At 40.6% G+C, this 288,358-nt stretch overlaps 1 protein-coding gene and 1 long non-coding RNA gene across 4 annotated transcripts; one reads left to right on the top strand and one right to left on the bottom strand.

Moving 5' to 3' along the window:
* Window positions 1–57,506: 57,506 nt before the first annotated feature.
* LOC148051456 (uncharacterized) lies at window positions 57,507–89,897 on the top strand. 2 transcript variants are annotated; one of them, XR_015699764.1, is made up of 4 exons: window positions 57,507–57,621; window positions 58,497–58,569; window positions 89,162–89,470; window positions 89,742–89,897. It is a non-coding gene; the product is annotated as an uncharacterized LOC148051456 (long non-coding RNA). The 2 variants fall into 2 exon arrangements; XR_015699763.1 differs by having other exon boundaries at window positions 89,689–89,897.
* Window positions 89,898–94,132: 4,235 nt separating this feature from the next.
* Window positions 94,133–283,793, bottom strand: FBXW7 (F-box and WD repeat domain containing 7). 2 transcript variants are annotated; one of them, XM_087737227.1, is made up of 12 exons: window positions 283,539–283,793; window positions 197,501–198,058; window positions 125,310–125,392; window positions 122,106–122,247; window positions 114,569–114,703; window positions 110,010–110,133; window positions 107,987–108,123; window positions 106,225–106,338; window positions 103,051–103,232; window positions 101,742–101,967; window positions 97,189–97,399; window positions 94,133–96,178 (listed from the first exon to the last, which is right to left on the bottom strand). In XM_087737227.1, the coding sequence occupies exons 2-12, from the start codon at window positions 197,987–197,989 to the stop codon at window positions 95,910–95,912; spliced, it is 2,112 nt and encodes a 703-aa protein (XP_087593353.1). In that variant the 5' UTR covers window positions 197,990–198,058; window positions 283,539–283,793; the 3' UTR covers window positions 94,133–95,909. The 2 variants fall into 2 exon arrangements, with proteins under 2 accessions (XP_087593353.1, XP_087593354.1); XM_087737228.1 differs by lacking the exons at window positions 197,501–198,058; window positions 283,539–283,793 and adding an exon at window positions 127,870–128,100.
* Window positions 283,794–288,358: the final 4,565 nt, after the last annotated feature.

Below are 288,358 nucleotides of genomic sequence, written 5' to 3'. Positions count from 1 at the left end.
TGATAAGTAGTCACTTATTGTAGGTCTTACTGTCTACAAACCTAACTCACTGCTGTAAAAGTGCTGAGCTCTCACAACAACAGCTGATGTGTTGTGGAGCTTTGCTTTGAAATACAAAGTGCTTTAAAAGGCTTTATAATCTGATAAATCAAATTCTGTGTTTCAATTTGGGCCATGAATTCTTGTGGTTTTCACTTCGACTGTACCCTGGTTCCCTTGTCGGCAAAATGGGGACAGTAACAAAATTGACTGGAATAGCTGAGGTGATCAGGGGAGAATACTGTAGAAACAACCAGGAGAAAATTAGCAACTCTATAGTCAGCATAGGAAAGTCTGTTGTGTAGTTAATAAGGCTAAGGGCCAAAATTGGAGTGGTTATAATAGACAGAGCTCAGAGAGCAAGTTATCCTGAGTGCTGAACGAGACAGAAGTCCAGCTGAAAAATCGTATGCATGTAATTAATAACGGTACCATAACCTCTCTGTACAGTGGAGCTGAATTAAGACTTCTGTTATTGCCTATTCTGAACTCTTGACTCTTCAACTTGATGGCCTTTTTCACCTTACACATTTTATTTCCTATAATGAAAACTTTGTACATATAAAGGATGAGAATAAATGAGTAGGTATGCATCTGGATATAAATTCCCCCAAATTTTTATGGATACCTCTTACATGTAAAGAATATGCAGTGCAGACATATAGATGGTCTTTCTTCCAAAGGAAGTCCTCATTTGATAGCTTTGTTACTGTTAATAACCAGGTTGCATCCATGCTGAATGAGCAGCTGCAAAGCATCAGGACATTGGAGATGATGCTTCCCTCTGGGTTGCTACAATAAACTCTTGTTTTGGTGCTTTGATTTAAAGCACTGAAAATCTCCAAAGGAATGTGTCAGGACGCTGGAGTATTCTTTTCCATTTGCAGTACAATGGAGAAAATATTCTCAGGCTCTCCAGAGAGATAAATATGAGATTGCAATACATTTAACTGTATTTAAAATGAAAGCGTGTTGAAAGCGCTCTATTGAATATTAAGTAGATCCTATTATAATATACCTCAGATCAGAGTATAGGATTTTCCCCTAATACTTTGCAAGCTACTGCTTATCTTAACTACAGAAGACACTCTATACTAAGGCTCATTTTGGCTATAGATTCAAGGATCCTAGGTCTAATATGGCCTGCAGGATGACTGAGCTGCAGTCGTACTTGCTGAATGATTCATTGAGCAGTGTTCACATCAGCTTCAAAGAAAAATACTTTTCCTTTCTGCTCACTGAACAGGAGGAGCTGCCGTGAATATGGGTATTGACAAGAGGCTAAAGGAATCAAATGGATAATGTGTAAAGGGAAGAGAAAACACATCCATCATGTTCATGCGTAGGTAATAAGTAATACTGCTGTAATACTTACTTTTCCAAATGAAAATGGTTTACATATATATACCTCATACCCAGACTGAGCCCAAAATATTTTTTTTAAATTCATAGACAGTATAGGAACTGTATGTGTAAGCAGGGAAAATATATACAGCAAGGTCAGGAACACAGGCATCCTAAGTGCCAGAAATGGACTCTGCAAATTTATGTATCATGTACAAACCAAATGAAGCACTTTCCAAATAATTAAATAAATACTGTTTTAGTGAACCATTACAGCACACAACATGCTATGTAGGGTTTGAATCCAAAGCTTCAGTGCTAGATTTACAGCCTTTGTTATTTTGTGTTGATGCAGACTATCAGACTGCAACTAGTATTGCTTTTCCTGACAGCAGCAGCAGTAGCAAACAGTTATTCTGTGTGGAGAGTCATAATGGAGAGCCATACAGCACCGCAGTGGGGACACCTATTCTGCAGGTAGTGTAGAGAAGCATCTGGATTTGGGAACTGGAAAATAAAGCAACTCAGATTTGAACCTGCCATGTTAGCATCAGTGGAGGGGGAGCTGTGCAGTGTAAATGGAATGTAGAAAAAACTAAATTCCTTGGTAAGAGCTTCAACATACCTAAAACTGGGTGGTTTGTGTGTCTGAATTGGGCCAGATTTGGGCATATTTTAATGGGACCAGAAAACACACATCGTCTTTTCAGGGTTGCTAAATATTAAGGTCCTCCTCTGCCAACATTTCCAGAAAGACCAAATCACTCACATATCACTGACATTGTAGGCTTGAACATCTCTAGGGTAGATTCATTAGACCAGGTGGTCCTACCTGCCATCTAGAAAAGAGCTGACATCATGACATCAATTACAAATAATCTTAACCAATATAAATTTTCTATTATGTTTGTGCTGGCTTTTGATTCTTCTCCAGAGTACCTCCTTTTCTTCTTCTGAGCGGAGGTGGGAAAGCTGCAACTTATATGACCCCCAGCAGTACCACCAGGACCCAGCTATAAAACTGCCAGACCTTTATCCAGGAACTGAGGCAGCTCAGTGTTTCAAGGCTCTGTAACTCTCTCTTTTCTAGATTAGACTTTCACAGCATAGCTGTCTGTTATTCGCTAACCTTCTCGCAGACACACTAATTTTCACCCTTTGATATCAAGCCTTAGTCACCCACTCTGTGGAAGCTCATCCCCTTTATACAGTCTTCCAGTTATTATGCCTGAGGCCAGCAAAGTCAAATGATGAATGTCTCAGGCAGGCATCTAATCAGAGTGATTTGTAGGCACTCTGAGAGGAACCAAAGTCCAACTGGTGCACCAGTGATAAAAGCCCGCTGATTAATCCCAAGGCTACACTTTGCTGTGATTTGCCATTTGTGCAGAATAAATAAAACATGATCCATTTCATGGTCAACTGCTGGAAAACGGTTGCTTGTTAAATTCTCTCACTCACAAAAATGAGAGAGAAAGAGAACTCATCTGATTCTACCCTAGCCTTTTTTCCCCAGCTAAGATTGTTAATGGGTAGGTTTGCTGTTCCAGAAGTGTTTCCTAATGAGTACGTGATTTAATACAGTAGATGCTCAATGACTTTTTTTGCCTCAGTCTTCACCGGCAAGTGCTCAAGCCACACTGCTGAAGTTACAGAAGGCAAAGGCAGGGCCTGGGAGAATGAAGAACCACCCACTGTAGAAGATCAGGTTCGAGACCATCTAAGGAACCTGATGAGATGCATCCGCAGGTCCTGAGGGAACTGGTGGATGAAGTTGCTAAGCCACTATCTGTCATATTTGAGAAGTTGTGGCAGTCTGATGAAGTTCCTACTGACTGGAAAAGGGGAAACATAACTCCCATTTTTAAAAAGGCAAAGAAGGAAGACCTGGGGAACTACAGGCCGGTCAGTCTCACCTCTGTGCCCAGTAAGATCATGGAGTAGGTCCTCCGGGAAACTGTTAAGGCACATGGAAAATAAGGAGGTGATTGGTGACCACCAGTGTGGCTTCACTAACGGCAAATCATGCCTGACAAATTTGGTGGCCTCCTATGACAGGATTACAGCACTGGTGGATAAGGGAAGAGCAACTGACGTCATCTACCTGGACTTGTGTGGAGCATCTGACACTGTCCTGCACAACATCCTTGTCTCTAAATTGGAGAGACATAGATTCGATGGATGGCCCACTCGGTGGATAAGGAATTGTGTGGGTGGTTGCACTCAAAGAGTTGCGGTCAATGGCTCGATGTCCAAGTGGAGACCAGTGATGAGTGGCATTCCTCAGGGATCAGTATTGCGACCAGCGCTGGTTTACATCTTTGTCGGTGACACGGGCAGTGCGATTCAGTGCACCCTCAGCCAATTTGCTGACGATACTAAGCTGCGTGGTGTGGTCAACACGCTGAAAGAAAGGGATGCCATCCAGAGGGACCTTAATGGGCTTGAGAGGTGGGCTCGTGTGAACCTCATGAGGTTCAACAAGGCCAAGTGCAAGGTCCTGCACATGGGTTGGGGCAATCCCAAGCACAAATACAGGCTGGGCAGAGAACGGATTGAGAGTAGCCCTGAGGAGAAGGACTTGGGGGTGTTGGTTGATGAAAAGCTCAGTGTGACCTGGCAATGCGTGCTTGCAACCCAGAAAGCCAACCGTATCCTGGGCTGCATCAAAAGAAGCATAACTAGCAGGTCGAGGGAGGTGATTCTCCCCCTCTGCTCTGCTTTCATGAGACCCCATCTGGAGGGGTCTTCAGCTCTGGGGCCCCCAACATAAGACGGATGTGGACCTGTTGGAGCAAGTCCAGAGGAGGGCCACGAAGGTGATCAGAGGGCTGGAGCACCTCTCTTATAAGGATGGGCTGAGAGAGTTGGGGTTGTTCAGCCTGGAGAAGCGAAGGCTCCGGGGAGACCTTATAGCAGCCTTCCGGTACCTGAGGGGGGCTTACAAGAAAGGTGGAGAGGGACTTTTTACAAGGGCATGTAGCAATAGGACAAGGGGTAATGGCTTTAAACTGAAAGAGGGTAGATTTAGATCAGATATAAGGAAGAAATCCTTCACTAGGGGGGTGGTGAGGCACTGGAACAGGTTGCCCAGAGAAGTTGTGGATGCCCCATCCTTGCAAGTGTTCAAGGCCAGGTTGGATGGGGCTTTGAGCAACCTGGTCTAGTGGAAGGTGTCCCTGCCCACGGCAGGAGGGTTGGAACTAGATGACCTTTAAGGTCCCTTCCAACCCAAACCATTCTATGATTCTATGCTGGTGGATTGATTTAATTTTTTTTTTTTTTAAATCAGTTTAGACAGGATTATATACTCATCCATAAATAGCTTTAAATGCATGACAAGCGTATCAAAGGACTGGCTGGCAAAGAGAAAGCAGTCTTTCTGGAGGCCTGAAAACTAGGAAACTCAGAATGTGACCTGTTGCACAAGCTACTGCTTTCTGTCTATGAATGTTTGACTGTTATGGGGCCTTGCTTTTTTTCTTGAGAGTTCTTTTGCCAAAGGAGAAGGAAAATATTTATTCAGATACATGTAAATTCATACTTTTTTCTTGTTAGTTTATTTATAACATCATTGTATTATAAATAGGCCTTAAAAATTCTCTCTCGGGAATAGATGCTTTTTCTTACATAGTCCTCCTTGTATTGCACAGCATGGTTGCAGTCTTTTGGCCTAAGAATCGGAAGTGATTTTCTCTACCATAACCACTAATGAAATTGAAGAAGGAGGGTAATTTGCATAGGTAATTGGAGAAAGAGACTAGTTTGCATCACTTTTCCTAATTATTGTGCCTGAACTTCATGTGAAATTTTTTATGTGGGCATAAAGCAACAGAATAGTACTTACTGCATCCTGAGTGAGAAATACATCGTAGAGGAAAAGCAGTCCATTACTTTTGGTGGGATTTTTATGCAAACAATTTTTTGCAGAACTTAGTTAGCTATTAAGCTGCCTTCGTGGTTCAGTGAGCATTGACATCCTGAATCCGGGATGCTGGCGAGAGATTATAGAGCTCTCTCAGGACACCCTTACAGCTGAGTATGAGATCTTTTGCTGTGAAGGGAACTGGCTTTTCATGAACAGTAGGAGAAGAGCTACAGAAAGGACTTCTGTGCTGGGCAGCCACGTGATTGGATGATACGAAAGGCAATGTTATGGTTGGAGAAAAGAGTGCAGAAATGGTATGTCATTTTTTGGCCTGAAGCTAGAATGAGGCTCTGTTGTCGAAGACAGGTAGTAGTTCCTCTACAAGCTAGAGCGGCTGATGGGTATCGCTGGCCAGTGGAACTCCTTAACTGGTGACTGCAAGCCGTGACTGGGTGTGCTGTAAAGAAAGAAGTAAGAAATAGAAAAGGATATTTTTCAACCAAGTAATTTAGTAGAAAGATAGGTGGAGAAAATAAATCAAAAGCCCATTGTTCTAAGAACTGTAAGAAAACAGGCTTTAGTTTTAGTGTACTCTGGATTCACTGTTTCTGTTTTCCTAAGCAGTGCTGTGTTTCAGAAATAAATGCCTGTAACAATTAGTTATGTTTGACACTAGCTTAGTGTGGTAGCATGACAGAATTACCTATTTAAGTGCCCAGAGCAGGTGGGGGTGTTTTCCCCTTGGATTTCTGGTGTGTATTCAAGCTAGTTCTGTTCTGTAATTTTTTTAAGGGCACCTAGATTTTGAATCAGTCCTTGTTCCTGCCAACAGCACGTGACAGAAGAGTTAGAAAGACACAGCCTGATCTGGAAGGAGTCATTCTTAATTCTGATGAGACACTTACTAATGCAACAGTCTCCGGAAGACATGAACACCTCAGTCTCTAAATCAGCCCAAGAGAGTTCCAGATGCTCTGGTTGAAACTAAACACTAAAGGACCCCTATCAATTTTCAAGTCTGAAAGAATTTGCCTTCTGTGTGCCAGGGCAGACTATAGGATCGATTCAGAACTGTAGGGATCCTTTTCTCTCTCCCATTTTTCTCTCCGCTCAGTAGCTAGAACAGTAAGTAACACATCATTCAAAGCTAGCAGCATTGATGCTAATGGTGGCATGTCATTTTAGAGGAAAGGAATGCTTTGTTGACAGTATAGCTTTTTGCTTTATGACTTGGGCATGTTACGTGCAAAGAGATGTAGGTAGTGATGTCAGCTATGAAGGTATTACAAGAGCTTCACCTAGGTTTGTGACAGCTGCTAGAATTTGCCTGTCGCCAGATTCATACCCACATTTTATCTTTAAGAGTGGTTCAGTCCAGTCTTTTATAGATCTTTACATACTTTTGTAATGCCGTGTTAATACTTCTCAGCTAGGAATTTTGGAAAATTAAAAACCCTGACCCTTTCGCTCTCCACACATCTATACATTCAGCAGTTCTTTGTTCCATACAAAGGAAGAATATTATGGAAAAAAATAAGTTTTTCAGGGTATTTAATTTTGGTCCTTAAAAAGATGAATCTGATTTTTCAATTGATTCTTGGGGCTGCTTGGGCACTGTACACTAAATTACTGTTACTAAAATAGCTTTTATTGAAGATAAATCCTTTGCCGTGTCCTGCAACACAATGTTAGTAATGACATAGCCTCACTGGAAAAAAGCCTGCCAGTATGAGTTTGGTAAGCACTAGTATCTTCTTTCTGCTTTTCCAGTTGACTACCAATATTCTTGTGATGGAAAATTTTCCTCTTCTAATGAGCACAATTGTTGCAGTCATTCCAGGATTTCCTCCTAGTGAGATTAATGCCACTGAACTGTCCAAGAATGACAGGGCACTGCAGGCCCAGTCTGCCATCGCAGAAGTAGCAAAGATCATTCAGGAAGAAAAAAGAACTTTACCTTTTCCTGAGGTCCTTCCTATTGATACACAGAAGTCAAACTCCATACAGAGAGGACAGAGAAAACGTCTAGCTTTTATGATTTAGACCTTACGATTTTTTTTTTACTTCCCTGCATAGATGTTTGTTGACTCCCAGGTTAGAATACATTAGGGTTTTTTAAGGCTTTTTGTCTCTATTGTTAGCAGCAGTTAACAATCCACTAGAAAGACTACGCAATTGAGCTTTACAGAATGGTACAGTTAATCCGTGGTAGTTCTGAATTACTAATTTAATCTGCAAAAAATAGGTTTCTTTATTAGTTTGGTAACTAATTGGCAATTATTTCTGCCCAGCATCCCCAAATACATTTTAAAAAGTGTATTCCTACTTACTACTGACAAGATTTTGAATGCTTTAGTGAGCTTCCCCTTTCCCCTCATCCCATGTGCTTCTGCAAGGATATTGAACTCGGCACTGATGTTGTTAGTGGGAAGAATCTTTGCATCTGTAGAAACATTTTCCTTTCTTGTTTGTCCATGAAAACATCTTTCTGGATGACTGTTAGCTGGGAAAGTGAACATAATTGAGGCACTAATCGCACATTCTCTTAAACCTTTTGTAAAGACAAAATCAGACTCAGAAATAATTCTGAATTCTTACTAAAGGTAGTGCTAGAGTTTCTCTTAAGTGAAACTACTAACCTGACTGTGTTTTCGTTTGTTTTCTGAGCTGCACATCTCCATCTATGGCTGCTTTGCGTGCTTGAAACATGAGGTGTGCTTTGTCTGGTTTGTACTAGCAGTGCAAGATGCTTTAGTAAGACTCATATTTTTGAGTTTGTTGCCAACTGGTTAAGGAACCATCTGGCCCAACGTGGAGGGTTTCTCCCTGGATGACCGATTGTGTGAAAAGGCATTATGAGATAGTTGGGAAGGAGCATCCCTCTCAGCCAGCCAGAACTGAAACATCGCTGATGGCACCCTTGCAGAATGCACCCATAGCTATCAGGTGAGCTCTGCTCACGCTTCTATTACATGCAGCGCTCTTGCTGAAACTTTGCAGTGGTGCTGCTTCTGGGAGGTCAGATCATCAGATCTTCAATCTTTATTCTTCCTAGGAACTCTGCTATCCTGTAGGTAAATGCTGGGGTACTGCTTGAAATCAGACACAGTATAAATGTACGTGTAGAAAAACACTTGAAGGAAAAAGATGTGCACTGGGGGTTTTTGTCATGGTGGTGTGTCTAATTACATGTTCATTCCTTAACTGCTACTCCCCATGGCTTCAGGTAAGCTATCGATACTGCTAGGGTAAAAAAGTCTCCAGCTTCCAGGGTTTGCATCATGGTGCATTCGTAATGTGAATACACACATATAGACAGTACACATCAAAGAAGAACAAGGGCAGGCAAATAACCCATCTTTTTAATAACTAACTTTGTTCTGAAAGTTCAAAAACTGGATTTCCCATTTTGTAGGAAGTTTCATGTCTTTAAAGTCTGTCTTGTCTCAAAGCAAAAATAAGAATGAAGAATTGGGGGGGGGAATGTTGGTGAAATGCCTTCCCAAAACGGTGTAATTATGGAGAAACTAGTTTAGTTTTAACAAAAATGTTAATGAAATTTTAAATTTGACTTAATTTTGAATAGCTGTTTTGAAAACAGAACTGTTTGTAGTGGAATGTGCATATTTTTGCAAAATTGAGTACTACTTTAAAAAGATGAAATTTCAGCGAACAGGCATTTTCTAGTGGGGAAAAAAGCCAAACAAACCCTTAGCTGGGAACTTCCGAAAAGTCCTAGTTCTATCCAAGGGGCGTTCTCTCTTGTAACTTGCTCCTGGGCTCTGCTAAGGGCTGACTGCAAAATGTCAGCGTGGTACATGAGGAGGTCTGGAATCCCCAGAGCAGCCAGTGGAGGGAACACACATAAATCACACCGCTCCTAGGCTGGAGGGGAGGAGAAATGGCACCACTGGAATGACAAATGAGAAATCTTGGCTAGGTTAAGTAAATGACATCCTAATTTCTTCCTGTCAGTATAACGGAGCAGTCAGAGATGAGAAGAAAGGTTACTTACAGGAATTGGCCAGCAAGGTAGAATTTTCTGAAGATTTGCATTAATTCATTACTGTATTTAAGACTTCCAAATTGGACTTTTTTTAAGACACCTTTTATCTTTTTAAGCTCCTTGAGTCTATGCGATAATTTATTTTTTAACACAAGTAGTTAGCCTTTAGCCTTTGAGAGAAATCAGATGGATTTGGTGAGCTGATTTAGAACTTATGCTTTTGGATGCCTCATTTGCTACACAGAATTGTAGGCAGAGGCTTTTTTTAATTCTCCCAAACTCTACCTGCATGTGTTCTAATGTCTCCTCTTATCTGCTTGAATGATCCTCTCTAGTGCTGCTTTATGCAAACCACAGCACAGCCAAACTCTTCTCAGAGATTGAGTGAGTGACAGTACATATTTTCAAGGTACACTAAATGAGAAATGTGCAATTTAAGCAAAGCATTCACACATCTGAATGAAAGACTGAAACTGTTGAAACTGCAGCTGCTGACAGGAAATTGATGTACCAGTTGCTATTTACCTAGCAGAAATTAGTTCTCTGCGATCAGTTTTATTAAACTGGATGGAATAAGCAAGCATTCCCTCAAGAGGGTTAAAAAAATGTTCCCTTCAAAGTTAAGAGTTAAACGTGCTTCTTCCCCATGTCATTGCTATTTTCTCATCATGTCCCTTGTTGGTTTTTTTTCCTGAAAAATATCACTATAAAATGGACTAATAAGCTTTCCAGGTTGGCATTTAACCCCATCCAGAGTCTCTGCTTGCGCTTTGGGACCAGCTGGTCAGTGACAGGAGCTCCACGAGAGGAGTTTCTTCAGTCAGAACATTCTCCTACGGGGCACAGGCAAATGCACCGGGGCTCCACCTTTCATTTGCTGAGCACACAGGCCAGACACCCTGCAGTAGAGCATAAAGTTATGTCTGAATAAAAAGGTCATTTTCTATTCCAAACCGGTAACTTTTTCCTAAATCGGACAAGTCTCCAGGGAGTCTCGCTATCATGAAGAGGTTCAGGTGGTTTCACACTCAAATGCTTCAGGGCTGCTTGATCTGTCAGCGTTTTCCCTACTGTGGGGATGTAAATTAATATTTATTATTAATATAGAACTGCAGTGTGCAAGATGCACCACGCTTGTTAACTTTGCCATGTTAATCTTTGTCTCAAAGCGTTTGAAGCCTGTTTCTAGAAGGGAGAAGATCTGCATGTGTCAGATTTTTGGAACAAGAAGGGATAAAAGCAGCTCTTAAATCTGAGGCTGAGATAAGGTTTTTAGGAGACAGTATTCTAGTAGAGCAGACCTGGCATATAGTCCAAAGTAATGGCAACCACTGCCCTTCCTATTAAGCAATCAAGGACAGGGGCCTGGAGCCACAGTTTTGCTCAATGGGAATCCGGTAGTCACGGCTTTTCCTAACTGTGCCCAGGCTCTCGTACAGATGTGAGAGTAGATACATGATACTTAAATGATAAAAAGTGCTTTGTGTTAGTATGAAAGATCGGAGCAGATCTATGTTCTTTAAGGCCAAGATGACTGTTACTTGGGAGATGTTCCAGTCCGGTGTTTCTGCAGGGTGAGGGCTCTTCAGTAGTTTGCTAAACCAGCTTTATCTTACCTGTGTACTTTCCTAGTAAAATGTAAAGCAGATGGATTGTGGGTTTTGTCTGTCTATAGTAAATCTATCCGGGAACTAACCCTGGAACTAATCACTTGTATTTTTCAAGTCTGTGGGCCTAAAATTAAACACCTGCATCTACATCAGTCACTTCAGGCACTGGACGGAAAAAATGAGTCTTGCTTTTCAGAACAGTTAATTCAGTGATAGGACTTGCAAGTACCGAGGTAACAATTAATGGCAGATGAAAGTACTCAGCTTTCAGAATTCTAGGCAAACTTTCAACAGCCATGTTTGAATGTCTGGGCCACTGTATTTCTTTATAATAAAGATTTTCCTCCTCTTCCTCCTTTTTAATTTTTTCCCCACTTGTTTTAGGGATTTTTCCTTCCTTTCAGTCTCTGTTTCAGTTGCCATGAATCTAGCTTATTGTTAGTAAGTCACAGGAGAACAGAATAATGGAAATATGGGTGGAAGGGTTATTAAGACATTGCCTAGCCCATCAGTCCTTCCTAGGGAGGAGCACTGACATGACAGCAGAGACATGCAACAGAGCACAAAGGAAAAGGCTCTTCCCGCCTTGTTAGCTTGGGCTGTGTACCCATGGCTGTACTCTCAGAGGAAGGCAGTGCTACCAGGAGATAACAAAGGGACGCAGTCTGAAGGAAAAAAAAAAAAAAATTGAAGCAGCAGGGTCTCTCTTCCATGCTGAGGAGGCCTCAGCATCAACTCTGACATTTTTTTTTTTTTCATAGTCCTACCTCAGTTTTAAGGCACTGCTGTGGGGAGGTGGCTGCAGGGCCTCAGGAGGGCACAGAGAGACAGGGTCTGCAGGTTGGACATTTGGCTGAGGATGCATGAACTTAGAAGGCAGAAATAATAGAGGCAGGCAGAGCAGGAGATACAGAGTGATGAGGCAGGCAGAGCAAACTGGCAAGGAGCTAATGGCGGTTACACTGGAACTTTCCCCAGGAAAGGTTGGAGATGGACGGATTTTTTTTTTTTTTCTCCTCTGTTCCCTAAGAGGATCAGCTTTATCTAAGTAGTCTTGAAAGACATTTGCCTATGGAAATAGCATAGTAGTGTAGGCATGTAAGAACAGTTAAGGCAACCTATTCCTTACTTTACTATCCTTAGTATTCAGGAAGTTTTCTCAGATATGCCTGTCTGTCCACAGCCTCTGTCCTATCAGTGCCATTGCCTACTGAAAGAAGCGTTTTATTTCTCTAATGGTAGTCAGAGCACAGCACACTCTCACTTTGTTTGCAGTGTTTCAGCATCTCACTCAACTCGTTCTTCTCTTTGACATGTATGGTCATGATTTTAATGGGCCGAGTTGTCTCTGGCATTGTGACAAATGAACCTATGAACCTCATTTTTCAAACCATTACAGTTTCTAAAGCTGGATTACAGGTTTCCAAGAGCATCTAGAATCTTAAAACAAATATGAATTTTATTAATTCAAAGCAATAAACAGCTGAAGATTTTTTTTTTAATATACTTGCCATAAAGTATCACTAAATAGATATGTACACAGCTCATTCACAGCTCACGGTTATGCGACTTTTCAGCATTGCTTGAAACCTTATGAAATTAAAACATACAAATTTAAGCCACCACTACCACAGTTAAGGTAGCAATTGAGAGTGATGGTTACTTGCTGTTGTTACCTGTTGGCCAACAAAAGTGGCAGGCACTGCCATAAATGTTTTCATGGTTAGTAACATGCTGGTCAGGTAGCTGAGTTCCTTACATTCAACTGCACTGCTAAGCAATGGGTCAAGGTTGGTGGTGTGAACGAGCAAGCGTAAGCTTGTTTCTGAACAGACGTGTAAACAAGCGGTGCCCTGTCTGTTTCCTAAATGGCATTTTTGATTTCCTGCACAGACCAATTACTTCAAAAGCACTTCATTCCATCCCTTCAAATAATGGTAAACAGGCTCTTTTTAAACAGCAAAACATGGTCAAAGCAAATGTGGCAAAGCTTATTTTGGAAAACAGCTGTGAACTCCATTGTGTGCTGATAGTACTGTTTGGGAAGTGCTGCTCTTTTAGTTCTGTCACTGAAGATAGAAACAGGTATTTTTCAAAAATGCGGTGGAGATTGCCAGAAAAATGTGAAGATGTGTGCTTTAGGAAAAACTTAGTATATATGGTTGTCAGCTACCTGGAAGTGAAATGGAGGATAAGGCCAATTAGACCAGGGTGATAAAAGGCATTGCAGGCTTGCTTTCATTCATTCCAGGACATAAAGAAGATGAAACTAAGAAGAACTTCTAGTGCACAGCAGCAGAACAAAGGCATCTAGAGAGTACGCTGAGCAGACACTGTCCCTAACAGTTTCCTCTACTTTTCAAAGGAACCCAGAGACGCAGCTCAAATAAATTCTGCTTAGAGTCAGCATCCTCACCTGTTGAATTTCTCCTGGCTACTGTTGTGGACAACCAGCTTGACCAGGTCCATGGGCAAGGTGGGGCTCTATAAGAACAGAAAAAAAATGCATCAGCTTTTGAACAGCAGCTACAACCTGACAGACTGCAGGCAGATATGCCTTAGGTGAAAAGCAACAAATATTGGAAAACAGAGTTGTGCCATCAGCATGCTTTTATTTGTGAGGAGTTGTCAATTCATATCTTTGATGGACTGCGGGAGAGAACATTAAGTACAGTCTGGTACCCCAGGACGCTGAGCCCCCTGTGGTTAACAAATGGACCTGAGGCTTAGTGCAGGAGTAAGAGACAAGGGAGAGGAAGTGGATGATATAGGTATGTATGTCTATCATACAAGGTTTGAAAGCAAACCGGGTGAATGTTGTACTTGTCATTCAAAAGGTGCAAGGAAAGGTCCGAGGACAGGCAGCTGATGACAAGCTCCCAAGGACCAGGCAACAGTGCTGGGCAGGAAAGACTCAGCCACCCACAGGATTCTCTGAAAAGTGAAGAGGGAGTTGTCTTCTAGAGGGTAACAAGCCGGGTAAACTATTCCATGTGCTTACCAACACTGTGAGTCAGGAGCACGGAGACTCTTTAGGGAAGGTTGGTTGTAGGGTCCAGATGCAGAGCTGTTACCTTTGAGGTATTAGTTCTGCTTGTTGTTTTGCTGCAAGTACTTTGTGAAGCTCAGTTATTTTTATATTGGTTTCCCCATCCATAATCTGAAAAAAGAAATTTGGAGATAGAATCATAGAATCATTAATGTTGGAAAAGACCCTTAAGCTCATTGAGTGCAACCGTTAACCTATCACTGCCAAGTCCACCACTAAACCATGTCCTTAAGCACCACGTCTACCCTTCTTTTAAATACCTCCAGGGATGGAGCCTGTAGCGTTGCCTGGGGTTGTTGTGACCCAAGTGCAGGACCCAGCACTGAGCCTTGTTGAACCTCATACAGCTGGCTCCGGCCCATCGATCCAGCCTGCCCAGGTCCCTCTGCAGAGCCTTTCTGCCCTCCAGCACATCAACACTCCCACCCAACTTGGTGTCATCTGCAAACTTACTGAGGGTACTAATGAATTAAATTGCATAGCCATCTGTAGGTTGCATGTGATCTAGAAGAATACCATTTTGTTCTACAAAATCTGAGAAAGTTTCTTTCATGGGAACAAGCTTCTTATCCCACTGTAAGATGTAAAAAATACAAAAAAGGATGTTGTTTGCTAAATATTACTTCTCTAAAAGTTGTCAGCCATGTGAGACTGGAGGAAGAGGATTTGACCAACCTTTTAAAAAGTGTCTGAGTCAGTGATATAAGTTAGCTTTGGGAAATTACTAATTCTTGTTGAAATTAAATAAATCTCTGAGTATTGCCAGGAGCATTAAAGCCAGAGCCAGGTCATATGTGATACTCCTCCATCCAATCAAAAGCAGATTAACAGAGCTTACGTAGCATTTTCATAAATAACAACAATGGAAGATTAGATTTTCTTCAGATTTATTCTTTTGGGCTATAGAGGGTACATGTATATCTGTGTTGACTGTGTGTCTGAATTGGCAGACAACACATTAGAGGCTGGTTTCCTTGTCAACCAGTGCTTAAATGTAATGTTTCCTACAACAAAACAACAGTAAGAGAGTGTGTGTGTGTTTTAAAAAAAAAAACAAACAATCCTCAGAAAAACCCAAATTGTACTAAATGATTGGAACCTGCCTTAGTATTCTTAAGTCTTTAAAAACAAATCTGAAATAAAGGGCACAGTTCTTCCCTGCAGCATGGGCTCTTAGACCATTCCCCCGATATTTTGCTTTGATGACTTTGCAGGACTGCAGTAGGTAGACTGGATCAAGCATGAACTCAAGATCAGGCTATTGAGGTTTTTACTCTTTACTTATGGAACGATGGTATTAAAGAAATCACATGGCTGTGCTGACTCGTCTTCCTGCCTGTGGGTGACCTCTTCTCTCACCCCAATTAGAGAGGAAGGGGGAGCATAAGAATAAATACATCCATGTTGTAAAATACTTCTCAAAAGCATTCAGATGACAGGTGCTGTAGCAACATGTTGGAATAAGGGTTTTTTTCAGTTGTGTACAGTTTTAATGGCTAGTACTTCCTTGGTTTTCTGTCTGTATTGGTCCGGTCACAGTGCACACAATTTGCTTGGCTTTCTTCTAACTCCAAGTGGCTGGTTCACGGCTGCTGTTTGAGGTCAGGATTCTTTCCTCATTCCCCTATTTCTGCTATTGGGTCAAGCTCCCCGTTTCCAAACCAGCCAAACAGATACAGATACCTCAGGTCACTCGGCTTCCTTGTCATTTAGCATTTTCACCAAGCTGAAGCACAAATAACAATTTTACTCCCACGAGTAAATAAAATGCTAAGTCAGTGTCTGGTGATTCCTCTGAAACCTCAAGATGTCTTATAGCATGACTGATAGATTTGATTAAATAGCACCCATAAGACTGGTGTTGCAGAAGAATGATTAAGCCTAAATTATCTGAAAGACTCTGACTCAGGGTATAAACAATGCAAGAGCAATTGAGAGACCCTGAATCATGAACTGTGACATGATATATCCTGGAGTTCAATAAGCTAATGGTGCTATTAATGACTAAGCTAAAGCAAGCAGAGGTTTTGTTTGCTTCTGATTTCATGTCTTCCACCCTCAGTCTCTGCAGGTGGCTAAACAAAAGTACTTATGAAGCGGGGAGGTGGGGGGAATACAGAAGGGAGGAAAGTAGGAGCAGAGAAGCAAAGGGATTTATGTTTTTGTTTACATCTGGAAGTCTTCCTGATGTCCCTAGGGTAATGGCATTCACAGTGAGATAGGGAGGGAGGGAGTAAGGCCCACAAGCTCGGGGGGGGGGGGGGGGGGGGGCGGGGAATAAAGAATAGGGGGCAGATAAAGAAACAAAAAGCAGAAAATAAAATACAGCTAAGTGAGGGAGGACATTTTTTTAGAGAGGAAAAGGAAAAAAGAAGAGATGTGGGGGCGGAAGGAAAGAAGAGATGTCCAAATGGTTGTCAGGATTCTTTATTGTCTCTCTCAGAAATACTCTTAGTAGTACTGGCAGTAGTGCACTGAGGTTCCTATAGGGGAAAAATAAGCCAGTCAGTAGGTCATTTATAAATTGTTCTCCCGAATAATATGTAAGAAAAATCTTACCTGAAATTTTCACATTTATTAGCACAAAAGAATTTACTGATCAAAAGTAGGCAATTCTCCCTCCCTTTCCATATATGATGATGACAGGAGAAGCTGAATAGCTTGCTCCCTTGGGAAAACCATGTTATTTCACAATAAATAAACTGAAATTTTAGTGACAGACCTGACAGTGGGTTTTTATCTTATTTTCATCATATCTGAAAGAGAGGGGAAGAAGCGGAGTTAAGTCTCTCCTATTGTTTTCCTTAAATTAAATGAAAGGAGTAGGGAGGGGGAGGGAGAGAAGAGCTCACTACTGAGCAACTAAGTTATCCTCCCAGTCATTTCTATGGCAAATTAAAGTGCTTCTCAAGGATAAGTAACCTGATGAAACCTTATGCAGTGGTCATAGGGAATTGCTGCCAGAACTGGAGAGAAGTGAGGACAAAGGACTGAATATTAATGGAAAATGTCATTAGGTGTTTCAGTGTGACAAGCAGGTTTTTTTCCTGATGCATAAATGGTAATTTCATGGAACACACAGTAGTGACAAGCAGTTCATCTTTCCTTAACTTGGTGTCCTTTAAATCACGACAAAACTTAATACTAAGGGGAGAAGAATGCTCAGTCTGCTGTTAATGAAAAATGCTAGTAGCCAGGTCCTTCTGTTTGCCTTCAAGTTGGCTATGAATATGTAAAAACGTTGGCTATGCGTGAAGTATGAGGAGATATTCATAATGTGGAACTGTCTCTTTTTATTAGTATTTAAATAGAGATAAAACTACCCTGCATGACCATGTGCAGATAAAATGAACAGTGAGAGAGAGAATCTTTTTTAGTTTTTCTGACATTAGATTTACCTGATTAGATATGACCAGGTATCAAAACCATAAAGCACTCTCCAAAATTAAAACCCTTAATGGCTTCATTAATACTGTGAACTGACATCAAGCTTCAGGCACACGGCTTTAGTGTACCTTGGCATCTAAAAAGGTGCTGCCTGGGGAGCAGCGAAGCAGGGAGAGCTTGCTTCAGAACTGCTGTCCCCACTGGTATACTTAATGTCACGATATAGCGGGATATCGCTGTCTTTACTTGTCGGGAGTACGGGAGTCTGTTTCCTTTAGTGGTGGAAAGCAGGGCTTTACTTTGCACATCCTTTTCAGAGATGCTGCATGTAAGCAATAGCAACCGCCTAAGCTCGCTGACGGCTGTCGGCACGAGTTGTCCGACCGCCACCGGGTTTGTTTGCATAATCGGTGCTGGAAGCCTCGTCTTCAGTAGAGCAGTCACTCCCGCGGTGAGGGGCGACCGTTTCCTTTTTTGACCGAGATTTACAAAACTGGGAGTCTCTTTTAATCTATCTGTATACGCAGTAGGGTGGGCCTTAATCCAAACTGGATCTTGAGGAACTAAAATAAAAGCCAAATAAAGTCCGAGCGCCGATAGTCTTATTGGTTACTGATCAGAATCGCCAACCTGCAATAGTGCTACTCTGGGCATCTCTGCAGAGGAAGATCAAAAGGAAGTTGAGAATTGGAAGTAGATTGGACTAAATTAGAGGAACCAAAAAAAAGGCTGCTTTTGAAGTTCAGATTGCGTCTTAGGAAACGATGTTTTTTACTTACCACGTCAATGTTGTGATAGCCACTGGAAAATCGAATTAATACACAGGATATTTGGAAATCTCCATGGTTTTCAGAGAAGAGATACAAAATAAAGGAACTCCACTGGGATGAAGCTATGCTGGGTCAGCCAATATCCAGCAGGCTTGAGAGCCAGCCATATCATCTACCCTGTGGTTTTCCTTTCAAGTGTTTTCAAGTTGGGCGTCCAGTAATCGATCTGGGGTGCCAGCTGCATCAAGGCAGAGAGTGTCAACATGCTTCAAACACAGCATACACGCCAGGTGACAGAGTTTGGAAAACAAGAAAAAGGCACAGAATTCAAACTGAAATTTGAACTGGTGGATGTCCAAATCTGGTTTCGTTTTCTCAGCATGAGATGCACTGACTGGGCAACGAGCTCACTGCAAGCATTCACGATCAGCACAGCTCCCTGTGAATACCACATTGCATTTATTAGTAGCTAAGTATAAAGTCCTCTGGGGTTAGATGGATTGTGGGCATATCTTTCTGTTCTCAGATAAACAGTGCTCTTTTAGGCCAGTACCCTCATGCTGACAAAGTCCCCTCAAGTACTGTAAGCAGTTTTAATTATGTCTCTTGCTGTATTGAATTGTCTGGTTTGCTACTACTGACAAGTAGGCAGATTTATATATATAGTTGCCATTTCATTGAGTACTGTGGATGCGGTGTCTGTGTGTGTATTTACAGCAGCTAAGTATGTATAGGCCTCTCAGATCTCTGTGCCTAGCAAAAGAGATTTTTGGGAGCAGACTTTCTATCCACGGTGGAGGAGGACTAAGTTAGCAACTGTGTAAGTAAGTTGGATGTATAAAGTCTATCAGATAAGTCAGGTCGCATCTAAGGATGCTGATGAAGCTGGCAAATGTCATTGTAAAGCTGAATTCTTATCTCTGAGACATCATGGAAATCGGGAGGTTTTTCTTGACTGGAAAAAAGGAAATGGTACACCCATTTTCAAAAAAGACATTGAGGACAAGACATCTGGCAAACTAGAGGTTGGACAGTCTTGTGTTTCCTGAGCCCTGAAAATTATGGAGCAAATTCTTGTGGATATCGTTTCCAGGCATGTGAAGGATGACAACGGTATTGGGAACAGCCAATGCAGATTTTGAAAGGCAAATTGTAGGTGATCAACCTGAATGCCTTATGTGTTGAAATGACTGGCTCTGTGAATGAGGGGAGAGCAGTGAGTGGATTTATTTTAGCAAGGCTTTCAATACTGTCTTGTGTAGTATTTCCTTTAGTTGACTACGGAGATACAGATTAAAATGGATAGAATTACAAAACGGGCAACAAACTGGCTGAACTATCAGGCTTAAAAGGCCAGTGGTTAGTACTTTGGCTGCAGTCTCATTCGAAGTAGTGTACCTCGTCTCAGTCACCTTTGGGGCTGGCAGTACTTAACATCTTCAGCAACAACCTCATCAATGGGACAAAGTGTGCCCTCAGGAGGTTCTCAGGTGACACCAACTCGGAGGGAGCTGTTGACATGCCAGAAGGTCACAGGCCTTCAGAGGGACTCCTGTCATGGGTCCTCCGCTGTCCTTCAGAAGGCAAGCTGGGGGGCTGGCCTGCCAGGAACCTCAGGAAGCTCAAGGCACAGCCTGGGGCTGGCAGGCCAGTGGCAGCCCCGCTGAGAAGGGGCTGGGTCCCTGTGGGCAAGAAGGAGAGCAGGGGTCAGGAGCGTGCCCTTGCAGTGCTGAAGGCCGACCACGTCCCGAGCAAGAGCGTAGCTGCCAAGTACAGAGAAGGGACTCTTGCCCTCTGCTCAGCAGCTTGGGAGGCTTCATCTGGAATACCGCGTGTCCAGTTTGGGCCCCCCAGAACAAGAGCAATATGGACGCGCTGGAGAAAGTCCAGAGCAGGGCCACAAAGGTGGGTCGGCATGGGAAAGAGCAGACCGAGGGGGTGGAATTGTTCTCTTCAAATACCCCCGCAGGGGCCCTGGAGAAGAGCAAGGCAGACTCTTCTCAGAGGTGCCTGCAGCAAAAGGACAGGAGCCAACAAGTTGTAGCAAGGGCAGAGTTCTCTGGGTATTAGGAAAAATGTTTCCCAGTGAGGGTGGTTAATCCCTGGGTCAGGCGTCCCGACAGAGGCCGCAGAATCTCCATCGCTGGAGACACTCAAGACTTCTACGGGAAGAGGTCCGCTGCCACTTGATCGAGCTTTCAAGGTAGCCCTGCTTTGAGCAGGAGGTTGCCTAGAAACTTTCAGAGGTCCCTACCACTCTGCATTCCTCTCTGAGACTGGTTTGTTTGCTTTTAACAGAGTGAGCAACGATGGTGTTTTGGACAGGGGAACCTCTGCACATTTGTCTTCTCCAGTACGTGGAGAATTTCTGAATGAAACGGGTGCGTGACACACGTAGGCACTCATATCGGCAAACGGAGACGCGTGACAGAGTAGGTCTGTGAGTTCAGCCAGCGGTGTAAATACCTGTTGTGCCCAAGTATCTGGACATCTATCCTTGTCTCTTGGTATTTTCTAAAGGAACTTCCTTCCCCTTTTCAAGACCCTCCTCCTCTTCCCAAGGCTTCGGAAGCCGTTCGCATAAGGGACTATTTATAGCCAGGGTTGTACAAGCAGCAAAGACGTGGGTAGGGGGAAAATCTATTTGCTTATCAAAATTTCTCACCTTGGAGATGGGAAGTTTAGCTGATTCCACACGCAGATGTGTCTGCGTACACACAGGGCTTATTTTATTTTGGCTTTAACATTTGCTGCTGTTGTACGTTGTGCCCATGTGTCCTTCTCAGGCTTGTGTATTTGATAACATTATTTGCAGAGTGGTCCTATTTTCAAGCTTTTGTTAACTGTAAAACCTTTTCAGTGAAGTGTAGTTAGATGCAGGGATGTTGCAGTATTTTGTATCCTTTTAATTCCTTGGGTGTGAGTCTTTCCAACCCTTTCATCATGCTCGCTCTCATTCCCCTGATTTGTTGTTGAAAAGTATGCTAAAAGGACTGTTTATTTCTATAACCCATAACGGTGTTTGCCATTTCTCTTGTGCTTTACTGAGAAGAAAAAAAAAAAAAGAGGTTGCATAAACATAACTCCATTTAAAAAAGAAAAGCAAATGCACCAGCATGTTGTGATGAGAGCTATTAAAATAATTAGTCCCTATCCTAGGATGATTGCAAAAGAAAATAAGTAATGAAAGTGAAACATATAACAACTGGATTATAAAATGAACAACCAGCACAGAAATTGAATGAGTCAAAAGTTTAAACCAGAATGTGACTGAGTTGCAGGATAGTGTAGGAGGAAATGTAATTGTGCTCATTCCATGGCCGTTTACTTGAACTAAAGGTCTCTGAAAAGTGTCTGAGACATGCATGCAGAGCTTGTACTTTCCAAAATGTATCACCATATTTGATTTCAGGACAGTCAGCGGGTCAAACTTTGCCTAAGGCAATCACAGCAGCTTCTAACAATCAAGTGCTTAGGGGAATGGGATAAAATGTCTGCATTTCTGCTTTGATTTGATCTCGCTCCTTATTTCATTATGGCCCGCTAAGACAGGTGTGTGTTCACTCATGCTATAGTGTCTAGTGCTGCCCCGTGTTGAGGGAAGAAAGAGGGGTAATGCAGGCTCACCCCCAGTGCCAGCGCTTCCTTCAGCCTCCTGAGTCTTGTCAACCACGGTCTCGCTCTGGTGCTGCCAGTAAGCCTTTTTGTTGTTGTGCGTATCTCTTTGTACAATTGTCATGCTCTTGCCTTAAAACAGTATCAAACAAGAAAGACATTGTTCTGTTGATGCTGATGGCTCAATATTACCCATGTCAGAGATGTCACTTTCCTGTAGTGTGTTGTCTGATAACTGTCATAGGCTTCAATATGAATATTGTAATGAAAAAACTCTAATCTTCCTTTACACGTGCTGAGAAAACATTCCTGGTAATGCTGTATGAAATTTCAAAGCATATACTGATCAGATTGATAACTTGTGCTTTGAAATGTTAAATATTTAAATATAAATATTATTACTATTTATTAAATACTTTATAAAACGATTACTTTAGAAATGACCACGACTCTCTTATTCCACCTGATGCTGTTGAAGCCCCTGTTCAGAGACCGTCTTTGCACTGTCAACCTGTAAAAGGGGTTGAGGCGTGCTTGCCTGTAATCAGTGTGTCAAAGCAAGCTAGAGCAATCCATGTGCCCAAGATGTCCGTCTGTAATCTCATTGCCGCCCAAAACTATATTTGTGCACAGTATTATGTTCAGCATATAGCAACAGAATAAAAACAGTTCATTTAGAAAACTCTATCTGTGTATTTCCCAGCAAAGATTTTGTGAAAATGTGTAGGATCAGCCTAAATAGTATTTCAAGAATCACAAATCAAAATTCCTGAAGAGCTGAGACCCAAACCTGGAAGGAGATCTATACGGGCTCTTGTAATTTAGCCCAGATTTTTAAAGGAGAGGAGTGCTTAAGCTAATCTTGGGGAAGCCATAATGGTTCTTATATTTTTTATTCCTGAAGGTAGAAAGATTATATTCCTGTAATAATATTTATAGCTGTGTAGACTTGTCCTGCTTATTCAAGGTGGTCTTTGAAGTTTCAGAAAGCACTGATGAGTGTGCTTCAATAAATTTTTACTTGTCTTGTCTAGGGAAGCAAACCAACTGTGGCAGGTTTGATCGGAACTAAACCTTGTCTGAGTCAAGCAGAGGCTACAAAACCAAACATGCTGGACAAGTTACAGCAGAGTTAAGGCCTGTTCTTTCAGCTGTTCCAGGGCGTGGTGTTTGGGGAGGTGGAGAGTGTCTATATACGTACTCACACGGACTGTATAAAGTATCCATGGTGCGTAGGAGGCTGGCAGTCATCCTGTATCTACTTGTCTATCTGACCTTGCTCCCAGGGAGCTTTGCTTCTGGGGATGCTCTGTTCAGCAAGGTATACCAGACACCAAAGGCACAGGCAACAAGAGCTCAGCCGCAGGCTGTTGTTGAGTTGGGTTGCAAATAGTGGGCTGTGAATTAATCCAAAGACTTCCAAGTGTCACAAAAGGCAAATACTCATTGGTCTTCAGTGCCCCTTGCCCAGTTGCTTGGCAGAAAGCCAGAGAATCTTACTTGGATCATAGTTTGTAAGATAGAATGAGAAGCCCTATTTAATTTAAATTGACATGTTTCTTCCAGAGTGCTGTACTTTCCCTATTATTTACATTCGGTCTAATCCTGTGGCAAAATCGGCTCTAGGGGAGGTAGCTACAACCACACTGACATTTACATTTCTTTTGTTTATACTGGATCTGAGGTTATGTCTGTGCATTTTACCAGTGGCTGCAGAAGATGAGAATAGCTTTAGGAAAGAGTCTGCACATAGATGAAAGAGTGGGATATGTGCTTTCCATAACTGTATTCCTGACTCATTATTCACAGCACAAAGAATTCTCTTGTGGCTTTCCACTTCTTATGTGGTTGGTGTACCACTCCCACCTTCCAAAAGTCTCAGCCGCTCCAATGCATAATTTTCTCAAGTATAGGCTGTAAAATTAAAGGTTACATTTCAGTTCCACAAGTGAACCAAGTTACCTGGCAGTTTTAGAAGAATGTAGGTGTACGTAATGGTTCAGATATTAGACACAGAAAAACCCACCTTAAAACAACCTAACAATGAAGTTCAGATTTGAGCCCATTAAGAGTAGAGAATTCAGAAGCTGATACTCTAATCCATAATTTCACCCGCTGTCCTGCAGTGCATGTTTTACCGTATGTAAGATCAACCCGTGCCCCTAAGGGGGCTGCCTAGCTAGGGTAGTAGGAGGGTGGAGTAAATATTATCAGGCCTGTTAAAACTTTGGATTTCTTGACCTTTGTAACTTTTACACTTTTCTCAGTGAATGCTTAATTCGTGAGTAGCCAGGGAGTGCTAAACCAAAACATTTTATTTGCCAGGATTATGTTTTCATGCAGTACGCTAGAGAATGTTTATTATCTCTGTTACCTTGTAAGTAGGATACCTCACAGTTTTAATTTTCACATTCCTGTGAGTTAGGGAAATAACTTTTATTCTCATTTTATGGCTGAAGAACTGAGGCACGGGGTTCTGAAGGTTCAAAATGCTAAGAACAGTCACCTTGGGTAGCTAGCTTTCTGCCTTTTATGGGCTAATAGGCCTTCAGTACCCTCAAGTTATACTAGAAAAATACATAGGCTCAAAGAACTGACCCTGAGAACTCTGTACTGCTGGTATAAGAAGAGCTCTGTATTATTCATTTCTCAGTAACATATATATAGGGGAAGCGTGAAAGGAATAGGGCTTTACATCAGGATGGGGCCCTAAGTGAGGATCACGAGTCTGCTCCAGTGCCCTGATGACGCAGCTGTGGTGCCCACAGCAGCTATGCAAGGCACCTCCCAGAGCACCCTGCTGTGGTGAAGCTCTTGTTGCAAGCAGCATGGTGGAGAGGGCAGTCCTGCCTCCCTGCACAGGGAAGGGCTGGATGTCTGGGAAGGTATTTTCTGCAATTGCAATGCAAAACAGAGAGAGCTGATCTGATGACCTGTAAGCAAGAGTTAATGTGGTCCGATCCCGTGCTAGTATGTGGGATTCGGGAATGTCTGGATGCCGCTGATGTTTTTTGAATCGTAGCCTGGTACAAAGCTGATGGTGCGCTATTGATAAAATACTAGAGGTTATTCATTAGGTATTGAGTGAATCTGATGTGTCATTTTGATGGAACCTCTGTACTTTTTCTTTGATGTTTTAATAGATTATCATAAACACATAAATGAAATAATTCAGTAAATGCAACAGAAGTACTTTGAGGAAAAACTAACAAGATGGAGGAGCCTTGAGATCTGAGTCCAACCAGTAAATCGACAAGGCTACTTTGAAGGTCTCTTCAAAGTGCTGTTTCACTGCTTCTGAAATTAGTCCTGTTTTGCTGCAGAGGTGATGGGAGCATATCAGTGAGGAGCTTGATTAGTCTGGAAAAGAGCAAGTACTGGCGTTCAAGGCCATTTGCACATCAAGACTCTTCAAGCGGCTTGTTAACTGGGCCGTATTTGAAATAAAGTAGAGGTACATGGGGTCAAAACAAATAATCTGTATCCTGTTAGCTGCTGTTACCACCATTCTGCTTCCACATTTATTGCAAACTGAAAATGCCCATGATGTAATTCTTCCAGTCATATTGTGGGTTTTCCCCTTGTTTAGACTGTGAACGCGCATTGCGGTAACTGGGAGAACATGGTCTCTTCTCCCCAGGAGAGGGTCCTCGAGCAAGGTGTTTGTGAGTAGGTCAGAAGCCAGGGCCAGATGCTAACAGGGGCATAACAGGACAGTGGTGTCAGAATTGCTGTGCTTGCATCCCTCCACAGTGAAGTGAAGAAAGCAGATCCTGCCCAAGGACAGCCACCAGTTGCGTGTCAGGCTGAAATGCTATTAGCAGCGGGCCAGGCACGTGCCCATTGTAGACTGTGTGTGATCTCCAGGCTGTGAGTTGAAGCTCAGTAGTCACCCTGGCTATTTCAGTAGACAAAAGAGGTTGCGACAGTTGCAGACTCTCCTGAAATCCAGACTTGACTGCTTTCCATGTTGACATCAAGACTAGAGGGACCACAGCTCCGTCTAGAGCTGGCCTTCCTAAGCAGACCAGGCCTTGTATGCTCTAGGAGAGTACGTAGGCTAACTTATGCTGGAAGTCTAAAACAGCCTGAACAAAGTAGGCTGCGGAAAGGCAAACGGTGCTAACAAGCACGTTCTTTAAATAAAACGGAGATATAACCAACAGATGTTACTGGCAGTTCTATAATGCACTCTTTGCTTTTCTTCCAATTTCAGGGAGTATGCTTCAAAATTATGAGAGTCAAGTTTCATGAAGACCATGTGGCCACAATTTGTCCCATAGTCTTTTCTTCTTCGGTGTCCTTGCCACGGATTCTCTGTCTGGCTGTCACTGTGTTACAGCGGACAAGACTAAATTTCAGTGGTGCCCTTTACTTTTTACTCATGTTTTGGTAAGGAAAAGTTATAAAGTATCTTTTTGAAGGGTAAAAATGCTGTCTCAATGAAGAAATAATAAATGTATGTACAGATGGGAGCTATGTATACAAAAATGTTGATGTATCTCTGCATTTATTTTTGCGTGTAGGGCTTTAAAAAATCTATTTATTTTAATATTAGGCTGATGTAGGAAAATAAATGGTGGTAGAAGCAAAACTTGAATCCACTGAGATTTTTTTTAAGAGATTGATTTCTGGGCAGTGAATAAACATTTCTGACTTAAGGTGGATTTAATTAAAATATGAATTATAATCGCCTTCAAAATGATGTTTAAAATAGAAGCATCCATTGATCTTTCATGCCCAGAACACGATATGATGCGTCTTATATACACACGCTATAATAAATATATAACATTCATCAAGTTGGTAGGATGTTTAATCTCTGAAAACAGTTGTTATATTTAACATTAATGGGTACTAGGACTATTGCTCAGACTTATTTGTAATTTAGAAGGCAGATAAACTGTGTTATATATACACAGTTTCATATTTAAAATTAACTTTATATTGAAAGGATGTATCGATTATTATAATTTCATCGCCAATAATGAAAAACAGCTTTAGAACGCTTATTTGAAAGAAAAAAAAAAAAAAGAACACAAAGCCCCCAAGCTCTTCTGTTTCTGAGTCCTTGCATTTGGAAGAGCTTTATATAGACAAAGAAGGGAGTTACTGTAATGTGTATTTATGGTCTTCTCTAAGAAACCGTGTATGTTGCATTGTTTCCTGCTGACGATAAGGAACTGGTGCATTTCTGTGCATAGCATTGAGTATTAATCTGAGAAAAGGTATATGTTATATTCAGGTTGCATAAAAAGGGATGTTTCTATGAAGACCTCTAAAGGAAGCCCATTGGTTATATCATTCATTCACTCAACCACTTTCTCCCTTTGGTTTCGCCTGATTATTTAAAAAAAGCTGTAGTTTTAGGTACTCTAACCTGGTGTAACTCAGCTGCTTTGGCTTCTACTTTGAAAGTCAGTTAACAGACATTTTAGCTAGATTTCCAATTTGGTCATTATAATTTGGTTTGGGTGAAGCTGTAAATATGGAACTGCATAGTGTGTGTATATAGAGAGATTGTCAACTAATGTAAATCATCATAGCGAAAGTCAACAGAACCACACCAGTTTGCACTAGCTGAAGAACTGGCCCCTGAAGTCTGTAATACAATTATTAAAAAGTGACTTTACCTGGTCTTGTGCGAATATTGTGTAAAACCTATCAAACTGTCAAAAATGTTGCAGGTTTCTAATCCCATTTCTTTCTATCTATCTATCTGTTTGTCTCTTAAGGCCTTGGAGTATTAAATTGCAGAATGAATATCACAGTGGCCCAATTTAACTTCAGAACAAGGAAATATTTTGAATTCTGGAGCTGCTCTTGGTCATGTGAGACAGTTGCGACAAGTAATGTCTCTTTAACATTTCAGTGTACCCTGTTGACAGCTGTTGCAAGGTACAAAATACATTGCATCCAGACTCTGCCACCTGTTGTAGGCTATTTGGAATAGAGCAAGTTAACGGAGATACAAGAACATGCTTTGCCTACTTGCAATGATATTATCTGCATTTCATTTAGCAGCCACTTACAGCCTTTCTTTCATGTCACTGTTTTCTGAGATAAACCCTTGTTTTTGTAGCAGTGAGAGTAGGTTAGTAAATTGAAAATTCATAGGTGCTTTTTCCCAGTCCTTTGTCCCTTTTTCCTTCTCGGCTGCATTAGGCCCGGCCCCAGCTGAACCTCTTTGCTTCTAAACTGCAAGTGAGCTTTGGCAGCATCCAAGCACCATCTCTAGTTTCACCTCTGCAAGCACTCTCTTTCGGGAATGGGAGGGAAAGGGGCACTGATGACCGTCTGCTTTCTGTTCAGCTCTGCCCAGTTGGGTGCAAGACGGACAGATCTGTGTCACTCGGAGAGAGTATGTGAGAATTGCTGACATACGAGTAATAACGCTCACCTGCCCAAAACTCCCTCCCTTGAAATCCTTCCCATTCCTGAAGGTCTTCTGAGTTCTGGCGAGTGTTTTCAGAGAGGCCGGAATATCCTGCCTTCATTTCTCTTTGTTGAGTCTGTTACCCCTATCGGTGTCAAGCCCCTTGTCTGTACAGATTTTTTTTTAAACCGATTTACATCTTCCCTTTGTGAAATTTTGTGGGATCTGACTCTTCAGGAGAGGGCTGGCAGGTCGTCATTAGAGGTCAGTGACTAAAGCTGGTCATCACCTGTGGCCTGTTACGGTAAGGCTGTTTCAGCTGATGGCCCAGCTTTGCCCTCTCCACCATGGTCAGGTTTTCCACCACAAAGCAGTTCTAATCCACGCTGGCTTGCCGACTGTCAAAGTACGAAATATATTCTGAGCATCAAATAGAAGCTGTACATTGATGGGCAGATTAACAGACTGTCCCAGTATCCCTAACCTTTTGTCACTGAAGCCTTTTTAGCCTGCAAATCGCCTCCAGCTCTTCCTTTTCCCTGTCCTTGCCTGGAACTGGTTCTAAATTTTAATGTGCCTCCAGCCCACTACCATGAGAATCAGGCTTTTTCATTCTGTCCAGAGAGCTGCAACTTTTGTTCTTTGCTCACCTTGATTAATGAAATCCTATTTTCTCTGACCTCCTTGATTTCTTTGTCATAGGTTTCTGAGCAACAGGAAACACAAGTGCTAAAATCATCCTTCTCGACTCTCACAGTTGGATGTGTGATAGTGATGGCAGTTAGAAAAAGTTGCTCTTCTCTTCTTACCTATCGATAGAAATCTGTTTTGTATGCAGAAAGAAAATACATTTGTTCATCTCCTCATCCCTTAAGTATTACAGAAGACTGGGGAAGGAAGACCAGGAACACTAAAGTGATATCCCCTCCTCACCCTCTCCAGATCCCCTTTCATTCTCATTGTATGTTACTCCTCTGAGTCCGAGTTATAGCTGACACTAAGGTCTAACCTGTAAAAGCCAGTCTGGGCTTAGAAATTGCTTATAACTGAGGTACGTGGGTTAACTTTGTGGATTACAGGTGCTTGAATGAGAGCCTGGATTAACTGTATGGCAGAGCCATGCTTACCAGCTGCCGAAAGAGGAACAGTCCTGTCTTCTGAGCGTCCCAGAAGTAGTGTGGCCTTTCAGGACCCGTACGTTGTTTTGTTTCCTGTACACCCTGTCATTTAGCGCAAAGGGCTGTGGGGAGTTTGAAGTAAGATCTACAGAACTAATATAGGGGAGACACAAGATATCCATGAGATGACAACAATTCTAATATCTACCCAGGTAGTCTGGATTTGGACTGGAAACCTACAAAATAAAATCCCACTTGGTTGTCTTTTCCCTTTTCAGAGCTAATATTATAATTTCAGCAGTGAGGGGTTTTTTTATTTGAAAGATAAATTTACTAATTCAAGGTTTGACCTTTCTGCAGTTTATACCATCAAAATCTTTTACATGATAAGTTTAAACAAATTGTAATTGTTGGTTTTGGTGACTTTTTTCCCCTCAAAGTTATCATTGGTCTCCTAACTGATTCTTAACGGAAAAACCTGAATTAAGCAAAATGCTATAACTGTAAATGCTAAAAAGACTAAAAATCAATCACTAATGCTAAATCTAAAATCTAAATGAAAGAATAAATAGCTCTACATTATAAAAATGCTTCCATAACGACTCATAGTTTTCACACTGCTTTGCACTCCAGTTGAAGTCAAGCTGCATTTGAATTTTTCATGGAAAACAGTGGGTACAGAAAATGTAATATGGACTCAAAACCCATCTTTCTCCATTGGATTGTGTACCATTTCTTTGTTCTCCTCTATGAAAAGGAAAACCTGTCTGTGCTCATGCTGTTATATCTATTTTACAATAGGGTTACTGTTGACATGTAAATAGTCTTAGCATTCATGGGGTATATGTGTGCAAGTTTTCCTGTAGGGTCTGATTTATAAGCTGGCTTGCTATTCCTTCCTGTACTTTGGACGTCTCTGCACTTAGCTGATATGAGTGCTGCGCGTGTTAAAAACAACAGGCATAAACCAAGAGCGTAAGGAGTTGCAACAGCTCACCTACAGATAACAGCACTGCTCAGAGTCTCTGCAGGGCAACGTGGCTTAATAACAAGTGGCTCTCAAATACCTCGTACCGTGGTGCTCTCTCAGCTCCAGCATACTGTACCACACAGCTTTGGCGAGGTACTTAGGAGAGGTTTACAGCTGTCTTTCACAACACCTATAGCAGGGGAATCGCTGTCAATCCACAGAAGTGTTTTGAGATCTCAGATAAACACAAAGAGAGAACACATTCAGGGTCTTTTCAGATTCATTTGTGATCCTACAAGGAATTACAAGTATTTAGCAATTGTGGGGATGAAGTTTGCCCTCTACAAGAATGCTACTCTATGTGTGTGCATGTGTAACTGACATCGAGTGTGCTTATGACATGATAGCCCACTCTGCTGAGCTCTTATTTAAGATAGGACCTCAATAACTACTGAATAGTGTAATTAATTTCTTGACAGTGAATCCTTTGTTTCTTGTCCTTATGTTTAAGAGTTTATCTGTCACCAGAAGAAGCAAGTTTCAGTCACAAAGGAATGCATTGGTAGGTGGGGTACAGAGCCTATGGAAGGAATATGGTGATTTGACACCTATCCTGGAGCAAAGCCACTACGTTAAGGGCTGAAACACCTATACCGCTCACCCAAGCTATGAGATACGGGGCATGTTAATAACGGTGTCCCAGCATCCCAGAGATACTTGAGGGGCGAAGGCTGAAGCTGTGCAAGCGCACATCCTCAGAGTGCACATGCAGCTACTCCTTATGAGCAGGATATCTTTGATGTACAAAGGGAGAAACTATGAGTACTGGTGCTTCCCAGACTTTGAACCTGTGGACCACTGTCAGCCCTCATTCTCATGGATGCCAGCGTAATCACATAGAAGTGACAAACTGGTAAATGTAATTGTTCTATAGGTTTTGTGAATCAGCTGCAGAGCACATGATATGGCCTTGCAGATCACAGTTGGGACCTGCTGGTTTAGGAGCCTATCGTATACCATGTTGCCTGGCACAACAAAGAGTGTATATGAGCACACTGCGCTTGATGTACATATGTGTAGATGAGTAGCAATGCAGGACCAGCAGGCAGCATCTGGGCAACTGAATCCTCTCTTTCTTGCTCTGGCAGACGACCATAGAGTAGATACTAGTTCAGAAGAATCCATAGATCATCCGATGTTACCAGACATCATAATTCTCAACGTTTAAGAGAAATTTAAGATTGTAGAAAAAGTCTAAAAGCTGCACCTGTAATATGTCATATGCAGAAAGCAGGAGAGTGGACGACATTACTAGTCCTCCAGGTCTGTGTGCTAGCAAAATATTTATAAAATTAACTCCTGTGTGATCCCAAGAAGCTGATCATGCCCTAAATTACTGTTGGGGCAAATAAAACCCTCTGATCCCTGCTAATCTGACTTGGAGGACAGATGTCGTCCTGATCCTAAATCTGACGAATGGCTTAATCCTTTGTGTGTGAGCAGGACACCATTCATCTGAGACTTTTACGTCACTAGGAACACAGCTGTACTCTGTTTACATCCTGGTTTTTTGTGTCATCCCTTTTCTAGAAGCCAAATGATAGACTAAGGAAGGAAAAGAAAATTCCTTTCCGGTCCACACAAGTTAGAGTCTTGAACCGTGAAGTTAATACAAGCGTAGTGCAGACACCCAGCAATCCAGTTGGCTCTCAAAACTCTGCATATGCTCGAGGACTGAATTCCCTAGGAATCACATCACAGAATTAATTTCCTCGTTTTAGGAGTTCTCTTAATTTAATTTACGATCCTTTCTGCAAATATGTCTTGCTTCCTACATTTCTTGCTCCCATTACCACATTTACAAGGGTTTTCCAGAATTTCATTCTTGAATAAATAAACCCCTTCCCCTTTCTAGCCCAGGTTTATTTGTGACCAGTTTATTACAACAGGTGAATCTGCCAGACCAAATGCTGAGAACTTCTGAGCTGAGATCCTAGGAAGCCAAAATAACCCTGGATCTTTTTCCATATGTACCTGCACCCAAGTTAAATGATTTGTTCAGATATGTAAAATTTTACAAATTTTAAGGTCTCTGTGATATCAGAACACCTGAAATTTTGAGCAGGAAGGCTTTGAATGGAAAACAAAAGAGAGGCCTCGCGGATCTGGTGTATCTGTTCGCCCAATTCTCAGCATGTGCTGAGTTCCAGTAGTCTCTGTCACCTTACCGTGTTTTCCACAGTGCCGTGTCATGGCTATTTTATATAATTTCCTTAGACAATATCTGCCAGTAAGTGCACTTACTTTCTCTTCAACCGTTTTTAACCATTTCTAATGTATTTATTAGTGTTTCTCACTGCTGTAATTGTTTCTTTTGTCCCTGAAATTGTCCACTGACTTTAATTAAACCCATGAGCTTAGAGAATTTGACAATTTAATTCTTTTAAATGCAGCCTTATTCCCAAGCAGGGTTTCCCTGCAGCCCTCCCAGCTGTCGTTTTTATAGAGGAAACAGCTTTGGGTGTCATATTGTTAACTGCATTCAGGTACTTCTCTTCAGTGGGCATGGCACTTAGCGATAATTGAAATGAACTAATTTAAATGACCAGCTAGTGAAAAACAAATACAAACTAAACCTGGTCTAAATAAAAGCACATTCTTCAGTGTAATCACTCTTTAAAAAAAATCTAATAATTAATCAAGGCCTGTTGTACAAAAACTATACTCTGTACAGATCTATATGATTTGTAATTGCCACTTGAAAAAAGAGAGTTCTACAATTTGGAATTTTTATTCTCTTTTTTCACACAGGATAAATGTTATATCTCATGATCCAAATCCTTTATGTTTTCTGTAGAATACTTGAAGTGAAACAATGCATTTCTTACCACTGAAAACAGAATAAATGGGTCCCCGAAGGATTTATTTTAAGTCAGATGCATTTGTCATTCTATATTGATAATCTTTGCACTTCATTATCATATTCAACTCACCATTTATATGCAGATGACACAATCATTTATGGTAATAGATTATACTATAAGAAAGCTTAATATTATCTTCAAGCTGATTTAAATGAGCTTTAAGATCATCTGGCACAATCTAAATTACTATTAAATATTAATGAAACAAAGATCATATTATTTGGCTCAAAACAGAAGTTGGGTAAACTGAACAACTGGCAATCAATGCGACCTTGGAGACAGTTAGCAAATGTCAGTTGTGAAGAATATGGATACATCATTTTTCATCGTATGACTAAACTATTGATTAGCTGTGAAGATTTGAAAGAAAGCCAAGAACTTTATTTGGGCTCAGAAAATTTGTTGACTTAGGGGAAAAGAAAAGATTTGTTTTCTTGCATTTTCAGTTTGTATTATGTACTTTGGGTTTTGCTGATTGCTGCATAATGTTTGTTAAGAAAGATAAAGCATTTTTAACTTGGTTATCTAGGTAAATTTCCTTTGAATTATACATTTCATAAACATCACCGTCTGTCATTTTAGCAACAATTGGCAAAAAAATAGAAAACTGTCAACATTTCATTGGTACATTATCCTTCAACTGTCTCTCTCCTCCCATCCCCTATCTTCAGATAAGTTACAATCTTCAGCCTTCCACATTTTCTGAAATAGAAAAATTAATAAGAAAACTAGTATCTCTGCTTCTACATCTGGAACCATATGGTTGTGAATTTGATAAAGTCAGTCAGGAGATTTAGGTAGATGCAGTATTTGTATGTGTTTATTTTTACATAGGTCTGATCCTGTGATGTCCTGAGCATGTTCTAGCAAATGCAGATGAATTCAGTGGTAGTTTATGTCAATCCCAAGATTAGAGATAAGGGACTTAGTACTTTCCAGGAGATGTTCTCATTCTTGGAGATGCAAGCTTATAATTGCACAGTGAAAAGGAAAAAAAACATGACCTCTGTATTGTTCAGTTTATTAAAAATGCAGACGACCTCCTGCATTTGAACACTGGAAATCTACCTCCTTTTGTGTAGCAAGATGTGTCACACTAATACATCCATTGTCCCAGAAATGCCAGCTCTTTTGACATTATAATGAATCTCATGGTATGAGATACTGTTTATTGTTACCCTCTTTCTGTGCTAGACACAATCAAGAGCAATGTGGAAATGTTTTCTGTTCAGGGCATCTACTATTTCCTCTTAATATTTTGCTAGGCTGTGTTGCATCAAGCTGGGCATGGTTTCCTTTGAGCGTTTGCATTTAGGAAGGGGTCACAACTATTTATTTGACCCTCATCTGGATCTTTGCTACTCTCCCACTAAAGAGCTTCTACATAGTGTCAGGCCATGGAGACTGTCATGGTTAGATCCCAGCCAGCAATTAAGCCCCGCACAGCTGCTTGCTCACTCTCCCAGTGGGATGGGGGAGAGAATCAGAAGGGTAAAAGTGAGAAAACTCATGGGTTGAGATAAAGACAGTTTAATAGGTAAAGCAAAAGCCACACACGCAAGCAAAGCAAAACAAGGAATTCATTCACTCCTTCCCATCGGCAGGCAGGTGTTCAGCCATCTCCAGGAAAGCAGGGCTCCATCACGCACAATGGTTACCTGGGAAGACAAACATCATCACTCCGAACATCCCCCCCTTCCTTCTTCTTCCCCCAGCTTTATGTGCTGAGCATGACGTCACATGGTGAGGAATATCCCTTTGGTCAGCTGGGGTCAGCTGTCCCGGCTGTGACCCCTCCCAACTTCTTGCCCACCCCCAGCCTGCTCGCTGGTGGGGTGGGGTGAGAGGCAGAAAAGGCCTTGACTCTGTGTAGGCACTGCTCAGCAATAGTGAAAACATCCCTGTGTTATCAACACTGTTTTCAGCACAAATCCAAAAACGAGCCATAGCAGCTACTGTGAAGAAAATTAACCCTATCCCAGCCCAAACCAGCAAAGAGACCTACTCTGACAGCAAGAAAATACGCAGGGCAAGAGGAGGATACCAGCATTTGATTTGTATATTTGGGAATGAGGCAGGTTTAGAGGGGCAGAGCAGCTGGGGAACTGTAGACCAGGACAGAAAACTGAGTTAAAAAGGACAGTGAGGGCTGGGATAATGTGATGAGTCCGAGAAAGTCATTGTGGGAAAATTTGTATACGTAGGGGGCAGAAGAGTCTAGATGAGTGGAGGGGTAGGTACCCTCTGGGGGCACAGGAATAAGGGGTAAAGAGGAAAAACAGAGGAAGAGAAAGCAATGAAGTAGAAGGTTAGTGTTGGAGGAAACGAGGCATGGGCAAGATAAAGTTTCTTGCCAAGATTACCAGAAATTCAGGTCTAAAGGAAGGATTTATTGGGTGATGAGTTGGGATGGTGAATGCCAAATAGGACAATCTGATGTTCAGTTCATTAGTTTAGCTGGAGCAAAAGGTCTGGATAGGGGCTGCTGAAATTATGGATGGGTAAAAGAGCAGGGGAGAGGGAAGAGTTGTGTATCTTCCCTGCTGCAGGCATTTGAGAAAAGTTGCTGGAATCTCTGTCAGAGCAATTGCAGGGAGGAGGAGATTTGTGTTTATTTATCTATTTAAAGATATTTTCTAATTCAAATTTAGTATGTCACATGTTTCAAGTATAGATGCCTTCCCTAGGAGATAAAGTAATCAGGCAGACTTCTATCAAAATAACTGGTGAATTGTTTTTAGAATTAGCCTTGCAAGTAATTTCAAAAACTAATTCGGCAGATTCGATCTTTGAATTTCTTGATTAGGCAACACCATTTTCCCAGTCCACCTAGACCTGTCCTGGGAAGACACTTAAACCAATTTTCTTGTCCCTTTGTACCACCAACTCTCTTTGAAAGGATGGGAGAATCCCAAGAAGGAGCTCTGCTCTGAACAATAAAGCCAAACTTTTATATCATCAGTAAAAACCTTGTTCCACGCTGTAATCACATCAGGAGGAGGCCCCTTTGAGCATGTGCATGTTACCCAGCAATAATATAAGGTTCCTAATGAATACAGATACTCTTCAGTGTGATTAATGTTTCTACTAGCCACTTGCTCTGTAGGTAAGAACCGGCCCCATGTTGCAGTCAAGGATGCCTGGGAGTGCTGCTGTGAGTTCGGTAACGGATGAGCTCTGAATTTCACTGCTTGCATTTTCCAGCACCATTGCTGCCAGATGGGTATGGTTCTTCCAGCCAGAGGGCGATGATGCCGCATTGCATCCCTGGGCTCGTTTTGCATTCCCAGAGCTGCCTTTTCCTTTGGTGTGCGAACCAAAGGCCCTCCTGCAGGCAGGCTTTCTGTCTCACCCCTGTCTGAGGACAGGAGACTGAGGGGATTCTTCCCCTCCTGAGTCTGGTACTATTCTTTGTTTTTAAAAGGATGTTCCCTCCACCCCTCAGTGAAGCTGAGGTCACCTCCAACGTACCTTTTCTTCTAGTTTGAGAAACCTTCTTCTGTTATAGTCCACCTAGAAGTCCATTGCTCTATTAGCCAGTCAGCTGTGCCGTCTTACCCTGCCCCTATCCCACTTCACCCATACCAGCCATTCCATTTTCTGGCCTACTCCACATTCGTGTATTGCTATCTCTAATTATTCCAAACTCTCCTATGTTTAACAATGTATATGCTTGATTTTCCACTTTCATAACTCTTCCCCAAACGTTGCATTTGATTTCCTCACTGGATGTACTCTGGCCAAGGCTTCTTAAAGCATCTACTTGCTGTTGCCTTAACTACCTCCAGTCATTGTACCTGAAAGAAGCACCCTTTCCTGCATAGCCCAGCTCCTCACAGAGCAGTCGGATCCTTTCCTTGCTGTGTAACTGGGAAGCCTGAGCTTTATGGGAAGGGGCAGCCCATGTCTGACTATAGAGGTAGTGAAACCACCAGGCTGCACCCCTGAGCTCAGCCTGGCTCACCATTGCGTATGAGAAGGAGACAGTCCCTCCGCTGCCAGCCTCCTGACCTTTCCGTTCTCAACTGTCTTACAGTAAATGTTGAATGCTTCACATGAATCTAGACATCAAAGGCACTTTTGAGGGAGAGGGGAAGATAAAGAGAGGGTGAGTGGGCAGCTGGATAGAGTTTTACTCGGGCTCGCGTGCCTACTCAAGTCATGCATTTTGACAGCGCACTAATGCTGCTCACACTCCTTTATTATGGAGAAAATGGAAACCTTTTCAGACTGAGATGCTTAAAATAGGTTCCTAAATCGATGCTTGGGCATATAAATAGAAGCAGTTTGATTTTCAGCAATGCTGAGTGTTCTGGTGATGCCAGTGTGGAAGAAAATGCTTTGTGTACAAAAGTGCATTATTAGAAAATGTGGAGGTTCAAGAATGTTATTTACAGACAACAAGTTAGAATCAGAGTAATCTTTTTTTGGGTCAGCTGGGCTTGGCTCATCTTTGGCCTTCATCTTTTATGTTATTATTGATGATTTAACATAAAAGTAGCATCTGTTATTATTAGACATTTATGTCTACTATTTGAATCTAACTTTATCATGGGATTGGCACGAGAAAGTGAAGGTCTTCACAAGTTTCGTAGTATCACGCTTCCGTTGCGTGCTTTGTAGAGGTGAAATGTCTGCTGCCATGCTGCACTGATTCTGCGGCTGATTCCAGCTCTCACAGAAGCTGTGATTCACAAGGCTCCTAGTTTTTACCATAGCAGTCCTGCAATCCTTTCTAAAGGAGTGCAAGAGAAATGTAGCTGAAGTTATTGTAACCTTAGCCTGTGCATGCTACTATCTACATCCAGAAGGACCTTTTGTTTGGTTGTGTTTGCTTTTCTCACATGGATTCTGGGGGGACCTCACAGTAGAGCAGTTGCCTTCCCTGATTTCCTCCTGTCTCCTCCCTGTCAATCTCTATGAAGGTTTTCTGTAGAAATTACCCTACTATGAAGTGAGCAGACTGCTGTGAGGAAGCACTTGTTTTTACATGCGCAGCCCACTCCGTGCAATAATGTGGGATGGTGAATGGACCAGGATGCCACATCTAAGCACTGATGAATACACCCTCAGGTGTACCTGATGTTATGTGAGTTATTTGCATATCTGCCTAAATACAGGTTTTGGCCCCAAAGCTTAGTCACTGAAATGGATTTTTGAGGTGTCTGGGAATGCTATAAAGTTACAACTATTTTTAGTCAGTGCCACTGAAATTATAACTTTGAAATGCAGTTGAAAAATCAAACCACTCAACAGAGGACTCTTTGCCCCGTCTGTGTGAAAGACAACCTAGTAGTAATGGATATATTCCATAACAGCAATTAAAAATATGTGAGGTTTTTTTTCATTTCCTTTGGAAGGTGAAAGCAACCTGAGGTAGGTACTAGCAAGTACGAGTCCTAAGTTGTTTCCCTCCAAAATTTCTGTGTGGCTCTGATTAATTCCTCTTTTAGGATCATGAAGACTCTATTTCCATTTGTTTTTTGCTTCTTCTTAGAACAGATAATTTCATACTGCAGCCTTCAGTCGCATAAGTAGTTGAATCCATGAGGTTATTTGTATTAGTATGGCCTGCAGATTAGGGTCTTAAAACAGAATATAACCAAATGAATCATAACTGAAAAAACTGCAATTTTCATATGCTTAGCATAATCTTTTATAGAAAAATCTTGTTGTATTCTTTCTATTAATGCAAAACTTGAATTAGATACTGATCAGCTGACTCGTACTCCGGAGCCTAGGTTATTCTCTAGGTAAAGATTCTCATGAAATACAGTGTCACGAGAACTTATTTTCTTGATCATATATTGTAAGCTATAAATATATTCTATAGAATCTCTATATCCATAAAAATAATGTATAAGAGTTCTTTCATATTTCCTTCATGTGTTTGAAAATGTTCTTCTGTGGTACAATTCTGACAATATTTTGTGTTTTATTTGAAGGGGTTTGGGTTGTTTGTTGCGTAAATGTTTAATGGCAAGTTGAAGATAACTTTTCAATGTTATAAAATTTGAAAAAATTTTCAAGGAAGTAACCTTGAGAGTTCACAAAGAGGTTATAAAGAAGATATAAAGAATGTAAAATGTTGTAATAAGATTTATACTCATTTGCTGAAAGCATTTAAATATATTGACCCTTATGTTAGTATAGGCCTTTTATTATTAAGTGAATACATGCTTGATTTTAATTGCTTCTTTCATGTGAGAGTGATTTTATGAACTTGAACTTATAATGATTAACTTTGAAATCGTATATATCATGGGCAGTTGAGATAAATTTAGATGAAAGAAAGGTGAACCATCTGTGATTCAAACAGGGACATAAAACAGACGATACTGATTATATCGGTGGGTATAGAGCAAAGCATATCCTGGGAGTGACACCGCGCAGACTGCAGGGCAGGTTTTCTTTTAGCTCAGATCGCTGGGAGCCCAAACCAAATATTTACATCACTGAGCTCAGCAAGAATAAGCCAGCAGACCAACGGCCTGTATTAAAGTAGATTGTTTAAAAGACATAAAGAGGACCATTGCGGGAGTAGTCAGACAGTGAAGCCCAGATCCCTGAACTCTGCTCCTGACTCTGTATGTGTTATTGAATGTCTCGGTGCTTCTGGTTTCCATTTAAGAAATGAGACTAATATTTATTTACTTTTTCAAACACTTTGGGATCCAAAATTGCTTGATATTAATGGGCTGTTTACAAGCCAAGCTCTGGCAAATCTCCTTTGTACTTCTGGCATAGGGGTCACTCTGGCAAGGAAGTGAGGTTGGGGTGACCTGACGTACCCTTGTAGCCCTGAGGGAGCTCAGGGCTGCTCTACAGTTGAGCCATGCTGTCCACCAGTACAGACACAGTATTTCGTGCAGAGCAGCCCTGAGACAGCTGTGAGCAAGAGCGAGGGCCTTTTAACGCACTAGAGGCGAAGTCATTGCGTGCCCTCCCCATTGCTGCGTGCCCAGCGGGGGCCAGGGGTGGGCAGTGGGGACCCTACCCACCTGCTCTGCTGGGGAAAGGGCACCTACCTCCCCAGGCCAAGGGGCTGCAGAGGGTGAAAGGTGAGAAACATGGCCAGTTAAATGAAGGTAAAATGCTGGAGACTGCCAGGCAGACTCTTCTGGAAAAGGCTGCGCTGCATGCAGGGTTTCTTCCTAACAAACTGGGCTGCAGCTGCACTGTGAAAGTAAATGCCTGTTGCCCCACAAGAGTGACCTGCTCCCTTTGAGAAGCTTTGCGTAGCACCAGTGGCCAGAGATGCTGAATGGCTCCCCAAAGTGAGGAGACTTGTCTTTTAAACCTCATGCCTCTAAAGTGATATGTTAAGCTCTTTCTTGTCTGGTGGTTTCTTAACCTTTTCTGGGCCCTGACGAGGCTTCTTCATACATACTACCCCTTGAAGCTCAGTGAGACTCTTGGAGGCCTTACATCCCCTTGTACCTTGAGGAAGAATGTGCGGAGATCATGACAGCGGGCAGTATTTGACTTCACGTGGTTCCCTCCCTGCCCCCAACTATTTCATGCTTCTGGGCTGCTTGGACCATGGCTGCTGCTGAGCTCGAGCTCTCCTTTCCGTTCCAGCGTTGTTCAGTGGAGGCAGAGCAACTCAAGCAGCCACTAATGCAGATCCTCTGATAAAGGGCATTATAGAAATGCAAAAGATGATACTATTAATGTGCTTAAGTATCAGTACTGTTCAAGATAAATCAGTTGATTTGTAATTCTTCTTTCTCTTTTCCACAAAATAACAATCTTATGTTACAGTGGAAATATTAATTAAATTGAAAATTAAATAGCTTCTGTTGGATAGCCCCATTTTCTAATTCAAAACCTTAAATGACATTAGTGACCCTAGTGACATTAGGATCATTCTACAATAACAGGCCAATATGATGTCAAAGGGAACATTACTTTTCCTGGCTGTTGTTTAGTAGTGAAGAAAACCAGCAAGGACTTGTTTACATGTAAACGTCATCTGTATAAAAAGCAGGGAAATGCTCTAAAGAGAAGATATTATTACAAAGGCATAATTTTCCAGAGGCAGAAAAAACAGAGGAAACATTTTATGGTCATCAGCAGTCTCTCCATAAATCTGTACTATCAGGCGTGCTGTGAGGTTGGCATGTATACTGGTCTAAAAAAAGCCTGAGACCCTCAGCCTGGAGACTTAAGAACGAGGGGAAATGCAAACAACGTGTCAAAGAATTTGCCGTCTGTGCTGAGCAGAAACCAGATGTTTTTGCTAGTAATTATTATTATGATAATTCATTTAAGCAGGAATAAAATAGGGCATGATTGTTTACTGCAGCCTGTTTTCCCTAGACAGGCTGGGAAATGAGAAAAAAAATCTCAGAGGTTTTACTCCTGGTTAAATGAATAATTTTTTCATTTAACCAGGAATAAATATGGTAACAAAAATAGCTTTCATACATATTACACGGTAGCTGTGAATAGACATCATACAGTTTTTTATTCAAGAAAGTCACTAGAGGCTGTTAAGGAATGTTAGGGAAGGTCACTTTGAATTTTTTTTTTTTTTACACATTTTGCCTCCTGCTGAAATGGGAGCTGAACAGTGGAAAAACTGGAATGTCCAGAGACTGGCAAAGAATTAGGAATAATCTGCCTTGGCAAGTCTAGGTGGTCGTTTCAGGTGAGAATCATCTGTTGGGAAAGGATAGTGCAGGACAGCCTGCTGTGAGCCAGGCTTCTGTAGGCTATTGCAGGATATCAGTTGGATTTTGCTCTAGCATCTCTTACGACTGTTGATTTCACATGTGTACAAAAGTTTAGAATTATTAAATCCTTCTCAGTTCCCGGTGTTTGATTAGGAACTCTTAGTAAACAGAAAGTAATTTATTTCCTCCTCCTTACTCCCACAGGATATGAATAGCTACCAGTGTTTTTTTTATATAGGTTAGAGAATAGTGTCAAGCAAGGGCTCAGCAAATATAAATCTGGTTGATCTGTTTAGTCTGAGAAGAGAAAGTATAGTTTTCAGCTGCTATCCCTTCTGCAAGCATTAAGTTGGAAGCTTTGAGAGAGTTAAATAAGTCCTATAGAAAAATTAAAATCTAAACAGAGTCTGGAGGAGTTTAATCGAGCAAGTGCATTATTGGGAGTCTCTCTGATGGTGAGGGTTAATTTATCACCCTGAATCCAATCACTTTATAAAAAGCCAGCATGGGTTTCATTTACTTTGATGAGGTTTATTGCAAGATTCCAGAAAATCAATTTTACTGTGAGCCATATTAAACCCAGGGGAATATAAACACTATATGTACTACACATAACTTTTTGTTATTGCTTACTGGATCACTGGGGAAATTATATGTTTACCATGAAGGGTTATGGCTACGTTCGTTGTCTTGGGTAACTCCCAGCCTGCCCATCGTAGTGAAATAAAAAAAATGGTACAGTTCAGAATCAGCACTTCACTTGTCTTCATATAGCCTGAGGTATAGAAACGCTCAGCAGTAGTGACTTGATTTTCCGAAGGGCTTAAATAACTGTTAAGTTGTATACTATCACTCTCTTCTTTCACAAACAGATGGTAAATGCAGGCAATACACATGCTGCTGCTGGTTGACCAAGCCCAGGTAATTCTTGCTCCCAGAGCTTCTTGAGATACAAAGGCAGAACTGGCAGGCGGTTAGCTTGGAAATGGTCAAGTTCGATCAACTGGTTAAGGACTTTGAAGAAAATTTGCAGTTTGCAGGAATTTCTATTGTGTGTTTACTCTCTTTCTGTCTTCCCTCCCTATCTGTTTTACATACTTGTTGAATTTTATGTGAATTAAAAAATGATAGGAAAGTAATTTTGCACAAGAAGATGATGTTCCCTCTGGCAATAGCAGGTCAGAAACTCATTTGGGGTTGCACTGAATAGATGGTTTTCTGCTTTACAGTTTTGTACATACCAGTAAGGTCATAACATCTTTCAATTATTGGTAATTTTTTTCTCCTTATCAGGCCTTCCAGATTATGATGTCCTACTTATGTTGAAGCTGGCATAATAGACTAAAATTAGTGGTTTTCACATGAGGAAACTTAAATTGCAAATAAATATACGGAAGTAATTTCCTATATAAAAAGGCATCAGAATTCAAGCAAGTACCTTTCAAAATCAGGTGTGCGTGGCCTGTTTCATGATGATTTTCATCCTTCCCCCCCCCCCCCCAGTGCTGGGCTCTGTTGTACTGTGACAGGAAGTGAGCAGCTCTCCCTGGCTTCAGTGGCTAAAGTGAAAGAGCAGAGCAATACATCTGTCTGTCTGTCTGTCTATCTGTGCTTCTCCGTGTGAGTTTCATGAGAACTAAGATGGGATATCTGGGAAGTTCTAAACGTAGTTAAATACGCAGTTTGGTCTAGTTTTTGAGGGAAATGGGGAGCCTAACTCCCTTATTAACTTTTGAGAGTTCTTCCCTAAGATGTAATGCATGTCAATGTTTGTAGTTTTATCTGCACATCGTATTTGGTAGTGTCGTGATCCAAAAGCTCTTGCTTGGGCCAAACTCCCCGTGAAGTGTGTTTGGAGTAAGAGAAGAAAGAAGTGAGGTGTAGCCATTATTTAAAAGTATGAAGTCTATTATGGTTTGTAGATGGTTGTAAAAATATTGTAAGAATAAATATGGAAAAACAATGGAAAAAAGATCTCCCAAAATATTTATCTTAAAATTCCTTGATACCTATGTATCTATGGATGTTTATTTAGGTGTTTCCAAGGGATTGCACATGTATGAGTTGGAAGAACAATTAACAGAATTTCATTCGCAGCAATATTGTCAGTAATCTTGTTGTCTCTGTGTATGAAAAAAGTTAGTCTTTTTAATGATCTATTAAAATTTCGTATAATGGAATTTTAAAAAAATCAGATGGCAGACTGTAAGTATAACACACAATTTCAGTAAAAGAAGAATTACCATAGACTCATTATCTTGTTGCCACTCTTCCCCTTCCCCGTCTCTTGCATGTTGTATTTTTAAGTGTGAGCTCTTGAAGTCTCGGCCCTTTCTTTCAGTGCTATCTTGCAATCGTTTTTATTATGCAACTGAGTAAAAGTGTGAAAACAAACAAGAGTGGTTAAAAAGGAATGAGCGCGTGTTCTTACTTTGTGTTGTTCTTTTGAATCTAGTCCCTGGAACTTTGGTGTGGAGTGAATGTCAGAAAAAGGACGTGGATGTGTTGTGTGCAACCCCGGATTTGGGTTTGATTTTGCAAATCCAGGGTAGAGCGTGTGGCTTTGCGTTCTGAACTTGCTGAGTTCATTTCAGATTAGGTTTAGCTCAATGGAAGGGAAATCAGGCTGAAATACCAATAGCTTTGAATATCCTATCCACAGCATTTCTTGGATTCTTTATACTTGTGTTTTTTCTTTGTATACAGAGCGTTTGAGCAAGTACAAACTAGCCTAGAGCTGGTGAATACAGCAGAAGATTCTTTCTGAATCTGGAGCTTGACTATGCCCAACTCAGATATGTTTCTGAGAGTACAGCATGTGGCTGGGGGGAAGTCAATATCTTCAGCAAATGAACACAAGCATGAGAACCTAACACCGAACACATTAAAGATGCCTTGGTATTGATATCTATACTTATCTGTTTATCTGTAATATCTAAAGACTACTTTGTATGCATGCGGATGTCATACACCACACACAACAGAATAGTAAAAAACCTTTAGTTTTGGTAAAATATTTTGTTCTTTCCTTCATTCTTTTCTTTGTATCTGTGCACCAAGGAACTAAATTATGCTTCAGTAGCTAAACAAATTATGCAAAATTATACACCATGAATATTTTATATTCCAGAACCCTGAAGCAAGGACTTTATGTCTGCAGCAACCTGTGTCATACCCAGATGAATTCCACAACTGATAAGTCCCCCTTCTTCCTAAAACTTTACTCAGGTCTTTATTTTATTTCTTTTCTTTGCATTTGTCAGTGATTATTAATAGGAGTGTCTCAAGGGTTGTATTTTATGTAAGAAAATGGAAGTTACTGCAGTCAGCCTTCTTTCTACTGCTGCATGAGGCAGGGAAGTTATTCCCTTTATTTAAAATTTAAATAAATAAAATTCATTTAAAATTTCATAGAATTATGTAAAGAAAGTAATGTGGCAAAAACAGGACTAAGTTTAAAAAACTAGCTAAACCACACTTCATCTGATGCTGGACTGCACCTACTCTGATATATTTCTGGTTTAATTTTTTTTGGTATGCCAAAGTATATTTCCTTAGAAATATATTTCCCCTTTTTCTATAAAACTTTAATTACAAAACCGTGTAGGCTTGTGTAGGGTGGACTGTAGCTATGGTGCACTGGAAAATGAGAGCAGTTTATAGAAAATATTTGAAATTTTTCAATTTAACCAGTTCTAATTAATGATCTCGACCTGCTTCCATGTAATACTTAAGAGCTGGCATCTTGAGATCACATGCATCTGCCCCTGAAGTGGCTGGCAAAACAGAAATCTTGTAATTATAACTTAACAAGGATTCTTTGGCACTGCTTACTGGTTTCTGGGATGCAGAGCCTGTGAGTTAATGCCATAATTTTGACTCCAGGTGGCACTGAAACAGGGGGTGTGGGTACATTTCAGCGTGCTCATTAATCTTCAATGTGTTCCAATAACTACATATCATATACTGGCAAATGCTGGAGTAGGATTGTAATTTTGGGGGTTAAAGTGTGCTATTTACTATTCATTTAATACCACTAACTTTTCAAGAATATGACTTATACAGAGTCTCCACTAACTCATCCAAAGAATCTCAGCTTACTCTTGGAAGCAGTTTTGGGGGTAGCGTACCTGTTTTCTGTCCGTCCCATCCATCCCGTGCCTGTTGTTGACACCGATGTAGTTTGACATAAAGTGAAATTTATCAGTGACAATAAAAATATTCACTGCCCCAGGTAATGCTAACATATTAAAACATTTATGCTTTTATGTCGTGCCTGCTTCTCTAGTATTTCAGTATTAGTCTATTTGTCCTCTTTTACAGTTGAAATTGAATCTGCCGTTACAGACAATACAGTTGATGACAGAGGTCCCTGTTTTGAAAGGTATTTGAGAATTTATTTGATCTAGGTGTATACTGAAACACTTTCTTTAGCTGGAGCTGTAAAGAGTTAGCCGTATGCTGTGACGTCTCTGGCTTATACCTGCTCATATGGGTGTTCACTGCAGGTATGGTGCATGCCAGTCAGTTAGAAAACGCTTCATAGCTAGAATTCACTTTGAGATTTGGTCTCCTTATTGTGGCAAAATTTGCAAGGATTTTCACTTGAGTGAAATGTGTATTATTGTTACTGTCTGCTGGCCATCATGAATAGTACTATTCCAAAATTAGTTAGCCTGTGCTATTAGGTAAACAATAAACAATATATATAACTGTCTCTTACTGCCTGACAGATTGTGTACACGTGTCAGTTTAGAATCCAGTATATTTATAGAAAGGAGGAACAACATATTTTGTTTTCATTTTACAAAACTAATCTACGTTAATGAAAAAGTGTATATGTCAACAGTCTTTCTCTAAAAATGGTCTGATTGTACATTTTTCTTTGTGCATTTTAGTGATGTTGTGGCTTAGGTTTTGACTATTGAGTGTTTCAGGGGAACACAAAAAATAGGATTTATATTGTTCATTATTTTTACAGCTCAGTGGAAAGTGCAAATAACATTCATAAAACGTAGATGGCCAGATAAAATTATAAAATATTATTGATGAATTAACCTGAGATCCTGATCATGTGAATGCGATGTTTCCTTTTTACTACAGGATGTGAGTTTAGACTGAGAAAACACAATGCTAATAATATTACAATCACCTGATGATTTTATGATATTTTGCCTTTTAAAATGGCTTTTACGCTGAAATATGGAATGGTCAGTAATGTAACTGATCCCATATACAGGATACAAGATTGGAGAAACACTACCTCTAGATCCATATAAAATAAAAAACCTGATGAAGAAAAATACTATTTAAACAGTTTTCAATACAGGACCTTTTTAAAGAGAGAAATGAAATGCAGTGTTTTTAAGAGAGAGCCTCTGGCTTAGCGTTTGTAACAAAAGGTGTAAGGATAGTGTGTGTTTTTTATTTTAAGTGAGAAATATTGAATGTTTAATGTACTTACTTGCAAAAGCAAATTGCAATGTCCTGTCCTTTACATACTTACAAATGCAGTATTTATTTGTGTGAATTAAATAAATATTTCAGAGGAAGGAAAAATGTACACAACTTTATTCAGAAGAATTTTACAACAGAAAAGTGAGATTTTGAACAGCTTTGAATAAAATAGTGCATGTATTGGTTGCTTTTTTATTGGGCTTTTTTAGTAACATTTAAGTGTGAGCCAGTTGGAATAGCACACACAGCTGCAGGAAAATAATGCAAATTTTGACATTTGAGGTTCAATAAGTTGAAGCTTTGTTAACTTTTATACCAAAAAGCTAGTATTTTGTTGTAAGCAAGCTGTGGAATTAGGGAGACTATGCACTGAGCCTTAAAGTGAAGAAAGTCAGGGGATGTTTGGTTTTCCTGAAGCCTGAGCATTTAAGTCAACTGACAATTACTTACCCTTCTTCTGAAGAGAACTACTCCTACATTTTTCAAAACTTTTTTCTCTGTCTTTCCCACACTATATCTTTGATATATGAGACCCGAGATATTCAGAGGCATGTAAAACAAATAGAAGCTCAACTCCTGTTGGAATCCAGTGGAAGGTCAGTATCTTCCTCTTTCGAAAATCCCAGCCTACGTGATCAATGTATCTTTTTTTTTTAATCTTTGGCATCGTTATTGATTGTAACACACAAATTTCAACAAACACACAGTCAGGGAGTGTAACTTAGATGAGGAGGAGTTTGGATATTTGAAGGAGGATGATTAAATGGTCTGAATTAGGCTGTGAAACATATTCTGGCTGTGGGAGGATAGGATTTCGCAAGAACAGGTTGGCAGGACAGAGGAATCCGAAGCTTGATTCTGACTTCTGCTGTGATTCAACTTTATACCAGCGTGGTGGTGGGGGGGGGGAACTTGAAGAATGCCTGTGAGGATCAGGGAGGAATGAATACCTGCTCAGGGAAGAGGATTTCAGTTTGTCACTGTCACTCACCTTTTTGACCTCATGTGGGAACAGGTGGGAAGATAGGAAGGAAGATTATCATCTAGATGGATTTATTAACAGCTATAATATAGAGGCTCCTAAGAGAGAGCTTTGCTAAGATATACTTGTGCTACAATTCTTCTAGGTATCCTAAGAGGATTGAGCATGTAATAAAAATCCTTTTGAATGTACATCATTGGAACTTGGGTACACTGATAAGTTACTCAGTTCAAAACAAAATCAACGTATTCAGTGATAATTATGCATTAAGGATGTGTTCTAGGGAACTCAGGTGCTCAAGCAGCTATTCCAAGCCTCTTTCTTTTTCGTTTTGAGGTGGCGGTATGGGTTTATTTTTAGACTGTATTCTTCACGTTAACTCAAATTTAAATGGCTTCAGTCCACCCTAGCATCAAAATAAACATTTGTATGTATTTGATACACGTAAGATCTCTTCTTGTCTTATGAAGTGCTAATGTGTAGTTCTCTGAATGATCTTTTCTAGCTCTAGGGACAGCACTGTGCAAGGAATCGTGGCATTTGAGATTTACTACTGGTACCATTTAACACTGATACAGCATCTAAAACTGGCCAGTTTCACTATCTTGAGTTTAATATTCTTTTTATATGAAGTTTTTATTTGTAGTGAGAAGTCAAACGAAAATTTATTACCTCTGTGGAATGCCAAGACAGGTTTTCTCATTTACCTTTTTCTTCTGAAGCTCTAGGAAGGGATTGATGAAGAGAGTGTGAGGAAGCATAGCAGAGCTGGAGGCTCCCCTTGGTCAGGCAGACTTCCTTTTAGGAAGTTGCTAACCCATATGGTATGCTTGGGATAGCTGAATTCCAGCACCTAAATGTGCGGAAGTGTAGGAATTATCTGATTTCCAGTCTTTAAAGATGGGGCAACTCATAGAAATCTCTAGATCTGTGACTCTGCTAGGTCATCCATTGCCCATAGCAGCTTGCTATAGAAGGAAAGATCTGAGCTAAAATTCTTAGTAAAGAAACCATAGGATAAGATGCCTCCAGGTCATTTTAGAAAGTTTTTTTCCTTCCCAGCTCCCACAGAAATTCAGCTCTGCTACCAAGTTGAATGTTGTAGTGGTTTTCAGCCAGGAGAGCTGGAAGGACTGGCGGTGACTGATCAAGGATGTTCCAGAGAGATGAAGCAGTTGTACTCCGGAAGTTTTTTTAAACCGGGAATCCCGTAATAAGCTTTCTATAGTGAGACTTTGCTGTCCCTTGCATGACATGCTGAAGGACGAGGTGTGTCCTGAAAGGTAGAAGCACTCGATTTCATTTCCTCATGCGTACATCCATATGTAAATGGTGAAAGAATTTTGCCTTTGAGGCACAAAACTTGTACAGAATGTAAATTAACTCCAAACTGAAATAATTCATGGTTCTGAGTAAAAATAACATAACGGTTGTTATAACCAAGTTTTATGAAATGCTAAACTTTAACACACAGCAATCAGCCAAAGCTATAAGGCAGTGTAAAAGACTGCACACTTAATAATTGTAAATGTTACATGAGTGCGAGTCGCTTGATTAAATTTATTAGAAATGTGTTACGAGCATTTTAAGAAATAAAGCATTTATCACAAAATGATGATTTCTTCACTTAAGCTCATTATGAAATCACACATCAATTCATGCATAATTACGGGGGAATTTCTGCCACTCACTACAAATCATTACCACATTAGCTAAAGTTGACTTAATTTATCTGTGATTTGGAAAAGGTGATATCTAAATAGGAAAATTAGCTTACACAGAGGATGAAACTATCAACATCATCACAAAGGACTTAGCCTCCTCTTATTTGTTAGACAAAGATGCACCTTTTAACTCTTTTATATGTAAAGCTTCTACTTTTCAATGAGCTCTAAAGCTTTTCTTTCCATGTCAGAATCCCATATTATGGATCCAGTGCCAGGTACTTAATGAATCGTTGATAGTCAAGGCACGTTTACTTGCGCCAGACATGCTCATTGTTTTTAATGATCATTGCAGTTTGAGATTGAATTGAAAGGGTTTGGGGGAGGCCGGGAGATGGGGAAGGAGCAAGTTTTGCAAGCGCTGGTAAGCTAGTCCCGCAGCAGCAGAGCAGAAAATGAGCATTCTGCCAGCACCCGCAGCATTTACGCTGCACTGTGTTTACATTCCCGCGATGTTTACGGCGAAAGTAGCTCTTTGGTGGCCTGCTGCACCTTCTTTATTTCCCAAACTTTGCAGAAGTTTGAGGATGGTGTGTAATTGGTGGCGTCCAAGCTAAAGGTGTGACTGGTCACCAAGTGTTCCTTTTACAGGTAGTTCACATGTTTTCTGTTCGTTAGTTCACAAATACTCTTGTGGAGGGCTAAGTTAGACTCCAAATAATTGGGCTGCGTGCTCATCTGTCCAGGAGTGTGTAGAAATGTCGTCTTTGAGACTCAGGCCTGTCTATTTAGGGAGAAATGGCTCTTTCATTCCATGAGGCATGACTTCAAGCATTTCCCTTTTCTGTATTCAAGCGCTGTATCATTCTTACTATTTGAAAGTATTTATGTCACAGTTATTGAGTTTAATTAGAAGGGGTTTTTGTCTTTTTTAATCTGGGGCATTGCCAGATTATGCCTTACAGTTATACCTCAAGCAGTTGCATTCGCACCTTGCAGGAAACAACGGGCTGTGCCCGGGGAGGTGAAGGAAGGCAGATGAAGAAGGGGTGAGGGAAGTCAGATTCTTTTTAAATTGGCTTCGCTGTCAGAAATAATGTACCTGGAAATACACTCTCAGTTTTGTAGTGAAGTACTGATACGTTGTTTTCGGCAGCTCTCCTGAGGGGTTCTTTTGTGTCGTTTGTTTGGGGTCTTTTGTATAAGCTCAGGATCTGCAAGTTGAAAGTTGTGCCCCTCCTTCCACATTAGTACCTCACATTTATAGACTGAAGCATTGTTTCCTATTTCTCTCTGAATTTATCTCCCTGGCAACATGCGAGCCACTTGTGATTCTTTTGCTACTAACTTTTTATTTCATTTATGGGCTCAAATACAATTTTAAGGGCTGTTATTTTCTGAGTAAGATGTAACGTTCAATCATATGTCTAAGTTCATGATTTTCAGTCGCATTAGTACATTTTCACGGTGTTTTTCACATCCTTTAGTAAGGTAGGATGTGAGGTTGCATGAGTTGGCTGTGCCAATGAAATGGCTTGCTACTGCCAAAAGGGGTAGTCCTGCTCCCTCCTCCTTTCTGGTTCCTGTCTGACCCTTTGTTGAGCTGACTCGGCATACTAAACAGACAGAGAAATGTTCACTTTTTAAAAAAAAGAAACAGCTTTCCTACCAGTGTTCCAAGTTGAAAAGCTCCTTGAGAAGTCCATCCATTTCAGTGCCTTTGAATTAATGGATTGGTCTTCAGGTGTCTTAAGAAACCTCACGTATATAGTCACAATGTCTCTTGAGTGTGTTTTAATAATATTTTTTTTTTACTATTTTCCTCATTCTGATAACGAATAATTTCATATGAGAATTATGATTGCCATTGAAATGGATGAGTATGCTATAAAAATAAAGTAAATTTGACAAGAAATCTGAGATAGCTAATGCCATCTCCACTTTTAAGAACTGTAAGGTATCCACCTACATCCTAAATTTACAAGCAAGTAATTACATCACAGTATCTTGTTAATACGCACGTTGTCTATCCATTTAAAAACAAAGGTTAGAGAAGGGCTTCTTAATTTGTGCAGCTCTTAGGCTTTTAGAGAAATTTCTTTCTTTAACCTTGGAATAGTCATTTGTAACCAAATTAGTGATTTGATACACTGAATGAATTAGGTTCTTAATCTCATTGCATGTAGAACTCATGCTATATGCAGAATTCATGTTTTCAGCTTTCATTGCTACTGGAATTTCAAGTTGGTTTTGATTAATCTTGAAGTAAGCATTGCATCCTAGGTAGGAGGCAGTATATTTGACAAAGAATGCCAACTTTGGGAATGGATGAAGACATTGTAATGATAAAGAAGGAGGGGGGGGGGAGAAATCCAAGAACCCAGTCTGAGCAGGCATTCTACTGCGGTGACAGCAGCAGTTTAGTACATTGTATCAAAATGAATGGGCTTTGCATAATTGATTTCAACATACTAGTAGCCTGAGGTCTAAGCTGCTCTAACCCAGAACTTATTAGCCATGCTACAAAGACGGGAGAAAACTGTGCAATCTGCTACAGGGGAGGTAGAGAATAGCATTGCTATTAGAGTAAAAGCTTTAAAAGTAGGACAGAGCTACTAAGAGAAACCCCTTTTGATTATTTATTGGGGTTATTCTGTTCATCTCATTCAAATATCATAAAAAGCTATTCTAAAGTCTTTGTGCAATACCAAATACTGAGAATTAAAATCTTACTACTCGGTAGGTTTTATTACCTAATTCGAATGGCATCCCCGCACAAGTGTAATAGCTGTGTTGTGAGATCTCTTGTAACTGGGATGCATTTTGAATAATCTCAGCAAAAATACAGATGCAGAAATAAGTAAGATGCTCTTTTGGGATCCACTTTACTTGCTTTTTGTTGCACATCCACACTCTTCCAAAAACTGGTTTTATTTAATAATGTTCCGCTCTGGTGTGAATCAACAAGTGTGTTTCCTGGAGCTTCCTAAAGAGAAGAGGATTATGGCATCACAGAAGCACATATAACTATATTACGGAACGTGAAAACACCAATAGTTGGATGTAAAGTTATTGTGTTGAACAAATAAGAATATGCAATTTAAATGTCCTGTTCCCTTGCAGCATTGTAAAAGTATGTTACTGCATGTTATCTGTTCTGCTTTACCTCTTCTGGATAGGTACTCATGAGTGTATGGAGAGTCTGGACTCGTGCAACAGACTCCTGAGAGTAGAGTGATATATTTGATAGAGGAAAAAATAGATTAACTTTTCTGACTAGAATGAAAGATGGGTAGTTGTAGGTGAAGGACTGGGAAACGAGATTTGAATGAACTAATGTGTTCCGTGTCAGGATTCCCAGGCTATTAGACTTCTTCTTTAGAAGACCATGATGAAGCTCTTCATTAGTGTTCGTTACGCTTCATCCAGCAATGTGAAATATTGACAGTGGCTCCTTCAAACATGAGTATTCTGCATAGATCAGCATCAAGCACCTTAATTATGCCCTTGCTCATATAAGGAGCTAAATGGTATTAAGAAGAATATTGTACATTTATCAGTAGTGGTAGTGTTTATTCTGAGTGGATCCCATGCTGTGATTGACTGAATGAGGTTCAGTACTCTATAATTAGCAAACTTTATAACCTATTTTTAAAAAGTTTGACTAAGGAAAGTTTGAGTGAAGAGAATTCCATGTTACTGGAAATGTTTTATTCATTTATTTTTTTTATTTGCATTACTTTCATAGAATCTCATAACCTTCACAAAGCTGTAGAGGCTGCTGAAATATCCTATATTGTTCGAACAGAGATCACCTCAGAAAGACAATGAGGTGACTCTTTGGTCATTTTTGTTTGGTCTTGGGCTACTTAAGCTTGTGACATCCCTCACAACAGAGAGTTATGAATAGGTTCAGGTGACCCATTCTAATGGATGTATTGATCTATAGGACCCATTTATCAGTATCTTTTCTGTTCTGGTAAAGCCATCAATTTGTTTCAGAGGTTGAATCATGATTTTTGAGATCTATGCTGACATTGTTGAAGGGGAAGAATATAGGCCAGGTTGTAACAGCTTTAAAAAACATTCTGATATTGTTCTTGAGAATGTCTGGCAGAGTCCATCAGCAAAAAGTTGTGTGGCAGTTCAGCTTTGCCTTGCACAGCAGGTTTGACTGATAGTCGGGGGAAATGCTGCCAACTTTTTTTTGCCCATTTGCAGAGAAATCTAAGATAATTTAATACTTTTTTTTTACACTAAAATAAACATTAGTGGAAAATTTGGGTTAGTGTAACATGCCTTTTCCATCAAAGAAGCCTTGTCAAATGTTGGTGAAAAAACCTCACAATTTCAGTAATTCTTGGTGTGGAATTCTTGCTCTGTGGAGTCCTGGATGATAAAGGTCAGTACCTGACACACACAGATAAATTCTTAAATTGTTTTCACATCTTTTCTCTGAAGTTTGTCCCTCAGAATAGGAGACAGGCAAAATAATCAGGTTCAGTCTTGAAACGCAGAAGGCAATTGTGGACTGTTTTGAGCACCATCAAATCATACTAACATCAGTGGGGAGCCAAGAATCCTCAAAATGAGCGGTCACAGGAACATCGAACAAGAAGGAAACATACCCTTGTTTAATTCCTCTCCGTTTCAAGTGGCTTGCGATATTTGCCCACATACAGACGCCTTTACCAGCTTTATCTTGGTGAAACAGTCTTCTAAATAACCTTTTCAAATATTTTGCAGAAACATGGGAGGAGAAATACAGAGAATCTTTGATATGAATCGCAGGCTGTGCCTTCTTGCAAAGCTGGTCATTGAATCTGTTTTAAGACGCAGTAGGCTGGCCTGTGCTCCGCCGGCAGAACAAAATAGTGCTGACATGAAATGATGGCTGAATTTTTGAGGGTGATGTTTACTGTGGCTGTAACGGCAAGAATGTGAAAAAGCAATTGAAAAGCTGAGTGTGTATGTGCTAATTATGAATGAAGATAGTGTAATCTGGTGCTTTCTGTTATAGAGACTCATTTTAAATAGTATACAGCTTTTCAAATCATAAGCTTTTGGGGTGAACTTCTTTAAGCCAAGCATCTGCCTCAGGCTGCGTTGTGGGAGAGTTTCAAGTAAGTTTGTCCATTTCTGAGAACGAGTTTAAGGAGTAAAGATGTTTTGCTTATCTTGAAATAAATGCATACCTGTTTTGCTTTTGAAGCTCTAGTCTGTTTTCAAGCAGAGACTTGAAATTTGTCAGGGCATCCATCCAAGTCCACATTTAGCTATGTTAAGTTCTCCATTTTTGGTCAGCTGGTGAGCCTCTGAAAATCTAAGCTAGCTCGCACAGCAGGCAGACTTGTCAGAACCTAATGGCTGAGTTCAGGATTCACAACGGTGTTCAGTCTTCTGATGAGCTTTAGATTTGGGGGGCGGGGAAGTAGACATTTAGGTAGGAGCTGTAAGCCTAAATACGTTTGTGCATGTTGCTCTAGGGCTCTGAAGATTCTGTGTCTGCGCAGCATGTTCTGTCCCTTCGGGTATTTTTGATGCCCACTCAACTGAATACGCCTTATCTTAGGGCTTTGGGGTCTGAGTTGGTTGCTCTCTGTGTTTAATCTTTTCCCGTTGCAGCAGTGTGCAGTGCCAGGACTGATTTTCCCCTTGTCTTCTCCATGCTCTTGCTGTTGCAGCCTGAAGGAAAGCTGGCACAACTGCATGCAGAGCGGGGGAGGTTGGGTGCAGGAACTCCAGGAGGGGCCTGGGGAATTGGGGAGAGCAAGGAGGGAGGGGCAGGAGCTGGAAAGGGTGGAAAGGGGGGGGGGGGGGGTGGAAGAGAAAGTAGGCGAGGGTCTTTGGAGGAGTAGAGGCAGAGGAGGGGGGACTGATGTGTGGGAGAAGAGAGAACAGGCAGGGTGAGGGCAAGCAGAGCTGAGATTGAACAGGGCCAAGGGTACGGGAGGGCAGGAACAAGCAAGATGGATGGAATACCAAAAAAAGGGGCAGGAGCTGAAGTGGGTGGGCGTGAATGGAAATAGAGGGGAAGAACAGGAATTGTGACCTGGGGTACCAGGTTTTTTCTCAGCAAGTAGAAATTCCAGAATGAAAGAAAAACAGAATTAAGCTTACTTGGTGATCTCTCTCATGTGCAGGTTAAATATTTGGTTTACTGATATATTTGTAAATATGTGCTTCTGTTAGATTGTAGGATCTTTGGGGCTTTGATCCTGCTTGATTGTGATTGCTAAAATATTGTGTATGTTTTTGGCACACTAATGTTTTTATTCTGTGAGAATAAATACGCAATCGTTACCGTTTCCTAGTTGCATTACAATACATGTTAGCAGTTTTACTGAATCTCTCTCCTGTTCATTATTTTTGGTACTTAGGTGTGAGGCTCTTTGTGTAGACCTGCAACAGTGAGCTTTCATAGATGTTTTTGTTGCTACTAAACACAATAACTGTAATGAAAAGCTCTTTCTTCCATGAAACCATCTTTGTTTTTTCCTACTCTGCCCTAGTTGCAGAGATATTCAGTACGTGGAAAATGAGTTTAACAAAAACATACATATGTACCCAGATTAAATCTATTTCTATTCCATGATCGTGGAATCATAGAATCGTTTAGGTTGGAAAAGACTTTTAAGATCATCAAGTCCAGCCGTTAACCTTGCACTGCAATCAGCAGCAAACTGGTGCATCAGTAATAAAGCATGCCTCTGCCATGGGGCAGAGCTGGGCCCAGAGGCAGGCTCGTCTTCCCACCCCAGTGCCAGCATTGCTAATTAGATAGCTGCTGCCAGGGAGGGTTGTTTGGGGAGGGGAGTTTGCGTGAGTGGGAGGGGAAAAATCTTCCTGTTTGCTGAATACAAGAGTAGACTGGGTTGCCCTGCCAGCTGGTTCTCCAGCATTTTATATTATTTGTTCTCTTATCCACAGCTAACTCCCAGTAAAGGCACCTTACCCCCAGCTAAGAAAGCAAGGGAGAACACGTATTCTGCCCTTAGAGTGGTCTGATAAGGATTAGTGCAAAAGCTGTGCAACTGGCATTCCCCTTCTCCCCTCCCCAGCCTTCCTGTGCTCACTCATGACTGAACATTATCTCCTTAGGCAGCAAATGGTCTGGGACCTGGAATACTGAATTTACATCTAAACAGGTGGAAGATACGTGACAGCTGGTGCAAACACACCTTGCAGCGTGTATCCGCACTCAGTCAACTCTCCTTGGTTTTCTGACTAGTTTCTTATTGACTCGTCTCATTTCAGAAGGCAAAGAACCAGCCTTCTTGATGAATACCTGTGGTCTTCTGTTGTCTTTGGCATGATACAAATGGAATTCTTTTGCCAGAAAATAAAATTACTTACAACTGACATAAACCCATTTTGCTAAGAATGTTGGAGGTGATGTTTCCCTGGATGCTGAATGACTTTGTTCTTCAAGCTTGTTACAAATTAAAGAGAAAGATTCCTCATTATGGCTTCTCTCAGCATAACAATGAGTTTGGCTCTGCCGTAGATGATTTTCAACTAGAAATCGTTGGTCTGTTTGTGTACTCATATACATTATTGCATATAAAAATTAATAATTTTAGTATGCTTACCTTGAGCTGTCTTGCTTTCAGGTATTCATACACAGAGCTGGCTTAAAGCATCTCAGAAATGAAGGCAAAGTTGTGATTCTCTGCTCTGAGGATGAAGGCCAGGACAGGAAAGCAATGGCTGCTGCAGGGAAAGGAGAAACACTGATGTGAGCTACCCTCCTTCCCTCTCCAGGTAACTGCTGCCTACATACTCCAGCCCCTTCCTTGCTCAGTAGGGCAGGAGCAGTTGCCAGCATAGCTGTCCTTGCCAGAGGTGAGGTAAAGTAGGAGCTGGAGCTATACTGCTCCTCCCAACAGTATGGTAACCTATATGGAACAGCTTGCTTTTCCCCTGGGTAGAAACAGCCCTCCATAAGCAAACCTTTACACTGCAGCTATTAGGAAAAAAGGAATTTGTTGTAAAGCAATAGCAAATAAGAATAAGTGACTAGTAATTTTTAGCATAGTGGTTTTGCCTAAAGTCTCTAAAGAATCAAGCTAATGGAGTCTTTTAAAGTCCTTGAAGTAATGGTTCAAAACAGCTAGTAATTGGTGAGTGTCAGGCAGGATTTCTTTTTTCTGCCCAAGTCTCCCTACTAAATGTTTGTTTCTGTGTGTTGTTGTCTCTATGCTGTTTCATCAAGTAGTAGTTGTGGGCTGACTAAACAAGACATGCCTCATAGTCTGCTAGGGAGGATGGTTTCCTTAGAAGCTGTGAAAGTCTCCACATAGTTGAATTGATACCTAAGCTTTGGCTTCCAAATCTGTATGCAAGATCCTGATTTCTCCAGGATTCTGAGCAGCTGTCGGTCCTTAACAGTTTTGATACCCAGACCAGCTGTATGCATGCCTAAGTAGGACCATATTGACCTTTTGCAGTTAATGATATTACTGTTGCTTGCAGAGCATACCTTACCTGCATATGTTCTTAGGTGTGCATGTGTTGAGTTTAGGAACTGGAAAAGAAAGTGATTTTATAGCTGCCTGTGAGTTGTACTCTTTGAGCATGGAAGTAGAAGAAGAGCATGCAGTCCTGCTTACTTTGCATTTGTTTTTGCTAATTTACAGGAAGAAAATCTCTGAAGAAGCTGAAGTGAGGGAGGATGAGTGACTTTCTGAACTTCTGCATATACAGTTACTGGTAGGTAATTCTTCTGAGAATTTCTTGGATATATACCTGCTTGTGGATCCTTAACTCCAGATGCTAATTGAGAAGAGTACTAATTAAACAATGACTACCCTTCCAAACTGCCTCTCTAGAGAGATTTCAAATCCAAAGCTGCACAAAGAAAACATCAAGGTGTTAATTTCCCTAACAAAAATGTTGCACAAAGCTGCCCTAAACCTCCAGTCCCAACTCTGTCTACAAAATGTGGTTTATTTGAAAAAAAATTTTGAATAGGAGCCGATACTGAGGATTACATAGTAGTCTGTTACTGATGCTACAGAATAATCTGTGTAACTTCATAGAGTCTTGCCTTTCCCAGGCAATGATTTAACATCTTGAAATCAAGTTTATATAATCTAGTTTCCCCATATAATGGATGTGGTTTTGGGAAGAGCACTGATAAAAGCTATGCATTGATTGAAATGGAAATTCTAAACCACCTTCAGCAAAAGCGTAGATACAGGATGTAAAACCACCTGGTCCCTGTGGAACACAGTAAAATGCAAGCCAGCCATTAAACCTTTTAGTTCATCTATTCCCTCTGCAGATTTTACAGCTATTAAAAAAGACCATCTTTAGGACTAAGTGCTAAAGAGACTCTTACCCCAAATGTTATTCAATCCTACATCTTGAATGTGGAGATTATAGGAGGGGTGGAGAACATTTATGAACCTTTGGGGAACAGGTTCATGGTCAGTACTGTCTCCCTCCCTGCCCTCCAAGAAATTCTACAAAAATCTTTCTCTAAGTAGAAAAAACATGAAAGAAGTGCCATGCTAAAATAGTAAATTACAGATAGTGATGGCTACCTTGTTTAAAGAAATTATTTTTTAAGGACAGATAATACTAAAGGATTATGTGGTTAGCTGCAATCAGCTAGTGATTGACTAAATGAAAACACCTTCTGCTGTGACAGTGAACAAACTCTGAACAGTCCGTTGCTAAATACTAATATTTTGGAAGGACCTGGGCAGCCATGTTTCTGTAGTTGATGGTCTGCATTCAGCAGGAGCAGGGATTCCAGAGTGCAGCAGAGAATTGCCTGGGGCAGTCATGCGCCAAAGTGAGAAGTTTCTGTTGTCAGAAACTGCAGCAGTGGTTCGAGAGTATCGTAATACCCAAGTGGAGCCTATAGAAATCATTGTCCTTGGATTTTCCTGAGGACACACGGAAGAAGGTGAATCAGGTAGAAGTGTGGCTGACTTAATTTCCCTGACCCAGCAGGGATCCATGTTTCTGATGACCAGTTTTCTTCCTCACACCTGGATAAAAGCAGATGTTGGGTGGAACAGCTGTATCATGTCCTTCCCTAACAAGATGAGCAGGCCAGTGTGGTTCAACTGAGAGCCGAGTGGATGCTTTTGTCCCATAGACTGCTTTATTTTCCCTGGAGGTGAAAGGGAGCTGCCTCATCAAGACATGCAGCTGAGAGGGTGGCATGCTCCCTCCTTTGCTTGTTCACTCTAGCAAGGAGTGTCAGGTGGTGACGAGGAGGGTATGAGGAGAGCAATGAGGAAGAGGCTGTTGCTGGAAAGGGAGGTTTCACTGCAGCAGGACCTACTCCCCCTATCAGCAGGAGTAGTAACACCCTGAATCTCTGGGGTGGCAGCAGCAGCAATCCCGCCATTTCTTAGCGTGCTGAGCCAAGAAAAGACTTCCTCACAGGTGACAGCGAACATGTCTGATCAGTCAGAAGTATTTCAGACATATTCACAGTGATAAGTGCATCTGTGTTGTATCTGGTGGGATAGTCTCGTGAGCACTGTGCATTTCTGGATTTCACATCTGGCATCCACTTTGTCCCTGAGAAGCAGCAGAAGCTTTGGCCTAGTACAGGCAACCTACAAATCCCATCTAGCCTTACAACAGGAATGTCAGAGACTTCTTAAGAGAACCCTGAAGACTGTAAGTACCTGCTTGACAGAGTGTATAGGGCAAGTGGAGCTGTGCAGAGTGACAGCACCATTTGCGCAGCATGTGAGCGCACCTATGGAGTGTTCGAAGGACAGAACGCACCTGGCAATGTTGGGAATAGCAGAAGCGCTGTCCCAGATTTACCCTCTCCCCAGATACTCCCACTGGCAAGTAATATAGTCAGGCAGCTGTTTTGGCTGCTAGGAAGCCCTCCAGGCTTTTCTACAAACCCTGCTTCTTATCTGAATCAGCTGGATAAAAAGTTATTTTTGTACCTGTGTGCTAACATTGGCTGCTGCTAAAATGATCGTAAAGGTGCTGAGGAGACAGTCTCAACACTAGTGGTACGTTGGGAAGGGACTGGATATGCTTGTTGGTCAAACGTCTTTTTGTCATTTTAGCAATGTGTGATATTAGTAAGGCCCAGCAATATTTCCGGATTGCGTGTAGGTATGTCCTAGGTCAGTGATGTGCAGAGAAGAGAACTTTCTTCTGCCCAGAAAAGGATGGTCAGATATCTGCAGGTTTTTTTCTGTTTCAGTTTGCTTCTGGACTGACAAGAACCTAAAAGATGTATTTTCATGCTAGGGGAAAATAATTTGACTGCAGTTCTGTATCAGGCTGGTTTAGGACTGGGCCTATAATTGCCAGTTTAGATTTTCCTTATCAATTAACAATTGCTGTGTACTGTGAACCTTTTGGATGAATTCTTATAGGTGATAAATGTTGGTAAGGACTTACAAACTATGCATAGTAGCTATTTCAAGACTTTTTTTTTTTTTATAATATATAGACTTACTTATTGCCAGCATCGTGCCTTATTTGGAAAGCTCTACCTAGCAAGGGAGCCAGCGGGTAGTCTGGTAGATACTGTGGTAAAAGTAATGTTGCTAATGCAAAAATTGAAGATGTTTTTATGTAGTTGCTATGGACCTACTGAGTCACTACGTACAGAGCTTGAGCTTTTGCTGTCTTGCATGTTGTTTATACCCTGTAAACACAGTAGTCTTAACTGCTACCAAATCGGAGTGGAAGCATTTTGCACTTGGGTTTGTTCAGGTGTGAAGCAGTGCTGTAGGGAGGAGGCTCTGGAGAATATAGTCATCAAATTCAATCATTTTCTGTGAGAATAACAGACGCTGCCGTCTAGAGGCAGGCAGGAATGTGAACTGATGTGGTGCACGTTCATCACAGTATGCTGCTGATACTACTTGAAATCCTGGCTTACAGGCACGCTATTCCTCAGTGCTCCTAAACAGTGCAGTGCTTCTCAAACTGTGTGGTGGGCAAATGGCTTCAGGTGTGGACAAGCACACTCATAAACTCAGGTCTCAGCTGCAGGTTTTTGAGGGTAGCCCCCTAGAGAGGAAAAATTAGTCTGTTAACTAATTTCACCACAGAGTACCGAACATTTCATAGCCATTAAAATCCTTGTATACTGTAGCTTTCTGCCTGTGTTCCAGCTTCTACTGGCAAACAATTCCTTCAAATTAGCTGTCTTTTGATACACTACTTTTGCAAAAACCTGGTGATGCAAAATTGCAGTTTAAAGGACTATACTTTGTTGGATTTTACACTTCTTTGCTATGTATATTGAAAACATGCTTGACATCCTGATTTAGCTGGAAAGAGTTGGGGGGGAGTCATCAAACAGAATAAAATGGTTATTATGATTGTTAAGTACTTTGTGCCAGAAAGGACTGAATCCTCTTACGTATTTTGTACAAAGTTAGATGCTGGTGCTGCTCTACTGTGTAGGCAACCATTATGCACCCACAACAGCAGCTCGCACAAACAGCCTTGGGGATTGCAGTTGTCTTTATTAAGAGGAGAGTTGTCTACAAAATCTTGCAGAGATAGGCTGGAAAGGTTTGAATGTCTTGTGAGCAGGGTGGCACTTGTGATAGTGATCAGAGCTTATCTATAGCGCCTCTTCTTTGGAGAAGTTAAGCTCAAGACATGGCACAGGCTGTTTATGGTACAACTAACTGCGTCTTGATGCTGTCTTTCTCACAGAGACCATTGAATCATATGGCAAATTCAAATTGGATCATTAGAGCTGTACAAAAAGGTTAGAGGAATAGATACAGAATATGAGCAAAATAATCAGCAGAATGGGAACATGAGCTCACCTTCCTGTTTATCTGTGTTTTTCAGGAGCTTTGTTAAATATAGGCTTATGTTTCAGATCATGTGGGTCATCCTCTCTGAAAAATCAAGGCCTTGTAAATTTGCCTTAGGTTAGACACCCCAAATCAAGATTTTCAGATACCAATGTTCCTCTTATTTTTCAAGGCTGGGAGAGATGGGATAAGATCTCCCCTTACATACATCACTACCACATCAGTCTCTTTGGGCCTTTGCGTTGATCAGAGATGTCTCAGGCATTGCACCGTCCTGGACGGGTCTCTTGCTTTCCCTAGCCTAATCGCCCTTTTTATTTTTTTCCTTCCTCTTACAAGACTGCTGCCTGCCCAGAAGCTTCTTTGCAGGGCATAATTTTCAATCCTTCTGAGTCTAGTAAGCAAATTGGGAAGAAAACATCCTAAGGTAATACTGAATTATAAAAGTTCGATAGATGGTTTTGATTACGATGGTCTATGTTCCTGTTTGGTAGAAACACATTCTTGATAGTGAAGTGTTATCTCACAACATGGAGTGGTTTGGGGATTGCTGTTCCTACTTGGTATAATTAAGACACATGCAAAATTGTGTAATGCTAGAACTGTTCTCTACTTAGCTGAGACTAATGTTATTAAAAGAAATGGTGGATAAGTTAGGAAATGAACGTCCTGTTGCCAGGTCAACCACATTGCTTATTTTTAAGTATCAGTGTGTGTATGAGAAGGATAATATGTAGTGAGGACAGACAAGAGCTGCAAGCTCTCCATAGCACCGTGGGAGGGAAAGGTTATAGAAAATAATGCCTTTAGCAACAGTGACCTAAACCCTTCATTCTCTTATTGCTCTGTGTACGTGTCAGTGAGAAAGAGGGAGAATTATTAGAAGGATCAAAAGGCAAAATTCTGTTTCTTAATTAACTATATTTCAGTTTCCTGAGGATGCACACAACATATTTCTGTGTGTTTTCTCAGATTTCACTGGTGATGAGAGACAGTGGATCAAAGATATTGCCTCACTTAAACTGCCCTCAATTTCTTTGTGTTTACAGTAGATGATTTACTGCCTTTTCAGGTTTTGACTTTAATCCTGTAAATGTTGTTTTAGGGTTTCATTACTAACCTTGTGAAATCTACTTGCTATGCACAAAAAAAAAGGGGGGGGGGAAGAAAGTGTGGGGTTTTTTATATTTGCACCATCAAGCAAAAGGTTGTGCTGTTATGATGAAAAAGTGTAGTGGTCAGAGTCTTCCCTTTTTCTAGGCTGACGGTATTGGAAGTGTAAAGAGCGGTGGTTCATCTGTGTGAGAAACAGTGATGTTTTAAATAGAAGGTTTAAAGTCAGTCAGACGCACCATTAAACCTATAAAGTGCTTATTTCGTGAGTGTGCCCTGTATCTTACTGGCACTGATTTCCAGAAAATTAGGTATGATTCTAGCTCTGGTCTCTTGTTCCCCGTCTGCACAAGGGCTAGGAATACTGTGGTGGGAAAAATGTGCTCATGCTTGAAACGCAGGCAGTGCCTGTCTCTTTTCAGCAGGTATTCTTGCAGCCTATTAAGAGTTGCACAGATAGACTCCAAAGGGATTCTTTTTCAGTCCTTTAGCTGTAATGATACAAACCAAGATAATTTTTTAAAAGTGAGGTTTAAAAGTTAGGCTTCCAAATAAGTGCAATCTTTTGTTCTGCTGGGTACCCAGCAGTTCTTGTTTTAATCTGCAGAGGACTACTAGGTGCGCAGCATTTAAGAAAATCAGGGCACTTACGTGAGTACCTACATGCAGGTATAAGTCTGACAGGCACCCAGTTTTGAAAGTCTTGCCTACTGGGTGCAGTGTGGGTGGTCGAGAAATTTTAGGTAGGCTCCTTGGGGCTGTGAGATGGAACCATTGATACAAAACACTTGTTTTCTAGCTGGCAATAATTTTATGAAAAGTGGCTGTTAATCTTATCTACTCTAATGTGTTTCCTTTTCCGTGTTTCATAAGACATTCTTCATTTGACTGTGGGGAAATCAAGCCTAAAGTATTGTTGTATCATGTATTACAGCTGCTCCCATATCATTTTCTGTTCTATTTGCATAAGTCAGAACAGAATTGAACTACTCTTCTTTCCACCAAAGGTTTCTGTTTTGGTGAGGGGGAAAAGAAAACCAACAACTTGTCTTATAGGTTTAGAAACCTGTACTTTTATCTTTACAAAAATGCTTTACAAAACAAAGGGAAACAATGGCTTTTGCAGAGATTGTGCAAGAGAGAACCCAGGGGGAACCCAGGGTATTTTATTATTTCTGAAATGCAAATTGCAGTGAAGAAGGGACATTTTTCTGTACAGGAAAGCTCTGTCTTTTTTTCTTTCCCCCAGCTCTGAAGGTAGTAATACAGTATTTGTCTTCTGTTTAGGATAAGCGCATGATTGGCATTAAGTGTTGAAGTGTGTGTCTTTCTTTTATCTCCCAGAAGTACTGTTTTCCCTCTTTCTGTTCAGTTAAGTCATGTTCTGTATTTTATGCAACCTAGAAAAGGCTCTGTGTTCTTAATCTTGTTATCTGCTTTGTCAGCATTTATTCATTTTTCAATTGCCTATGGAAGTGGAAAGGTGAAGATACAGTAACTGGGCTCTGTAATGGCAGAATCTTTCTTTGTAAAACTGCTGCTTGCATTTTCTTCTCGATTTACCTTTTGGTCTATACACTTCAGCTTTAGGATAATCACATACTATGTTAAATACAGGTCTTCTGTTCTTCCACAGATGCACATAGCATGTTCAGGGAACTGAATATAATTATGATGTATGTAGGCAAGATGTAACAGATGTGCTAACCTGTAAAATATATGATATAATGTTATTAGTTGGAAAATATGAACTAACGTAAGTTATTCAACACAGAAGGTGTCATGAAATTATCCGTATCCTCTTTACTGAGTTTGTTACAGCAATGTGTGTACACAACAACATGTTACCGATGCATCAAGGTCTTTGTTTTGATACCCAGAAGTGTTGTTTGGGCTTTGATTTGCTTCCCTGTGTTCTGTCACACCCTATTATAAAGCTTTGGGTAGAGAATGTTCCCAGTAAAACAAATTAGGTCTGCAGACTGTGTGCTTTTACTAATTATTTTCCATATTCGCTGTTAGATGGATACTTTTCAGGTCAGTCTTACTCTTATGGAAAATTGTCTTGATAGATGAGTAGCTCAAAGCAACATCTGTAATTTATGGATATAGAAAACGCATGCAGTCTCTCACTGTCTTTACAGATGTGCTTTAGGGCAAGTGAGATGTTCAGATAATGGAAAGGGGGAGTGTTAATAAATCTCAGTCAGGAAGACAATACTTACATCTTTTCTTTAAAATAAATTCAAAGCTGAATTCTAAATTACTTTTTTAAAAATCATTGGTGCTTTTTCTTCGTAGTATTGCTATTGTTAAATTGAATGCTAGATAATATGCTTGATGTGTAATTTAAAAATACAAGTAATTAGATTGTGAGATTTGTTTTCCAAAACAGAACTAGTAAATCACTCAGACCCCATAAAAACGTAGACTAGTGCTTTTGATTAGTTGTTGGAATCATTTAAGTTGCTATCGGTGTTCATTGCAGAATTAGAGAAACTATTACTATATATTGGGAAAATGACTGCTGCAGTATTAATAACATTATTGTAATCTGTAAGGACTGTGAAGAAAATGAACAGCAGAGAAATTGCTGCTCTGGAACAGACCAGTGATCCGTACAGTCTTGTATCTTGTCTCTGACAGTAACCAATATGTGATGATTCAGAGGAAGAAACACACGCAGCCAATTGTGTTATAGCGTACCACAGAGGGAACTTTCTTTCTGGCCCCAGATGGTGCTCAGTTTATGCCTTAAAGCATGAGGATTGATAGCCATTGTAAATTTTACCTTAGCTAGTGTAACCAAACTGGATTGCTCCTTGCGGTCCATAACCTGCCCTTCACCTGGCCTTCGTAGAATTACAGTCCTGTCCCTTATTGCTGGATTCATAGCTTTTACATTTGCTGTTTTAAGCAGATGCAGTAGTGCAATCCAAGGACTTGTGCCACTATGTTACATGATGTCACACACCATTGTATTTTTCATCCATAACAGCCCGGTTCAATGCTTTTGGTTAAGCTGAAAATGATACTTTTTCTGTGGGGCAGAGCAGACACTGCGCTCACCCTGTGTCAATTTTCTGCCAACTTGATAGCAGCTGTCTCCTATTCTGAACACGGGAGCCTCAGTCATGGGAAGAGTTGAAGAGTATGCCTAGAACTGACACTCTTAAGATTTTTGTGTCATTGCAGTGGCCTGAAAGGATCAAAATTGGGTTTGAAGCATTACCACACCCTGCAAATCTTGACCTCAGCAGCCTCTGAAGGAAAAGTCAGCATCAGTGCTGGTCATTCTGTTCTTCCTACATGCTGCAAAACTGACGTTATATATCCCCAGCTGAAGACACTGGAGTGCAAGGTGCTGTTAGAGAAACGAATATTGCTTTATTGCAGTGCAAAGGTGACATTTGGACCAAAACTTAGGAAAGTTCCCTGGATTCAGCTGTCACAGAAGCAGAGACCAAGGTCTTTGTATTAAGCCTTGGTACATTTCATTTCTTACACACCCATCTAATAAAACCCTGTAGTCTGAGAGGAGCTTTCTGTCACCTGACAGTCTAGTAAAATAGTCGTTTATTGCAGACAAAAAGTGACCTGATTTCAGGCTGGCATTCATAATGCAAGGCAGTGCAGGCTTTTGAATCTGCTTGCACTGATGCTGCTGCCCTTCCAGGTCTTCTTGGGTACAAGGCTAGTGTGATGGGTAACAGCACTGCACGTCTTAATGGTCTGTGCATTGCCTCTTAGCAAGTCCTTCCCTGTGTCCAGGGTAAGGAGAATCTGCAACAGTACTTATGCAATTACTGTCCTTCTTCTCTTTGTCTCTGTGGGTGAAGATCAGTCTCTGACTTCACAGATAATGTTCAAAAAGCAGCAAGCAGTTACCACAGGAAGCAGATTTTGCTCAGCAGCTTACAGACTTGTCATTAGGTGCTGCCTTTCAGCCTTCCAAATGTGTGCTCCACTGTCATTTTGCTGCTCCTTGGGAGATAATTAAACAACTCATGTCTCCTTGCCAAATGACCAGTCAAAGCCAGGGAATCTGGGTTTCCTGAATGACAGTGGAATATCGTAGCGATCTTGGGAGAAAAAATTCCCTTTTTCACTGAGGGAGGGAGGCCCAGCTTTGTTTTAGACTCCGTCAGTATTACTGCTGATGAATCTTCCGGAGGGATCATCTAGGCTTTAAATCAGCAGGAAGAAATAACCCTTTTGTTGGTTGATAAGTGGCAACGTGTCACGTGGCCCATCTGTGAACCTCAGCTGATCAAATCCAGCAGAAATTGTCCTTGAGTTGTCAGGCTGTATGAGCTGGCACGTTGCCTCCTCCTTTATAGCAGAGTCCAGTTCTAGCAGCAGTGCGGTAGTTGGATGCTCGCTTGAAGCTGTGATATTTTGTATGTTAGTGAGGAAGTCTGTCTTTGTCCTGTGAAGGAAGGGACTTGTGGTGGTGATATGCTACTGCCTAAGTTTTGGAAAAGGGCCCTGTTGTCCTGGACTTCCACAGGCAGGGTTGGTCCTCACGGGCTTGCACGGTCGTGTCCCTTCACTCCATCTTCCTTTTCTCAGCTGAGAAACCGGGCTCTAGCCAGAGAGGCTACTTCAGGTGAAACTCCTTCTGATGAAGCAACATTTAGGTTTTCTCTTCCTGATACCGCTCCTTCCTCCCAGCCCATATTGGTTCAGCAACAGGGCAGCTCACTCAGAGCCATCTGGCTGGGCAACTGGAAACCTGGATGCAGCAGCCTCTGCAATCAATAACCGCAGAGGGACAGTGTTCGTTTGCAGCCCCGCTATCTGACAATGGGAAATTAGTGGGTTTTTGCAGAAGGTAAATGAAGTTTTATCTTCAGCAGATGAACTGGAAAATTCTGCCGGCTTAAATTCAAATCCCAGATTTCCTTACACTTCTTGGGTCTTCCATGTAGGCCCACAAAACATTTTCTAATAATGTATAGGTATAATTCCAAGGTAGTTGCAGTCAGTGGGCTGAGTACCTTAGGGGAAAAAAGATCAGTTTGGTGTGGTTTAAAGATGAGATGCACAGATTTAAAGACAAGAAATAAGAGGAAACCAGCTCTGTGGTTATTCATATATTAGACTAACATTACATACACACAAGAAAAACGTTTTCAAGCTTTCGATGTGCAAATTGTTCACTAAGTAAATCCAACATTTCTGTAAAGCTCTTGCTGTTACACTTGCTCTGTGATACACTTTACCTTGGTCTTAACTGCCTCACATTTCTCCTCATTTTAATCACACTTTCTTACGTTAATTTACAAATTTCAAAATTCAGAGATCCCCAGGCCATAGTTTTAAGAAGAAAGCATGTTTTATATTGAATAATGTGGGTAAGCATGAGGAGGTTATTGTGAATCTAGGACCTTCTGCAAAGTCTTGCAGTTCAGCTTTGTCCCCCCTGCTTGGCTGGGCTTTTATAACACTGATGAATGAGTGCTTGGACAAAAAGGTGGGGGGGTTGTTGAACTCTGAGGCCACATCATGGGCTGGGGGCATGTCCTGCAGTGGCAGTTTTGCAGCTGGAATAAGACATGCATGACCCTGCCTACCACCCGGCAGTGCTGTGTTTCCTTTGGCTTTGAAGGAGCTGGGGAGAAGCTGCTGTGCCCTGGAGCACCCTGGAAGTGGGAGCTGCCAGCAGTGTGTTCAAGGGACAAGGGAAAACCTTTAAACTCTGAGCTCCCCTTGGTAAATCCTTGCAGACTTCAGGCAAATGAAGATGATCAAAATCTTCCTTCCTCGTTCCATGCAGTCTTTTAGCCCCTGTTGACCTCGGCATCTGATGAGGGTTGCTTTGACCCAACAGCCCCTCCTTGTCACGGAGGCAAATTCTTGCCTCTGGGGTTAGGAAGTCTCCCGGTTCCCGCTGACCTCAGGGTTCAGCTCTGCCACGGGAGTGAGATGCTGCAAGTCAGCTGTTTGATGGCATCTTTCAGCTGTCTGAAGCAGCAGCCTCTCGGCCCACCTGTTCCGCAGTGCCGCAGGAATCCCAGGGCAGCAGCAGCTCCCGCCGCATTTCAGTAAAGCTGCCTGAGCAATACCCCACGTGTCTTAGCTTGTACAGCACATGGCTCTGCTGGCTTCAGAATAAAATGGTGGGGTGGCATAATTGCCTGATTCAGGCAGGGCTCAGGAAGGGGGCCTAGGCAGTGACGCTGAATGAGTTAACATATGCTCACGGAGTGGTTTTTCAAAGCGATGTGGGGAGCTTTCCTGCTAGGTAAGGTAAGAGAACTGCTGTTTTGCATCATGTCCTAGCCAGAGCTGTGAGAAAGAAAAGAATATTCTTTCTCTCACTGATGCGTATTAACCTCCCTTTGCAGGGATGGGACTCATGCGGTGGCAATGTCTGGATGCTGCAGATTACCCAGGAGAGCGTGTATTGTGCAGGCATCAAGTTTCAGCAGTGCTGGATTTTGTTTGGGATTTTTTTCCTGCAGCGTAACAGCCATGTTAAATTGATTTGCATGAGCCATGGAAGCCGTTCAATGGGAAGAAGGCTAATTGTCCCTTCAGTCCCGCTCTTCTCCTGTCCTGGCATGTGTCCAGGGAGTCTCAGACCTCCCGGTAATCCCAGAAACACATTCACACAGTGAGGTGTGGTTTGCGTTTGATGCGCAAAATGGTGGTTCATTGTAATCTTCCCTATATGTGTACTCAAGAGGCCTAACCTCATTTTTGTTTGGCTTGTGCCTGAGTGCTATTGAATGGACTTATTGTGCGAAATAACCGTGAGTGTCAATCTCTGGTATTTCACCTCAGAAATTAATAGTACTTTCTTGAGACAGTTTCCCTCAACTGTCAAAGCTGTAATACTGCTGAGCGGTCAGGCCTGGAGGGGGTTTGGGGAACGAGCTGCTCTGCATAGGTACGATCGTGATGTCAGGCCCAGACAAACTGAACTAAGAACACATTGGAATTTGCTGTCAATGTTAAACTTCCTTTCAGGAAAATTACTTAATTCTTTTCTTTTCCTTCAATTTTTCTTCACCTTTTTTTAATCCTATGTGGCAGATTTACATCCGTGTGAGTAGTTACCGGCTGTCAGAAACTCCTCTTCAGGAGAAACAAAGCAAACTCGCCCATCCCCAGCACAGTTGCTTGTGTGCTACTAGAGTCAACCTAGATTTGATGCTAGTTGATAGTGAGAGGTGCTGCATGACTCCTAAGTACTTCTTGTTAACAATGAGTAGAGAGGGGACAGACATGTTAGTGCTATATTTAGTATCCAAGTGTGGACAGTATGAAGCTATTTTCCTTAACAAAGTTTAACTCAGAACAAATATTTAACATTAATAGCCAGATGTATGTTATTAAGACCGTGATAGTTTATTAATTTGTTTGCTGTAATGTTTTTAAACCAGACATCCTAGCTAGATAACATTGGGTGTGCCATGTATAGTCAACTGTACTGATAGGGGAAGGTCTGTTACATCTGTTCTCATTAATGCCTTGGATTTTACAGGACTAAGAACACTTTAGAAAAAATAACTTCAGACATTATACACAGAAGTCATTCGTTTCATCATCCTGGAATGCTTCTAGGGAAGGTCTGCATGTCTTTTGACTCGCTACTCCATCTTCATTTACTTACCAGCGTCATTCCCTAACACACTGTGTCAGTGTTCCTGTGAGAATGTCCTCTAATGCAGGGAAAGCATTAGCACCCACTAATCTCTTCTAAATTGCTTTTCACTGCTTTTGATTCCTGAAATGTGATAAAGTAAATAAAATTGCAGGCTTTGCTTGCTTCTCTGGTTTTCCATGGATATTGTTATTATTTACTTTATTTATAAACAAATGCAGGCCAGCACATTCACACACATACAAGTGAAAGTGTCAGCTTGAGTCCCTTGCTGTTGCAGGCTATATTATATCAAGCACCACCATTAATGTTGTGACTCTTTTCCAATGGATAGGACACCTTGAACACTTTCTCCTTTCGCTCCTTGTCACTGCAGCACTGGCGGGCATCGTTAGTGCATAAAATGTGTTTTAATCTTAGGCCTCCTTAGTGGTGTGGAGTGGCAGGGGGTACTGCGTTGTACCCAGCAGTGTCAGTTGGGTTTCTTAGCTTCAGATGCTCTGATTGGCTCTTCTGCAACCAAATTGTCCTGGTACCTGAGAAACTGCTGCTAATTTTCAGCCTAATGGCCAGTTTATACCTCTTTTATTCTTGTGTCAGCTTTTTTCCTGCCTGTTTAACCCGTTGTAATTATAGATAACATCCTAGTTGTCTATCAAGCTAAACGTCTCGGCTTCTCTGTCTTTCTCTTGTAAGATACACACTTCTGGATTGTTGTGGCAGCACTTCTCTGCCCTGTTCTGCTTTGTGAGTCTCTGTCTGGAATGCTGAAGACATTATCACATGCAGTTTTTGAAAGAAAGCCCTTGTACAGTGGCATTAATACTTTTCTATCTACTGAAAATGCCTTGATTGATGCTTTCTAACATGACATTTGTCTCTGTCATAGCTGAATCTTACAGACCATACATTCTCCACCTTAGTAATTTCTTATTGATGAGCTCTCAGCTTATTGCCGGAGTTCTTGCAGTTAGGTCCCAAGTGCAGAATCACAGTATTTTTTTGTTCATATGGGACTCATTTCACATTTCTATTGTTCTTGTCACCAAAGAAATCCATTTCTTTTGGGGTAGTTATTGCAACCCTCCTCTCTGTTGGCAATGACACCCCACATCGCTCACTCTCGTTAACCCACTTGTTTATGCCAAGGTTATTAAAGAAAATGCTAAACGAGATTTATCCTTGAAAAACTCCAGTAGCCAAGCTCCCTACTGTCTGACATTCTTCCCTTAATACTTCTTGTTGCTGTTTTTCCTTCACCCAGCTGCCTACCCACCAGCTACTACTTTCTAAATTGACAAATGGTTTCCACTGGAAATGTTTTACTGAACTCCAGGTATATGAGACTGGATTTCTTTTGTCTTTGTCTAAAACATGGATTATCTGAGCATGTCAGCCTGGAGAACTCTTTGAATTTTAGCCCATTTTGTCTTTATGTCCATGTTCAAAATTTCTTCTAAATTCTCCCATACTCCTGAGGTGAGACTTTTGCAGGACTGTATTCCTTCATATCACTTTCCTATTCTTAATGCATATACTGTTCTTCAGTCAAATGATATCACTTCTAACTGGATAGACTATTATAAAAATACTTGCTACAAGACCATAGCAGACTATTATTTCTGTGAGGTATCGTTATTATGGAGCTGTGAAAATGAAAGGTGTAGTTCTGTTTAGCTTTATTTTCTGAAAGGAACTTCTAACGATGCTAAGATGAGAGAGCTCAGTTGTGTGCTATATGGGTGAGAAATCCTAGGCTGGTTTTTTTATTTAGCCTTTAGTCTTTTTAATGTATGCATTGGTTTTCATTTCAGTGGCTGTTTACAAAAACAGATCTTCTTGAAATAAGAATGGAAACAAAATGAATACAGTGGCTTCCATTAAAAAAGAAAAAAAAATCAACCGTTGTCAACGAGAAAGGGAAATGGCTTTGGTATCTTGCTTCTCCCCAGCTGAGTTGGTAATAGAAATTGAGAAGCACTGAAATAATGTTCTTAAAGGGCTGTTTTCGTTTTGATAGGGCTGTCTTTTTCTTGCATTTTAACAGTTCTTGAGTAGTCATCAACTATCTTGAATGTGACCTGACATGGCAGTACATGTTATAATCTTTTATTAACACAGGGGGTGTGATGATAAATTATGCCAGCTATGCATTCATTCACAAATTGTGGTCAGCAGAATGTAGTCCCCATATCAGTCTAATTTAATGACTTTGATGGGAAAGACTTTCTTTTTTCTTTTTTTTTTCCTCTTTAACTTCTTTGCTTGACGATGAACTTAATCTTAGAAAGGCAGAATGCCATCTTCCAAATTGAGATTTGGACAGTATTTGGACAAGACCTGTTCTCTTCTTAAGAAAATTGTGAACCGTCTGATAGACCCAAATGATGGGGGGGAGCACTGCTTTACATTCATTTGTGTCATAGCGCTAGTACCTCGGTGTCCCCTAGTATTAGGTGGGGAATTGCTGTTCACGCACTGATGTGGAAAGGAGCACATGTAGTGTTGAATCACTGGTAGTCCATCCGTGAAGGTGTCTGGTAATAAGTTAACATTGGGGAGGTTGCTGCCAGATGGTCCAGCTATGGACAAAAAGATGTTCTTTGGTTTCACTCCATCTTCAATTTTAGTTTTCATTTTGCTGTATGTGGATTTCATGGATGATGGGATCTCTTTAAGAGGCAGTCTGACTCATTTCAGGTAAACTATGCACATGAATATAGTAAGCAAAATTTGGCCCATTTTCGTTCATCGTTTTGTGCCTTGTATAAATGTCCCTGAGCCAGAGAATTTCTACATCTAAAAATATATCTAGATGAGCATTTGTTGTTTTTTCCCTTTTCAGAGCTTTGAAAACGGGGCGGGGGGGACACCCAATGAAATCCTGAGTGTGGTTATCACCTGGATTGCAGTGTGTGATCAACTCTGGAATAATAAACATTTGTAAGAGAAACGTATAGGCTTTTCGTAGAAACTCAGTGAAAAAAATATGATTTACAATAACTTCTCTGCCCCCAGTTTTGCATTGATGGCAGATAACAAATAGTAGAAGAATGTTTCTTGGCTTTGTTGCTACTGTATAATGCAGAGCTCATGCACATATTTAATACATTTTTAAATAAAAGAGGCAGTTTGATAAATGGGTGGCCCAGTATTGCAATCACACACAGAATGGACAGCTGTACTATCATTTCCCCATCAGTAACACAGAGTTTACATTCACATCAGATGCTAATGTAAATGTCTTTACATTTTCCGTTTGCTTAGGTATAAAATGATTTGGGTAATGGATTCTTTATTGCGCTATGCCTTGTGGCTGTGCAACTGATTTAATCTGGTACCTTACCTACCATCTTCTGTGGTAGGTAAGAAGATTGTATAGTGTAGAAAGCTGTAACTTAATAAAATTTTTGAGACCTCGAAAAGGTGTTTTGCCTTCCAGGGATTTCCAACTCAGTTTAAATATTTGCATGGCTTTGCAGCTAAGTGTTGACAGGGACGTGTAGCTTCTCATCCATTGGGGTATTGCACCTGAGGAGGAAAAGAATAAAAAACTATGTAAACCATTTTTTAAAATTCTTTTTGAAAGATTGCTAATTCTCTTAAGACAGCACCCAAATATTCATGCTTTTATCCCCCCCTCCAGAGGTGACCAGCCTTTACGTGTTTCTTGGCTGGATCCCACACTTCATTTATGGATATTCACAAGTTATCTAATAATAATAAGCAAAATGGAGACGAATCGCCTGTAGACCTTGTAGCCTTTGTGTAGAACTTGAAAAGATTGTAAAGTGCAAGGAATTGTTAGTACTAAGCATGCCAAAAATGTACTGTACTGTTGCACTCTGGCAAGTACCTAATGGCCCAGATAAGCTTCATATTGTGATGTTAGACTTCTCTTGCTTCTCTTAGGACTAAAGAGCTGTCAATGGGTTGCAATTCCTTTTGGTACCATAACGTATTGTTACAAAAAGAAATCTGATAAGTATAACTGAACTGTGTTGCATGTGGAGATGAACTTACCCTTCTATCTTAATCTTTCTCTGCAGGTGTTTTTCCATACTAGTTATAGGAGGGAAGGATTTTCTAAATGACCTGAGTGACATAAGATCACAGATTTCATTCAGAATCAATGTGTAAGTCTGAATTTTTATTTAAAAAACAAAACAAAAAACAACCAATTCCAGGTGCACTTTCATAAAACTCATGTGAGTTGGTTCTATATCTGCTTAGCCTTTTAAGGTCAGTATGGCGCCATTTTCCCCAAATCCCAGGGTCTTCAGTTGTGCGCCAGCTGGTTGGCAGCTGAAACTTCTGCGTTTCTGACTTGTGACACCTCATGAGCCTGAATTCCCGGAGCTGTGAAGCCTGCAGCTCGTTGGTGCTTCAGTTCCTACACTCCTCAGCTATAGAGTAGTCTAGCAGCATTGGCTTACTTGAAAGGAAATCCTGAAATTCCTGTTTGGTAGGAAACACAGATAATTTAAATTTTTATTCCTTTAGGGAACAAATGTTCCCTAGCTATGTTCCAAAGGTTGGTATTGTTTGTGGAGTAGAAACATGAGAAATCCTGCCCAGCTATGCTCTGAAGTCCCTTAGATGACTTTTGGAAATCCCACGCTGAGTCTTTGGCTGCATTCAGAAAGGATCACAAGCAGGAAGCAGTTATTGCCAAGTTTTCTGTGGCAAGGAGGTGAATAATGTATCGATGAGTTAAATTTGAACTTTTGCTTCATTTTACCATTTGTGATCATTATTATTGCCTACACTAGAATAATTCTCAGAGTTTGGCCTACGGCTACAACTATTCTGTTCCATCTGTTGCAGAGATGCAAATTTAAACAGGCAGAAAAATACCATCCCAACTCAATCCATGTATTACTACATCAAGGCAAAATTTGCCACTTTTCAGTATAAGAAAATCTACTTTGGAAAAAAGGTTTTCTATATCTGCTCGTCTCAGGTGATTTCATGGCTCCTTCTCCTAATACATCCATTCAGTGCTTTGGAAGAAACAACAGAGTGGCAGGTGGTGTAGTGCAGAGAAGGCTCTTGTGCCTGCTAATGCATTAGCTGTATCAAATAAACCTCCACTGATTTTACTAATACAGTGGTACAAAGGATAGAAACTGCCTAAGGCCCCTTCTGTTCCTTTGGAGTAATGGTAGCATTGGTGGGACCTTGCAACAGCAGAGCAATAGGGGGAAAATGATAGGCAGATAAGTTACTAGCTGCTGCTTGCTAAGTAAAATAGCAAAAGACAGAAAGTGCCGTGTTTTCTGTGTTTCCAGGTTGGTAACTGCAGTACTTCGAGTGTTGTGGCTGTGTGAATAAAATATTACCATCAATTTGAAGGAAGTTTTAGATCATACCGCTTCAATGTTCAGCGTAAAAGCTGAAGGGACAAGATCCACATCCTTTCACTTCTGTGTGCCCTTCCTTCCTTCCTTCCTTCGCTGTTCTTAATTTCTCTAACTACTCCGCCTTCCCTTTTTAAGCAACCTGTTGCACCTCCATTGTTTCTTCTATGCCTTTCTGCTAAGGATATTGTATTCTCTTCCTACGGCTGTTGAAGTGATGCGCCTTAAATCTTCTTTACAATGTTGTTCTGCCTGTTGGAAAGCAAAGCATTGACTGTGGATATAATGCGGTTTTGTTTGAAGCGGTAATTAAATAAGAAGCAGTATATTGGGAGGCAGAGTTGCCAACCGCCTAAGAAGGGAGTGGAAATTTTAATCTTTTCATGGTCTTCTGCCACCATTCACTTAGGAAAGTAGAAGGCACGGGATATCTCCCATTGGGAAAGAAGTTCCAAACAACATGTTGGTTTCCATCGAAGCTCTTGTTTGCAGCACGTTACAAAAAGTACAAACCTCCAAGCCACACTGACTTCAGTTCCCAATTAAGCTCACATTCGATTATTTCTGTTTTCCAGTTTCTTTGACAGCTCAGCATCAGTCCCGCCCCCACCTCACACAATTTTAAGATCCTGTTCAATAAGCAAAACAAGTATAAACATGGTTCTGTGAGCTAGTTATCCTCGGGGTGAGGGGGGGAAGGGAGGGGAGGAGAAAAAAACATGGAAGGGCACAACGGCATGCTCAGTGGGGTGTTTTAACAAGACGGATCACTTTTCTTTAAATTTGGAGTGTTGCCCTGCCTTTGAAATTCTTGACTATCTGGTCTGTTCTGGCTAGCCCTGGGTCCTTTCCTTTCGTTTTTCTCTTCCCAGCCTACATTCCCCTCCCTCCACAAGCGCTGCTGACTCTGCTCCCTCCAGTTTCTCCCTTGCCTACACTCTCAGAGTATCGTTGGCTCCATGCCTTACTCAGCCAGGATAGTGTCATGAATACTGCATACTGTTCAAATGTGCATGTCTGATGTGCAAAGTTCTAAAGTAAATGCTTCTGTAGATAGAAACTGTGGGGGGAATATCACAAACCAGAGTCAAGAAAATTGCTGTGTTTTCTAAAGAGAGAAAACATGTTGAAAATAGTAATTTGTAAATGACACATATGCCTAGTGAGTGAATCATATGCCGTGTTCTAAAAATGAGGGTTTATCATAAAACCCACATAAAATAGGGACCTCGAGATTATCTGTTTAACCCCAATCTCCAGGGTGGTTCAGCTGTACCTCAAACATTGCTACCAATGTTTATCTAGCCTTTTCAAAGAGATTTCCATTATGGAAATTAAGTAATATCCCTAAGCAGCATATTTAATTCACTGGTGGTTTCTTATACCCCTGAACATGGAGGACATTTTACTTCTTCCTCTTTGCAGCAACATTTCATATAAATGTTATACGCGTTAGCTGAATTCTCAGTCTCTCCCTTTCTCAGATGGAACACCTCTCATTCTCTCAGCGTTTGCTCAAATGGCCTTCTATCCAGACATTGCTCATCCTTGTCTTCTCACCTCTAAATTCTAAGTGGTGTACAGTCAGTGGAGTTTTTGAAATGTAGAGTCCTAAACTGAACAAACTGCTTTGGAGGAGGCTTTGTTAGCTCTTAGCTCTGTTATGTTTGGGGGGTTTATTTTCTTCTCCCAGCAGTGTGACAGTGTTGATTGATGTTTGATTTTTGAGCCGTTTTAACCCCCCAGGTCCTCTTCTGTCTCCTAGCTGGTCATTTTGCATCCAGTATTTGTGCAGTTGATTGTTGTGACCTTCAGCTTGCTGACAAGATCTGAAGTATAATACTTAGTGTTTGTCTTTACTGAGGCACATCCTATTTATTTCAGACCACTTTTCCATTTGCTTAGGGTTGTTTGGGATTCTAATCCTGTTCTCCAGCAGTTTTTGCCCTTTGCAACTTTACGTGCTTTGCAAACGCAGCAAGCGTATTACATCATCCAAGGCATTGATGAAATGACTGTACACTGTGAGTCTCAGTAAGACAACAAGCTAGTGATAGTTATCCTTCAAATACAGTTTTTCAACTAGGAATGTGCCTGCTTTATGTTACTCATATTCCCTTTGGTTCATTATGGAAGTGTTTCATAAGGTAGGTTAGGGCATCGTTGGTAGGTTTTCTAGTAATGTCATAGGAGTTTGGAATGATGTCATTTGTGTTGACTGCTGCTGATCACCTTGCTATCTTCTCCATGTCTGTAGATTAAATCTTTGTTGTTCTTTAACCGTGCCAGCAATTACAGGTTGGTGCACTGAAATCTGATTCTCTCTATTCTCCTTTTCCTACTCTGTGTATTTGCCTCTTTCCAGTCTTTAAGTACCTCTTTGTCTTCCACAAGTCCTTGAAGACTTTTCTTGAAAACTTTTCTCACCTACAAGGTGGTTGTCATTGCTTATATCAGGCTGACGCTCTTACTTATGCTTCCTTGTAATTATTTGCTTGTAGGTGTCAGATAGCGTGCAAGAAAATGTCAACCTTTCAATTAATATACTCTTTTTAATTACTATTACTGCCCCCCTCTTATTTAGCAAAGCTGTTCTTTGATAGCTTTTTGAGATGAAGGCTGTTGTTCTTTTCAGCTGTTTGTGGTGTGCCTTTTCTATTTTATTTTGGAGTCTTGGGGCCAGGTTCTGACCTAACCTCAGTATCTTTGGCTGTCAGGAGACATGATCTTCAGTCAGAATAAGCCAAGAGCATTTAAACTGTCCTAAGGTAAATCATCCTAACTGTGCCCCAGGCCACATTTAGGAGGTGAAGCCATCTTTGCTTTTTGCCCTTTAAGGCAAGCTCAGCAGATATCTGGCTCATATGGGAAATGAGCTCACTGAGTTTTCATGAAATACTTCATTGACTTAACTTTTCTCTCCTCTGAATGTAGTACTCCTTTAAAGTGCCTTTACAAAGTTATCTTTTTTTCCCTTTTACCACACATTACGGAGTGAAAACCTTGCCCCACTGAAATCAGTATGAGCTTCAGTTAGGTCAGAAATTTCATCCTAGAATTTGAAGTATGGTTATATTGTGCAAGCCTTAAGTAATGTGCTTCATTTTGCTAAGCTCGCTTTTTCTCTCTTAACCACTCTTCAGTCAAGACTAAATGGAGAATAAGGAGAGCAGTGCATATAATCTTGATTTTTGTACAGACAAAACCAATGTTATACGAATTTTTATGTTTTCAGAACAAGGCCAAGTTCTCTGCAATCTATTTCATTGCATGTTGAATAAATTTGGATAAAGAATGGATTTTTGTCTCAGTGAACAATCCCAGGAAATCTGAGCTGAATTGATGACCCTGTCATTGGCATTACCTTATCATGTTTTCGCTTTTCCGTCTGTAAAATGAGGATAATGATACTGGTATTTCTTTAAAGCCCTTGGAGATCTTTGGCTGAGAACTTTTGGCTATATTCTGTAAGTGACACTCCTTTACTTTCCAGAAACGTTTTTAGGCTTCCATTAAAAAAATAAATGTGTTCAGCCTTTTGTACTGGCACTTAGAGACTTCAGTGTCACTAGACCTGTGAGATCTCTTCCAAAAATGAGTCATGAGAGACGGGCTCTTCCTTTTGCAGCCCTTGGTCTTCCTGCTGAACTAGAGAAGGTCGGTATTTGTGCCTCCCAGCAGAAACATCCACCAGTATTGATGCTTCATCAGTAGGGAATGAGCGTGACAGTTGTCTTGCACTTAGAAAGTGAAGCTTGTGTAGGACTCTCCTAATAGAGTAGTTGTTTTGGAGTCCCAGTAGAGAGCTAAGTGCCTTTTAGAATATATTTAAATTAATGAAGGGATTAAAGGATGTTGGTGCTTACAATAGCAGAGAGCTGTTCTTAATGACACAGAATAGTGGTTCAGAAGGGAACAGGTCTGACTACACCATTACATAAGAAACAAGGAGAAAAGAAACCAAGTTTGCTTGAAGATCCAAAATTCTGCGTTTGTAGGAGAGGAGGATAAAGAAACTGAGGAATCTTATTATGTTGTGGCAGTTTCTGGACTATCAGAGTGACGATTTTCTAATTATCAGGAGGGTTTCTTTTTTTCTTTTTTTTTTTTTTTTTTTTTTTTTGACCACTGAGGATTTTAAATGAGAAAAGTAGCTGTCACATAATATTTAGCACTGAAACATCCTGGGGTTTTTGTGCGACTCCCTTGGCATGGAGTCAAGTAGGGATAAAGTACTTATGTTTCTCTGTTTCTTAAAATGACTTTTTCAACATGCTGAATGGTTCTGGGGTCTCAGGGGAACAGCCTGGGCCAGACTGACAGTGGAGTTGCATCCTAGGCTGCCATCCCAATGGAAATGGGAATAAGCAGACAACTTCCATTAGAGGCCACCACTGAGATCACAGCAGTGTGTCAGAAGTACTGTTTGCATTCCAAAGAGTAATTGCACATCACTAGAACATGTCCCACTTTGCTGCATGGTAGAAATGGTCGATACTGGCTTGGTGGGGGAAGGAAAGAGAATTGCATATTGCAAGTGGGGAAAGCTTTAGGCCTGTATTTCTATCTCATGGCATATTCTCTGTGAGATACTTCCTTGTGGAGGACTTTTAAAAGCATGTAACGCTTCTATTCGCAATGATTTACAGCCTTATATGTTTTCCGAGTTTCAAATCTGAATTGCTATTCTGATGTTTTTTCTGATGTACTTTTAAAGCCAAGGTTTTTCAAACTTCAGCTGCTTGCTTTGGGAAACCATTCCACTGCCTATTAAATTTTACTGTGAAGCGTCTTCATCCCAACGGTCTGACTGTTCTTAATTTCTTCCTATTATGCTTAGATCTTTCTCTTTATTTTAATCCACAAAATTCCTAGCTTCACATCTTCAAATATTTGTAGACTTTATGTAAGCTGGCTTTACGTCCTCTTCATTTTAGGTGTCTTGGGGTCTTTGGTCGTCTGCCCTGTGAATCCTTGTATTGCTTTCCCCCATTAAGATGACTGGCACCGAATACATGGTCCTAAAATGATCCTTTCCTTGTACGTATAAGTACGTCTGCCGCATATGCTTATGCCTCTGCCTGTGCAGTCTAGTCTCTGATTCGGTAATTTGTTGCCAAAGCAGCTGGCAAATTTACGTTTCACAAATGCCTTTCGCAGGTCATTTCTGAGAGTTTTCTGCCCTGCTCTGGTGCCAAAATGCAAATTAGTTAATTTAAACTCTTAAGACACATTAGCACAGAGGAATGATTGAAACGTTTATTGGGTAGTGGAAAGCTTTTAGGTTAACGGTTGTGCGTTCAAAGGTGATTGCAAGGAAGGGAAGGCGGGAAGAGAAGGAGTATGTGGATAATCTCTTCACCTGAGGAAAACCTATGGTAGCCTGTGACTGCTGTAATGAGCCCTGGGGCCACGGTGGTTGGCATCTTTCAGCTCCTCTGCCTTATGCTGGAAGGCTGGACCACCATGAAGCAGCTCCAAGGTGGGCAGCAGTGTGCAAAGGCTGATTTAAAACAGCAACTGTTATTTTGCCCCCTGTCTTTGCCAAGTATTCTGTGGTGAGAGCTAACGATCGGCATCGCTGCCTCCCCGAGTACTCCTGCGTAGGAGAGCACAGGCCTCAGCTCAAGGGCACGCGCCTTATGCAGCCCTTCGTAATTGTACAGGCGCTGCGAGCCTTATTGCAACTAATGTTCGCTTTCCTCTTTTTGTACAAGGGTGAAGGATCCTGCAGAATATGCAGGAGAGATGACAGAGAAATACGTCCGTTTTCTTAATTTCTGATATATTTTCTTACATTTTTCAAGATGTATCTTCTTTTTATCTCTAGTTGAGATTGCTGTCTTCCTAAGTGCCGGTGTGGCATTTGTCTTTTCCCTTAGGCATTCAGGGTATTTTCCCAGTCTGCATTTCCTTAGTCTATTCCTCATAGCATTTCCCAGTGAGATTGTTAGTGAGATATATAAAGGGGGCTTATAAGAAAGATGAAGAGAGACTTTTTACCAAGGCCTGTAGTGACAGGATAAGGGGCAACAGTTTTAAACTGAAAGCGTGTAGATTTAGATTGGACATAAGGAAGGCAGTTTTTACAATGAGGATGGCGAGACACTGGAAGAAGTTGCCCAGAGAAGTTGTGGACGGACCTTCATTTGAAGTGTTCAAGGTCAGGCTGGACAGGCTGTTGAGCAACCTGACCTAGTGTAAGATGTCCCTGCCCATGGCAGAGGGGCTGGACTAGGTGATATTTAAAGGTCCCTCCCAACCCAAACCATTCTATGATTCAGTCCTGAAGATAATTTGACCTATTTGACAGGTATTTGGATGTTGGGACTGATGTCTGTTCTTTGTTCACTGGTGTAATGTTTAATGTCCTGCTCAAGTTATCCAAATTCAGTTCTTCCTTCTTCTCAGCCCAGCAAGACCTGGGCTGAAACTGTTTTCTTTGTGGGTACTAATGCTCGATTCAGCTTCACAGGTTCTCACTGCCTCTTTTGTCAGCCTACAAGGACACTTATGAGAAAGTGCTTATTGCACCTTGGGTTTCTGTCATACACTTCTGGTTCAGAGGAATGCTTTGTGCTGTGTTTCTTAGCTAGAAGAAGAAAGCATTTCATTTTCAGACCATTGGAGGGAGTGTATTCTGCAAACCAAACTTCTTTTTACCTTGCCGCATTACTCTCCTTGATGGCATATTGATTTACTTTACTCAGCCAAGTTGGGCCAGGCCCAGCTTTCTGCCCAATTATGTGTCTCGGCGTCTTGCAATTTCACATCTTAACCAGGACTCAGACTTGTTCCTCCATGCTGGGATCAAGCTCTGCAACTGCAGGTTCTTCTTGTGCCTGTCTTTTGGGCTCACGATGAGCAAACACGGGGCAGGTATACCTGGAGGCAAAAGCAGCAGGTTCCACCCCAGATGTTGAACACCTTCTCAGCAGCGCATGGGATTTCTGCTCCTACAGCAGCCTCCTGCTTTCCCACGTGCCATTGTGAAAATGAAGGGGGCTGGGCACAGAGATGAGTTTGAAAGTTTACTGTATAGATGCTTGAGTCCTCTTCTCTGCCAAGGTTGTGTTGAGGTTGTGCAGGCTAAGGTATCCTGAGCATAGAAGGGTTCTCCAGCCATTACATTTCCTTTAGAAGATTTCTTTCTTTATCTAACAGCAGCATGTAGCTTGGTGTTCAGAGTTTGTGCTATTGCCTAGCCATGGATGTTTAAGTTAGGGCAAAATTTCGTATCACATCTTTAAGAAAAGCAGTTCAGTCTGGTCCGGTGTTGTGGTGAAGTTTGCCGAGATGGTTAAGCTGGTCAGAAGATGCGCTTTGAGCTCCTGAGCTGATCTGACAGCTCACTGCTACCAAAGGAGTTTAAGCATCTGAATGGGGTGTGGGTGTCAGGCGAGCATCAGAATAAGTGAGACGGGAGATGTGGGAATAGAGGAGTTGAGATGAGTGCAGCACCCCCGCTTTCCCCAACAGCTTTTGAGATATTAGCCCGACTCGGTGTCTCCTGAGGTTTTAGCAGCGCTCTGCCACTGCAGAGGCAGACCTGCCTTGCTCCTGGCCGCTTGCTTCCTGTGTGTTGGCAGCTAACTGACCCCCTGGAGCCAGCTCAGCTCGCTAAACCTCCGGAAAATGAACTATTTATAAAAATGTGAATTCTCCAGCTGTCTCGGCAGGTCAGCCCAGTACTGGAGCCTGTTCCAGAGGGCAGCAGGGTGTCTCTTCTAGGAGCAAGCCTCAGACTGACCACTCTCCTGTGAAACAACAGCCTCTCCTAGCTCCTTCCCCTAGACTAAGGTTTGGCACTTGACCAATGCCTTTAGACTGCCTCTAAACCTAAGGAAAAAAAAAAAATCACTGATTTAGCTGCACCTAGATTTCTCCTAGCGTAGATGAAGCTCCAGTGGAGTATTACAAAAGCTGCTTTGACATTCGCGCTTCCTTTTTTGACAAAATAGTTACTGTATTTTTAAGTAACCTCTTATAGTGCACATGGCTGTATAATTTACAAATTGCATATTGCTAGCCCAGAACACTAAATTTTGCATTCAGATACTGTGATACTTTTTCTACTGCTTTGTTAGAGCATGAATTTTCGGTCTGAGGAATAGTGATGTTTTCCCAGTTTCTGTTGCTGGAGGTTGGTGATACAGGACTGTCCTCAGCAGAAGACAACACTGTAATTCATACCAGCGATTCAGCTTTTATGCAGTAATAATTAAAAGAAAAAAGGTTGTATTTATTTACTGGCCAATTATCCAATTTTTTAAGATTGGTCTTCACTGGAAGATAAAATGAAGAGAAATGCGAAAGGAAAATTAAGTCATTAATGTACTCTTTGCTTCTAGCTTTCACTTCATTTGATTGTAAATTGTTTGCAGTAAAATTGCAAATTAGTAGCTTGGATAAAGCTCTATAAATTCCTTCAATATCAGATTTAAATGAGGAGGAATCGGGCCTCTAACCTTCATGGAGTATAACTGTAGCTGGATGCGTTCCTAGGGGCTAATTATCCATTCCTCCATATCATTTGCTTGAACTCTCAATTGCTCACTGTTTAACGCACATTGGGTGGATGCTGGAAAATGCCTAAGAAGATGTGAGATGGAAACTTAGGCAGGGAGATGCTCTCGCTACCAAACGCGGATCTCGGCAGACATGCCGCATCCCACAGCAGGCTTCTGAACGGGAGCGGCTCTCAGAAACCCGTGTTGCTTTCCAAGAGCAGTGCAAAATTTACATCCTGAGCTGGCAGAGAGAGAGACAAGGGTTACACCGAAAGTAGGTTTTCTAAGTCTTGTAGAAAAGAGGTGGGTTGCATAGCCATCCCTCCTGGAAAGGAAAAATGAACTTCACAGTCAGTTGTCTCTGTACCTCTCACCTAGGTACAGGGGAAGTGTCCTAAAATGTAGGCGAGGTTAATTTTTTGGTTTCGTGTGAGGTATCACTACTGTCACTTCATTTATTTTATGACTGAGATAATTTCTTCCTGTTTATCACACAGCTAAAAGAACAATTCTTCCATTCTCAGGCCTGTGAAGCAGCATCTTTTGTCTCACTTGTATTGCTTTTACCAAAAGCCAAAGTGATAGGAAGAATAATCTTTATGGGCAATATTCCAAATGTTTAGAGAACAGCCGTGGAGAGAGAGATCGATCCTTCTCGAGAGGGTCTGTTGGGGTGTGGTGGCTGCGGCCAGCCCGGAGGGAAGGGCCGATGGCTGGAGGTGCATCTGCGTGGGCTCCTTTTCGCCGGGGGTATGGGAAGAGGGCGCTTCTGCGAGGCAGAAAATTCAAGCTCCAGTTTGTGTGCATAAATAACTGGATTCAGATATTAATTAGAGAGCATAATTTGTTTGGAGGGTCGAAGATTAAAGGAACCCTTGTCTTCCTGTCAGAACAATTTTGTCTGCGTTGTGCTGTCTGATAAATCAGATTGCATAATGGGGGTATTGTGTGGATTTTCCAAGAGCAAATCAGAATATGCTGATATTAGACCCATGCTTGCTTTTTTTTTTTTTCCCTTCTCTGGTGCACATTCTCCTTATGTCTATGGAAGAGCTTCTGCTCCCTTTACTGTCAGGTTTAACTGCCTTTGTACGCTACGTGGCGGCTCCTGTTAGCTGTACAGGGTATTAGTCTTGGTGTCAGCAAGGAAGGCGTCTTTACCTCGGGCATTTGAAATACAATGCTAGTCACGTGTCCTGCTTTTTGGACTTTGAACCTCTATCTAATTCTCACTTATTTTCCCTGATCCAATGATCCTTCAGCCTGGAAAGCATAAGCAGCAACACTCATCTATTGTCAGCTTCGTTCAAGCCATGGGGAAGTATACTAGTTGCTCTTCTGTTCTGTTTGTAAAACACCAAGCAAGAGCAAAATGCTTGAATAGAATGAGCAAAAATAAAAACAAAACTGTGAGGCAAATCCTATTTATCTTTCTCACTGGGTAAATGCAGCCATACAGTCTGTGAGTACGGTATACACGAAGCCTGGGCTGGGTATGGGTGGGAACGCATTTGCAAGGAGAGGAGGTCACCTGCAATGTTAACAGTATCATTAAGCTGAAATGAAACAGGGAGATAAAAGACACAGGGATTTGGGTTTGAGTTTTGTTGGTTTGGGTTGTTGTTGTGTGGGTTTTGTTTGTTTATTTTTACTGCTTTTTGTTCTGCAAAGGTGTGGATGTCTTATCTGTGGCTTTGTTGCTTTGGACACAAGTTTGTGTCCTTCTTAATAGTTGCTTAGCCTTTTGAATTAAGTTATGTTGGTTTAACACTATGCAGAAGCCAAGTCTCAGAGAGGTGCTGGATGTCCCTGGCTTTTTTCAGTTGGATATACTGTGTCGCTAGAACAGTTAAATTTCACCAGCGCCAGGGTAGTATACCCGGTATGCTGTCACATCATACGCTGGCTCGGGAGCTTTTATTGCTTATGCTGTCACTGCACATTAAGAATTAGTGAGCAACGCGCACTAGATTGGTTTAGACGTGGTTTATATATTATTCCTAACGTACCCTGACAGACCGTGCTATCCCAGCTGCGCTGTGTCGGTAGTACCGGAAGGAATATCAGCCGCTGTTGTTAAGTTTGGAATATAGGTTCACTTACAGCCTCAAATTCCTATTTATACAGAGCTTTACAAAACAGGCATCTGTGGGGATGATAGTTTCTGTCCAGAGGTGAATCTGTCTAGAGGCTTGTCACCAAAAGTAACTTAAAAATTCCGCACAGATTTGGAAAACCAGGTATCGCCCTCGTTTTGTAATGAGGAATATTTTCAAACTTGCCTTTACACACTAGATTTCCTAAGGAGCAAGAAAACATACGATTTTTAAAGAGAATACTGTCTTTTGGCAGAAAGCAGGAGAGAGAACACTTGATGAGTATTGAATTAGGCAATGCTTGTTGCTCAGTTGTTTGTGAAATTGGTGGTAGGCCGATATGTGTTTAGAGGGCCTGATCCTATTGCTGTTGGACCGTTGGAGTCGCTTGTGGACTGCGGATAGACAAACATTAGATCTTTGATGTTGAAGCAGACAAAGAAATGAATTTTTCTGAGTGCTCTGTAGTTGCTCCTCATCTGTCTTATATATCTCTTGTATATCTTGTATCTATAGAGTGATGTGAAAAAGGCTCTAGCTCGCCAACTCAGATCTTCGGGTGAAGGAAGAGAGAGAAGCTGGCTATGACAGTTTTAAGCGGAGGAGAAGTCCGCGAATGGGGAAAGATGAGGAAGATAAAAAAAATGTGAAAAATAGGGACATGAACACTAAAACATGAAAAGAAAAACATAGGGAACAGGACAAAGAAAGAAATGAAACATAAGGAAACTGAAGTGCGAGCGTCAAAGAAAAGAGAAAATGAGGGAAGCAAATAGAGGAAAACAGAAAGATTATGTAGTCGCCAATTTTTTTTTAAATATGTAAAACTAGAAGTGTTTCAAGATGTGAATGTGTATGTATAGAAATGAATATGTAGTTTGAGCCTTTTAAAATATAGGCTGTAATCTTGAATTTTTCATCTCAAATTGGAGACCTGTGGGCTTAGTGGAGCCATACCGCATTTAGTTATACTAACAGATGGCCACGTTAGTGATATCTCACATAGAGCATTCCTCCATCTTATTGCTCCTCTGCCCTGGGTTGTCCTTGTTCTGCCATATGGCCAACAGTGATAAACGGTGCGGTCTCAAGAGCTGGTTCTGCTGGTAAATGACTGCCTGTGAACAGGTGAATCCAGACAGATCAGGTATCTGGTTTTGAAATGTAAAAATGTGTGTGAGACTGAAGGGTGGACACAAGCAACATTGTGTTACTGTGCTGTTCTGGGTGAAATGGGGTATTTGAAGCGTGGCAGCAGTCAGCAGAATGGTAAAGACAGCATCCAGTGCATGCCTAACGCACGTGCTAAATGGGCAATAGAAACACCAACAGAAAAAATCAAGAGACTTTTCCCCTGGGGGCAACAACATAACGTGTTTCTATAAAACTTGTTTGTTTGGGAAAATGTGTGTGCTAGTTAATTGAAACATTCACTCCTGTCAACTGAGAATTGACAGGAGGAACGCCAAAGCAGACAAGTAGCAGCAAACTGTCTGAAGGCACATTTTTGGAGCCTTGTCTAGTCTGCAGCTTTTGAGTTCTTCCTTTTTCCAAACTATAACGTGAAAATTTAAAATCGGCAATGAAATATATCAGGAAACTTAAAAGCAAACGACAGTTTGAAAAGAGAGGGGAATGTAGTACTCAGATCTCCTGTATATCAGGGTAAAGGAAACATGTTTTGTATTGTTTGTGTGTCTGCAAAGCTGTGGTATTATTAGAAATTCATTTCAAACTGAGGAGCTCAAAATAAAACTCCCAAGTAGGAACACTTGTACTGCTCAGTTTACCACACTGATATTTACAGCCAACTAATCTGAATCCCTCTATCCCTTAGAAATCGTCAGTCCTCTCGAAGGTGTGAGCATCTTCCCACACTGTCAGAGTTGAATATTTCATCTAGAGAATGAACTTGATTTGAAATGCGACTCCTTTGGCAATGGAAACTGCCTTTGAAGTTTTTGGATCTTCTACATTCCATGTTTCCTGTTTTAAATTAAAAGAACAAAGCACTCTCGAACGGCGCACTGTAAGCACCCTGCGAAACCTGCATCTCGGACATCTGGCCGGCTGACGTGAGGAGCCAGACAGATGAAGGAGGTCCAGGGGCATTTCGTTCATCTTCCCGTCAAGCAACCTGCCTTAGGTAAGAGAAGTTCATGCGAGTCAGAGCTAACACGGTTGGTCATATCCTCAATTACAGCGCAGCCAAACTAAAGGCTTCATAAAGAAAGCTTACTCCCGCCCTTTGCTAATGAGGATGATGAAATACCCCGCACTAGCCATTGTGGGATGTACAGTTATGATCTCTTGGACAGAAAAAGCCCCAAATTCATTGCACCTGCCTGTTTCTGAATTTCATAGGTCATTTCTGGTCCAGCTCACATAGACCTTCCATGTTTTTTCGCTGTCCATAGACCATGACCTCTCCCAGCTTCCAGGCAACAAGGTTCATGATCCTGCTTAAACTGTGAAACTTCTTAGGATGCACCTGTTTTGCAGGTGTGAAGAAACCCAGGCCAGGTGAGGTTTGTGGCATTAAAAGCTTTGTGTCTGAAAAAATAAGGACTTGAAATCACCCTGCAACTTATCTAATTGCACCAGGTCTAGAATATTATTTTCAGTCTAGACTCAGGGTGGAAATAATTTTAGCAACACTGATGATAAATCTCTCACTCTGGGCTGAATGATGTCTTTTCATCTTCATGTACTACCTTGGAGCATCCAGTGTTAGACTTGAGGTTGTGCTGTCCCTGTGCAGAAAGTGCCAAAAAGTACAGCGTAGATACCAGCAGCACAGAAATGCAGAAGACAAGTAGCTCAGCTCACCTTTCACCAAAAGTATTGCTACCACGTCGGGATGGGCGAAATCAGCTTGTGAGTAGGGATCAGGTGGTTGAAGTTGGATCTAAGCAAGGCGGAGGTGAGGACAAAGGGGAGCTGGAGGATGCTGTTGGCCAAGTCTCAGTTGTCGTGTACAGTGTGTCGTTTAGAAACACTGCTGGATTCTTCTGTGCCACCAGGCTCTTGAGTGACAACCTCTGTGATTAACGATTTCTGCCATCTCTAGTTGGTGGGGAGATTCTGTCCTAGCTGAGTTATGATTTTATAGGACTCTTACGTCCCATGCAGGCTGGAGCAATGCGGTGTACGTGGGCATAAAGCCGTTGGTTCGTGGGCAACTGCAGCCACGCGGAGTGCTGCAGCGTTTCCCCTCGGCAGTGCGCACTCGTGGTAGCACAACGCACCGTTTCTGTTCGCTGAAGCACCGCTACAGCTGCTGGGCCGTTTGGCCGTCTGAACGGGGAGCAAGAGCCTGTACTGGCTGCCGACGTTTTGATGACACCTGGTTTGTCAGGCCGTCTGTCCCAGAAGGGGTCTGGAACAGCTTTTATGTTAAAACATCTGTTGTATTTATAAACCTGCACTGATGCTTGAAGAGGTGTTTGAAAAATTGTATATGCCATTTTTAGATGAACTTTGAAAAACCTGGTGTATATCATATAGATCATATACTTCATGTATAATCATAAACATCATATATCATCATAAAGTACTAAACATCATCACACAGCATGTGTATCTTTGCACAATGTCAGGGATCAAGGTTATAGATAAAATGGCAGGAGATGGAAAGAAAATAATATTCCCACTTCTGTTAAAGCTTCAGTGGTCAGCACGTGTGGCTATTACCCTTGAAGTAATTAACAGTTGTTTGGTCAGAGTGACTCAAGTAATTACTGGCAGGTTTTTCTTTTTTATTGTTATAATCTGGTTCTTTTGCCTATTTAATTACAGAATTTCACGATTTCTTTTCCTGAATGATTGAGGTGCTGACTCGTTGGTAGAAGACTTTGGCCGGACTGATAGTGAGAGATTTGTATTTCCTTTAAACTGGATTCCATAAGCCGATCAGAAGAACCGCTCCGTAAGCATGCTGAAAGAGAGTTGAAGGCATCCAAACTTTTTTCTCTGGCAAAAACTCTGTAGTGGTATCGGGCAGATTCTGGTTTCCCGCTGCGGCTGTCTGGCTGGGAGCTGGTTGCTGAGTACGAACCAGGAGCGAGCGCTGCCGTGGGAGGTTTGTTGAAGGTTACGCCTGTACGAGCAATTAGTGCTGTGCAGCAGGGGCAGAGCTGCAGCGCACATTTACTGGTCCCGAGGACCTCATGTTCACACGAATGTATTTTTGAGGTGTGAGACCAGCTCTCGCTTGGTCCCACGTGCTCCAGGAGTGGCTCAAGCGCCTGGGGCGTGCTCCTGGAGAGCTGCTCCAGATTTAGTTACACCCCGAAGGAATCCTGTCTGTGGGCTCCGAGGCAGCACTGCGCTCAGTTGGGAGAGCTGCTGATCTGAACTACAAATTGGTGTAGACACAGCTGTTAAATGTCTTGAATAAGTAAATGGAGACCGTAGGAACGGGCGCTTGGAGGAAGTGACAATACTAGTTCTGACTTACTGTTAGCTAAAATCAAGGTCCACTGAGAATAATAGCTATTAAAATTTTTTTTTAATGTTGTTGACTTCGCTTCAGGTACAGGAGAAAATAAGGAAGCTCTTTCTGGGGCTAAAACAAAAAGAAAAAAGGGACTCGGCATTAAAACAAGAGGGTAAGATGCCAGAAATGCTAGTGCAATTATCTCTCTAGGATAGCTGCAGATATTTTGACATAGCCTATGATGACTAAACCACTAGATTCAAGAAGTGCCTGTGTATTGAAAGCATAAAGCAGTTCTAGTCTTGTACTACTATTCTTAAATGTTTTTATTTAAAAAAAGCCCACTCCACCCACTTTAAAATCAAAATCTAATTACACGAAATGAAAATGTTTCCTGAACAGCCTCCGCTGGAGCACGTGCTGCCAAACTGAAGACTTCATACGAAGTGAACTATGTTACGGTGAGTGCGTCAACATAAAGGGGGTAAGGAGATGGTGAAGAAAAACTGCTCTACCAGTTTCTTACATGACGTGTTTACTACAGGCCCATTTTTGAAATGCTGTCACTTAAATAAATGAACAAATTTCTGCTTCTTGAGCTATGTTGTTCAGGTGTCTCGCAAGCAACATCAGCTCTTAGAAACCTAAACAGACTTTTCGCAAAATAGAAGGCTTTAGAGTGCTAACACAATTAACTTTATAAAGTTGTTTTCTTGAAGGGGAAAAGCCTTTTTAAAAAGGGATTTTTAAGGACCATGTTGGTTTTTGTATTTAATGTGACTTCGCAGCCAATATTTATTTTTTTTTTTTTTTACCTGAATCTGCGATGATGGAAGCTATGAATGTGGTTTCCTTAACGTGTTCAAGTTATTTTGCATTATTTTGAACATAAGATAATGTTGGAACTGCACTATCAACCAGAAAACTTTTGAATTCTGGTTGAGCACGTTTTGCTTCTGGTCATATTGGCGTACTTAAACACAGCTTGAACCGATTTGGATTTGTCTTCCTCTTCTGTCATTTCACTCCCCTGCCCGGATTTATATTCCTGCCCTCCAGCGCAATGTTACTCAGAAATCTCTCATTCTCCTGCACCGTCAGGCCAGCGCCTTTGCTCTTTGAAAACATGTTGTTGCAATTTCGACACATCATGGAAGAAAATGACATAATCTTAAAAGCTATTGCTCTGTTCCCTGCATTAAATATTCATATTTTTACCCCTTGATTTCCATCCCCTCTCACAAGTAGTTCAGCCCAGACTGACGTACCTTCTGTCGTCGGTGGGCTGAGAGTCCTGGCCTGCCGTCTCAGCAGAACGACGTGAAGTCCTGGCAATCTTTCCCTGGCATTTTAGGAGAGGATTAGCTCTTTAATTGTTCTTACATAAATGCCGAGGCGATCAGAGCTTTTCCATGTCAGTGCTTGCTGCAATTTTTTTCCCCTTAAACACCAACTCAATGAACAGATTTTTTACAATTTGTAGCTGCTCAGTCATTTTGTATGGCTTTTTAATCTCTAGAGGCCAGATGGAAGCGTGATCCTTCAGCATTGCTTGTTTTGCATAATGTAGGGATTGGAACTACATTTGAACAGCACATAGTCATAGATGTATAAGTATATAAATATTTTTTCTTTTCCATCCATGTATTTTCTCTTCTAATGTTTTGGTTTGGTTTTCTTTAATGACAGTTTTCTACAGGGAAGACTGTCACGCACAAATAAATGCTATGCCCTGACAGAAGAGTCTTACGCAGAAGAAAACAATGATTTTGGTCAAGGAGATCTGAGAGAGAAGCTGACGCTCCAGTGGCGTTTCTGAGACAGCCGATGACTTACCTTGGTTTCAGGGCACTGATAAAACTGCTGTTGGACTGATCTGGAATGATGGTGGGTGGTTTGGTTTTTTTTTTTCCTCCCTTCTTCAGAAGCTTTATTTCAAGCTCTCCTACAATCCTAACTTTGATTTTAGTTGTATTTATGGATTTACTCTCTGCTGTCAGACTGCAATCAATTGATTGAAATCCATAAATAATAACCATCAAGTTTCAATTTAAGATGCAGTAACAAGATGCTATCGGAAGAAGTTTTACATACTTGAGCAGCTTTTTATAGCTAACTCCCTCCAGAGCCAAATCCTGACACGTTCCTAGCGAGAGGAAGCTAACGGCTTTCCCGCATGTTTGTCGAAGCCCGTGTGACAAATCCTATACGGACACTTGCGCACCTGTTTGTGGAAGGCTTACATAAAAAGTCCTGCGACGTATTTTAGCATCTAGCAGTAAGCTGAGCAACTTGACCTGCTTTACCCTTTGTAGGATATGTGATATTAAATTAACAAGAAGAAATAGGGGGAAAAAAAAAAAGACATGCTAACATGAAAAAACACATTTTATTGCACTTAAGTTATAAGAAAATAAAATTTCTAAGTGAATCAAACCATAGACACAATCCCTTTAAAGGTTGTTTTCCTCCATCATGTCAGGTTGTTACATAACTAAAATTAACCAACTGGAATCTGATTGTTTTAAATCAGACTATAAATAAAACAAAAACAAAAAAAAAGGAGGAAAAAAGATCGCCTAGGATACAGTGTTAAACCACTTTCACAGTTCAGCTTGAGTTGTGGCTCTTGGAGAATGAGGCAAACCATTTGACTCTTTCGTTTCTCATTTTGTTTGCATGTGACATCTTTACAAAAACGTAAGTTTTTGCTCTGTCAGTTCCTCCCAGCAATAACTGTAACAGTTGTTTTTTTTTCTCAAATACTGTAAAACACTAAGACTGACCAGCAACTTTATTTTCATTTTTGTATTTTATAATATTTTTTAAAAATTTTGTCAGTTTTTTTAATGTATGTTCATTCCATTCACCACAGCCCTCACAAAGAAAAATTTCCCCACAGAACAGGCTGCAATAGCTTTGTTCTAAGGAATGTGTTTTAATTTTTGCCCAGAAAAAAGAAAATAAGCTTTGCACACACACTCAATTCTTTATTTGCAGGCAAACTTCACTCTTAATTGTCTGAAACTCTTCCACTCTCAGCCTCTTAGAGGCACAGTTGGCTCAAGTTTCAGTGGCAAAAAGTCTTTTTCTGTAACCAAACTAGAGCAAATTTGGAATTCAGTCTGGGACTAAAACGTCACAGCAGAAAAAAAAAAATAAAAAAAAATAATTTGCTTTTCTTTCTTTCATTTAGCAGCATAAATAAGTTTGGCCACTGGGAATACAGTACAGGGGTGGGACAACAATCCCGTAATTGAAGACCTACTTCTAGCACCAGCGTTGCGAATTAAATCCATCAGAGGACTCAAAACCCAGGACAACTTGCCACCTCAGAGCAACTTATGCGTTGAAGAGTGTAGATGGAAGCAACAGTAAATAGATTAAACAGAGGCTAATACTGTGATTGACATTGGCAATGGTTGGCAAAAAAAAGAGGAATAAAAGAAAAAAAAGAAAAAGCTCCGATAAAACTGTACAAAACAATTCACAGTAATATTTTAGCTTTTCCACACCAGGAATGGACTCTTTGTTTTTGTTTGTTGTTTGGTTTTTTTTTTTTTTTTCATTGCAGATGCTCTCTAGTTTTTGAAAGTCAACCAGTGACTGCTCGTAGAGGTTGGAAGGGACGGCTGGAGGTTGTCCGCTCCAACCCCCGGCTCGGAGCGGGGCTAAGGGAGAGCGCGTTGCTCGGAGGGGCTGCCGGGGCCCAGGGGTGCTCGAGCAGGCTCACCTGTGCAGCTTCTTTCAAGATCTTTGTGGTAAAATAACCTGTTAACAAGAACTGTAACAATTTTTTTTTTTCACCTCCAAATTGCTCAAGGAGCAGCTGGAGGAAAGTAAAGAAATAATTGCACCTGGTTTCATTTTGAAAGCCATATTTTTGCAAAGCTGCCCCGGTCAAAAATGTAGCCTTTTTATGTGACGAGACAGTAAATGCCTCTCTTGTCAGTTATAGTTTGTCATCTTTGTCTTCTCCTTCGTAGTCTGTAGGTCTTTAGGATCTGTTGCCCCAAGCCAACATCCTGCACCACCAAGGACAAGGGATTTTTTTTCCTTTTTCTTTTTTTTCTTTTTTCTTTTTTTTTCAGGGGGAGGGAAAGGAGAACATCGTCTACACGTTTGGACAAATTCATCTTTCTGCCCTTCACTTCATATCCACGTCAAAGTCCAACACCAGCAGCTTTGTTTCCTCAGTCCCGTTGCGGCTCCCAACCGCACACACTAGCTTTGTGTTAGAAGCTCTGATCCGCCACACGACGCCTCCGCTTCCCCCGCTCTCCAATGTGACTAGATTTCGGATAAATTCACCCGTTTTCAAGTCCCAAAGTTTTACAGTCCCATCATCTGAGCTGGTAATTACAAAGTTCTTGTTGAACTGTAAACAGGTCACAGCACTCTGATGCTTGTTGGGACCTGTAAAGGTAAACCAAAGCATTTTCATTTGTAATTAGAAAGCAATGTCAGACAGCGCTGCATCTAAAATAAATACCTAGCTATTTGCATGCAGCTTTTTCTACCTAAATGTGTTAACTCCGTTTTGGGGCATTAAAAGGTACAGAAGCCTTGCTGCGCTTTCAAAAAGTGAATGCAGATACAGAAAAAATCCCCCCGTATTTCCTTCTTTGTTACAGTGGTCTCGTTTTGTTGCGCACGAACAGCAGGGCTAGTGTGCACTTGGACATTCATGAAAATGAACTTCACCATCCAGAATGAGGTAACTGCTGAAAGCGTTTGTCTCCAAGTCCCTTTGAAGTGTTATTATGAGATTACTCTATCAGTAAATATTGACAGTTATATATTGACATATAAATATATACTGTTAAAACAGCAAAGTTTGCTTTACAGTGAAATTTAATTTTCTGCTCCAGCCCGCGATGCTGCATATGATATAAGACCTTTTTTTGTGGGGGGAAACAAAACAACGTGTTCGTGTGCATGATGCCTGAGTGGCAACTGTCAGAAGGGAAACGGAAATCTTTCTTCTTACTGAAATAAAGAAAACATCTTCCACTCATTTCTCTCAATTTATTGCAACAGATAGTGTACTTTGTCTCCCGATCCAATTAATCAGTAAGGCTTTGAAACATCCAAGTGACCCCTAAATAAATACGTTGACGGACTGTTTTGAGATGTCATTTCCTACATATTTCTGTGGCTTATTAGGCTAATATACCCGTAGCAAATTGCTATCAGTCCAGACCATCTGCCTTTCATAACAGGCAAGTGATTTGAATAGATTAGATTAAATACATTTTGTTCTTCTAATTCAGAGAAAGATCATACAGCTGTCATCGGAAAAATACTTAAGTTGTAAGTGGTCCATGCTTGTTTCTTCATATGTAATTTTAAAAGTTTTTTATATAGAATCTGCAATGTAGATTACTGCAGGCAGCTTGATTTACGTGAAGGTAGTTTAAGCTCACCTTGCAATGTCTGTAAACATTGTCCTGTTTTAATGTCCCAGATTTTGACTGTAGAATCGGCATTCCCAGACACGAGTATATTGTCCTTGAGTTCCATTCCACTTGTGAGAGACTGGTGGCCTGTTAGCGTGTGAATGCAGTTGCCTGTCTCCACATCCCAAACTCGGATGGAAGTGTCAAGAGATCCACTCACCACATGGATACCATCAAACTACAAGAAAGGTAAATCTATTACAAACAATTACATTAGGATCTTGCAGTGCTCTGTACGGAGAAGGCTATTAAGCATTTAATTCACTAAATGCAACATTAGATACTATATATATTCGGAAGCTGCATAACAAAATAATAATTCAGTCTAAGTAGAGATGGTCACATTTGATGTCAGAGCAGGTGATTCACCGTCAGTGCAATTTCATGTTGTAGACTTGGTCTGCAGGGTTCAAGGAGAAAGACTCTTGAACCGCTGGTCTTTTAAATGTAACACAACTCTTAAACACAACAGAATCCTGACTGTACTGCAGTGTGCAATAGTAAGAGAACGTTCTTTTCCTAATAAAGACGTTGACAAGCCAAACCTGCTTTTCACAAGTCAGAGGGGCTTGCAGCTGGAGAAGGGTAACAACAGTAATCCAGAGTCATCTACACAGAAGCCAAAACATAGGAAAATGGAAGGGATGTAATTGAAAAATGCTGGGTTTAGCCATTTTATAATCATAATTGTGTGCAGTGAGGAACTTTAACTTCCTAGTTATTGTTGGGAAAGGTATACAGGCTAACCCAGATGTCCAAATTCTTGGATTTTCTCGTCTTCATATAAAATAAAAATATGTAGATGATGAACATGGAGAGAAATCAGCTAAGAGATGAGACACTTTTGACCAGAAGGACTGAACTTGTAGAGATTATAAAGGTAGAAAATAACTTGAGAGAGAGTGACAACGACATAAGAGTCCAGAATTCTCAAAAAAGAGCAGTGGAATAAAACCAGTGGGCTTCAAGGAGGAATACTTCAATAAATTGAGACTTCCTTCCCATGAGGTTTTTATATATCTGTTCTCTGAGGGGAAGAAGAGTTCAGGAGAGTTGGCACTTTCTTAAAGACGCAAACTATCCTTGTGTGAAGGAAAGATAGGAAGTGTAGTAAATTACCAAGACCCACTTGGCTAAAGCACAAGGAATTGTACAAAAAAGTAGAAACTACATCAATGGGCGTGTTTAAAAGAGCACACTGGGACAAAATCAGAAAGGCAGGGCACAAAACAAGATAAAAGTAGCAAGAGCTGTTAAGGATGATAAAACACTATGCTGTAAAAAAAAAAAAAAAAAAACCAAAAAAAACCCCTAAAACCAAAAACCAACCCCCCCCCCCCCAAAACCAAACCCAAAAAACCCCCACAAACAAGAGGAAGGCCAAAATAAAAAAGCTCATTTATGCTCAGTGGGAAGGAAACACCAAGTGAGGCCAGCTATTTAACTTTTTTTTGGTTCAGCCCTCAGCCATCTGAGTGTGGGCTCACGGCACGAACACCACTGACAACCGAGTACAAGCTTTTGCTAGAATGGGGAAAAAAACCCACATAAGGCAAGTTGTTTTAAGACAATCTCTGAGACATCTGCTGCTATCTTTCAGAACCCATGGAAGACAGACAAGTTTTCAGATGGCAAATACAATTCCTTTCTTTATTGGAGGAGATGATGATGGGAGATGGGGAATTATGGATCGGTCAGCCTAAGGTTAGTTTCCAGAAAGAACTAACAAATAATCAAGCTGGTTGCAAGCCCTTAGCAATGCGGTAAGTAGCAGCAAGCAGATTTGTGGGAAAGTGATCTTAACCAATATGAGGTTTTTTTTTTTCTGTGACAGAGTAAAAAGCCGTGTGAAACAGCAGATGTCTTGGTTGTATTTTCACAAAGAGGGAGGCAAATTTGACACAGGGATACTGTCCCATTCAGAACTTTGTTCACAGCATGGTTATAGGTATCAGAAAGAGTTGGGGGGGGGGGGGGGGGGTCTGGCATGTAGTATTTTCACGAGGATTTGGGTGACATTTGAAATGGTGGAACTGACCCAAAGCAAAGAGTGTAAAAGTCAAGAGAAAACTGTGAAGATCTGAGCTTGGCAGGGAATGAATGAAGGTACAGCTGCAGCCCGGGAGAACGGAGGCTGGGCAGGAGTCTTTGTTGCAGCTAGGGCAATCCCACACGACTCGTCCACGTGGACGGACTGGTATCTACTAATGGTGAAGAAAGAGCCCAGTTAAGGGAACTCAACTATCTGAGACCGCTGCTTTTTATGAAACCTTCAGAAAGCTAACATCATAGATCTCTATAATCAAACATGGTTGGGCGTGGCACCTAGGTTCCACAGAACGTAGATAGCGACTGGCACGTACAGACTGCTTATCTACTGGATACGTGGCATTGCTAATATACTAAATATTGCTAATATACTAAATATACTAAAAACCCCCACTCTGCTATCTGAAATAGGGGTACGCTATATAAGGCATGTAAAGTAACTTCTCGCTTCTAGTAAGCATTGACAGACTTTGACTGGAATTTTGCATCCCGGTTTGGGCACCCTGCTTTCAAAAGAGGATGAGAACTAATTTGAGTTCAGATAAAGGACAAGGAGTGCTACGTAGCCCAGCAGACTTGTTGGGTGGAAACACTACAGAACATTTTTCTTTCCTAAACAGAACTAAACCCGACTGATGTCACAAATTTTGAGTTCTTTCCCCCTTTCCCGCAAATTTAATTGTATTCCGTGTACATAGGGTATTCAGAAAGAGAGGGCTGGCCGTCAAGAAAAACTTTACTCTGATATTGCTACAGTCAAACAGACAACCGTTTGGATCTGTGGTTGAGCTGTTACCCACGAGCCCTGAGAATCCATGGATTACTTCAAAGGCAGCGAACAAGAGTAAGAAACACAACGTGGTCAGTAGTCTTGAAATGCTGCATAAGGATCTCTGGGAAATGTTAGGGGGTCTACAAATGGGGAAATACTGAGGTATCACAGAACCTGCCATGGAGCGGGGATGGGGAGGATGGGCTGGTTATTCCGTCTGAATATTCTATTTATGGGAATTCTGCCATCTGGGGCTATTCCAGGCCAAGGGCAGGAGCTCACCATGTAATTTTGAAGAATCTTTCTGTCTGTAAGCACCTGTAGCCTCCTGCCTCCCAGAAATTTGTTTTGGAATACCAGGTTCCATTTACAGGGTGTAAATAGTATCGGTGTGTAATATAAGCCCATTGTTTGATCCTTTATTACTACAGTATCAGAGCAAGACACGAATATTCATAGGCCAAACCAAGAGCCACTGGTGAAGCTAAGGCAGAATAACATAGACTGTTCCCAAACTGCCCGAGATGAAATACAACCTTCAGAATATAGTTGAGAGATAGGTAGGTAGTACAGCATTTTTAACTTGTTTGCTGCTTGTCTAGAGAATCCTTCGCAGCATATGAATGTAAGAGAAGAGCTGGAGATTTTTGATAAGTTTTACTACATATTTTGGGAAAGGAAACCAATTAGGTATTTTGTTCATATTTAGTCTATTATGGCGAGAGACCTTATGATGAAAGCGTTTATGAAAAACGTCTCTAGCACTGAGCTTCGCTTTCTGAGCCACAAACCAGAGCAGTTACATGCTGAATGCAACTTCCCGATTTTGAACCGTCTTTGTTCATTTCTTTTTCAAGTCCTGCCAGATTGTGGTCAGAACAGGCACAAGCATGAAATTAATTTCTTTCGCCGTTCAATGCCTGGAAGTGATGCTTTGACTCTCTGAATGAACAAGATGATCTTTTGGGTTGGTAAAGGTAAGAAGAGCCTCCATGAGGTCTATGTACGTCTTTGCCAGCACAGCTCTGATGAGCAGCGGGGTGACTGGGAGGCAGCAGAGCGGTACCATAATAACCTGCACCTACAAGAACATGTCTCTGTTGACAAAGCCTCACAGTTGTAGATCTGGCCTCTACTCAGAGAAGAGGAAGTAGAAAGCTGGAGATTTACATCAGGGCATTAAAATTTTAGGTTCAGCCTCACTGTGAATTACAGTTTGGAACTGGACGATGGGACTACAAAATACAGATAAACGGTTCTGCATAATTCAGAACGTTAATCCAGTGGGGTTTTTAGCGCATTTTCAATTACTATATCATCTGATTTATTTAAAGTAGTAACATTGGAATTTCTTTGGGGAAACCAAAGCCATAGTTCCAAAATACATGCAAGATTTCAAAAAAAACCCCAACCAAACAACCCAATAATCCAGAAAACTACTTAACTTGCTGGTATAGGGATTTGGGCTTTATTGTACTGGGTGCTATAAAAAACCAAGCTCCTCTAAAAAAATCTCAGTCTCTAAATTAAGACAACATGTAACCAGTGTAACAAAATGAAAGAGGGGAAATATCACAGGTGCCTCCATATTCTTGTGGGCTGTATAATTTTGGAGTAGGTACCCACAATAAACAAGGTGAAATAAACTGAGTTTAAATGTTACTTAAGGGAAGTAAAGCAGCAGATGAAAATCACATACCTGTAACGAGTAGACTCTGTTAGTATGCCCTTGCAGCGTGTGCAGACAGGTCTCCGTCTCCGGATCCCACACTTTGACCATAAAATCATATGCACCACTTACAACCCTTCTGCCATCATATTGAACGCACCGAACTGCAGCGACATGGCCCATCAGAACGTGTAAACACTGGCCCGTCTCTATGTCCCAAACTCTCAGAGTAGCATCTCGAGAACCACTGACCACTCTGGAGGAACAAGAAAACCCCTCCTGTACTTAGCATTGGACATAAAAGTATTAAAACAATTAGACTTGGGTATAAATCAGTTATGAGTTTTAATTTGGGATATTAGATAGATAGCATTAGTCCACTAGCCACCAAAGATCTGGTTTGGCGTGACGTTTTATTAGGGTCGCAAATGACTTGAGTGTTTTTCTTCTTTGCTCTACTCATCTCCTCAGGATCTGTCTATCTGGTACAATTAGCAATCAGTATTTAAAAAGGCACTTCATTCCTGAACAGCAAAACGATACCGTGAGAAACAACAGGGACTGTTGTATCTACCTATGAAAGATTAGGAATATGCTGAGCTCAAGCCAGTGCTATGGGCATTCTGTTTTAATGACCGAGTTAACTAATTATAACAATTAAACGAAGAATATCTTTAGAAGTTTTACTTTTAGTAAAGTAACAACAGTTATTCTGCTTGATTTTTTTCAGTTTATACTTCTAAAAGCTTCTTTGGGCAAAAACAGAAATGAGAAGGAACTAATATTAATGGCATTGATAAAGAAAAACCTCATCGTTCTTCAAAAAAGAAGTGGTGCAACCAACAGGCACGCTGTCCAGCTCCATGCCACAGCCAAGCAGAAGAGCTTTGCCAATGTTCATTGAATCAAGACATGGTTTACTATTGCAGAAATTATGATATAATCAGTTAAAATTTTAATAAAATACTGCAGTGATGATACTTAAAAAGTCATTCTGTAAAATGAGTAAAATTTTATAGGATTGACAAAAGGGAGAAATTATTCAGAGTGTGGGAGACTGGATCACAGCGTAACAAAGAATTAGTTTTGAAATAATGTAGAATGTGACTTTATAAAGGACATGACTCAATTTTCTGTTCTTTAATTAGTCCTCTTATGCTTTTGCTGCTGTTAATCATCTCCTCCCTTGTGTTGATTTATGTAGTTTAGTGTGAATGCTTCGCCTGGTTTGTATTTCACTCGGTGTTGGATGAGGTACCCAAGTCTAACAGGCATTTTCTGTGAACACACATGTATACTACAAGCCAAACTGTGGCTGGAGCTTTGGACAAAGCCTTACCTTTTCTCATGGAGATGCATGCAACGCACGGTGGAGGTGTGTCCGTACAAGGTGTGTATGCATTCTCCGGTCTCAGCGTTCCAGACTTTCAACGTTCGGTCTGTAGAGCCACTGATGATGATATTGTCCCTCATCTGTGATGACCAGACTCCGCCTGTGTGCCCAACCAGGGTTCTCAAACACTGAAAAGAAATATTTTGCTTACTTACCCTTTTGACAGAGCTGAATGGAAACTTAAGAGAAAGTAATCTTTGAGGTAACAGTAGTCTCTCATAGCAAGAGCCAGAAGACTGCTTTGTGATTGAACTACAAAATCCCACCTTTTAGAAAATACTCTCATCAAATTTCTCCCTCCATTGTCGGTACCTCAGCTATAAGGAATTTTCCCTATAATTTTCCTCTTGATAAACTAAATTGTCTTTCCAAATTTCTCCACACCGGGCATGTTTTGCAGCCTTGAATCATTTTCCTGGCTTTTTTCAGTCACTGCAGGTTTTCCAATAGCTTTTTGAAGCCTAAGTGTGTTAGAACTGGAGAGAGCATTCACTTAGCAGTTTTACCACCAATCTATAAACCATATACTCTTATTTTTCGGTTTGTTTATCCAAGAAACATCACGTTCTGTAAACCGCAGCTACAGCATCTATCCTGCAAAATCACGTTTCAAACCTTTTTCAGACTGTAGTGTTGCCCAGGAGAGAATCCCACGCTACATAAGCACAGCCTACCTTCTTTGATCCCAAATGCATGGCATGATTTCTCACCACGTAGAGACAGTCTTTGCTCACACCTACTTCTGCAAAACCTCCGTCGCTCTGGAACAATGACTTGTCTCTGTCTCTCAGCCTGTATTCCTTACAATTAACGACTATATATGCTTCCTCACCAGGCAGCAATAAGTGCTAATTAGCACAGGCAAGAAGAGATCCTTGCAAGACCCCTCTAGAAAGATACTCCTTGAAGACTCTGCTGCGTTTACATTAACAACACGATCTCTATAATTACCCACTTTCTAACCCATTTAAATATGTGCCATGTTGATTGTTGCATTGCTCTATTTTCTTCAGCCGTGTCATGGGGATACAGCCTTGCGGTGCACATAGCCGTCTATTTCTGCACTATTATTTTTATCAGTCAAACCTGTAACTGCACGGGAAAAGAGGTCGCGACAGTTGGATGATCTCTTTTTCTGTAATCTAATGCTAAGTGGCATTAATTGCCGTGGCCTTCCTTTAACTGTTAGTTGACTCCTCTTGACGTAGTCCAGTATTTTTTATCTGAGATAATGTATCCTAAATACCCAGTCTTTCAGTTTACTCCATTTAAATACTGACACATTTTAGCTTTCTGGCCATCTTTCGGATCTTCTCCTTGTGCTCCTACCTTTTGAAAAAACGCCAATATTTAACATCCTTGTGAGTTTCTGCTGAAATGAAGTGTTCTGTTACCGCTGCATGCTCTATTTCCATCACATGAATTCTCTCCCAAAATAAATATTTTTTCTGCATCAGTGATAGTATACTAATTTCTGTTGTTAATATCCTGTTCTTTCTAACATCCTTGAAAATGCCTTGCTTTTTTGCTCTACATAGATTTCCTGTTCTTTAACAGTTTTTACCAGTCTTCTGCAATTCCTGGCTCCTAACTTAATTCACTGCTATCAAATCCATTTTTTTTTAGTTCATAGCTGTTATTCACTTTTACACTTTCCCTCCCCCCCCTTTTTTTTTTAATTTCAAGTGATTTGCTCATATTTTAAGAAATCATCCTTCTAAAGCAGTAAGAACACAGAATCCTTATTTTGGGCTTTACATCTGTCAAAGGAATTATTTAGTCATGTTCATTTGCACAAACCAACCTTTAGGGGTTTTTTATTTTATTAATTCTTCAGCATCAGTAAGCATGAGGGCTGATACAGCACTCTTCCATCTTTCATATACAATTTCTGGCTGTCTTGAAGGTTTGCGGTAAATAGTCACACTAGGATTTGTAATTACTTTCAAAAAATTACCAAACAGGAATAGTTAAGTCACACTACTATGATCAATTTTATATATTTAAAGGAACATTTTGCTTTTGAGAGGGTGGTATGTACAAAGGAAGTATTAGTCACTTGAGTTTAGGCTTCCCTTTTCAATTAAAAAATGCAAATTTCAATATGGGTTCCTTCATTAGACAGTTTGTTGTAGGGAAGCCAACAGAGGCAGGGTGAGGCTGCCTGTTGCTTTTAATTTTATTTTTCCCCCCCGCGGTATTTACAGTCCCGTCAAGGATTTGCTAGGCATGCAAAGACAAATGCTTAATACATTCTGCTTCAACGTTATGAAGTGGCTACCCTTTCACATCTTAAACATGTTCTCCCCAACAGCTGTCCTGTTGTTCACGTAACTGTATCATTAAAACAAAGCTAAGTACACGCAATACTGGTCTAGAAGGAAAAAGTACTGTTTCCCTGAGGCCTTTTCCGTATCCTTGGAGCACGGTCAGCCAGGCACCTTAAAACAAAAAATCTGTGTGCTGAGTAGCTGTGCTGTTCTCACATGAGTGAAATGTTCAGTGCTGTCTTTTTGATTGCACATATTGTTTTGCTTCTCTAAGCCAAAATTAAATTATTGAAGCTTATTAAATTCATGCCTGAGCTGGATCTAATTTAATAGGAAATATTTAAACCTAAAACAAGTTACTTTTTTTTTCTTTGGTGCCTCAGCAATGTAGTAGCTTAGAAAGAAAAACAAACTCTGTATTTGAAATCAGAGCCAGTAAAATGAACACCCCATTTCAACAACTTGAAAACAACAGAAAGAACACTAGAAGGCAAGCGAGACAGGGAGATCCAGAGGGGTAAAAGCAGGCTAAATTAAGCTTTAAGGAAGATAAAGTAACATCTGTGTCCAAATTCTTTAGAATCCATGTCACAAACGGCTCCACAAGAATAGCAGAATTGCCAAGAGAACAAGGATATATGCCAATGGTAACATGAGCAGCATTGCAATTTCACATCAAGGTGACTTTTTTGAACTAGAATAGTTTCTGTGCAGGAAAAGATGACCCGAATGGTTACCCGTACTTTTTCCGATTCTTGCACCAGATGCCACCAAAGACCACGTTTTTTGACGTACCGGTGCTCTACCTGTAGCTCCTTCCCTACGGGATTCAGCCAAGTAAGCGACTCACCTTGCCTGTAACCGCGGACCACACTTTGAGTGTGTTGTCATCGGAGCCGCTCACGATCCGGTTCCCGCAGAACTGAAGGCACGTGATCACGTGGTCATCGTGGCCTTTGAGCACCTGACGATAACGAACATAAAAACGTACAGTCACAATTTAACGCAGGAGATTAGAGAGAAGCAGGAGAAACAAAGTGCTCTTCTGATTCATAAATTATAAAACGCTAGAGTTGCTTCAGTAATAATGAGGCCCCTTAATCCCGTGTGTCAAGTCTAATTTACCGCCAGCTGGGACCAGAGAAGGTATTTTCCTGCTTCCATGGAGTGATGCTGCATTGCTTAGCAAGCACGCTACAGTTATTGTAAGCCTCCTAAAAGTACCAGGAAAAATCACTAATACAGGTAGGCTGCATTAGTAACTGGACGCTGCTCAATCCTCTGCAGTTATTCCATCTCTGTTTTTTTACTTGAGTTACTTCTTTTACCTTTTAAGAGTCGTTTCAATCTTGAACAAAAAGGAAGGGGTTGTATTATTTGCTGCATATTTGTATTTCGGTGCTCAAGGCTGACTGTATCTATTTTTTTTTCCTTACCAGCTGAGCATGGTAATCCATTAAATGCCAGGCAGCACCAAAGTAAAAAACTAGAAAACCGTTAACTCAATTAAATACAAACAAAAGCGATAATTTCATGTGCTGGAAACGCGGATTGGAACGTGGCTTTATACAGGTGGGATTTTCAATGCTTTATTTGGGGAAAACTGCAATTCAGTATATTTTACTACAATACATCAAAAAATTCCTTATCAGAATACACAGGAGGAGGAGTTTTTTATTTAAGATATCGGAACACTTTTCAAGATGTTCATCGCAATGAAATGGGCATTTGGATAATGCCTGAGGCTGTAATTTTAATAATAATTCCAAGATAACTTGATGTGGCGTATCCAGGCAAGAAATACAGCGCCGCTGCCAGAGATATGTACGTAAGTCACGGCCAAATAAACAGCAGGATATAGCCAGAGTTTTTCCACGGGAATTTTTTTGTTCTTATTTTTATTATTTTGTTGGACAGTAATCAAGAAAACAGGCAAATTGCCTTAAAACCTTACAAAGCCATGAATATCAGTTTTCTTCATGTTTCTGACTGCGTGTTCAACACCAGGTTTGATTAGACAGTTGCTATTTTATTTTAAAAAAGGTTTGAAGTATTGCTTCATATCTTCATATTGGAAAAGGTGTAATGGTAACATATCAATATCATTAAAGGATTTTAATATTTTAAAAAAAACAAAAAAAATCTTAGCACAGAATGAAGTTATTGTCTTGTATAAAAATAAAGCATGAAATGATGACTGAATAGTTGTGGAATATTTTTATGTTGTGACACGGCCCAGCTCTACAAATGCATACATATATATTTACATATATTATATATGTGTGTGTATGTTTAATTTTAAATATAAGTATTTCCAATCAAGTTTCTGAGATTATCTGTCTCAGACTGGCCTATCTATAGGAATTCATAGAATTGTACAGAAATTTTTAAAACAGCAGTGAAAGAATTCTGCTGCATGAAGAATCACATTTTGATTTGCTAATATGGTGCTCACAAATTATTTTAAAGCCAGGCTAAGCCAAAATACATTTTTTTTCCTGTAACAATACATTTGTGCATGGATAGTCTGGCTTGTCTGAAGAAAAGAAAAAAAACCCTATGAGTTGATCCTGCTTTGTTCGTGGCACCATGGACATAGCTCAGAGACTTACCTTAGGCGATTTCAGTTCTCCCCGCCGCCAGTTGGTATCAATCCTGTGTTGTCTAATGTAGGCGCTTTTCCACGGACTGTGTATAAAGCCTGGTTTTATTACTTTCCTCCTCTTGATATGTAACGGTTCATCAATCCCTAAAATGAATTTAAAAAAAAAAAAGGGGGGGGGGGGGGGGGGGGGGGGGATGGGGCCCCCCCAAATAAAACACCTTCTCTCCCTCCCAAACCTTTCCAGTGACCTCTGACATTAAACGCTGCATTGACGTTAACAACCTCCCGCGTGCCAATATGTGCATTAGGCGTCGGTGACGCCGCCCTGCTCCCCAGCTCTTTATACTACATCCTTCCTTGTCGTTTAAGCGTAATCGTTACCGTAATCATGGCTGAAAATCCTCTAGTTCATCATTCCTTGCTGGCAACCTACTCGCTTGTTCCGAATCCCCCTTCCTGCGGCATATTGCCTTGTTCAAATGGGTATCGTCCAACAAACTCCATAACCACTCGTACGTTCATTTTGGAGCCCTTCGAAAAGCACACCTTTCTGTCTGCAGTCCTCCTCTCTGGTCACCCATCTTCATGACCTTTAAGTTCACCGTGACTCTTGATATTAGTGAGCTTTTAATTCTTTTCTTGATTCGAAAGGCTGCGTGCCTTTGGCGTTGTCCTCTCCTGGCTGGAATTTAAGTATAGCTATGCCCTTTCTGAATGGACACTGAAGCGGATGGGCTTTGCTTTAGCCTTCCTACTACAGATATATCTTTTTTTTTTCTTTTTTTACAATTCCCTCGCCCATCTTTCTTTTCGATGCAGCTCCTCTCTCCACCACATCGCGTTACTAGCAAGAGTCTTGTCTCTTGCCAGTACGTGGATTTCACTCTTCTGCTTTTAGCCCTGGTGTCTCTTATCTACAAGTCTTAAATTAACTGCTCCTTCATATTACTGAGCGCCTCACTAAGGCTAAGCAGTCTACGATACTGCTCTGTTTGTCTGTGCTCTCATGCCTGGCCATATTTATTTTTACTTCTAAGCTCACAAGTGTAGGCTCATTCCCCTCTCAACCTCCTCCTTTTTTCTCATTCTGTCCTCTTAATGCATTTTCACTGAAATTTGTAAGAGGCGCAGCTTTAGAGAAGATTTAAGAGGTTAGACACCTGGTTTCCACTGCAAAAGAAAACTGATTTCGGTGCCTTTACAAATAGCCAGCTACATTCGCGTTGGCATGTTTTTTTTAAAGTCTTTGCATCGGCGTCTTGCAAGTCCTTGTCTCCATACTCGGAGGCAGCCTGGACAGGTCCCCGCGCCTGCCCGTGCCCGGGAGGGTTCCCGCTCTGAGATCACATGCATGTGCTCTGCCCCCCAGAGCCGACTCCTTGTTCATATAACTCTCCTTAAAAATAAAAACTTACATTCTTCCTGTGCTCAAATATGTGGCTACCTTCCTGGGAGCCTTTGTTTGCCCATTCATATTACTGCTGAACCGCTGTATCTTCTCCATGTGGCAGGAGCAGGTGCTATCCATGCGGCTTACGGATTGCGTGTCCCTCTCTAAGCGACCAAGTTAGCGCCTTCTCCCCTACCACGTGCCCTTTCTCTGTTAATTGCCCTACAAATGACGTGAAATTACAGCACCCCTTCTACCTGACCACTGAAACGGTTTTTCCTCCCTGTTATTTACAAACTGCAAGACTATACTCCTATCATTTTTACATCTCGGCTCTTATTTGCTTTGGTTGCATTTTGAATAAAAATAATCCTTAAAAAGCGAAACTGATTTTATTTGAAAAACATAGACCTAGTACACTTTATAAATAGGATGTCCGACCTTAACTCTAGTTTCGTTTCTAGTATTCCATGGGTTATTTCTGCTTCTTACTTTCAACAGAGCTACATACCACGTAGCTCAAAGCATCACTAGCAGTAAATTTAAAGTCACCCAAATTGCCTTCATGAAACTTTAAGCTTATTATGTAAATGAACAGCGATGCTTTGACCATTACATCCATCTTTTTGCTCAGCCTTACCCTCCTCTTTGCATTTCTCTCTCCAGAGAAGATTATCTTCAGCCAGAATTCTCCAGTAACGGCATGTCTGGGCTGCCTGCAGAAGGTCCCTGGGTTCCAGGAATGACAGCACGTACAGTGCCAGCTGTAAAAAAGGAAAAGAAAGTGTACTCTCCACATTGCTTTCCAAAGGAAAAGTGAAGTAACTCCAAGTATTATCACACATCAGGGGCTGAAATACAGAAAATTGAAACAATAAATTATTAAACAATCTCAGAAACTTAACAGAGCTACAGTTTACTCCAGTGGGCACATGAAAGTACAGCAATCATCTTAAGTATCTAAATCCATACACATCACATCAGAAATGATTTTTATATTTACAAGAGAGTAGATGTCAGCTGGAATCACCGTTATCTTTTTTAAAATGTAATCCCCATTACTCTAAACCACTAACAAACGGAATTATTACTAAAATAATTCTGTGTACGTTATTTTAGCTAACATGTACACCAGAAGTTATTTTGAGAGTTTAACTGGAAAATACAACGCTCACCCTGTGAGCAAATGGGAAAGTATGTCGTGGCGAGTAACGTCACTCAAGAAGCCTGACTCCAGACAACGTCAGTGCTGCGGGCGCTTGAGCTCCACAGCCCTCTGCAGCTGCAGGGAGTGCAGCGTACCTATCGCTCATTTTCTCATTAGAATGCAAACACCTTCCTAAGCGGTGTTACGGACTGGGATGCAGGAGGACCGAAATACCTAACTTCGATACTGTACACAGCACGTTACCAAAAACATACGGGAAATCCCAATAAGCACCAGAAGATAAACAGAAGACGAACTTTTCCATGTGACAAAATTAAAGGTTGTTGGGAGAATGCAGACCTCAGCTGACTGAGCTAAGCTATGTAATGACCACAATAAAATCCCCAAATCTCCACAAGTATCTTCGGATGTATTGAAGTCTTAAGCAGGGCCAGAGACATCTAAAACAATCCAAAGTACAGGGACAGCTATCCTTAAGGGTACAATGACCAAGTACACCTTTTTCTACTTGAAGCAACGACGCATCTCCCCAGTCATGGAAAATACAAGAGGCAGGAAAGTCCCTTCCACAGCTAAAAACTCCGCAGAAAGAACAGTATTGACAAAAAGTGATGCAGAAGACTACTTGCATGCTGAAACGGTGAGGTCTTTGTCAGTAACCAATAGGATGCCAAAGTTGTCAGGGAAATCAGATCATCCACTTTTACTATGGCTTCACCTATCTTTTTGTGATCAGGATTTTTTGTTCAGTTTTTAGCTGGAGTTATGATGTATATAAACAGAACCTGCCCTTCAAAGCAGCACAGACTGAAATTCAGTAAGGAAGTCATAACCGTAGGCTGTTGACCTCAGCAGATCCTTGGCCTTCCTCTGTGAGAAACGTTTACTTTCAGTAATCTAGAGCAGCCAGTGACCGCGCAGGAAATAAAAATCCAGTGCGCCAGAGCTGTTTGCATTTTGGCTGCACACACACCTTGTTTGCAAGTCATCACCTGCTGCTCACGTTGAGCACGTAGGACTCCGCGTTTGAGGGACCTGCGTCTTAAGTTATGCATTAGATCCCGTCTGCGCCCCGGGCCATAAGGCTGAGGAATCTTCCATCTGGCCCTACTCGGGGAGTCAGCATTTAGGATCTGGTATCATATATTACACGAGCGACTACTGTACCCGTCTTTTTAGACTTTCTGTCCTAATTCCTGGTATGTAAAATTATTTAAGAAGTGCTGTTTCCTAACACACGTCAAGTAGTCCCGCATGCAGCAAGACTGAAACATGAAAGAGATCCTTTCCATTTCTGCTGGATGTTCCTTAACTGACAGCAGAGTTTGTTTAAATATGACTTGTCCTAGCTATACAGATAGGACGCTTGCTAAGATGGTGTTAATTAAAACCTGCGAGCCAACTGATTCTAAAACAGGTTACATATGGGTGACATTTATTTTAGACTATATTTATCTAAATAGTCATCAAGGGTCAACACAGCCCACAGTTGACTTTAAGATTAGCAGTGCATAAAAGATGACGTCCCTTTGTCTCGGCTCATGGATCTAGTTATAAGGAGACTTCAGGTAGCAAAGATCTGACCTTTGACTCAACTGTGACTACGCTCCGCTGCAGTGTTAATAATACCCGATAATAAGCAGTCTCTTGCCTTCTTCTTCACTCACACACACGGCACCAACAAAACTTCTTTGGCTGATTTCAGCAAAACTCCTAATCAGTTGTTTTCTAGACCTGGTTTTCACAAACAAGTAATTTCAATAATTATTTCTCAAGTCTCAGCAAGAAAACAGGAGTATTCGTTTCAGATTAATTGTTTGACTGCATGTTTCCTCAGGAGGAAAGCAAACATTTTCTTGGTTATTCAGCTATTAAGTTACTGTTTTTGCAATTGCTGAAAACGTTTTTGAAGAAAAGCCCTCCTGTCCCAGTCATCTTCTTGTTCTGGTCAGGTAATAAAATCACGGCATTACATCCCACAGCACTGGAGATAACTACAGATGTTAATGGGGAGCGACAACTCAGGAGAGCGTGTTTTCACGGGACGCTGGCTTTGACAGGGAAGCCTGCTCACAGAGCTGCTGACCCTAACAACTCACTCGTGCCCCCACAGCTCAGTTCGTCACCCCCCACTGCAGCCAGCGCAAGCAGCTGGGGACAGCATCACGTCGGAGAGCTGGGTGAAGAAGGAGCTTCAAAAAGGAAAGGAGGTGGTGGAGTTAGCTCCGTGGGTTTTTTCGTTTAACTCGGTTACTTTTGGTGACAGTGACTGGGGGTTAGGAAGCTAAAATTATTCAAAGCCAGCTTCACTGGTGAAGTCAGCCTTTCATGAAGCTAAGTGCTCGACAACATTCTGGTTTCAAGAGGCAAGAACAAACACTAAAAATAAATTAAACAAATTAAACACAAGTAGCTTACAATGGAGTCAAGAAATATAAATGACAAAGGAAGTTTTACAGCTAAATAGCGTATCTTTTCTGTGAAGACACTGCTAAAACAGAAATAACAACACAATCATTAGTTACAGCGTAACTAGATCCCTGGTTGTACTTGAATTAGTTTTGCCACTAAATCATACAAAGACAACTGACTTTTGAGTTACTGTTATCAGTTCTGTATTAAATTTCCAGATTTAATGGATGCAGAAGTGGCAAAGTATTTTCTGTCTTCTTAAAAGATAAAGTCTTGCTGCCTTCCCCCGCCTCCGAACTAAGGCTGCTTCGGGCAGCTTCTCTAGAAACACAGCAACCACACAGAGGCCTTACGAAACTCTTCTCCTCCCGCAGCGTCCTTCCCAGTCAGGAGGAAGGCTGCCACAGGAATGCTGCTGTAAATAGTCCGCTCGTGTCACGCGTGCTAAGTTAATACTTGGTCCATAAACTGCTTCCAACCCTTACCAATGCTAACCAGCAAGGGAAGGCTGCGACACTTCCCGACTCATGAAGCTATGACAATATGTAAGAGGAAAGAAGGGTCTTGCACATCTAAGTCTTCAGAAACAGGACAGACACCAGAAAAAACATCAAGAAACAGAGATACAGAACAGTCTTCAGGTAATAAGACCATGCTAAACACAGCAACCAAATACTAGCACCAGAATATGTTTTAAGAACTTGCTTTGTAATGTATTAGTAACTGAAGGCTTAGGAAGACTTCGGCCCTCCTGAAAATTTTCACGTGGAAAACCCAACATGCCGTAGATCTGGCAAAAGAAAAGAGACTTCCTCCCCACTCCAAGTAACAAAACAGTTTTCAAGTCCCTAAAATCAATCAAGGTCAGAAGTACCATTTCTAAATGAACTACAATAGTCCATTGAATAATTGCAGCAAACTGGGTTTCTAATCTTTTGTATCCACCCTCATGTTCTAGTTGTGAGGACATCAAGGATTACTCTTCTGTGGACAGCATTTAGTTACACAGGCTGAAATCTAAATCTTAGTTTCTCTTTAACCTGACTCAACATGATCTGATTCGCAGTAAAGGGTTTACTGTAAGAGATCTGCTTAATCAGGGTTTGGCTTTAGCCTTAGTGAGAAGGGCTCTTCTGGGTTTACTTTTGGGTTTTTTGGTAGAGATTTTAGGGCTCAGTTTGTTTAAAATAAATTCAAAGACAATATGTACCAAAACCCCACCACTTAAGCATTAAAAAATAATGCTTATACTTACAGAATAATGTGCAGAAAGGTCTTGCATCCAGAGGAAATGTTTGTGTGTGCGTGCCCTCACAGAATTAGCTCTCAATAAAAAAGCACAATCAGCCCAATTAAGATACAGAGATATTGTTAAAGCTACTGGGATTTTGTTTAAAGGAGTTATCCGTATTTCCAGGTATCTACATGCCTATCAAGAGATAAATGTACGTTAATCTGAAATTGCAGTCACCATGTTATGGCAGCGTACCAAACCGCGGACCTCGAAGATCAGCTTACATCACTACGCTGGCAAAACGGAATGCCGTAATTCGCAGGCAAGTTTGTAAAAGGTGGCAGCCGCTGCGCTGCACAGCCCGGTAGCGACCTGTACGTCTCACCTCTTTGGGGAGCAAGGAAATGAAGTCTCTTTGAAACTGGGGCTCTATCACTTGCATCATGTGTTTTACTTGTGTTGGTTCACAACTATCAATCAGTTCATCTAAAGCAAGCAATTTCTCTGGTCCACTCCAGCTCTGCAAGAAAAAAAAGAGAAACAGAAGCTTAGTTTAATACACTGGTTTGGTTTATATTAGTTAAGTGCCATTGCTTTGCCAATAAGGCAAGTTACGTTTCCTTGTCGAGCTATATACAAAGGCATACAAAGAGCATATAAGAAGCCAGCAAGAGAAATGCTCATGTTAATTACACAAAAATGAGAAGTTAATCAACACAAAATATTGAAAATTACTACATTGATTCATAAGCTAAGAAAGGATTTGTTATGCACACACATACAGATTAGCAATTAAATAGATAATAATATTTAATAATAATAATTAAATGCATTAAGCTTCTTTAGAAGTTCATGAAATCTACACACACGTTACTGACAGTGAAGGGGTTGCAACACAAGGCGCTCCCTCTCCATCTTTCTCTGTTGTGCTTCAAGTGAAATGATGACTTTTAACCTTTATGTTTCATCTGGTAGACCAAAAACTTTGCGTGAAACGAGAAGCAAGGAAAGAAAAACTTTTCCTAGAAGTACATCAGCTTACTGCCTGCTTATTACTACGGCATGTCCCTAAGTGACAAGGCTGTAATTTCAGAATCCTGGCTATAAACCAACGTATACTTTGTAAGTATCAATTTACACTTGAATAAACAGGGAATTTTCATTGGTAATTTTCTTACTTCACATTTTTACTAATGGGCACCATAAAATTTGAAGATTTTAATAAGGCACTCATCTGAGAGCACAGCAGATTAGCAGCATCGTTTGTAGAAAAAAATAACTGAATATACTGCACATCTGAAAAGCATGTCTTAAACTCATCTGTGCTCATCAAAGAGTTTTGATTCGTTATGTGAAAACAATTCAAAGAAAAAAATAATTTCTACAGGAAAAAACAACAGCCACTGCTAGCTGATTTAGCAACAGAAAAAGAGCATGAATAAAGCCTTCGAGAGGAGAGAAAATGAGACATCACAGTTTTTGAGTAGTTTCACATTCATATTCTTGAATGTCTTCTAGAGTGACATTTACAAGTCAATTAGCACATACAAATGATATTACAGTTATGGTAAGAGGCTAACTGAAATAAAAAAAAAAAAGGCAAGACACCTTACAATTAAGATTTCTGTATTAATCTGCCATGTATCTCAGGACCTTTATTACTCATGCTCCAGATTTCTGTTCCCTGGATTTGATTCTGACAATTAACTCCTGTCTCCGCAACACAACAGTGTTTGTATAGTGTGAAGTTTCTGCGGAACAATGAGGCAAGTGAAGGAGAAGGTGGAATTTTTGAAAGCGAACACAAAGCAGATGAATACCCAGCTTTACTTGACATAGAAAGATCATCATGTTGCATCATTTCTCCCCCATTAAAACATCAAAATACCTAGAATGTCAAGAAAAGTGTCATTTACCCACACGATGACCCCCCTGACTTTCAGGTGGCCCCGTGCCATCAGGGCAGCGCAAGCAGCTTCGCGCTGCCTTCGTTACGGAGCGAGCGCCTGCCGGGACGGTTGTGAGAACGCAGGCGGTGCGCAGCAGCTGGTTCACCCCGGTGACACGCTCCTGCCCTACAGCAAACGCGGGGCAGATACGGGACAGCCTACCCTAACAGAGGAGGGGAAGGACGTTCCTGTCACCTGAGCCCTCCCACACACTGCTGGCAACTGGTACGATGGTCTAAGGTGGCAAGAAAATATTCTCCATCTGTGTATGTACGCAGTTTGCCACCATATGAGATGAGGGTTTCCATGTCTCTGATCCCATGCCTCAGAATATTAAGAAGAAACAAGAATGTCTCAGCATCAATTGCAGCAGTGTTGTTATAAAGAGCTTTTATTATAAATTTCTTTCAACAGAAACATTTGCATCACAGAGCGGTTCCCCATAAATCACGCACTGAAGAACTGTTTATCTCACCAACTTTCCAACTGCTGTTTGTTTCATTAACCCAGAGCTTAGCCGGTGTTAGGTACAAACGTTTGCAATCTTTAATCTCATCTGTCAGCTGTGTTTGAATTTAGGAGAATTAAAAAAAGGGAAAGTAATACCTGTACTACTTCCTTATAATATAAATTTCCAAGGTCAGTCTACCCTTAATTTATAAGCAGCTACATTTATTACATTAGAACAACTCAACCTGAAGAGCATTGCTTTTTGCTGTGGCAAACACTGCTAGCAGTTATGAACGTGCTACTGATTAGTGATTTCACTGTACGCTATCTTCATCTGTAACTCTCTTCCGCGTAGACACTCCATTTCTGGTTTTAAAGTACAATACAGATCTGAACAGAAAAGGGAAAAGAGTCAAGAATGGGCGAGAGATGCTAATGAATAAAAGCAGCACCCTCTTTCATCTGCCCATTCATCATTGGGGGATGGCTACGGGCACCTTCCTAAGGCTCTCTTCAAGCAATCAGCTGCTACAAAATGCTTTCTCTAGGACGCTGTCCCCTTAGTCTTTCACTTAAGCAAACAAACCCCCAGCTACAGTCAGTAAGGGGTCTCTGAGGGAAACGCCTGGCATGGAGAACTGGGATGAAGCCTTGCCAGATGAACACAACTGTTTGCGCTAACGAAGGCAAGACTAGTAAATTACTGTTTCTGGGCCCCACAGCTTGATCCGTTTGCAAAAAAACGGCACGTAGCACATTGAGCGGGAAGGGTAAGAAATAAGTTTGTGGCTTTGATGAGAAACAAGAGTAAACAAATGTCGCAAAAAGAGAAAAAAACGAAGTAAATGTGTGCCAAAGAGTCTGCAAAGTTTCAAACACTCTAGATGACCAGAGACTTCTGAGACACGTGGTGTAGTGACCAGATACCTTGGATTTCTACCAGGTGATTCCCTTTCAAATTGAAGATCCTTGTAAAGAACATACTTTACCTTAAAATGCATTTGTTTGATTGGTTTTCCTCGTCTTCAAAACATAAGTTCAATTTTAATGTAAAATTAAAATGAAGCTTTTATTACGGGCAGGGATTCCCCTAGAAAAGGTAACTCCAGGATTCATTCGCATACCCCTTGGAAAGCCAGCAGGGACTGCCGATACCGCTCCTGGAATGACCTGAGATTCCTGAAGGAACAGCCCCCCTCTTCCCCCCCCCCCCCCCCGTTTCCTCAGGGAGGTGCCGATTTGTCAGCCCAGGCCTTCGGGCGGGTTCATACCACCTCCTCATCCAGTAACGCAGCTGCTGCAACCACGGCACTACCTCCCCAAAATCCATCCCTTCTTTTTCCGCTTTGCTATTCCGTTTAGAAGTCTTTCCTTTCTTTTGCATGCATGCAAAACAGCTTTGTAATCAGTATAAACGACATCTTTGCTGCTTCTACAACTTCTACAACTTCCCCCTCCCCCCTCCTGTCTGCCCTGCCCCCCAGCCTTTGGTCACCTTCTGTTTCTGCACCTCTGCTCTTCCACGATCTACGCTTTTCTATCACGCAGCTCTCATCTGCTAGCTCCGATTTGTACAATTGCGTTTGTAGCAATTACATCCTTTTTCTATTACAGGTATATTTAGGACACTTATTTTAAAGGGTGTAATTTCAGGGTGCTGTTCCCCGTTACTGAGTTGTGTTAATGGCGGTCTGTCATCCCAGAGACCTGCAGGAAGGGCTCTTCTGGAGCCTGCTTTTGTCTGACTCTTGGATTGGTAACCAAGAACCCTGCCATCCTCCACCTCAAAGGTATCTCAGTCTGGATAAAAATAGCACGTAAGTACCATCCACTGAAAGAAACACCGTCTACATCAGCAAGCAGTTTGTCACAACAGGAGGGGTTCGGGAGCAGCTGGTGCTGAAGGCCCCACATTAACCCATCTCAAAGACCTCGTCTGGTCCCTTGGGCTGAACATCTGCCCCACACGTGGCGGGAACCTGTCTAGAGGAGCAGCGACTGGTCCAGACCCTTACCTCCCCGCTATGGGTCGGACAATGTAGACTTTCTTCTGCAAGGAGTCTGGTTTGTATGTATCAAAACTGCCCTGAGACCCAGACCAAAGGGAGACAGGCAGGGACGATCAGGAGATCTGCTTTAAGTCTGCACTATTCCTCTGAAACAAACTGATAACGGTGACATAGCCAAAAGGGGTATGGCGCCGTAGTACAGCTCTCTCCCATTCTGCGCACAGGGGTTGTACCGAAACCCCAAACCCTTGACCTAGGCCCCCCACAAGACAGAGAGCAGAAAATGCTGCAATGCTGGTTATGATACAATCTCTACCGCCTGCTCCATGGAAGAGGTGGACTACTCAGTCGCACATTTATGCATTCATGAGCGTCTTTGGAAGAATAAGAAATGAAGAATGGTAAGTAATTTGAATTTAGGTGGCTTAGCCAACTATTTATGTAAAAGCAAGGAACAGTGCTCTTGCCAGCCAGAAATGGCAAAAGCATTTTGCACACTATCTAAACTGCTGAGAAAAAAAATGCTTCCAATTTTAGGTAAAATAATAGCATTCACTAGTTACCCAAAGTGGCTGCCTATACTTACTGCGTATGGAACAACTTTTCAACATCAATATTCCAAGAAAATGCAAATTTTTTATCACATTACTTAAATAAAACCCAACACTGTAAGTATGTGAAGTAGGAAGAATGAAGAGAGAAAGAGGGAACTTAATAATTTTTAAAGCAGTACCATCTCTGACTGAACTTAGCATGCAGCTGATTTTTTTTTTTCCCTTATGGCAAGCAATGTGGTGACTTAAAAAATATATCCTGCTTCAATAAAATAAAATTTCTTGTAAAAGAAAAAAATCTTGTAAAGATACACTTGGGCACTGAGTTTTAAAAATCTTATAGTGGATATTAAAAAGACCTGAAGCCAAGAGCCACTGCAAAACAGAAAAAATAAATAGGCCTTTAAGAAATTAAATGGTTTGAACCTATTAAAATGTTTTTCTATTTTTCTTTCCAGACTACCATTTCATTGAAATCAATATACATCTTCATTTTTGAAGGGAAAGTGCAACTGCACTTCCAAATGTTTCTCCTTTCTGCATTAGTTTTTTGTCACTTTCAAAATAAAAGGCTTAGATCAACTATAGAACATAACAGCAGCAAACACATATAAAAAATAAATTTAAAAAGCCCTTCAAGGCCATCTTAAAAGTTTTCTTAATATTTGAAGAGTGGTCTTGCTTTTTAATTTGAAAAGATAACATAGGAGAATGACTGAAGGCCAACGTACAGGTGAGAGACCTCAAAATAACCGAGTATCACTTGTTAGTGCTAGCTTCCATGCCCAAGGACAGTTCTACCTTGCAACAGTACCTACATCCAGCTAACATGCCCCTGGAAATTTAAAATTAAATGGAAATATATTTTCATATAAAATAAGGTAGTGCTACTAAATGCAGGCTTAGCAGGCATAGAGCACATGAAGAGGAAAGCTCTCCCATTTCTGTTTCTGTACAGGAAAAAACTTTGCATCGCATGACTGATGCTACATGTGCCATTTAATTCTGCCCTCTGGGCAGAGCCAGCTCCCTTAGTGCTTTTACCCTCTGACTGTTTAAGACTTGCCCCTTTCATAAAACAAGCACACAGAAAATGAGGTGGCTTGGCATTAGCCAAGGAGGTGTAACACTGAGATGCAGCTACGTGACTTTGAAAGCTTTTGGTTCTGAAATAAGGAACTCCCTTTTGTGAATACAATAAAAACTACCAGTGACAGAAGTGATCAATAAGTGCTACTCGATGATCTCCAGTTACGAGAGAGAGAGGCCTCTCTCTCTCTCTCTCTCAAGAGTATAGATCAGCATTTAGGAATTTAGTACTGCAACTAAGTATTTTTGTATTTTGGAAGTATCTAAATATGTATTTATTAAAGCATGGTTGCTACACTAGTAACCCCAAATCTGGAACCCTAAAATAATAACAACTAAACTATAGGCAAAATTTCCATGGGCTTATAGACTTCTTTTCCTTATCCTGACCAAACAGCCGATAGCATTGCTTTTACTGTCAAGCACGTTCGCACCACTCCCTCAAACATTTCAGCCTTTCATAATCTTTTTTTTAAATATGTAACTATTGATAACTAGCAATCTCATGTGAGAAAAATACACATTGTACATTGTAGATAACAAAATAGCTTTTGTTAGTACAAAGGCTTTACCATTACAAAATGTTAAAATACAATGTAGTATTACATTATCATATATACAAAGTACCATTCAAATATCATTCTTAGGGGTTAAAAAGACATATTTCTACGAACAGTCTCAAAGAAGATACAGCCTAATAATTAAATGTCATTTTTAAGAAACCGAATGATGTGTACAAGAATGTCTTAACTCCAAACTTCCACTGTTTTAAGCAGATTATAAATGTGTAAAAATAAAGAGGGAAGGAGTTCTACATTATTATTTTAATGTTCAGAACTGACAGTGATTGAGATCAATGGTATTATGTGGCAGCATGAATCAAGCCAAAAGCACACTTCTGCCTGCAAAATTGTATGCTCGCTACTGTATCTACAATATTGCTCTTCTATCTTTGCCTGTTATAGTAATTGAAACAATGCCTGTATTAGTTACTTACTCCTTTTGAAAATGTTTTTAGAAGTAACAGTTTATTAATCAAGATAGGAAGACATAATATTTCCATTTTTCAAATCTATGACTAGGACTCATCCCTGCTTCTTGAAAATACAGAGCGAAACTGTACAGTAAAGAGATCTCCACGGTACAGGTTATGGAAGAGGAGCAGAGGCCTGCCCCACACTGTGTTTGTATTAACGCACACAAAATTGGCTTAGGCGCTACCAGGCCAGCGTCCATGTGGATTTCAGTTTTGACCTGTGCCAGTGGTGCACAGCGCTGTCCTTCACACCTTTTCTTTTGCCAGATTAAGTTTTAGGCATTGCTGAAGACTGTTGGAAAGATACAGAAAACCTCTTTCTCCCCTCCGTTCAACTGTGTACGCGTGTGCTGTCTGACACTGTGTTCAGTATACAAAGATAAGTAAAAATACACATTGAGTTTCCTTTTAATTTATTTTTCCTAAACTTTTCTTTCTGTTCTTAGAAGACACCAGACTTACGACAAATTGAGCGCTATGCCTGCACCGAAGCAAACTGCGCACTAACGCTTCTCAAGTTAGCTTGAGGCCATGGAGGCAGCCGTTTCATGTTGGACAGACTTTGCAGAAAATACGAAAGCATCAAACAGGAAGGGTTATTTTATGAAGAAACCAGAGAAAGCAGTTATTTTTTGTGAGTCTCTACAGTGACTAGCTGAAACAGGGAACAACAATTCCTTAAAGTTGATGCCCATTTGTTTTTGCAACAGTACACAAAATCAACGACAGACACACTCTGGGATGTATAAGGAGGACTGCTTCTACTGAAGCAACCTTTTACTTAAATCATGGAGGTAAGCAGCTTCGGATGTTTATTTCTCTAAGCACTGGTTACCTGAAACATTTTCAGCCATTCCTGAAGGCCCGTCGGTGGCTGCACAGATGTAATGCGGCGACGTTGCTGCCCCTGGCCATTGGCTGCCCTCAGGTCCCCAAAAGTAGTAGGTGTGGCAGAGCATGGCACCAGCCCCGTAGTACTACGATACAAATAAAAAGTGATAAGTCACACGTAAAACGTTAAGGAAAATTCAGAAGTCTATTGCAGAACAAAAAATCTAGTACAGGATTTGAAACTATTACTTAAACTCTTTAACTTCATGCAAAAGCAGGAACATGAAAAATTGTTCTGCTGGTCACTCAGGAGGTCATTTCCCTCACTTTCATAAATCCACCTGTTTCTACCACTGCAGTACTCATCCTCCAGCTAGGGGGAAAATGGGGATCACCTTTCAAGGCTGAAAAATTCCCACTCCGTTAACTGGCCAGCAGGCTGCCTACAAAGATGCAGGTTTATCTGTTCCTTTCCTTGCCAGAGTATTTCCTTTCCTTCTGGGCTGCATTTGTGCCTTCTGACTGGTGATGTGGGAAGCCAGAGCTCCGAGTCTCACCTGTATGTGAAATGTGCTAGTGCTGCTTCATCGCCAAACAGAAGAAAAAATACACCTATTTTTAGCTCTTAATATATTTTGCTGACAAAGAGCTGGTAATATCAAGCAGTTCTAGTGGCTTAGTGGTTTGGAATTAGCTTTGAAATACTCTATACAGTATTCTGAAGTTTGCGTGTTGATGGAGTGACACGGGAATTAAAAGGGGGGTGAGGTGAAGAGGGAAAAGGAGCCAAAGGTGCTCCCTCAATTACAGTTTGATTTTTCCACTCTGACATGTTAAAAACCAGCTCATTCATATGGCATGGAGCTTTTAAAAGAGCTGGGATTAAGCTGCTACTGTAGGAGTCTAAAGAAATACAGCTGACTGGGTTTTCTTTTTTTTTTTTTTACATAATGTGAACTACTTCGGTCACAGACTACCAAAGTTGTATTCCCTAGCAGGAAGTTTGGAACTCCAGTAGTGTTTGCACAAGCATGAAAATTTTAAATACAGCGTGGGACTCCAAAACACCCTTTGCTTTTGTGTATGATAAATGAAGCTTTTTAGTAGGTATGAGCTTCAGGGTTTTACTGACTTTTCAATGGCTACAGGTATAGCTTCAAATGATGCAAGGCAAGTTCCTTTCAGTATTTATCTCATCATAATCTACAAATATTTCACTCTACTCTTCCTTGCTCTGAAGGACAATCATAGCATGTCCTAACATTTACCCAAACTGGTAAAGAAAAGTAAAGATTGGCTCGAACAGGCTTATTTTCAACTGCTAATTTTACTGAGTAATAACAGAAACAGAAGCTGATATAAAAATACTGTTTCACAGATGAAAGATCCTCTTAATGACATTTGTTTACTGGCTTTACCTGTTATATGCAAAGAAAGTTCATCAGGCCTGTCAATTTTAAAGAGTGTCTGATCCTAGGGAAACTAGAAACAAGCAGGCACAAGAACTGCATAATTTGCCTAAATATTATTAAATAAAATATAATCCAACAGTTTAAAAGAGAGAGGATCAGATGTTCTTTAAGGATTCTTTGATGCCAATAATGACTCAAAACCCAAGCAATGTCAATTGAAAGTATTTTTAAAATAAAACCTGGTTTACAGCTTACTCATTCTGATCACCTGTACAGAGACCCAGCAGAAGGCCTAGCATTTAAGGTCCAAAATAAGGCTCTTAAAATGGGCTTATGCTGGATCTGAGCAGTATGTAGCCTTGAGCTTGCCCCAGCAGGACAGTTACACTTTAATTTCTTCTGCTGTAAACTGGTTCTCAGTCAAAACCAGTTATTCAAAACAGGATCTAAAAGTCTCTTTGCTTTGACCTGAGATGAAACCTCGACATTTTTGTTTGTGCTTTTATTTTTTCCTCTATGTTTTCATTCCCCTGAAACAGCCAGGCAGGCTTCTGTGGAAGCTGGACAAGTCCAGCCGTTCCTCTGAATCCGACAGATGCACTTGACAAAAAGCGTACTTTCTTTGTTGCCGAACTGTTTACTCTTACGGGAGTGCAGAGAACAGCGTGTCACCTGAAGAACTGCTGGCCAACAAGAGGGTTCTTCCATTAGACTGATTTAGAAAGCCAGAGAAGCTACCAGCTTGAGACTTGGGGGGGATGCGGAAGGTGCAACACGTGCTTCTCGGCAGCAAGACATCGCCTCTTTTTCTCTACTGCAGCGTTTACACATCGGAAAAGCAGCCCTGGAACCTGTTTCCCCACACTGTCCTAACTTTCCACTCATCACCTGATAAACCTCTTAAAGGAAGAATAATAAAATTTACGTTACTTGTGAAAGATCCATCAGTGACTGAACACTGCTATAGCGTATGCAGAAGAAATAACGTCCCTGGACAGTTTTGGGAGGCAAGCGCAATGCTTGTGGGAGGGCTGATGCTTATTACAGGGAAAAAAAGGTAAAATGGTGTAAAACCAAACAGGATGGGAAGCAGCGTGACATCCGAGCACAATTGTTATGGCAACTATGCAGTAAGAACTGCAGTTGCAAGGCGTGCATCCAGGGCCCTACTTTACCACGGCTTTTCACCTTTAGGAGCGCTTTACCCCCCAAAGCATCTGAGCGGAACAGCAGCAGGTATTTGTGCGATCTGGTACCATTTCGGAGAAGTAAGGAAGCAGTCTAGAACGCGTAATAATTTCTTATTGTGGATAACAAGTATGTGTGTGTTCCTGTTAAGATCAGATGGTCTGCTCTGCCTCCATAAATTTCCACTCTCTCATTCCTGTTACCATAGCAAAGTGATACATTTGATCGCAGTTTGTAATAGTCTTAGGGTTTATCATTATGTCCCTTTTTAAAAATCTGATTTTTAAATTTTATTTTTTTTTTTTTCCCAGGAATTTTATTCCCAGGAATACTTCAGCCCTCAAAAAGTCTCTAAGTAAATGGGCATGCTATATTTAGAATGAAACACAAACCTCAACCGAAGAAATGCAAGCCTGGCTACTTCATTAAAACTCATCTTCAGTTCACGTAATTTAAATTAGCTAAGCAATATACGAATGCTGATACCACCCCTTCTTTACTTTACAGTGCTTCAACATTAAGAGGAGCCATGAATCAGGCTTAGCACTTGGGAAGACGGGATATACGCAAGACTTGGGATCCAGTGATGCGTTATTGCATTTAATTACCTTGTGTATTCTGAGACTTTGCAGGGTTTCTTTCCCAGAGAGAAAGAACGGACCTCGGAGCCATGGTCCAACTTTCTCTTCATCTGCAAGGTGAGGGAAAAGAGTAACAACACGGATTTAGTTACATGACCAGCCTTCCTTACGCGTACTTCTGTAAAATTAATCCATTTTTACCTTTTACTTTAATATCAAATTTCAACAAAGCTGACACTGACAACATGACTTAAAGCAACATTTTAGTTTCTATCTTCAACAATATTCGATACGTGTTTTATACAGCACATGTGTATATTATTGCTGGTTTAGGGTCCAAAATCTATTGGAATTACATTCTTTCAACTTCCAAATTTCAAATATGAAAAAGCGTGCAGAACTCTGTGTTGCTTTATTTACTAAGCTGCTCCCTCTCTATTCTCCTGGGAGTGGGAGGGAAGGAACTAAACCAAATCCCTTTATTCTTTGTGTTCAGGTTCATTGCTAAGGCTCTCATGGAAATGGTTAAATTTTAGGTAGCCTGTCTGCATTATGAACCAAATATTCATTTATTCATTCAAATCTATTTTTTCTTCTGTCTACCCTTTTATTTTAAAGTTCTACATTGAAAACATTTACAAAACTGCAGTAAAACTGACAGATTAACCAACATTTTTACAAGAAGGGTAAGGATGAAAAACACTAAACCTCGGTCTTGAATGTCACCCGCAATTAGATATGATCAAAACCAAATAATGAGCAGGGCAGCTGCTAAAAGGGGAAGCCAGTCTGCAAAAATTACCAAAGAGATGGAAACCAGTGAAAGCCATATTTATCCAGGCAGACAAATAAAAATTACTTTCTACATATTCGGGTAATCTTCAACCACAGGCTTTTGGACTCAACAAGACATATGTATGCCAAATACAATTCCTGAGTTTTTTGTTGGTTTTCTTTTTTTAAGACGTGACACACCAAAACACTTCAGCCAGCAGAAGGATGCTCACTGCTGTTTACAACTGTGAGCTGCAAAACGCATAAACTCCCGGTGTAACAATTCAGACTTTAGTTTGACCATTTGATCCCTTCTTTCCAAAAATTCATATTTAAGATACAGATTCAAAGCTGGCATCTCTCTCACACCACTGATTTGATCTTTTTTAACATCGCATTATAACATAGTTGTTTAACCACTTATTGTATCAGCCTACCTGCCTAAAAACAAAAACCAAAAAACCAACAGGATTCTCTAAAGCTTACAGTCCGTATACTTTTGTTGGGTTTGTTTTTTTTTTTTTATTTTAAAAATACCTTTATGGCTTTCCCTAAAAAGTCATTGAAGACCTTGTGTTTTGCTTCATTAGCGACTACAAAGGAAAGATAACCAAGATTTACTATTCTCGTTTTTACAGTAACAGCTCCAACGCAACCAGAAGAGCTTGCCTTGCAGCCGCGTCTTCTTGCCCATGCCTGACATGGGACACTCCACAGCATCTCCCCAGACAAGCCTTCCGCCAGAACCGCCCCACACAGCATCTCCCCAGACAAGCCTTCCGCCAGAACCGCCCCGAGCGCTGCCCAACCACCTGCCTCACCCTCGCCGCTTCCCCGCGCCCCAGGAAGGGCAGCCCCCCGCGCTTCCCCCAAGAAAACCAGTTGTAAGCATCACTGACAAATACCAGACACCGTCTTTTACTGCTGTGCCAGACGAGCGAGCCATCAAAATTACAGGAAGTACAAATAAGATGTTCTAGTATGAATTTCAGTATTTGATGATAGACTTTTCAGAAAGGATTTTTTCTGTTCAAGGAAGATTTTTATTGCCAGCTTGCCTTTCTGAGAGGTTATCACCACCATATTCCTCTTCTGCTTCTCGTAAGAGCGAGATGCAGTTTTCCAAAAGCACACCTTAAAAATAACAAGTACGAAGCCTGCAGTAGAAAAAGCAGCTACAGTGATTTACTCTTTTGCGTTAGCAAAGAAAACAACATGCAGCTCTCTATTCCGTTGCCTAATAACGATTTCACCCATTTCTTTTGGTGGGGGTTTTTTTCAGATGTTTTAGGGAACTTTCTCATAGGGTCCACCACGCAGCCAGCCTTCCAGCATCTCAGAAGATGCTAAGTAAATACACGGTCGAAAATGCCGTTTACTATACGAAGAAGACGAAACTTTCTCTACAGCAGGGAGATCTAGTGACAAGATTTAGACATCAGTACGGTATCCGTGTAACCGAAAAACAGACACCGCCGAGCAAACACCCCCGTAAATATTTAATCTGTCGCTAGGAAAGCACAACCCCTGTAGACAACGTTTATTTATCGAAATTGTTGAGATTACAGTGTATTTAAAATAAAAAAGGGGGGGCGGGGGGGGGGGGCAGCGGGCTGTATTCCGCATCGCCCGCCGCACCGAGCGCGGCAGGTCTCCCGGCAGCAGGCGGCTGCAGCCCCGGCCGCCGGCACGGTCCCGCCCGCGGAGCGGCGGCGCGGAGCGGCAGCGCGGAAGAGCCGCGGCCCCCCCGGCCCCCGCCCCTCCCCTCCCTCCCTCCCTCCGCGGGCGCGCAGCCGGGCCGGCGGCCACTCACTTTGTAGAAGATCATCTTGAGGGTGCCGTAGAAGCCCATGGTGTCGGCGCGCTTCCCCTTGCGCGGCTGCGGCGCCCCGCGGGCCCGGCGGCCGGGCAGGCGCTGGCAGTACAGCCCCTTCTCCGGCAGGTAGGTCACCGCCTCCCGCGCCGACATGCTCGGGCACGGCGGGCGGCGGCGGCGCGGCTCGGCTCGGCCCGGCTCGCCTCGGCCCTGCCCTGCCCGCCTGCGCCGCGCGGAGCCCGGCTGCCGCTGCCCGCCGGCCGGCCTGCCTGCTCGCTGCCTGCCCGCTGCCTGCCGCCTGCCTCCGCCCGCCCCCCGCCTCCCTCCGCCCCCCGCGCCCGCCCCGTCCCTCCCTCCCCGCCCGCCTCCGCAGCGGCGGCGCGGCACTGCGGGCTGCGCGGCCGGGAGGGAGCCCGCGGGCTCCGGCGGCGGGAAACCGCCCCCACCCCGGGAAAACCTGGGGGGGGGGCGGGGGGATTGCGCTGCGTGGGTTGGGGTTATTCCCCCCCCCGCCCCCTTTTTTTTTTTTTTCCCCTCGTCCCCCAAACCGCCTCGGAGGCCGGGGGCCTGCCCCCCAGCCCTCGCTCTGTTCCCCCCGCTGCCACAGGCTTCACGGTTTCCCAAGCGGGAGCAAAACAAGCTCATTTCCACTAATTATAATTATACCGTCGCCCTCGGCGAGCCTGGCTGGACTCGTACGTGATTGCATTCCGTGGACGGACGCAAATTAGTCCTTCAAAAGTGCGGTTAATTTTAGAATCATTTGAAATACACTACAGTTTTGCCAGGGAAAAAAGATGCTGAAATACCCTCTATTGGCTAAACAATAGAATAAACGGGGTTTGAGGATTTAGGAGCTGGAAGACCCGAACCCAACAATTACGTAAGACACATTAAAATACGAATTCACAGCACAGCAGCGGCGAGGCTGTGAGACGCGGGAGCAGGTCCAGGGTTTCCCCGGAAGGCAGGCAGCCTTCCCCGCGCACCTGGAGCACACGCTCCCCTCGCCGGGAGGAGACGGCCTCCGGCGACGCCAAGCCATCTTAGCTTGGTCTTCAACTACAGAGCCTACGAAGGATTCTCACCTATGTTTCAGTGGAAGCGTAAGGGAAGCCCTAGGTAATTACTTGCTAAAGAGTGCTCATTTTTTGGTCGTTTCCTACTCTGTGCACATCAACCAATCTGTTCAGTTCACCCTCACGGTTCGACTCAAGGGCACTGAAGTTCCTGACATATGGTTGCGCTCTCAGACAGGTACCTGCAACCAGCACAGCAGCTAGGCAGCCTTTTTTTTTTTTTTTTTTTTAAAATTTCTATGCAGACAACTCAAATAAGAGACTCCAGCTTCTGCAATTTTTCCTAGTTTTTTTTTTCCCCCTCCCGCAAAGTTTTCTGCCCAAGTTCAGAGCAGAGCATACCCAGAACAGGATCTGAAGCCGCAACGTTCCTCTGTCATTTTCCCCAGGTGCAGTGGGCGCGGGAGCCGCTCAGCAGCCCTCCAGACCGATGCCCTCAAACAGAGCACACACGTAGCCAGCTCCTGTTCACCTGAGGGGAAACATCTTTCTCTTTACTCCCCAAAGCAGTACAAAAAAAGTAGAAAAAACCCCACACATCTAAAGGAGTGGAATTACTTTTTGTAAAACCTGCCAGCTTCTTCATTAGTACTTAAAAAAAACCCCTCATATGTATTATTACTTTATAATAGCAAAGTGTGCCAGGTGTTAGCACACTCAGATAAGGCAAAATCGCTACCCCCACAGCACACAAGATCCTGCTTCTATACGGTTTTACATATCTCCCATCCAACGCTGAGTCCTCGTAGCCTTCTCCGTCTCCCAGTGAAAATGGTTCTGCCCATCAAATCTTGGCATCTATGCCATTATCCATTAAACTGTAGTGCTGTATATTTTATGAGAACAAAATGGTCTTGAGTTGACTTCATACCTCAGATATGAACAGAGCTGTACATATCCCGGGAGACTATTACTGTCTTCCTTTGCGAGCACATCACATGCAAAGGGGAAGGAAAAAAAAACCCCATAGGCTGCGTATACACACTAAATCATCACAGGAAGCAAATTAATACCCACATCAGAGTAAGAAAGAATTCGAACATTATTGCTGTGGGGATTTAGAAGCACTTTACACACATGCATGCATAACGCCCTGTAATGTTCCCAGCTATCTCTGCCCCTTCCCCAGTCCGTGAGTGCACTCGATGCAGAGGGGGAGGACGACGGCTACTCTTCCTCCAGCACCGCAGCGGGCGCCAGCAGGAAATCCTCAGGGATCAGCCTCTCTCCCGTAACCTGACGGCGTAACTAGATTTATCTTTTGAACAAAACGTGCTTTGGAGTAAGCAGTCAATGAGTTGAATAATAATTAGAAATGACTATTTTCCTCTCTTTTGGAGTACTACTATTGCCCATTCCTTCTCTTTTGATAATGACTGGCAGATATTCTCTCATGGTAAAAACCCACCGACTTAACTGCTAATCTCCGCCTCAGTCAGGACCCATGTAGTAACCCCAGCAACCCTTTGCTAGTGGTAGAAAACTTGGTGTATCAGGTATTTATTGTGCGCAAAAGGTTTGGGATTTTTTTCCTAATTTTAGATACAGATACCACAGACAGATTTTGGCATTTGAACGGTGACAGTCTTTCATCTAGGAGTCTGCCTTTCTCAGAGCAAGAGACAAAAATTACATATGGATATGGCTCTGGCTCTCACTTATGTAGTATTTCTCTCTATAGTGGCACCACTTTTGATTCTCTACAAACAAAAGAATCCTCCTCTCTACCTCAAATTAAGTTGGATAATCTCTGGGTAGTTGCAAGACTACTCTAGTTGGGTGTCTGCTCTTCCCCAAAACGCCTAACGCCTGGGCTCCCTGTAGTCGATGGAGAGGAACACGCTCCCCCAGAGCCTAAGGGCACCTACTGTTAGGCTCCCGCTCTAATCTAGAAAGGGCTTTCCGTCTCTCCCTTCACTTTGAGAACTCCCCTGTCCTCGGAAGAGTTTAGTGTCATGAATACACCACACTCTCAACTCTAAGAAATTACTTAAGGCTTTGCAGAAGTAGCAGGGAACTGCCCAACCCGGGAAGCCTGAGCAGCGCTGCCGGCCACACAGCTCCACTCTGCACCTTCCTGGAAAACACAGCAGTCCAGGAGTAGAGCCCCAGCCCCTCAGATGCTCTGGAGAGCCCGACAGCAAGTAGCAGAGATGATGCATTTGTTTACATCTCTACTCACATTTGCAATAATATTTATTGCAATAACTTAATATGCTCTAAGAATACTTACTTAATGGTATAAAGTAAATGCTCGTCACAAATTAAGGTACGTTGAGGAAGACTATAGTTCATAAAGCAATGTTAAGAGAAAAATCAAAAGTTGCCCTGTTTCTTTCCCTATTTGATATATATTCAACGTCAAAGATGGGTTTTATTTTGTTTAAGCTGAAGATAATTTTCCAAGTTTTTAAACCCACAAACAGCATACAATTCATGACATTTAGAAAAATGTCTACACCAAAATTACATAGTTTCCAGTGGACACAAGTCCAATCTTATTTCCCGGCAGTACTGCCAGCTCTTAATTAATAAAAATTCACACCATCCAATTCTTTTCCTGTTGGCAACATTTCTAGCACCTTTACCAGTTTGTCATGTGGCATGCTGTAATTAAGACCGTCTATTACTTCTAATGAAAGACTCGAATGAATTACAGAAATCACCCGCAGAGCTATATAATCCCCAGAAGAACGGAGATTACAGTGCAACAGACCAAAGAAACAACATTTTTGTTTTTTTGGTTGGAGAAACATTTCTGAGTGGAGAGACCACAGGACGGTCTGGCTGTGGTAATGGCCAGTCAGCATTTTGGAAGTACACTGGTGCTTAAACCATGGAACGCAAAACCCGCAATTGGCATTTCACATACACATATGTGCGTTAGGAGCATAATGTGTGCAGGGGGAACCGTTTGGTATCTCCATTAATATTGGTAAATGCATCAGTCAAGACGGTGCCAGAAGGGATTCTGTGTACACTGCACATTTAGCAGACGTTTAGCAGACTGACTCCTTTAGAAACATTTCAGAGGGATTTTTGCGTGTTGTCTAATAGGATTGCGTTTTTTTCCACCCAGGAAACCAAACGCCCTAATCAAGTGGGGCCGAATCCTTAACTGCTCAAGATTTACCCTGGAGACAGCAAAGACGACCCGGGAAGGACAGTCACGCTTAGTTATTTTTCCCTTTCTCAAATTTGGACCCACTTAGGTTTTAAACACTCCCCTTCTGCTTGGTAATCTAGTTTGGGCAGCTGCAGCAGCCAGCGCTTTGTCTTCTATATTCGACCTCTTCATCTGACCACATACTTCATTTAATTTGCCAAATGCTCCCATTCAGGCAAGAATCTGGCCCTGCAGAGAGGTACTTCTGCCATCTGCTTTAGACATTTAACTACAGCTTAGCTTAGCACACCTACATTTAAAAGCCTAAGTTCCCCATTCGGTCAATGAGAAAGGCAGATGCTAGAGTCCAACTTGTATAAAGTCTTGGAAGAGGAGAAAAAAATCCCATACGATAGCAAGTCGTAAACATCTTCCAAAGTAATTCAGGGCAGGCCTTTCCTCTACAAAAGGGCACCGCTATTATTGTCAGATCTTTTTCTTTTTGAATGTATTACAAAGTGAAACAAGTGACCCACTGGGATCTTGGAAATCCCATGTTCTCATGGTTTCTCCTGGTTCAGCTTGGGCTAGGCAATGACATTAAGGCTGTTGCTAATTTGAGATTTATTAGTGTGCATCCTAGGTGCTGAGCTGGAGCGATTTTATGGGTAAATTCCATATCTGCAGGCAGGGCAAGACAAAGTTTTAGGACACTGACCAGTTAAGGGAAAGTGATATTTGGATAACAGGCAAAGTTCAAGGGCACAGCATACAATATACCTTACCACACAGGTGTAACCGTGTGTTTGTGTAGGATATACGATTAGTATTGATGCAACAGAACAGACTTGAAGAAATGAATTTAAGTGCACCAGTTTGTGACCAACAGCTGCTACGCTCTGAGTATGAAGGAAGAACAAGTGCAATTTGGCTCCCTGGAAGCAGCTTAGATGGAGGAATTTCTACTCAATTTACTTATAATGCCTGCACTAGAGGCTCAGAGAGGTCCATTCCAGCACGTTTGCCTCAACATAGTTACAGAAAGAAATTTAAGCGTACGATCTTGCGTAGAACAAGTCAAACACAATCCTCCACATTGCAGTGCGCACTGATCAGTAGCTTACGAATCAATGACACATTTTTGCAGTGCTGATGAACTTACGGTTTGGGATGAAGTAGGGAAACCAACAGGAACTCTGTTACGGGAGGAAGGACACACGGAGGCACCACAGTAAATTGCACAAAGTCTTCTAAAGCTTACTTAAATGGAGTGGAGAATACATATTACAAAGCGTGACAGATACTAACTGGGTTGTTCTACTAATTGTATAATGTTTCTTCACAAAGCATTTTGAAGACAAGACTGCTTTCAAACTGAAATTTCCCACACATTCTTATTCTTTATTTCCATGCAAAGGAAGGTACTGTAGTTAAACAAAATTGTAAATAGCCCCTAAGTTTTGTTTTTGCAGGGAAGGAAATGGCATAGATAGCAACTGAAAAATCAGATTAATGTTAATTAATAAATCCTGATTTTATTAAAATAGTAGGAGCTTTGATTATAAATACCATTTTAAAGGTATATATCTGTAGTAGAGATTTCCCATAAACCACTTCCTTTTAACATTTGCCTTTAAAAAAAAAAAATTGAGTTTTAAATATATTGTGATAGGATTCAAAAAGTGTGCTAGTTAATGGCTGCAAAAATAGCTTTGAAAAGGATTTATACACGAAGTGTATATAACAGGCTTCAGCACTGGATATTTAGAATAAACTTCAAATTATGTTTTAAGAGCAGGGAGATTGCAAAGACAGGCTTAATGTAATACGGCATCACCATGTCTCCAGCAGAGCAGAACTCCCCTCTGAAGGTCATACTTCTTGTCCTCTTTGTTGGTTGCCTGTAGTTGGGCACAGAACTTGCAACATATGCTTCGATGCTTAGGTTATTTTAAAGGAGTATGGCCAAAGCTGTCATACACCCATTTATGACGGGGACAGTTTCCACGCACTGCTTCGTGGTGCCAACACCAGCTTAAAGATGTCCCAGTCTCACCTGCTCATTCCCATCCCTGCATGGCTCTTGCCCTTACTTCTGCAGGAACAAACATCTGTAGAAATGCTCTGTGAACCAGGTTCATTAACTGACATGGGGTGAGGAAAAACAGTTTTAAGTTTTTTCCTTTGGGTTTGTTTGGGTTTTTTTTAGAACCAGTTACTGGTTTAATTTTCCACCATGCCTTCACAAACAACTGAGCCAGCAGAAGCAAATGAGCAATTCACAAGCAGGGCACAAACTTCTTGAGCCAGCTACACCACTGAGCAAAAGGTATGAGGAACTGTGACCCGAGCGTCCCACGCAGAGAGCATAAGCCTATTATTTACACCTAGAGGCACCACTCTCTCGGCTATAGTTTGATGTGCATTTAAGCCAGCACAGCCACTGAAAAAAAAAAAAAAGAGGGGGAAAACAGAAAAGCAGTCCCTGAACCCGCAGCTGCCCTTGGCCATTCATTTCTATGCTTGTGTCACCTTCTCAGGTGTGCCACCACAGCCTTCGTTGTATGGCTGTCTGGTCAACTGGGGTGGCAACTGACCTAGGGACACTTTTTTGCTGGGCTATTTTTGAGCCAGGTCAGATTCCCCATCTCCCTCGCTGCACGGCCACACAGATGTCTGTGCCAGCATAGCAAGAGGTACAGCCTGCTCTCCTTTTTAACTTCCCCAAGCCCCCAGAAGAGCTACCTTAAACGCTTGCCAAACTACAGCCTTAGGTGAAATGGCAAGGAACTGGGGTTTGAGCTTTGTCCTCCCAACCCAGGGGGCTGCATTATTACCACAGAGCGACTTATTTGCATTGAAAAACATACTTAAGTCTCTGTCAAATGGAAATGGACACTCAAATTGTAAAGTTTTACCATAAAACAAGCACAACAAGGTGAACCACAGGCAGGGGGTATAATGTCAACCTTCTTTAAACATGTCATGCTGAAACTCCAGGGAGCTTGTCTCATTAGAACCGTATATTATTTCACTGAAAACCAAAACATTTTCTTCCCAAAGCATTTTTTTCTTGCTAAAGATAAATGAAAACAAAAATATCGGTGGAGCTAGGCTTCACATTGCTCTTAATTCCCTGTGACAATAACCACATGCAAGTTTCCTACAGAGAAATCTTGTATGGTTTGTTTTAAAACTAGCAATATTCTCATATAATAAACATTTTTCATAATGCATATTCATAAGGAGCAGAGTTAAGGTTGCTAACGCAACCTGCACTTTCACGTACTTGACTGCTTTCCGTGCAACAGGAACATTATGAGTTGCTATTTCGTGTTTTGTTTCTACACAGTATTGTTACATTATTTTTCAAAGGAAGAAGAGGGTATTACATACAATGCATCTTGCAAAACATTCACTAATGGCAGCAGATCTTCATAAGAGCTGCGTCTCCATTCATTGTGCTCCTATTAAAGTTAACTGTAATCTATTTATTATATCATTAAACTTAATATATTGTAAGAGGAATTCTATTTATAGATGCTGTAATAGCTGTGCTAATCACTCAAGTTCACATTGAACAGGGCCGTGCTTCTGTCTGAGACACAGCAGTGGTTGCTTCAGAGACCAAAGTACATTCCTAAATTTCCCGAAGAGATGACCTTGCGTGCTACACCCTGCGCAAGCCCGGGCGGCACCGCGCAGGTCGCTGCGGCCGGCCGGCCTGCCTGCCGTCGCCCTGCCCCGCTCAACAGCCCCAGCAGCCCGCTGCCCCCCAGGCTTGCCCTGTGGAGGAAGGTGGCACCGCGCACCCCATCCGGGCTCCTCCCTTGGCCCACTCTCCTCCCGGCTGTCGTCACACGCCGCTGAAGCCGAGGGCAGCGGCTGCCATGCCAGCAGCCAGACGCCACTTGGGCACGGGGTAGTCAGTTTGGGGCAATACAAAGATAGCAGTCCATGCCTTACTCTGTGGGCGCTTACACAGTTGCTTTCTAAAATGCCAGCCCAGGCTCCAGTTTTAGTCATTTTATCTTATATTCCTATTACAGTCATTTCACAGATTCTGCCTGTGACATAGCCCATAAAGTTAGAAAACCATGCACTTGAGAATGTTCTTAAATACTACCATAGGCGCAGAAAGCACAAGCCCTTCTTGCTGATCAACAGATGACGACCGCAATAAAAAAAAAAAAATCCCCAAAACAACAACAAAAAAAACCTAATAGGCATCAGTTAGTTTTTTCAATTTTTCAACCAGAAAGCTGAGTTGGTTTTGTTTATATTGACAAGAATGTTTCCAAATTGGTGAAGCATGCATTTCTGCCTTTGAACACAAGTGGTCAAACTGTTTTCACTCAAATATAAGCAGGTTGGGAAATCACCTTTGTACAGAAAAAGGAAAGTCTGCTTGGACTTGGAAGGCTTTCCAAAAATGTCTGTCCTTCGCACTGAATACAAATAGAGCACTGGTATCTACTGCCTGTTTTCTGTTAAGTTTTCCATTTTTATTTTCTTTGGAGATAGCTTAATTTTGATTGCCAAGACAAGCGTTTATCTGGCATAGTCTATAGAAATCTATTTACAAAATCGTTTCTGTCCCTAATTTGTGGTATGTGAGAATGATAAGGGGTTAGTGGTGAGCCTTTAGGCCGCAGACAGAAGAATTCCTGGAATTATAGATTATACCAGAAGGATTTAGGAAGAATTTGAAGAAAAACTATTAAAAATGTCAAATCTCTTTTCCTACCTGCGTTACCTGAATAGAGTATAAAGGTTACAAAACCAAGCATTCAAAGGAGTTTGAAATGACAGGCGTAAGATGCTTTTACTCCTAAAAAGCTGCTTACCAAGACAGCCCTGTGCATGGTGCATACTAAATAAGACACAGATTCTGTGGAAAAAACAGCGTCTGAGGCTGTAATTTAAAATACATCGTTACCCACTTGTGCATGTGCACTACCCACTTGTGCACATGCATCAAGTTTGCAAAGGCAAACTTGTGAATGTTTTACGCGTGGCACCCTGGCAGGATTTTATAACGCCAAAGGAATTTAATTTTCCCCCCATCATCTGGCAACACAGTGACTCCCTGTTTGGCGTGTTAGTGGCACGGAACAGCCTGAGCCCCCAGGGGATGCCCTGCTGCTGCAGGTAAGCAGCGGTGAGGGGTACAGCAGGATGGCACCCTTGGTGCAGCAGCACGAGAGGAAGGTGAAACATGACATGCCAGTAAGTTTCAGGGCGGTCTGCTGACAGCAGCAGGATAGGACCCATGAATCTCAGCCTCGGAGAGGAGTTTGTTCTGCTCCCTGTGTCAATCTCCTGGCCCAGCAGTTCCCCATTAGTTCCCTCCCTCTTGCCCTCTCCACAGCATCTCAGTCTAAGAAGACTTATTGTCCCACCTTATTACTCCTTTCCTTTTCCATCCTCTTCCACGTTTCCTCCTTCCTAGAATTCAGGGGAAGCATTTTTCTATACAATGTCCAAGCATCAACAAGAGGGTGTGTGTCTGGACTGCAGGACATAGAGGATATTTGGCTTTTTTCCCCCCATACTTGGCCACATCTGCAGAGCAGCTGGAAGCAGCCGCTACGGGGAAGACGCAGCTCTGCCCACGTTGCCTTTGGCTACAGCACGCTCGGTGAGTCCAAAGGAAGGGTGCAGGTCAGTCTGGTCAGCGCTATGACCTGGTGGGACACAGGCTCCTCACAGCCCAGAGTGTCTCTGGTAAGTGCAAATGGTCGTTTCTCCACGACCCACGCTCTGCCCTACCAGTAAGTGATGGCGGTGGTCACAAAGGGGACAGCTACACATTAGACCTGCTTGATCCAGCTTCCTTTTCTCACCACAACCCATGCCTACGGTAGAGCACAGGGAAGGGGATTTACTCATCTTCCACGAACCCTCATGATTTATTGCCATGACAACTCCCCTCTCCAGAGGCCCGGGGGAGCCACGATGAGAGCTGGTTTCTCCCTCGTAGGGGGGGAAATTGATGCCAAACCTTTGCACAGCAGAAAGGAATGCCAGGCATGCCGGGGTCACACCAGACGCTTTGAAGCCTTGCTAACCCACTGTCATTAACCTTATGCCGTGCAATTTCGCGTTAAAAGGGGCTACAGGCGGAGCGAGCAGGCCAGCAAACCTGCGCCTTCTAAAAAAACTCTTCCTTGAGCAGGTGCTTCCAGTCTACAAATCATACAGCACGCTTGCCTGCCTCTACAAGAAACGTAGCGCTGCATAATTTAGTCCCTCATCCAGACGAGAGGGATGAGAATTGTTAATCATTTTTTTTTACACTGAATCTAGCATTATTTAGGTAAGATTAGGGGTAGATACCTCTAACACATTTGAGCCCAGAGCAGATATTTTTAACAGAGATCTCTCACAGCATGTGAAAAGTATGAAATAAGGGGGCACATTTCACGGTGTTTCAGAGATATTTTCAAACAGTGCGACCTGTATGAAACCTAAGAACCACAGCATACAAAGAAAATGGCCATACCTGCCCACTGTTGTGTCTAAACTTCTTTTGGGAAACCATTTTGTTCAGTAAAAACTTATGCTCCCTTTATCAAGCTATAATATTTACACTTGAATGAAAAAAATACAAGTCAAAAAACCCCGTTTCTACTCTCAAGGAAAACTGCATATTGCAACCTTTACATAACCTCAGACATCACATACTTCACTATTTCTCCAAAACTTTTGTCAACTTGCCAGTTCAGTGTGACGCAACTGAGGCACTCCCTAAACCAATCCGTTCACTGTGGGATAAACAGCAAGCCAGTTATCTAAATTCCTGCGTTTTGAAACTTACAATTTATTTATTTATAGACAGGATGGAGCAAATTAGAGATTTCAGAAATTTTTGGCTTGTTGTTCCATTCATTTGTAGCCACAAAATTAGACGGCAACCATGGTTTTAGTTTGCAATGTTATGGAGACTCTTAGTATTTCACAAATCTAATTACTGAAGTAAACGTAACCCTTCTAATGTTACTGATTTACCAAAAAAATGAATCCAATGAAATACTACAAAGCAAAATATCTAGCAATAGTCCAAGTCACCAATGTGGTCAGCTGTATGGGGAAGTTTTTTCTTTGCATCTTAAACTATTTTAATATTCTAGAAAGATGCAAAATATTACAAACTATTATTTGAAATTAGTACACGAGAAGAGGGATTAAAGATGCTGCAATAAACCCTGTGCAAATGTACGTCCTAATTCTTATTCCTTCTCTTTTGCTGCAAGCAACTGCTAAAGCATGTTATTAGCTATAAGATTGCTAAAGCGATGCCAGCGATGTTCTGACAAATCTCTAGGGTTTTTTTTTGCCCACTTTCCTTTTATTATCATATTCCATCTCTAATATTCAATCAGTGCCAAACTGGTTTACGTATGCCAATCTTTCTCACAGAAATGGAAAAAGAAATCCTGCTGTACGTCGTAGGCCTGCTGATGTGCCAGGGAGAGACTGAATGGAAGTGGGAAAGGGAAGCGGGAGGGAGGAGTACGAGAACACCGGTCTGCAGGCTGGTATTTAGCAGAAGTCTCAGTTTTCTGATCAGAAAGTTGGCAAAAATCGAAGCGCAGAGTACTGTTAGGTTCCTTGTAATTTAACCTTCAACATGAGCTTTGCACATTGTGTGGTCTCATCCCTTTAGTCTAATTCCACACGCAGAACAAACCAGCGCCTTAAAAACTGGCCAGATCTGAATAGTCCCCACTTTACTATCTACCTCCAACAAAACGTGCTACAAACCACTGACCAGATCATTCACTTATCAACCTAAATTTAAATCTCTATGCAGTTATTTAAATACAGTCTCAGCTTTTAGCTGAATTCCCCCTTGGGACAAGATTTGAAAATGTTCACTTTGGTCCCTTGTAAAATCATAGACAATGTTTAGGAATATTTGATTAAAAAGAAAAATCTGGGAAGAACTCATTTGCTGCTTGTATTAAATATATTTTCTCATGAAAATTTGGTAAAAACAGTCTTAACGCAATACTACAACCTCATTCATGGTTTTGAATAAAGTGATTTAAATTGGCAGGAACAAAGTTTAAATACACTTCTTCCCAGCTAACTGTTGACAGTTTTTTTACAGCCTGCAGGGACAGGTATGACTCATGCCTACGCTGTTCTTCAAAAACTATTTTAAAATGCAGATTTTTTCCAGTGGTCTATTGTGCTTTACAAGTAAGTGCAAACTGAAAGAGACTAAAATTAGAAGGCAGAACACTATCACCAGAGGGATTAGAAACTCCTAGGCTATATTGATTCAAAAAGCTGAACTGGTTGACCAATACGAGGGACTCTTATGTTGGGTCCTACTAGATTTCTGGCAAACTTCATTCAAAGTCTCTCCTGGTTACAAATTCTTTGAAATCCCTGTGTTTAGGAATAGCAGGTGGTGTCCAGATATGCATGCAACATTACACTGAGCAACCCCCTTATGCTCTGGTACACAAGACTAAAAAAATGAATGAGTTCACCCTAACCTAAGTAAGTCGGCACAAGAACGCTACCTGGTCACAAGTCATCTGGCAAAGGTTTGGGGTTTTTTTAAACCAACAACTGCAGCAAGTGTCTTTTCATGTGCCTTATGAAAAGTATGCTAATATTTACTGATTCTGATTAACAAACACAAAGTAAGATTGGTAGAAAGCTAATTTAAGAAGGAATCCAACAGCCTCAAGTTTAGACTGAGCAATCAACCTGCCAAGGAAAATAGAGCAGAAGATACTAACCTTCCCTGTAATTCAGAGGGGCATTTTAGGTACTGCAGACTACTGAGTTAAAAACTAAAACAATAAATCATAGAATCGTTTAGGTTGGAAAAGGCCTTTAAGATCACCAAGTCCAACTGTTAACCTGACATTGCCAAGTCCACCACTAAACCATGTCTTCAAGCACCACGTCTGCACGCCTTTTAAATACCTCCAGGGATGGGGACTCAACCACTTCCCTGGGCAGCCTGGTCCAATGCTTGACAACCCTTTTGGTGAAGAAATGTTTCCCAATATCCAATCTAAACCTCCCCTGGCACAACTTGAGGCCGTTTCCTCTTGTCCTGTCGCTTGTTACTTGGGAGAAGAGACTGACCCTCACCTCGCTACAACCTCCTTTCAGGTAGCTGTAGAGAGCGATAAGGTCTCCCCTCAGCCTCCTCTTCTCCAAAATAAACAACCCCAGCTCCCTCAGCCGCTCCTCATACGACTTGTGCTCTAGGCCCTTCACCAGCTTCCTTGCCCTTCTTTGGATGCGCTCCAGCACCTCAGTGTCCTTCCTGTAGCGAGGGGCCCAAAACTGAACACAGGATTTGCGCTGCGGCCTCACCAGTGCCGAGTACAGGGCACAAGCCACCTCCCTGGTCCTGCTGGCCACGCTATTCCTGATACAAGCCAGGATACTATTGGCCTTCTTGGCCACCTGGGCACACCGCTGGCTCATATTCAGCCAGCTGTCGACCAATACCCTCAGGTCCTTTTCCGTCAGGCAGCTCTCCAGCCACTCTTCCCCAAGCCTGTAGCGTTGCATGGGGTTGTTGTGACCCAAGTCCAGGACCCGGCACTGAGCCTTGTTGAACCTCATACAGCTGGCCTCAGCCCATCGATCCAGCCTGCCCAGGTCCCTCTGCAGAGCCTTTCTGCCCTCCAGCAGATCAACACTCCCACCCAACTTGGTGTCGTCTGCAAACTTACTGAGGGTGCGCTCAATCCCCTCATCCAGATCATTGATAAAGATACTAAACAGAAGTGGGCCCAATACTGAGCCCTGGGGAACACCACTTGTGACCGGTCACCAAAAAGAGCCACCTAGGTGCTCTAGAGACTAGGTGCTCTCAGAGTAGTATCTCATTAACCAGAAAATCTGAATAAGCTTTGTGCTTCTTTATGCAAAATACCGAGGGGAAAAATGCTAAGTACTTAATTTGCTACATCACAGAGGAAAGTTAAATGTCTCTCAGCAGGTGAGGATACCAAGAAGCAAGAACGTTTTACACTAACTGGGATTCGTTCACTTCCCCGTTCATGATAACTAGTTACATTACTATATTACATTCATCTAGTTTAAGAATGTATTTTTTTCCCTTTTACGGCAGGTGGAGAGCTGGACGTTTTGTGTTGCACTCTGAAGAGCTGGAGAAATGTGAATAGTGAGCTGTGTTAGCTGTTCAGTGCTAGGCACTAAATGTGAGAAAGAGAAAAGAGGAAGACTCAGCCAGAGCCTACATTGATCTAAAGCATGGGTCAACAGTTCCAAGACACGGAAAATCCAATTCATTTCCCATTTCCAAGTTCCAGGGGACATCTATTACAATCTAAAAGGTATCTGTTTCAAAGACCTGTGATCCTAAAGCTGTTCTCTAAGCAGAGGCAGTGTACACCAAGGTTAAAGAGATGGCCTTAGCAAAAGAAATCTCATCTCGGAAGAAAAAAAACATGAGAAAGACAATTATCGTGCCCCCTCCACCCCCACAAAACCTATAGTTTTTCATTGGAATAGAAAGTGGAACTCTAGCTTACAAGTTTAGCAGATGCCCAAGCTGAGAGAATGGGGGTACCAGCCTGAGGAGCAGACATAAAGGCTGCAAGAACAACCAGCAGGCTGAATCCAATCCTCTCTATCTTTTTGGAGGCTATTTTCTTTATCTGCATTTGGCAGTTATTATTTGTCTAGTTTTATATCTACCTAAACATGCACATAAGCAAGCAAAGTGTCTTCAGCTCCTGAGGAGAATGTGCGCTCAAGGATACGTAATACCTACAGAGATCCCAATGCGTGGTTCAAATACAGTTAATCTTTTCCCTCTACTGAGGTACCATCAGACTTAGCACTTGATGAAACAGAACATGTAACTGTTCTCGAAACAAGACCCCACCATGCAACCAGCCGGTTGATGGTATCAAGAAGTGTTTTGAGGGTAGTTTGAAATTAGACGGCCAAAGGCTGCCGCAGTATCATCCAGCTGGGCCCCTGTCACCTATCTAGCTTATGCTCTCTAATGTAAGTTTGAACAGTAACATCTCTATCTGAACAAATCCGGTCCTGCCCAATGGAAACCTCAGCCTGAAAGAAATTATCAACTGATTGCTTCCAGACAACACAAGAATTTCAGGAATGCAAATTAACCACATTATGCCCCTGACAGGTCTTTCTAAACCTTCTACCAGTTCTTCCAGCTTTTCATCTCCCCAAAACAAAACCGCAGCTCTCAGAAATACTCTGGAAGAGCACACGGCTAAGAAAAAAATTTCCCAGTGCTCAGATGTTAAGCTCCCCTCCCCCCAGCATTAGTGTCTTCAAAATGTTTTTAAATGAAAGGGAAAAGAGCAGCAGCTTGCAGTAGTTTCCATATAATGCAATTATACAACCTTTTATCTGTATGGATGCCAGCACGGAATTGCATTATTCCTTTCGAGGCCTTTGGGAATGAGGTGAGAATATTATCTTGATCTGCATTAAACCAGTAACAAAATTGAGTATATTTGCTTCTTCATGTTAAACTAATTTTAAGGAGCTCCTAATACATTTGTTAGCACTTTTTGGGAATGATCTCGAAGCTGGAAAGGAAGAGAACAGATAGCTCGATGTGTATAATAAGAGCTTGTCAAATAACATCAATATTCCTTGTAATAAGATCGCCCTTTCAAAGTAAGAACTACATAGATATATGGTAGAGACCCCAGCTCAGTGGGACCGAATGGATTGAGGGGCCTGCAAGCTGAGGGCTTAACTAACCTAAAGGAGGAGAGGACTAAAAACTTGGCTAGCAATCAGACTGTTTCTTCATGTTGCCATTTCCACCTTTTGGCTGTAAAGAAACCCTGGGGCAATGACTGGGAACAGCAAGTCTACAAGCACACATGCTCCATATCAATGCCTCTATACAGACCAGAGAGGATGCCTTTAGACTACATCAGTAGAAAGCCGCAGTTGACAAGGAAATAAACCTTTTAGAAGACGAGGATACTGTGATTTTCCCCATTCAAAACCCATTTTCAAATCTCTGGGAAGATGACCACTGACAATCAAACATGTTTTACATCAAGAACAATCCTAGACCAGAGGTCTGTCTGCTCCAGAAACATTCCTCATGCCTACTGCTATCTCCTCCTAATCAAATGCCCACACCCCTCTACAGATTTCCTTCACTGTAAGACAGGGACTGAGTGTACCTTTCATAAGCTTTTCTGAAACAAACTAGTCGAAACCAACTCTCGACATGTAAAGCCATGCGCATATCCTCTTCTGTATACAGCTGTACCAGAAGAAATTGTTACTCTTCCCTCCTTAACCTATTTCAGTCAGTGAGCTAAGTTGGCTTATACAACTATATATAGTAGCAAATCTTTGGCAATAAATGCACTTTTTTCCCCTTAAACAGGCTAAGAAGTGATGACATGAGCAGCTCAAGTGGCAGATCTGAAACAGCAGAAGTCTGCTGGCAGGATGCATGACAAATACCTGCAAGTAGCCTGAAGGGTGGCAGTTTATTCAGCCAACATAGCTGAGTTGGAAGATGACATGTTCACAGTACCAACTGGTCAGACTCATAGAAGCCAAAATACATTGGATTCCCTATTGGTAGGGTAAGTGATCCGAATTCATTGAGAACTCATGGTGCTGCCAGGATTTGAACCAAGATCTTATAAACCCGTATTACTGCTGCTTTAACCACTAAAACCTCCTGAATCAGATACCTGCAAGGAGTGGCATACCTGACTTTCAAGACTGGCTTGCTTTGAGAAATTCTAGAGATAAATGACTTAATCCAACATCAAGAGATCTGTCATAAAATTCAGTTGTGTTTGCTATCCACTGTTCCAGTTACAGGACCTTCTCCTGTACTGGCAGTCCCAGCTCATTCACACACACACACACACACACACACAAACTGTGTGATGGGGCAGGCTAAGTCATCTGTTCCACAAGTGCTTTGAACAGATAGATAGATAGGCAGACAGCATTGCTAAAACACATTTCATTTATTCAGTTCAAAAGACAACTTGATTGAGTAAACAAATCTTTGGTCTAATTTATCTTTCTTTTTTTAAAGGAGTCTTGAGTTTCTACTGCTGCTACATGTGACTTTGTGCAACATCTCTTGGCTCTATGAAAGGAAAACTATAGTAACCTACTCATAGGATAGACATACAAGAGGCCTATGTTCTGTTAAGAATTACACGTTAGTAAATATACATGGGGTCACCTCGTAAACAGCTAACCGCAGCCAGTTGCAGTGAAGACTTGGATTCATGGTACCTCGCTTTCTCAGGTTATGAGACAGCTGAGAGAAGCAGTGAGAAACAGCAGCACACGGTTTAATACGTACTAGCAGATAAAGTATAAACTTTTCACAGACCCTGGATACATGCTCTGAAGCCCACTCCACAATGATTCCCTCACTATTGCTCAGGCCAACTAAATGAAATTGCACTTTCATTCTGCAGGCATAAAATGATACATCAGAGAAACAAACTCTATTAACTTTTTATTGATGTGTTTTGGAAGTGTTTTTGGTTTCACCAGATGGAAAGGTTTTCTGGTGAAATCGAAGTCGTTCTGCTCAGATATTATTCATGACGGGCATTTACACCCATGTCAAAGTTTCAATTTCAAAACCAACTGATTTTTATTGAGAAAGATAGGTACTGGAAACCTATTGATGAAATATCTATGATAGCTTCAAATCACACGTTCCCTTACTGCCTTCCACAGACCTTGTACTGCCATGCCAATTCACAAGATGATTTTACTACAGAGCCCGTGCTCCTGCTATACTGATGCCAACAAAGCCTCCCTAAGACTGCGACTACGCTCCATGCTGACAGGGTGACATTACTTCTGCTGTAGCAGTGGAAGCAGCGCCCACCATGCCCCAGGTGGTGACAGGCTTGCCTCCCTCGTCTGTCACTTGCCCTTTCGTCTGCAACCCCCCGCACCCGCCAGCAAAGCGCCTCTCGCGCAAACAGCCCGACCTAATCCACTCCAATCAAACAAGCCAGGTTGGCAGAGCCTTACTATTTAAAATATCCATTTCGTTTTCACAAACAACTTTGCCAACAGATGTGAGAGGTAATTTTCCCTTAAGCAGAGGGCTTGTGCTGAGCTTACCCAGGCAAACAACCTACGAGACTTAGACACGTGTTCATCAATGACTGCAACGGTGTAAACTAAGCCCCTGGATTTTGCAGAGATGTAGCTGCGGCGCATTAGCATATTCCTTCTACCAGTTGTGCTGCGGGAGCAGAGCGGCCACAAACAGCTGGAAGAAGTAGTATCTTAAGCTGCTACAGCTTCTTGTTAAGACTGGATCTGAGCTCTTTGCCAATAAAAGTGCTCTTTGCCCAGCTTAGCTGTAACCAAATTAAAGGGTTTGGTCAGCTGAGAAATAGCAGGTAAAAACTGGCACTTTTCAAGGCATAAGACCTTACGGCTACATCAGCAAAGTTATCACACAAATGATCATCACTTTTATGAAAAGTACTCTGGCAGAAGCAACCATACTCACAGCTTTTTTCTTTAACCAGAAAATCTCTGTATGCTATCATGAAGGCATATTCATCATCCATGTGATTTGACTGTAAAAGTGTAAGTTGTCACAGATGACCTCTCAATGGATCATTGATTATTAATTATTTTTCATTTAAAAATAATATGGTAGGCTACAACTTAGACCATACTTTGGCAATAAAGGTACCAAAAAAAAAAAAACCCATCCACAAACCAAAACCCCAAAAACTTCAACAAAGCCTAATCTGCTTACAGAAGTTTAGGACATCTACTAACTGACTTGAAGGACACCTTTAAAGGCTGTATCTGCAAGCTCTTTAAGAAATCCACTCATGTCCAGAAATCTGCAATATGAAAAAAATCCTGGGAGGGAGAGTTCAAATATACAAAAAAGTACAAAGTCAAAGACAGTACAAAGAATTTATGACCTTCTCTCTCTGTGTGTCTTTTTTTAAAACTCCTGTTTGAATACCTGATCTTATTATTTTTTTTCTTTCTTTTTTTTCAAATTTGTTCACTGGTAAATAAACAGAACAGGCAATTCCTCTCGCACCTATTTGAGCGAAGTCATAATAATAAACTATTTTTTTTAAAAGTTGCAGCAGACATGAGGTGAAAGATTATGACTTGAACACAGTAGATTTATTTGAATAATTCTTTTATCAGTAAAAACATGGATTTCTTTAAACGTGGTGTACTTTTCTTGACATGAGAAGGCTCCTCTTACCCCACAAACAATTTCCCTTCCATTTTAGCTAGGATCGGTTTCTTGCACCAAGAGGTGTGCAAAAGGCAATTTATACAAATATTTTTATGTAAAAACCTCAAGATAGGAATTGCACAAGCAACTTTACAGAAGAAAGTGACTTTGTTTATAATTAGAGTCCAGAATTTGATGCTAGTGTTTAAACAATATGTAAGAACTTTACCACAAAGAAATATAACGTGACATCAACCTCCGCTAATAGTCAGAGACAGCTAACTTTTCTTGTATGTCTGGAAAAGAAATCAAAAGAACATAATAGGAAAATACATTAGCTTTGCTTTTGAGAGCTGAGAGTAAAGAATTTCTATACTTATTGTTAACCTGTGTCATATCTGAATTCAGCCATTACTATTTATGTACTTTTAGTTCCAAAAATGAACGGGAACTTTACTCACAGAACACCGGAAGCCATAAAGAGAAAACACAAAGAACTGGGAATGCGATGGAGCAAGTAACGAGAGTGTAAGTCAGAAGTTCAGTATGTGCTTCTCTCTGTTACCAGCACATGATAATTTTCTGCTATTTTCTGCAGAGGCTTCTTTGAAGAGTGATTATATGTCCAAACCTTAATAAAATGTCAAAATCCACTGCTTCGTTGTATCTGCAATTATGATGGTTTCCTCCTACACATGGGATAGGAAAGGATACAATTTTGTATTCATGGGATTCCAAGCACTATATTTTAAGTTGTGGCTCGATGTAAATCAGTTATTTGCCAACCAGAAAGGTGTTATTATAACCTCACACTTTAATAAAAATGGCATTTTTATTTTCAAAAATACTGCTTCAGATCTTGAATACACTTCTAGAAACTGAAGATTTTTAAACAGTTAGTGGCTCTCACTGTGAAACAAATACCGTGGCCAACAGCTTATGTCACCACTAGGACAGGGACAAAAGACAGCAGACTAGGTTCTCCCCTGCAGGTTCAACTCTGCTCAAGTTGAAATGAGAGAAAAGTCCTTTGGGGAAAGAAGCTGCAAAATCTTTGTTTTGGCCTCAAAGCTTCTCCCCTTTGCCAGGCCCAAAGCTCACGCCTCCGAACTCTGGGGTCTGTCCAATGCCAATGGAAAAAGCAGCTGTACCCAACTGGGGTGGTCCTGCCTCCACCTCCCGCCTCAGGTGCTGCTCTCGATGCCAGATGCTAGATGGAAACTACAGGCAAACCAGACCTGCCAATCACTGGCACCAAAGCAACGTTCGCCCTGCTCTCTGGAACTCCCACCGTGTGACAGTTTTCACAGTCAAGGTGAATTATGTCCTAACCTGCAGGCTGAAATTCCCTCATTTATTTTCCATCGCACAGATAACATCTTCTGACAAAACAGAACCAAACTTTTAATAGCGATTTCTCTCTGTATTTTGGATAGACCCTCTTTTTCCAGTATGGACCACCACCTGGAAACTTGTTACTCAAAAGAAATAAGCTCCTCAGGTAAGATGAAGTATGCTTCTCTTCCTTTGTTAATCATGCTACTGCCTACAGATGGTTATGATAGTATTTTTTCCTCTCTACTGTAGAAAAAAGAATCACTCTTTGAGCTTCAACAGCCAAAAGCATTGTAAAGATCGTACACAAGCTACACAGTTCCCCTTGTAGAGGGAGCACATCAAACAGAAAACTTCTGTCAAGAATGCACAGCTAAACGTTGATGGCCGATACAACGGTATTTAGTCAGCTTCTGTGCACCGGCTGCTGCGTAGCTGAATGGCAATTCTTACCACAACCTTCTTGCCAGGAGATTTAGCCCTCCTAAGAGTTGGGCTTTGATGCGTCAGAGAGGAAAGGATAATTCTTGTGTTTTCTTTGGAAACAATGCAATCGTGATTGCGAGACATACTTGTCTGAATTAGATGTATAATGCCAGGTCTCGTAAGAGACGCTCTGAACTTCTAAAGCTTGCCTGACTGTGATAGGAGCTATTAAGGAGCCTGCTTTAATGGATAAGAAATACAACAGCTCCCACAGAGAACCAAGTGGTGCTGTGCTGGAAGGACTGAAAGTGCAGTCCTACCGTTGCGCTTGTCCTCACAGAGGGAAAAAGAAAAACATAGTTCACATTAAGATTTGCAAAAGCGGCTGCCCTGATTTCTGTTGAGAAACAGACAAGTCACTTCTTCTATCCCTTCTGAAACAATTTACTGCAATTAAATTAAGAACTTTTTGGTATTCCCCAAGTGTAGGTAAAAGAGCATTTGCAGTGCAAACGTTAACCACCATTTTGAATCTGGTGGCACTGAAAAGATCCTTGAAATAACAGATCTTCTTGGTGAGGCAGAAGCATCAAGTAAGTTCACCACCAACTTCATCAGCCTAAGAACCATTGCTCCATTAGCCAGTACAGCATTTGTCGGTGTTAGTCCTGCTCTGAAAAATGACATATTGCATGTAGATTATTGTCAACTTTGTGAGACAGTTTGTTTTCTCTTAAATCCTGACAACTAGGGAGACTGGGGAGATGAAATAATAATAATCTTATTGCTGCCCCTTGCCCTTTCCCCAAGGTAAAACGGTCAACTAGCAGCCTACTGAGTGGATTACCAGGGAGCATGGGTACCCATGGACCAGGTGTCACACCAAAATTCAATTGCTGCCTGGTAAACCATACTGTCTGATGTACATTTTTCATCTGATTTATAGCACACACTGCAATAGGAGATTTCTGTAACCAAGAGGAAGGTGATTATCTTTCTGCTTGGAAATAGCTGAACCCATGATGGCTATTACTTATAAATTCCTCATCAGATGATGTTTTCAGCTAACCAGAATAAATCTATTATCCATAGTTTCAAGACCTCAGTGAATCACTGCACTGCAGCCAATGGAGGCTGTACTCTTACTCTTCCTGGTACACACTGCCTAAACTACTAATATGGACCAGAATAAGTGCTTTCCATTATTTGCAGCTGACATCTGTCATAATAATTTGTCTGTTTCACAAATGGGCGATATCTTTGTATTTCTGACATTGTCTTCAGAGGGGACAGAGTATTTGTTTCTCTGCACATACTATTTTGAATTAAGGCCATTTTCAATTCTTTTATCAACAGTATTCTCAGAGGAGATCTTGCTCCCTGTGGTTCTCTTTCAGTACAGGCCTTCAGGCTGACTTCTCTGACACTGTGTATCCAACACTGTGCTTACTGGAAATCATGATATGCTGAAAAAAAAGTATCAATTTGATTTAGCTTTCCCTCTATACATCTGCAAAACTAATGTGAATTAGGATTGCATTTCCTTCTCTCCTAAAAACAAACGTAGGATGTAGGAATAGAAATGACTGAAACAGTCACTAGTCATATGCAAAATGAGAGAACAGTAGATGGATTAGGATTATGCTAAAACCCCTCTTGAAGAGACTTGATAGGAACAGGCTGTGTAAATCCATCTGAATTTTTACAAAAGATCCTTCGTAACCCGAAGGTACTTCCAGAGATTGCTCAGGACCTGAAGCAAGACAAAAATATAGCACCTGTGACTTCTGCACAGCGTCACAGAATATATTTACAGGACAACATCTAAGAATTTTATTTAACCAAAGTTATGGACAGCTATTTGGTGACTGAATGAATAAAATTGAAGAGAGTGGCACCATTGTAAAACTAGAGAAGGGCATATGTCAGCAAAGTGGATTATTGCAAGGCTGGTGAACAAGGCTACTACCTACCTTCCTTCACTTCAGGACTTTGATGCTGGTGCAGGTACACCTCGCCTAGTGGTATTTCCACCTGCCGTACATCTGGGTATACTTCTGTTTCAACAAAACACATGAAGGGCCAACACCACAACAATTTCCTAATTATTTTAATTTGCCTCTTATTTTTTTGAGAAGGTTTCCTAATTGAATACTAAGCATCAAAAATGATTCATCATTGAAGCAACACCGAGCTCTTGAGTTTAAAGTACAGCTGTTAACACAGACTCCAGGGATGGAGGACTGATGCTTTTTTTTTTTTTTTTTTTTACCGGGTAACTTCACTGGGTTGGACAATTTGTCCAAATCCCAACATCCTGAAGGCCCATCAGCAGAGTTCTCCAAAGCAGAAATATTCACAACAGGAAAACTCAGCTAAAAGCTGGTCTTCTACTACAAAAGCAGACAATCTTTTCACAAAAGCAGACAACTTCAAGAGGACATTCTCTGTTGTCAGTAACTGACAACTTTGGTTTTGCCCACGGGTTGCAAACAATGAAGCATCCAGTGCAGGAGATCCAGGACCTCAGCATAACAAAGACAGAACCACAATGTCTCTAAACACTGTGAAGTTTCAGTAATTTCCATCCTTTCACTGAAAACTGTCTTTGATGTGTTCTTGTTGCCAGTCAGTTGCTTCAGATGTTGATTACTCACTGATTTCTCTACTGTTTTCGGTTCCCATAGATAACTATGCTATTCGTTCACTGAAGGTTTTATCATGAACTTCTCTGAAACAAGTCAGTATTAGATACCTTTAGTGAGATGAGGTTCTGGATGGAACTTCATTCTACTTCATCTACAGTGGTGCCTGCTGTCTGTCTGCTTGTTAGGAATATTTCTTTTAGTCTTTAATGCAAGATCATCTATTACCTTAAGGGCACTTAAGATCCTACCACAAGCTTCATCGCAAAACTCATGTGTAGACTGTGACAAGCAAAGATAGATAGCTGAAGACCTCTCAATCTGTTCAAATCTGTACATCTATCAGTTTTGAGCACGAAATGTTAATTAAGCAAACATTAGTAGTCACATGCATTATTTTTTAAATAACGTGGAACAGACAAACTACACACCTGTAAAAATAATAATGCAAAGGAATTCTGTAAATTTTTCAAAATATTTAAGGTAAGAACATGCAAAAGGTTTTCCAAGAGGTGGTTGTCAGACAACTTTAAAGATGTAATTTGCTTCTCGAAAGTCTCGGTCATTTGAGATTCCCTACCACAAACACAATGATGACATCATAGATCTAGAAGATTCTAACTTGTACCACGAATGCAATTGTTTTGTATTTAGTATGAAAAACTTATCTAGACAGTCTGACTTCTTCTATAGCAAAAGCTTAAATTATTTACTGGCCAAATACTCCCACTGAATTGGTTTTACACATGAACTGAATTCAAATTAACATGGAAATTACATCATGCTTATAAACATCCAGACTTAGATGATAAAGTTCCTTGTTACCACCTATCCACAGCTTGCAAAGTACCTAGTGCTTTCTGCTGTACAACAACAAACCACCAAGTTAATTTACAGTTGCCCTTCTTGGTTTACCTAAAAGGACTTCTGAAATATGCCTGTGGAGTCTTCTGTTCATCTCTACTCATCAAGCCACTTCACAGGAAGCTTTAACATTTCCTTAACTTTAAGCCACAGGGTTGGGCACAGTGCTGAGTAGGGTCCTTACTCAACATGCCGCCCATTTGTCACACCTGGACACCATGCAGCTTTTGTACCATGTCCTCCTCCATGTTTAGCTGTGCCAATGGAAGATGCTACTGTCCCCACTGCAGAACCAAAGGAACAATCCATAGGAGAGTTTTTAAATCCACTTTAGGCAACATTAGCTGGGTTAGCGCAAATCACCCATTTAAATTGGCTAAGCTGTTCTGGCTGATTGCCCCACAGCCAGTGTGGGAGCTCTGCTGGCTCTAGTGAGGCCGTAACCGCCACCAAAGGGGCAATAGCAACCAGCTAGGGGTAGATGAACGTTTCCAGTGGCATGGATTTTAGCCAAGTGAACGTCTATGTACAACCTCCAGCATGTGATTTTTAATCAAAGTAGCAATACTAGCACAAGCAGTTGTAGGAGGGCAGTTACGGTGAGAGAAATGCTTACATCTGCTCTACATGCGCCACGGGTGGATGTTCACTCTGAACAACTTGGCCCATTAAAGACGTTTTACCCCCGGGTAATTATACCACCTTTCTGCAAGAGGTTACTGACCTTAGAGCTCTGCTGCTCTTTCATCTCCTTCATGCAGAAGATTTTCCAGGTAGCTTAAATCACTTTTGATATCCTTTTAAACTTAACTAACTTTGCCTAAAGCAAATTAGAGCATTTACAAGATCCATTTGCCAGCAAAGCTGAAGGGAGGAAACAACTTCTGCCAGAGCAGCAGTACTGGGAAAAGAGAGAGAAAGGAGGAGGGTGGGTTGAAGGCAGAGGTGTGCAAATAAAGCCTCCAGCCAGCAAAGCTGGATCCAGAAGATGGCAGCTGTTCATAACCCTTTCTTCTACTTTTGTATAGCTGCATTTTAAGACAGATGTGCAAAAGCCAAGTGCTAGAGTTTATAAACTCAGGGAGTGGAAGGGAACTGCACCCCTGATGCAGCAGCTATCACAACAGGGTCTTACTCTGGCCATCACTTTTTTTGCTGTACTGCAATACACATCAAGAACTGTAATAAATATTTGACTTAAAGAGCTGCAACGAATTGCAGTTAGCGAATTCTGCACTTCACTCTTGCCAAGCACAGAGTGAATGCGCTTAAAACGTGAAAGCTAACCAGTGAACAGCATTTAACTTACAATTCAAAACACACAGAAAGCCCCACCTTAATCTTCAATTTTATCAATATAATTTTAAACATGATCACTCTAACTCATTCAAAGCAAAAGTCCTTGCATCACATTTTCCACGTGTAGCTCACGCTATAAAGCAGCAATGGTATTTTGCAGCTGAACAGTGTTGTTCTTGAAAATCTCTGGATGCTTTGTAACTGTTCTTGCAATAAAACTCTGAGCAAATAGTTAAATAGATAAGAAGCATCTCAACTTGATGTCCTCTCTCCAGAACACAAAAATCTGGCCTATGTTGTACAAACATCTGTTAGCAGGTCTGGAATCAGAGCTTGTCTTTCTGACTTCCAGGCACTGGCTTTAGGAGCTACAATAGTTTGCTGCGCTGCAGGACCAACATCCACAAATACAGCATACCTCCTTATTGCCTGTAAAGCAAGATTTGTGGGTAGAGGCAAGATCTTTCACTACTCCAAGTAATATAGTTGGGGCGGGCGGAAGGGGAGGAGAGCGAGAAGTTGAGCTGACAAAGTTTCAGGTATGCTTCTGAGACCACCTGGTCTGCTTTTAGGTATGCATCTCGGACTTTCTGGTTCCCACCGAGCAGAAAGGGTGGTGTTAGTAATGCAGTTTGTCTCCGACAGTAAAGAAAGGTGTGAAACAAGGGGAAAAAAGATTATAACATGCCATGAAATCAATACCTCTATTGAATCTACGGCTTTATGGTCCCAGGCTCAATGCTTTGGAAAGCATTTTGTAGCTCTTCCTGGAGGGTTAGGACTCAGAGGGTCGGAGATAGTGTGGGCGCTCTGAGAAATGTTAACCCACTGGTGTTTCCATTCTTCATCAGCTGTCAGAGCGCTCCATCTGTGCGGGGCGACTGCTTAGTCACCCCTGGGTCTCCCAAGGGGCTCAGAGCACTGCACGAGATGCACCGAATTCCAGGAGGAAGCCAGGAATTTGATGATCCTGTTACAAGGGCCATGCACTAGACCCATGCAGAGCTGTGCTAGCACATACCAATTACCTTGTATTTCAGACAGTAAATGATTAACATGTATGTCTAAATGCAGAACACCTGTTCTCAGCTTGCACTTAGCCTCAAAATTTCCTGCTTCCATTTCAGGCCTGGAAGAGCAGCCCATATGCCCAAAAGCTTGTCCCCCCTTCCCAGCTACGGTAATAGACCCGGTAGAAGACGTAGCAGCTCCAGACACAAACTTTGTGCAGTTCTCTCTTCAGATCATCTCAGCCAGTGCAGTACTACCCATATTGCTAGCAAGAGAATCAATTTCCATGTATATGTAAAGGGTTAGCTTCTGGCAAAGATTTATATAATTGTACATAACGTGAAGTTCAGTTGCAACATCAAAAGGAGAATTATTTTTCCTTTCATGAGATCTGGGATTTTACTGTTTGTTCAGTCATTTGTTTTGGCAACAGCTCTGATCACGAACACAGTATGCAAGCCTACGTTTTTTTAAAAAACCCCACAAACCGTATCAGGAGATGCTAAAGGAACTGAACCATAAAGTGGGGGTAGCAGGATAGTATCTAACATTTCTGCAAACAATCCATTTGTCACTTTCATGGGCCAGGGTTAATTAATATTCTATAAAGGTCTTCCAAAAGCTGAATACCTCTCAAGTTCTGAATTCATGGGGCTGACCTTAGACTTTCTCAGAATGATTTTTAATGCAGTCTGTTATCAGCAAAACCCGTTTCAACACATGTCCCATCTGCCAGTACCCCATTTGCAAAAGAGCTTCTTATACTTGCAGACAGTAAAGCTTCTGCCTGCTTCCCTCTCTCCTCTAAATACCAGCTGTATGGTAATGAGCACAAACAGCTGAAAAATACTGCACAGTAACAAAGCTGGTACGAAGCGGGCAGAACAACGCTTCCACTCAATGAAGCAGTTGTAGCATGAATTTAGCAGATTAGCTATTGAACAGGGGTGGGGGGAGGTTTGGAAAAAATGTAAAGGGTCTGCACAGATAGCAAGAAAATGAAAAGAGACCAAAGGGGCACAAGCTACCAAAGAAAAGCCCAAATTCTAAAGTACTTTTGTTGAACTGCATGAACCGATTCTTCAAATTTTCTAAGGCTTATTCCTCGCGTACTAATGATACGCCAAATGCTATTCTGTTCATTTGCAAGTTCAGTTAGTTTTTAAAGGAGGCAACTTGTTAATGAAAGTTTTCCATTCATTAACAAATCTCTTCATCGGCTGGGGGCGGGGGAAGTCCTTAAGAACAGGAACATGCTCTCCTACTTCAGTTTCTGGTACTTGCAGCATGTGTGACCAACAAGCACCATATTATCTATTAACTTTTTGCATAATAGCCCTCTCAGCCTATCCATTTTTGTAAAGCCATTTTTTTTAAATAGTGACAACATCCACGCTACCCTCCAGACACTGACAAGCTTTTTAAGCAGTGAGAATAGAAGACACTTGCTTTTAAGAAAATTTGTGCATAACTGCATTCAGCTGATGTGCATACAAGGCATGCAGTTGAGTATCTGTTTATGCAAGGAGCTAATTAGATATACACTGTTTGCATAAAGTCTAAAACTTGCACATGCACTTTTGCACTTGAAATCGCATGCATCTACTGACTGGCAGATGTGAAAGATGCATGCAGTTCTGATATATAAAGCTGACGTGAAAGTACATGACTTTTTTCTTGTTCACGATTTCCCAATGGCATCTAGGGTGTTGCTTTTGAAGAATTGGAGCCTAACGCTTTCTAAGAAAAACATGGAAAAAGATGGTGTATTGACACTGCCCAAAGAAGTGCTCTGTCAAAAGTTTGATATGTAGGGCTTTGGTTTTTTTAATTCCTAATTTAAAAGCCTTACTGTTTCAATCCCTCAGCATCCAAACATTTGTCTTTTGTGACAAGTAAGGCTAGTAAGATATTTTTCAAAAATTCATCTAGTAAGACATACTGCAATAAAAACACTGTATTGCTTCTAAAAGTAGTGAAGAGTGAAACCCCCCATCTGGGGGGAAAAAAAATACATTTACCTCTAAGGTCATCATAACGCAGTTCCTAAGAAAGCACACAATCTTTTAACCTTTATGCATTGCACTTAGAGAGTTAAACAGAACACACATACAAAATTGGCTGTGTTACTGGCGTCTTTTCACTGGTGATCACAGAATAAACAAAAAAAAGAGAAAGCAATTTTCTCAGGGCATGAAAGAGCTTGTCATGCGGCTATACAATGGCATTCTCAAATGACATTCTTATTGCTTGTGTCTATCATAACCCTGTAATAAATAGAAGAAAAAAATTCACTACTAAAGTTCACTGGAAGTCTCCACCTAATTTCAGATTTTAACGTAGGTCAAATCTATTGAATTTAAGTTAAAGAACATGTACTTTGATCCTTCCTGGAGAATTCTAGCACACATTTTGAAATATTTTTCATATTTTAAGCACCTTAAGGAATTAATAAAGAGTTTATCAAAAGACAAAACAGGTAACAGACATTCTGAACATATAGAGATTCATAGAATATTAACTAATGATTAATTAATCATAAACCACTTATTGGCTAAAAAAGTGTTACTATTCAGTCTATATTATCAGTCATTAAAATTATCAGTGGTTCCCATAATTTTCCGTACTTAAAAATTATCATAAATATCACTCTTAGTTCTTATTTTTGAATCTGTTCTCTGAATTGTTTAATATGCACCAGGATGAAAACTGTTCGCTTAAAAACACTAAGTAAATAAAAGTATTTTATTATGAGAGAATGTACAATACTTTATTGATGGTAAAATTATCTGCCAAAATTACTTTGGTACTTTCCAGATACATGTATTCCTTGAGCTCATCAGCACTCCAGGAGGAAGGAATATGATACTACAGAAGTGCTGTGTCTAGATGGTATTTGCTATGCTACTAACCCAGGTTTGCCTTGCTTGAAAGGAGCCTGAGCTTCTCAATATCATTATTTACTTTTTCAGACTATGGTCCTGATATAGAGACTGGAGTGCTAAAGCAGAGTCAATCAACAAGGAAAGTCCCACTTATTCTAGAAGATTTAAACTTGAAAGGTGCAAGATTTCTGCATGTTCCATGTTCCATATGAAATATTCTAAAATTCACTGTTTTACTACTTAGAAACAAAATTAGACATTCACAGAAGCAAAACCAAAGTTGTCTAAAAAAAAACCAAACAAAACAAAACATAAAAAATTCAAAAATATGACATTATATGCAAGAAAAAGCTTGCCACTGAAACTGGCAGAGCTACACTCACTCATTCATAAAGTTTAACCTCAAAATATTCATTATTATATCATTTGGATAAAATACCAACTATACCAACCAGAACACTTTCATAAGAAAAGACCAGAGTGAATGTTAGCTCTGTTGATAACACAGTAACATCAGAAATAATCACAGAATCACAGAAAGGTCTGGGTTGGAAGGGACCTTTAAATATTATCTATTCCATCCTTACCCCCGCCATCGGCAGGGACATCTTTCACTAGACCAGGTTGCTCAAAGCCCCGTCCAACCAGACCTTGAACACTTTCAATGATGAGGCACCCACAACTTCTCTGGGCGACCCGTTCCAGTGTCTCACTGCTCTCACTGTAAAAAATTTCTTCCTTATCTCTTTTCTTAGAATCATAGAATCATTTAGGTTGGAAAAGACCTTTAAGATCATCAAGTCCAACCGTTAACCTAGCACTGCCAAGTCCACCACTAAACCATGTCCCCAAGCACCACATCTACACATCTTCTAAATACCTCCAGGGATAGGGACTCAACCACTTCCCTGGGCAGCCTGGTCCAGTGCCTCACTACCCTTTCAGTGAAGAAATTTTTCCTAATATCCAACATAAACTTCCCCTGGTGCAACTTGAGGCATTTCCCGTTGTTCTGTCGCTTGTTACTTGGGAGAACAGACCAACCTCACCTTGCTACAACCTCCTTTCAGGCAGTTGTAGAGAGCAATAAGGTCTCCTTCTTTCTTATATCTAAGGCTTTTATCTATAATCATTGTTTCAGACCATACATCCCAAGATGATTACTCTTCTGTTTGTGATGGTGGTTTCAAGAGACACTAACACAGTGTCTGCTTTGGATACCAACTTATTCTACTTGAGAAAAATACATCTGGCATCTCCAGTAGTTCAGTTCTGCAGAGTCTCAAGTAATGGATATACAAAGGTTGCCATTAACAAGGAAAATGTACTTCAAATGTACTTCAATATCCAAAGTTAAAAAAAAAAAAAAAAAAAAAAAAAAGGAATCAAAGTTGCTTTGTTGATACCCTTTACATTTCAAGCCTAGCTGTACTTTGCCAGCACTTGTCCATACTCTTCATGTGATTCTAGCACATGGAAACCTTTAAACACTAACAGTCTTGATAAAATACTGAATATTATCTATATTCATGAGTATAAACAGTATCGAGGAGAAAACAGTGACTCATTTTAAACAAGAATGATCTTAACTGCATTGACATTTCTAGGATATTTCTTTAACTTAAAAGGATTAACATACTTCCCTTACAAGTAATGCATGTACACAGAACAGATAAAATAATCATATTTCAAACTCTGATCTTCCAGAACACATTGAAAAGATGAAAACAGAGGAAGATTTATAGACAGCACTACACTGCCCCTTCACGTCCACTACAGAAACAACACCACAGCCTGCATGATGTGAAAGAATTCACTGAAAATTAACATGGTAACTATGTTAAACTGTAATTTTCTTAAAGTTTTATATTTCACAGCTTCCCTTCCCCAATAAAACATACAGACAATGGAACAGAATTCGAATAAAAGTAAATTTTTACTTTAATGGGACAACCGCTTTTTTTTTTACTTTGATATTTGTAGTTATTCCTTTCTCAAGGTATCAATTTTCCACCTTGATGACATGGTGGATTACAATTTAAGAACAAAACCAATTCAGTTAAATTTAACATTTCTCTGGAAAAAAAAAACAACAACCACATACTAAAATGGATATACTTAGCCATGACAGAAAGTTTTACGTTAAGAATGGAACAATAAAGCTTCCATCAGAATCGACTCTTAATGGCATGAGAAATTGTCTTATGAGTATCTAAGTTATTTCATACTTCTTATAAATTCCCTCAACTTTTTAAATAATACAATTTTCTCCCAAGCGTCCGGTTTCTTCTGATTTAAAATTCAATTGATATTTTGCTTGTAATTTAATGTTAAATTTGTTGTTCTGATTGGCGTATGGGTTTTTGTTTCAGGTAGCATTAAGTAGAACGTCAGTCAGAAACTTTAGATTGGATAAAAAAAGCTGTCCCGTATCTCCACAAGGCACATCCCTCAGAGTAACATCAGTACATGCACCAGCCAGAGGAGTTCACTGTATATATAAAAGCGTTAAGCAAGACTTTCATCAAGTCAGGAATAAAGTTTTCCAAAAAGTAATCTAATAGTTTCTTAATTTGTCACTGCTTTGTTGACTTAACCTTCTCGTAAAGACTACACTTTGAGAACAATTTAAAAAAAAAATAAAAAAAAAAATCAGTATATATTTATACCTTGTGGCCAAGATATAAATGTAGAGTCATGGATCATTTCTAAAAGTCTTGGTAGGATGATAATATGTTTTCTGGGAAAACATAACTAGAAAATTGCACAGAAAATGAGGCAGCTGGCATCTTCATTTGGTTTGCAAGTAGACACCTAATAACTATAAGCACACAATATTTCACAAGTACATGGCACATGCACACAACTTGAAAACCTTTACTATGGGGAAGGCGAACTTTATTCATAAATAATTCAGTCTTCTAATGCATAAATCCTCATCCCTCCCTCCCCTTTCTTCCCTTCTCTTCATTACTAATGATATTAGTTTTGGATAACCTTCTTGCTGGTTTAATCTCTCAGCCTTTTCAAAAGTAAGAACTTAAATCAAATACAAAAGCAAGACATGTATTATAATTTATTTTCTAGTGTGAGTAAATCTGTATTTTCTACCTCTTCAATGCAGCAGAGCTATTCAGTTTTGAACTGAATACTAATCTTGAGAAATCGAAGCGGACTAGTCCAATCTTCATACTGTTCTTAAACTACATAAAAAACAACAAGATTTTGTGATTCTATTCTGAAGAAAAAATAAAGGAATAACAGAAGGTATTACTTTTCTGTATGTTCTACAGACATGTGGCAAGACAAAAGTCGAAGAAGCTATTTTCCATTTCAATAGCTGTAGCTTGTTGCACTTGGTAACAGTTAGTAACCAAAAAAAAAGTGGAGTGAAGCATGATATAAGTAAATTTATTACATTAATAAACAAATGTCTTAAGTTTTATTAAAATTAATAGTGTCTGGTTGTGTGTAGGACTATATGTTATAGTTAGCATTTCTATCCAGACCTGCTAGGATAAGTCTTTTGCTATTTTAGAATAAAGTATGTTACTTATTCAGGTTAATAGGAAAAATTATGTATGTTCATACCATTTGTTCAGATAAACTACCTAACATATTTTCATCTCCAGAAATTCATGGATGACTTTTCTGCAGAAAATCCATCAAATGTAGAAATAAATGGCAGAAATTGAGTTCTAGTTCTTTTCAGTTCAGGTTTCAGTATTAGAAAAGGGAGAAATTCAGCTTTTTTTTCCTTAAGAAACTGGTCTTTGTAGAAAAGATTACTACAGTAATGTGGGGATTTCCCCAGTATTATGCAATCCCTCTCAAGCCAGGACAAGTTCCTCCTAGCCCTTCCTACAATATGATAAATTGGCATAAAAAAGATGCAAGATGACAAGGACCTTACTGAGTACACAGTGAGACCACAAACCAAACCATTATATTGCACAGAGGCAAATACATTTCTTTAAAAACTAGAATGGCAAAATTTGCAATTTTTAAAAAGTTATGCTCAAAATATTTCATGAGCTACAAATGTTCATATTGTACATAAGATAAGTATAGCCTTAAGTATAAATGTGCCTTAGAAATCTCTTCTACTTATAAAATACCCTAAATGTATTCTGTCCATTACATTGGTATGGTAACTCTAAATAATTGGTACACTGGAGTTCTTCCTTCTATGTGCTCTTTATTAAATCCATGGGACATTTTAGACATGCTATAGTTCACAAGAATATCACAAATGTCTCTCTGGGTCAGGCTAAAAAACTCTGCCTAGTCATATGATTTTTTTTAACACATAAGTGTCAACCACCATACTATATGGGATCTTTCCCTTCAAGCACGCATTCTGAGCTTTGAAGTGAAGCTGGCACTCAAGGGAACCACCACGACCTCTTCGGGGGTTTCTCCTCTATGAAAGGTTGCTACTTACAGCTTCACTATCAGGTTAATTGAAAGGGTTTTGATTAAGAACAGGGGGTTGTATTCTATCATACTGGTGGCACCTAGAGGTCAGGTCTCTGTAACTACAACCAATCCAGCTTTGACTCTGCAAGCAAGGCATAAAACAAGATTAAAAAAGGAACTATGGCATAGTTTGTCTGTCCTACACTCAGTGTCAGGTCTTCTTTTTATGAAATGAATAGATTCTCAAACAAGTCATGATATATTCTTTCTCAATAATATATTCTTGTTCGAGAGACTTCAGTGTATTATCTACAGTGTCACCTTTTAAAATGATATAAAGTTCTTGTCAACTGGGACTACCGCCCTGGGACTACTAAAAAAATACTTCAATACCTTCTACCACTACAAAAATTTTCTATTTTGCTGACATGCATACACATTTTTAGCAATACAGCTCTGGCTGCTTGGTACTACAGTAACTCATTTTTCTGTTCTGTCTTTTGTCAGTCTCGCTTTCTGTGCATCTCATGTGGCCAACAAAGCAATGCTGTATCTACAACACAAGCCTGGGACTGGTGTGGCACTGCCTGGCTTTCTCCGCCCTGTGATAACTACAATATTGCTAAACAGTCTCTGAATTTGAAGCATCCACCAGAGAAGTAGAAAATGGTATTTCCCTTCAAGCAGCCATTGTAAAGAAACTAAATCACTGCATTAAGACCACACAAAGTGCAGCTCAAGTTGCATCTGTAGATAAGCTGAATCTCTCAAATTTTTATTTAGAGTAATCTATCAAATGGTCCTGACTACTTCCAATTTTGCTTTTAGGTGAGAAGAAGATTGAGGGATTTTTGTATTTTTATGAAAATAAACACAGCTGTAAATCGGAGCTCAAACATTCTCATTCATAAATGAAGAAAAAAGCTCATTTTAGACTTTACATGTAGTGGTGATTTTTCAACACCTCATGAACTTTGTTTACAAAGTAGTGCCCTCAAATTCTCTTTTCAGAGAGTCTCTATGCCACAGTATTTCATCCTCCTGCCTACACTTTCTGCTACTTCTGTATGGAAAAACTGTCTTTCTCTAAATCTTGATTGAATGAATACTAACTATTTGGTTCCAATGAGGTAAACACATTTTGAGAAGCAAAATTACACTTTCAAAAAAAATTCATATATCCCAGACAATTTTTCCCCATTCCAAATTAAATATATATGTATATGTATATCACACATAATAGGTAATTTCAATTATCCCCAGTTCTGTTTATGTAGTGAAAATTTCTTATCATACTTCATAAAGAAATATATACAATTTTACTTAGAACAGCACAATCTGAGGAAGATTTCAGTTTGAAACCATATATTAATAAGCAAGCTACACTGATGCAACAACTGAATTTTACATCCACAAAACCAAATGCATTCCTAAAGCCTCACTAGTATGGAAACTTGACAGAAGAGAAAAGTAGAAAGGATCACGGGACCTGCAAGAGGTCTCCCCTCTCAATGGAAATTATACTGTTCCCAACAGGATTAGGACAGGATCGAGTTGTCTCATCTGCCTTTGGCTTTACGCTAGATGCCTTCTAGACCAGGGACTAGTCAGAACATCATGAGCGTCTTGTTCTTGAAAGATCTTTTCTGTATCATCTCAGAGACCTCCAACTTTTAACTTGTCGCAACCTGGCATGTGGCCAACATTCAATACAAGTATTTTTTCCATTTTGGTTTAACAGGAAAGAAACCACTCCTGGCTTTCCAAGTCAAGCAAGGAAAGACAGGGGTTCTGTTTGCAAGTTTAGAGACTATGACAGCAGCCATCCATGAGGTGAAAGAAACAAGGAAAGGAAAGACGTAAGGCAAGATTACCTTAGTTTCCAGATTTGTTTATAAAGCTATTGCTTACTTGTCTCCCCTCCTGTGTGTACAGAATAGAAACTGCGTACTGAAGGTAAGCTGGGAGAATCTTTTATTTCGTTATTATTTTTAAGACATGAGGGGTGAAGGACGAGAAAGAAAAAAAACTTTCCTTATTTATAATACATTAAAAGATAATGCAAGGCTTTTCCCATTTAATATTTTTCCTATTGAAACCTGAGCTCTTGTTTATACTGAAAAAATTCTGATTACTTTAAAGCTAGAATATAAGATAATATAAAGGGAAAGAAAAATGAAAAAGGAAGAACTTAAGGTTTGTTCTGCATAATAGTAGTAAATTTGCTAATTTGTCTATTTGTGAAAACCCTTAATGAAGGCACACCTAAAACAGGCCAGATAAAGAAAGCCTTTGTGTTTGATATGGTTTTTGCTATGTCTGTGATAGATATACATAATGAAGGGCAGTCTCATGAAGCAGCACTGCCACTACTCATTGGCAAGAAGCTAGAAGGAAATCTTAAAACTCTCCTTGAAAGAAGAGCATCTATATCTGTGTATGTATTCTGAGGTTTGTTATTAAGTAGTATTAGAAAATGAGATGCTGTGACTCCCCAGTTCTGAATGGAAGAAGAAAGGAAGCAATTACCTACTAGCTTTAATATTGCATGCTACGGAATGAAAATTATATATTGTGTTTTAAAAATAGAGCGTGAAGTTCACAAGCACTGTCAAAGGAATTCAGAAGTTCAGAAAGGTTTTTAGCATATTTATAAGTAGCAACTGACATTCTTTTAGAAATACAAAGATGGTTGCATATATTAGGTTTTTAATAGGGCAACAGCTTTGTGATCCGTGTCATTACATGCTTTGGAATGCCACATCCAATATCTGGCACTCTGATTCTTCAAAGACAACATACATTTGTATGTCCTCTCTACTGGAATGCATACTGATTTTTTGTTCTTTGAGAGAAAATTTTAAAAGCTTATTGATAATGCTGAGCTAATTTAAAGATTGGAATGAAATAGTTGGACAATACTCTCTTAAGGTACATACAATACAGAGGGGGCCACATTTGGGAAAAAAAGACCATTTATTCAATTGCTTTCATTTTGTTGGCTACTTTGCAGCAGTAATTATTTTCCCCTTAATTTCAGTATTTGTTTTAGAAAATTAAATCAGAAACATCTATAAAGGACTACAGTCTCTTCGAAGTCCCAATGTTTGCATTTAATTCCCTTTCTCCACCACCTCCTTCCTCTTTTCCCCCAAATTTGCCTCCTAGTAATCTAAAAAAAAAAGTTCCACAGAATATTCATTCCCCATATGTCCATATATCATCAAAACATGAACTATTTCTCAAAACTCTGTAAAGAAATTAAAGCTCCTAGTAAAGGGAGTTCAAAGCTTCAAATTTGTGCTACATTACAGGAGTACAGAAAAAATGGACCAAGAACAAAGTGTGTGTCCTATGTCGCCTCACAGCAGGGAATTTCTTGCATGAAAATGCAACAACCAGGTGTCCTGACTTCATGGTTCTGAAGGCTAAGCAAAAAGGTAGAACAACTCTAAGATACAGGCAATCTGAAATTAAAATTGGAGAAACAGTGGAAAATAGTGTAAATGACATTTAAAACTATTACTTAGTATTATGAATACTTCTTTATTTTTCAGTAATTCTGTCTTACGTTTCACCCCACTAAGGTTTGATTTGTGTCAAAGCAAGTACCTTCACAAAAATGATTCTATTTACCTTCTTCCAAATACATAAATATACAAATACTGTACATTATGCATACACTCGTTTAACTATGTAAAAAAAAATTACACATTTTGGTGTTTGTATCATGAAGATTACAGTTATCTCTTCATAGAGAAGACAGTTGGATTTAAAGGTTTTTTGCTCACTGACATTGTTCATGCTTAAGTAGTGCAAATCTGAATTACAAATCTTAAAATCACCAAGAAAATATGAGGCCTTAGGGCCAATTATTAAATAACGTCTCAATTTTTGTATCAACATACATACACAAAAGACAGACAATGCTAAGAGCAAATAAACACTGATGCCTCTTGAAAGATTAGTTTTATTAGGCTTGCAGTACCTATTATGACTGGGTAACTATGTCTGAATAACCTCAGGGGACATAAATTGTCCACTGAAGCCCAAAGAATATGCTGAACATTTTCAGCAATTATGAATTCATATGGTCTACATGTCCACTGCAAGGAACTGCCAATGCTACCTGTTTCTATAAATTAGGTCCCCCAAGTCAGAAAGGCACTCCAAATTAGTGGAGAGAGGTGCAAATCATGGTTTTTAATATTCCTGCACTTCAGTGACCAGTGAGAATTTTGACTGCAGGTTTCCCGCTGCATCACACAGAGAGAGAAGTCGGGGGAGGGGGAGGCAACGGTTTTTGCACCCAACTGTCCTCACTGCCATGTTTTCAGGAATGAATTAATTCCCTGAGGATGTCTTAGATGTCTTCAAGCATTTATTTTCTCCACACACCAGAAAGAATAGGTCACTCCTGATACAAGCTCTTCCTCAATCGAGAAAAGTAAGGCTGGACCTGCTAAACACAGCCATAAACAGACAAATATGCAGTATTTTTGGACATTGCGCTTGTGTGCTCAAATTAAAATGGGCCAGCACTTCAGAACAGGAAATTATTTCCTCTTGACCCTCTCAGAAGTTTGGATGCCTTCTCAGAAATCTAAAGACTGGCACAGGGCTTAGTACTGTGCCTGCAAGACAGCTGCATCTGGATTCATGGCAACGCACAGGACAAAGCAAGGAAGACAGGTTGAACAGATGTAATAAACTGAGGTGGTGCCAGGTCCAGAAAGTGATCCACATTAATCAGATGCTCCAAAGAAATTTCACTCAGTAAGGCAGCACAATATGCAGGCCATTTGGAAAGCTAACCTGACTTATGTCAACAGATCTCATGGAAACCCACAATCACTCACACAGCTTGGTACCAGGCAGTTTAAGCTTGCCTCCTCTTCTTCTTCTGGGAGGGAATGGCTACAACCCACTTAAGTTTTCCCCCATGATGACCAGCTCTTTATGCAACAAGAAAACAGAAGCAGAGAAGAAACTAAAAGACATTTACAGCAAACTCATTTGGCAATTAGATGGAATAATTCCAATAAAATTATAACACACTCTCTCTAACCCATGAGGGGGGAGTGGTGTCTTAAAAAACATCAATAAACCAACCCTAAAATGAATCTACTTTTGCAACTTTAATCTACATAATATTACATATGAATTAGGCACTCTCAAAAATAGCTGTTGTTATTATTCTAATCCATTTTCTGTCTAAAGTGAAGAAGTACCGCTGTGGACATATGTTCTTAATAAATCTGGAAATTAATTTCAGCCCTCACATTAATTGCAATGAGTGTCAAATTTTTATAGTGCAAAGTGACCTCAACACATAACGATATTTCAAACATGATGAGAAAACTAACAATTTGTATCAGAAGCAATTTTATAGCATTAGATAAATCTCAGTCAGAAATAGCACAGACACCATAGATCTCGCCATAGGCTAAAGGGATGATGTAGCCTCGCGTTCTTTAATTTGTATGATTAGGTTTTTTGCCATGTGCAGTGTCTGTTAGGTAATCTTACTTATTTCTTGCATCAGTGTGAATGGAAACTGCAAGTAAATGACAAGCTTACATGTCTAATACATGAAACAAACACATTCCTCCCAAAAAAGAAAGGTGCACAAGCATCTGTTCTGGATGCTATTCAAGAGAAGAAAATTGGTACTAACTATGAGAGTTTATTATCTGCCTGGAGATAATAAAGCAAGGGTAAGAAGTGGAAATTGATTGACATGTAATATTTTCATACTTAATTTATTATACTTAAACCTAAATGCACGTATTTTAAAAATTAATTCATAGATGCCGTAGCAGCTGTATTTTTATATTTCTTCAACCTGATCACTTATCTGGTTCAATTAGGAAATATCAGAGTAGCCAGCTACAGATAATTCCTCGTTTCATTAAAGGAGGTGCGTGGGCAGGAAGGGCTTCCCAGAACTGCACGCAGCATAAGCAGAGAGGCAAAGGACAGGAACACTGTGGGTGTAAAAAGGCAGGGAAGAAAAGAGAGATGCTTTAGAAAAGCGATGTGGACAGAATAGGCACTGGACAGTAGAGGACTTTTTTGATAGCTTCGTATCTAGACAGGATTTGGAGAAGGGGAGGCAAAAGGAGGGAAGACTGCGAGGCCATGAAGAAATTCATGGTAAGAATTCAGTCTGAAATTTCACTGACAACAAACCACAGGAGAAATGCAAGACGGAATGTAGTAGTGCTGCAAATATGTTAAAATTGCAAATATTCTAGCCAGCTGCTGCTGTTATCATGAGAAGTAATCTTGTGTTAGGGTTTATTAATAGCAACATGCTTTGGAAGAGACTGCCATTTGTACTTACAGAACACTGTATCATGCAGATTGACTTAGAGCAACAAAATCTTAACTGCTTAAGTATAGCAGTAAGTCTACCTAAACACAGGGTACGCAGGGAAAAAAAAGGCACTAAAAACATACCAAAAATACCTTTGTAGCACCTCCTCTGCTGTTCTTTTTCCATTTTCAGAAAGTTAAATTCTGTTGGGAGAGTATCCTCAGAAACAGAGCAGTATAGTGTCACCTGCAGGCTCCTGGCCTGTGAGCCAAGGAACAATTTTCTGTTTCTATCAGCAAACAACACATTATGTTTCTATTCCCATTTTGTCTTCTGTCTTTCATCTCTACAAGCAGTAAGCTCTCTGTGCAGGGACAATTTTGCATACAGCATTTAAGACAATATTATTATAATACAAATAGCAATATTTGTAAATAAAAGTATGCTTTTTAAGCCCATGTCTGTATATATAAATGGGGGCATCTAAATCATGAGGAAAGATCCCACACGATAACCACATAAGAGCAGTACGCTGCAACCAGTTATCTTCATTATACACTAGCTACATTACAAGCTGAAATATACGCTGACTACAGAAACTGGAGTGAAATGCAATTTTAGAAATTCCACAGCAGGATACACATATTAAAATACCTGGTCTCAAGTTTGCATGTATTTACATATTACTAAAATAAATCTTTTGCCTACCTGAGTCTTCTACACACAAGTTGGCTCTTTTTTGCAATTTACGAATAAAATTCTATCTACTACCTTGCACATGCAAAGCAATGCAGCATATACAAGCTTAATAAACTATCTGAAATAATGAACCATCTGAAACAGAGAAGTATGTTTTACTAATTACAACACAAAATTATTTCCTGTCTTTGCCAAATATACTATTTCCTGTAAAACAAAAACAATTCCCTAGCTGATAGAAAGTTTAATACATTAGCATTTACCAAGTGTTTTGAGTTCCTTTGATACTAAGTATAAAATAAGTTGGGTTAAGGAAGTATTGCTCAACTCAGATAATTCATAAGGGAAGAACATATATAGAAGAATGTATTTATAGACTTTCAGTATCATTTATGCATTTTAACTCATTCTTCTTCTCTCCTCCCTTTATCAATCAGTTTAGGGTCAGCGGATCCTTGGTAGTCTTGCAATATATTAGAATATGGTCTACAGAACAAATGAAAAACATCACACAATGTTTTGCCTACTACTTCAAAATGTTACGGTAGTAGCAAAGCTATTAAAACCAGATTTACTCTATCGCCTTCTTGCACAGGATCAACATTTTCTTATGACACACATAACCAGCACTTCTCTTTCACAAACAGGTATTTGCAGCATATTAAAAATGTAGTACAGTTTGCAATTATCATCTGAATTTTTAAGAAAAATTATTACCCTACTTCAGGGACTATATATTTTACTATTAAAATCAGGTCCATTTGAGAGGTGAGTAACTAGAGAAGTTTTTCTGAAATGTGATCAAACTGCACGTGACTACACAAACGATCTGCACCCATCTCGATCCTCTTACCAAGAAACCTTGCAATCAAACTGGTTACTCAAAAAATATTTTAAGGAACACAGCAAATCAAAAGCACAGACTTCCTTGACAAAAAATAAATAAAGAAAGGGAAAAGTCATGTCAACTCCAGTGTTGTCTTCTTGCCTTTTCAAACAACTGAGTAACATTATAAAATATCTGAATAGAATTTAGAAAGATATTGCTGTTGTCCCTATGCAAAACTATATTTTCAAACAATTTGATCATGAAACGAAGATAAATAAGCATACCAGGAGCTGGAAAGAGGGCAAAGGGAGAGAGAGGAAAAAGAGGCCCACTTTTTAACAGAGGAAGAACATCAATGAGAAGCTGTGGGGAGAAAGCAGAATTAGCAGTCCAAAACTAGGAGAAAGGCAAATGAGAGAGAGCAGACCAAAGCCTCAGACAGAGTTTGGAAGAAAAACCCAAGCCGAACAGGGAAACTAGGAATGAGACGGGATCTTTGCTCTGAGGAGTGGAACTATTTAAACTGGCAAAACCATCATTCCCTGACCATAACGGTTCATCGCATAAGGAACGATGATCAATTGGTTGTGATAAGTGGCAGAGATCCGAGAGCAAGGTGCTAACCCTGCTTATGACTCGTCTGGGTGTCATTCTAGTTCAGTTCGACTTCCACTCAAAATCTGGGGAGCGACAGAACAAAGATTGCCAGTTAAAATTAATTTGCCCTCTTTGTGTTTCTGTATTAAGAGATAGTCATGACACGGCAGAGCATTTTTTCCTCACAAAGGATCCTTTCCCCATACCTGAAAAAGATCCGTTCAGGAAATTAAAATGGCTTCATTTGTTGCAGAAGGACAAAAAGTGTTTACTTAGTGATACAAGGGACTGCAAAAAGAGAAAAAGGAGATTCACGGTTAAGGCAATTAGGTTTCAAAGCAATAAATGAAGTATTTAATTACACATTTCGTGAGTTCCCCTACGGCATGACCAATCAGCAAAGAGGCAGCTGGGTCATTTTATGGCATCACTGCTGTCTCCCATTCCCTCTTTTCTTCTGCAGGATGCTATAACCTCCACAGCTTGAGCCGATAAAACAGACAGACTTAAAGCAGGTAAAGAGCTTTCACAAAGTCAATCCAGCATGTTTGAATAGCCTAACGCGAATAACAATAAAGGTTTCTAAAGACATCTAAACAATTGGGCACAAAGGAGCCAAATTGCCCAGGCAGCCTTCCTTCTGACACCTCCTGAAGAGAAGTGACTGACTGCAGAACCCTCCTAACCCCACGCTTTTAGCATCTGCACCCGCGCATCAGTCTGTAACAGGCAGCGCTGCTCATTGCACGAGAAATGGAAGTTGTAAATGCATCAAAACCACACAGAAAAACATTTCAGCTAGTGTTAAATATAAATGAGTTTCCAATTGCTGCTTTTATCTTGGCCAGAAATAGGTGGAACAATTTAAATATAAAGGTGTTTCTCAAAGAGTCCGTATGGTGACAGAGGATCACTGAATATTCCAAAAAAGCAGTCTCTGGGAGTGCTATGACATGTGTTGCAGTGGAGTTTTGGACCAAAAAAAAAAAAAGAAACAAACCCAAACAACAAACAAACAAAAAAACCATCTCCCCCAGAACCCCCAAGCAAATTATCAGAGGTTGCCCAAGTATTTCTGACCCAGTACAGCAGGCTGGACTAGATATGCACAGTTTAGCTAGCAATTTTCTTTTTTCCAGGGGACACAGGGAACAGCTGTTTGAACAGCAAACTAAGTGCTCCCTCCTCCTACAAATGGCTATCTTAAGCTCAGAGCTTCTGTAACACCCCACAGAAGGGGAGGGGTAGACAGAAGCATACTTCTCCTTGTATCTAGTTCTACAGAGCCATAAACACTGGCTACATCTGACTGTATCCATGGTTTTGAGGTTAAAAAATAAAATGAAAAAAAAAAAAAAGACGGATTTTGGTACGGCTTGGCAATAGCCTGGGAGACCACAGAGCTCTTCAGCTGAGTCAGGCTGAACCACCCCACCTGGAGCTGACCAGATAACTGAGGAGCTGTGCACTTATTTTTCCACTTCTGTGATTCCTATTTTATTCCCTCTCAAGTACAGTAGAGAGTCAACTGGTTTGCACACAAAATGAAAGAGATAATTGCAGAAAGAAGGAAAAAAAGAAGGGTGAAGAAGATAATTTTTAGACTGCCTCTGCTCCACGTTGAGAAAATAAGTAACTTATTGCTTTTCTTCAAGGCTATCACCTCACACAGGAAGAACTTTTATTCCCCTTGTGAGAGGAGATGAAAGGCATGGGAAAAGCAGATTCAGATTGGAGATACTGCATATACTTAAAAAAAGAGAGGACATAATTCATAATTCACGATTATTTATCTTCTAAAAGTAGTTTTTTTCTAGACAGAGTTTTACACAAGACAGTCTTGCTCATTTCTGTAACTTTGCAGTATTCCTTTCTGCTCAAAACCATCTGCCTTTGCAGTTAACTTCCTTCTGCTGGACCTCTGAAGTACTTCTGTTTCATTCCAAAGATCTTCCAAAACTGAAACTCCAAAAATAACAAAAGCAAGAAAAGAAACACTAAGTTTAACAATGAAAAGTAAAATCTCAATAAGGCTGGCTTTATTGTGAATATTTGGATATCCAGAGCAATGGGCGCACTCCTTTATGAGAAGCAAGCATAGGGGACAAGAACAAACTTCTTGTCACGTAGATATCAACTGATCGGTCCATGATCTGTACTTCCATTTGGGTGACAAATTCTAACACAAACAAGGGAATCTGAGGTAAAGGCTAAACCAGCTTTGAAAGACAGTTATTTCTGACAGACACTCGAAGAGGCTTCTTGCCACCCGTGGCCATAATGCAAGTTCCCTGCCACAAAGCCCAGAACCAAAAAGTCTCTTGGAGAAGACACAGGCCTGGGGGAGTGCTCTGACTTGTCCAGTGACAGACTCTTAAGACTCCCTTAAGTTTTAAATTAAAAAAATATACACACGCGCACGCACATACACACACGTGCACATTTTCGCCCATTTTTTCTTTACGCTCTTCTGACAGTTTCTTCTTACCAAATTCCAAGGGGAAAAGAGATAATTTTTTTCATTTTGTGTTTAAGGGGAAGATAGTTTAGTTCTTTTTCATATTACTCAGGACCTGATTCAAAGTCAGCTGAAATACAGGGAAGTGTAAGATGGGATGATATACCATTTCAGGAGGAGGGGAAAAAAAAAAAAAGGTTTTTGTCCATTAAGTTAACTTCTTACTGTCACCCATGCAGTAACGTGCTGTACTCAAGCAAGAAATACGATTTATTGCAGAAAAATTCAGGACTACATTTCCCTGAAAAACTGAATGGACAGACTACTTGGTTCAACTGCTAGAGCAAGCATTTACATAGATTTGACTGACAATGAAAAGGGTGTTTTGGTTGTTTTAACATAGAAATGAAGGGATAAAGAAACAAGTCCAAATAAGTGAAGTTGTTCATGCATAAGACACATTAGTATTTCAAATAATAAATTATTAGCATACCAGTCAACCAGAGGAAGGAAAAGGAACTGGAGTCTCGTTCCAAGTGCTCTACTGTAGTAACAGACCGATACCACATGTAATGCGTAACACCAGTGGATGGTCTTACATATAAAAAACACAGGCTGGTATATAAATCAATGCTTAAATGCTTTATCCTATGTTCACCTAACACACAAGCACATCCTACAGAGTGAAGCATTTCATTGATGAACTAAGTTGATTAATTGCCAAAATTTGGTCAGATGCATTTTAAGGGTGAAACATACGCACATAGAGCGAAGCTATTCTCCCAAAACGGTACAGTATACCAGAATCTTTGGTGTTTCTGAGAGTACGGGCACTGAAAATGGATACATTTATTACCTTGACTTTTCTAGCTTGGAATAGCACAGGGTGCACACTGAAACCCCTGCTTTGTAAAAATTCCGTGCTAGTTTAAGCCGCTTGAAATCAAGGAAGGCTGCAAGTGAACAAGTCACTTTCACAAATTCTCCAGCTTATTAGCACTTCTTAAAAACATATATTCAATGTGATGAAATTGTTACACAGCGACCTCCAAGAGCAACAAGTACTGGAATTTTCAGGAAAAAAACATGGAAAACTAAAGAGGGAAGACATCTATTTTTAAAGTACAGCTTTTGAAATAGTTAAGAATTGTAACAGTTCAGAAAGAAAAACACTTCTACTGTTAGTGGTTTAAGAGCAGTCTAAGGGAAAAATCACATAGTTAATTAGAAGACCAATTTTTTGTCAACGGAAAGGATTTACCATGGCAAACAAAACACAGCACTTGATTTCAGAACACACGTGACATGCGTGACTATTTCGTAAGTACGTTCAATGATCAGCTGCAGTTACATCGCACTGAAGAGCTAACTGATATCTGATACCTGAAGGGGGTACTAGTTGAAAGGTATTCATTGCTTCTTCACATTATACTGCAAAATCTACTTCAGTGCCTACAAAAGATACGTTAATGGCTAGAGAGGACCATGGCTGTATCTACGTTTGACGATACTGCATCAATGTTTTCAGTGACAGCTTTGAAGGAATACATACGTTTATTGTGTAAGTACAGTACTTTTAGAGCTATGCACTAAAGTGATTCTCAAGTGCTACACAAAGAATGCTAAGTAATACTATTTTTAACTGGATTCAGATTAGTAGAATTGCAGACAAGTGTTTTAACTACATGAGCAAACTGACAAAATGCATAAGGGCAAACTGTTAAGTCTTGTGACCATTTATAGTGCACTTCTTGATAGAAGCCCAATATAACTAATGCAGAGGATGCAGAAGCAATGAATTGTCGGCTCTCATAACGGAAGTATTTTTACTCCCAAGGATCATAGTACACATTTTAAAGATGTTTTGCTTGGTTTCATGTACAATTAAGGAGGGGAAGAAATGAGTTCAAACAAGGAGAAGGTCAATAATCTTTAAGTCAGGTCAGTGTTTGAATCATACACTTGCCAGAAAAAAGTCGGCACTGACGTATTACCAACTCAATAACCTAGAAGCAAACTCTAGCTCATGTTCTGAAGCACATCAAGTCTAGGTCTGACCAGTAAATGCTAAATAATTCAATGCATTACTTAGTAAATGAAAAGTAGAATTTTTAAAAAATAAATCTAAGAGTTGCATATTGGTGAAGACTTTGTGTCAGGACTGATATTTTCCATGCAAGTACTTTTTTTGTTCTTGATATGTTTAATAAAATGATAAATCTACATAACAAAAGTATTGATCCTCTCATCTCTTGATATCCAAAATTAGGTTGGGTTTTTGTTTGTTTTTTGGTGTTTTTTTTTTTTTAATATGCAGAAATGAAAATGCAGATCTTATATGCAACCTACCGTGTTAGCATGGAAGGAACCCAATATGGTAATCGTTATGAGTTACATGCAGGCTTTGAGTGTTGCAAGGCATGAGACTAAAGGCGGAGCTCTAATCTTTTCCATTATCAGCAGCCATCATGCTGAGAATTATTAGTTTCAGAAGACAAGATAAACTTAAATAGATTGACGATAGCTTAGCTGGTAAAACATACATTTCCACCATTTCTTAATTTCCTCTTTAGTCCTAACGCTAAAAGAAAAGTAGATGCTGAACAGCTGCTTAAACCCTCCTAGACCGAAAACCTCTGAGTCATTGAACTGATTGCTTGAACACGGTATAGGACAGGACAACCGAGACAGACGGTGGTCGTTTTGGAACAATGCAAAGACTTCAGAGAACTGCTTTAGAAATCATTTTTTTCATATTTGCGATAAGTTAATGTGTGACCACACTTCGCATTACAGAAAATGCCCGCATAAAACATCAGAATTAAAGTTCCAACAGTATAACATATTAATATAGCCACAAAAAGACTTGTGAAATATATCCACTAAACTTATCTGCTATGCTATATTACTATGCCTTATCCAAGACAAAGGAACTAAAACTATCCAACCATATTCCAAATGCTTATTTTCAAACAAACAGTTCTCAAATCATACAAAAAAATCTGAAAGCACATCTATTAAGGGTTACTTTACCACTTTCAATCTTAGGAAATGTTCCTACTCAATGTTCAAACACATATGTATAACATATAGTTTCAGAAAAAAATACTTTTCTGAAATGCACATGATCCAATATTCAACAGTCATACATATATATGTTCTGATTTTTGCATTGCTGCACATTGATATTATGTTGCTAGTTTTCAACACATGCCATACACCTTTTATATATAAGAAACATTCTCAGACATTCAAAGCAACACAGCAAAGAGAAATCAAGCTTTCAAGGGTGATCTTGTCAAATTTAAATTTCATCTGTGATTTAACTAAGTTTACTAAAAAGGAGCATGTTGACATTCAAGGAAAGCCAGCACATTTACAAAAGCTGAGCTAGATTTTAAAACTTGCATCAATAAATAGGAATAGTATTTATTCAGTAGCAATAGAAAACTCAAAGTAGTGTTGGAAAAATTCGTTGTGAAGAGCAAACTTATTATAATTTTACTGAAAAAAAGTTCCAAAGAGTAATAAAGAAGAAAAATTAATCTTACTTTAAAGAATATGAGCTCAGCAGTATGCAAACAGAGTAATGAAATCATGATGTAAGTTGATTTGAAAATGCTCACTTTTTATTGAACATTGTATATTACAGAGAGAACAAAATTTTAAAGACTTTTTTTTTACTGATATAATGAGCTTTAAGAGCCACTTTATTCATATAGTTCCTGAAGCTGTAGCATAAGACCCGTGATAGCTTGTCAGGCTAGGATTGTCTATATATAAACTATATCGCAACCTCCACATAGTAACATGCTATTTTTATTTTCTGTAACAGCAAAAATGTTATCTCCATTACTGAATTACAGAAGTATTAAAATCATATTTTAAGAATTCTTACTAAAAATGTTTAAATATTAATTAGTTTAACATCTCTAAATTCTCCAGTATCCAACAAGTCGCATGTGCCAATACAATTGAGAATTGCATTCAATGGATTTTACTCCAAACTACCCACATCACCTAAAACAGTGAGTAAAAGCAAACTACATATTTATGAATGCACCTATTTTGTACAGTATTTGTTTTCATCTGCGTGGTGCACAACTATAAAAGAATCTCTGGTGTGTCCCTTTAAATGAGTAATAGCTAAGACAACATGTATGGATTTTAATTAAATTAAAGCACAAGAAGTATTGAAATAAATGATCCGAGGGCTCCTCCATGGCACCCTGAGTGAATAGATAATACAGATATAAGTATTTCCTCATAGAATGAATGCACCATGACAAAGCACTGAGCTACAAGCCAAGTGATCAAAATTCAGGTTTTAAAGACTTTTACACTTACCCGCCTACGGCAGAAGGGCAAGCCCTGTGCAATGATGCTGATGCTAAATATCTTCATCACGGTTTGGTGTGGTAGAGGTTCTTTGGCACTTTTAAGATCAACAGGAACCAAGCCATGGTTGACGGCAGTTTTCCCAGGTTTGGACATTTTATCGTTCTTAATTTGTCAAGTCTATTAATAATGCAAGAACATTGCTGAAAATTTTGCTTCTAAAGTTGCATGATTTCTTTTTTTTTTTTTTTTTAAAGTTTCAGACTGGTGATTCAGCTCCCCACAGCCTGCTGCCTTTGTCTCTCAACCTTCTCCTGCCAAGTGTCCTGACCTGTCTGCCGCTCAGTGAAGTGCAAGCTATCCTAGTATAGACAGGAATTAAACTACCAAGGGGCAGGCAGACTGCTCCTGCCAGTCAAACAGCTGGTGGACCTCCCCTGCAATGTCAGAAGAGCCCTTCTCCAAAAAGGGATCCACAGACTGAATAAGAAGAAAATCATGACTGCCAGGAGTTTTAATAGCCACAGCCACTTACGCCTGTGCTTTAAAAGAAGATTTTTTTTTTAATTTTTTTTTTTTTTTTTTTTTTTTTTTTACGAGTTGGCATTGTGCTTTCAGAAGGAGAATGCAAGGAGATTGCAACCTTCAGACAGTAACAGTGTTACTGCAGGATCAACTCCACCACTCTCTGGGCAGACTTCTTCTGAGCTTTCAATAAAATTTGACAGCTAGTCACTAAAAAACTGACCTGGACTTTGCTGTTTCTCAGCCACCATCTCCACAAACATAATATATTGCTAAGTCCAAAAGTTAAAAAAGGAAACAAAAATGAAAAAAAAAAAAAATTAGAAAATATGTGAGTCCCCTAAAATGAAGATATTTGCTTCCAACTTGCTCTTTTAATAAAAGTAGAGGCTATCATTGTATTTGCACTGACATTGTGATTTTTAGCCCCTTCTTTCTGGCCCTCCTTTACTTGTGTACAGGTACCCCAGCCTGCACCTCCTCCCCTTTCCCTGCTGCTGTGGGGGGAGCAGCATCCGGGGGGCTCTGGCTCTAGGGGATGCAATGGGACTGGAATAGTCTTCCCTTTTCTGGCCATCACTGGTTTGGGTACCAGTTTGTTCAGGCCTGTCTATCAGACTGATGGAAAGGAGAAGGGCTCTTCCTCTGAGAACAGCTTCCCCTGAAGGATGTGGGGAGACGTCTCCCTGCCCTTAGCAACAAACCTGACTGAGGGCCATTTTTCAGGAAAAAAATTCTTACTCCACTGAACAAAGCTAGAACAGCAATGTCTATTACTCAGATTACCCACAATTAGTTTACTTCCATTTTAATTAATTTCTTGATCAAATTAGCTTTCCTACAATGCCTCTAGGTTCCCACAATCCCTTTCCAATCCCTATACTTGGACATGTTTCTTAAAAATATATTCAAATTGTGAAAACCTTTTTGAGCAAAACTAAGTAGAAAGAGACAAAAGCCTGTGAAAATGTCTTATGAAATTGCTGATACGAGACGCAGAAAGCCATCAAAGCCCTTGTATGAACTGAGTCGGTACAGTCCAAAACACAGTGAATAAATGACCATTAAGAAATCTTACAAGTCCCTTTATGCACAACCCAGCAAAGATAATTAACTGTATAATTATGTGAGGGCAAAAGAGGGAGTGTAGTAATGCTTTAATGCTTGAAGCACAACACTGTAACTTGACAAAAGACAGCATTAAAATACGCCTGTATTAGCATCTCCACTTAGTCCTTTGTTTCCCCTTCAAAAAGCCAAGCTGTAAGCATGTCTCACTCGCATATAGAGGGCCTCCCCTGACCAAACATTTGCTTGTTGAATGTTTTTTACAAAAAAAAAAAAGACAAACTATAAAAATCCCTAATGTTTCATTGAATATATATACACATTACAGTAAGCATTCACTTACAACAAAATATCTATTTCTCAAACAAACAAAAAAATCCCTATTTCTTTACAGATGTTGCATTTCTTTACAGATGTTGCATACAGAAATGCTGTGACAGAATGGTGGGTAGCACAGTACTTTCATGCACTGATTCTTCTTTTTTTCTTGTCTACCATTCCATTCAAATGGCATTCTAAAGCACGTTTAGACATACATTTTCTTGTAAAAGACTCTTTACATTTCCTTCTTTCTACTCCATCCTATAAACTCCAAAAAACAGTTTACCATTAGCCTGTACTCAACAGCAATATCATTAGATCACAGTTTATAGCTTCATTCTGAATTACTTCATATTTTATACAACAAATATTAGGCTTTCACTTGGCTGGAAGACTTTAGAAAGGTGTCTTGGGATCTCAGTTTCACTCAAATAAGAAAACTTCACTGAAGTACTCCAAAGAGGGAGAAAGAGTAGCCTTTTGTTTCTACTTTGAATAATCAAGTGAAGAACAGAACCAAAAACCCTAAAGAGATCAACTCACATATCCCTATTGATGTATCATTCAAAGAGAAGCAACAGGTCAAAGTTTTCCATTTCTGATGTACCAGTCGCTGTCTCAATCGTTCCAACAAAGCGGGAAGTTCACCAAAATGTATTTATATTAATATAGTTTGAGATTTGAATAGTATGTATGTAACACAACAAGATCAGATACAGTATTTCGTACAAAGCAAACCTCAGATTCTAGTTTAATAAATACTCAATATTTCATTTAATTGCAAACAGAAATATCTCTGTGTGTGTGCGGTAAGAGAAACTGCTGAAATAAACTTAGTTTTAAAGGATTATTTCATTGCGCAATTGCTGAAAGGAGAATTTGATAGTGTGGCAGATCACTATTTTAGTACCAGCCGTTATTAGTTGATATCAGAACCTAGTATCTTACTACTTTACAGGCATACACACACTCCCTTTTTTTTTTTTTTTTTTTTGTTTTTTAAAATATTAGCTCATAACCAAAGTGCAAAACAGGAACATAACTTGCTCCCTTTACAGATTTACATACAACTGGGGAGCAGACAAGATTGAAGTATGTCATTCTCCAAGCACCGCTCACAGCACAAGTCTCCAGTTGCAGGTTATTCTCACACCTCTGAAAAGACAAAACTCTGGTTGTCAGCCCTTCTTCATCTGTGGTTTGAGATGAAAGTCCCAACAGTACCGTAGTTTTTCCTCAGGAACTTCCAAACTATTCTAGAGTAATTCCACAGAGACACAATTCTAGCTGAAAAAAAGTATCATGTTCACATTCAGTCTAGTCCCCTTTCTAAGTGGACAATGCCAAAGCAAAATAAGGCGCTTTTATGTCCCACATGAAATTACAATGTTAGATTTCACACTTCACAGCAATAAGGAAAAGCTTCAGTTTTTCTCTCTGCCTATTTTTTCCCTTTTTTTATCGTCTCCCAGAAAAAATACTTGCACTAGGCAAATGAGATCTTGTTGGCCCAATTTTATTTCCATGTATTGTCACTTCTTTTTAGTCTTAGATTTGCTACACATTACTGACTGTAGGTATTATTGTCTTACAGTAATGTTTAAAGGCCTCGAGCTATGCTGGACAGCCATAAACATTTAATAAGTGAAAGTCCTTAGTCTGAAAATACAACAGTCTAATTTAAGCAGTAAGAGGGTGTAACAGGAAAACAAAAATGGAGAGGGTTGGCTATCTTAGAAGTGTCAGGAATATATTGCATATAGTAGATATCACTTATTTTTGTATTTATTACACATAAAATTCTAATTTAAGCTCTAAATGTAAAGTTTAAAGAGCCACTCTGTTGCTTTTATCTTTAGAAGTGTGTCTTTTTTGTATTATACAGGGTGAGAACATGTATAAACTTGACAAATGTGAAACTGTGAAAATTTGAGCTTTAATGCTTTGTAATACATTTCTCTAACATCCTGTTTCTAAATAAGGTGGGGCTGATTTCCAGTGATGGTCTTTTTAAGTGCCTGCCTGTCATTTTAATCAGACAATCACGTTTGAAATCAGATCACTTTATTTAGACGCATGAAAGTGCCTGAAAACTTGAGTTTGAAAATACTTGTTTGAGATCGTCATGGCCTATTAACTGTAAACTTAAGAATCCAGAAGACTCCTCTTTCTTTTTTGGCCGGTCCAGTGAAGAGATGTCTTTGTAAAATGAAAGTGTGTAGTAAGTAGCAATAATTTCTATACCTTCCAGTCTGAGTAATTCAAAGTGATCCTGTAGCAGAGCTTTTTAGGAGCTGTTTACCAGAAAGCAAATGTTACGAAATTAACTAGCTCATTCAGTATACTTAACTCAGAAAGGTCATGGTTTTAAGACACGGATCTAAGAATTTATCCCAACAATGCAAACCAGCTTGCTCAAACTTTACAGAATCTTCTCCTAGAGCTGACAATTGTTTTGCATATTAACATTACTGGAAAAAAAAAAAAAAAACCAAACTCATGACATTTTAGTATGGTGATGGAACAGTACAAGACCTAGAGAGACCTAAATGAAGTATTTGTAAGTACAGAAACATTAAAATACCGAAAGCAGAACCCCAGACAGTTTTTCCACAGTTCTTAACATCGGTGAACAGCTGCCCTCAAACGGATAAAGCAGAGAACTGCAACAGTTTAAAAGTCACCTTCTCAAAATAATAATAGTAGCATAATAATCCTTTGAATATATTTGATAATACACTTCCTATATAACATTTGTAGTAAGCTCTGCATAGCTGTAGCATACAGAATGCACTATAATTTACATTATACACAAGCCTTACTGCTCCATTGATATTCACACTGGTCCCTGCCCATGTGTACAAAGAGCGAGAGAGAACCATTTTGCTGGCAAAGCAAGGCAGTCTATACTACACTAGTAACTACTCTTATATAGCAACTGTGGTCCCAAGTTTATTTATGTGAGGGAATTCTAATACCAGTACACAAAAAGTTCCCAAATGATACTTTGCACATGTCTGCTTTGTGCAGGCAAACAAATAAGCTGTGTAGAAAAAAGGCACTGCTGTACAAAACTAACTGCAACTGTGTTAGTGCTGCTGCACAGAAACAACTATTGCTCTAAAGAGTATCGCATCCAGGTTCAGCCAATACAAAAATCTGCATGTAGAAGAAAACATAATGATATGGAGGGAATCAATGGAGAGAATCATTTTTATCTCACTCATTTTGATCTCAAGATCAGCATTTCCTAAAAAACATACACTTGAATAGTATGCAAAAGGGGCAAAACTACGAGCAAAACATGGAAACTGATGGCTTTCTCTGTACTTCATGGAAAAAAAACAAGTGTAGACCTGTTGTACCACGAGAAACAGAATGAACGAAGCCTTGCTCCAGGTGAAATTGTCATACCAGTTCGAATTGTGCTTGAATTACACTACAGCTTCTCCAAGGCCTTATACTCCCAAAATGTCAGGGGGCCTACATGGAAGAGGCATTCTGAACAGTCCAGCCATAGCAAAGCTTTATTTCAGGCTTATGCCTTACTATGAGTTTTGACTAATAAATGGCTTCTATGGGGTAAAGTAAGGAACAAACATCAACTGAACCTGTTTACATGGTCAGAGCAAAACCCAGTTCCACAAGGATTCAATAATGTCTAACCAGGTGATGTCTAACCCTGTAGACTTCTTCCTCAGCAGATGCATTCATAAGTCTCCCTCTTTCCTACCTACCCTCTAGTTGCCTTGAAAACTTGTGTAATCTTAATCTCTCTCTTTGTCAAACTGCATGAAAATTAGTCAAGACATGCATAAGCTCTGGAAAAGAAGACAGACAATGACAGGCAGATGTCTCAACTGCACAAGCTTTGTTTTCTTCGGCAAGAAAGCTTAATAACGTAGTGAAGAAGAATCCAGATTTTCTTAACTTGGACTCACTCAGGTGGTACTTCTTGGTTATAATTCTGGCTCTGGAATCATATTGAGGCATGGCCATTAATAACTACCATGATGTAAGAGGTTGGTATCTAATAGAAAAAAGCTACTTTAAAATTTTTGCCATTAAAGGACAAGAAGGAGATGCGCCTTTTGCAGCTGCTGGTGGAAGATGGTACAACTTGTATGACACTCCTATACTGAAAAAAATTATAAAGGTTCAAACCAATATATATAATTATGATGGTAAAGCTGCTGTCTGACAAAATACTTCACACTCCACAAGACAGCATTCCCCAGAAACGCACTAGAAGAGGCCAAGGAAGACATGAAATATCAAGTATATCAGCAAAGGTGAAATCATCAGATGGACATATCTACTAGACATTTTTCATGCCTATGTGCACGCTCAGATCTGTTTAAGTATCCTGGTATCAAAGTGTGAGTGCATGCAGAAATGAAATCACACTCAAATTTGACCTACTGCATTTTAGTACTCCTGTATGGCATTTAACGACACCAGCCTTGCCTGCTGGGGAACCAACAGCAAGGGTTCACTAGTTTCAGTTTCTAATTGTGACCACCAATGCAAGTGAGCTTGAATGACTGACAGTGAAAAATAACAGATCTCCACTGGATGCGTTCGATCCCACAGCTGATCATCTTTGGAACTGAAATGAGACAAACAGGTCAGCTGGAGAATCTAGTAGCAAAAAGGAGAAGAGTAGCACCTCCGCACCTTGCTCTGGCCATTTTCTTCCAAACTCTTCCTTAAACTGGCTGTAGAACTTGACAGGCTTGTGAGCTCTGAAATGACTCCAGTAAGTAGGATACCTGAAAATCCTCAATTTTTGTTGTTGCCGAGTTATTTTTCCACTAAATTAGCAAATGTAAACAGCTCAGAAAGCAGCCAGAAGCATGATGAGACAAACACAAGACAAACAGCAAGAGCGTTTGGAAGTGGAGAGTAGTCAAGACTTGCATCTTTGGGCAACAATGAGCCATTAGATCACCTCTCTTTGTCCATGGATCCCTTAGCATGCAATACCAGTCCCCCAAAGAGACGTCAATGATAAAAAGCTGCCTAGGCATCTCAACAAATACAAAATTTCATCTCAAAAGAAAGGGAAGGGAACATTCAGGTACATGCAGCTACAGGCGTGGGATCTGCCCTCAGTCACGGCGGTACTAGTGCAAAAGAACATTTGACAAATTACAAGGGACCATTTTCACAAGCTAACTTTTTGTAAGGTCTTATTAAGTGTTTGTGAAAGAAACATATAGACTGTCTACTAAACTGCATATTGGCAAGACTATATAATATCAATACTAATGATGCTATCATATCATTAAAGCATGTACTTAACCATGGGCATTTAAAAAAATCATTCCTACCATATTTAGACATCCATGTAAGTGTACATAATCATTTGTAACAAGAGGCCTATATTATTTGCCTTTACTCCACAAGCCTCCTAACTTTATTTACTGTACTATCGGGTCTTACTGTCATTGTCACTTTTTTTTAACTACCTTTAAAGCATGTGTCTTCATTTCTTCATTAAACATTTCAGAAAATATTCCAGGTATGTAACAGAATCCAGCTGCATCATCTTGCGTTTTACAAATATTCCAGAAATGTCTGCCCAGTCCTCATTGGCTATAATATGACTTGTCGGATAAGCAAGTTTAACTCTTTGGTCTAGTCAGAGTTGCACCGGCTGTTAAAAAGAATTGCTACAGCTGTTCTGTAGGAATTTATTTGCTGACCACTTATTTATGCTGTTGTTACACCTTTAAATAAAGCTGAGACAAGAATTAAGAACTACAACAACAGGTAGAGAAGTCATGCAATATTTAACACTGGATTAAAATGCAAGGCAAATTCCCAGCTGAGGATAAGCTGGGGGAAGGGAAAGCAGGTGTTTTTATTAGTAAGGAGTCTGCTTTTATGAAAAAGGAAGACAGGAAACCAAAAAATTAGTTCTCCATACAGTAATTCAGTTTTTCTTATCACTGTATCACACTTCCATGTAAAATGCAAGATTTTCAATGAGAAATTCTCTACTTATATACATACGCACACAAAATAGACACAAAGCAGTACCAAAATACTTAAAACATGATTATCAGTTTCTGAATAGTGTCCAAAAAGCACTGCCAAAAATTAGTTTTGGACTTAGAATTTTCTTCCTTTCTACATATTAAATGGCAAAAGGAACAATCCCCAAAACTTCAGAAAGGTGTTAAAAATACTTCTGCCACCTAACAGATCTAAAAAAAAAATTTTTTTCTTCTGCAGTGAAAAATTCTGTCCAGATACCATTTATTCAGCATTAAAAAAAAATTCCTCTTGTATAAAGCCTGACAACACAGTATCACTCTTCGTATTAGGTATATTATCTACTGCCAAAATAAAAGGTTGAACAATGCAAAGTATTACATTTTGTATGCTTGAAATAATATAGATATCAAAGTCTATTTTGATACAAGATTGTGTTTTTCTTGTCATAACGCAACAACTGATTGTTACACTGGCATTCATTTGATAGCACCAAATTAAGCTATATAATCCTTTTCAGCTGGTTAACAGCATACTGCAAAGGGGTGTTAGGCTATTTATAAAGCTCAAGATATGCGAAGTAAAGAATGCCTAGACTACAGAAGAAAGCAGGTAGTCTGTGGAAGGGCTGGCACTCTTGGCTGGCATGGTTGCCACCTTGATCTTTTACTTGTCGTCTTTCCTTTTTTTCACCCCCTCCCTTTATTTTTAGAGGAAGGGGAAGCCTTGCCTGTATTTTTATTTAACAAACACTGGCTTTCTCTGATTTGTTCAAATATCACATATTATTTAAAATGTTTCTAAGTATTTCATAGAAATTGACTTTTTGTATATGGACAACCAAATCCAGCTTTGAGTTTACTGGCTCTCTGATACTCTGACTTCAAACCCTGCCAACGAAGAAATGCAGTACAGCAGAACCAAATTCTGACTGGCACAGCGTAGGATGAGTTTCAACAGTCTGTCCTCCAAAACAGATACACGTGCATACATGTAAACAGAGTGTTTAGTGTACTTGCTGTAGGACATGTAATACTAGTGGTTTACATCAAAGCCAAAAATTGTGCAGATGGGTCAATGTCTCAGGGTACCAATTGAAAGTGTCTTTGCTTTGGATGAAGTCCAGCTTAAAGAGAAGGAACAACATTATCACATTTGGCAAGAACAAGGGATCTATAACGAATTATTTTAAGTCTGATTTCTTCCATTTAGTTGTGTCACTTCCAGTTTCTTAATTTCATTTCTACTTATTCATTTTAATTAAGTGAACTATTTTCTGTGTGTTTTAGAAAATCTGACCAAGGGATCAGAACTGAAGGAATTATGACGTTGGTAAAAAGACTGTTCATTATTAGTGGTCTCTTAATTTTTTTTAGTCCTCAATATATTTGGGTCAATAATGATTACGGTAGCTGCCATCCTGAAGGGACACTCCATAATCTAAGTGAGAAGAACAAAGGGTCTCCTGCCCACTTCCAAACATAGATAACCAGTGGCTGGATGACATAAGAATAAGAATGTGATTTGCACTTACAGGAAACATTGCTCATACTTTACTTAAAAGTAGTAATGATTTCTGATGATGAATCAGGCGGAATTTATCCCTGCTGGCAATCTGCGGTGGAAGTAGGTACATTTTCCATTTCAGCAGAGGCACCAGGGATTGAACAAATGTATTAAAATTTAATAAGCATTAACAGAGTAATATTTCATGACACAGCTGAAATGCATAGCCACTGTCTCCCAAGATTGAATTACACTGGATATTACTAAAATTCACAATTTGCTCCTTTCATATTATGCAATATACGGTCGGGTAGTAAAGTCAGTAGAAAGCATCAGCTTTTAGTAAGAACAAACAAAAAGAAATAGTTGGTTTGGACCACCTTGACTTGGGATAGAAATCTCTGCACTTCCTTAGTAACTGTGTCCTCAGATTCTCTCTCTTCCCAATTCTTGTTGTTACAAACTAAAGAAACAAAATTTAAAATTAGCAAAAGGAGGAGAAAGGAGAAATAAGAGAGAGGTAAGAACAGAGGAGATGCCTGACAGCAATGTTTTCCACTTGTATTTCAATGATTATTATAGAGATATCCATCTATGCACAAGAACTCATGACTTTCACCTTTAAAATCTCAATACCAATTAAGTATATGTAACATTACATCATAAGTTGTACTATACAGAGTCAATGCACACAAAGTTTTATAGAGATTTTTTTAACATAAAGCACATTTTACAGTAATTTGGTGAAGTCCTGAACTTGTTTGACGAGGAGAGAATGGGCAGAACTCTAGCAAAATTTGCCTGAAGTTGTGGTTTAGGCAATGTTTTCATTAACTGCACTACGGACAAAAAGGGAGAAGATGCTTGCAACAAAGAGAACAGTTCATAGAAGCACCAGTTCTAGGTTTTATAGGGATTTTTCTAACAGAAAATTTCACCAATAAAGAAAACGGTAAAACATTCACACGAAACCTAAACAAAACATAACGGCAGATTAATAAATCTACACAAAACGCACTTTATATCATTACTACAGAAGCATAGCTTCATGCACAGATCAGACGCCATATACTACCAAAGAAAAACAGTTCATGTGTCAAAAAATCATCCTTTGTCAATAGAGATTAGGTGCTGGCTGTTCAAACATTCTGCTGAGACAGCTTGGAAATTTCGGTTTTAAGCATTCTGCTTGTTCAGAAATGATTAAACAAGCACAGAAATTGACATTGTCTAGTTTTCCTCCTTATACTCAAGAATTTGTAAAGATATGTAAATTACTTTACTGTGCACAGTTTGCTGAATAGCAACATGTTCTGCAGATAATGAAAAGTCTCCTACAGAAATAAAGGACATACTGCTATTTTGCAGATTACCGTGAGCAAGAAATGCATCAGGAAAAAATGTTAGTCCCACAGCAGCTGTTAAACGTAATTCTGGTCCTCAGATCACCTTCTGTTCCTCTGGCCCTCTAAGCTAATTTCAGATCTCATAATTTTATAAGTATTAAACATTAGTGAATACAAGAAACGTACTGATCATAAGTTATATTTTTAAACACACGCTTCAAATTCATAGCCAAAAGAATATTTAAGCACCATCCATTTGGGAAGGAGGGATGTCAACGAAACCAAAAACTAACTCACCAGCAAAAGTTTTACTTTCTTCACACTTCGATTCACCATTTGCATCAAGTTTCATAACCAGTAATATCAACTTCAGTTAAGCCCCAAAAGGTGAAGCAGCTTAAAATTGACACTCAGAGCAACAGCATCCACTGATAAAATGCTCAGTAAATACAGCTGTATCACTACAGACTGGAGATATTTGGGCTAACGATCACATCAGGCAACCGCACCTGCCACATAGTCAAGAACAACATAAGGAACAAATGGCATATTTAAGTGGGGCAGAGCTCCCAAATGTATTTGTTAGGCAAGCCATGTATCCCAACGGAGTAAGCATACCGAAAGTATTCTCAAGCACATTTTCATGATTTCTACTTCATAATGTTGTTGCCATATAATTGGTGAGTTGAAATGGTATTACTGTAATTCTTTTTTTGTTGTTATTGTTGTTTTTTGTTTTTTAAAAAAGTTCATTTTCATTTCGAGAACAAAGATGCAGAGCAAAAACCACGTAGGTGCCTAACTGACACTGATTTCAAAGCCTATGAAAAAGCGTGCGGCTACAAGACACTGCTTCAAGTAGTTATCCTGAAGGTATCAATTTACTTTATGCTACACAAAGTAAACCGATACGGCAGTTTGAGCAACACAGGCAAGTTTCTTTCCAGTATTTACCTTTAAGGAGCTCTGCACAGGCCAAGCAACTAAAAGACAATTCAAATCAATACAACCTTGTGGCAATGCATCAGCTATGAGCGAGTCTACACCAAGAGGCTGTTTCCCTGCCCTCCCACCCCAAAAGGCGGCTGGCATCTTTTCTGCTTTAGAGAACTACTGGAAATATGCCTGTGAACAATCAACCAGCATGACTACAAAAGAAACGTACGTTCAGGAGAAACTACTGGATGTGTCTGGGAAGAACCACCAGGAAATAAGGAAGGTATACAGTCTGAGATGCAGGCTTCGCTGCAAAGAAGATGCAGTTGTCCATTAGTCAGATACCTGTACAGACAAATCTGAGACAATCAAAAGCTCTCTAGGTTTATTTTCCAGTGTGGCTAGCTGAGGTAAATTCCTTGACTGGAGCTGAAAGACTGACCTCAATTATTGGCACAGAAGTAGAAAAATGCTTGTGCCTTACTCAGCTAGGTCTTTAGTCTAGTAAGCAATCTCTGTAACGGGAAATTAAACGAGACACTAAATCAGCAGTACCTCTTTCCACATCAAAACACATGCATCTTTCTGTAATGAAGGGGGGTGGAGGGTTGGGAATCAATGAAAATCTACTTATTAAATAAAATCTTGTAGTCAAAACTATGACCCAAACTGTCAGCATCAATGTTTTCTGTTAAACTACTTGTCTTCCTTCCTAGGCACTGAGATTCTTGACTTTCCTTTCTATACACAATTACTTACTTCACAAATTATACACTAGCGCTGTCATTTAATTCTGTAGTAATATTCGTAAAAATCATAAGGGGGGGGGGGGGGAAATCATTAAGGGAAACAAAAACCAGAATTTATTATAGAAGAAATTCCTGTCCTTTGACTGCAAGTGACATTTGAACATAATAGTTAAATTTAACTACTAGGTATTTCAAGAACTTTGCATGAGAAAGCTGAACTAGACAGCCAAGTTCTTAGATAAGCCACAAACTATATCAGGGATAACCACACAAGTACAAGCAGAGCCCAGATATCAATTAGCAAGCTTCATGATCTGCTTACAGAGCAGGGAAAATTAGCAGAACAGCAATTATTTAACACCAGTTTTACCTGCAGTGAAGATGTAGGAGCAATTCTACTTACGAAAGACAAAAGTACAGCTAAACCTCTGCAAGCCTTGGGCAGCAAATGAAGCCATTACTTAACAGTCAAGCAAAAGCAGAGCAAGCGAGAAGTACTTTTCAAAAGAAATGTTGATATTTGTAGTAAAGAAGCACACTGCAGGTTAGTACACATGGGGAAGAACCTTGCTATCTACAGAGAAACTGAGAATCTGCATTCCTTCCATGGATGCTTTAATATTTAACAAACTACATCTTAATGACAGTTGCATAACCTTTCCAAATGATCCTTCATGCTTGGAATCATTAGCAACTAAACTGTGTAGTATATAAATGAGAAAGTCAAAGGTTAAAAGCGTTGATTGATATTAATCCCAGAGTATGAATATTTTGAATGTTATTACAGTCCAATACAAAAATAAGGCTCTGTATCAGAAGAGTAAAAACAAAAAAATTTTTTTTACAACAGCAAAACTTGCCCCAAAATAACTAAACTGTCATGGTAATGCAAAAGTAATTCTGACTAGCAGTTGTAAAGATCATTTATTGTTTATTCTAACTCATTTACTTATCTTAACTCATTGTACTTTAGTGCTGTAGCTCAGAATAACCAAGGGAGGAGAAAATTTGCCAGTTCCTAAGCTTTTAAAGACAGTGATGTGAAAGAAGCTGTAACTAAAACAGAGAATCCTGGGGAGAAGCAAAAGTAAAAAAAATTATATTGCCAGGTGGGGTTTTTTGTTGTTGTTTTGTTTTTTACAATCAGAGCAATTCTTAACATGTATCCTTTCTGACTCAGCTTTAGCCAAATTATTACTTAGTTTAAAAACTCCTTAAAGCATTAACTGTTAGACAACTCGGGAGAGGAAAGGCATGAAGAATCTACATACCCTATGTGTGATCCCTGAAAAAAATAAAGATTAAAAAAAAGTATCTCTTTTTGTAGTATAAAGTTTTCTCTTTCTCCTGTGCACTCAGAGCAGAGAACTATACATTGCTTTCTTATCACACAAGCCATCTGAAAATGTTTAATACTTATCTTCTAAAGGAAATATTCCTGTATCATTTCATATACTGGAAACAGATTTCTTCACAAATAAAAAAAAAAAAATTGAGTCCTTCCCAAGACTTAAGACACACACTTCAAGCTTTTAGCTGCAAGAGCAGGAAAAACCTTTGCAAAGGAACACTGCACGAGTCTCCGTAGGGCTGCAGGAAAGCAACAGCAGCCCCCTCTGCTGCTCAGTAAAGGAGAGAAATATTAACATACACTTACAAAACCCCACCTACACACAATATTCCAACCTTCTCTCAATTGCGTGTACTGCCTTTTGTTTGTTAAACAAAAAACTGCTTCCAAGGATCAGCCCTTCTCTAATCATCCTTTATTTCCCCCTATAACCACAAAGCTTTTAGTCTATTAACATTCTGACAATAACTGCAGACTTCCATACAGGAGTCCCTTTTCACTTCACATACGCACAAACTACCCAATGCAATCTCAGTTTTCTTTAGTTTTAAAAATTAATGCTATCCTTCCATACAAAGCCAAAAATCTCTGAAAAATATATCCTTTATACGCTTGTGGCTCTACTAGCTTGGACCAAGCACCTTGCAGTAAAAAATTCTGTCCCAGCCTGTGCTATTTGAGAGCTCAAAGCTACCTGTGTGAGCATGGCTTTGGATTTGTTTCAGAACCTGAGAGATGGGCATTTAAGCTCCAAGGGACAGGGCTTCCTGTGGTACACCCTGCCCTAGCTCCACCACAGTCAACCCAGCTTATTTGTCCTGTTTCTCCCCCCTCCGCTCTCCAGGGCCAACCAACAACCAAGAAGAGGCGCTCTTGGAACAGCACCTTTACTTACACATGCACGCCCAGTGACTTGCAGCCAGACAGTATGGTACGCAGAATCAGAGGATGCTGCAGTCAAAGTATACCATTTTTACAAGAGAATTAAGCTGCTTCTCAGCCTTTACCGCTGTGGTATGTAATATATGTTATATATGAAAGGCATCTATTAAAAAAAAACATCTTATTACCTTTAGCAATGAAGCAAATGCTCAAATATGACAACTGCTGAAGGGGCATAAAAGCGTTTTTTGTGGTTGTAGCTCCAACTATACACAAGTTTTTCATCTTCATTTTAGCTAATCTGTTTTCTGGTTGTTAGGAAGCTGTGGTTAACCAACAAAACAATCACCATCACAGCCCAGAATCCTGCAACAGGCAAACCTACATTTGAAGAGTACACTAACTTGGAAAGTTAGTGGAGGGTTCTGCATGCAGAATGTCTGACCCCTTACGAAGAGTCACCATCACAATCCAAATAGTTAGCACAGAAATAACGTTGCATATTGTTATACACTAATTTGCTAAGTTTCCTGACAGCCTCAATAGAAGAAAAGGAAATAAATGTTTAAGAGGGGTTTTTTTGCAAAGACTCTTGTTGAACAGTGCCTGTTGTCCAGAAGGATTGAGCATCTCCCAGAGACGGGCTCAAACACTCCTTCAGACATCCCTCCAGACAAGCAGAGCAGACAGATATGTTTCCTGAAACCCAGAACAAGAAAAATGGCTACGTACCAGCTAACAGTCCTCCTGCTCTACCCTCTCACTTGGATTTTAAAATTCAGGTCCTTACAGAATACATGAAAATACCTTTAGTGCCTTCTGGTGTATTCTCCCCTCAAAACACAATTTGTGGAGAAATATGAAATGACTCCTGGAATCACACCTTGAATGGGAGGGCATGGCATGAAAAGAAGAAATTATACGAAAATTCAAGATCGCATCTGCTTAAAGTGACAGGCATACTTTAAGATGAAAGAGGGCTCCCATTTGCATATCTCCCAACACCCCTTTCCTACATGTATAATACAATTTTTTGCAATGGACACAGTAAATTGCATCTTCTAGTTTCTGTATAACCTTCAGATTGCTTTCCTCTTTTGCCAGAGACCAACTTCAAGCATGCAAGCAGGAGTGAGAAAGGAAACATGCCTTGATACCACAATTGGACCTAGAGCACGTATATACCTACCTCTGGAGATCTCACACCTGCTAGTCTGATATGAAGTAGTTATTTTGACTAATCATAGAAATGTGTGACAATATTTTCTGGAATGAATGCAGCTAATGCTTCTCAGGAATTCATGGCTTTAATTTTTTTTTTTTTTTTAAGTGATTGTTTCCTAACTGAGGTGGCTTCAACATTAGACACATTTAATATTAAAAGTATTACATAATGTAGAATTTTAGATAAAGAAAAACTAATAGAACAAAGTTAAATTCATGGTAGCTTGGGTATAAGCGATCATGACTTTTTTCCCAATGCCACAAAATACGTCAAATCCAAACCAAAGCTGAATGAACCTGTAAACACTGTTTAGAAACAATTTCTAAAGTGATCAAGAAGCCAATACTCCTCCAAATAAGAAAAGTTCACAGCAGTTAAAGAAAAACAACTCATCTTGATGGAAACTGAAAGTCACAATTAAAAACAAAATTATTTTTAAGAATTAGAACAATCGGAATGTTTCAAAAATCTCAAATAAACCTAATGATACATAGAAACAAAATTAGAAAAGGAAACAGAGTACAACCTGGATAACCATAGGCTGAAACCCAGGTGTCAGTCCAAGAGAAAATAATGCCATGGTTGACATAGAATAGGATTAACAGTGTTGATGCCAATTTTTCCACAAAAACATGCTGGTTATCACGTATGTCATAAACACCAGTTTTGATAAAGATAAAATATTGCTGGCATGATATATTTGTTAATACTACAATTTCAAGAGTATGAGCACAGGTAGACACACAATTTAAATCTAAAATAAGCAAGAATGATAATTTACATGAGCTATTTCCCAGTGACGGTGACTACCAGTAATACGTTCTTGTCCTTGCAGTGCTACAGAATCTCACATGTACTGAGAGATAAAAGCATTTAAGGGCAGTTTCTGTTAACTATGTGATGCACTGTAAATGTATTTGTTTGCTTATGTTGTGGTTAATTGTTATAGGACCATTCCTAAGGAACTCAAGCAATACAAAGTGATCACAGAGCACTGGAAATGGATGCCACATATATAACGCAATCAGTGAAGAATCAGCATCAAGCACATGTTTCTGCAAGTCCTATACATATTATTTACTTTGCCCTCCTGTGGTATTTAATATTTTTATATAACAGACATGACAACATTTGATAGGACACAGATCAACTGGAGTAAAAATTAACAAACTGTAAAGGATCTGATGAGGTACACTGGATGTGAGAAAACTCTAGTCACTTTAATAAAACCAAGCGTCAATTCTTATCTCTAGGTACAAAGGACACAGGCCATACTTACAGAACAGAAGACTCTCTGAAAAAGGCTTGCATCATGTTAGACAAATCAGTCGAACATGAAATCCCAATGCAATGCTGCAGTCAAAAGTGTTAACAGAATTGTCTGTTATATAAACAGGTAAATATATAGCATGAACAAATTTTAATTGTCATCGGCGCAGTTGCTACTGGAGTTTTAATCTCAGTTCTGATATCTACGATTCAAGATGGATGTTCAAAAATCAGAGAGAGTGTTCACGGAAGTATCATAACAAGAACAAAAAATAGAAAAATATGCCCAATGGACACAGTGTCCTTGTTATTTAAATTTAAGAGACCTTTCAGGAGTAAACTTGACTGCTTTATGTATGTGGGGAAAAAAAACCCACTTCCTAAATGGCTCTTCAGTACAACACGAAAATAATAAATTGTAATGGTCAAAAAAAGACAGATAACAGGAAGAAGGCAGAGTAGAGTAAAGGTGCAGGAGTTACTGATGATAACTAACAAACTATTAACCTAGGCTTGAGATAGATTTGCCTTGAAGGACTGTTTCCTGTTTTCAAATAGTGAATTTTTTCTAAAAATATGCTTTAGCTTGCACAGAAGTCAGTACCGAGCAGCCTAACATTTTATGCAGGAAATTGTAAAAGGGAACCACAAGGACCCTTCTGGATTCCTGGGTGTCTGGTGAATGCAAGGAAGACTCTCCTGAACCACCAGCCTTCTGATTTCAAATGCACATGCCCTTTAGTCATAACATTTTCACAACATTATGGCAACAATTATCTCAGTTATTTGCACAGAGCAGTAATATGAGGCAAATGTTTATATATCGTTTTATATATTATATAAATATTTTTATACATTATATAAACATTACCTAAAACATGAACATATATAAAATGTATTTATATATAAATATAATGGGTTTCATGCTTCTGGTGAAGGTTATCAGGTAGAACACAGCGAGCTTGCTGCTGTCAAGTGGAAGTCCAGGTGACAGGCGGCAAACACGAGCATTATGGCGTTATGCGGGAACCTTGCCATTTCCTTCCTTAAATGCACAGGATCCCGCAGGCCAATAAGCAAAAAAAAAAGTCAGATTAGAAAGAGACTTTACTCAGTAGTTTATGAGGAAAGGAATAAGAAGTAGGACAAAGAATAGAGATATCAAAAAGTTGAGATGAGCTGCACAACACCACCCACAGCAGTAGTAGTTGCCATTTTATTCAGTCTCACCATTTTCTCTTGGTATTGGTAGTGATAAAAACTGTGTGTTGCCAGTATTGCTACGCACAACCAGACCAAACTAGCAACTGTGTTGGATCAGGAATGCATGCTTCTGAGGAGCCAGGTTTACATCTGACACACAAACAGTAAGTAGTGGATTCAGCCATCACGGCCAATACTGGTGGCGCAAAGCGAATTTCACAGGAGTACAGCATACAGCAAGGGAGCAGGCAATTCAGCCAGAGTTATGAGAACTGTACTGTACTACAAATGCTGAGAAGCATGTCTGAAAAGCTAAAAATAAGTCTAGGTTTGAGGCTTCTAGGATGAGTCTATCTTCAACAGGTAAAACCAGAAATCACTTGTAAATACAGCTGATGAGTCTACAAACACTCCTTTTTTTTTCTCAAAAGCAGCATATTAATTAGTCATGATTATTTTTACTCTGGTAATTCACTCATGCTCCAGCACAGCTATATTTCTACAACATTTCTTAACACAGAATGTGCTCCTATTGTTAAATGTTGGTTTATTTAATGAATTGGCAGCATTGATGTTGCATTATGTCAGTCTTACTGTGTAACCATGACCTAGAGCAGTGCCAGCTCAAGCAGCTTTCTAACCTGTGCTGATCCTTCAGGTACACAGTTAAAACTACCTAAAGTAGAGTTGCATCCAGAATCACGAACAATTCCCAAATATGGCTTGCTACCCCAACAGTTCTTGCAGGAGCACAGCCTGGGGACAGAGCACAGACGAAAATGGCCAGTGCTGGATGGAAACAATACGCAAAACAGCTCTCGGACCACACAGAAACTGTGCATCTGTACAAAAATCTTTCAGACAACATCCTCCAGGCTAAACCAGCTTGTTTCAGTTTATGTCAAATACGTCGTAAGAAAAGAAAGAAAAAACCTGCATTCATTATTGGAGATGATAAAAAAAGCTTCAGAACTGACTGCCACTGAAAACTACGCTCTGCTCTGTCTTGATATAATTTGAGCATGGTTATTTACAAAGCACTTCAAAAAGTTTCCAATTCAGAGACTTAAAAATATATTTTTGAGCATAAGCATTTCCTACATTAAATATCAAGTCCATACTGGATGCAACATACTGGATATGACATCATGTGATGACTTTGTAATTGAATGACTAGCTAACACACTTTTTTTTAAACTGTATTTTGTCAATGAACTCACCATAACCTGGCCAGAAGGAAAAACTTGATGTTTCTGTAATATTCCACCCTATTTTTTCATTACAATGTTTTCATCTAAATGAACGAGATATTCTCAGAGAACACCACCTATGCACAATTGCTTACCTTCCTTCTTGCCTGGTTTGAGAGGAAAATATAAATAATGTCAGGAGGGTCGTATTAAGTCTATGAGTTAGCTTGTAAAAATATTTGTAAAGAAACACTTTTATCTTTTGAACATAGTCATCAGAGCTCTATTCCTTAAAACAGATAGGAGTATTTGCTAATGTCAAGTGCACGCAAATAATTTGATTATTAACAGTTAAAACAGTATTGTTTTTGCAAACTGCATAAATTCTTCATAATGAGCCCTTTAGGAAGTAAAATCTTTGCTTCATTGTAAAACTTTAGTTTAAGTTAAATATGCAAATTATTTTCCAAAATCCAGAGTTCACGAGGATTAAGAACACAAAAAAAAGTAGTTTCTCACCTTTGTCTTTATGTAGAATGGCGATGACTGGTGAATGGGCAAGTCCATGAGGCTATTGGAATTTGTGATACTGTTACTGTTAGCGTGTTCATCTTCTCTACTGCTGTCATCAGACTGATCGAAATCATCACTCTCCTGGTCCATTTCCTCCTCCTCTTCCACCTCCTCCTCTTGATCACCAGCATGTTCATCATCATCTTCCTCTTGGTTACAAGTGGATTCTTCATCCACTGTAATGAGTCTATTGTTATTTTCTTCTAAGTGTTGCTGCTGAGACTCATGCCTGTCATCAAATCCAGGTTCTTCTCCTCCTATCTCCCCATTCCTCCCAATGTGCTGCTCCTCTTGTTGTCGTCTTTGCTGCTGCTCCTCCTCTTCCACGACCCGATTCATCTGCTCCTCATCCACTTGGCTTGAGGAAGCATTACCTCGAAGAGATCCACCAGTTCGTCGCCTCTTGCTGCCCACAGAGAGCAGTTCCTGATTCATTTCCAAAAGCCAGCTTGCTACTTCTTGGACCTTGGCTAGGCTATCTGAAGATGCAAATGCTTTCACATTCTAAGGAGACAAAAAAAGAAAAAGTGGGAAATTAGAAAAGTTACATTTTTTATTAGATAAAGCATTAAAAACTTATTTCATTGTATTACTCCTGACACCTTCAAATTCCAAGAAACAAGGAATAATTTCTACTTGACACACAACTGGAAAAACCCAAACAAACTGCAGACAACTTTGTAGCAAGAAAATTATTTCTTCTATCAAACAGTCTGATCATGATCTCTGCAAGAACCAGATTCTGCAAAATTCAGAAGAACTACTTGCCCTCCTAGAGAATCCACAAGAACCATTAACATTCATGTTAACAGAAGATCCAAGTATGTGACATTACTTGCTAAAAATTGGACACAGATCATTTTCGAATGGCATTCTATTTTCCCCCTCATTTGATTACAGACTTAATGTATTACTCACAAATGATGAACTGCTTTTGGTCTTATGCCTTAAGAGCAGGCATATCTTCAGGTATAACTGAAAGTTTCATTTCTTGTTACTATGATTTCCTTTTAGATAAATGAAATAGAGAACACCCACTAAAGAATATAGCCTTATCACTTCCAAGTCTTAAATTGGCCACAGAGACACCCAGTGGTCAAAAGTAGACATCACTAGGCTGCCCATGGAGCCCAGAACCACACACACCTCGCTGGCAAAAATCACTGTTAGCAGTAAAATTCTCCAAACTCTAAGAAGCTACAAGAATTGTTAAATGAGACTTTGAGAAGTTACAAAATTTCCACATTTCGGTGCATATTAATAGAAATCAAAAAATACTAATGCAATTTCCAAATTATCCACACATTCGGCTACACATGTGTATGCATGCAATATGTAAGAACAGAGGGATATAACACAGTCTAACTAGATCTTAAATTTGGTATTAGATTTCCAGCTCTACAGCCTTTCAGACTGGCACGTCCTGACTCCAGTTCCCCTAGATTCAAGTGATACGTTGAGTAGGGGAAGTCAGACATGAACTCGACAAGTAGTCAGATTCACAGGTTGCACATGAAAATGTGTGCAAAGAGGAAGTAACGAGCTTTTTCATCGTGTATAGAACCACCGTCCTCGGGTGGCCATAGACCACACCACACACTCAGCAGGCTACACTGTGAGAGAGAGATTCAGAAAGTACAACAGCACAATACTGGAAGGGAGCACAACTGCCAAGTCTCCTTGGAGTAGGAGCAGTGAGGGATATAAGTTTCCATGAGTACTTCAGTATAGGAAGATATTCTCCTAACCTCTGTCCCCTCCTCCCCCCCCCTTTTTTTAGAAAGTCCCCTCTCTCTTATAGTTTAAAAAAAAAAAATCAGAACAAAAGACCTAGAGCCTTGGATGATGGAGATATGGAACAGATAAACCCCAACTTTGCTCCATGACATTTGTAAAAACATTCAGCTTATTAGCGAGGAGGGAAGAAAGCACCTGAAACCATAGCTCTAAGGTAATTCTCATTGTGCTGTACCGTAAAAGCCACAGAAACACATTTACAGATGTTTTTCAAGTCTTGCATTGAGAAGGATTTGTAGGTGGGATTCTGCACACTTGTCCCCTCTTCCTCAGGGAAACACTACTTACATCCCAAAGACATGGTTCTCAAGTTTCCACATATCTACCCAGATGACAATTGCCCCCAAAAAAACCTTATGAGCATAAAAGCTGAAGTATGTGTTCCAAAGAAAGTGTCCACTAGCAATTAGCTCCTATCAGTGAATGAGAAGCTAATCCTAAAAGACAACTAAGCTCCACACGTCAAGGCAAGGACATGATGGAAGCAAGCAGAGGCTGTGCTGACTCCCGCTTTTACCAGTGGAAAAAAAGCAGTGGGGCACTGGGGTGCACATGACCCAAACCAGAAGCTAATAACTCCAACCTTGAGCGCAAGGGGCATCAAAACCGAATGTGTTTTATTTTCTATACATAGTTAGTATCACTTGAGAAAGAGTGCACTCTTTGTGGCATATAAAAGAAATGTTTTCACTTAACATTTTTCCCCAAAGCCTGGAAACCTTAGCATATTGGGGAGATGTTTAATAGCTCCATTTCATCAAATGTCAAATTTGGTGGCATATATAAACTGAGGTTAGTACAACCTATTTATCAGGCTTGCTACATTGTCTGGGCATTATGAAGACGACAACACTACATCTTTTCTCTCAAAAAGAGAAAAGATTTGGATTTTTTTAAGCATTAAATCATGTAAAAGTCAGTAATCAAAAAAAAAGGACCAAACAAGAGATTTACATCTTCACAGTCTAGCAATTTCAGCTTCCACCACAAATGATTCTCTAAATAGCCATGAATGAAGCCTAAGAGTTTTAATTGCATTTTTTTAGTATCAACAGCATTATTTCAAATATATGCATCAATTATTGGTTTCGGACTTACTTGATAAAACTGCAAATGCTGCATTTGTTGCCATAATTTAATACATACTTTCAATTTGTATAAGCAACCAACATAAAAGGTCAGCATTAAAATACTTAAGTAATAAAATGCACGATTCTGCTAAATGCTTAAGTGACAACAATAACACTGTTGTTACTGCAAATATACCCAAATGGAATTCCAGACAATTAAAAAGATGAACATACACTAGTACTATTATGTATTTTTAATTATTCCTACACTGTTGTAGTGACCATCAATTCACAAAATTAGCTTCAGTCATAAATTATTTCAGTTTTACTCTGTATTAGCACGAATAAATTCAACTTGTTTTTTCCAGAAGCCTGTAAAATGCATTATCGAAATTTAATTACAAGCAGGGCTACATCAGAAGTCATCAACGTGCAAAGAGGTGATGCATTTACTAAAGAACAGATGGATGTACATTATCTGAGAGATTTGAACCATTAAAGCTGCCTTCTGTCACATAAGTGCTTTCAGAATTAACTACTGTCAGCTAATACACAAGATACAATCTTTTCCATATATAAGGTAGATAAGGAATAAGACAGAATTATTATTTTGCAGGAAGAAGTGTATTTACAAATCAACTACCAGAGAACTAAAATGCTGTGTTTTGAGCTAGTACGGAGCCTCCTTCATTTATACTCTCAGAGCCCAAAATGGCTCAAATCGGCCAAACCCCAGCGAATCCATAGAGGAAAGCTGTTGCTTTCCTACCCACCTCAGACCGCAAAGAGATTTTTTTAGACAGACACCAAAACATTGCAGTGCAGTGGCAACGCTTCGCCTAAACATGCAAAACTCATTAAACTTGGTCAGCAAGTCTAACTTGGCAACTCCCAGGTATGGAAAAGCAAAATACAAGGAATCCCTAAGGAAAATGGAAGTCCCTGGACTGAGCCAACTGTAAATTCAGAGTTGATGAATGCACCCCCCCCATCTGTATTGAAGAAATTAACAGTTGCACTTTATGATCTTAAAGGTCTTTTCCAACCTAAATAATTCTATGATTCTTCAGCTTTATCCGTTAAATTTGCACAGAAGATAGACTATAAAAATAACCCAGAACAACCGCTGCTCAAAACCACCTACAAGAAATGCCAAGCAACACTGGGAAACTATGGAGAAAACTCCGATTTTTCTACCACAACGGGTTGCATTCTGTACTGAGAGAGAAGGATGACCATTTCACTTCTTGCTTTACTGCTGAAGTATCTCTGCCCCTCTAGTAGATAGAAAAGTTGTTAAAATATTTTTAACCTGTAACTATGGGAAAATCGGAAAATCTCTGTCAGTATTGCTCTTTCTTTTTATTCCTTTTTTATCATTTGAAACTGTAAAGAAAAAAAAAAGGAAATGAGGTGGGAATAAGGGGGGGGGGTGTTGGGTTGTTTTTAACAAACTATAGCAGAACTTGAAAAGGTTTTAAAGAATTAACTTTGAAATAGAGAGAACTAGACTGACTTGGATACTAACCTAAGTCATGCTAGTACTGATCAGGACAGCAGTTAGTGAAAAGACAGAATAATTACAGTCACAACGTGGTTTATGGGCAGCGAATGCTCCTAGAACAAATCTTTTTGAGATTACAGATTCGGTGGTCAAAGACAATTGGACTAACACAAAAACTTCTGTAGATATTTGATTAAATCTTGCCTAACGTATTAATATAAATAACCCAGAAAGAAGCCGAGATATATTAAACTGAGTAATACTGAATTATAATTGAGGTAAATGGAAAGTAAAAAAGGAACATCCTACCCAAGCCCATGGATCTCTTATGATTTCATTTCAACATCCCAACCTACCTTCTGAAAAAGAAGCAAAATCCTCATAAGCACACTGTGCCCCGAATTGACACTGCCGTGTTGGTAACATAAAGCTAGGTCCACATTAGCAAGCAGCGCAGCGCAGTAGGGGCAGATGCGCGAAGCCAAGACTCAGCACCCACAGGATGTGGGCTCTGGGGAGGGGAAAGGGCTGTTCCTTCCAGACCCGCTCTCACCCCTGGGGCCTAACTGACCCTCACAGCTGGAGCACACCACCTGGTTTAGCTTCACCCAGAAGGTGCTCTGGGACACCTGTGTTTAACTCATTCTAATTGGGAGCAGGTGTGGACAATCAGGAGTTACACTTTTAAAGTGTGCTCTTGATCCAAATCCAGACTAACACACCAAGTGCAAACGCACCTAACCACGGGTACGCACCAGCGCTGCCAGCCACCTAAGACCTGTTAAGCCCATTGGAAAAACATGCATACAAAGAGAATTAAATGCAGCATCAAGCAGGTAGAAATAAACAATATAATTAACACTGGTAAGATTGTGGCCCATGTTTTATGAAAAAAAAAGAAAAAAAAAAGTTTTGAGTGTATGGCCATGACAGCTAACAATGCAAAACACTATGAGCAAGCAACCTACATGCTGTATTAAGGAAAACATTTAACGGATTGCTCTGATTACTGGCTACTCACTTTGTATATAGGAAAGATTTGGAACAATAGCAAAGTAACAAACCAAAAAAAATCAACATGCAATAACTGGAAACTGAAACTATACAAAGTCAAATGAAGAATCCACCACCTTCTTTTATAGGTTATGGTAGTGGACAATTATCCTTATGCAAAGACTTAACGAAGACAAGATACTTCAGATATTAACAACTTAAAATAAAGTTATGAGCTTTAAACAAAAAAGTTACAGGAGAATAATTTTGCTGCATTACACAGGATGGCAAACTTGATCATAGTAACAGACTCCTCGAGTCATAAAATTCTGAGTTGAATACACTGTACAGCAGAGAAAAATAAACAAACCTTCCGTATTTCACCAGCACAAAATGTTGATTAGAGCAAGATTAACATACAGCTTCAAAAACTTTCAATAACTTTTCATCAAAATAAAATACATCATTAACAACGTATCTCATTCTACAGGCATGCATGCTTTTCCTAAGAATGATAAACTACTACTTCCAAACGTATACACACCTCAAATCTCTCAGTCAACTCCATTATTCATGGCTCCAAGCTCCAGAACAAATTCGCAGCTAAAAAGATTCTCTGCTCCTGCTCTATCACCTTGCCCAGCAAAGCTATGCCAACACTTTGTGGAGCAGCACAAGTAACTTTTCTGCTGGATTAGAAATTATCCTGCTCCCTTTTTCACTCTCCCTAGATACCTGAACAATCAATTCATGTTGTTTATTCAGTGCAAAGTGGTCAAAGTAACCAACACTAAAGGAAAGTGCTCCTCTAATTACTTACTTATGTCAAACATAAATCTGACAGCACACAAAAAACCCCTAGATTTAGTATTCATTAAATTTAAAAAAACCCCCACAATTAAAGTTTCCTGTGCAAATTTAATTAAGCCCAGCTGCCTCTAATCTTCTTGTGTGGCCAGTTTTAATTATCCCCCTCCCTACTGTAATCTGGCCCCAACTTTGTATCTACCTTCCGAGGCTTTTTCCTTGCACCCTGACCTCCCCCACCTAAATGTTTCCCAACAAAGACAATTCCAGTTTTCCCACCACATATGGTCTACTGTAAGATATCTCTCCCTTCTGTTCACCTGCTTCTATTAACCTCACAATCCTATTTCAACAGACCTTATCCCTTCTCTCCCTATTTCATCATGCAAACTTACTTTTTTCTCCCAGGACTGCCTCTTAACACAGCTCCCACTCTAATCCCGTGCCTCAGCCTCCCGATCCCTTTTGGCCCACAGTGCTACTTAACAGTCCCAGATGCTTTGCACCATTCTGATCCATTCCCCGCAGAAAGTGAAGGGATTGAGATGAGAGACAACAGCTGACGATAGATATGTGGGTAGTAAGAGCACGACAGAGCAATGTCCCTTGCTGTCAGTTATGGGGACAAACACACAGAAGCCGTTAAAAAGAATACGTTGTTTTAATTCTGGGCTGGAAAGACAAAGGGGTATGGAGGACCTCTCACGTAATCCTACCTCTCTTTTGGTAGACACAGGTGAAATATTTAATATAAGATAAAATATGAAATAGCATATAAAACCCGCTAGAGAATGAGCATTCAAAAAGTAGTTTAGGAAATTAGTAACTGCTACAAGAATTTACATATATTTAGCAGTATTTAAGCTGAGTGGCATGATAAGGAAATACCGGAGGTAAAAGACAGATGAATAGACCTTTCATAAGCAAAAGTTTAGAAGAAACAGCTTGAGCTACAAGCAGTCAACATACTTATTCTTTAGATTACGATAAAATATGTATGACCATGTCTAATTACTTTATACAGATTAAGATATTTTCTATCACTAAGAAAACATGAGTCCGGCACTCAGATTGCATTCTTCTGACCTTCAGCTACATTCATACATAAATTTCCATCTGCAGATGTCCAAACACTCCTTAAAACTCAACTGCTGAATCAAAGATAAGATTTGCTGTTCAACAGGTCTTTGTCCTGTTAGTGTGGAAGAATAAATTCTTCCATTTTATGGATCTATCATTTCTTCTCTTTACATTTATTTTTTCCATAGTGTTACCACATGATCTCCATTCGTGCACACTGAACATCATCACAGAACATTAACTTTTAATGTCAATCCTTTATTCAGAAACAAATAACACTGTATTGCACGAGTAAGCGGATGAACAAAACTCTTTTCAGCCGTCACTGTAGAAGTCCAGTCTCTTCGATACAGGTTCACTTAACCCTCACAGATAGTGACTGTGGGTAGAGAGTGGGAAAAGCTGCAAAAGGTGCAACACGCTTCCTTGCTGTATACAGGGCAGGGCACACTCAGATCCATCAGCAACGCAGTCACCTGCGGGGTTCACGCACGCAAACGCAGATCTGGATGTATTACGGCTAAAATGGATTCCACGGATTCTCTTTGCAACAGCAAGAGGAGTGTCCAGTCTTACTGCTTTAAAGCAAAAGCCCTTTTCTTCCTTCCTCATGCGTTCTCCTCAAAAACAGGTCTGCTCTGGCTCAAATTTTACACAGAAGAGATTAACTCATAAAGACTTCTTGCGGGGGGAAGGAGGGGGAGAAAAAAAAACAATCTGAGTTAAAGTTGTAGCAGTTTCTAATGCTCTAGCACAGAGAATCATGCTATAAAATGTATTAATAGAGACCTGATGACAAAATTAAAGCAATCAACACAACAGGAAGAGAGGAAACCACTGATTATTTTTCTGTAAACACTTCTCCATAAGTAACTCATCACCTTAATTCTTGTATTTGAAGTGTTAAAAAAAAGCCTGCATTTTCCTTGTTTTACAAAGGAGAAAAACATCACAGCAAATAATTAGTGCATAGTGTGTTACACAAGTTATGTTTTTACCTTAAAATTTGACACTTAAGAAAATGAGAATTACTGTAAGATACTGTGGTAAGGATGGGGTGGAGATAAGAGGGAAATGCGAAAGTGACCCATGAGGAAATTGTTGAAAGCCTCCATCACCCAGTAATACGAAAACTGTGTAAAAACAAAAAACAAAAAAAATTTAAAAATTCAAAGTCCTTTTCCTCAAAGCCATATCCCAACTGACAAGTTATTAACACCAGTACAGTGTTACTGAAGAAGCGGGGAGCTCATATCTGTTTATCAACAATTCTGCTCATACCTCTTAGCTCCCTGAAAGCCAAGACCAACACTAAAAGTACAAAAGTTACTCCTTGTTTTTAATTCTGTATTGTTATGTTTTCATCGAGAAGAGTGAATGGATATAATTTAGAACAAAATCATTTAAATTCCTTGAAAGACATAATGGGAGGCAACAATCCACAGTAGGAGATCAGTATTATGACTGATCTTACATGTTCATATAAATAATCATGTTATTTTTAGTAGTTATATTAATAATGACTGTTACACAGAAGATGGCTGGTTTGTCTTTTCACTAACAACTCTTCAAAGAAAAAGGATTAAGCTGTAAAATGTGACGAGTTAACTATCATGTGCGACTAATGAAAGGCTTCTCTCCCCTTTTCCTCAGAAAAGGGAAAGCAGAAAAAAAGCTTTGAGTTATTTAAAGGGTGCCAAGTTTTCCAGCAACTATTGAAAACAAAACAGGCAAGTCCTCCATATAATCCTCTATGCCTCCACTTAATCTTTAATATCAAGCAGTGTCCATTTTCTCATTGAAAGGACCTCTGCGCTAGAAAAGGAAAGCACACAATTTTCAATTACATTGTCTTATCCTTTCTGTTTTGACAATTGTACCATTACTTGGGTTCCTAGATTAAATTCTTTACCTAAGTAAAAAATTCTTACCTTGCATAATTAATGAATACCTGTTTTTTCACAAATTAGATTACTACAAAAAGCCTATACTACTATTGCTCGCCATATAGTACAAGCACACTTGTTTGCTCGATTTAGAACTGCAAGTTTCTATCTGTTAATACTTCAGTTTCATGTAAACTATGCCTTCTGTGCATGCTAACAAGGAGGAGTTTCTTGCCAAAAGCAAACATTAGATCATACTCATAGAAACATAAACAGAGTATCTTTAGTTATATGAGTTGAGAAGCACATGGGCTGAAAAATTCTCAGATTAAAAAAAATAGGCAGGCAGTTTATTATACTCCCTTCAAATTTAAAGACGCTGTTGCATGCCTCCTTAGCAAAGCCTAGACATGTACAAACAGAATCAACCCAACTCTTACTTCATGATAGATACACATGTAATTCAGAGCTTCTCTACAAAAAAGATCACTAATCCTTTTACAGTGCAACAGGAGAATAAGCAGTCCTTAAAACTTCACAGGTTTGGATAATGTGGGGGTTGAATTCACCCCTCTTCCCCAACAGTAAGTAAACAAAGTTTGTGGGGCTGTGGTAGTTGTGATAGCTTTCCAAGCTGGCCTGAAATCTCTACAGCAATAAGCACTGTGTTCCACTTTCTGCCCCCAAACCAGACCACCTATATTCCCTATAATAAAAGTCCTCGCAGTCAGTTTTACAGCATCGTCAACAGCGCTGCATATGGGGAGCTCCCCAGCTGCCTGAAACAACAACTGCTTAGGATGGTTTTATGCAGCTCAAGGCCTTTCATCCATAGCAAGGGAGCCTGAGGAGCAATAAGGATGACACTGCTAGCCTTGCTTTCTAGCAATAAACTTCATTTAAGCTGTGCTGGAGTGTTACTGCGTCATGGAAAACTCTACTGAGTTAACACACGTCTTAAGCTATAGGTACCAACAGAAGGAACTGGAAATCTCAACTATGAAGTCCAGAACAATCACCCAGTAACACTTATTTTAAATAAACAGGCAACGTGGTTACTACGCAGAAACAACTACTTTCTTCCCAACCATCTAGGCAAACAGGGATTTTATTTAATAGACAAGAAGCAAGATCCAATCACTGAATGCTGAAATGAGAAAAATCCAAATGGAATTAACTATGAGGATAACTACTCACTGTAATAGCTTACTAGGAAGACAATAAATTCATCACCGCTTTAAGTCTTAAATTAGAAATGTACTCCATCTCAGTTTAACACACACATTCAACAACCGCAGCACACGCGCAGCTACCAAGGCAGGGTTAGCTGACCGCCTCTCCCTGGGAATATACGCAAACAAGAGCTGCTGTTGTCACCTCCTCTCTGCTCCCACAGTGACATACAGGCAAAACATGTTACTGAACTGCTGATTAAAACCTGCCTAGCTCCAGTGCAGACTTATTTCACAACCACCAGGCTTAACACACAGGCTAGCATGGTATGGCCAAAACAGCCTTAGTATAAATTCTTCTTCAGCATCCACAACATTGCCGAATGTGGCCCTGGGGCTGGGATGCATTTCCAATGGGAAAGCCTACAGACCTTAGCAGTACGATATGCTAAACCGCTTTATCAATCCATTCACATAGTCTGTTACCGAGCATGGTGCCGCTTTGCGAAGCTGTATCATAAGAGCAATACGTAAATAACTTTCTAGCTGAGTTGCTCATTATTAATGCAAACTATTCTGAAGGCAAAAGCAAAACAGCATTTGGCAGCAAGAATGCTGCCATTAAGATATTTGGTCTGAAAACCTCAAAGTGGTTGACAGAGTACCCAACTGACTTCTCTGTCTCTGTTTCTTTCCTGTCCACTAATCATAAAAGTCATTTTGGGTACACTTCCCCAGATTATGGGTTTTAGTGATACTGAATTGTAATTTTACCAGATGGCTGGTGTCAGCTTCTGGCAAAACAGTAGCATGATTTCTTGGACTGAATCTCCAGTTCAAACACTGCAGAAGTGCAGCACAAACAGGCAGATAAGCAGAACGGAAGAGATAGCCCAAAAAAAAGGACAACTTAGAACACAGAGCAGAAAAGATGGACTGAAAAAAGGTCATCTTTAACTGAAGTGGGGGAATAGACCTCAAGGACAAATAGCAACTAAATTCAGTTGAATTTAAACTGAATTTAGTTAAATTTAAATGGGGAGGAAGGGGAGGAAGTTAAGACCAAGAACTAAACTCTCCCCTACCTCAGAGCTGTTTGAGATTGACACCTGTAATGTAGAATGACAACACACAAACAGATGGAAACACATATACCCTTTACACTGAAGGTTAAAAAGATGACAACAGCAGGATTGAAGCTGAGGAAAGTGAGAATCAAGAGCAGTGACCACCATTGAAGAACATTTGTATTTGAACAATTAAAAAAAGTTTAAAATAAATACCCCCTTTTCAAGCAGCTCTTGTACTACCTCTAATCACCAAGAACAATCAACACCCTTTACTCCCAAGAAGCTTCAAGGCACAGAACGGTATTTTCAAGCCTCTTAATAATGACTAATGAAGTAAAGGAAAAGCAACGCAGGTTATGCCATGAAAAGCGCAATCTCTTTATTGTGTTCTGACGCAGGCTTCTGCATCAGACTAACCTTCTAGAAAAGATTGTCAGGTTATTGTTAAAATAAAGAATAACCTACCAGAGATTAATAGCCATCTATTAATTCGAACACTACACTTTTTTTTTTTTTTTTAAAAAACCCAACTTTTTAAAAAATTCCCAGTCCTTCTATATTATTCCAAGCATACATGGAGACGACAAACGAAAAAGAACAAAACCCCCCAAGTCTTGCCAAGCTATCATCAACAACATTTTCTACCTCAAGATCCATAGTGGACAATGCTTATTCCAGGATACTGCCAAAAATTTCTATTTTAATTTCCTGTTTTCAGTTGCCTATTCTTTAAAAAAAGTCTGAAGGACGATTATCTATAATATTCAGCTGTCGGGTAGTCCTAATTGCTAGGAAAAAAAATGAAGTAATTCTATAACTACTGTTAAGGCAGTTGGGAGTAAAAGGCTGTAATATATTGTGGACAAAGATGATTTCTGATTTGTGTTCATTTCAGTAGAGTTATAAACTGAATTTCTGAGATAAGAAAAGGTAGCTGGAGATCAGGTTGGGGTAGAAAACATGCTTCATGCAAGCAACACAAGCTATTAATACCGGTGTATTTTACCACTTTGGTGGGGAAAAAAGTACAGATCAGGCTTATTCCTGTGAGGTTGCTCTAAAAGAACAAGGAGTAATATATATTTTATGAAGAATGCCTATCTGTCCACAGTCGCAATTCATATCTTATGAAATGTTCAGCTGTGTGCATTCAATCAGATTTTGTGCAGTATCCGCTGGGCAATACTGTCTCCATTCTGAATACTGTATTTTCAAAGATGAACTCCGAATCATGTACTTTCTTCCAGAGCTAGTCAATGAACTCTTTAAATGCCTTTGCATCAGCATCTGATAAGGAGCCTTTGACCTGTACTTTTTTCCTTTTAATAAAAGCAAGAAATACAAAGAGAAACAGAATGGCAGCATTTACCAGACTTGCTGAAATCTGTTAATACATTGGTTTGTCTGCATTTTCAGCATCTTCAGCAGTAGAAAGACAGAAGTAAAACAAGGTCACATACTACCAGGACACAGTAGAACAAATTCCCCTTCCTGGTGTCTCACTTAAAAGCAAAAAAACCAATTATGGTCTCCACATGGTATTAAAAAAACCAAATGCCTTCTCGTTAACCTCACGTCTCCAGAACACTGCCTACCACACATTGGTTCCTAAGTGTTATGTTCTCTGTGTCACGGGGAAGCTTTCCGGCAGCAGAACTAAAATCTGACCTTGCAGAACAACAAGGCACTTGCTGACAAACAGCATGCGAGATTGCCAGGTTTGAAGGAAGATGATATCCCAACCTGTCTAAAAGATTCTGGCCCCGGCCCAAACAGACCCTTAGCAGGCTCCACTGAAGAAATGGAAATGGTTGCAATTATTGTTATTGATTTAATGCCCTTAAAATGGCTCTCTGAGAATCTTATTTCAGTAACTGATTAAGCAGTATGGTTCAGCAGCAGGGCATTTGCCTAACAACCTACAGAAACCTAAATTTGCTCGGCCAAACTACTTCTGGGACCAGGAAAGTGATTTTTTGTATCTGCTCGACCAGAGGTGAAGGTAGGTGTCTAGAGAAGACTGTAAGGTGGCCTACAGTATTAATGTCAGGCAGGCATTCAAACTTCCTTTCAAATCCTATGAAGCCATCAGTTCTAAATATGCTATGTTTCTGCTCTACAGCACTTTTACTACAGAAAAATGGTGTGAATACAAGCAGTAAAAAGAGCCAAGTCCAACACAGGAAAGCACTGACCACAGATACCGTGAACAAATAAATGATTTACCTGAACTATCAACTAAAAGAGGTATTGATACAGCCTGTACAAATATAAACAATCCTAAAATTTGAAATTGGGATCATAATTTGAACGGGAAAAAAATAGGTTGTAGAGAGAGATCCTTTTCGGAGACTAATGTAATTTAAGATGCTGTTACTGCTCTGCCACAGGATATTTTCAGTAGAGCTTCACCAAAGTCAACAGAGTGCCCCCTAACCCATTCCAGACAAAATTAGGCAAGTCAACGTAAACTCACCAATTTTCTCTAACTTATATGATGTTGATGGCACTGGATTAAGAATGACTGATGTGAACTGTTGTAAGGACAGCAGACCTTACATCCTTCCAGCAGAGAGCAGGTAACAGCTAGGGACGAATTAATATCTTAGACCACTGCAAAATAAACACCTACCCATAAACTTAAAGCTATATTCTTCAATAAAAGCAAGTCATGCTAGCATTATGCATATAAACTTGACTGTTGTCAGAAGTTTCACCAGACCACTGGTCTGTCAGTGTTGGCATGCACGAGCCACCGTTTCTCAGGCCTGTGTGGAAAGGCATGCAGGGCTAGGACAGTTTCTTTGCAACAGTGAACCTGTCACACAATGGCAACTGCAAAGAGGAAGAGGCCCTGATATCATGGCCTCGATCCACCGTTACTGCAGGCCAATCTACATTCCTGACTTTTCAAGGGCATTGCCAGTGCAGATTCACGTAGGTGAAGAGTCATCACTGCCCCTCCCAGACAGCAGTGCTGAACAGCACCAGCTATATTGATCAAATATAGACTGCACTACTCCCCGTCCAAACCTGGTGTCTGCCCTTGCTGCTACATCAGGCGTACAGCGTTTCGCAAAGGTCAGCTGCTATGCTGATCTTGGAGACCAGCACATTTCTGAAGCAAGTAGATGAAGTTGCTCAGGCCCTAGCGAAGTATGTGTCGATGTTCAGAGGGAGAGACTTGCCAGATTGCTGGCAAGAGGCAGAAATCCAAAGCAGCTGAGATGGTGCAATCTGTGAGACAAGATGATTTGCCTCCTATGTGCCACAGGGACCCACAACACGATAGGGAAGGGAGCCTGAAGAGTCAAACCCTGTTGACACAAGAGAACAGAGCTCTATATGCACTGAACAGGCAAGGCACATTTCTGGGTTGGTTGGTTATTTTCTAACAGAGAAAGTTGTTCAAGAAAAAGACTTGTGAAATAACTGACTGATTTCAACCAAATTTTGAGGCCATTATCGAACTAATTCAGAACATGGTTTTATCACTACCATGTAAGAGTGACATGTAGAACAGTCCAGCTGCTAACAGTTGTATTTCACTACAACTGTTTCTACTGATAGAATGCCAAATTGGATGACTTTCTGAATAATCATTGGTTGTCGGTAGCAACAGCACCATCAAAAACAGGGCGTGTATATTTGTCCTTACTGGAAAACCTGGCTGATTAGGTTATGTCCTATGACAGGCATAGCTTGAAGCCTGCAAAATGGACCTTACAGTAACGATTCTCACTGCAGCAGCCAAAAAAGGCTTTTAGTAACTGTAAGGCTCTCTCACTAAGGAGCTCAACTTTTCAAGAGGTCCAGTCCCCCACTGAGGAAAACAGAATACAGTACAAACCATGCTGGCAATATGAAGTCCCAGTCATCCATCATGGCCTTCAAGTCTGCGTCTGTCTTACTTTTTCTTATAAAGAGAGCTTTCATGCTCTCAAGATGCAAGGCTGATTAACAAATGGTACCATTCTGTCCAAAGTTCAGAAATCACTTTTTGGTCACCAGGACATAGGAGTCAGCTATTTGCTCAACAGAAGCAATGATTAGGTATAAATTGTAAAATAGTACAAAAAATACAGTTGAACTTTCTAAGGTATTTACATTTCCATTCCTATCATCTCGACACCTGGGAAGTACCTAGCAAATAAATTTTCTTTCTCCAATAAGAATCCTGGAAAGAAACAAGGCTCTAACAAAGGCTTTCATTTCCTGGTGACATTACTCATAGATTTTTATCAAAGCCTGGCAAGAACATGTTTTCTACTTATAAGAGCTCATGTCCTGACATCCATTCCCATGGAGTTCACAGCTATTCTCAAAGGTATTGCAGTTAACATGGGGTAATGGCACCAATGGGGTCCACATATCTGCACTTACTCCTCAGACACTAGTGAGATTAAGCATTCGTTTCCAAGATATCTCATCTTCATGGGTGGGCATTGACCTGAAACCCTCAAGCTCTTTTAGGTGCTTCTGGTATCTTGTTTAAATATGTGAAATAACTGCTTTGACACTGAGAGCACCAACTGTTTCAGGACCACGGCTGTTCTCAGCAGCAGCTCCTGCACTCAGTGTTGACTTCTCTGGTGAGGAACTGACAGTTTTAAAAGTACCGGTCAGTGTAAATTTAGGCAGTTGTGGTTCTTTTTGGAACTTGTGGCCGAAAGCCACTTTTTACAGACTGGCCAAATACAGTCTTGCATTCCTTGATTTTTGAGCTGTGTGTGGGGAAAAAAAAGGCGGCTGCTGCACATCTGGCTTGGGAGGTGGAACTGTCCCAGAGACCAACATCTGCCACACTCAGAGCTAGGCCTCACCAGAAAGAAATCTTAACACATTTGGAGCTGTCTCTTTTAAAGGACTTGTTACAAGTGGACAGGAGGAGGCAACTTAGAAGTCTGATTCCAAGTCTATTCAGTCCCAGATGATAAATTTACAAGACAGAACACATTCAGGAAACTTTTCTGAAGAGTCGTAACATCTGGAAAAGGCTCGACTCACAGTAGCCGGACAGCAGGCTGGACATCTCTAGGTCTTTCCACTACTGGGGAAGGAACAGAGATTGGATGACGAGTGCTCCATCATTTATACCCCAACATGGAAATATTAAGCAGCTCAGATGCAGGCACCATCCACCAACAAGAAGTGGCTGACTTAGTAGAAATCACATTACCAACCTCAACAAAGCATGAGATTTTTATGAGCTTGCACAGAAATTCTCCTAGTTATGCAACAGAACTTCGTGACATCTCTTTGAAAAATGAAAGAAAGCTTCAGCAGATTTTCTAGCAGGACTTTTTCAAAATATAACAAATCAAATTCAAAAGTCTGACAGCAGTTTTTTAACAGATATTTTTGAAAGATCATTTACTTGGTCTTTTTCCTGTTTAGTTGTGCATATACAATTCCAGTGGGAACTGAAATATTAGCTGAACTTTTTATAGCCAGAGATATACTAGGACTAAGACAAGCATCATAGGGAAATCCTAGCTTACTGAATTAAGACATAAAACTGCAACAGAGCACTCATCTATTAAAATAAAAAAAGTTTAGAATAGGTAAGGACTAGCAGCTAATAGAAAGCAAGTGCTCGGCAAGCTCCCCAGCACACTTATTCTGCAAAAGATTTATTTTGCTTTCAAAGTAGACTTCCTGACACATTAAAATCAGCTATTTAAAGAAACTTTCAGAAAGAATAGGAGTGTAGACAGACACGCATACACTCTTCCTGAGGCATAGCTCAGCCTCCCACACCCAAACTGCTGATCCCTGCATCCAACCAGATCTCCTGGCATACCTGTGCACATAAGCATCACTAATCTGCTTCAGTCAGAATGAGCCAGGTTAGCTTACAAGTTTAAACTCTCAGCTAAGCAGATGTATTTTGCCTGAAAACAGATTAGGAAGCACTCGCACGAGCAGTTCCACAATCAGATTAGAGACGCGAACAATCTCCTTCAGCAGGGGGACGGGACAGGCGGCACGCGGCTGTAACCTGCCATCAGCCCAGCTGAACCTGACCTGAATGCCCACTGCAGCCCAGCAACGTCCACCTGGGAAACCACTTCAGATTCACGGTCTGGTCTGTTTCACAGCTTCCCCATGTTGATAAGACCCATCAAAAGTGAACCAAAGATATCGATCCTAGTCTTACAAAGTAGCGCGCATCTACAGCCTAAGAAATTTGAGACATAACACACACCTCAGAAATCATAAGAACCAGACAGCGATATTTAGAGACAGTTACCACTTCTTTAAGCAGAGAACAAGTTGTAAATACAATTTAAATGTTAAATATTTTCCAAGGGATAAAATTCTTTTATTGTTATTTTTGTCTGATAAATAAATGAGGAAAAGAGTACTGGTCAACTAGAATCTCCAGAAAGATCCTATCTCACTACCCTAATTTGTGGGCTTCCTGCTTCTTTGGCAGTCACTTTCATAAGTGAGAATCCTGAGAAAGCTCATGAGGACAGATCATTTCAAGGGGGAAAATAAAAAATAATCATGCATATATCCAGATGGCAAACTCACCACAGAATTTACTACTTGGCCAGAGTGCTTTACTCCCAAAATAGTTTTAAAAGATTTTTTTTTTTAACTTCCTTAAGTTGTTAAAATAACCTCAGAAGTTTAACAAAATACGAGCCAAATCTGCAAATACTCTGAAAGCATAAGCAAAGATATCACCAATCCCTTCATCTGTGGCTTCAAGGAGACGTGCCATGCAAGGGCATATGCATTCCACAACTGGAACTATGAAAAAGGGTCTTTCTAAAGGTAAAGGATTTAGTATTTTTGCTGCCATTATGTTGCATTCACATATGTCTGCTTCTGTTCTGCTACCACTTCTTGTTATACACTTCTCCAAGAAGGTCTGAGAGAACAATTTTGCCCTAGCATTCTTTATCTACAAGTAGAAAGCAAAGAGATCCGTTTATACACAGGGAGAGCCTGAGATGCAGACATACAGACAGGGCAGCTAAACCATTCAGACTGATGACAAAAAATAAGGAATCGAAAAGCTAAACCTCTGAAACCTATCACAAAAAAACCCCATCCTTTTCTAAACACCTTCCACATTAACAAGATTGTGCTGAACAACTCACCCAGTGAACACCTGGGTGAGAGAGGCAGGTGCTTTTGTACTTAGAACATCATCAAATACTTCCCCACCTTTTTTTTGGTTTGTGTGTTTTGGTTTGTGTGTTTTGGTTTGTTTTTTTTTTTTTTAAACAAAGCAGGGATATGTGGGAGAGATTAGAAGGTACAATACTTCATGAAGATGCAATAAATTTAACATGGTTGAAGAATTAGGAATTTCTAGCTACAAAATACAGTACACCATTGTTCAAGAGTACATGCTGCTCTTATCAAATCCTCATCAATAAGAGCAATGGCAAAGATCACAACTGAACACAGAAACAGCCACAGACTTTTGATATTCACAGATGTTGTAATAAAGCAGAAGAAATAAAACACAGGTCAATCTACGCCAACTGCATCTCTTCTGTTCCGGTAGCAGCAGTGCCATACACTATTTCAAAAGTGATCTGGAGTCAGCCAGCCATTAACACAAAACCCTCAAAAATCAACACGTGTAGATCACGCGTTGATTCATATTTTATAAAGGACTTGTTACTGTAAGTTTACAAGATGTGATGAGAAGTCCAAAATATCTGAAGGGGAGATTCTTTGCTTATTCTGAAAAGCATCTGCAGTTGGTTTTCAGCATTCATTTATTGGCTTATGTAATGACCACACACTTGGTGACTGTATGCTTCAGTAGTCATGAAAGACAGTAGGGCTAATGAATTGGCATGTAAAAGCTCCGCCCTATCTTTTGAAAGAAAATCTGAGGGGGAAGAAGGACTGACAAATCTTTCCAGGTGTTAACATATCCTGCAGAAGGCTCTAGGAAGTGAATCTATCCCCGCTTGTTCACATTTTGCAGTTACCATTTCCACTATACAATACCCCACGGCTGAAATGCTCAGTACTGCTCCGCAGCCTCAGTGCATTTCTGAGTCTGTTCAAGTCCTTAGGATCTGCGGGAGTAGAACAACCACAGAGCCTGCTTCTTTGTATGCACGTATCACCTGCAAATTAGTTACCAGTAAGCTTCATACCCAGTACATAAACACGAAATCCAAATGCAGATGCTTTCATTTGCCCTTCACAGGGCAAATCCTTTCTCCAAGTACAGGTTTGACAAATACTAGGATCTCCCACTGTCAATACACACGTACCTTTCCAGAGAGAATGAGCCAAGTGGTTCTTGTACAGCAGAATCCATCATTTATACTGTCTCAAGGACAGTATTTGCTGAACTGAATTCACAAATCTCAGACCAAGAAGAGAAGGAATATGTAAAATCAAGATATACAATTAGTTGCTCGCAATAGGATAAATATGCTGCTTGTAAGTTCCTCCACCACTGTTTAAGGAAATTAGAAGTAGTAACACAGGAAAGTGGGACTTGATGAAATCACAGAAAAACTGTGTTTTGAAAAGAAATTGGAAGGTGAAGTTAGAAGCTGTGTGTCACAACAGAGAATTTTCCAGGCAGATGTGGCAGCATAAAACTAGACGTGAAGTAAGCATAAGGGGATAGCAAGGAAAAAAAAATGTGAAGAGTAGAATAAATTATACTATATATTATAGATAATTCATTACTTGATATAGAGTAAACAGGATCAGATCTGTTCAGCGCCTATAGCCAAGAAAGTGCATTATTGATCTACTGTATTATGCAGGGCTTGGAAAAAGACGATGACTCAGGAGTAAGTGTTCCAGCATATCAATTTTTATATTTAGTAATAGCTGAAACAAGCAGAAATGGACACTTCATAACATTAGTACTTGATTGTTTATTTTATGCTTCGAGATAAATTGGCTTTGTGCACCCAGAAGAGGAACACTGTCATAAAGGCCAAGAACTCAATTCCTTAATTTAATAATAGTTAAAGCTTCTCTAACAATGGAGATGAAGGGAGTCCAAGCAGCATTGTCCTTGCAGCATATTACTGATACTGTTAGGACAAGACTTTCACAACGGAAACTAACTAACTAAGATGTTAAACCAGTCAGCCAGTGAAGTTCACGAACTGGACTAATTAATATCCAAAGTAGCTGCAGTGTTTAGAACCAAGTATTTTCAAAAAGTCTTTATCTCTCTGAACTCCTTTGATTTGACATACCTAACATATGCTTGTATAAATCTGAGTATGATGCTGAAACACAGAAACCCAAGTTTCACATTGTGTGAAAGCATCAAAAGTCTATTCACCTTTGCATGGGACTCTTAGCAAAAGCCAAGTTATTTGGATCTTGTTATAGATCTGTGATACCAGCTCTAATGAGACTTATTGACCAAATAAATGAGCAAAAACAAATTCAAAACTAGAAGATTACAAACAACAGGCCCTCTCATTGTGACTAGTAGAGACAAAATTTTGACCTTGGGATGGCAATCGATTTTACAGAATTAAAAAACATGAAATACCGAAATAATGCCTTTTTGAATTCCATCTGAGAAAATGCAAAGACTATGCAACAATCCTTGCGTGAAAATCAAATCAAATGTTCTGTTTGTGATAGATTTTGCCTGATACCAGAAGCCTTTTGCCAGATATCAGTACAATCATTAATATAAACCAACTAAAAAGACAACAAAAATCTTCATGTATTAGCAGTACTTGCCTATATTTACAGTTGTAGTAAGTTTTACTGCGGAAAATAGTGGACTCATGGTTCTAGGAATATCAATTCTGCTACTGTGATAGATGGCCTGTGAAGATACAGTAACCCGCATATACTTACACATTAAAGAAGAAGCCTAAATTTATATAGCAGTAGTACCTGCCTTCCTCAGCATCAGAGATAACTTCACTGGCCATCTGTGAACTTGCTTTTTAAAACCAAAAGTATAATTGCATTCAAACAGCATGAGTAAATGCACAAAATCTGTTATTTGTGAATAGAAGCAGCTAAATAAAGTGCAAAAATACCTGTGTGTCCTTACTGTTCCCTCTTCAAAAAACTATGCCAACTACAACTGCAAGTGAAGTTTGATGCCATCTGTCACCTAATTATACCTTATATAATATATGTCATCAGGACATTTACCACAGCCATCACTCTGCAAGTGATGGCACAAGATTTAAGTACTCGACTACCTACATTTTCCTGCTCATGGAACCAGTCACAAACATCTGTAAAGCTGCATGTGCCAATACAAAACCTTTTCAGATGCAATAGCTAAAATAAATTGATAACAGTTAGACAGCCAATGAACTGCCATCACCTTTTTACTTCCCAGCTATTCCCACAAGCAGGTACTTGTTGTATGCATTATTTTCTATAGTTCCTACACTTAGAATTTTAATTCTGAGAGTCAAAGATCAGCTACGCACACTGGAATAGCATGCACTTCATTCCGTATGCGGACACCTAGCACATGTAGGAAATTTTAAAAGCGTGCTGCTTAAATCAGCAGACAAGAGAGGATGTCAAGAGTCTGTTCCGTAAGTTACAAGAATCGCATGCCACTGGCTTTTAGCGCTTCTGCAACCCACTGTTCCACTGAGTGAGGCTGCCTCATCTACTGACTTGCAGAGAAATCAAATCCTGCGCCCACTTGCTGCTACTGGCACATTCAGTACATCAAATGACAGCTGAAGTGTTTAGTACTTTGTTGTAAGAACTTCAGTGTGTTTTATCCTGAATTTGGCTGGATCTATATAACAAAGTTTACACTGACTTAAAAGTAGACAAAATCCCTGAAAATGCCCTGATTAAATCCTTTCCAGAGGCTCTGCACTCCCTTAGCTCTACTCTTTACCCGTTTTACAGTCTGCTTTCATGTTTAATTTTCCTGTAGAGTCCGGAAAAAATACCAGATTCTTCTCTGTTCAACAAGAGATGAAACTTAGCCACCCACAGCAAAGCTGAGGATAAATAATAGCTGTTAGAAAATGCCAGACTACCTTGCTGTGTATTGGCTGACCAGCGCCTTTGCATAAAAGCACTTACCTCTCTAATGGAAAACAATGCCTGCTCTATGCTACAGATTCCTCTTACTCTTAACGTGCCACCTCCTCCCTTTACTCAGATGTGATGCAACAACTAAGGGGCAAGATTTGGCTTGGTGTGTTTACAGAAAGCATAGTCACTGCCATAAAATGAGCTAATGTCTCTAATATATCGATACACATTTTGTATCTTTGATCTCTCAGAACAGGGTTCATAGCTGATTTTTGTTTAGTGCTGGAGGGGGTGGGGGTGGGCATTGTTCTGTTTGGAGATTTTTTTAGATGCCATGGGATCATAAAGGATCTGAAACATTCCAAAACCCAAGTCATTTTTGCTACCTTTGCTGACCACTGAGTCAATGTAACAGCTCAGAACCATTAAATGTAGTTTCCAACAAAAACCACTATGCTTTGTTGTCTACCTTTTTCCACAGATAGAAGACTGCTATTTTACTTTACTTTATATGCAAAAGTAAAGGTCTGCAAGGAACTTGAAAGTGAAGTACTACTAGGGGGAAAAAAAATATTTTCATGTAAACAACTAGCATTATAGAATAGCAAAAGGATTAATGTTATATGTTTTATAAAACAGGTTTGAGGAAGCCTTTAATTTGAGACTGAAACATAAAAATCCGTTATGTTCTTCATAAAGAAAGATGCCTCTTCAGCAAGTTTGTCCACAATGGAAGCTATGATCACCAAATGGCCAGAAACTTCTCAGTCTGAGAAAGATTACTCGACATTTCTAATAAGAATCAAACTGAGAAGTGGCAAATTTTTGTCTCTTCAGGATGACAGTTATCCTTACATGCAGTATTCTTTTTTCCCCCCAGAATTCTGTGGGTTTAGAAGCTCTGGAAAGATGAAGTACAGCGAAAACATGTTAACTACTCATTCTTCTAAAGGAAAAAGTGCCAGGTGTGCAAAATGTTAAGCAAGATACACAAAGTACTTAAAAATTAACCTACGTATAGGCATCAGTGCTCCCATCTGATCATAAGAATTTTTTAAAGGAGAAGCTACTAAGGTATATGTACACATAAGCAAGATAAAAAATCTGGATTACAAAAATGGAATGAGAAAGCAGTTTAGACCAACAATACTTGCAAAACTTAATTGGTTTAAGTGCCAGTTGTTGCTGCTTTCTTGAGCTCCAAAACAAAAATTGACACCAAGTCAGCTGCAAGTAGATATATAGAGAAATATAGATATTTAAAATAAATAGATAAATAAATAAAATTGAGCTTCAAACGGGCATGAGGAGCAGGCAGAACCTATCCCCATTACTCACTCGAATTAGGTTAAGTGGCTTGCCAATTCATGTTTTGTTTCAAATTCAGCTGGCACACCACACTAATTCTGATGCCCTGCACTGACTTAGCAACATGATTTGTACATCTTAAGATCCTGAATTGCTCGTGTTATGCAAGGTATCTTTCTAAGTAGAAAAAAGAATTAGTGACCAATCTTTCATCAGTAAATTACCACTCAAAATTAGAGGCTGTTACAGCTTTAAGAGTAATAAATTACAGAACTGCTTTCCCAGTTCCTGTACTATCCTTCAGTCCATGTTGTCTAGCTGTTTCCTTTCTTCCTCAATTTATGCCACCTAACCAAAACCTGCTCAAGAAAAATATTTTGTTGTCACTCCAGATATTGTGAGAAATAGCTGTGGCTGTGGGTGGAAAGCAGATGGAAAATGCTTTTGTATACATTAAGTTATGACATGTTCAGGAAGCCTCTTCTACTCCCCATCCTGAATTGCAAGTATGGGCATAGGCGTTTGGAGGAAGGAAAGGTGTAATCTGCATCCTTCGGGGAGACTGCGGGGGGGCAAAGGGATAAACTGACTATTACTGACAACTATGCATCTGGGAGCCAACACGGTGGGAAGTGGAAAGCGGAAAGCAAACAATGGAAGTGACCAGGCAAGCAGATGGAGCCAAAAAGCTTGGGGGAAAAAAAAAATACCAAGTGACAGCTGCATTAGTTGGCACACAGTCCGCAACGGTTGGCAAAGATGCTACACACGTACTTGTGAAGAAGTGGCACAGAAGAAACTGAAGCAATGAGGTCCATCCTTCCGTAACAAAGAGGTTACAGAGACCATTGTGTTAAAAAATGTTCAAAAGATAGAAATCAGATCTAATTTTTATCCCAACTCCAGATGTGAGAATCTAGGTGAGTCCCTGTCTTCCTTGTGCCTTATTTCTCCAGCTATATCAAGTGGGAATTACCTTTTTAAGGTGCTTTGAATACCCATACAAATGTTTTGCCACCTTACAGCCACTTGAGACTTAACTTTTCTTTGTGCTTTTCCCACAAAGGCAATACTATGTGGAGAAAATGTGATCTAGTGGGAAAATAGCTGAATTCAGTCTGAGGAGACTTAGTTTCCATGTTCAGATTTGCCAGGGGCCTGTAGAGGGACCTTCAGCCTCCTCACTTTCAGAGTCTGTTTCCCCATTTATAAAGTGAGGTTTATGTACACTTCCCTGCAAAAAGGCTTTGAAAAAGTGAAAGGTAAATAAAGGATCAAGAACATCATCGCCTTCTCAGTCCAACTTCTTCCTGCACGTGCATTACAACAGAGTCTCACTTATCAATTTTTGCCCTCAGGGCCTATCAACACGCCCACAGAATGCAAACAAGGTGTATTTAGTGAGGCATTTTTCCACCCTCATTATTCAGTGGAAGTTTCCAGGGTATATTTTATTATACATATTTCCTAGGTTTCTCAATGCTGCGGTATGTATGTACATTTCATAGTTAACTGCTTTATCTTACCAACAAACATGAGACGAAAGAATGATTTTGCCTCCCTTCTGCAGATGGGCCTGCACAGACTTCGGCCAGGTCAGCTACATTGAACCTGTGATATCAAGCTCCTCTGAAATCCAGACTTGTATCTATAGCAATGTCAGAGTTCAAGGCACAGCTACGCTACAATTCTGACTCTTCAAATTCAATTTTGTGAGTGCTACCTCTTCTTTTCACTTGTTGCACCCATCGCCATTTGCCTGTGCTGATTATGTTTCTTTTTCCTCTAGCATTTTCCCATTCCAGGGGGGGCCAATGACCAGGCTAAGACCTGGCTACGAAACAAAAACAAAACAAAAAAGTCAAAAGATCATACGGTCTGTGTGTCGGGCTCAGTTGGACAGATGAGAAATGAACACACACACAGACACACAGACACACACAGACACACACCCCCCACACACACACACGCATTATCAGAGCAAAATCTGATGAGGGAGATTTAAACCAGCATTTCCTTCTCCTCAGTACAGCGTTCTACCAAGACAGTGCAGAATAACTGAAAGGATGAGGACTCTAACCAGTCATTAGGATATCGGCTAGGAGCGAAAGCTGTATTTTAGTCCTGCTCTTTCTGCATAGCTGTCAAATTCATGAGAGCGACCTGGAAATAACACAGGGAACAGATTCTGGTACTCAGGCATTTCTTCCCCAAACTCAGGGCGAAATACACTAAGTCTGCAAAATCATATTCCTTCTTGCTTTCTCTCCCCCTTGATCACACAGTGGCCTACACACCACAACAGAGCTGGAAGATGCCCCCACCCAAACAATTTCTTGTCACTCTTCTAGAAAAGGGAGGGATGTGCATTTACACCCTCGCAGGATGAGAAAGAAACTGAACCAGCCCTTGAGTGCTCTGGCCATTACCCTTTCGTGCAAAGGGCAGGCACTAGCACTAACACCATTCTGGAAAAACCAAGTCCTGTTCATTTAGGCTCCCACCACTAGGGAATAGCTCTGTACTCTGGATCGTGAGCCAGCATAGGTATCTAATGCACAGCCATTTCCAACAGCCTCAGTCTGCAATATTAGAAACATTCTTTTACAGTAGGAGCTTTATATTTCTAATATAATAATCCCTACCCCTCCGCACGCATTACTTTATGTGGGATCAGACATCTGGTAAGTATACATACAGCAAACACAACTGAGACAGTCATCCTTCATTCTCGTTAGGTTCTCCTCAGAGCCACTGCAGGTTGGGAAGAAGGGAAAGGAAAGAAGGGGGGAGGACGGGGGACCAAACCAAAAAAAAAAAAAAAAAAAAGAGACAAAGAGGCAGGCAGGTTCAGGAGCTACTGTAGATCCCTTACAGATGCCCAGAGAATGGGGCAATGAAATCTGCTGCTTTTTAGATGCTGAATAACAGTATCACAAGTAAGAAAAAAGCCTTAAAAAAAAAAAAGAAAAATATTTTGAAAACACTATTGCAGGCACACATAAAAAGTGTGTGTGTAAAAGAAAAGGTTATAACCTTTCATTAACTCAGATTCATCTGAATAGTTTTTAATATAGTGAACTCTTACTGACTCACCCTGAAGGCTAAGATCTTGCTATGATTTACCTCAAAGCATTTTTTATTGTCAGTATTAAGTTGCTGATAAAAATGAGGGATTTAAAATGTAAGTGCTGACACAACCCTAACTACAGAGCTCTGCACAGCATAGTGGCATAGCTATAATTAAAAAGACAGCCTACATCAAGTAAAAAGCTTCGCTGCAAACCTTTTTAGTGGATCAATACAATATCATCAGTGACATCTCAATAGGGAGGATAAAGGAAAAATGAGGCTTCTTATAGAATTAAGAAAAATCATATGTATTAATAAAAAAATATATATCTTTTGAAGTCTGTGGAGAACAAGTTGTTAAATTTACAATTTAATTCTAATATTATCCACAAAGCATAACATACCAATATCCAAGATGTTTGTTTCTCTATTTTTCTTGCACTACAGTGTAACTGCAAAGAAAGTTAAGGCGACAGATAAAATGCTACTAAAACTGGAATAAAAACAGTGCTGGGGAAACAACTGTTTGAAAGCTCCAGAACAGAAGCCTTAAAAAAATGTACAAGAAAAATAAAAGTCTTTGCAATCATTTTACCAAAACAGTGAGCAGAGTATAGCATTCTGCTTATGAGGATGTAAGATATTTTTAAGCAACTGAAAGTGTTGCACAAATGACCAGAATGGTTCACACTGCATCAGCTTTATTCTTGATGTGTCCCTGAATACCATCTACTAAGGCTGAAAGTCAACAAGCTCTAAGTCGTGGCACAAAGTCCCAAAGATTAAAGTCTGATACTTAGCAAAATGAAAATTCATTCACAGGAACAGCAGGAACATGAAGCTACCAGTAGGTAAGAAGTTTCTTGGAGGGCCTTTCCAACCGACCAAGCCAAGCACGTGTGCTCATTTTTACTCCAGTGATACTACCACTCAAGAACTGAAGATCTCTATTGCTGTGATGACATTTCACTCTCCATGGCTCATTGCTGTCTTGTGTAATTTAATGAGTAAAAGGCAACCTTTTGCAGGGGGAGAACTGGGGAGAGAGTTATTCAGATTGCATACGAAAAGTTGGTTTGATTAAAATTTAATTTGAACCCCAGAATCTCACAGTCTTTAGTACTACTAACAGGATCATCTGTGTTGTAGCACTTGTAATACCATTTGTAAGAGAGTGATTGTACTCAAATCAAGACTTGTGATGTCAGCCTGTTGGGATGAAGAAAAACTCTACCATTCTGGTAGACCATCCCAATTAATCCCAATTAGTAATTTTGGGAAATCTCATTTATTTCTGAAATTGATCTTTTTTTTCTAAATTCAGCTTTCAGCAAGAGGACATTGCAATGTTTTTGCTATCTCTTACATTGCTCTTCTTCTGATAATGACAATATTGATGGCAGTAATAGCATTTTACCACAAAATGTTACTGTTTACTGGGTTGTCATCATTTTTCTCTGTTTTGCCAACAGCAGGAAAATAATTATGTGCTGCTGTTTAAAAAAAGGAAAAGAGAGAGAACACTAGCTTGACAAAGACCAAGGAAAACTGAAATGCCGATATAGAAAGGAATCTTTAAAGAGTTAATAGATGACAATGCAACGAATGCTGGATTGGGGCTTTGCGGTACAGAACAGTCTGCATCAAGGGAACAAGTGGTATGATTTAGCTCTGAATACTGTTACAGTTGAACCTCAAACTCAGGGTTACAGCATGGGTGCAATCGTGTGCTGCGCTATGCAGATGGTCTGACTAGATAATCATAATGGTTCCTCTGACCTTAAAAATCTATTTGTCCTTTTCTCCCCCCGCTCAATTCCTCGGTGTAGTCTGTTGTCTCCCACACACAGAAGGCTTCTTCCCTCTCGGTTCTGCACCCTCGCCACCTCATTCAGACAACACCAAGGAAGGTTCTCTGCCTCCTGATTATTCAGAAGAAAAGGTCTGTTGCTGTTTAAAGTTAAACTTATTCCTTGGGGTATTCACAGTCCATCTTACCCTCCCCGCCCTTCTGATTACAGCAAGGCATCTTTTCTGAATGTGTAACATCATGCCCCTCCAGTCTCTCTCCCATAAGTCCACAAGACTGTTGAGTCTTTCACTGTTCAGCTGCTAGCAGACAGAATAGCCTACCTATGCTGAAAAGGACCAGTTTAAAACAAACAAAAAAACACCCCATAAGTCAACACTCATTTATAAAAATCATAGGCCACCACACTTCGGAATTCAGCAGTCTTCTCTCTTCCGTTAACTTATAATTACACTAACCTCTCAACCCAGAAAGTGGACGTAAGATGGCACAACTGAAGAAGTTCCAAAAAACACGTATCTGCTCACTCAGCTGAAATACTTCATGCCATTGTTAACATGACATGTTATTTGGTTTTCTTGTGCCATACGCAAAATATGGGAAGTAGGTATCTGAACAGGAAACAGAAGTTAGGAACTTTTAGTCTTCAGCATCTGTACGACATAACATTTAAACATGAAAATCCATTTACAAGAAGAATTAACCTTACATTTACTAAAGGTCTTGACCTAAAAAAGCAAACTTGTGCTTTTTTACTGGATAGATCTAGATTTATATTTTCTCTTCATTCTACCAAAAGAAGGCTCTGATTTTTCTTTTTCTCTTTTTTTTTTTTTAAACATTATTCTTAGCAGAGTTAAATTTAGCCATGTGGGAGTTATCAGGTTCCTTTTAGACACATTAGGACTGCTATCTAAAATGCAGAATTATGATCACAAATTTTATTTCTGAGAGAATGAAGCCTGACATTCAGACCCCATGATATGTTTCTAATGACACCAATTTGGAGGGCAGCTGAAAACAAACAAGAAAACACAAATCCCAACTATAACTCTTGTGTGTGTATATAAATACATACACATACACTGCATGTTATCTGCAAATGGAAAAACAAAACTATGATTCAGCAGCTGTGCAAGATTCATACATACATGGACAAGAAGGAACAGTGGCTTACAGCAAGGCTTTCCACCCTCCAATAAAATCCCTGCCTGTTTCTAGTTCCTAGTTCCTTATAACTTAGTGGTTCTCCCCTTAGTATCCCATCTTTAGCTTCTTCAAGTCTTCCTCCAATTTCATGCAGGACTCCTATTTTAAATTTTTTTAAAATGTTTCTTCTCCTCCACTGCTGGTACTTCTCCAGTTTGAGATGAGGGCTAAACATGTAAGAACAGAGTCATCTACATTCTTATAAAATGCGCATGTCTGACAAATTTTCAGGGGCAAGATATGCCATGCATTCATTTTCATAGTCACATTATTTTATTCTGGACTTAATTCAAGTTAGGTTTAGATGAGGCCCTACAACAATCTGCGATCACCAGTGAACTAGTATTTGTTCCTACTGAAGTCACCAGGAAGGGGAGGAAAGCTATTAATCAGCCTGGTCAATTCCTCATTAAGTAATCAGGTACAGAAGCCCTCAACTGATCTGGAAGGTCAGGGAGAATGAGAAAACCAGTTTAGAAGATGATTATCTTTTGTCTTTAGCTAAACAGGCATTCACAAATAGCAAAGCACTCACTGCGGACTATTGGAGACAGTTTCACTCTACAGTTCTGCATTAGAAACATATTTTGCTCATTGCCAATATCCCAACCCTATTGTATGAGTTACCATCACTAGAAATAACTTACTCTTAACCTAGCTACATTGCTCCCACAGTCATGCAAAATTTCACTCATTTTCTAGCCTCGCCCTTTCTCACCCCAATTCAAAACACCCCCGAGTTTGGTGCAGACAGCGACCATCCCAGCTAACAGCCTGCCCCCCAGAACTGCTCTCCTGCTCAGCCACTCTCTCCCTGAAACCATCTGCTCCTTGGAGCAAGCGCTGCCCAAGTGAAAGCCGGGCCCCGCTTGCCCTGCCACAGACCAGCTGGGGAGGCTGAGCTGCTTCTACTTTCAGTGGAGACTGACGATGCCATTATAACATACGTTTTCTACTGATGACGCCATTACAACATATGTTTTCCGTGTCCAACTCAGCATTACAGTGATACGGGTAGGACCTGATGAAGAGTCAGAAGGGAATGAAGGGCTATGCTCCATTTCCAGAATATAGAGAAAATATTAGAACTTCTCCAGCAAAGGACTGAAATACTTCAGAAGTTTTACACAGTGATTTTTTCACTTGATTTTTGCAAAGAGATCAGTAAGCAGAAGTATGGGGTTTCTCCCATCGGTCACAAGCATTCTCAACCCAGTAACACTTCCAGTTCCCCTAGAAGCTAGTACAGTTATGCAAAAACAGCACATGCGCACAAAAACGTAATACTATCACATTTCAGCAAAATCGAATTAAACTAGACTGGTTAAAAATTAAAGTCCTTCCACGAAACATCATTTTGTCAGCATTTCTCTGGGAAACACCTCTAAGACTTCTGTTAAAGCAGGTAAAAAGTATATTAGCAGCATCGATTTTTATAAAATCGATATAATTCTCTCACATGCTTTTTGGTTTGTTTTTTTTTTTTTAAGTAAAGGAATTTAATTTGTCGGACGATTCCTTTCACTGACACTTTGGGAGACACTTTAAACATTTTGGCAAATGTTGAGGCCTAATTACCAAGGTTAATTTTCAACAGTGAACACACCATAAAGCCAGTTTCTTTGCGACTTTAATATACGTTTTTACTGTAATGTTTAGCCTAACATTTTGTACACTCAAAGTTTCATTCTCATGGCAATTTCTTTAGAAAACAAGTTCTTTTCGGGGCTATTGTAGTAGCTACCACTACAAATACCTTCTGGCTGAATAATTAGACGGAAACTCTCATTTTAAACTTGGCAAAGCAATGGCTTTTGTTAATTAGAGCACCAGTGAGGTGCCAGGACCTGAAGTAGCACGCTGTACATAAGGACTAGCTGTCCCATCCGCCCGGGACGCAGCGGAGCGGTGGGAGTTTGGAGCTGACGCTGGGGTGCACCGCGGGTGGCCTCGGGCAGGGCGGTGGGGCAGGGGCACCTCAGACCACGTTACCCAGGGGTCACCAACACGCACTGGAGGCACTTCGACAAGCCTCCAGCTGAACTTTCAGACTGCTAAATCCAATTTCAATGATTCTGATACTACTATTCAATTAGTTCCATTACTCCTTGTGCTCCGTCAGCACAACAGTACTCCCGCAGCACATATTATCAGTATTTACTACCATTCCAGTAGCATATCACTCTCAACAGAAAGGCCCTTTTCTCTTCCCTGCCCTAGCTACAGTTCCATGGAGCTGTATGTTTTACAGTGCAGTTTTGCACACAAAACACTACTATTTTACAAAAAGAGACTATTTTCCATTTTCTCTGAAAAATGCAATTCTTTCCAACTATTTTCCTCAGTGATTTACAAAGACTTTCCTCTTGAACTTCAGAACATAATTCATTAGCTCTTTATCATTGTGTTTAGAATCACAGAATACGGCAGATCATACCAAATGCTTTTGTAATATACAACATCGTGGTGGCAAAATTTCCAGGTAGTATGAACTAACTTTGACAAATATGTATAAAAATCATAAACAAAGTAAAAGCAAACTATTTAAACTTATTTTTCTCATCAAGTTAATGCCTTTAAATGGAAATGATTTTTAATTATTCTCTCTCTTAACCTAATAGTTGCGTTTCCTGTTGCCTGTTAAGACAATTTAAAGTAAACAGTTGAAACACTGCGAGGCTGTTGCCTCCCCACACACCTTTTTTAAAGTCAAATCACTGAACTCAATAATCACTAAGTAAATCCTGCAACCCGAGCTCAGTGAAGCGCTACCCCCTACCACTATCAGCACCTTTGAACACTACTCCTCTACAGGTTCAAAAAAAACATGCCTGGGCTCATTCTGCTACTCCAACACAATGACCAGTTCTTTCAGACTGAAAAAACTTATTGTATGCTGGAGAAATGGGAATTTGGCTTTCTTTTCACATGTATAAATTGGTGAGATAGAAACCTATTTCTGCAAAGGGACTCATGCTCATTTCACAATGAAAAAAAAAAGAAAAAAGAAAAAAGAAAAAAACCCAAACAAACCCAAACCAAATAGCTGAGAAGAATCTGAATGTCAAGCAATTCACTATATGAACAAACATGGAAATAGTAGTGTATTCTCCTCATTAGGAAAAAGGTGTAATAAATTATATGAGTGAGAATCATTTTTCTTTTAGTTACCTTCTCTGAGGTATAAATGGAAAACAAAATTTAAATCTATTGGTTTAAATCAAATGTTTCTTGTTCACTGATTTTTATCAAGTGAGAACTGGCTGAAAGATCTTAACTTTTCAGTTTAGTTTAATCCTGGTTAGGTTCAACAATTTCAAATCCAGCCACCTTGATTTACTTCAGGCCACTTAAATCACTGTTTATATGATCCCTTGAGAAATTGTTAGGTATTTGATCTTAGCTATCAGCCTATTGCACACAGCACACAGATGTCCTCAGGCCAAAGTGAGTGTCATCCTCTAAACTTAAGCATACTGAAGTTATTTTTTGACTGTTTCTTACTTTGAGGTCCATGTGAGACTCTTCTACTTCCTGATGCAACTTTTTCCCCAAAATAGGCACAGCAACAATTAAAAGCCATTTTTAATAACTCAGTGGGGTTTTTTTAAGTTTTCATTCTTACATGATATGGCACATAACAGTGAACAAGCACTCAGAAGGGCATGTTTATACTTGCACAATAATGGATAAAAACTAAGACTTTTTTTGAAAGTGAAAAGAATTAGGTATAAACTGTTAATAACCACTGTAACATACTCTGAGCTCATACTACTCTCCAATTAACCTGGAGATGAATGGTGCACTACATATCTTAAAAGCTCTAAGACTTTAACAACACGTTTCAATTTTATCAGCCTAAGACAGCTTGGTCCAAAAGGTAGACCCAATGAAGCTCCCCCAGTTTCATTCACTGGATCACAACTCCTAATGACTTTCTACAGTAAAATCCATATTCTGATACGGAATGGTTTTTTTTTCAGTTTGGTTTGGTTTGTTTTCTAATTAGAGCCAGATTTCTGCTTCCCAAGCATAACATATTAACAGAAAAATACAACACTTAATAGCAATCCACAAAGAATTGTTGTATACTCTCCTCTAGGCACAGACTTGGACTATGTTTAGCATGTACCAAATTCTCAGGAAATGCATAAAGCACATGCGTTAATGTGTTTTAAGTGGCTATCAGGAAAGGGGGTAAATTGACGTGCATACAGTTGACTAAGACAATTTCCTATTCTACACAGAAAGAATTTTATAAAGAATCTGGAATCTGAAGAGTCAGTATTTAAAAAATTCAATGATTTTCCAATGTTATTGGAGAATACAGCTAGAGAAGTTTTTTATTCTGACAAACGAGATGTTACATCTCTGAGCATCTAGCAGTTTCAGAGCAACTCGAAGCTGCAATCAAAACATCCATTAGAGTGCTCCACGTTTCAGAACAAGCAAGCAAGTGGTTGTCAGTGCAGCCAGTAAATCACCTGATCCTATTACAAAATCAATTACTGCAGCACATTTCTATTGCTACACAACCTGATAATGGCAAAATGATATTGGATAGCTACTGCAAGGTCAAGAAAACTGCCAAGAACATCTGAAATTTGTCTTTTTATCATGTAAGTCCAAATTATACAGCATCCTTTTAACGGTATAGTTAAAATTTAAAATATAGTTACCTTCTTTGGCTGATTGAGACATTCAATGGATAGTCTCTGCAACTGCTCTGATGTATGACTGCAAGATAGAAGATTGGAGCAGCAGGTCGAACAGCCCAGCCTCTTCATTAAAGAAGAAATAATGCTGCAGCCACAGCCACACATTGACTTGCTCATCAGACGAGTTTATTCTTAAAGAAATTAGGACCGGTACTGTCCCATAAACACTCAAAATTGGCCAGCTGCCTCATTCTGCAGCTCCCTGGCTGAAATTAAGACTGCTAAACAGAAAGGAGGAAAAAAAAAAGTGTTTCTCAAAAAAATGTTAGCCAGTCTCATCAGCAAGTAATACCTTGCATTTAAAAAATGGGTATGTTTTTCCCTCTACCCCTCTTTGCAAAGCAAGTTGCTTTGAAAAGATGGACAGCTGTCTAACAGAGGAGTAAATTCAGGGATGGCAATCTCTCCAAACTGCTTGCTGATTATTCCTTCTGTGGCTCTTGTCACTTCAAGTCTGTTTTACCCTCCCAGCAGCACAGCCTATCCAGCCTGGGCCCCGGCCAGAGGAGGCTACGCCAGCAGCCAACAGCCCCACCCCGCGCAGCCCCACGCGCTCGCCCACAGCGTCCTCCGTGCCGGCGAGGGCCTCCACTCCTCACACCCACAGCACAGAGCAGGTTATTGCACACGTTCAGAGCTGCCAACCTTTTGTAACGCCTCTGCTTGAAAAGGACCTTCCAATTACACAGGAGAACAAGACCTGTCTGACTGCTACGCTCTGAGACTGACTATTTGCAGTGTCTGGGAGGAAAAACAAAACAAAACAAAACAAAACAAAACAAAACAAAACAAAAAGTCTTCTTGAAAAGTCAGAACGCGTGAGAAAAATGCTACCCAGGTCTCCAAATCCTGAAATAAGAATGGCTGCTACAAAGCTACGTGAGTGAGAACAACACTAGGAAAAGCCAACAGAAATTTAAACCCAGGAAGAAACAAGCGTGAGAGAATTTATAGTAGAATGTCTGAAGGTACGACAACCAACTCTCAAAGCAAGTTAGAGGCAGATCGTATAAGCAGCTTTAATAAAGTCTTCGAGGAGCCCTTCGCTCTGAGAAAAACAGAAAAGGCAAAACTAATTCAGATGAGCAGTCAGACCTAAACAGGTCTTCTAACCTTTAAAAAGAACTATTCTCTGCTCAAAATGTAATATTGAATACCTCTCTAGTTTAACACACACAAGTAACTTACTGCTGGAAATGTTTTCTCATTTGCAAGAGACACTAATGCAATAACTATATACTACTTTTTCCTCTCCATAGAAAAGAAATGCAAGTAATATTGTAAAAAGCTCATTTTTATTGGCTTAAGATGGTATGCGATACTATTTCTGAAAGTAGAAGGTCTCACATTAACACAACTGCTTAACCTGATTATGGGATAATCTGACTTGAAATAATTGTCACTTACATTTATAGAGCTATCAGTGCTTGTTCAATAACATCCCCTTTAGCAAAAGGTTAAGAAAAATGCAAGCGATGTGAAAGCAGCTGAAATGAATATAGTCACAAAAAAACTTCTCATTTTCACACTGCATTGAAAGCTTAATTTCTCTCCTGCTCTCTCTCCCCTCCCCTTTACTCTTTCTCTCTTTCCCCCTCCCTTTCCTTGGTTTAAAGCTGAACTGAGCCTCTCCCTTCACCTTGCTCTGCCCTTTTGATATTCATGTTTCTATTAAATCAATTTCCAGTAGTATCTATATACAAGCATGCACAACAAATTGAACGATAAAAAAAACCTGTGGTAGATAAAGACTACAGATGCAAACAAGCAAAATAATGCAGTAACCTTTTACTCGCCTGCTGGAGGTACTGTCTGCTGCATAGAATTTTAAATCCTCATCTGCAGATGCAATTGAGCTGGTATTGCCAAGGACTTTGCTCTTCCTGTGCTGATTCTACACGGCTATTCATCGAAAGAGCACATTATATAGAAAATTTAAAGTAATATCAAGTGAAATTACTTAAATGGCTTGAAAGGGGCCAACTTCCAAAAAAAAAAAAAAAAAAAAAAAAAAAAAAGGCAGCTATGGCTCTGACCAGCTACATTTCAGAGCTATGTCAGACACATAGTGAAGAAAGTCTTATTGCTGATGCATGCTTGCCAGCAATGTGCAGGATGTGGAAGCAGAGAGAGCTAATGAAAAAAATTAATACACAGATTTAAAGTGCAAGGATCATGCTCTAATGCTCAACATTTCACATGTCCTGCATACCACAAAAATCTCTTTTCACAAGCATCTATTGTTTATAAAGCTAAGAAAACGTTGTTAAAAGCAACCCCCACATCCCCCTACTTCAAATCCTGGTCTCTCAGTAGACTGCAGATCAGTTCCAATACAAATATTCTTACTGTACCTGTGCTTCTGATAAATAGAAACACTAGCTTTTTCCTTTGGCAGCACGTAGTTAAGGATTACACAGACACATTTCTTAACAAGAAACAGACTAAAGGAAAGCATCAATATTTGGGATAATGTAGGAAGTACAAGGGTACTCCACTAGAATTTGTATTATTCTTGGTAGAAATGAAGCACCACCAATGAAGCCTGCTATTCATTATTTATGAATTTTTTCCCCTTCTCACATCAGTCTCCTTAATGTACTATTGATCCCATGGCGCATGCAGATAGAGCCAGTGACTGACAAGCCACAGTTTCATAGAATAAGTATCTGCAACATAAATTAATATTTTTAAGAATATCAAAGTAAATATCACTGCATGATTTTTTTTTGCCTACTTATATACAGCAGAATTGAAGTCCCCCTCATATGACATAGTTATTAGAGATTAAAAAACTTCCCCCCCCAAAGCATCCTATAGTGTCACTTAAAACACAGACTTGCTTAGATTTCACGTTGTTGTTACCACTATATTTTGTTTCTTTTCCTTTTCTAGTGTCTCATCAGCAAAACTTCCGATACGTCTTTACTCCCTACGACATGTTTCACCTGAAATTAAAATTGCTTGCTATGAATCTTTTTTGTTACTTCCCTGTTTCTAACTGAAGTATTAAATGCATAATGTTCTCCTTCATAATATTCATTGACAGGACATAGTCATGAAGCCAACATCCTCAGAACTGTAGTCACCTTTCAGAATACCAGCTATTTTTATCATTATATTAACTCTTCTGAGTTCCACAAACTTAGTCAAATCCAAACTTAAAAACACAGCAGGATTGTTTACGGTTTTAAAGAAGCATTTATCATACTAACAAAGCTTTCTTGCAATAGTCTCCACTACAAGCCACAGACTTTTTCTATTTTAAAAAAAATGCAAAGGAGAGATGATTTCATGCTAAGCTAAGGCCATACTCTCCTGTATGCAAAATCTCTACGGGCAAACAGCCAGACACACTCTTAGTTAAAGAGCCTGGATGAAATATCACTTGGACACAGAGAGTGTAAAAAAAAGACTACAGACTATGAAAAGTGCAAGTACCAATAAAAAAAATGATGTGCAGAATATATACTTCACTTAGTTGTTCACAAGGATATACATATAGAAACAATATATAAATTATGAAACGCAGTTACTGAACAAATAATCAAATATATACAACTTTGAACTGGGGGAAAGCCTTCCTACAAAAAGAGGTTCTTGCCAAATCAGTGTAGCGCATTATTAGGGCAAAACCACTATGCTATATACAATTCATTGTAAAGTTTAAATGTCTAAACATATTGCTAAGATCTAAACATCCAACATGCTTGATACACAAGACGATACTCAAACTGAAAAAAAGCCAACAGGGTTATTTGTTACATATTCAGAAAACAGCAAGAGAATGCAAGAGAAGCTACGACTCTAAAAGGCTCAGAAGGACAGAAGGATACTTTCCACAAGAGATGAACAAGTTTTAAGGCAACTCACTGAAAGATAGTTGGAAACAGAGAGCCCTGGGCCCAGGTGGCCTGGCCAGCTCCCCTCTTCTGTCTGCAGCCAGTTCCACTGCCTCAGAAAGTAAACCCAACATGCACAGCAACCACCTACGTTCTACTTTTCAACAGCTGGTCAAGAAAAGGGGTGGTTGGTGAACTTCCTTGCAAAGAAATCGATCTTCTCAAAGTTAATTCTCAAATTGTTGCTTTTAAAAAAAAAAAAAAAAAGCTGTTTTCAGTACATGCCTAACTTTTAATAGTCAGAATATACATTTATTTATGCAAGGCAAGAATTAATACAAGATAAGTATGTAGGCTTTTAAAAATTATTTTTCAAGTGAAGATGACAACAATCTGAAAAATTCTATAAATCTCATTAAAATAATAAAAGAATTTGTAGTGCCATGAACTGAACCTAAGCTATGTATTTCTTTCATAATCCAAAAAAGCTGCTTTATTGGTACATATAAAGGACTAAGAGTCCTTTCATATACCAGTACAATAGGTAAATAGGTAAAAGATAGCTTCTAATTGAAGGTTTGCTACTGGTAATAACTTTAAAACCCTCCATTGGGAGAAGCAGCAAATTGCTTCAAAAAGTACATCATCTGCAGCACTCTGAAGAAATCAGAGAAGGTTCCAGCTTAAAGATGTGAAAGTGTTCTTTGGATGTTTGGATTCTCATGTCAAAGATAATAAAATAAATCAGAAAAATTTAAATTTTTTTTAAAGCCATCACAACAGACAAGGACACTGACCCCTGCAACAGGCAGATTTCAAAGCTTCAGTTGGACGTAAGGAGGGGTGGTGTCCAATTTCACCCAAGGCACAATGCTACAGAAGTGGTGGTTTGCAGCTTCATCAGCTTTTCTCAAGGCCCCTTCTACCTGGTTGGGGTGAGGAGAGATGAATGGGTAATCAAACTCAGGCTCATTCTTTCCCTCACACAAGAGGGACCATAAAAAATGGTTGAAAAAGTGGGAGACAGTGATTTTTGTTCCAGAATTGAGCAATTTGTACAAGCTTGTGCAGGACAAACACTGGCTGTACCTCCTAAGAGCTCCATCTCATACCCAAACCCCTTTGTTGATGACAGGTTTTCTAATTTGGAAAACAAAACATACAAACAGCACCTGTCTTGAAAAACCAAATGGCAGTACTCTTCCCAGCCTCATCCACAGAGATAAAAGGAAGAACAGAGTCATAGTATTTGCAATACCAGGATGTGTGTTCTTGAACTCTTCTGGACATCAGTGGACTTGCCATCTTCCCCTGCACAGTACAGGCACATGACCCGCACCCTGGCTTCCAAGAGCACAAAAGCACTGTAATGCTGGGAGGTCTGGGGCCTGTTTTTCACTCATCTGCCCTGAGGTAAGAGCCCACACCATTGCCGTTCTGACTTCTTCACACCATTCACTGTGGGAAATGCAGTGACATATCCAACTAACCGAACTGACAAACATCTCAGTATAGATACATGATCATCATTACCCATCCAAATTAGAGGCTCCCTTTGCCTAGAAGTACATGCACACTGCCTTCTCATTAACTCCATACTGTGTTCACATTTTCAGTATTTATCTTGCATGCTGTCCATCTACCCAGACTCTCTGTTGGAGAGAAAAGGTGACAGGATACCAACTTATTCTCTGTAATTCTGCAAAAACAACTCCATCACTAACCAGACTTGAGATGTGTTTATTCATTATACCTGAGAGACACCCACATAGCAACTACATTTCTTTGTCTCAACTTTGCTACAGTACTCCTCCCAGCTGAAACATCATTTGGTATTTATTGCAAGTTGATGCAGCAAGGAAGAAAAAGTTCTTCCTGTACATGATTAAAGTATTCTCAACAGTTTTTCCAACATACTCATAAACAGCATAAAAAAAAAAAAAACAAACCTTAAAAGAGTGGGGAAAAAATTAGCATATCTTTTAGAGTCAAGGTATTTTGCACTCTAAAATGTAACTGCTCCAATCCACAAGAGTTGCAACTATGGAAAACTGTAGTAAAACTTTCGAGAATCTCCTGTATCTGCTCTTACCTAAAGACCATACGTAAGCTAGTCTTCCTGCTCTCCTGGCCATGCAACACCCCCACAAAGTCTTTCTTGCTCTGTGTGTTCACTTGCCTTTATTGCAGGCAAGCAAGAAAACAAGCAGCTAAAAAAGGGGGGGGGGGGGGGGGGGGAAGTAAAAAAGCAGAAATCGCTAGCATTTCTTTGACTGGGGCTGAGCAAGTCCTCCAGCCACTGGTCTTGCCTCCCTAGCTAACTTCCCTATACTCACTCCCCAGAGGAGTCACATTTACCTCCTCATCTGGGCTGACTACCTAAGTAAAAACCACACACCTTGAACAATTCCCAGCACCTGCTAAAACAGAAGAAAGTCCTTTCTACCATCTTCCAGCTATATGAGAGAAAAAAAGGTTTAGCCCACACAGTGAGTATAGCCTAATGAGGATAATCAGTGTGGAGCTTTGTGAGGATGTCTCCTGAGAGAGCAGGAGATGATCCAGTGGCAGATTTCTGGATGCCTTTTCTAGTGGGCTTAAGGACAACAGATTTCATAATTTGGCTCGGGAGCTAAAATCACTTAGCTTAAGTAGTGCTGTTGATAGACATGTGGTTCCTGGCATTAGACAGGAAGCCTACATTTGAGTCATGAACACAGGCAGCAGCAACCACTAGCACCAAATTAGGTATGGAGCTATTACAGCTAAATACAGGGACATCTGCACAGTTGTTGTTCCTCTCCTCCAGTCCTCCCAAATGCACTTACAGCTTTACTGATCAGTCTCTGCTTCCCTTTCTCTTCTCACCTCTCCTTTAAAAACCATCTGTACAAGACAGTTTTCTACACAGCACAGGAAAACAGCTGGAGATTATAAACCAACTGAATACAAGAAGTCCATAATCCTTCAAGAAAAGAATAAATTCACACTACCATATATTACCTACTCATTTTCAGTATGCTAAACATATTACCTCGTAAGTACTAAAAGTTGTTAAAGATATCTACATGTGCCTGTTTTTAACAGCTGGTGGTTTTCCTTCTCTAGAGCTCTAGCAAGCAGTTTGGGATAAGCACTTAGCTGACTGCCAAGTTACAATTCAGTATTGAAATAGTTAATGTTTTCCTCAGAGGTAACCCTCAGTGCAAGCAAGCACTGAATGTTTCTCTCTTTCAGAGCTCTTGTTTCAGGCTATCTGCTGATTTAAGAAGGAAACACTATCAATTTATGCTTGGTACTGCTTTTTAAAGGTGACTTAATTATGAGTGCTACTTCTTTTCAAACAAAGGCGGTGAAAAAAAAGTCCCAAAGTAGTGTAAAAGAAAACTGATGTCTTATGGAAAGAGGAATGCTGCTATAACACCTTCGCCTGTAATAAATATCACAGAGGAAGCAAGTTGCTCGCCAGTTGACTGCAAATTTCAGAGCCACCCATTTCCATTACTACTGATGGAGCTGAGGATGAAGACAACCTGCTTCTCAGAACTGCCACACTGTCACCACTGACAGGATGGTAATTTTTCCACAAGAAGGACAGGATAATAATCAGGCAATTCCTGCTACGCCCTTGGAACAGAATGCCTCTGACCTGGCGAGGCTGAAACACGAGTCTTAAATGGTGGTTTTCAACCCCTTTATGTAGGATTGCCACAAGTAACTTAGCCCAGACTTCACATCTGACCCCTGGTCCCCTTGTCAACCTGGGGCAAATGAGGAGGGATGAGAAGTAACACGGACAGAATCTTAAATTCATGTGTCATGAAAGCCTGATGCTTGTAAAAAGGGTCAGGCCTGCTGTATATGGGCAGACTGACTCCGCTGCCCATTCACAGGCAAGTCCTGCCAAGTGACAAGGAAGGAGAGCCCACGCTTCCTTCCCTGCCACTGGAAGAAGTACCACATCATCCAGCAAGGTGCATTTCTGGGAAGAACAAGCAAAAGAGGAGACAGGCTCTCTGGCAAAACAGCCAACCCTTCGATACAGAAAATATCATGTCCCCATGTCAAGTCACACCATAAAGCAAGACCTGTAATTCTTTTTGTTCACAGTAATTTCAAACAATATTCAAAATTGCTGTAAGTTACTCTCATCCATAATCTAGGTCTTCCTAGAGCTGCAGATAAAAGTCAGCTTTATGAAATTCAGGTTTTCAGCAGTATTTTTTGAAAATGCCAAAACAAACAAACAAAAAACAACACACCAAACCAAAACCAAGAAATATGAGATTTATCCATGTCTGAGTATAGAGGAAAGCAGACCTTCGAGTTCTGGTTAACCAATAGGAATATTTCAAATACAAAACCTTACAAGCCAATTTCAAAGTTCAAGAGAGGACAAGAGCCTTATATAGATCAATGTTCCCACTATATTTCATGCTAAATCGAGAACCACAACAACAATGAAGCTATTCTAATCCTCTATGCTCTTCAGGCTGCAGGAAACAAGTGATTGGCCTTTATTATGTTCAAGACGTAGAAAAGTCAAAGATGACTGGCTACTTCAAATAAAAGCTTACAACATTAACATAACCATTATCAAATCACAGGCAGTTTTTGCCCCATATCTCCACTCAAGCCTCACCCTCCACCTACAGGCTTACAGTAAGGCAAAACATTTACTATAAATATTACCTTCTGCAATACTCTGTCTGAAGTCCTTATTCACTGCCAAGTGCGTTTTCATTACCCCTTTGGAAGTCACGGTCCAGATCTTTCTGCACAGCCTTACCCACAGCTACAGCTAATACAATCTGTATGAGTGAGTCATGTGGAAAAATGCTAGCTTAACACCAGAAGGTTATGAAAGTTTAAAAAGCTATTTTTAATTTAGACAGAAGTTCATCACAACACACAATTATGTTCTATGCCCCTGTTAACTTCCTAGTGAAAAGCTGAGGCTTCTTAATAGGAGAAGCTGGCTACATTTAACAGCAGAAAACATTAACAGATGCTGATGTAAAAGGATGAAAAAGCACCTTGCCTGCTCACTTTTTTCGTATGAGATCATCAGTCTGGTAATCCTAGAAGGGAAACTGTGTCCTCCAGCTGAAATAAAGTGAAGGTAATCCAAAGCTATCAGTCAGAAAAAGTGCATTTTGCAAACTGTACATCCTGGAGGATACTTCACATTTCCTTAACAAAGACTAAGTAAACTTCAACTCTAAAACTAGAACAGATAAAAATACAAAGTTCAATCTCATTCAAGGTAAACAGAAATTACATTCTGTCATCAACCTCTTCCTAACAAAAAGGAGGTGGAAAAAAATCCACATACGTATTGAAGCAGTGCAAAATTTGTTCACAAAAATAGATAGTATGTCAGTTCTTGAAATGGGTTGGGCAGTAAGGAACAACCTACAAGGACATTCCATATTTATGACTGCTATATAGTGAATTTCTTCATACCTCTTATAATACTTTCACCCATTCAAAAACCAGAGACTGATACAAAAAGAACTGAAGAAATAGTTAAATCTTTTCTAAACTATCAATTATATTTGTATTTATTAATTTATCTACAGGACAGAAAACAAAAGACAATTAGCTTCTCCCTACCTCTTGATGCCATACCATCTATTTTCCACACAGAAAAATCGAGGTATTATCATATATGAGCTTAATCTAGACTACATGAGTAACAATACCAGTACAGATGCTTCAGTACAGGCTTTAAGTGTGTGCCAGAATGCAAAACTGAAGCACTCTCCATCCTTAAAGACACTAGCTAAACACACACTAGCACAGGCATATTAACTCCCGCTACAGTCACATCTTGAGTTTTGCTGAGCTAGAGTAACCCGGTGTCAGCGCTGGCTGCAGGGAAGTGCACCTGAGGCTGCTGCAGCCCCACAGGCACCGGCAGCAGAACCACTTACACTAGCTTCAAAAACGTACTTTATTCCCCTCTCAGGCGTTTCCATCCCCATGTCATCCCTAGCCTTGTGTTGGCACAAGAACCTGTGCAGACTGCACAGACATTTGAGATGTTCTCTAGATAATTAGTTTTAACCTGCAATAGTTCTGAAATCTAGTTCACTGCACAAACGCTCCAAAACTTCTAGAAGTCAAGAGTCAAAGGCTGATCAGAAGAATTTATTCCAATAGCACTGCCTACTTTGAAGTCCTCAAAAACTATAGCCTAACGCTAGTTTCACTCTTAGCAGCAGTGTTGCTTATGCCAGGTTACACAGCCTTTGATCCCTTGTTTCAGACTCCTCTCCCTCCCATACAGAGGGGAATACAGAGATATAATTGTTCATTTAGTTGGACAGGTAAGAATAGGAAAATTGATTTCGATGAAAAATAACCCAGGAAAAAAGGCGGCCACACTTCATAAGATGGCCAATCTAGATCACTGTGCTATGCTACACATGACTTCATCGTAACACAGAGGTGGACGGTGAGAGGGCACAGGAGAACAGGAGAGATGGAGGGGGCCAGGGGAGGCTGGGGATATTGCTGTTTGAGCCAGCAGGGTTATCACAGGAATTCAAGCACAACCGAATCCATGGATGTCATACACCATACTGATGAAATCATTTGTTGCTCCATTCCTCACTTCTTTGTCTATAAAATGGGACTAATGCTTACTATGCTTAGGGTACTCCAGTACAGTAAAGAAGTCAAAGGCTAAGCTATTTACTTACTATATTAGTAACGAGGGGATAGAAAAGAAGGGATACAATTCTTCTTGAAGACAGGACAAGAAAAAACAGCTAATGGGAGAAATAAGTAGTTTTCTTTCCTTTTCCTGTAACCAAAGTATAGGAGCAATAAATGTTAAGGGTTTTGACACGATGGAGCCAGCTTGCCAGAGAGAAAGCAGCGCTCAAAACTGGGAGCAGCAGCGCAACAATAAACGTCCTGAACCCCGCTCGGAGGGAGCTCGAGCTGGGTGCGCTCTGACGTGCTGCTCAAAGCACACCAGCCCTTTGGTCGTCCGCAGCTGCCTGTGCATTTCAGCAGCAAGCGGACCCACGGCATTACAGGGGAAGAAGAGAAGAACTGACTTAGAACTAGTACCCTAGCTATACAGGATAATTAGCCATCAATGGAACATCCTAAACAGGCTTTCATTACATATTACCAAAACAAGATTTTACTTCTAAATGACAACTAGTTCTTGTGTTTTAAGGATCATTATTTTCTTGGATGTTAACATGCTTTAATTAATATCAAGATGTGAAAGACCAATTAAGTAGTGAGGTCACAGTGAGGTCACCTGTGCACATACTGGGAGCCAAGTTTTACATACACGCCATCTCTGCAACCGCTTAGCAGTAAGCACCTAGTGCAGATGAAGCAAGCCATACAGAGTCATGTAAGGTTTAATAAGTTAAAATGATTAATGGGAAGCAGAAATATGTATACAAGGATCTTGGAAAACTCACATCTGATTACGTGCCTTTTAGCAGTTTTTATTTTTATAATTAAGAGAAAACATTCAATTCCTCTACAGTTCTGAACATCTTTGGTCCCAGAATATCCAATATATAAGCCATCTTTAGAATATATAAGACTTACTGGTTTTCAAACTTCAGGAAGTACTGTCTCCCTAAAACAACACTACGATGAACTGATTAGCGTACAAGTATATGCAAGACCCCTAAATGACAACCACTTCACATCTAGGTGGGTGAGCAGAAAAACTAGCAAAAGATCCCTGAACAACTGAGATCCTAAAGAACAAGCAGTTTATCATTCCTGTTAAGATCATGGCATTCTTTGCTCCAAACTTCAGACCCAGGTTTGAACAGACTTCAGAAAAGCATTTTCCTTGACCTATGACATACAGAAAAGCTAACATGCTCTGCAAAGCCTTGACAATCGTATTGGAGCTAATTAACAGGACATCTGCGGGCACCATTTAAAAAAACCCTGAAGACAGAAAACAATACTATAATATGACATTACTATTATCATAATTTATTAACTAAAGAATACTACAGGTGGAGCTTTTACCAACGTAATTCCAAGGTGTTTACTTGCAACACAATATTTTTCTTGAAGATTCTTCACCTAATGGGATCTTTATAATATCTGACAAGCAACACACTGGTGATGTGATGTACTTAGTACCACACATCCCAAGCAACCCATTCCCAGCTCAGTTTCCTAAGGGTCATATTGAAGAATGTAAAACCTACAGAGTAGCACAGTATCTTGTTAGACCGGCTGGTTTGTTTTGTTGTTTGGTTTATTTTTCATTGTTTGGGGGTTGGTTTTTTCCCCTCTTTTATTTAGTTGGGAGTGGGTGAGAGGGAGACAATGACACCAAGACCTTTTAGGACATTAAAAGAGCCTATTGTCATTCATTTTGGGTAGTCGCCATTCAAACACAAACCTCATTTTGTTTCATTTGTTGTAGCACTGTAAATAGAGTGCTTAAGGACACAGTCAAGGTGAAGTCTCAGTTTGCTCATGCTTTTTTTTGTCTGCCATAACATAACTAAATCAACTTCAATTAAATGAAACGCTTTAGTTAATTAATCAGTGTAACTAATTTATCATTTGCCATTTAGACCTAAGAATTCATACACTAGAAAATTCCGCCCCCTCCCTTTTCATTAGCTGGTATAATAAGGGATATTACCCTTCTTCCCTTGCCTGCCCCTCACTGCACAAGAAGCCTGGTCTTACTCTCATTCTTCTACCCCATCACAGCTGCGATGCTGTTATGATTTGCTGTATCCGCTCCTCAAGATGCCTAGTGTATCCTGTGTCTCATGCATTCCACAACACAAAAATTTGAAGTAATTCTAAAACTCATAGGCACTAAGCTTTCAAACTGGCATAAAAGAAAACATATACAATCTGGGCACAAATATGGAATTTCTCAGCGACTCAGATTTAAATGAACAAGACACAAGAGTTCTCCCACATTGTTTCTTGGAGCTTTTTAATTGATGTATCTTCGGTGTTTCAGTTTTACAGAAACATTATACTTCTAGACTTCACCAGCTAGGAATGACTTTATTAAAACACACAAATAATATTTACTTGCAATTCTATGTTATATTTACTCAGTCAATGACCGTTACCATGAAGGAGTGCCACTGTCCCTCCCAGTATTATATTCCAACACCTGAGTACAGCACCTGCGTCCGTAGTCCTGGTTCACTGCAGTCCAGTTCCCAGACTCCTAACAACCTAACTTTGAGTACTCCTGCTTTCAGTGGTCAGCCCGTCTTTTATCACAATGCTCTTCAGAGCTGCCACACAGCTTGCCATTCCTGAATGCAGCGTGGACCTCTCAGAGCAGATCCCTCCAACCATTTTACACACTCATCTCAGGACAGTCTCTGAATATTAGTCCCCCTAGCTAAGTAGCAGTATCTTTGGAGCATGTCAGATAACGTGAAGTTCTTTAGGAACTCTTCATGTCATCTTTAGGATCTCAAAATCATATTTTCTCAGCTTTCTGCAAATAGTTTCTATTGCTATCCACTAGCTTTTCTACTTAGTATTTTAATGCCATGTATGCAATGTAAATCAGTCTTCATGGAACATGTCACCCACTCACATATTGAACCCATTAGCCAAAATACCGTGTCAGTGAGGAGCAGAAAACATTGTATGATCACTTCTAGGTACAAGCAGTGCCCATAACTCTATTTCAAACCCTCCACCTCACAGTTTTCAATTGCAAGATTTTATTTTTATTCTAGCATTTCATACAAGTTTAAAAGTTCACCCAAATTTAAGGAAGCACTTCCCTTAAATTTTTCCCAAAAGAATAATTTCCTACTGACGTTTATATTCAGCTAAATATTTCATCATCCTCCAGTAGCTGGCAAACCAGCATATACTTCAAAACTTCAGTTAAAGAGACAACTGCAAGTATGTTATTAAATATTCATATATTTTGTGCAACTGAATCTGAATTATAAAAGTGGCTTTCTGACCCAAACTAAATTGGTGCTTGTTTACCTTAAAAATGCCTGACCGTAAATTGCAGCAGCTGAGGAATTGCTTCATAAGCAGCTCAGTGCACAACACAGACAGAGATGTTCTCAATTAAGACCATCCCAGTAGGCAGTCTGAGGATGAGCTTAATCCATGAAGTATCCTGCAACGGGTCTTCTTTTGCCACCCCTGCAAGCAGATGGCAGTGGCCACCATCAGGACGGCTAGGTTGTTTTCTGTCAGGGCAATGATAGCTGCTCTTCAGCTTCACCTCACTGGAGGCAAGTCATCCTCCTAAAGGCCAGCGAAGGAAAACACGAGAAACAGCAGCACCCTCTTCACAGACATTAAAGAATGAAGGGCTGGCTATCATATTAAATCACTAGCTGCAATGTTCTCTTACAAAAAGAGACTTTGACAGCTAAAGAATATTTCACATGATGTTTAGCTCTGGAACAAAGTGCATAAATATGCATAAAAAGCCCCCCTGGAAATGTACGTATGGTTTCCCAAAGCAAAAAAGGAAAAAAGTACATGAAGTTACTAATTTGTGATGTTTGAAGTGTTAAAGTTAAGGAACAGAATTCTAAATTCAATTTGCAATTGGTATCTAATTAATTGGCTAGAAAACACCCAAGATCTTTCTGTGGATAACAGTCTACTGAAAGTACAGTTTCATTTAAGTATTCAAAATGCATCTAGCTCAAGATTTGAGCAACAGGAGACATTACACAAAAAGATAAAAAGATTTTTTTAATGGATTTTCAAAGGGGGGGAGGAATCAAACCCACAACACCGATTAATCAAGAGTTGCTACAACTACTTAAAGTAATCATCAACAAAAAAAAACCATTATTTTTTGAATGACTGTCCCAGGAGATCTTATTTCAAAAAAACATAACTTCTTTTTCACCGAGAATACTGGGGGGCGGGAGGGAAGGGTGTTAAATCCTTAAGAAAGCTACTTTTCAAGTTAAACCAGAGACAATGGGCAACTTCACCTTTGCACCTTAAACATGTCAAATCATCAAAAATGGATTTTTATGAAATATCTTTTTGGAAATAATGTATGCGTTATTTTAAGTTACCTTCCTTTTGCTGCAGAGCATTATTGCTGACAAAGTTTACAATGAACACAAATCACGTACCAAATAACGCAAGCACACAAAAGGTCCAAACAAGGATCAGACTTGACGGGTAGATGAAAGCACACAGGCTGCAAGAAGGGGATGGTATTCCTAAAGTGGGTGTGCCCCCTGGCCAAACCCACCAACAGCAGCTCCCTTCAAAACGCTCATTCATTAACTACCAAGGGCTAATGATTCAGATGTCTTCCAGGAAGGCTGCTAAGAGTTTTGCAAGTCTAGTAACTGCTGGCTGGCAGTTGAAGGAAAGGATGGGAGGTGTCTGTGCTCCCTTCCACAACTTAGATCTCCTATGGAACCAAAATTCAAAGGTTTTAGAGTTCAGCCTGCTTTGTGTTAGGTAGCACAGACCAAGTAAGATCTTGCATAGATTCTAAAATTATGAAAGACTAGTTTTAACAGCAGACGGAACAGCAAACAAAGAATATTTCACCATAATTTTACCCTACTTGTGGCTTTACTGAAGACAAACTTCTCTCCATATATTAAAAATCCCAAATAAGTTTACCTTTGAAAGCTACAACTCCTATGAAGCCAAACATCTTCCTACACCAATTCATACCAGACAGAGCAGCTGATACCGTACCAGTGCTCAAATATATACGCTTGCTACAGAAGGTCCAATGTATTAATTTTCATGTCATAAAAGGAATAGAATAGAAATATTTTCAGGTAATTTCATGTGTCATGGGCCTTTAACTGTCACAGAAAAGTAATGAAGAGACTTCAACTCTGCATAACTGACAATCTATCCTGCAGAGAATCTCTCTGGCAGACTCTTCTTGGAGGCACGTAGTGATGGGACAAGGGCTACGGACAGAAGTTGCAACAACAGAAATTCTGACTATATGTTCTGAAAAAAAAGTTTCATATCGCAGTTAGTCAAATATTGAAGCAGGCTGTCTAGAGAAGCTGCGGAATATCTGTTCTTGGAGATATTAAAAACTTACCCTGAATAGCAACCCTGAGCAACTTGATCTAAGCTGGTCCTGCATTGAGTGGGGGTCTGGACTAGATGACCTCCAAAGTCCCTCCTAATCTAAATCGCCTTATGACTCCATGAAACTGAAAGAAGGATCAGAAGGGTGGGAAGGAGGGGGAAGAGTCAACTGTACCACACTGTAAAACAATACATTAACACACACACACACCAGTATACAGACTAATGTTTGATTTTTGCCTGTAAAAATGAGGAGAGGGTTGTAGAAACCCCCCCTTTTTTAGTCTACTCTGTCTCCCCAGTGTTATTCTGTCCTATCTCCCTATAATCAATATTGAGGCTTTTTTTTGTGTGTGTCAATAGTCAATAACATCTAATTAACAAAAATTCCAATCTCAAATTTCTTGTGAAAAAAAAAAAACCAAACCAAAACTCTCATCACTTGCTTTTACAACAGAAGACTGATAGACCTTCTTTAAATCTTATCAAATGAACTATACTGGTCTCAATATTTTAACGATTTACAGCTGACTGCCAAAATAGGGAGAAGCCATAAAAGTTTAAAAAAAAAAAAAAAGTAAAAAAAAAAAGACAGTATAAACAGTACTTGTTTGATGTAATGGAGGTGAAGGATGGCAACCCTACAGCGATGAGGCCAGTACGAACTAACAGGTAAGAATGGAGGTTATCAAGAAGCACACATCACTAATGATGCTCAAGCCACTTCAAAGTCTTACATCCTCCACAGAGTATGGAGTACATGCATACTCAGAGCCAGGAGGCTTCTTCTGCGGCTGTGCGCGTGCACTGAAGCACATCCTAGCAGTCCGCCCAAAGCAAAGAGACAGGAAAGCGCAGGGTATTTCTGATATATTTGTTTCACGCTCCAGTACACCGATAGGAGTGAGTGGAAGCTGAGCCCTTGACTCTCCATTGGATTAGTCCTCCAGCACTGAAGTTTTGGCCCCTACTACTGACTATAGAGCCAGATTTTCATTCTGCGCAGAAAAAGAAAAAATATCAGACTAGTTTAGACTTAAGGGATCTCAGGAGGTCTCTAATCCAACCTTCTATTCAAATAACGGTCAATACTGAATTCAGACCAAGTTGTTCAGGGGTTTGTCCAGTCAGGTCTTAAAACCTCCAAGGACGTGGTGGAGGGTTTGCACTTTGCAGTGCAAGTCTGTCAATGCATATAGATGCTTACCAATTAAGGACGTAAGGAAAAGGGAATACTGTAAGCAGAACTGGAATGGAATTCAATAAATGCAACTGCCTGTGCAATTAGAAAAGCAAGAGAAAGTCTTAATAAGTAAATGATTTTCAAAAATCCTGTGTGATTTTTAACAACATGAAATATTGTATATTCACATTGTATATATATACACACACAAAGAGGCATTATATATACAAAACCAACAACACAGAGAAGATTTCAAAATTACATGGATTGGCATAGAGCCAAAAACAGTTGGTGCCAACAGCCGTGGTATCTCCTCCACTGCCTCCTGGAAGCACTGCCCAAACACTTCTGAAATGGCTTGTTGTACAAGCATAAAATTCAGCATGCAGCAGTAGTCCGGGTTGATACAGCAAGGGCAAGACTGCATTTGTAAAGGCCTGATAAAAGGATGCTGCAGCAATCATGATGCCAGATGATGAGAGCTGGGATGAGAGGTTTAACTATGTGGATAGAATATGAATCTCAGATTTTCTGCAGGAAGAATCAGGTTCACTGCATGTGCAAAACAACAGCAGCCGTTACTTTCTTTGTGGAGATACGCTATTTTTGAAACCTGTATTGAGACAACATGAAGTGATGCTGAATAAGGGAGCAGACCTTATCAATGTTTCTGGCAGTCTTTCTGTCCAGTGGGCTGCTACAGATACAGAGTCAGTTCCTCAGTACTGATCCTACCCGTCAGGCATAAAATGACCCCTTCCCACCTCTGTGAAAAAAGGGTGGCGTTTCTCAGAATACTGCTTGGTCTGGCACTGCCTTATCAGCAAACAGAAGCAGAGAAAGACCTGCCACTGGGAGGAGCTGTAGTCATACTTCATTTTAAATCCTTGCCCTCCACTCTGGAGACTGCAAACATGACAAGAGGTGTCATTCCTGCACACCAGGTTCTGCCAACCAGACAGAAGCTGCCTGCTTCAGCACACAAAACAGTGACTGAACAAACACGGAGAACTAATTCGATGTTTTATAGAACAGCAGTCAGACTTCTGGATATTAAAGTAGTTTGTCATTTGTGTTCTTCCCTAAGTCAGTTCACAAAGTTTTGTGCGAAGCTATACTGTCTGAAGCAAGTGTAGAGAAATGAGTAACCCAAGCATGAAAAAGGTAACAGCTTCCCTGAATCCACAAGCATGAAAATCAGTTTCTCCATAACACCACTTTCGACAAAAGATGAAGTACTGCAAATACCAAAAAAAAAACCAAAACCATCCTATTGATGTTTATTCCTTTGACCACACCTTCACAAATCAAACAAAAGAAACACTTCAGACTTCACCATCTTATCCATGAATAGAGGAAACAACAATGATCAAAAGCCTGGAATGCCAACTTACAACAAAAGACTGAAGAAACTGGAGCTGTTCAGGTTGAAGCAGTGCTTCTCCACCTTTTTTTGTTGCTGAGGCTAGCACAGCATAGCAAAACTAGCAAGGTTCAGCATGGCTCCTTCCACAGCGCGCCCCCAGGCCCCAGCCAGCCTTCCCCCTGCTGCTGCCACCTCCTCAGCCCCCAGCGCGGGAGGGCTCCCAACCCCTACAGCATCGCTAGGGCCGGGCCTCGGCCGGGCACAGCTCTCCTGGGGTCACGGTCCCTCCGCAGCGAGGTGCAAGTTATAAAGCACGGGCTCCTGAGCCCTGGCAACGCACCACAGCTGACACACAAGCCACCTCTGAGCATTACATGGCCCAGCAGAGCCAGAAACTGCCACAGGTAACGATTCTAGATGGGGTTGTCTCACCACTGACAATGCTACAGTGCCACACGGATTTGTTAACCTCTGGCTTAGACGACAAGAGTGAGGTAAGGAAAATAGCACTCTTTAAAAGCAAAAAGCATGTGTGTATGGAGGAAAGAAACGAAATACTATTTATCCTATCTACAGCCATATTTGCTGTAAAAAATGGAACTGAGCTGCAGGAAAGGTGATCCAGCAAACACTTAGAAGGGGGGCAAAGTGGTAGGGCAAAGCTATAGATCACAGAGTGGCAGAAGAAACTGGCTGGGGAAAACATGGACTTTCCTTCACTGAAGACTTAGAAAGAGATCAAAATATTCCTGACAGACACTGGTCTAAATACAGTAGATTTTTGTCTTGAGGAAGAAGGGTCTTGGTGATCTCCCAAAGTCCCTTCTGGCCCTATATTCTTAATAAGCACGTGTGACAAGATAACAGGAGGTTAATACAATTTCTAATGACATCTTACACAGGACCGATTGTCAGGTCGCAATCAGCATTTTGGCAAATACATGAGAAGCCTTAGCAGCGCAGCTGGTAGTGCTCTCTAGTGGAGATAAAGGAGGAAATGCTTCGAAGTTCAAAGCCATGGTGGCTTCCTGAAACAGAAAATAAACTCATTTTGCTGTATTTCAAAGATTTAATTTAAATAATCACAATTCACTGTAAAAATCAATACTGCTATTCAAAGCTAAAGAGGCAAAAGCAGAGTCAACACCTTCAGAACATGTTTTCTAAATATCTATAAAAGATACAGGGTTTGGTTTTTTTTCTTTTACCAGCTCAGTACATTACTTCTTATTGACTTACTTCACTATGGGCATATGATAGAACAAGGAAAAAGCTGGAGAACACCGTTATGCAATATTTAAAGTGTGCTTTACTATCCATATTCAAAAGCAATAGATAGCACAGGTAACTACTGCAAAGCTCTAAGGCAGATGGATGATAAACTAGAACATGGATGGAGTGGACCCCTCTAGCGTGCTCCTCCATCACTAACATCACAGTTGACGTTGCTTCAGAAAGATCACATCATACAAACACAGCACAGTACTTAACTCTAAATAAGGCAACAATAAGTTGCAACCACAGGCAGGTTTTTTTAATTGCAAAATTTTATATCAGGAGTCAAAGAAGCTAAAAAGCTTGCTAAGAACTCTGTCAAACACATGTCTTTTTGAGTGCAACGCTTTGGTGACAAAACAAAAAGAGTATCTTTATTGTACTGCCATGGGCATAAGATCTCAGTTGCATACTTTTGAGATCTTCTGAACACCAAGCCATACACACTGCAAAATCTTAATTGTACGCCAAAATTATTTTCTCAATGGTACAGTTATACATCCAAGGTAACAGGAAGGGAATGAACTGTTTCACGTTGTCTGTCAAGATGACCTAGGATTCAGCTGGAGATTCGGAGCTAAATCTTTTGAGTTATTGGTGTTGCCTCTTCCTTTTTTATTTTGAAGGAGGAAATGAGACTGGTGAATAACTCCTGTGGGCTGACTGAAATTTTGGATCAAAGTGGATGCTAATTATCAGAGCTGGTAACAGAGAATAGAGTGGGAACGTTGAGATGATCTTTTCTGATTTCATATACAACAGTAGAAATTCTAAATCCCAATTAGGTCCTCGGTTATATCTGTGCAGCCTTAAAACCTTCAAATCAAAACTTAAAGGGCATTTTCAATGCGATCTGAACTTATTCTTTAGGGTTATATAGGTTTAGTTCTACTAAACAGAACTGAACAAAAGTCTGCAACTGCTGGACAAGGAGGAAATGATTTCAGCAATTTAGCAGTAACATGAAGAAAATAAATGCGTGCCATAGCATACATACGAAGCTACAGTGAGAATAATTTCAAGTTAAGTTTATAAAGGCACCAAAATTTAAGCTATGGTCACTGTGAAAGATTAACGGTTACTTGTGCATTTTGATCACCAACTGTCCAAACAGACAATCATAAAGAGGTGACGCATTGCATTAAGCTTGTCCTGTTTGAAAGATGGAGACGATTTAACAGATCTATGAATGCCAGTGCATGCTTACAGATGTTGATGTGATTAGGACAACTTTGGTGGAAACATTAAGCAACAAAACAGCCTACACATGAATCGGTGTATTTTCTCAGTTTTCTATAAGAAAGTTTCAACAGCCTCCCTGAGGTCCCTGCTTAATCAGTTAAGTGAGGGAGAAGGAAGAAGCAATTGTATGCAACCTCACACAAAGAAATACAAAACATTAATAGGCCATTAACAGAGCATTTAACGTTGATCTTTTGGTCCCATCAAGGGCTCATTCTCCTAGGATCTGTCTGAAACTACCACCAACGATACCTTGGCTGTAGAGGATTTTTATTTTTCTTTAAATTTTTTATAAGCATTGGAATACCCAACTTTTCAGGATGCAATAGTTCCCAAGAGTAATCCACGATAACCTCAAACAGTTCCAACTCAGTGAATCAAGCTACTCACACAACAATTCTGTTTTGCAGTTGGAAGAGAGAGTAAACAGAAATGGCAAGGCATTTTTTCAATTATGCTTTCAGAGACCAAGGCTCACCTCTCCTGGTAATGAATGTAACATAACGTTACCTGCTCTCAGACTAAAGAAGAACTACTGCGGAAGCAAAAACTTATTACTGACCTTGCACACCAGTCTCTTAATGGCTTACGTGCCGTTAAATTAGGTATGTAAAGCTAGACAAGCTTATTCTCTGTTACTGTTCTAAGGCAGTACTCTCCATACCTATTTGCAGACCATGGTTTAAAAAAAAAAAAAAAAAAACCAAAAAAACCCTTATAGAGCAACACAGATGCAGATACCTGTGGAAAGGCAGCTACAGTAATGGGAATTTGCAGTGTCAAAAGAGATAAGCTACCAAGTTTTCTACTGAAACAGCTGAAGAGCCTAGCAATCAGTCTCTGATATTAAGGAGAGTTTGCAATTTTATTTTCTGTTTGGTTTAGTTTGCACAAGATTAAAGAATGGTGTGTCAAAGCAACTCTTAACAGTCCCTGGGGTCTTTCAAATTCTTTGAACAGTCAATCTAATTTTAGCACCAGGTATGGAAAACTAGCAAGTCTGTTTACTTACCTTGTACCAGCAGACAGAATAAATTTTGCTTTCTAGCAAGCAGAACATCACTGAAATGGATAATCACCAAGAAATTCCCCAACATGGTCTCAGATAAGAGTCTGTACCAAAGGACTCTAACCTTTTTCTATGTTAATATGGATGTGTAGCTAATTGTGAGAGACACAAATAGAGTAAGTACTCTGGTCTACAGCACCATGCCTGTCATACCTGTATACCCAGAATCAAGTGGACCCCTTTGAAGCAATTGGTCCATTCATCTAGCTATATAGATATATCTATATAGATATGATTTCTCACACATGTAAGCTCAGCTGATCCAAGCCTTCATTATTTTAAGAGTGAATTACCACAAGGCACTGGATAGGTAGACAGTTCTTGGGACAATTTTGAAACTACTCTAAATGAGAACATGTTTCGGGTTCTCAGTAACTTGCATACAGCCACCCACTTTTTTGTGCAATACTCTAGTAAATTGAGATATACAGATTAAAGCTAAATCTGTGTCTGCATCCAGATTCATATGCAGTATTGTTAAATTATCCTGCAAGATCCTTCAGTTCTGTGGCCATCTAAATATTTTTATGATATTAGTATTTAAACAGGAAAATAAATATTGCATTCATTATATGTATCCTCCCATTTTAACTGGACAAAGCTAAATTCTTTATAACCCATGCCAACAATCTCCAATAGTTTGAGGTATCATATTATCAGTATAATACTAAATTCCAATCTCACAAAAAAAACCTGAAAACAAAACAAAAAAGAAGGAAAAAAAAGAAAGAAAGTATTACTATAAGAGTCAGCAAAGCCAGTAAGTCTAAACTAAGAAGACAAAAGACTCTCAAAAAGACATCAGGCACCTTTCAAAATAAGAAGTTTATCAGTAACCTTATCCATTTCCCACAACTGAGACATTATTATCATTTCCAGCTTGGCTATCAACTCAAGTTTGGCCCATGACATAAAATTCTATCTAACTAATAAGAAAGAATAATGGAAGCATTTATTAGAGAAGGAAGGGCTGTTTGCTTTATACTTCCCATTTGTTTGCTAACAAAACATTCTGTCTGACTTTATAAAATAGCAGCCCTCAGAATGTACAAACAGAAAAAGATTAAAACTGAAATGGGATACAGTACTCTCTCCCAGTAACCACCACTTCAATAGCAAAGCACAAAAAGGTAAGGGTAAAAATGAAACTGAATTTAAATTGATGAATCTTGTTAAAAAAAAAGATGACTGTCTTTCCTAAAGAATTCTACTTTAACAATCTAACCTGAGGAGTATTTCCTTCCAAAAACCTGCATGTCCTTTATACAAATTCCCAAACTCAAAACAAACGAAAAGTCAATCCTTTCTAAAGGCATACTGCATGCTAGACCCTCCTACTGGCTGCTGTTTAAATTAGCATGACAGTATTCAAAGACCTGCAAAACCTACACTTAGAAGAAACAATATATAAGCCAGTTGATGGGCACCAGAAGCAGATTCAGGTGCTCCAGACACCAATGTCCACCAAGACGTGGGTTCCTGCAGCTCTGCTTCTGCTTATGTTCAGGGACTGTAATTCTACCCACACAAAGCAGAAGGATCCCATTCCTTCATGCAGTGGTAACAGGAGCATCTGTAACATGTACTATTTTTAGAAGCAACTAGTCCACTGCCAGCTGAGACAGGAATGAGGAGCTGCAGGCCAGAACACTGGCTCTGCCTGCTAGCTATTGCTCTATCTGACTCGGAGGGATGTGTCAAGCTCCCCCTGCCCTTCCCTACTATCTAGAACAGGGACTCAAACTGAGACGAGCTTGCTAGAGCCATTTTTTGCCTCTCCTACCTTGCTTCAGATCTCCTGGACACTCACAGCAGTTTTTGCCTGTGCCTGTGCAGTGCCTTGTGGGTCACACTCCAGTGATGCCTGCTGGCTTCTCTTTGCAGCCCGTGGGCTCGAGCATTTTGTAGACAGCTCAAGGCTTTGATGGTATCACATGATGGCAGGTGCCAAAACCAAAATTTAGCCCTATAATTCATATGCCTTTGCTTAATCCTGTTCAAAACTTCTTTCCAATTAAATTGTCCCACAGGAAGATACATGTGTATCTGAGGACCAAATGTTTTCCAGGCTTTTACATCTACCCCTAAGAGCGCAGTACCATTATTCATATTTAAACTGTACACTGGAAATCAGAGTCAAGCATTAGTTCATTAAATGACGATTCTACCATGAGACATTTTCAAGTATCAAAAATCAGCATGTCTTCTTGGCTACTTTGTGAAATTCATTTCAGACATGGGAAATGAGCAACATTTTCAAATAAAGCATGAATAGTCTTATGGTACAGACAATGATTTACAAGATCCAGATAGGGCATTTAACAGCTCTTAGAAGTCAACCCATATTCAAAAGAAGAAAGGTAAGTACTTAATATCTTTTCTCAGAAGTCTGAGCATTTTGATAAAGTTTCTTGAGTTCTTTACAAACTGCATTAAAAGTTATAGGCAAAGCCTTCGTATCAGAAGAGGGGGAAAGGAATGAAAATTATTGTACCTGACATTTAGAGTCGAAAACTCCACCGAGCTCACTTTCCAGAGATTGAGTCACATAATTGTACCTTTCAAATTCTAGCAAAAACAACTACTGTTGTTCAAAGATCCTGCATTCAGGATCCTGAATCAGTTTCTATGAGGCACGAAACTCAAAGACAGAAAGATCAAGGTCTTAGCTTTCTTTGAGGGAAAAGCAAAAAAGTGTGCAATTCTAGCAATAAGGTATCAACATGAAAACTAGTAGCAATGCCTGTCAGCGCACCCTTGGAGGAACCAGACTGTCATTGAACTTTCAGTAAATACTCATCTGTGTCAATAAATATCGATGCATTCCTTCTTTCAGTTTTGTCTTTAAAGCTTTAAAAATCCACATGCAGAATCTGCCAGCTCTCCTTCAGCTGCAAGTACAAGCCATGCATATGCATTCTTTGCATTTCATTTTTACTACATCTAAGTTACGTGGGAGCTTCAACATGAGATGTACCATGCAATGTTTAATTTCAGAAGAGTCTTGAGGTCATATATTTGTGCATATATGCTACTAGAGATGTGTTAGGTATACCATAGTAGAGTTGTATACTGAACTGACATAGTTCTTACCAAAGCTGGAGGGTCAGCATTCATTTAATATCATATGATATTTAATGCAGGCCAATGGTATGGATTTAAGTAGTGGCCCGGTTATCCCTGCATTTGTGACAGCTGAAATAACAGGAAGAACAACTTGGGCCTGGGGAGTTGATTGTTTGGTTTGTTGGTGTGGTCTTTTTCCTTGAGGAGTAGGAGAAACGATATAATCACACCTTAAAATTTTACCGTAAAACTTTAGTGTTTATGTCTCGCACATTGAGAAAGGCAAACATGGAGCCATTCAAGAGCTCTATCTTATTTTTAGCGTAAGTATTGCCCACAGAGCACTACAGACACATTCTTTTTCTTCTCTCTGCCTTCAACCCCTCAAATAAATCCCCTTTATTGGATTATGGATTAATGCAGCAACTATAGCAGTAAGCTGTTTCCATGAGAGTGAAAAAACGTAAGATGTGAACCATTAAGCAGAGTAACTTCTCATTTGGAGTTTGTGAGTCTGTCTTGGATATTGTGTGGATTACAGGAAAACAATATTTATGTTTCATTAAATGTGTTTTGAACAATACCAACAGAACAGAAATTTAGCACCTGCTAAAACAGTTCCACAAACACTGAATAAATATAAACCCCTGTTTTCATGAAAACATCTCATGTCCAGTAAAATTAATAGCAACTCATTTTAAGTCACTGCTCCGATTAAACAATGAATAGTTATATGTATGTTAAAGACCACATTAACTTAAGAATATTACAGGTTACAAACTGCCATTTGAATGCAGAATGGTGAACTACTGGTGCTGCTTCTTTTCCACTAAAATAAAACTGTATTATTGTACTGTCATCACAGACTGTGATCCCCTGAAACAAATACAAATACTTAAAATAGTGTTTACCCAAAGATCTCGAAACATTTTACAGATGTGGCTGAGTATGCTCATTTTATAGAGGATAAGGCACAAAAAGGAATATTATGCTCTTAAATAAGAGAATCTCAGAGAAAGTCAGTGGCAGAAGCTAGGAATAGAAACCCCAGTTCTTCCAGCTATCATGCCACTGCTCTGTCTACATCTCCACCCCCAAAGGACTGATGAAAAAGGCAGCTATGCGAGTTAAAAATAACATCCGATTAGCAAGGCAGTGAAGAAGACAGAAGCCCTATGGAAACCGAATGAGCCAGAGTCTCACTCAAGGCAGAACTAGACTCTAAGCTGGGGAAAATGAAGCTTGTAAGGCCAGGTTAACATTCTGCTCAAATTAAGTGAAATTGAGTTTTCTAAGACAACAATTTTGGTCTGGAGAACAGTGTTAGAAACATTGATACTACAAAGCAAAAAATCTCTTCTATTAGTCAAACTGATACAGCTGAAGAGACCAGGTACAGAAGACCTCCAGATTTCAAAAAGACAGAGAACAACCTTCAGAACAACTTCAAGTTGAGAATATGAGCTCTGATTTCATCTGGGCTATGTTAATTAAATATGAGGTGGCCGAAAACCTGTGGAACGGAGAGAGATTCTTCAAGGAAGATGGGAAAAGTTAAAATGCCTTTGTCGTTCAAGGAGGGCAAAATAGCCAATTACTGTTTATCTGTGATATACCGAAGTGTTAAAGGAGTGGGAAAGTTTATGGCACTCCACAAACCCCTCTCTTGAGGCCATGATAGGCTGCACAATCCCATACTTAAAGACCCAGGTTTGTCTTCTGAAGGTTCCTTTAAGCCCACCTTGGTTAAACTCTGACTACCCAGTTCCTCTTGATACCTTACTTGCCTGAAACAATAGAGTGGTTAGGTCATTTCTCATTTGTAGATGTGAATTCATTTGGGTGCTTAGCAGTTGTTTGCTTTTCCTCCCTTTACTCCCATAAGAACATTTGGTGAACTGTATTGAGTACATTACATTCTAGTGTGTGAATATGTAAGACCCACAGATTTTATTGATTTTAGTGGGGCGGAGTGCAAATATTTACCATAGGATGGTGAAGATTCATTGGCAAGCTTTGCATTTGTTGCTCTGCAGGGCCTGGTACCATTTGATGCAAATTCACCTACAAAAAGTTTGCCTCTGATCATGAACTTGATGGTAGGGGATTATTAGAAAGCTAGGGAAGAGGGTCAGAGAGAAATGTCTTCCACATACATTTTCCACTATAGCTGGTAACGTTTAATCATTTTCTGCATAGATTCCAAGGCACAAAGCTAAGCCACTACAAGGACTTTTCTTGTTGCATTGCAGCAAGTTCTTGCATGATATTCAAAGATTTTACTATTTCTCTAGAGGAATAGTATTCTGAGGTATATATTTTTAAAGATTAATATCAACTGCACTCTCTGTATTGCAGATGCAGTGATATCCAAGGGCTAACCAGAACACATTTTATTGTATGTTGCAGATGGTTGCTGGTTTTAAAACAAACAGATGTTAGTTGTGTCTTCTTTCTTCAATACATGCAGTTTGTGGACTGCCATTTGTTATTGAGACGGATGTTTAGGAAGTTGGTGAAGAAATGTGTAATGAAAAAGCTAACTGCAGTGGAGCTCTGGACAGGTAGAATTCTGCAATTTCTTTTATTTCTTTATCTTTACTTAATCTATCTTTCCAATGAAAACTGCACCAGAATTACCAGTTTTCTTTGACAGGTACAGCTGGCAGCAGTTGCCATCACATACTCCGGTTACAGATGGTGCACAGTCATTATAGTATCAACACAACCTCAAAACCAGTTCCCCAACAGTGGGCTGTTAAAACCCAAGTTTCCACATAGTAGGATGAAGGGTTAAAAAGTATTATTCAAAGCCATACAACCTCTTCCATTCCATTACTCATAACGATACTTTGGACATTAAGAATTTACAAAGACGAACCATGTTTAGCCAACTGCTGCGTCTGAACTAAACTTCCATGTTAACTACTTTTACAATATTTTTCTAGTAACCATTATAATCTCAAAACCCTTAGATACTTTAATTGATTCTAAACAATTCTGAGGGCATAAGTTACCTTTTAATTTTGTACATCGGGGAGCTGAGGTACAGACTCGGTGGCAAGCACAGAGCCGCTGAGGAACATCAGTGAATATCTGTCAGAAAGGGCTGCTAACATGGCCTCTGGAGGAGGTGGCTCCTTCAAAAATCAGGGCTGACTCAAGTAATTTTTTATGCTCACAAAGGAAAACCAAGTATTTTGAAGACATATAAAACTACTGAAACAACATTAAAATGCAAAACAAGGGTGGGAGGGCAGAACTGGACAAGCAAGGGGGGAGAGGAAAAAACCCGCAGCCTAGAAGGAGACAGGGAGATAGCACCAAGAAAAGAATGCACTGGGAAGCAAAACAAACCTAGCACGTGCTGAAAGACCACAGAAAGAAAGATGAAAAGCGAGGAAGACAGTAACCAGATGACGTAGGAAAGAGGGCACTGGGTACAGTGGCAATGAAGAACTCCAACCCATCTCCTCTTGGGAAGGGGAAATGAAAAAATGTGCTCTCCTGCTCTAAGTTTCCTCCATGCAAAGCCATGCAAATTTTACATTAATGACATTTTGATGCTCTAAGATTCAGAAGAAAACTAAACAAAGTCAAAAGGTACTTCCTCTAACTAGCACTGCTAAGCTATAGCTGCTAACCAGAGCATGATGGCAAGTGAGCTCCTCTCTGAACAGGATCAGCAATGCACAGTCTGAACACATTCTCAGTGCGCTGCTTCTCCTCAATATATTCATATACAAGCTCACCCAATCTCATTCCTAACTTCAATAACAAGTTTATAGGGAACAACTGTCTCAAAAATGAAATCTAGATAAATTTATGCAAGGACTTTGCTGCTTGTCATAGTTTTCCCCAAGAAATTTTCTCTGAGAAAACTTGCTTTCCTGAGGAATTAGGAACGCATTAGGACATGAAACGGCTCCATGAGAAAAACAATAATTCAAACACTTTATTGTCATACAAATAGACATCACTATGAACTAGGCCCAACACATCATAACCACCAAGCATACAACATGATCCCTACAACAAAACTCAAAAGTATAACTAAAGTGTAAAATATATTCCAGCAGCTGCTCCCACCAAATGACAAGTGCTCCAGTGCAAATCTGCAAACCAGAAAGCAGCCAGCTACAGAACATCTGAACTGCACTGTGCTCCCTCACCCTAAAAAAAAAAAAGTATTTGCAGAGAACGGTAAACTGTTCTTGTACAGCGCTTTCATTAAAAAGAAAGTTCTTAATCCTTTTAATCATGATTATAACTGCACGTTATGTAATGTAAATACATTTGGCAAATCTATCTGAATCCCCAGCTTCAACTGCAACACTATTATTCTAGTTACAGGAAGATGCTCATCTTTTACAAGTAAAATAGTAAGTTTTTAAAGCAATCTGATAACTCCAAGAATGAGCTGGGGGACAGCAATGTCATCCCACCTGATTTAGCATCCTTTCATTATACAGACATCAACTTTGAGAACTAATTATTACCGTTAACAAAAGTCTAAAGCATCTAACAAATCTCCTCTTCATCTTAACCATACAGCCAGAAAAAAAATACTACTTGCTCATTTCAACAAATTCTTAGGAAGTAATTCAAGAAGTAAAATATGGTCACTTAATTCAATCAAAGGCTATGGTTAAGTCATTTGTCTTAATCACTTAATAAAACAAACCAGACAATCAATAATAAAAAATAATTTTTTTGAAGACTAACACACTTTCCATTCAGAACTAACTGAGTACCTACTTGATATGCTTCCTTACAGCTACAATACAAATACCTTCTTACTTTACACACAGGTTCCATGAAAAACAGCCTTCAGAAAGTCAGTCTCCCCTTTTCTTATTTCAGGTGGTTCACTACACTGAGCCACCTAGCAAGAAAAGCAACAGGAGAGGTACACAGTCTCTTGATTTTTACGTTGCTGAACTCAAGTCAGAGAACGGCATTGCTCTTTTCCCCGCACACTTTCCTTCTTCACAAAAAACTTTTTATTGTGCTTTAACAGAAGGTCAATGGCTATCGCTTCTCTACTCTAGCACAATGGTGAATTGAAACAAGAACCCATAGCTGTTTGGACCGACAAAGCAACCAGTATGTCTAAGCCAATAAAGCGATTTGTTCATTAAAGCTACTAATAAAGCAACCTTTTGTTAGTCTATGAAACATCAGAAACCTCATAGAATGCATTTAACTATGCTTTCTTAAAAATCACCAACTCAAAAGTTCTAAGATCTGTTAACTTCTCCACTTCCTTAAACTGATAATAAAAAACCCCAGCATTGACTTTTTAAAAGATAGTAAGTGCAATGCAAACTTTCATGCCTATTCATCAACAGAAAAGTTTAAGGTTCTTGGTGAAGGTATCCTCCCTGCCAAAAGCTCAAATTTATCATATTAATGACTTATGCAAAGCATCCTATGCAGCACTGACAACCTATAATGAAGAAAGCACCATAATTCTGTATAACAACAGAATCACTCAATGGATGCACTCAGTTTGGATCCAAAGATTCATTTGGATTTGACAAACAAACAAAATGAGAAGAGCTGTATTGAGCAAAGATCAAAAATGCCGTAAGTACTTGTGTCCATTGCTTTCAATTAAACTGAAGCAGACAAAGTTTGAACTTAATTCCTCAGTGCTCAGTGTTGTTGTGTGTGGGGTTTTGTAACTATTGTTGATAAACAGCTCTAACATGACTATGGTCACAAACTTCCTCCAAGCAAGATCAGTATTTTTGCCCTAATAACTTTAGCTGTACAATATCAGCAGTCCTTGAAAGAATGAAAATGAAGGCTCCTCCCTTACTCACAGTTTCTAAACTTGCTTCGTTAACAAATCAGCTCCATTATTGTGTGATTAGAGAGTGGGCCAAAAAAAAACCCAAACCAAAACAAACAAACACAAAACCCAAAAAAACATCTTTCTATCTAGTCACCATCAGCTAGGCAAAAAAGCCAGGCAGATATAGTTCCTCTAAAACACTACATTTAGAATCTGTGAAAGACATTTTTACCAGCAGTAACATACAAGTATTGTAGCTGCATAACACATTAACACAGACAATAAAGCAAAACAAGATCTGAGGGGGGAAAAGTATGTATATCTATTACTCATATTTAACAGTGCAATACCTCTTGTCCTAGTGGCAAGCCAGTGTGGAAGCCATCTGAAATCATTCTTCTGCTACTATCTCTCATCTGCTTCTTTTTGTCAAGTATAGTCCTAACTACTGGGTATTTTATATGCACAACTACCCAAGCAAAAATAAATAAGCAAATTTCATCCTTATAACTGCCATTTCTCAGCAACAAGATTCCCATTTGTTACACTGGACATAGCATTTGAATTCACAGTGCAAGTTCTTGTAACAGAATGACGGTAAAATATTTGTCACCACTCAGAGATATTTACAATTACCCAAGGTTCTGTTCTTTGCTATTCAGAAAAAATAATCTGTATTTATAAAATAAACAAGTCTGCTATCTAGGACAGTGATAGCATCCCTCCCCCTACACTGTGATTCTCACTATTGAGCCATGAGATTATATCCTCCTTCTGAAATTAAGTGCTTGTTCTAACAATAACACTTCAATAGCATGCGAAACTTTTCGATTAAACAGTTGTCAAGCAGCCTGATAAGGCACAGAAAGATAACTGATAGCTGAAACAAGAGTCATACAACAAGTTTTGCAGTTTCCTAGCTACTGCCAAACAAATAGTTAATCAACAAGCAGTCAAGAAGCAAACAAACTTCCATCACATTTCATAGCAAAAATGGACAGGTAATTTTACTTAATTGTAAAGTTTCAACCATATTCTAAGGTTTTCACTTAAAGCTTTTCTTGGACTTTGCAGTCTTTTGCTTACTATTGCACCAGTGACATGTGCTGGCAAAGAAAATAGCAGCGTAATAACTATTGCGAAGACGCCGATTCTAAAGAGAGCGGTACGCAACGCTTTTCCTATATCCTCCTTGACAGCGAATAAACATGACTTCTGAAAAGCAATTAAAAATAAGTTTAAACATAATGCTTTCCTAATTAAGTTCTGAATTCACATTTTGCTAATTCTCCCTGCCCATACCTGACCTAGTCTTTCAACAATTTTACAGTCAGATGTTCATTTAGGCTTAAGAAGATTCGTACAAGAATGAGACACAATATGCTGCCTGATACGTGTGATCAACAGCACTTTTGCGTTTGCTTAACTTCCAAAATTAATCCTCTGCTTCAGTTCAATTCTACTCCTCTCACAGTACAAAGTCAATGGAATTTATGTTACTGAATAACTAAAGCCTACTTGAAAAATCCTGCTCTTCAGAAATTAACTTCTTGTTCTTCCAAATAAATCAATGCAAGCTTAGACTAACAAAAAGTTGCCAGTACTTTTTAGATTGTGTTATCAATGAAAGACTGACAATCGGTTTTGTTCTGAGGCAACAAAAGTATGTCACTAAGAAGTTTGACAACTTTACATTCGTTGCTACTGATGCAGCAAACACTTATGCAGACACTTAGCTTCCTACAGGTATGCTTATGACCAAATTTAACTGTATACTCCAATGACTGCAGGATCAGACCTGGATTTCATTTATCTATCTTTACCTGTAGTCCACAAGAACTGGTATGATAGACGATCAGTAGTGGCAACAGAAAATTAACCACTGAGTTAAAAGGCATCACAAGTGTCTTCAGATTTGTCTTCATGATAGCAATCAATTTGATATTAAAAAAAAAAAAAAACAACTATGATTATTATTTAAAAGCATTTTTTAAAGAATCACTTTAAGTTACAAGCCATTAACACCTTAATAAGAGCTCAAGATGTAGCTTGCAGAACCTATTTCTTATACATTTATCTTCTACAAATCACCCAGTTAAATAAGGGCTTCAGAGGTTTACAGAAAACCCATAAACACTAAATTTACTTTTCTTCACAAAAGTATGCATATATATGATGATAATTAAAAAACGAAAGTTGACAATGCACTATCAACACAGCAGACCAAAAGACAACTTTAATTACCAGAGCTGAATTTTTGTTTGCTTTGCCTGGTTGCAACAGTTGTAATACTAGCATAGGAAACTTGCTATTTATCATTTCAGAAAAATCCTAGTGTGTTTTGGTTTTTTTTTTATGATCCATATCATCAAGACATTGAAACTTAAGAGTTGCTAAGCTGATATCCTAACCACGTTAAAAGATGACCACAGGAACAGCTATACAGGAATTGCCGTTTCCTGGAGACACGGATGAGAATCCCTCATCCTTACTTTAGTACCTGTCATTTCCACAGGGTCAAGCAATTCTTCAGTAAACATGCCCCCTATAGCCTAAACTTCAGTGGCAGTTGCTATTCCTAGGGTTGACTTCAACCCTGGTGCCCAAATAGCACCTCTCCTTTTCAATTTAAAAAAAAAAAAAGAAAAAAAAAATCAAGCAGTCAGAGAAGAAATATCTGTCTTCTTACATATGTGCGCTGTTTCAGCAAAAATTACTTAAGTATATAAGAACGGGAACGTGAAAAAAGGTCTCTTTCAGACCAGAGAGCCCAATTTCAAGGGACTATGCCAGAGGCAAGTGACATGAAAAGCAAAGGATAATAATGGACTGACTGTTCATTGCCCTTTCCAACACAAACACTAGAGAGCAGCTAATGAAGCTAGTAGGAGCCACCTTCAAAACATGAGTGACTCTTCAGGCAATAGCTAGTAGACCTGTGGAATTTGTTGTGAAAGGATGCAAGAGAGATGAAAAATTTACACGGGTTCAAGGAGAAAGCCCTCAGCCTCTGGAGGGGACTCCGGTCAGGCGTGAAAGAAAGGTAACCCTTCAAGGAAGATGTTGTACATCACCCAGGCAAGTGGAGCACCATGGAGAGAGGTATCCAGTACCTGAGGGAATTAGCCATGCTGGAGGTGATTTATGATGACCTGGACAATGAGCAGTTATCCAAAGATCCAGATGAAGTCAAGTGCACACGACCCATGTGGTGGAAGTTTGTACGGGGCGCACCATCATCATATACCAACTCACTGGCAGTAACGACGTGGAAGGATAGAGATGGACAAACGGTGGATGAACTGGCTGGCCAACTCTGACAATATGAAGAAAGTCTCTCTTCCTCCATATAGGCCTGTATCTCAGCTGTGGAGAAACTGTCCTGGCAGTTCCAGTAATTCAAAGAAGATAGGTCTTAATCCCCACCTGTACAGACCAGCATCTCACCTATTAGGAGTAAGTGTTCCTCTGCTCAAGACAGAGGATACAATGGGTACACACCACGGGCCACCATGTGGTTTTACCTGTGTGACCATGAAGAGGACATGAGGAAGTGGGACAGAAAACCTACCTTGACCCTAGAGGCACAGGTACATGAGTTACAAGGAAAAACAATCACAAAACGGGATTCTTCCAGGAAAATTGCTGCTCCAGTTTCCAGTAGGCAATTTCCCAGGCAGAGTAGAAGAGCTGATCCTACTTCCGATTGTGCTGGTTTTGCCTAGGATAGAGTTAATTTTCTTCATAGTAGCTACCACAGGGCTATGTTTTGGATTTGTGCTGGAAACAGTGTTGATAATACAGGGATGTTTTCGTTGCTGCCGAGCAGTGCTTACAGAGAGTCAAGGCCTCTTCTGCCTCTCACCCCACCCCACCAGTGAGGAGGCTGGGGGTGCACAAGAAGTTGGGAGGAGACACAGCCGGGACAGCTGACCCCAGCTGACCTAAGGGTTATTCCATACCATGTGACGTCATGCTCAGCATATAAAGCTGGGGGAAGAAGAAGGAAGGGGGTACGTTCGGAGTGATTATGTTTCTTCCCAAGTAACTGTTATGTGTGATGGAGCCCTGCTTTCCCGGAGATGGCTGAACACCTGCCTGCTGATGGGAAGCAGTGAATGAATTCCTTGTTTTGCTTTGCTTGCATGCACAGCTTTTGCTTTACCTGTTAACCTGTCTTTATCTCAACCCATGAGTTTTCTCACTTTCACCCTTTTGATTCTCTCCCCCATCCCACCATGGGGGAGTGAGTGAGCAGCTGTATGGGGCTTTGTTGCCAGCTGGGGTTAAACCACAACACCGATCTTAATAAAGGAACATCTGATTTGTATTTACAGGGAGCAAGTAACAAATATTATGACCAGGACTAGGGGGACCCTGCCTCCAGCCAGGTGGAGGAAGGGGACAGTTGAGTTTACTGGACTGTATGGATTCAATGGCGTGGCACATCAGCCCCACAGGAGTACAAGGCTTTAGTGGACACCAGTGCACAGCGTACCCTAACGCCATCAAGCTATAAAGGGGCAGAACCCATCTGTATTTCTGGAGTGACAGGAGGATTTCAAAGGCTAACTGTACTGGAGGCTGAAGTGAGCCTAACTGGGGATGAGTGGCAAAAGCACCCCACTGTGACTGGCCCAGAGGCTCCATGCATCCTTGGCATAGATTACCTCAGGAGAGGGTATTTCAAGGTCCCAGAAGGGTACCAGTGGGCTTTTGGTATAGCTGCCTTGGAGATGGAGGAAATTAAACAGCTGTCTACCCTGACCGGTCTCTCGGAGGACTCTTCTGTTGTGGGGCTGCTGAGCATCTAAGAATAACGGGTGCTGATCGCTACCACAACAGTGCACCGGCAGCAATTCTGCACCAACCAAGACTCCCCAGTTCCCATCCATAAGCTGATTCGTTGACTGGAGAGCCAAGGAGTGATCAGCAAGAGTTGCTCACCCTTTAACAGTCCCATACGGCCAGTGCGAAAGTCTAATGGAGAGCAGAGACTAACAGCAGACTATCACGGCCTGAATGAAGGCACGCCGCTGCTGAGTGCTACTGTGCCGGACATGTTAGAACTTCAATACGAACCGGAGTCAAAGGCAGTCAAGTGGTATGCCGCAATTGATATCGCTAATGCGTTTTGCTCAATCCCTTTGGCGGCAGACTGCAGACCACAGTTTGCTTTCACTTGGAGGGGCCTCCAGTATACCTCGAACCGACTGCCCCAGGGGTCGAAACACAGCCCCACCATTTGCCATGGACTGATCCAGACTGCACTGGAACAGGGTGAGGCTCCAGCACAGCTGCCATACATTGATGACATTGTCATATGGGGCAACACAGCAGAAAAAGGTTTTGAGAAAGGGAAGAAAATACTCCAAATCCTTCTGAAGGCCGGTTTTGCCATAAAACAAAGTCAAGGGACCTGCACAGGAGATCCGGTTTTTAGGAATAAAATGGCAAGATGGACGTCATCAGATTCCAGTGGATGTGATCAACAAGATATCAGCTATGTCTCCACCAACTAGCAAAAAGGAAACAGAAGCTTTCTTAGGTGTTGTGGGTTTTTGGAGAATGCATATTCCAAATTACAGCCTGATTGCAAGCCCTCTCTATCAAGTGACCTGGAAGAAGAACAATTTCAAATGGGGCCCTGAGCAACGACAAGCCTTTGAACAAATTAAACAGGAGATGGTTCATGCAGCAGCCTTTGGGCCAGTCTGGGCAGGACAAGATGTAAAAAATGTGCTCTACACCACAGCCAGGGAGAACAGCCCCACCTGGAGCCTCTGGCAGAAAGCACCAGGGGAGACTCGAGGTTGACCCCTAAGGTTTTAGAGTTGGGGATACATAGATCCAAGGCCGCTATACTCCAACTGAGGAAGAGATATTGGCAGCATATGAAGGGGTTCGAGCTGCTTCGGAAGTGGCTGGTACTGAAGCACAGCTCCTCCTGGCACCCCGACTGCTGGTGCTGGGCTGGATGTTCAAAGGGAGGGTCCCCTCTCCACATCATGCAACTGATGCTAGGTGGAGTAAGTGGGTCGCACTAATCACACAACAGGCTTGAACAGGAAACCCCAGTTGCCCAGGAATCTTGGAAGTGATCATGGACTGGCCAGAAGGCAAAGATTTCAGAGTATCGCCAGAGGAGGAGGTGACACATGCTGAGGAGGCCCCACTGTATAATAAACGACCAGAAAATGAGAAGCAGTATGCCCTGTTCGCTGATGGGTCCTGTAGTATCATAGGAAAGCATCGGAGCTGGAAGGCTGCTGTACGGAGTCCTGTACGACAAGTTGCAAAAACTGCTGAAAGAGAAGGTGAATCAAGTCAGTTTGCAGAGGTGAAAGCCATCCAGATGGCTTTAGATATTGCTGACCGAAAAAAGTGGCCAGTGCTGTATCTCTATACTGACTCATGGATGGTGGCAAATGCGCTATGGGGGTGCTTGCAGCAACAGAAGCAGAGCAACTGGCAGCGCAGAAGCAAACCCATCTGGGCTGCTGCATTGTGGCAAGATATTGCTGCCCGGGTTGTAAAAGCACGTCACGTAGATGCTCACATACCCAAGAGCCGGGCCACTGAAGAACATCCAAACAACGAGCACGTAGATCAGGCTGCTAAGATTGAAGCGGCTCAGGTGGATCTGGACTGGCAACATAAGGGTGAATTATTTCTAGCTCAATGGGCCCATGATACCTCAGGCCACCAAGGAAGAGATGCAACATATAGATGGGCTCATGATTGCAGGGTGGACTTGACCATGGACGCTATTGCACAGGTTATCCATGAATGTGAAACATGCATTGCAGTCAAGCAAGCCAAGCAGTTAAAGCCTCTCTGGTATGGAGGGTGATGGCTGAAATATAAATATGGGGAAGCCTGGCAGATTGATTATATCACACTCCCACAAACCCGCCAAGGCAAGCGCCATGTGCTCACCATGGTGGAAGCAACCACCAGATGGCTGGAAACATATCCCGTGCCCCATGCCACCACCCGGAACACTATCCTGGACCTTGAAAAACAGGTCTTATGGCAACATGGCACCCCAGAAAGAATTGAGTCAGGCAACGGAACTCATTTCCAAAAGAACGTTATAGACACCTGGGCCAAAGAGCATGGCATTGAGTAGGTATATCACATCCCCTATCATGCACCAGCCTCCAGGAAAATCAAACAATACAATGGACTGTTAAAGACTACACTGAGAGCAATGGGTGCTGGGACATTCAAACATTGGGGTACACATTTAGCAAAAGCCACCTGATTAGTCAACACTAGGGGATCTGCCAATCGAGCTGGCCCTGCCCAATCAAAACCTTTACGTACTGTAGAAGGGGATGAAGTCCCTGTAGTGCACATAAACAATATGCTGGGGAAGACAGTCTGGGTTATTTCTGCCTCAGGCAAAGGCAAACCCATCCATGGGACTGCTTTTGCTCAAGGACCTGGGTGCACTTGGTAGATGATGCGGAAGGATGGGGAAGTCCGATATGTACCTCAAGGGGATTTGGGTGAGAATAGCCAATGATTTGAATTGTATTATGTTAATTGCTATATAATACTGTGTATCATCACTATTATGGTTGCTATATGCCATATCAATGGTATTACAGTAAAAATCACCCAAATTAATGAAGAATGAATTTTGATGAAACCAAGCAAAGTGCAGCGATGATAGAACCAGGCAGGTACATTGGTGATGGAACCAGAACCGGCTTCAGCATGCAACAGTCCAACACCACACACCATCTCTCCTGGCCTGAAGGACTGTTATGACAGATGGAGCCCATAGACTAAAGGAATGATATCTGTGTGTATCTATCAAAGACAGGAAAGGTGGTGGTGATTAATTGGGATGTATTGTAAAGTGTGGGACCTGGGCATGACGTAGATGGTATAGAATAAGGAGTGGATATTGTCCTGGTTTTGTCTGGGATAGAGTTAATTTTCTTCCTAGTAGCTGGTATAGTGCTGTGTTTTGGATTTAGGATGAGAATAATGTTGATAACACACTGAGGTTTTAGTTGCTGCTGAGCAGTGCTTACACTAAGTCAGGGACTTCTCAGCTTCTCATACTGACCCACCAGCAAGGAGGTACACAAGAAGCTGGGAGGGGACACAGCCAGGACAGCTGACCCAAACTGGCCAAAGGGATATTCCATACCATATGATGTCATGCTGAACAAAAAAACTGGGGAGAGTTGGCCAGGGGGGTGCAGCTGCTGCTCGGGAACTGGTTGGGCATCGGTCAGCAGGTGGTGAGCAACTGCATCATGCATCACTTGTTTTGTATATTCTTTTATCATTATTTTCCCTTCCTTTTCTGTCCTATTAAATTGTCTTTATCTCAACCCATGAGTTTTACCTTTTTTCCGATTCTCTCCCCCATCCCACTGGGAGGGAGCAAGCAAATGGCTGTGTGGTGTTTAGCTGCCTGCCAGGTTAAACCACAACAACACTGTGTCTGCGCAAGCTCTTAGCGGGCAGCAGAATGGTCTGCCACCAAACAGTCCTGGCTGCCATTTTTCTCCTCCGAAAGGCTAAATGACTCACTCTGGGTTGGCTGTGCAGGTTGTTTTCCTTCCTGAAAAGGGATACGAAAAATAGATGGAAGAACAAGTCACAGGCGTCAGCCTGTTCACTAATTAGGGAGACCTCTACACTCCTGTTTGTTCCCTCCCCGTTGCACATCTCACAGTGTTTTTGTCATCTGAATTCAAGACCTCCTAGATCCTAAATTCAAAGTTTAAGAAAGACTACCTGAGCACACGCGTTTCTCATCTGCCAGCACTTCACTACACAATTTGGGGGAGTGGAACAGAGCTAAGAAACCTAAACCATTAATACCTAATTTGGAGAAAATCTGGTACTTTTGCATTTTCTCATTTTATTATCAGAAATCAGAACTGGGTTATGTCAGAGGAGTGAGAGAAAAAATTCATTCGTAAATATTAAAAAATTACATTAACCTCCTACTAGAAATATCTAATATTACAATGGGAGAAAACACAGTACTTACCTACATTTAAAAGAGCCAGTAAATATGATTTAGCGTGTTACAAACAAACAAGCCTTTCATGCATCAGCAAGCTAGCCGAAACAATTGTTTAGAGAATGCTATTGTAAAACATATGCAGGTTGTTATCAGAGAATATACACAGCACGGTTTCTGGAAAGGAAACTATGCTTTTTTAGGCTAGTAGAATTTTATAACAACAACAGTGAACTAAGGAGAAATTGCTGAAAAACTGACTTTCAAAAAGCCTCCCCCAAAGTCTCAAGAGGCCATTAAGTAAAAGTAATCTTGGTGTTAGGGGAAAACATCATTTGCGTTTAGATGCCAGCAGCAAAGCATCAAAAGAAAAAACAATAAGTGGTCTGTTAACTTGCAGAAAAGGGTTAACAGCAGAAGGCCAGGGTTCTGTATCAGTACTACTTCACATATTCCCTAATGGTCCAGAAAGCAAAAAGTGGCAAAACTCACTCACATGAAAATTATTAAGGTTAAGACAAGAGACGGAACTGTAAGAACTTCAGATAGTCTAACCAAGCTAGACAAAAAGGGAAATACAGGACAGACAAAAAGAACAATCGACAAGGTATTGAATGTCAAGGTGAATATTCTACTCACCAACTTTCTGGATTTTAACAACGAATTCAGAAAGAGAAATGTTCATTCCAGATAGTCCATTGAAGGATGATATTCAGTTAAAAAAAATAAATGTTAGGATGTATATAAAATGTTTTGGAGAATATTACAATTGGTACATTACAAACCAAATAGAGTATTCCAAGTAGGCATTTTGTAAATATACAGCAATCCAAGTAGGCACACAATGTAAAAAATGGTTTGAAATGCTAATTAAACTAAACCAGTTTCAAAAAAAGTGAAAGTTGATGACAGTCATCTTAAAGGGGATGCCAAAAAGCATCAGAAAGATCAGGTATGTTAACTGTAACTGAGAGATACAGAATAATACACAGGAAAAGGTATAGGAAAAAACCTAAGAACTTTGAGTTCAACTGGAGTTTTGTAACAACAAGAATATATTCAACTAAACTACGGGGTTAAAACATCACGAATAACATAAGACATTACTATGAAATTCATGATGAATATGAGACAATACATTTCCATACAACAATTGTGGAGATCCCCAAACTTGGTTCAAAAAAAAAAAAAAAGAAAAATCACTTACACTACAAACCTGATGTACTTTTAAAAAGGATTACATGCTTTATTAAACAGCATAATAACCTGTAGCAACAGTTAAGACTGATCTTGAAGAATAGTGAATTACTAGAATTTTTATACATGAAACTTTTCAGTAGCACTACACACCTTTACAAAAAGTGATTCTGAAAAGAAAGGAAAGGCAAAAAGATTCATGTGTCCTATAATGAAATCCTAATTCTTTTCAGGAGATGGCAACTAATAGGCAGAGAGAATAGCGCAGAAGTTAAACTCTCAGCTCTACAATCAGTAGAATTCTTGAATATGATTTTTTTTTCCTCTTTGGCAGCAGCCAGCAAGCATACACATAGCTCTGCAATAGTCACAGCACATGCTGCCTTTAGCCCAGCTAGCAAACTAAAAAAAGCTTGGTAGGTTATATGGGGAGTAGCGTAGTAGTCAGGCTGCAGGATCTGAACATACTGTGATAAGGAAGGTCACAGAAGATAATAGGACAGTAATGAGGACTGTGTTACTGCAGTGGTGGGACACAGCAGCAGGCAGAGGATACACATCCACAGGAAACTAGGTTTTGTTAGCTCTGCTGCTCATAGAACAATTTGTTTCCCTTGTGTTTTACAGATTTGAATACTAATATTTCTGCAGACTGTAGCTTTGATCACTGTGTTAAATGTAGCTCTACTGAATAAAAGGATTAGTTTGTCCAGATTGGCACAGCTATGACTGTGATATGAAGAGAACTCCAGGGAAAAACCTTTGAAGATCGAGTGCATGCTCAATTTTGTAGGTTAAATTGGCAGTAGTAGCTGAAGGTGTTTTATGTCATGCATATAGTTTACAGTATGATATGTACGACAATACTTCTGCAGTTTAGTATACTGATTATAAGTATTTTTAGATTACTTAAATTTGTCTTGCTGTTAAAAGGGGCAATCCCACTCTCCTCTTACCCAAAAGGCTAAGAAATCGGGCAGCGCTAGCACTCACGTTGGTTTACAACCAGCTGGATTTGAGAAGCTGACAGCACAACCAGAAAAGCCAAAAAGGGGTGGGGGGCGGCAAGATCAGCCCTTTTGGTTGCAGCACATACTCCACACCCTCTTCAGCAGATCATCAAACCCCAACCGTGAGGTTTCAGGGCACAGTTAAGCTGATCTAATGGCCAGCCGGTGCCCAAAGGATTCACTACCAGCTGTGCATCCCCTGTGCCAGCTCTATCGCACGTCCTGTGTCACACTAAGCCAACTCAATTTGATTTTTAGTTCCCTTCTCACTTAAATTCAGGGAACCAAAATGGTAGAAAACGAACAGCACAAAATTAATTACCAAAAAAGTCAGATTAAACCAATAGCTAGCACAGGAAGAGGTTGGTGGTAGAAGAAGCTGTTTGGAACCATTCCTTTCAGCAGCAACTAAGCAGGTCAAATGCAATATGCAATGACAAGCCTGTAAAGGACAAGTGAATATAACATCTCAGCAACCCTCAATCTTTGCAAAGTTCAAAAAGATTTTAGGAAGGATAAATTGTTTCAATTTTAAGTTTCTCTTTTTTAATCTTTGCTAGGTCGTGCCTAACCTACGCAATCCATTTTGTTCCCACCACACTGCAGCGTAAACAAACAATAGGAATGAGAAGGACCAAAATGTTAACATTTCTTTTGTGCCACCAAACAAGCTTTTGTTTTTCCAGTCATTCCCAGCACCCTTTCGAAAGGTTCCCACAGCCCGTGTAAACAACACGCAAGCTGAGCGGGATGACTGTACGTACCTCCTACATAGGCAGCCAGCAACCACAGCATGTAGCTCCCCTAACTAGACAGCCACGCATCCACCCCATGACATGGGACACCACCCACCTCTACCCTTCAAACAAAAAACCCTGCCGGTGCTCCTGAGTCATACGGAGTGTTATCTAGTGCTCCCGCCAGGCACAGCCAAACATCAGTAATGGCTGAGCTGAAGTTTGACCCTCGGTTATTTCAGTATCAGCTCACTTCTTTTCTGTTGCATATCAGGAATTACTGGATTTCAAAACAGTCAAGCATAACCGTATTCAAAGGAAAAACAACAACAAAACAATTTGCAAGATTTACCATGGCAATAAGCTATAAAGCTGGGAATACAACACAAAACCTGAAATGAAGAAACAGTATGTCCTGGAAACAAATCAAATATAACCGTGAATGTCAAAGTCGTTTTGCTACAGCAAGCCATGTCTAAGAACCACCCTAGTTTTAGTGCACTCTCAGGTATGTAAAACTTTCAAAATTAAGTTAAACATCTAGACAAGCTAAGAAACTGCCATTAGGGAGACAATCAGGGTCGTTAACACAAACACACTTCTGTACTACAGGTTTGAAAAACGGAAAGTTCAGACACCTGTCTGTTAGAGCCCACCTAAGATATTCTTAGTAGGACCTATTTCATACATATTATCACTTCCCTGAAGACACATAATGTCAAAACAGAGTTAGAATTACTCCTGCGTTACTAAGGGGCTACCAAAGCCTGCGTGCTACTCTTGCCATGTTTCATGAACACAAAGCAGCCGCTCAGGACCGCGTGCCGCTCAGGACTGGTAGTGTGGAGCAAGCCCAGGGCAAGACAAAGTCCAGCAAGCTGGGAGTCAAGCAGTCACTAAGTCGGGCTCTTAACCAGACCAGAGACAGCTCGGTCAGAATCCATCTGTTACCATAGATAACGCAACTAACACACCATGAAAGCAGAGGGGTACAACTGTCCCCTTCTACCAGAGGCTCGTCCCAAGGGTGCGGATCTGCCCCCCTCTTGGCTACACAGAGAAGTTTAAGCATGCCCCAGATGGGCAGTCTGGGGTGCAGGGAGGCATAGCAGGCTGAATCATTGTCTCCCTCCCCCAGGATTCTTGCAACAAGTAGCAAGTCAGGAGAAAAGCAATTCCCAAACATGGTACCCCAAACAAACTAATTATTTCAAATTCCATCTTGCTGGAATATCCAATAGGGCCTGCCATGTAGGTACAAGGAGAAAGAAACACTGTCAAAAGTTTCCTGGCAAAAAAAAAATACACAAGCAGCTTTGCCTTAGCGTGATTTAAAGGATGCCGAAGATGCCCTTAAGATCCATAAAAACTGTCACTATTGTACTCTGCAGTAAAGAAAAAAAAAAGTTACCTGTCATTGCAGTGATCCACCCACTCACAGAAATGCCACGGATCTGAAGACATATTCATCAGCTCTGGCAACAAAAGACAAAACTGCCACAGCAGAACTCAGAAACAAACGTTACAAATAGCTTAGACAAGGGTATCTCCAGGATCACAGTTTCAGAGCCCTTTTCTGTTGTGCTAGAAGTTCTCTTGCTTTGAGCATCGCTGCATGAATTAAAACAAAATGACAAGATACAAACAGCAAGAGAAGTAGGTGCTCCTGGCAAACTGCAGGTTTACTGACCACCTGACCCGAGCTCAGGGCCACAAGTAACACTGCTTAGCAAAGCCGTAGGCATCCTGTCTTCAACAGAGACTCAAAACCATGCCAAGCTATGTGGGACCACGCTTGCTGCAAAAGATAGGTAACATTTCTTCAGAGAGGCCTGAATCCAAAGTTGTGGTTTTGGTTATCATTAAGTGGTTATGGCCTTGAACACTGAAGAAAATATTCTTTTGAAAACCAGCCTTATTAGGCAATGGAGAAGTCAACAAAAGCATGTACCCACTATCATCAGGTCTAGCAAAGAAATGCTAGATTTTGCAGCTACTGCAATAGCTAGTGAGGGACTTCTCAAGCATGAACCACGCCACAATGCTGAAAGGCTTGCACTCGCCAGGGAACACGCTGAGCAGCTTACCCTCCTAAAAAGGGAAGTTGGGAAAAAGCATGAAACCTTTTCTTCCCCATTGGCTTTGGCTTGTGGTATTTTGGGCTTGTCAGTCGTTTAGTAAGACAAGTAGCTCGTCCTGAAGTAGCCTGTTTTCTTCTGAAAATATTGTGACTATTTTCATTCCTGCAGATATGTAGCGACACACATGCTATCCTATAAAGCATATCACATGTTTTACATAAAGAGAACAATATCCTTTCATGTGCCATTTGTAATATGGCAAACTCCCTGCGAGCATAGGTAGATCCCGCACACTACACTAAACGTAACATTTCACCTTAAAGAAAACATGATATACTTTATCCTGAAAAACGCGTGCTCCAAATGTATTCACCAGCATCTGTGAGAACAGAGAGCCAATGTGTGCAGTAAGGACATTATGCAAGTCAAAGAGGGCAGAGTTAAGCAGATACTGTCAACAACACGCACCCTGGGTTTGCAGTTCCTGTCCTTCAGAAGTTCAAAGCAATTGCCACAACCTACAACACCACATTATGGAAAAAATACATTGTTTCGCCCTTGTAAAAATACAAACCACAGCTGAGTAACCCTAACTCTGCATGACCAAGTTCGGTAGTACTTCATTCCATCAAAAAGACCACCGCCCCCCCCCCCCCCCCCAACACTGCGTGTGCAGTCAGCTCTCCACCACCACCCTTCAGCTCTTTGATAATCCCAGCAAGGGAACACACAAGGGAAGTCTCTGGTAACCTGTATCACATCAAGGTCTCCTCCCACCTTTCTAGCCACCCAGAGAGACATTTCTAAAGGAAGAAGTACTGAAGAGGGAGAACGACAAGCTTTGACATCGGACCAAAAGGTTGAGGAACTGGAGAAGGGAACATAGGAACAAGCATAACGATTATCCCAGAATCAGTTCAGGTTTCTAATTTTCAAAGAGACCCATGTGTAAAGGGGGGGACCAGGGAAGAGAAAAAATGAATCCATGATTACGCCCCGGGATGCTGCAGTGGCAAGACTCATTGATAGAGGTTTATGAAGAGTTTAGAGGAAACTATTGCAACTCCTTCTCCCCAGCTCCAGCTCCACGAGGCCAGGTCTCACCACAGCACACGCACACCTCTCAGCTCCACCTGTGGGCAGCTCTCCTGCCTTGGCAAGGAGGCAAATCCTGTCCTTAAGAAAGTGTTGCTTCAGCAGTACGCCCTTCGCTCTGAGCACACCTCACCTCAGCCTGCCCGCGCTGAAGAGCTCGGAGTTCTCAGTGCTGCTTCTCCAGAGAAGCAACAGGCAGCTCACGCCATCCATGTTACTGAGAGGTTTTCACGAAAGCAAGCACTTCAAAACATTCACATTTGGACAACTTAGAATAGTCAGTCTTTAAGCAGGAAGCATTACTTAACCTTAACTACCTCAGAGCTGTCCCTCTGCTATAAGCAGCCATCCAATTTCAGCTCACAAGACAAACTAAATTCACCTAGGCCAGCTTAGCCATCCACTACCTACTACAGGCTTCCCTGATACTGTAGCTGCTAGAAAGCAGTCTCGTGTGACCAGTCGGAAACACAGATCAAGCAATTTAAAGAAACACATTACTTCCCCCCCCTCCCCAACATCGCAATGACCCCATGCCCACATGACATGTAGGGCACATCGAAATGTTAATCAGTATCATAACGATGTATTTGGGTTACAGAATCCAAACAGCACTCTCAACCTTTTGTGAGACTATTAAAGGGAAATTGCTTTTCTTTTTTAAAATACAATCTGAGGTAAATAGCATTGCAAAACGCTATCTTACTGGTACAACTCTAACTTATGTTATCTTACTGGTAAAACTCTACAGCCAAAACTGAAAACAGCACATACAACTAAAACATCCCATGCTTCTCCATTTTAGGGCCCTATTTGTGGTTGGTCAAAAAAATAGACAAATTTTACTAGTTCATACCGCAACGGCCACCACTGATCATGTTGGAGGAACTTAGGAGGGAAAAAAAAGAGCTGTTTCAGAGCAAATCTTGTTCTTGTAGCTACTTGTGAGCAGGCACCTGCTGAAACCATCACATCAGAATTGTGCAACAGCACACACCAACACTCCTCGTCCTCCAGCGCAAAGCCAACTGTCTCGGCTCAAGACGCAGGCAAAGCTTATCTAAGAAAGCTAGTTTTGGACAGTAAGGACTATTTCACACACCTCCTCCTACCAGCCAAGCTGTGGGTGCTGTATTCTGTAGCCGATGGTAGCATCTTCAATTGCCCCAGTGAATGGGAAAAGATGCTGCTGGTATGTTAAGACACGACATTATGGAAAAAATACATTGTTTCGCCCTTGTAAAAATAACAGCCATTGTTTCAGAGAATACTGAGAAAACAAAATATTGAAGAGCTACTGAATAACAAAGACCTGTCTATTTTGCAAAGATGAGCAGTCTTGAAGAGATGACCACGTACTTTTTGTCACAGTGAGAATGAACAAGATTGAATGCAGCAGTTCCTTTTTCTTCTGACATTCCTTACTTTTGAAGTACTGGACCTTACAAACTAAATTATAATATAATATGCATGCGTTATGTTTCCAGATTTAAATTATCTTGATCAAGCTCTGAAAAGAAATCTGCTATTTCAAAATAAATATAGGGGGAAAAATCAAACACCCCACACACACACACACAGACATACAGAGAGTTATTAGGCTTTTTTAAGCATAAACTTCAGGAACATGGGCTGCAAGTGGAAGTGCTTACAGACATAAGTCATATTCACATTACTGACAAAAACCCAGCAAGAATCTATTAGAAAACGCTTAACTGCGATGTGTGCATTGATACCGGATGAACGCTGGAGCGGCTGATCAGAACCAGTGGTGGAAAGAACTAGGCAGGATTCACAACATCGCAGCAGAATAATTGCTCCCATTCCCTCTCCGTGCCCAATAAATGTTCCCTCACAAGTGAGTTGCAATGCCTCTTACATTCATTACAGCCAAAAAACATCTTGCATATGCAAAGTTCTCAAAGGAGAAAAGCAAATGTGTACTTCAATATTTAAGTAAGCACCTAATCAAGCTGTTACGTTTATTTACTGATTTCGGCTGATCAGAGAACGGAGCTAAAAAAATGTTTACTTTATTATTTCACCCATAATCTATATAAAGCGAAAGCTGGAGAACCGTGTTTCATTTTCTGTTGAACAAGAAACTGTGACAGGTGAGGAGTGGACAGGGATCAAGTATTCCTCCCCTCTCCTCACACAGGAATTAGAAGGTATCCAACACAGCTGACAACTCGTATATTCAAAACAAGTCACTAAGCAGTGAATTGCCCACCTTTCCCTCAAAGCCACCAAACATGTTCACCCGAGAGGAAGCCACTAAGGATTGCCAAGGGCACAGATATGAGACAGCCCTAAAGCACACACTGGTAGCGAGGAAGGGTGTTCTGGGACAGGGACTTGTAAGCACATGGTGCTGCCTACAGTCCTTCACAGACATCCACTGGTGACCACTGAGAGACACAGTATACTGGGCTAAACTGACCTTTGCTTTAAGCCAGAACAGCCTGTGTAATAACCAGTGGCCGTACCACCACAAAGCAAGACCAAGAAGTTTGTTAACAAGAAGTTAACTTCCACGCTTACGTGGTTCTAGGTCTTCATCAGACAAATATTTGAAGTCTTTGTAGCCTTTGCTGTCACAAGAGACTATCTTGAAGTCCGCAGAAGTGACCCTGGTAAACAGATTTTGTCTATCCTGTGACTACATGGAGCATCTCAGTACAGAACCATCCATCAGTTTGCACAAATTCACTAAATCACAGTACTTTCTGTCATGGAAGAGCATTTTCAAGAGCGATTACACATAATTCTCATCATCTGTTTCAAGAATTACCTGATATACACAGTCCATGTAAGAGAAGGCTGAAGCAGCTCTGCAGATAGGGTCTTTAAGCTACTTTTATTTCAAATGTAATTAACATACAGTCAGTTAACAAGCACGTGTTCTTCAGAAAAAGATCCAGAAGATTAAACATGTTCATTAAATACAGCCTGAATTTAAAACATGCTGACCAAAAGATACTTAACTAACTCAGTTTACTTTAAAGAGACGGAAGAATAGCATTCCTCTCTGTTTAATAACAATGCCAGGACTAAATCATCACACACCATTCCTTTCCTTTACTGATTCAGAGACAACAAATTCCACTGAAGTAATTAAGAAAACTTTTGCAAAGTACCATGTCTGTACATAATGAGGGGAAGTAAAGTTAATTTGTCAGTTTAAGAGTCTAAAGATAAAAACTATTTCTTTCCCTAAACTAAAAAGCTACTTATTATAAAAACTTCTCTTAACAGTTAATGCAAATGAAATCGACATACTTTCTGATAAACATTTATGTTTCCAAACAGACACCACTGTAACAGTACATTATTCAGCTTGAACAAAGGAACGACTTTGATTAGATCTAAGCTGCAATAGGAGGAAAAACTTAAACCTTGACAAAAATCATTTTAATAACATAAAGCGATAGGTCTTGAGATATTTATGAACCTGGAACACCAACAAGAATGCCTAAGTGCCACCAAGAGACAGAATCAGGCTGCCATTAACAACCGGATGATGATGGAGCGGGAAAGGGAAGATTTACGTTTGGAACCAGGAAGTGACATAAAAGCAAGTGTAATCACCATATCGAAAAAGGGACGTAGTGCCTTCTAGCTCCTGGGGATATTAAGTACAGCATAGCATTGACCATCTCCTTAACACTACGGCCTGAAGAGAATGCAACTTCCTTTCCTGACCTCCTAGTTCCGGGGCCAAGAAAAGCAAAGAGCGAACTGAATGGAGAGTTCAACTTCTTTTACCCTCCTTTTTAAAACAGCAGCGACGACAGGGAGCTTAAGATACAGCGCTATTTTGGTCGAAAAAAAAGAGTCTTCTTACCTGTCAGCACGCTTGGTCTCAAAAAGAAACTGCGAAACGTCAGGTGCTCCATCTACCTTTGAACTTCCTACTGATGTCTAGGTTTTCCCCTGAGTTTTCAGAGGCCGTCTCTTTCTCAGTGGAACAGACAAGTACACAGTTGGGAAACAGACTGTACGTACTCTCAAATGCGCAGCACAAACAAACTGAAGCACAGAGTGAGTACACATTGCTGGAATTCTGGAGTATGGCTTTCCATTCACATGCATGTATTTTAGACCTTCAGCCACTCTACATTTCTGCTACATTTATCTTTCTCTACTTTCAATTCCATCTGTTAAAGAAAACGCAGAAGAACAGGACCCTAGCAACTGACCCACGGGATGTTCGCAAGCTGTTTATTCTTCTTTTAATGAAGAACCAGACAAACCCTACAACCTTTTCTTTCAAAGTCTTTCTAGACTCCTTCCAGGGAGAGGTGAGGAGAGGAATCAGCACTGAGGCTAGACTCACGCGGAGAACAGTTTTCGCACAGAGTTACGATTTCTGGATCTATGTCTGAACACTGTCTCATCAAATAAACGACATTCAACCTACTCTCTTCACTTTTTAGCACATCCTCTTCATGTGTAACAAACTGTTGTATAAATTTTGACTCCCGAATAGTACAACTTAACACTGACAGACATAAATGTTCCTTCCCCGGCTAACTACCGTGGTGCTGTTTTCTTCAGTTAAGAGCAAGTTAAGATACTCTGTTAAAACAATCGAAGTTTGCCTGTAGTTTTTTGCTCAGAGGGGAATTCTGCACGCTGCAGAAATGCTAAAAAGCAAAGCAAAACAAACCCCAAGCAGGCGGAGTCCCACTCCCAAACGAGACCCTCCGTTCCCCAGCCGCAGCGCAAGGTCTGGAGCGAGAACAAGAGCACTTGCTCGTGCTTCGTGAAGCAGCAACTTCTCCGATAAACAGGAAGAGCCGACACTACTTCTGGCTTTTAAACTGTATTAAAAAAATGCTCTACGTGAAAAAGCAACTCCTCAATAACGTTTTCCCGTGACAATAACGGCGGCCTTTTCCACCCGAGTGTTATGTAAATGAGCAGGCAGGAGGCAGCCGCGGGGTCTGTTAGGAGCCACTCAACCCTTTAAAGGACAAAAAAAAAAAAAACAAAACACAACGGGGCGGGGGGGTGGGGGGGTGCTTGAAGACCTCGGTGCTTACAGCACGGCGGCGGTGCGCTCCGCTCCCGGCCTCACACAACTTTCCGCCCCGGCGGTTCCGCTCGGCTCCCCCGGGCGGGGACGGAGGGGGTCCCGAGCCCTCCGGCCGCCCGCCGCCTTTGTTCGCAGGGGCCGGCGCTCCCGCCCCGCGCCGCGGCGGGTACAAAGGGGGCGGCAGAAGTTGCGGAGGAGACCTCAGCCCTTCCCGGGGGCCGCGGCGGGGCCCCAACCCCCCCCCTCCCACTCAGCCTGCGGCGGGCGGGAGCGGGGCGGGGGCCGCCCGCCCGCGGGGCACCAGACCGTGCGCAGCCGGCAACGTGAGCCGCATGGGAAGCGGCGGCGGCGGCGCGCCCCCCGGCCCGGCCCGGCCCGGCCCCCGCCTGCTTTCCCCGGGCACCCAGCCCCCTCCCCCGGCGGCTGCTGCCGCCGCTCACACTCACTTTTCGGGACGGGCTCCGCTGGGCTCTCCCTCCGCTGGCGGCGCGCACGCCTTCCCGCCGGCGGGGCGATGCCGGCGGCGAGGCGGAGCCCCCCTCCCCCGGCGGGAGGGGACCCGATGCCCCGGGGCTGCCGCCGGGGGCCGGGCGGCTTCGAGGGGGCAGGCGGGGCCAGCCCTCCGCGGGCGGGCTAGCGGGCAGGTGGTGCTCGGGGCCGGGCCCCGGGCCCGCTCCCCCCCTCCCGGCTGCGGCTGTCCCGGCGGCTCAGGTGCGCCGCCGCGTCCTCTCACATGGAGCCGCCGCCTCGCCGCCCCTCGCTGCCCCCCGGGCCGGTCCCCGCGCCGCCGCCGCCCGGGAGGCGAGTGGCTCGGGCCGCGGCCCCCGCCCCGCTCTCCCTCTCATGCACTGCGGGCGCCGCCAGGCCCCGGCTCCAGCGGCGGGGGGGGCCGCTAGGGCCCCAGCCGGGCGGCGCGGGGCAGCCGGGCGGCGGGGCTCGGCGCCGCGGCCGCTCCGCTCTCCGGCATGTGGGAGCGGCGGCGCGGGGCGCTGGGCGGCGGGGCAGGGCCGGGCCGGGCCGGGGGGGGGGGGGGGGGGCGGCGGCGGCGCCCCGGGATCCGCTCGTTTCCTGCGGCGCCGGGAGGGGGCGGGGAGGGCGGGCGAGGGAGAGAGCGAGCGCGGCGGCGGCGCGCGCGGATGACAGCCGTAACCCAGCAACAGGCCCCGCCCCGCCCCCGTGCCGGCGCGGGGCGATGACGCCGAGGGAGGGCAAGGTGGAGCCGAGCAGGTACCGCCGCGGCCGCATGGTTCAGCCCGGGACAAGGGGGCGGCCCCGCACAGGCCCGCGCGCAGCCGCAGTTCGGCGGCCCGGGCGCGCCCCGCCCCCTCCCGCCACGCGGGGCGGGGCAGCTCGTGAGCTCGGCCTGCAACGGCAGCGCGGAGGGGGGGGGGGGTGAGCGAGCGTTACCCCCCCCCCGCCCCGCCCCTGACGTCAGGGGCGCGGGGAGGGCGCGAAGCCCTCGCCCGCGCGCACGCCCCCGCCCCGGCGGCGGGGAGGGGCGGGCGTTGGCGCTGCCATGGGAACGGCCGCCGCCCAACGGCCCCCGGCTCGCGCTGCTTCCCCTCCGAAAAGCGTTTGGTTGCGAGAAGCGGCCGCGACAGGCGCGAGGCGCCAGGCGGCGGCGGTCGCTGCGCCTCAGCCCCGCAGGTGCCCCCCGGGCCGCCCCTGGCCCCGGCGGGACCTCGCCTCCCTGCCCCGGCTTCTCCACAGCGCCGCTGAGCTCGGGCTGCCTCAAACTCGGTAACGGGGGTAACGGTTACGCAGGCCCTGCTCTCCTAAAGATTAAAAAAAAAAAAAAATGCAATTACAGGAGCTTCTAACGTTTATTAGAGTTGCGGCCGTTACACGGGAGCTCCTCCAAGGTTCCTTTAGTACGCGATGCAGAAGATATGATGCTGTTCATGGAACACAAGGAAAAAGAGAATACTTAATTGCCGCTCATTAAGTGCGTGGGATGGCTGCTCGCAGCATCCAGCCCGTGCACCCAGAAAAGTTTAGGCCCTGCAGAAAAAAAATTAAAAGTGGTATTTGATCACGTCGCTATCATAAAACACATACACGAGAGCAACATTAAGATTACTCACGTAACTTATGTCTGGCACTTCCTACCTTTTACGTGCTAATCTCTGCCACATTAACCTAAGTTTACAAAGACGCGTGTGCATTTTTTGCCCTCTACGAAGAAAACAGCAGTGCTAAAACTTTCTCACCTACACCATGGCTCTCTGCCCCTTGGCCTGAGAGAAGAGAGGTCTCTCCTCTCAGACCTTGTCCACGTCGAGGGGTCACTAGTCCCCGTTTCTTGGGCCTGTTGCTTATTCTGACTTCCCATTTCATTGTGGTGCTCTCCCTCTGGCAGCTGAATAATAGATTACACATAGATCAAACCTATCTGGGACACTAACACTTAGTACATATTACTTGGGAGCGAAGGAAAAAGTTGGCTATCTAATCAGTGTAGATCACTGGCAACGGCAGATGCATTGCTCAAGAAACAGAAAATCACTACTCTGCCAGCACCGATGGCAGTGCCAAGACTGTATGTGGATTTAATGAAAATGTTACGATTTTTTATTAGTCACAGATTAAAATGGTTCGGTGCCTAGTCCTTAATGGAAATGTGGTCATGACTGACTGTACTTCAAACAGTAGGGGTAAAAATAGGAATCGTACTGCAGATCAATGCATTGGCAGAACTAAGCAAGGAGAGTAACACTGTCATATGCCAGACTCTAATGCCACCACACATACAGTTTCAATAAAGCTTATTTTGAAAATAAAACATAGAACAGTTTTAAGCAGAACTGTATTGTTTTCAACGTACAATCCAGTGAGAACACAAAAGACTTGCCAGAGGTTATTACTGTGCATGAAATAGTGGCAGAGCTAGAGAAACGCTGTTTTTAAGCACTCCGTCTAGAGGCTGAAGGGAACCTGCTGGCTGTATTTTCTTCCCGTAGCATTTTTAATCTTGATGGACTACCATCTGTACAAGAAGTTGGTATTAAGCTTAATGGCAAGACGGCAATCTGTCATTTTTTTATTACGCTTAAAATGCACAAGAAAAAAATGCACTGAAATACATTAAAACTTCCCCACGACCTTGGTAACCGAAAAGATTACATGCTAAAAGGCACAGAAAAATTAGATGATGATTTGAAAATGTGAGTTAGCCAGGAGAGAGGGCACATGCATTAGTAACAAATCTACAAGAAAACTGCTATTATAGAGGAAAGCTGACCCTGTATTGTACTATGTCATCTTTAAAATGACATAAATAATAAGGTGAAATAACCAAATGAAAGGAGCAAATTCAAATACTAAACCGCCATTTTTAGAATCTGATTCATTTGCCCATATTTCTGGTTTTATCAGATGTCTATGATAAATTTTGTAAGCTTGAAGTGCTGTTTGCAGACAAAGGGAAGCATAAAAGATTTCTTTGTGTGGGAAAACATGGATCCAAATGAAGTTAATGCTGGAGGAGGCCTTCTGTACAAGGTTTCGTTCGTTTTGAGTAATGCAATTTAAATTCACATCCTTACTTTTTTGAAGACTATCTGCCCCGCGTGTTTACAGATAGGTATATCCTAATGGCGTGCAGTGCTGTGCATCGCACTGCCTGCGGAAACGAGAATGGAAACTGAGCGCTGTCTCAGGCAGATGTTTCAGCTTCTCTAACCTGCCCATATCCAAGGCTCCACGTGTCAGGGTTTGGGGTGGGAAAGGCAGGCAGCCCATGCATTGGGGTGATGGGCGGTGCACGCATGTGGGGGTCCCGGGCTGGGGGGGGGGGGTTTCTGAGGCGGGGTTGCTGCCTGAGAAATAGACCCTTTAGCAAGACTCCTGTGAGGAGGGAGTCCCACTAGACATGAAGTCCTGGCTTGCAGCGTAGTGCTTGTCCACATTTTGGATCCCCTGCATCAAACGCAGGCCAGAGCTGTGGGGAAGCTGTGCTGTTGCGCTGCAGGTGTGGGAGGAGGCAGGCAATAGAGCGGGGAACGCTGGATCAGCAGCTGTCTTAATCACAGCATGTTCCGCTGGGCGAGAAAAAAATCTCAGGAGCAGACAAAAGGTAGCAAAATGGGCAAGATAAGCAAGTGACAAGGGAGTAGAGCCACACTTTTTGTTTTTAGTGAAATATAGATTGGTTCATCTGTCTCAAACTTTACCCTACTCGCTGCAGTGCAGATGTTGCACGTGGGCTGTCAAAATCTTCGTACTAAATCGACTAACTCAGACCGCCTGCTGCCACTTCCTAAATGGTATGAAACAACCTATCTATATGCTTCATGTAAGGATATGACAGACCAAGTAAAGAAGAAAAGAGCTGCTTTTTTTTTATAGACAATCTTCCTAGCAAAGTCACAGTTAGTTCTACCTTTAATTCCCAACAAATGAAACTGCTGTCCTAGCTGACCTTGGGAAGGTCATTTTAAATACCCTGTGTGATGGAACTGAAACCTCCTCCCTCCCAGCAGCTAAACATTTGGTTCATTTCTGTTTTCTTGCTGTTTTTTTCAAGAATGTTTTTAGAGTCACTGGTAAGGCATAATTCATCTTTCTCCCATGGTTTTAGTGAGGACTGGAAAGCTGTGTGCAAGCAAGTTGCACCAAACTTAGACAATAAAATCATGGTGGTAGATAGAACCTATTGCATTCAAACAAAATATAGAAGATATAACAGAAGTGACAACAAGAAAACAAGAATGAAAATCTTCTTTCATCTTCATTCCTATAGGAAACAGGGCCTCACAGACATACTGAGCCCAAGCAGGGTTATAATGCAAATTTTCTGTCCCAATAAAAGGAACAGGTAAAGAAAAAAAGAGCTAGCCAAGATCTCATTTTCAAGTGATGTAACAGCCTAACACTTCCCAGCTGCAGATAGAAAATCTGGGAAAGAGACAAGAAATTTCCAGGATAGATAAGGCCAATTTTCATGGATGCAGTCAAATAACTGGAGCCTATTTCCCAAGCCTGCTCCCTGCTTGGGAGACAAAGGGAGTAAATTTACTGCAACCAACACTGATGAAAGTTTGGCCAGACGTAACTACAGCAGAGCCAGGATCAGGCTGCAAGTAAAGGTAAAGGACGATGCTGCGACAGCACCCGCTCAGGGAGCTGATAGCACAGATGATCTTATCAACAGGGAATTTCAACCTCAAGCCATTGGTCTTGGTGACACCACCATCCTTTGCCATGGACATCTACTTACAAATTTCATATCAGTAATATCATATCAGAGAGGGTTTGCAAATTCTTA

Source organism: Nipponia nippon, unplaced genomic scaffold (genome assembly GCF_047370975.1).
Source record: "Nipponia nippon isolate SJK-2023a ecotype South Korea unplaced genomic scaffold, ASM4737097v1 scaffold_6, whole genome shotgun sequence".
Lineage (NCBI taxonomy): Eukaryota > Metazoa > Chordata > Aves > Pelecaniformes > Threskiornithidae > Nipponia > Nipponia nippon.
Note: the sequence above shows the minus strand (reverse complement) of the source record. Positions and strands in the feature narration are given on the sequence as shown.

Excerpts from the sequence above, each read along its gene's own strand:
- FBXW7 (XM_087737227.1), bottom strand. The coding sequence starts at position 197,989 with ATGAATCAGGAACTGCTCTCTGTGGGCAGCAAGAGGCGACGAACTGGT. Across the intron at positions 97,400-101,741 it reads ACAGAGTCTACTCGTTACAG|TTTGATGGTATCCATGTGGT; the intron begins GTATGTGATTTT and ends CCTTTCTTGTAG. Across the intron at positions 96,179-97,188 it reads ATGTTTACAGACATTGCAAG|GTCCCAACAAGCATCAGAGT; the intron begins GTGAGCTTAAAC and ends TTACCTTTACAG.